Below are 288,358 nucleotides of genomic sequence, written 5' to 3'. Positions count from 1 at the left end.
CTATTGCAGCCTGAAGCAATTACAACCATTTCCCTATGTTAGCCCATGGGAAGAGCAGACCTCATAGGTAGTGTAAACACCCATGGGTATTCATGTGTACTTGCCTGGCCTTTCACCTACCACTCACTTCACCCCTTAAGACATACCCGCGGGATGCTCTAGTGATAGTATAAGATCCTCTCAGAATGGCTAGATTTAGGAAGCCCAGCCTGAGTAGAAGCGCAATTGCACACACACAGACCTGAATGGTAGGCTGGACACATGTTTAGAAACAACATATGTGCACACACACACACCGGCCAGCAATGCCGGACTGGACACGTGTTTAGAAACATCAGGTAAGCACCACTTCATGGGTAGACAGAGTGCGTATCTTCACACTGCATTTGAAGTGGGAAAGTGTCAAGGCACTAAGGCCACTACAAGAGAATCAGGAAAACCCAGGAGGAAAGAGCAAAACGTTTAGGGAAATGCTACCTGGAGAGTATCAGGTCTAACAATAATATTAGCCAAGATTGGAGGCATTTGTATATGTGTTGTGTCTTTGTAAAGAGTGACCATGATTCTTCAATTCAGTGTAATGAAATGCACACTGATATAGCACGAACAGTAATACAATAAACATTATGGAAAAGGAATGACAACAAGGGGATGTACATAAATCAGTGATTAATAGGGAAGAATTTACATTTAGCACCAATATAAGTGTTGAATTTATGACAACCAAAACATAATGATAAGTCTCTTATCTGAGGAAGGTAATCTGCATCGGTAATCGGCATTGTGCATCAAGTTGGTCACAAACTCGTTAAAGTAATGCATTTGTCAAGAGCTCAGAACTCAAAGCGTTCAGACCATTGCCTCTTTGAAGCCTGATGACTGATGCAGCATTATGAAAATATTTCTCTGCACTAGCTGTTCAAGAACTCCAGAATTTGAAGGGAAATTCTAGGCAAAAATGGTACAATGCAAAAGCTTATACAAGAATGGTGCAAGGTGGTTATGCACTAGAAATAAAACTGAATTTTGTGTGCTTATGTACTCCCCTACTAAGGACTGTGTTCAGGATTTTCTATGTAATTTAGGGCCTGATTAGGAGTCCAGTGGTCTTACCGCCATACCACCGTGGCGGCAATATTCTGCCCACCATATTAAAACATCACAGCTGGGCCGGCGGCAGTATTTCAGAAGACGTGAATTTTTTTTCTTATAATTGTTGATGCAGGAGTGTATATTTTGACTGTGCGAGTGTTTATTTTTACACATGACACATGTGTAAAAATACTTACTACTAGTACTTTCCCATTGCTGGAGTCTGGACCATATGTGCCCAGTCCAGTGACAGGCCTGCCATGTATCACGCATCAGGCATGATGCTAACGCATTTCAGTGTGGTGTTCCCGCATCACCGCACTGAAATGCGTTGTCATGCATTTTTGCCACTGACCGCATGGCTGCCCACTTAACCCCAGGTGCTATCGTGTGCTGGTGCTGACAGCCGTGTATGCGCCCTGAGCCACAGCAGATTTCACTCACTGGCGGCAGCAGCACCTCAACAGTTAAAGATCTGCTCTGTCTCTCACAGAGTCACAGACTCAGTGCTTGCTACAATGTTCCTAACAATCTGCTCTGCTGCCTGAAATTCCGGCCTCACGTCCTCCTGGAACAGGAAGTGAGGTCGGCGACCATCAGAAGCGGCGGGGCCGAGGACCCGACTGGAGGAGTTGCAGCTGTGTCGTCCGGTCCCCGTGGGCTGCGTCCTTCAGTCAGTCTTACTTCTTAGACTGTCTGAGTCGAGTGCGCTGCTGCCTGTGCAGGAGGGGCAATAATTTATAATATAACCATTCCCAGGCGTGTTGTTGGACCGGCGGGATGCGGGCACATCATGATCAACCTCACCTGCTGACAGACAGTCACTCAGGGTCAGCCAGCACAGCTGTGATGCAGACCAGTGAGTCCTGCATCGCCCCCACCAGCGGGCAACGTGTCAGTGGCACTTTTGAAATAATACGAGCCTGCGGCTGGGCTGGCTGTGTGTGTTTGCTTCAGTCAGCCTTGCCTGACTCGATCCCAGCCCACAATGTGGGGCTTGGGTCTCCTCATCTGCTGCGCCCTGCTCCAAGCAGCTTCGGCAGTACCAACCGAACCGAAAGTGAACCGGTCTGTACGGTACTGGGAGGGAGGCTAATATGGGGGAGACCTTTCCTGACGGGATGGTGCTTTGATCAGTAGTAGGACTGCCTTTCAGATTAGAGTGTGAAATGAGCAGGGATGACAGAGAGTGGCACAAGACCCGCTGTATGCATATGGATGGAAACACGTGGGGAGGGGCGCTGGCTGACGGATGGTGCATTAATCAGTAGTAATGCGGCCTTTTAGATTAAAAAGTGTGTGTGGAGAGCAGTTCAGTGAAATGGAGAGGGAGACGGAGGTGTACCAAACTGCAAAGCCCAACAGTAAAGTCGCCTAACCGCCTTCAAATAGACACCAAGGGGGGCAGGGATTTAACCCACTGTAAGCATTGACTCTGGGGCATGAGAAAGGTGAGAGGTGGTGCCAAGATTGAAAGACACACTGATAGAGCTATATCAGTATATCTGGAAACTAGCAATGAATAGGGGGTCTTAGAAATGATCACTTTTCCTAATGCTGTAAAATCAGATTGTGTTCCTATGAAGATTTTGTCTCCATATTGTCTCATGTGTAGGTTTTACATCTACTTAGTGTTCTTACACTGTGTTACTTCCTTCTTTGTTTCCTGGTCCCATTCTAAAATTCTCATGCTCCCTGTTGCTTTTTAAGGCCATTATATTTCCTCATTGGGCTCCCTGACACAATTTTGCTTCTACATTGGCCTCCATAGCTGTTTAACTTTCATGTTGTGTTCCCAGACACCTTGCACTCTAATTCTATATTGTATTGCCTGACACCATTTTACCTATGTGGCACTTGCACTAATCAATGCCATTTTGCTTGTGCTCCCTGGTGCCAGTCTTCCTCCACCATGTTCCCTGACGCCATTGTCTTGGATGTTATGAGACATCTTGCTCAACCCTTGTGTCCCTGTTCACTGTGCTTCATAATGGTGCTTCCCCTTTTGCCTTCTCGTTCCATTTTCTGACACTGAGCCTGGAGGCCCTGATTCATAAAGGGCCTCCCACTCGTGGTGGTGGCCCCGCAGTCGTGGGAGAGTTTCTGCTGTCAGGGCAGAATCTCCACAATGACAACTCCCCCCAGAACAGCGGGGCCACCACTCCGAGTTCGGAGACCCTTTGTGAATGAGGCCTCATGTGTTCTACCTCTATCTACATCGTAGCCCCTGACACAATTAGTGTAATTACTGATATTTATGTTTCCCTCGTCTAAATTGCTTGATTTTGAGTGAGAGAAAAAGTCACTCATAGTCGTTGAAATGTCACTCATAATTTCACTGAAATTATAAAAAATTTCACACTTAGCAATCTGAAACCTTGGCAGCTATGCAGTCAATGGGTAAATAGTACAAAAGGGATTCCAGTCAATGGATAAGTAGTACAAAAGGGACTTACCTGGATTTCGGTGCCAACAGCGTAGTTTTCTTTGAGGCAAGATGCTACTATAAAGAGGGAATCTGGAGAAAAGGGATCCACGTGGTAGACTGAAGGGAAGAAAAGGAAATGGGTGAGTATGCACCCCAATTCCTTTGATTCTGCAGACTCAAAGCAGGCAGTCTTAACGTCAGATTCAGCTTCACGGAAAGCCAACTCATAATTCTGATGGCGGTGCACTTGTTTGTACTGCCCACTGACAGCTGCTTTCCCCCTACCAGCATCAAGGCAGTCTGGGAAAGGCTGGTGGTGGTGGCCGTGCTCCTGCAATCTTTCGGTCTCCAAACTGCCAACGTCATAATCAGGCCCTAGCTACAGCCAAAAGGTGGAACACAAAAGCTGCCTGTCTTACCTTGGCTTCCGAAAGCTCCAGCCCAGAATGTATGCATTGTTCTTTCCTTGCATTTTTGTTTCATTCGCACCAATAACAGGGATCAAATAGATTATGGCCCAGATCTCTGTACTGAGTTGAATGTATGACATTGTTCTGCATTCTGTCCATCAATAGTTCTCTTTTTGTTTATCAAATAGTGTGTGGACTACATGAGTGCTGCTCTGTGTTTGTGCACTAAATTGCACAAGGGATGTGTTCAGTGTTCTGTAGCATGTAGTACAGCAAAGAACTTGCCAGTGTGAATTAGAGCTAATTCTTTTGCATGTTTAATACTTTAAAAAAAAGTGTTTTGTACGCCATAATATGTCTATTTCGCCTTCTGTACAGTAGAATTCTGTACTTAGAAAAAAAATGTTTTTAATTAAACACCCCATTTAATATATTCCAAAAATAAGTCAAAATACATCCGTTGAGAAATTTAACACACAATCAGAAATTAGCAGTACTCATGTAAATCTGTCCTCTGGAGCAGCTGTACTTAACCTTTTGACTTCTTTCGGCACCCATTAGTCCCTGCTGAAAGCCAGGGGACCCCACCTATGCTATTTCTACGATTTGGACCTCCATACATTACCTGAACATACTAATCAAACAAATACACACATTACAACGCATTTTTATTTAATTCAAAACGAAAAAACAAACCGAAATTAGAATTAGAATTTTATGGGAAGGCTGAAGCTTTTAGGTATTTGGTTTTATTTGCAAAAGAAAAAAAGTTATGCTAAACTCCAGCATATCGCTTTGTCTTTTTTGCTCTTAATGAATGCTCTCTTTTTGTCCGCAGATACTGATGCTTTATTTCAGGTCATCAGTTCTCCATCCTATATTCTGTCTGATGTGCTTAGGCTACTACCATAGAGCATGCAGAGCTGCGGCGATTTTTACCGCAAATAAACCTTGGTATTACCAAGGTTTATCGCAAATGCGATAAAAATCGCCGCAATGCATGAATATCGCTGAAAAGTCAGCGGTATTTATGCATTACCGAGCTAATGCTCTTAGCCATGTTATCCACCTCCCATTGGATAACATGGCTAAGAACTGCTCAGGGCAGGTGTTAGCTTTTGGAGATATTCGCGCTTAGCGCGAATATCTCCAAAAGTTGGTATTAGGAGATAGCGATGTTAGCGACTGTTTTCAGTCGCTAACATCTTGGCATGCCCACTTTGCATGTCATTAGTGATAAATATCACTGACATGCGAAGTGGGGCCCAAGATGGTCGCTATCTCCTTCTAGCTGTCGCTAACTGGTGTTAGCAACAGCTAGGTAATAGGGAGATCATTTTATCTCCGCTTTCTTGGCTTTTAAAGCCAAAAAAGCGGAGATAAACCCCCTTGATAATATGCCCCAACATTTTACATTTTGCTTTTTTATGTATACCTACTTTATTACCCTGCAGCTATTAAGTTTTCTAAACAGTCACAGACCTGCGGACCCATAGGGACCCACGGACCCCAGGTTAAGAACCGCTGCTCTGGAGAACTTACAATTACATTTGGTACTCACATAGCATTCAACCTTTCCATTTATTCTATGTGACAATCATCAATTTATTGAACCTCATAATGGCCTTTTGTGTGGAAAAATGGGAAGTGTAGAGCTGAAGGTGTTTTTATGCAGAGATTATTTTTCTCACAACAAGTGTGTTGCCGTTAGGAAGGCAGCACTCTCATATTAAAATGCCATTTTGAAAGTGCGAGATGTTCTATTTCCTCTGCCGCTCTGACATTTTCATTAAAAAGCGCCTTTTAAGGTGGTGTGCATGGCAGCCCGCTGCACTAGTTTTTATTTTATGAACATCTGTGACACTTTCTAGTGTCAGTGTCTTAGAGTAAGTGTTGTGATGATGCAGGCATGATTTATGCATGAGGAGCTCTCCTGCAGAAATTTGTTTGGCATTCATTAAAGCAAGAATTTTGCAGGCTTATTTATGTGTCTGTGTACATCTTTTTTTTTTTTTTTTGCAGTTTTACGTTGCATGAACTCGACCCGAAGGTATTGGAGCACTTTACATGAGCACCAGTTGCGTTACACCTAATACATCCATTTTTTGGTAGGCACAGGGGGCCTCATTTATGAGGCTGTGCGTCACTTTTACGCCGCCGGAGTGTCACTTTTCGTGACGCACCAGTGACGTAAAAAAATGCGCCTTGTTGCACCATATTTTCAAAGTGACGCATCTAGGTAGACGCGTCACTTTGTAAACCCCTGCGCCACATTATACCTGCGCCAGGTATAATGTATGCAAGGGGGGCGTATTGACACAAGGAAGGGTCGTAGAAGTGACGCAGTGAAATCTATGAGATTTCACTGCGTCACTTGTAGGACGCCATTCGGTCAAAATCTTGCGCCTGCCTCACAGCAGGCGTAAGACTGACGAAGGCCCATTAACATGGGGCTTGCCCTATGTGAAAGGACACATTGCTGGCGTTGCGTCACTTTTGTGACACACTCCAATAATGCGTCACTTTTGCACATACAGATACGTCAGAAATACTGACGTATCTGTAACTCCTTGCGACATGATGCGTCATACATTAAATATGATGCATCGGGAATGTCGCAAGGAGTGCGCACTAAGAAGTGACGCATTGCTGCTTTCACGCAGCAATGCGTCATTTCTCATAAATGAGGCCCGGGGAGATTAAGCAATTTGCCCAGGATCACAGGATGTCGAGCCAATGCCGAGACTCGAACCTGGTCCCACAGTTCCAAAATTGGCAGTTCTGACTGTTACCCCACATCCTACTCAGGGTGTACACCTTAGGGAATGGGGGACACCCAGTGTTGTGTTTAATACCCCTCACACACCAACAGGCCCCTTGGTGTCATGCTTCATCATCGGGGTCTTCGCATCCCGCTAGAGGGATGCGGCGTGCTACGACCAGCGGCTGCGTGGGAGCACTAGAGTGGTTGACTATGTGTGGTGTGTGTCATGTGCTTGTGCTGGGGTATGTGAGAGAATGTGAGTGAAGGGTGTGGTGAGGATTAAAAAGACACCTGGCCAGTAGGTTGTAAGAAAAATTTATTCGAAAACTCTGGCTGGTGCTATTAAAATAAGTGCAAGGCGAGGTTAGTAGTCTTGATTATGGACTTTACCTCTGGTGTGCGTCAACATGTTTCGGAACTCAGTGTTCCTTCTTCAGGACGGGTGCACAACTTCCCAACCCTACTCACGTGTGTTTTTTAATAAAAAAATGTTGTTTACTAAATTTTTAGAAAAAAGTGAAAATTATTTACAGTGAAAGACTAGGCTATAGTGTGCCTACAGCGGTTTGTCGGGATCATGCAGTTGCATGTCTCATTTGGACTGTCATATTCTGCCTTACGAGCATGTCCAGAAAGCCAGGGTAGGTAGGTGGACTCCTAATAAAGTCCGCCAAAGTAGGCCTCTTTCCTCCCTGCTATACTCCGCTCAGCGGAGTATAGCAGGGAGGAAAGAGGCCTACTTTGGCGGACTTTATTAGGAGTCCACCTACCTACCCTGGCTTTCTGGACATGCTCGTAAGGCAGAATATGACAGTCCAAATGAGACATGCAACTGCATGATCCCGACAAACCGCTGTAGGCACACTATAGCCTAGTTTTTCACTGTAAATAATTTTCACTTTTTTCTAAAAATTTAGTAAACAACATTTTTTTATTAAAAAACACACGTGAGTAGGGTTGGGAAGTTGTGCACCCGTCCTGAAGAAGGAACACTGAGTTCCGAAACATGTTGACGCACACCAGAGGTAAAGTCCATAATCAAGACTACTAACCTCGCCTTGCACTTATTTTAATAGCACCAGCCAGAGTTTTCGAATAAATTTTTCTTACAACCTACTGGCCAGGTGTCTTTTTAATCCTCACCACACCCTTCACTCACATTCTCTCACATACCCCAGCACAAGCACATGACACACACCACACATAGTCAACCACTCTAGTGCTCCCACGCAGCCGCTGGTCGTAGCACGCCGCATCCCTCTAGCGGGATGCGAAGACCCCGATGATGAAGCATGACACCAAGGGGCCTGTTGGTGTGTGAGGGGTATTAAACACAACACTGGGTGTCCCCCATTCCCTAAGGTGTACACCCTGAGTAGGATTCTTCTTGTTTAAATATCAGTGCCCGTGGAGTGAGAATCCTATCTCCATACTCTACCTCCCTCTGTTGATACTTGTTGTTACCCCACATCCTCTCCCTTTCTAGTGAAACACGTTTGCAGAATTGCGTTGAGATCTGCATTGGATTCTTTTCTCATTTACATAATTTAGCACTGACAGTGTTAATAGCAGTAAGACTCATGGACGTCATTTAGGGGTCTCCAGGTGTTGTTATTGCAACCCCATGACTTGCTCCTTGCGACCCCTGGCAATGCCCTTGCTACCCCTAGCCTCCGGGGCAGAAAAGAGGTCACTGGTGCACTAAACTGTTACAAAATTGTTTCATTTTGACCAGATCATCAGCCAGCCCGAGCTGTCACCTAGCAACCAACCTTTAAGGCCTCTCTTACTGGAGATGGTTACAGCTAGAAGAGCTACTTTAAGTTTATTTTCTCTACTTCTGCAATCATTTTAACATCTCCTGCAAGAAACTCAAGAGAAAAGACCTGTAGAAGGGAAAGTGTCTATTCGTATTTACCTCTGCCTTTAACTTCAGTCAAAGTAATTGCGGAAGTAGACAGATCAGAGTTATTGCAACAATTTTCTGGTTCATAACAGCTCCCATTGGGATGTGCATTGAAAATATTAATAAAAGTAAAGTTAAATGCACCGATTTTATCAAAGAAATCGCGGTTAAGCTTGATTCTTAAGCTCTCAGCTTGTTTGGTGCTTTAAAGAAACACGAATTCGCAATACTATAATTGAATCGCACAGTACTTGATGTGACTTACATTCTCATTTATACTCTCATCAATTGTGGGTATACATGGGGAAACTTTGAGAAAAAATCTCACTCTCAAAATATGCAGAGAATGTGTGTTTTTGTTACCCTGCAGTTTCTCCATGTATTTCTCCTTGCCTCTTATTCAGTGAAGCTGGACTGTCTATCATGTGGGCCAGAGACTGGGTTTAAAAACTGCCTGTTTTTAGCTGGTGGCATAAAAAGAAAGAAATACTTTAGTGCAACAGATGCCTTGGCACCAGGACTCATCAGTGTGAAAGCATACTACAGCCTGCTCCCATAGTGGAGCACAGAGGTACGGCTATCCTCTGTTCCTTGGTGCAGTGGCATCAGGGCACAGGTGGTGTGAAGAACTTACAGCAACCTGCTTCCAACACACAGCACAGAGGTGCCACTGTCAGTAGTGCAGCAGGTGCAGTGGAACCATGGTACAGGTGTTGTAAAGAGCCAACGGCAGCCTCAAGCACAAAGCACAGGGGTACCACTTTCACAAGTGCAACAGCATGGGTGCACAATAGTGTGTCCCAAACATCATGTATAAAAATATAACCCATTGGATTTAATAATAGAAAAAATATGCCTAGTCATATTTTTGGTAAACAATATTTAGGTCACATAATTTGATGATATTGTTGTTATAGACATTCTGACTTACAACTCCTCTAGGTATGTGAAACATTACTCCATCCATACCATTGCACAGTAAGAAAGTGGCTTATTAATTGGAGTGAATGTAAATCTACCACAAGGAATAAGACCACCAACTTGTCATGGTTAAACATTGTTTCAATAAATTAAACCTGTGTTCAACACATTGGTAGCTATCGCACAAAGCATCCAGGCTTAACTTAGGGAAATGAGAAGAGTATTTAGCAGTTACAAAACAGTTAAAAAGTCAAACCACAACACAATGAACATTCTACAACCGCTTTTGAAAAATAGAAACAAATATGATCAAATTAGATTAAAATTTTAAAAGTCCAGCATGGAGAACCGCAGAAATGCATGTTTAAAGATTTATGGCAAAAAGGGTGAGAAAAAGTGCCACTTAGTAGTCACTGTTCGCAATTGGCTGTGACCTAGGTGCGATTTCAGGCCAACCACGATTGAACGCGAGTCAGATACACCAAATAAGTTTGTTTCAGTCAAAGACGTTACTGTCTAACTCTGAAATGGAAGCTAAAATACTCCAACAGGGTAAGATTTCAGGCTCTATCTACCACAGTCCTCTTGAAGGCAGATAGCCTTTGGACAAGTTCCCGCTGAGGCCATCGGTTTTAGTGGGAAAGGCTTTTAAGTGGGAAAAATACAATTCCATGGCCACTGAAGCCCTTGCATTGAACTGATACTTTTGCGCGGTCATTTGTTCAAGAGTTGTACCTTCAGACTTAGTCTTTTTTTCAGATCTCTGAACCGACACGCTTTCAAATGTAGCTGACAAGGTCCCTTCAAAATCTTTGTCGCATGGTCTCACAGTCCTCTGGAGGTCTTGAAAGTCCAAACATTTTCAAGGTCCCCCCATTTCTTAGTTTCTGGAGTAGATCCACCTAGTTACTTCTGAGGCTTCAGGTACATAACTAAGGGCCACTGATTCAATCCAGGAGAGGCAACTGGCAGGGTTCAATCCAGGTCCAGTTGCTACTGGTCAGCGGGGCACGTCAGTAAAAAGGGCTCTTACAGCTTGTTGTGTCCCTGTGAATGTAGAGAAAGTCAACTAACTGACCCCTGGAGTCCACTTGTAAGTCCTGGGTTACAAGTGGGTGCAGGTTCAGCCCTTCAGATCTACGCAGAGATCTCAAACAGCAGGTTCAGTCCTCTCCTGTTCTTCTACAGGTTCAGAGAGTGTTCTCATGAGCTGTGAGTAAGTTGTCATTTCTGTAGGATTTATTAGCCAGTGTGTGGGGTTGACTCCTGATTAATTCCTAGCCCATTAGGACAAATCCCTCAAAGGCAAATTGTTCCACTTTTGCAGTGATTCCTGATTGTCTAACGGCACACTATCCCACAATGCACAATTCTGAGGCAAATGCAACATGGCAGAATGTTTATGTCCCTGAAGGGAACTCGTGCGCCAGCCAACAGACAGTCAGTGTAGGTAATTGCCAACATTTACTTCTTGCATTAAATTCTAGGCACCCTTACTTGTGGTTTACAAGGACAACTTATGATTTACTTTTTAATATTTAAAAGTAGGGTTAATTCCTGCAAAAAAAGGTTAATTGTGACAGGTATGTCTTAAATTTAAAAGCTTCAGGAATCAGGCTACACAGATAGGCCTGACGTAATGTTTTATTGATCACTCTAAGGGGATGGCACAACATGTGACATTTAACCTTCTATGCCATTTCTGTATTTTCCTGCACTATATACAATGGCCTTACTGTAAAGTTAAATGCTTCAATTGGGGACTAGCCAATTTACCAAGTTTTAGGTGACGAAACACCTATGTTGGGGCCAGGAGACCAGTGTCCCAGTCTGCCGAGTTAAAACAACAGCAATAGCAGTCAGAATAAGTGGGGAACCCACACAAAAAGAGGCACAATCTCACAATAACAATGACGTACTTCTTTCCTTTCATATACAATCATTTCCACAACTGCTCAAACACTCTACTTGATATTATTAACAGCTTGCTCTGCACCTGTCTATTTCCATAATCCATTAAAAATATCCAAATCCTTTCCCTACTGCAATAAACCTCACCTGGATCCTAATAAACTCATAAACTACATCCACTAACAAATGGAATTTCTTAAACACGGTTTCACAATTCCAATACAAAACTGACAACTACAACATCTGCCAACATGCAAATCACAGTGCTGACCCCAAAGTCACATAAAGTTCCCCAATTCAGGTTTTGTTGATTCCCTGGAGGTCATAGACAAAGTGATCATTGTTTCCTATCCCTCTCAGTTCTGGCAACAGCCTCACAATGGTTGATCCCTAAATCCTACTGAACATACTTTCTACTCATGGGGCACCATTTCAATAGTATTCATCTCCTTCTTAGCCAACAGTACATTCATAATAACTCATCAAAATCACCACTGCTCCCCACCAAGTACAGTTTCCTAAGGTTTCATCCTGCCCATTTGACCTTTAAAATGGGAATGCAGAGGGTACTGCTGATCAAAAGGGGCATTACTCTTCATCAACATGTTGATGACATGCAGATATATGTCAGATTCTGCCATATGATGCTGAAGATGGTACCTGGTCATTGCCCAATCTTGAATGTCAGTGGCATACCTCAAAATATTCTGATCAAAGCTGTTCTCGTAACTCACAATAGTTGTACCCTCCAGCCATGTGTTACAAACAAAATACCTCAAGTCCAATGAGCATTTAATACACAATAGCAGGCAAGCACAGTCAGATATCAGAGCCAATTGTCTTTTTAACTGATTAGAGCTCTTGCTACAAAATAGACCTACAAATACACAAAAATTAAGCAAGTATATGTATTTCTTCCATTAATGCAAGTCACTAAAGTTTAACTATGTGAAGGAAATGTATTAGTCTCAGCGACTACATCAGGATCTTCTCCTCAATAAAGGGCTGGGGAGAAGATATTCTTCATACATACAATACTAGGATCAGTGTTCTCCTAAACCCCACTTTCACTTGCCAAGTGTGAAAGTGAGGTTGCTCCTCTATCAAGTAAATGAAGTAAATGTATAACTGTGAGCCTTCTGACTTCCGAGCCTACGTGAGCAACGCAAATTAGCAAACATATTCAATGCCACAGGAAGCTTCAAACTGTTATAAAACACCATCCATGTTAGATTATAACATATTAGTACATTCATGGTTATGTAATTGGTGATTAACACTTTGCAACACAGAGGTGTATGAAGATGATACAGGAAAGATTTAAGTTTTCATGTAAACACCTGCTAAGAAAGTGAAGACACAGCAAATGCAGCATCTGGCATCATCAAATGGTGTTAACTGGGTTGGTTTCCTTTCTGTTAATAAACAAGGTAGGCTTTCAATAAAATTGCTAAATATCTCTTGTAGCACAAGCGAAGGAGTCTGAAAAAGTGCTGGGCCGGGGGAATAATTCCACCTCTGCCATTCCCTTTCCATCGCCCTGATAAATTCCAATCTGAAATCAAACATTGAATAAATTACATGGAATTTAAAAGGTTGCTTCTTCATCTTCATCAGTGCTACCACATCAATATATATTTTTCATTTAAAGAGTGCATAAAGTAGGAAGCACCAATGAGTTAAAAAAATCTATAAAAGTTTATTTCGTTCAATAAAACAATAGCAACAACATATAATAGGCACACTTACAAACATTCAAAAGTACGATTATTTATGAGCAATAGCTTAAACATTAAAAGAACTATCTATAAACATCAGTACATTACTATATCTAAACAAGTTAATTCATTATTTTAATAGCAACAACCCAAAACTCTCAATGGCATAACTACCCAAAGGTCATGAGTTGGAATTGGAAATGTTCAAAATTATATGGGATAACTTTGTGGAACGATAAACCACTTCAATTCACTCTCCCTCTCTCTGTAAGTTAGCAGTTACTGATCTCAACTAAAATAGATCAACCAAAATAACCCAACTTTCAATATTTTGGGAAGGATCAAAACTGTAATATACCATCGTCCTGCAATGAGTTTCGTTATTTCAGGTGATTTTTATATGCATATGGTCTCTGATAACTCTATAGCAATACCAAGATTAAAGATAACCAAAATGCTTTGTGCCCAAATTCATAAATTGAATCTTATGGTGATGCAAGATCCTCAGCACAAAGATACTGTGGTACTCGGATATAAAAACTTGAATCGAAATTCTATAATCGACTATATCATAATTTCCAAAGATTTAGCAATTATAATGGATGGGTACCGCTTAGCCCCCTGTGTGGAAAGTGACCATAATCCTCAAGTTATAACGTTGACACCAGCCGTACCATATCATTAAAAAGTCATGAAATCTCCAGCAAATGACAACTACCTATAATCTTAAAAGACTGGCATGACAATCATCCAAGCAACATAAGAATATGGCTTTCGCTGAACTACAAATTAACTCGGAAGCTAGCGAATAAGGTCAGGTAAACCCGTGGTAGAAATATGGCCTAGTCTATGTGCTTCAATATTAGAAAACTTTCCAACCAAAACTTTATCTAGGGGCAACCAGATTAGGCCAATTCATAACAGATGGTACTCACACAGGTTATATTTGCAGAAGAAAGCTCTCAACACAGCAACGAGGACATATATCCCAAAAGTTCTAAAATACTCTTACGGAAAGGGCTAAGAAGAACATACAAACAGGAAATCAGGAAGGCTCAAAGGTCTCACAATGAGGAAATATGAGCAAATCTGCACCATTCATGCATAACCTAAAAACTTCCAGGAAAATAATCAATGACCTGGAACATGACAGTACGAGGGCTAATAGTGCAAATATTTCAGAATCAGGATGGGATATCTTAATTTCTAAGCTGTATGGGGCCTCACCTGAATCTAATATGTGTTATTTTGTACAAGGGTCTATTACAGCTAATTCTACAGTCATTATTTGCGACAGCAAGAAGAAAGAAATCCCTTGTGATGAAAATTTACCAACAGTCGACGAAATGTTGAAATCAACAATGGGTGGGATTAGACCAAATGGAGTCCCCGGCCCGAATAGCATTCCTAACACCATTTTTAAAGATAGTATTGACCAATGGGCAATATTTTAACTCCATCATTCAAAGACATTATAACTACAAAACTGGTTCTGGAATCCAGGCAAGGAAATATTATTCATCTGATCTACAAGAGTAGCACTACAGATAACCCAGATAATTACAGATGTGCAGACAAAGGTTTTTCCTGCATACCTACTTAAGGATCTGGAAGAGTGGGCTACAACATCAAATATAATCCCAATTAATCAAATCGGATTTCAAAGAGGTCAAACAACAAACGCAAACTTACTGTCCTTCACATTGATAGCAGAAAGGGCAAACTACAAAGGTCATAAATTATTTATGTGTTTTATAGACTTGAAAGCTGCCTTGACTCTGTCACCCATAATCTCCTTGGGTCAAAGCTGACAGTTTAGGGTGTTCCGCAGAATCTCCTAAACATGATTATACTGCTATGCCTAAATACCTGGGTTTGAGTAAAGTTGGATGACAGTAGGCGTACAACTCATCGACTTGAAACTTTTAGTGGTTTAAACAAGACTGTGTATTAGCATGTACTTTTTTAAAATGTATTGCTGACTTATCTTTTCAATTAAAAAAAGTTAATTCCCACTCGCCTTAAATTTGGCTTGACAAATCAATTCCTAGTGAGAAAATTAGCACTTTTAAAATGTTTATATCTCTTGTACTCTTCTGAACCGTGCACCTTAGCAAAAAAGTGCTGCCAAGAAATAATGATCCATGATTATGCCACTGTCTTGAGAAACTACTACACAGAAAACCTTCAGACTTTCAATCTGCAGCATTTTGGCCACTTGGATATAATTAAAACTTCCCTTAAGGAGATCCTAAACCGTGCAACTAATATACTATCATTTTTGACCACAAGGAAGCTCTTACGGGGAAAAAGTTTGCCTGGTCTGTTATTAATTCGTTTAACAAGTTAGAGCCTCTGCCATTTCTATAGACAAACCTTAAACCATTCTTTAGGGAACATTTGCTTAGATTAAGATTTGGTAGATATCCAACAAAAGATGGAACCCCATCATAGATACAAAAATGTTTAACTAACAGCTGGCGTCTATGTGATGCTTCTGATGAAACTTTATTAGACATGGTGTGCATCTTCCCACGTTCATTAAAAGAGGGTGAGAACCTGCTGACAGGCAGTTATATGCTGTCTCTCAAGTCAATCAGCCTACTTAACCACGAAATGTATTACGTTTATTATTCTAATTGATCACATGCTGAACCAGGGTGCAGAACCCTCATAGCAATAGCACATGAAGGCTCCTTATCTAATATGCTATAATTATTTACAATATAAAGCATGCATGCACAGTACTGCTTAGGACTCACCAATACACCAGACTACTAGGCATAAGCGTATACAAGATATAGCATGTATGAAATTTTCTGCTTAGGACTCACCACTACACCAGACTACCAGGCATAATCGTACACAAGATATAGCATGCATGCACTTTACTGCTTAGGATTCACCTCTACACCAGACTATGGCAGTGTGTATTATATTATTGTACGATCTGAAGCATTTGGGTTTATTAGATATATGGAATCGTTTTAACGATGGGATCATGACTTTTAATATATAATTTGAGATAAAACCCCTATTCTGCTTGATATTAATGTATATACACAGTATCGATGTTCCTAGTATGGAATGTTACTCTAAAAACGTCATAACATCTGCAGTAATATTGGTTTGACTTATCTGGAATTCCCATGGTTACAGAAATAGTATTTCCCCAGTAAATTATTTGCATGAACTAATGTGTGTTTGAATTCAATTTTCTACTTGAAATGATTTTAACCAATCAGACAATAAAGGTTTTACTACTGATCTAAACTGGCTCATTCACTCTTGACTTTCAAACTTAAATATTTTCTTATGGTGAAGCTTGTATAATAGTAATGCTTTGCTGATAGTTTTCAAAGAGATGCATTGTTTGCATTTAATAGCACAGTTTGTATTATGTGTGCATGTTTTAAGAAATATTTCAAATGTAAAAAGGAAAAGAATAGAGTTGTAACATAGCAAATTTGATGTATGACAAGAATGAAAGCAATTCATGACAAAATCAGTTTGTAAGCAGCAAATGTGTAGCATGTTGATTTTGCAGACTTGTGTTTGTCCCCAAATATTTGAGCCTTATGCATCCAGGCTGATATAATATTCTCTTCCAAAAAGATGCCAGGCTTGCAGGTAGGATTCGGTGTTGAGAGCCCAAAATGCTACTGACATTAGCAGAAGCCAAATAAAGAATAATAAGTTCAAGTGCAGATTAAATAACACACCAGGGGCTCCATTAGGATTGGTCTGTTTAACTCAGACACTCTGTTCATCACCTCCCCCCTTTTCTAAATCGTTTTTGGCCACTATAGGTGTGGCAGGGTATACTCAGACATGAGTCCCTTTCTCACTGCTCCATCAGGATTCAAGCAAGCCGGGCCGAAGAAGGCTGAAATGCCAGAAACCGGTCCCCGGTAGCTTGTCTCCTTTCTGGTGAAGAATTGGCTTGGTAGTTTAGTCTGCCCTGTTCCCATGATGCACTGGGCCAGGGACAGACTGATTTGCATATAGCCAGGTTCTGAGCTGGGATGGGGCAGTGAGATAAATAACGGTGATGGATCAAGCCCTGATCTTTGGACTGGGTAAGAGTGGTCTGTTTAACTCAGACACTCTGTTCATCACCTCCCCCCTTTTCTAAATCGTTTTTGGCCACTATAGGTGTGGCAGGGTATACTCAGACATGAGTCCCTTTCTCACTGCTCCATCAGGATTCAAGCAAGCCGGGCCGAAGAAGGCTGAAATGCCAGAAACCGGTCCCCGGTAGCTTGTCTCCTTTCTGGTGAAGAATTGGCTTGGTAGTTTAGTCTGCCCTGTTCCCATGATGCACTGGGCCAGGGACAGACTGATTTGCATATAGCCAGGTTCTGAGCTGGGATGGGGCAGTGAGATAAATAACGGTGATGGATCAAGCCCTGATCTTTGGACTGGGTAAGAGTGGTCTGTTTAACTCAGACACTCTGTTCATCACCTCCCCCCTTTTCTAAATCGTTTTTGGCCACTATAGGTGTGGCAGGGTATACTCAGACATGAGTCCCTTTCTCACTGCTCCATCAGGATTCAAGCAAGCCGGGCCGAAGAAGGCTGAAATGCCAGAAACCGGTCCCCGGTAGCTTGTCTCCTTTCTGGTGAAGAATTGGCTTGGTAGTTTAGTCTGCCCTGTTCCCATGATGCACTGGGCCAGGGACAGACTGATTTGCATATAGCCAGGTTCTGAGCTGGGATGGGGCAGTGAGATAAATAACGGTGATGGATCAAGCCCTGATCTTTGGACTGGGTAAGAGTGGTCTGTTTAACTCAGACACTCTGTTCATCACCTCCCCCCTTTTCTAAATCCATTAGGATGGCGGGCAGATCGCCCCCGCCGGCCCGGCGGTAGCCACCACTGGCCCGGCGGGGGCGATCCGCCCACCAGCCTTACTACAAAGGCCCCCGCCATATTACCATGGCTGGGGTGTCCACGGCGGACGGAAAGACTGTCCGCCGCTTCTCCGCCCAAGTCGACCGGGCGGAAAAGGGATCAATATGTTGGCTGTGTTTGTTAGACACCGCCAGCCATATTTAGATGTGAGCGGAAACATGCCTTTCCGTGGCGGTATTGCCGCCACGGAAAGGTATGTGTGGATTTCTTGTGGGGACCCGTTGCGGGCCCCCAGGTACTCTGGGGGTGGGGGGGTGCATATGGGGGGTACCTATGGTACCCCCCTGCTTTTCAATGTACAAACTGACAGACACTGCATGGTGCCTGTAACGTTGTGTGTGTTTCCAGCACCGCCCGCCGCAATGTTAAAAATGCGGGATGCGCCTGCCAGTGTGGCAGGCGCATCCTAATGGGATGTGCGGGACCGCCACACCCTTAGCGGGAAGTCCCATTTCCCAATGGTATGTCCGCCCGCCATACTAATATGCTCCCTGATATTAGAAATGAATCCTTGGTAAACATTAAGGAGAAGGATCTTCAAAAATTAGCAAATATATCCCAGCTTAGGAATATAAAAGATGTTTTTTTTAAATTAAAAAGTGAGAGGCATATGACTCAGGAAAGGGCATTGTTTCCCTGATATAAGCTGACAGCCTTAGCCCTATGACTATGGATTATTGACAGTAGAAACTGTGCAGGATTATGGTAAATTATAAGTGAAGATATTCGTTTCTCTAGCCCACTGAACACATTTGCTGCTTTGGCTTCTTTCCAACCCTCAAGTTCAGATTTATTCAGTATGCTTCAGCCAAATACATTTGATGGATGATACCTTTCTAAAAGAATCCATACATTGGCTTCAAGTGAGACATTAGAAGAAGTACAACATGTGGAAGGGGTTAACCATGTAACATCAACTAGTGTGTAATTTAATGTTTTTCCATAAAGAGAATGAATCCTTTCTCCTTAAGAAAATACAAATAAATGTATTTAAAAAAGGAAACAAGAGAGAAAAGAAAATGCATAATATTGACAGACCGTGCTGGCTAGGTGAAACTGACGCACCAAGAAAAGCTTGTCCTATATAAGCATGGGCGAATTTTGCGAATCTCGCGTTCGCGAATTTTGCGGATTTGCGAACTCGCAATCCGCAAAATCCGCGAATTCTCGCGAATTTGCGGATTTTTTTTTTGTGTGTTCGCGCGGGTTTCTGCCAGTTCGCGAGGGTTTTGTACAATTTCGCAACACGCGAACTTACCTGTCGGGTCGCAAGTTTCGCGAACTTGTTGTTTCTACGTGTCCAGCCTGTTTGGGACACTCTTCTTCATCACTGCCACTCTCTGTCACCACTGCCACTCTCTGACTACTCATGCCACCCTCTGGCCCACCCATGCCACCCTCTGTTTCATCACAGCACCCTCTGGTTGTCCAGTCAGTGTACATTATTGTGGCAAAGCAAGCACACCTTCCCTGCCTCAAGTGACCTGAATTAATTTGGGGCTGATTAATGTGTCACAGAATATTTTTTTAGCTGGCACCTGCTTCCTTAGTGCTTCCTGATTAGTGATCTTTTGCACTTGCTAAGTGCTTTCATTGTTGCAAAATTAGTTACAACACCTGCCCTGCCCCAACTGACAATAATGAATTAGGGGCTGATTAATGGATTTGAACTTCCAGCCTGGCTCCTGCTTGTCTCCCTTAGCTGTAATTCAGGACCTTTGTGGCATATGTGTAACTATTCTGAGGTTCAGAGCAGGGTCACATAATAGTTGCAACTGGCAACTGAACTCTGGAGGGGCCCCTCAGGAAGCACAACAGGAAATGGCTACTAATGATGAGCCTGAACTTTTGAACCTGGTAAGTAGTTTCAGTTTTGCTAAGATCGTATTTCTGCAATTTTGCGCTTATTCGCGGGGCGCGAAGTTGTACTGGGAAGCCGCGAACTCACGCGAACAGTGCGAGCAAGCCATAAAATCCGCTGCTCGCGGATTTGCGGATTTTGCGGGAGATTCGCGAATCTCGCGGATTGCGAATTTACCGAAAATCCGCAAAATCCGCGAGCGAAACGGATTTTCCGCCCATGCTTAGTCCTATATAATTTTATTCCATATTGGGGAGTACGATAAAGCAGTCAGAGAACATTTTTAAAGCTTGAAGATTAACAGCAAATACAGCCATGTCACAGAACACACATGGACCGATCATTCCATCGTCCATTTCAGCATCTCCAGCCCCTGCACCGTCATCCCCAAGACGGCCAACGCCCCCCACCGGAGGTGGAACATAATCTCAGAGACCAGCTGGGCAAATGCCCTCAACATTCCCAACCATGATACCGCCATCAACATCGAACAAGGAGTGAAAATCTTCAATGCCTGGATCACCAATTGTGCACAGAGCATCAACCCCATCAAGGGCAACATCCAGAGAAAATCCTCCAAAAAGGCCAGCTTGTACACCCAAGAACTCAGAACAGTGAAACGAGACAGCAAACAGTTGGAGAGGTGATGGCACACCAGCAAGGACACTTCTGACATGGCAGCCTTCAAGATGTCCTACAAACACTACCTACGGACTTCCTCGACAGATACACCACCACCGTAACCGATACAAACCACACACTGACCACCTGGGACATCCTCTCCCCCCAGGACTCCACCTCCACCATGAAATCCATCCACTCAAGATCTCCCACAGAACCATGCCGTCAACACATTTTCAGGCTCGGAACACAAAGGAGAGGCCAAGAATTCACTACCCTACTCAACACCTCTATCACCAAAGCAGCATTTCCCAATGCCTGGAAACACGCTGAAGTCAGACCACTACCAAATAACCCTCTGCCAACCCCAGCAAATTCAAAAATTGCTGGCCAATCTCCCTGCTCCTATTCCCAGTTAAAGTACTGGAAAAGATCATCAACAATCAATTCATGACACACCTGGAGCAGAACTAGCTCCTCAATGAGTCCCAATCAGCTTTTGCAGCAATCACAGCACCAAAATTGATAAACGCAGCCACCGACGACAATTGAATCCTTCTCGACCAAGGAGAAATATCAGATTTGATCCTCCTTGACCCCTCTACAGCCTTCAACACTGTATTCCACCACACACTGATCAAAAGACTCCAACACATCTGCATCCAAGAGGATGCGCTCATATGGATTACCTCCTTCCTCACCAGAAGAACCTGGAAGATTCACCTCCCACCTTTTACCTCTGAACCCAAGGAGATCACTTGGGGTGTCCCCCAGGGCTCATCCCTCAGCCCCATATTCTGCAACGCATATATGACCCTGCCGTCTAACATTGCCAGATCCCGTGGTATCAACATAATTTCCTATGAAGAATTCACCCAACGTATCCTCTCACTCACCGACTACCCTACCACCACTAGAACCAACTTCCACAGGTGCATAACAAATGTTGCCAACAGATGAAGAGCAACTGCCTGCAGCTGACCCAGACAAGCCGGAAGTACTGAGCTTTGGCAACACCATCAACACGTGAAATGACTCCATGTGGCCATCAAACCTAGAACCCGCACCCACTTCCTCCAACCATGCCAGTAACCTCAGAGTCATCATTGACATCAAGCTCACCATGAAATCACAGATTAACACCATCTCCTCTGAATGCTTCCTCAGTCTGTGCATGCTACGTAAGATCTTCAAGTGGCTTCTCCTACACATGACACGCACCGTAACACAAGCCCTCATCACCAGCCAACTGGACCATGGCAACACTCTGTACATAGGAATTGCCGCACACCTTCCACAGAGATTTCAGACCATACAGACCGCTTCGGCCTTGCCAGACAAACCTGCATCACACCCCACCTCAGGTAACTCCACTGGCTACCCATACAGAAGAGATGCCAATTCAAGCTGCTGACTAACAAACACACAAGGCTCTACACAACCAAGTACTGCCTACATTAACCACCACCTTAACCTCCCCCAACCATGTTGATGACTACACTCTGCCTCCATTTCACATGCCAATACTCCCTGCATCTACTGAAGCAGAATTGGAGGACATTCCTTTTCCCCCATCCAAACAGAGACCTGGAACAGCCTCCCTATACACCTCCGGACCATCTCCTCACTTCAGGGATTCCAAATGGCCCTGAAGACCTGGCTGTTCGAATAAGCCTCTGGGAACTGCAGGTACCTGTATACCCTTTTGGGTGATTAGCCACACTTTTATAAATCCTGATTGATTGATTGATCGATTCCTTTCTTAGCTAGATGCAAGGTTGCGGAGTATCTGGGAAATTAGTCTCCCAGTATTCTATCTTTAGGCTGTTTTTAAACAAAGGGAATGCTTAGCAATGTGACTTTATTTTTTCCATACCCATTAAACCATATACTCATTGTAGTAAGTGTGATTACTGTACTTAGGCATTAAACTGGTAGTAATGGGGATTAAATATTTTCTGGAACAGTATTAATGTGTAGTAAAATGGCATTATAGTGAACTGTGGCACATTAAGCTGCATAGTATTCCTTCCTTGTATAATGTATTCATCGCTGCCACGTAATTTGGTCTTCTATCGATGCATAGGTCTAGTGGCCTTGCTCACAATGAAGCATTTGCAGCAGAAATATTACATAGGAATATGAGAGTACATTAGAGCATTGGCTGCAGAATGGTTACACTGAGAAGCAGTGAAGGTAGTTGGAGGAATGAGAAAATATACTGACAGACCATTACATAAATTGCATACCACACATATTAACATTAGTTATCCCCACAGCATAAGGTATCAGAAGAATAAATCATTGGTAAAAATCGCACAATTTTTGCTCAAGTAACAAAGCTAAGATAGAACTCAGGAAACCATGGCTCAAGACCTCCATTTTTAACCAGGTCATCTCCCCATGAATCAATTTAAGGAAAGTTATATTTTTCTACTTTGCCGTCTGAGCTGTTAACAAAATAAACCTTGTCTTGCCTGAAACCAAGCACTTTTACAATCTTTGGGTGATACATGAAGTCATAACGTACACATTTATTGAAATATCTGGGGACAAATAATGGTCAGATGCCCTGGAATTTCTCCATGCAGTTGTCTTTCTCGTTTTCTGACTTGTTCTTTACAAGGCTCAAGCATTAATTTGGAGAAATTCCAAGTTATATGTATGAAATTTAGGGGTGAGTCAGTGCAGCTCAATACAATACACCCCAGTTTTTAATATGACACACTTACACTCATGTTTAGGGTCCAGCACCCATTTTGTGTCAACAGATTTTGATCCGGAGCAAGAGAGAGAAAAAATATATAAATTGCGGAAGAGAAAAACAGATAAACAATGATAAAAGTAGAACACAAGGATGAAAGGGACCATGCAAGAGTGAAATAAAGGGGCTGAGAGTGTCTGGTGGTGGATGAAAGAGACATGAGGTAAATCAAGACTATACAGCCTTGGAATTCAGCGACACCGACATTTGATAACGCCGGCCATGGGCCTTTGAGCAAAACTTTGGGCCCTGACACCTATTCTTTTACAAATTAATCACTGTTCTACCCCTGGGATCCTGGCTGTGGAACACTGAGATTTTCTACTGTAAACAATAGTCTCCCTAAGCTGAGAGGGCCAGGTTAGTAGGAGCTGTGTCACGCTTGAGATGAATTACTTTAGAAAGCGGTTAGATAGGCATCAGGGCCAGTTTCACAACAGCATTCTTTGTGCTATGTTTGATTTAATAGCAGCAGTTAATGATTTTGCTTTTTATCATCCCTGCACCCTCCTTTCTCATCACACAGACACATTTCCCCTAGTTTTCTTTTCACCAAGGATCTGGAAGGCATCGTGATATTTGTTATTCTGAAGTCAATTTCACGCGCGACTGGACTATCTCTTCAGTTTCTGTTTTTACTCAGTGTGCTGGGGGTGTACAGTGGAATCATTTGTGTTTATTCAACTTGACGGCAGCGGGGCTTTCAGATAATTATTTGGGGAATTTGAGATATAATGTAGCAGTAAATGATGCGTCCTCAGGATGAAGCATATCACGGATTTATATTCTTCCCGTTGTATATTATGGCTTTTAGCATTCAGGCTCTAAATAGAAATAGCTGTCTCTATAGCTTCAGCACCTGATCAGCCTGTGCTGACAGACTAAAGCAGTAACTGCAGGAGCTTTCAGAATTAATATATTGATTGCAAGCTTCCTTGCTCATGCATTGAACACATACAGTGCGAAAACACATTTCCTCTGGTGTCTGTCTCTATCGCCTACATTCTGGGCCCATGACAGTATTTTTCTCCAGCAATCACACTCGTTTATTTTATTCTTTAAAAAGAAAATGTCACTGATTACGTAGCATATTTGAAAGTCTCGACCCTCCAAATAAAAGGCCCAGGAGGAGCTATCCGCTTAGTCGGTTTCAATTCCATGTATTGGTTCTGACACCCCAGGCAGGAATGCTCCACTGCCTATGATGTACTGCAATAGGCTTTGAGGATGAATCGAGCCGGTCAAGAACTGACCTCCTCAGTGCCAGAGGTCAGTACTTGCATTTGCAGTTGGAGTGTTTTACACCCTACATATGGGAGGTGGGAGAAATATATTATTTTCAGCTTGAAAAATTTGCTGTCCCAAAGAGAATATTTTTAGGTGAATAAAAATATATTTGAGCTTTAACACAAAGCCAGTTTTATTTTAGACTTTGCTCTTTTTAAATGATAATTAAATTGACAATATTCTGCTTTGCTAGGAATAAAGTTACTCTCTCATTTGGCCTGGGAGTTTAGACTGTGTCATGCAGAAAATACTTTGGTTGGAGTACTTTTGCCTTTTCACCTTTACCTGTAATTTGGGACTAAAATTTCTGTCAAACAACTGCATCGTATACATAGGTTTTCCAGCAAATCCGTGAATACAACTAATGATTGGAGGATTGTTCACCATATTACTTGCATGCTCCTCATGGTTTGTCTACAGAGGACTGGTTGGTGAGAGATTTTAACCTCACCAGAAGGCAGTGTCAAATTGTTTTTTTTTCAGTGATAAATATATTAAGCCACATGTTAACTAACTTAAGGCCTGAGTTAGACTTTGGCGGAGAGGGTGCTGTGTTTCAGAGGCTACATAGTACTGCAACATAGTACTCTCTCCGCCAAACTGAAGTTCCGCCCGCCTCAATTAGAGTCCGGAGGAGCTGAAGCATGTAATTGGTGCTGGCCACTCCTTCTCTGCCGCTGACATGCAGTCCCACAACGTGACAGAGTAGGGGTCGTCAGAGGTTTGGCTAGATGACCGCCCACCAGTTTTAGGGTGGGTAGTCAAATGGCCGGGTTTCACTATCTGTCACCCACTGTCCATTACAGCAAGGTAAAACCTAGAGGTAAGGGACAATGACAACTTTTAAATGACCCCTACAACATAGGAGAAATCTACCATGTAGATGTGGGAGGGGGTTGGAGGAGCATTGCTTTTTTCATTTCCAAAAAGAAAACCTCACTTTGGGATTTTTTTTTTAAATAAAATAATATTGAAGGTTTGCCGTATGGCTCCATCACGTTAGTGGAGCCATTCATCACATTTTCAGTGTGTTGACAGCAACTACTGTTACAGGTTTCCTGCCACTTCATTAGATATCTACTGGACTGGCTGGCATCTCTTAATTTGGTAGGAAAAGCACCCTCAGAAGAGCGTGGCAAAGTACTCCACTATGGTGGTGGCACACACTGTGTTTGCTAAGCTATAAATAAGGCCCATACTCTCCTTAATACTTTATTAAATAATGGTGAGCTAAATACTTTGGCAGGTCGGTAAGTGGTTGATATGGGAATATTGGGTAAATGCGTGCAGTTCCTGAACATGGATATGGTGATGGCTGAATGAGATTCTGAGCCGAATCTTGTGTCATGTAAGTTGAATGTGAGATCTTGCTTTTGTTAAGGACCAGGCACAAGGTAGAGACTGCTGGATCATCTTTAGGGAAAAGTGGACTACAGGTAAAAGGCAACAACATATTTTGTCAGACTTTATTCAACTGGAATGACAGTCTCACCACTTTTGGTGACAAAAATGTCTTGGGCCTGCAAGTTCTTTTCTTCTATTCGGTGGTAGGTTATGTGGTCCCAGTCAACTACCACATGCCAGGCCTGCACAGAGAGTTCCGCTCCAGACAAAAATCTATCTGCTCCGGTCTCCAGTGGCGGAAAAGCTAATAGATTCCTTGGAATGAGGTGTCTGGTTGTTCTGTATCATGTGCGCCAATTTATCCTCTTGACCAATTTACATTGCTATGACTTACACATCATCTGCCAGGATTAATAATCTCACTGCCTGCATGAGTTTAATTGTGAATTGCATGCAAGGTTCGGTAGACATAATTGAGCATTCACGGCAAACAGGGGCATTATTGGTAATAACCTGTGCCAAATAGACGATATGGTGCATGAGAAAGCCCTCAACCTGCATGGAGCAGGTCTATTAAGGTTTCCTCTGGAAACACTTCCTCGCCTGGATGAGTAAAGCAGGAAGGAATTATGATGGGAATGTGCACAAAATAGTATTATTTTCTATAGAACTAATATTATTGTGAAATGCTGTTTAAAAAGCCATCGCAGATTTGAGGAACTCCAAACATGTGACCTTCTAAATCAGAAACCCCTACAGAATTATGTAACCAGAGGAGGAGAATACATTTTTGTAAAACATATTAAATGTGAACTTTCAGTCCAGAGAGTCATTTAACTCTCAAATGCAAGAAACCTCTTCCGAGAATCATGTAGCAACTAAGATTTGAAAAACTTCTAAAGACAGTGGCGTAACAAAACTTTAGGGGTCCCCCTGCAAAGCACATGGAGGGCCCCACCCGGGGCGCAGCCCACCATGCCCCCCCTGGCGGCACGGCCCACCATGTACCACTTTGCCCTACCATTCAGAAATCTACCATATTTTACCTTGAAACCTCCAACATTTAAATTAAATGCCTTTTTATTGTCTTTTTGTAAGTTCTAGTGAGAAAGTGGGAAACACTCAACATACACTCTATGCCATTTGCAACAATCCTGTCAAAAGCAGATTATTTAAACGAGGCAGCAATCAGAACAATGCCAAGGAGTGATCCTATTGTCTCATGAACTGCCTATGGCTGAAGAACAAAGAACAACTATGACGGGTCTGACATAGAATTGACAATACCTTGAAACTTCAAAAGAGAAACCCAAACCTGCAATTGCATAAAAACTTGACTGACAATATACATGAGAAGTACCCAAGCTAGAATCATGGTTTGGAGTTGTTGTTCACCAGCGGTGGCACGAACACAGTTTGTATAAGGTCAGGTTAGACTACAGAGAGGAAGGGTTAGAGAAGGAACAGAATAAGTAAACCATGCTTTCGGCTAGAGTTCAAAGATAAGAAATCAGTTAGAGCAGTGCTTAATATGTTAAAAAAATAAGTGCCAGGGCCCTCACCAGGAGGCCACTGCAGCTTGCACCACCCATTGCCCCTGCCAGCACTGCCATTGACAATAGTAACTCAACTACTAACCATCACACTCCTACAAGTGTGACAATTCGGCAATAAGAATGGCTTGGGTGGCAGTTATTAGCCATTGTATCTATCATAGGAGCCGGTGCTGACACTTAACTGCCGGTGCCGAGCACCGGAAACCACCAGCTCAAATTAAACTATGGGGTTGGATTAGGGGCTGGGTGATGTTTCCATGTATTTTTTGTTTTTTATATAAAATATATAAAAACAATTCCAAAAGAAGCTGGGCCAGCCAATTTATAGTGCAGGCAGCAAAAACTGACTTTCTAATTCAAATGTTTCTCTGAAATATACTGATGTAAAAAGCCATGCCTAGCAGGATGTGCAAAGGTTGGCTGGTCACCTCTCTGATGCTTATTGCTATGTTTGGGTGTTATACTGGTACTAATAAGGTGCAACCTATGGCAAGACAGTGTTAACTAGTGTAACAACTGACGAAATAGCGTAGCAGTACTATCAGAATATGTGCCGGATTACGCCGCATAATTTGCCTTTTATTGCCACATGAATGATTTAGTCAAACCTGCTGCATAATTTTACCCTTTCCCGCCACACAATTCCAGTTGCCCGGATTAAAGGTCATAGTAACAAAATAGCAAAGGGGGTTTAAGGGAAAGATGAGGGGCTGTGATCCCTGTGGGGGGTCCCATACCTGCAGTAGTAGAGGGCCAGGGTTGAGATCGAGATGCAGTAACATGGTCACCACCCCCTAGGCCGAAGCACCTGCACATAGCTTGGAGGGAGGGGCGTGGGTATGCCATGACCATGCTTTAGGTGCAGTTACCTTGACACATTGGAATCCTTTCCCAGTCATTGCTCGCGCGCGTTGGGTCACTAACCCTCGGAGGGAAAGGAAAGGCCCATCCTTCTCCGAATTCAATGACTGCTAAATCATGGAATACGGCGGCGGCTATTCATAACAAGGTGCTGGCACTAGGCTCCGTTCCCAGACCTACCTCCTACCAACCGAGGGAACACAGGAGGGAGGGGCTGGAGGTCTAAAGGGAGGAATGGGCGTGAGGGACCCGGAGCCCGGAGGGACATGAAGGAGAGGGGAAAGAAGGGAGGGTGGCGAGGGAACACGGGAGTAACATAGATCAAGGAAAGTGGAAGAAAGAACGGGGGAAAGTGGAGTGGAGGAAAGAAGGCGGAAGAGGGGCGAGAGGTCTGGGCAGGAATGTAGAGGAGCCGACAGGAGAGGAGTGAGCAGGGGAAAAAGGTTGTGTTGTTGTAAGGGGCAAAGTGTATGACGTAGCTATAAACGCATTCTTAGAACTTACTGCCACAGAAAAGAAACAGAAGGCTGCGTAGGGGCCATGGTGGATGCGATGCAACTAACGCCATGGCAATCATATGAGCTCACAAATTAAAATAAGCTCACATTGCTATGTAAAACCGTTGTTAACTGCCACAATTCATAAAGCTCCGTGTGGGCCATGGCTACAGCTAGTGACTGTGCATTGCAACTAATTATTTAAAGCGGACTCACGTTGCTCTGCCTGGACTGGACCTGGTCTGAGGAGGCTCAGGCTGCATCCTCTTGCAGCTCAGAGTAGACTCTAGGGCGGAGGCGAGCCGCGGAGGCAGAGTGCCGAGCGCAAGTGATGGGCAGAAGGCGGGCTGAACTTGAAGGCGGGCAGGGGCTGGGGGGGGCGCTGAGGGGGCAGCTGCGCGTAAGGCTGAAGGCTAGCCAGGTAGGTCGCGGGGCTGGGCAATTTACATTATGGAAAATAAAGGAGGCCCCGCCAGTGACGGACTTACTATTAGTTTGGAAAGTCGTGGGCGGGCCTCGCTTCCTTTGGCTTCGTTCTCTTCTGCGCGCCCCCTGGTGCTGCACCTCTCTAATGCGCATTTGCGTCATTGCGCTGCCGGCGATTGCGCATGTGTTGTACCCTGGGCATTGGTCACCACTCACAAGCCAGCCCTGCCCCCGTCCCCCATGCGCATACGTGAGGGAAAGTGAAAGTCAGGACTTGGGAGTAAACAAGTGTGTGCACGCATCCACCCTGTCCCACCACCATTTCGAGTCGTGTAGGACTGATCATAAATAACTGGTTGTCTGCAGCTGCTCAGAGTCAACATAAGTGAAAGTGCCAGATCAGTGGCAGTGGTGCCTCACTCACTCAGACACACACTGACACGGGTGACGGGCCCCGGCCGGGGCCCCCCCACCATTTGAGACTCTGCACTTGTGACTTAACTCTCGGTACGGGGCCCCCGCTGCCTGTGCCCTTGGTGCCAGCCCGTGCGGTGTGAAGCGAAGAAGACCCAACAAGCTTGCCATGCTGAGTCTATTTATTATCGCTGCTGTTAATCTTGGGCATGGCACATGTGTTGTTTCGCAGCCATAAGCAGCCCCACTTTTCAACCACAGCAGTCACAGTGTGCTATATTCAGAGCGTCAGCTGTAATATAACCTCAAGGCCTTCACAGAATGCCTCAGCGGTGCGCGTGCCGTGGATTCACTAGACCGCCCTCCCCCTCCCCCGTACTGTTCTTCTGGCCCGCACCATTTCCGAAGACTCGGGCCACGGCCGGGGCCCGCACCACCATTTCGAAGACTCCAGGGGCCCCGGCCGGGGCCCCGCTCCATTTGAAAGACTCGCAGGGGACCCGGCCGGGGCCCCACACCATTTGAAAGACTTACAGGGCCCCTGGCCGGGGCCCCCGCACTTAGACCTTAGTGCCGCGTTCGACACGGTCAACCATGTCACACTATTACAACGTCTGGCGGACATGGGTGTGTCGGACGCGGCCCTGGAATGGCTGACATCCTTCCTGGCCGACCGTTTCTTCCAGGTCTTTGAGGGCGAGGTGGAATCCCCTAAACATCCACTCAGATGTGGGGTCCCTCAGGGCTCCTCCCTGAGCCCCACCATGTTTAATGCCTACATGGAACCTCTAGACAGGATAGTCCATCCCTTCGGTGTGCGTATTGTCACCTACGCAGACGATACCCAACTGGTGGTCTCTTTAGACCACTCGGAGGGATCGTCCAACACCTTAGGCCCCTGTCTGAAGGCTGTTGCCAGATGGATGCAATCTTCCTGTTTAAAACTCAACGGGGCGAAGACAGATGTCATCTTACTGGGTAATCCTTCTCCCTCTGTCTTTACATCCATCTGGCCACCATGTTTAGGCTCGCCCCCTGCTCCCAAGTCCCAAATAAAAAGCTTGGGGATCTGGTTTGACACAGCCTTGAACTTCTCGGTCCAAGCCACCAAGACTGCTGCTACCTGTTTCGGGTTGATGAGGATGCTGCGGAAGGTGCTCCCCCTGCTCCCATTCCAGGCAAGGAGGATCCTGGTCCAGGCCCTTATACTATCTCGCCTGGACTATGGGAATGCCCTCTTTATGGGAGCTCCTACCTTTGTCATTCAGAAGCTCCAAGTCACCCAAAACAGTGCGGCCCGGCTACTTTATAATCTTCCCCGATGGCAGTCAGCAAGGAATGCCCTAAGGGAGCTTCACTGGCTCCCTATAGCGGCAAGAATACAATTCAAGGCCATGTGTATATTACACAAGGCCTTCCATCGTACTGGCCCTGCAATTCTTCAGTCCTTGGTCACTCCCTATGTTCCATCTCGTTCCCTCCGTTCCTGTACTCTCCAGCTGGCCACCTCCATCAGAGTTAGGAAAGCCCGCTGGGGAGGCCGCTCTTTTTCACACACTGCGGCCAAGCTCTGGAACACCCTCCCTCTATCCCTTCTGGGAACTGTCAATCATCTCTCCTTCAGGAAAGCCCTGAAAACTCACCTGTATGCTAAACCCTGCTAATCTGCCCTGAGCCCACGCTAAATAAGTTTTCAGTCATAAGCGCTACGAGGCTTCCGGTAGATAGCGCTATACAAGTGCAGTTTTCATTTCATTTCATTCATTCATTCAACTGTTTGAAAGACTCGCAGGGGCCCCGGCCGGGGCCCGTGCTGTGCACTAATTTGACAGACACGGGTCAGAGGCTCAGAGCCTTATGTATGGGGCCCGGCCGGGGTCCCCCCGGAGTGCGTGGCCCCCCCCCCGCAACACGGGGGCTGCGGGGGCTTGTGTTACGCCCCTGTCTAAAGAGCGTATATCACTTGAGATTTGAGGAGCTCTTGATTGATTGGAGACATCTCAAATTGTGGTCATTTGAAAGGCACATGTACCACCTCATATTCAATAGCCGCTTTACAGTCAACAAAACAAGTCAATTTTGAGGACACCTGTTAGACCACCTGTGATTTTCTGTATATTTTTCAAAATCTTCCTATGTTCTTTACAGTAGAACCTTCCATTTATAAGTACAAATAAATTAATGATACTGGAAATACCCTTGCACTTGAGAACCATGTAGTATCTAATAGCACCAAGTGTTTGGAATACCAATATTATCAGACACTTTAAAGCTGCATACATATCAATTATTATTGAATAGCTCATGTGGTATACATAAAACCCATACAGCAAAATATGTTGATTTATTTATCCAGTAACAAAACACAGTACATTTGCAATGTACCTTATTGTGCTCTACATCTGAAAGGTATACTAATTTTGGTTGGGTGGAGCCAGAAAGAGAGTAAAAGAAGTCTAAAATTCAATTCTAAATTTAAATTCATTTGGCAGTGCTTCTATTACTTAATTTCTTGTTAAACCGAAAAATACAAGACTAATTGACAAAGAATCGCCTTATTGTGGCCCTATTGACTACTCTTGATGATTCATCTGCCAAATGTGTGTTACTCTAATCTTACGTGATTCACACATTCTATATTACATGCAAATTTCAGAATTTTCACCATTTAGCATGACACAACATTTTATGTGATTTTTGCCTGTAGGAAACTGGTTCAAATTGAAAATATCTTTTTGAGACATTTTCCCTGGAACAAGATAATGTTTCTTTGAACCAGACTCCTCTGATATCTCACGTGATTGTTTGTATGCAAGGTATGTAAATTCTCGCAGAGAAAAGTTACTAGAGATACTAGCGAAATATATTTTACAGAACCGCAATTTCATGAAAATATTGTGTATTTCGAAAGGTAAATAAAATCACAAATACTACACAACCCAACACCCAATTAAAACGTTATCCAAAGTCACTGCAGTCTCCAAACTGAAACATTTAGCAATTCCAAAGTTACAGTTCTCCACACTGAGGATTAGGTTTTCACCTCCCTATTGTTTAGTAACACATACAGAGGAACTCAGATAAAACAGTGAGCTGGTCCATTTTGTTTGATTGAAGGTTAGGTGGCTTTTCAAAAAGCAAATGACTACCTCCAGCTGGTTATTTATTTGGCCTTGTTGTGCGTTTCGTGTGCTACCATAAATGTGGGAGGTCCTAGGCTTCCATCAAGAACTGACTGATGTCCAATTCGCCCAGCTCGGTATTCTTATGTCCAATTTAAGGTGTCGGAGAATTAAGGGGCATATTACCAACAACTAGCGATAATTTTTGTCTCTAACTTGTTTAGAGACAAAAATTATCGCCGCACATCGGCGATTTTTATCGCAGATAAACCTTGCTATTAACAAGTTTTATCGCAAATGCGATAAAAAAAGGCCGAAATGCATGAATATCGCTGTAATGTCAGCGATATTCATGCATTATCGAGCAAATGCTCTTAGCCATGTTATCCACCTCCCATTGGATAACATGGCTAAGAACTGCTCGGGGCAGGTGTTAGACTTTGGAGATATTCCCGCTTAGCGCGAATATCTCCAAAGGTTGGTAATAGGAGATAGCGATGTTAGCGACTGTTTTCAGTCTCTAACATCTTGGCACGCCCACTTTGCATCTCATTAGTGATAAATATCACTGACATGCAAAGTGGGGCCCAAGATGGTCGCTATCTCCTACTAGCTGTCGCTAACTGGTGTTAGCGACAGCTTGGTAATAGGGAGATAATTTTATCTCCGCTTTCTTGGCTTTTAAAGCCAAAAAAGCGGAGATAAACCCCCTTGATAATATGCCCCTAAGTCTTCTCAGTGGTGGAGCCTCAGCTGCTTCAACCAGAGGGAATGTCAGGCAGTGATGCCAACTGAAATTGAATCACATTGTGCATTCATTTTAGAAGAATAGCTGCCCACACTAGTTTTGGTGGAGCCCCGCCTAAGTAGAGCTGGCAGCCTTGAGTACACAGCACTGAAATGTGCACCTGGTATGATGTGTGAAAACTACCTACTGTGTTAAAGTAGGGTAATCCTGCTAGAATAGAGCTTTTCTCTGAGGGAGACTCCAGTCATTAGGGAGGAGCTCCCTCATAGTAAATGTTGTATCTGTGTGGCAGGGAAGCCGTTCAGCAAATGTGGTGATCCGCCTCACTCAAAAATGGTGACATCTTAGCAGTGTGACCATTACAGCTAAATGATTCACTATATAAGATTTAAAACAAATAAGAATGTGAATCACAACATTCAACTCAAATACTGGCCACCGTGATACTCTCAGTGCATTTTGTGTGTGATAGAGAATGCATGGCCAAAGTTAATATTAATTACTCACTGCCACAGAAACTCACACTTTATGAGATACGGCAAATTCACTGCATCTCTATGTAGAGAATATTAGAATATTGCTTGTGACACCAATCGGTTTCAGGGTGGTTGGGACGCACTGAAGTCAGAATCCACCGTTCCAAGTAGGATGAGTATGATACACTTGCCCGAGAATCTGTGCTCACCCTTTGGTAGCTTGGCACCGAGCAGTCAGGCTTATCCTTAGGGCTCGAGTGTAACATTTTGGAACAACACACTGCGTACGCCACAAAAAGACTCAACACTATATATATAAAACACTTGTCTTTGTATTACACACACACATCAAAATCAAAACGAGATAGACATTGTATATACACTTAACAGTTATACGCAATTGTCAGACTTCCTAATTGAAATCAAAACTAAACACACATTGTATATCCACTTTAGAATTATATGCAATTTCAAACATTCCCATTAGCAGAAAGGTCAGACAGTCACATGTCTGTGACTACACCTCGTGTCCCAGCCCCTCAGTCATTCAACTACACCAGCCAACGATACACGTTGCCCCTGCTGGCAAACCGTAGACTAGACATTCAGAGCCTCCTAACCCAGAAAGAAACAGTTATTTATTTTCGTCCATCTGGATTAGTCCTCCAAGCACCCGCCAGCTCCTAGACGAGTGTGGGATCGCTATCTCACAGTAGGCAAAAGTTTGGGACCCATGAAGCTGATATGCTTCTAAGTCTGGAGAAATGTTTTCCCCTCAAGTCATGCTTTGACCTGCCATAGGTCCCGATAGTCAGTCATCATCCCGATATGGTGGCCGAAGACAGTCTCAGCTCCTGGCTCAGGTTCCCCTAACACCACTTGGACACCACACTCTCTGGAGCACAAGTTAGCATAGGTCCCCTTAGTTGCAAGCACGGGTCGCTAGGGCTCTCCAAGCTTCGCTGCATTATTCAAACTCTTCACATGCAGGCACCTTAGGTGGCTGTTGATCTTTACACTGATCTGCCCAGTGTAGTGATGTTGTACGTCAAGGCGGTCCTTGCCCCTACCAACAATCACTTTCACCGTGTCTCGCACACCCAGTGTAGTCCTTTTGATCTTGTGGGGATGGTGATATTATTTGTGTCTCTGGGATCTCATGGACAGAAGGACAGCTCACCGGGCCTTGGAGAGTATTTAGTGACTCAAGCCACAACAGTTGGCCCTTGGCTGCAGGCCAGCAACATCCAGGCCAAAACTACCAAGTGATAGTCCCCTTCCTGGAGCATGACAAGCTCCAGGCCACCACAAGTTCCCAGATAGTCCAGTTGCAGTCCCTCCTGCCCTAATGCTTCCTCGTATCGATGTCTCAGTGCCAAACCAGTGTTGTATGGATCCAAATCCGAAAGCTTCTCTAGTTTTGGAGGCCCACATTGGCCTTTGAAGATATGATCAGTTCAGAAATCCACTTTAGAAATGCACAGGTCCTCTCAAAATGTTGTTCTGTCTGTCATTCTACCCTGAGAGGTTTGATGACTATCTTTAGTGAGGCCAAGACCCTGCCCCTTGGAATGCAGGTGTAAATTCCACTCCCACATAACCATCCCAGAAAGGCCCCATAGAATCTGAGGTCCGCAGTTACCAGTGAACCCCTAGTTTATGGCCCACTTTTAGAAATGTACAGATGTGGCTGTCCCACTAGAATCCAATTGTGAATTAGGAGACAGGCCGCCAGGGTCACAGAGCTCTGAGTATCAAAAGGCCCATTTTCCCAAAGTGACATTTCCATCACCGGAATGTCATATCCTCCTCCATTACCGGAGACGATTCACCATTACGAACTCATCGATACCAAACACTATACTGCTACTGTTCTGCCCATAGTAAATACGGTTTGATGGCCTTTTTCTACACCCCCTCATGCTAATCCAATGCGAGAAGCAAGTCCCATCTGCACACACTACCCGGTGCCATTCACGATCTTTACAGGTAATACTTACATGCACATGCCAACCTCTTCCCAACACCGCGCCCTGTCACCAGGGAGAACTCCCATATAGCAAGAGACATGCAGAACCTTGGCACATAGATTTTTAAATGCCAAGCTGAGTAACAGTAACCCGTGCACACTGGCAAACCTGTTGCTCAATCAATGAGCTACCTCCGTGGATGGCACAACCAGTGCTACAGGCCCACAGAGGAGTATTTGAGATACATGCCCCGGGTATGGGCCTTATACTTTGATAAGGGACTTACACATAAATGAAATTAGCCAATCATATATACACAGATCCACAGTATGTATATGACGAGCACAGAGCTTTTTATAAAAATAACAATAGGGGAGAGAGAGAGAAGATGTGGATTCATACTCCCTATTCAGACAATCAAAAACAAATGGAATCCATTGGTGGGTGGGAGTGGCACCTACAATGGTGGGGAACACTAAGTCTTTTTAAAATACCCCTCACACACCAACAGGACCCTAGGTGTCATGCTTCATCATTGAGGTCTTGGCACCCCTCTACGGGATGCGGCGTGCTACTACTTACGTCTATGTAGGAGCACTTATACACAAACTATGTGTGGTGTGTGTAGGCTTGTGGTGATCAGTGAGTGGTGGGGTTTGAAGTGTTATGAGTGATGGTTAAAAAGTACCTGGCTTGTGGGGTAGCTCAAAAAAGTTTTAATGGACCCCGAGCTTGTACTGCAAAAAAGGTGTGTTGTGAGGTTCTAATGTATTGCAATGTACATTTACCTCACAAGTAGCGAACCTGCCCTCACCACCCCTTTTTTAAGGTCACTGAACTAGGAGCGATACTATTACTGTTGCAAATATTGATTGAAATGTACTATTTCTTTCCATGTTATTTCTTGCAGTTTCGCTACTCGCGAAATACCTCCTGACATGAGTGAATTAGGTACAATATAGCCTTATTAATCACTTTTCTGTAGAATACAGATTGTTTATAGTATAAGTGAGTAAGGTGGGGATTTGTGCAACCCCGTCCTGAAGGAGTTTTTACTCCGAAACATGTTGACGCACACAAGAGGTAAATGTACGTAGACGTAGGTAGTAGCACGTCGCATCCCGTAGAGGGGTGCGAAAACTCCAATGATGACACCAAGGGTCCTGTTGGTGTGTGAGGGGTATTTTAAAAACACTTAGTGTTCCCCACCATTGTAGGGGCCACTCCCACCCACCAGTAGAGCACAGAGCTTTGACACTGCATGGCAGTGCCAAACATGCTCAAGTCCTAAGGCTAAAAAATCTGAAGGAATCAGATCAAGAAAACCTAGCTGACAAATGAGACATTTCCAGAATGGGATATGTCTCAAGGAAGACAAATTGGGCAAGGGGAAAAAAACTTTTTTTCTTTAGTCCCCTCACTCACCGGAGTTTCCTCACGGTGACATGCTTCATCATAGGGGCTTCCCAACCCGCTGCGGGTTGAGGCGTGCTACGACTAACGGTATTGCATAGGAGCACTTACAATTGTAGACTTTGTGTCGTGTCATGTGAAAAGGGGAAGTGAGTGGAGTGGTGAGGGTTAAAAATATCCTACTAGTGAGCTAAACAAACTTTATTCATGCGCCTAGCGGATATATTAAAAGTGGGGTGGTTTACTAGGTGAGCTGGTTCTATTATGAAAAACAGTACCCTAGTAAAAAAGTCAACTAGTTTCGAGCTGTACCCCTCAGCTCTTCTTCAGGACTTCACAGGGTCCCGCTCTGTGAGTGCCACTCCAAAAAAGTTAAAAGTATGCCTACTTTAATATAAAATTATACATACAATTTTTTCTGCAATTCAATGGCATATGTTTTATAAGGCTAGACTGGGCCTCATAGTCAATCGCGGGAAAAATATGGAGTCCACGTAGACACTTGTTACGAGACTCTTTCTAGACGGAAAACCTACTCGGCTTCCCTCGAGACCGGCGTACATTAGGTTGTGGAGGGTGAACCTAGCTGTTTTTTCCGCTACCTCCCCCCTCTTTTTGAATTTTTTCAAGTCCTAAGGCTAGCATCCAGAACCGCAGAAAACTGGGAAGGAGAAAAGCAAAAAGTCAAGGGAAAGCACCCTAGAAAGGGCCATTTTCAACAAGCATTTTCCCCCAAAATTAAAAATATTTGGTGGAACACCTGAGGCATTTGGGATTTTTAACATCCAACATGAATATTCTACTTGAAATTTTATATATTCCCCCTGGCTCCATGGACACACAAACATTCGGCTTTCAGGACTTTACAGGACTATTTTGTTTGAAAGAAATCCATTTTGCTCCCATCACATGTTCTGATGGAGCTTCTCTTTGTCATCCTACTGTTGCTTTTCTATATACTGAATATAAGTGTTAGTTGAGCAGCCATAAGCATTCATGTTTGATATGATATTCTCTCTTTGCCATCAGCCTCACAGCGCTTCTCTGAAATTTCTCCTCTTCTTGATGTAGTTTCAAAAAGCTGCCCCATGCAAGAGATATAATATGCTACATAATTAAAAGAATAGAATTCTATATATGCCACTGACACTAAATTTATGTAGAGAATTGTGAAGAGACAAAGTTGAAAACATATCAGTCTGTCGTTAAAACCTCCGTCATCCCACTCTACCAATTCTATCAGTGGGAGTGTTCACGTCCCCTGAACTTGGGGGATGGCTTAAGGGAGAGGTTTCTTTGACTCCGTCACTGTGTATTTGTTTGTCGGATGGAGTGCATCACGTGACAGTGTCTCTGCATGTGTGTATTTGTGTGAATGTTTGTGTGTCTGTCTATCTGTAACATTGTGTGTCTTTAACACCTTAACAGCGGCGGTGCGGCGGCTTTGAAGAGTGGGCAGGGCCCCGTCGGCCAACGGATGTGCGCAGCACAACGGAGGTAGTGCTCACAATGGCCGTTGGCCGAAGAGCGCAATGAAGGGGTTAAGACAGTATGTTTGTTATGGCCATGCACCTTCACCTGAAATCAGTGCTTGCACTGAATGTTTTTTAAAAAGTGCAGGGTCCCAAAGTTTTTCTTAAGTGTCTTCTGACAGCGCGGTAGAGTTGCTCTTCACCACCATGCACTTCTCGTCTCTAGATTTCACTCTTGTAAGTCCCTTTTCACCCTGCTTTAATCCATTTTTCATTGTTTTCCTATCTCTAGGTTCCTACTTTTGTATTGTTTTCTACCTTTCTCTACAATGTATGGGTCAAAGTCTGCTATGAAAAATATGAGCCAGCCCCCAAAAATAATTGTGCCAACGACCTTCAACCACCGGTACACAATAAATAACTGGATCAAATGTTACCTGAAAGAACAGGCTGGTTCCTTTTGACGTTTTAAATGCTTTATTCCTTTTTCATGTAGATTCCTGAATATCATTGTTAACCATTACCTCAAAAGCATTTTCCTTTTACTTAGCTAATGGCTTGGTATCCAAAATGTGTACACTAATCCTATTAGTTTCCTATTGGAAGGACAGGGGAGCTCTTTATTAGGTACAAGTTGTTCCCCTTTGATATCCTTTTACAGTATTATGTGGTACAACCTCAGATTTACTGTGGCTTTTCATCATCGTAGATCTTATACTTTTTAGCCTCGCAATCATTTTCTGCACCTAGTTTGAGTCTTAAATCCCAGCGCACCAGAGCTGCGTTCCAATCCTTGGCAGTAGTTCAATCAAATTTCACTTCTTCTCAGTAAAAGACATCTTAACAGTCGACAGCTGTTCCTCGTGGAGGAAAGCCATCCTTCCCAGTAATGAACTCTACTCTGTTCACTTGACTGTATTTATGTGTGAAAGCAAATTAAACAGTTTGCCATTCATTTTTACTAGTAACAACTTTATTCATTAAAATATGGGCGGCTTTTTACAAGAGCGGTTATTAACTGGGGTTTACATCACATCACATGGGGTTTTTTAGCTATGATTTTGCCTACTTACTCATTAAATTTAACATGTACTATTTGTTTTTTAGAAACTGTGATTTTAACCATGAATTGTTTTATGAATTTTTTTTGTGCTTTTATGGATTGAAATATATCCGAAATAAAGTCTTATTGAATTGAATTGAATACTAGTAACAACTTTATTCATTAAAATATGGGCGGCTTTTTACAAGAGCGGTTATTAACTGGGGTTTACATCACATCACATGGGGTTTGCTGTTGGGGTAATTCTCATCCAGTCAAGTAACTAACATTATTTTTCGTATCCTTTGAATTGCCCTTTGCAACAATGACTATTTGTGGAGGGCTGATGCTTCATTATTCGCTACAACAAAGGGCAGACTGACACCCAACCTGGACCTATCACAGTTTGTATTTCTGTATGTGTATTAATGGAGGCATAAGAGTTGTTGCTTGCTTATCCTGTTTTTGAAGACAAGGTACCTAAGACCTATTTGTCATAAGTGAATTTCCCATAATGATAACCATTTGGTCTCAAGAAACTTCAAGGATTGAAGCTCTGCTCATCTCGTTGTGAAACCAGCAATTTAGTCACAAGATACAAATTATTTTCTTCAAAGGCTATGTGAAGAGGTTCTGTAAATACTCCACATAAGCAGTGATCTCTGAATTTGAGTAGTGCTACAAGTGGCGGCTTGTCAACACGGGCGTTAGAGCAATGCCCTGCTGTATGTGAGCTGCCACATACTGGCCCAACCTCTGCCCACATTTGAAGTGCATTTGTTTAGTGCTTGGCCTGATATACTGGCGGTCATTTCGGACATAAGGTAGCCATAGTGTGTGGTACTGTCTGGAATTCAAGACAACTATTATGTCCCAGTAGTTTCAAACATCACCGACCACCACTAGTGGAGGAGAAAGGTACTCCATTTTCATCTGAGGCTCGCCAATAATACCCAGGGAGTGCATTAAATCTTGGATAATATTGTCATTTTAAATTGGGCACTTGCATTTAAGAGAGAAGTGAGCCATATGTTTTTAAGGTATCTTTTTGAATGGCTTTAATGAAGGGGATAGTACACGAGGCGTAACTGTACTGCACTATTTTTGGTGGTTAATCTTTGCCATCTTTTTCTTCTGTAGCAACACATTCATCCCGTTAAGGTGCATTGAACCTGATACTGTCAATTTTTTAACTGACAATGTCTTTTTTTAGGTTCAACATGAATTCGCAATTGGAGTTACTACATCGAATTACCCACATCGCTGCGGTGGTTATTTTTCCGCTGTGCTGAAAAATGTAAACACCAATGTTACATGACGAGCTCAGCTCGTCATCAGCACACGACCACCGTGGCTGATGACGAGCTGAGCTCGTCATCAGCATCGAAGGGGTTAAGGAATTATTATAAACTGTTTTGTTACATTTTTAGATGAGTCTCTTGTACATCGCAAAAACCACCCACAGGTTTTTAGATGCAAAACAGTGGGGGGCACAATTGTTGATTTAGAGCACTGCTTGGTTGGAAATCAAGTTTGTCTTCAAACAGCAGTAGAATACTACATGAAAGCCAAAGACCTGAGAAGTAATGGGAGAGCCCTCCACATGGTGGGATCCCATACAAAAAAATGGTGGATTCCTGTGTTTCTTTGAAGCAGAAAATGGATAGAAGCAGTGCTGACACATATCTAACCCTGCATAGGAAAACACAGGGCAGAAGTTGGTTTGTGCCCAAAAAAAATTTTGAGAGCAACGTCAGCCTATTTCTGTATCTTCCCACTCTGTGTTGTTGATGGAACAAAGAGGATACTCTTTTATATGCCATGTTACTGGACTAGGACCTGTGGAGTTTATAGTAGTTCCACCAGATCCGGGTGAAGAAATTGATTTGGTAATGCAAATCTGAAACCTGCTGCATTCTTAATTCCAAAATCAATTAATGTGAGATTCCTCCACATTGTGGTCAGATGACTTTTGCAGCACAGAAACAACTCTTGCCACCTTGAAGGCATGAAGGGAACAGAGCCTAAGCACTTGCCCCTTACTTTATTCATGCAATGCACCAGATCTAGCATCATGGGTGCATTCAATGTGGAGGTAGAGTCTTCAGGGATTATGAGTTTGCCACTTTTCATCAGGCCATCCGCCCTGACACTCACCTCATGTTGAACTCTCCAGAGGGCTGATATGGTAACTTAAATGAACGCACACCATGTTTAGACACCTTCCGGGAATATTTTCCATATGTTTGTCTAAATGGCTGGAATTGCCATCTATAAGAATTCATTTTTCTTAACAACTGTTGTAATATCCACTATGCAGGTGCCCTTAAGGCAGACCTCTTGTAATATCTAGTAGACCCTCCTTTGTTGGGTGTGCAATGGGTTCGTCTGCCTCCAGACTTTGGGTAAGATACCTTCATAGGTAGTCTGCTTGACTGCTCATATAAGCAATTTAGAATCAGCATTTCTGTAGATGAAATGCCCATATGTCAAGCCTCAGTGGAGGATCAGGTGATATGCCCTGAAATATGGCCATCAAGTGTTTGTGATCAGTTGCTGACTTGAAGTAATTTCCATGCACATACAAAATGGGAGGGCACAGAGGCCCATCAGATTGACAGGGGTTCTTGTTCGATTTGAGAGTATTAGCCAATGTTGGCTTCTTTTTTTATCACATTGTCGTCAGTTAGTAGGAATCTTCTCTTAATGCTGGGAGATAGCCTCTCACTTTGTGCACGATAGCCAGGCAATTATATATTTTTTTCTGCGACTTCATTTTGAATATTTCATGTGCGAGTAATGATTGGAACTGGAGATCCCGGGCAGCTGTAGTTAACATCCAATTAAGCTAATGTTTATGTCACTATTACAGATATGTGATAACTCTTTGTAGCATTGCAAAGAACATTACATTCCTTAGTTGGTTAGTCAACAAATGATGCTCCAGAAAGAAAAAATAAACCAAACCACTAAGATGTTTTTAATTTTTATAAACTGGGTAGCAGATACATACTAAATTCCCAACAGTTTCTGTTTTTTCTACTTTTTAATCGATAATGCCTTTTATTCGATTTAGATCCAGACATGTGAAATTAATTGTGAATCAGTATTTGGCAGTACGAGTGTATTTACTCATATGAAAGACATTTTTGTATGTTATTATATCTTGCATTTGGTACTTGTACTCCTGCATTCGTAAAGGAAAAATAAAACTACAAGTACCATAATGCAAAGAAATTAATGGACGGGATAAATTACCCACATAAAAACTAGTAAAATGAGATTTGGGGAATATCACATTGTGGCACCATCCACTGTCCTTACCTGTTACATGTACTTTGGCCAGGGGCGGATCTAGGTTCATCGCGGCCCTGGGTAGGGATTGTAGGTAGGGGGCCCCGGAAGAGGGGGTCCGAGCGGGGCGGAGCACGGAGGCCAGTGAAGAGGGGGGAGTCAGGGTGTTTGAAAGTGTAACAGAGCCAGAGGCCCCCAAATCCCTGCCAGGGGCCGCCACCCAAATATGTATCCATCATCAGAGGATTATTATATTAAGGATATATATTGGAGTGGTGGCCCCTGGGGTTTGGTGGCCCTGTGCAGGTGCACAGCTTGCACATGCCTAAGGACGCCCCTGCTTTGGCTGGCAAACACTTCAAAGAGTGTAGCATGGCTCATAACATGCATGGGAGCTCATCAAATCATTTTCTTTTTCTTTGTCAGGCTAGCAAATGCAAGTGGAGCCCCTACATTTTGCCTCTGTGTTTGTAGCCGGACTTTCCCTAACTTTCGAAGGCTTGTATTTGTTGTAACAATTTTGACCTTTTGTAAATAGTAAGACTGTCATCTTTCCCCTTATTCTCTGTTCCCTTCCCATCCTGTATTAAGTAATGGACCATTCTTTGACAGTTGGAGGTGCCTTGGTATTCTATCAACACTCCAACTGCCACTCTGACTGAAGATGTGATTTTGTGTATAAACCTGCTTGGAAACCATTCTTGTCTTCGGGCTAGCAAGAAGCACTGCTCCCACTTTTGTTACAGGGGGCCGATATTGCAGCATTGCTGTGGAACCGGCTTCCAGTGACAAAACCGACCCACACTGGCAGAAAACCTGTCCCCACCCCTCCGTCCCACAGGGTAAATTCCCGGTGCCCGCTAAGGCCAGTCTGGCCCGGACTCCCACTGCTCTTAAACACCAATGAAGGTCTGCATAAATACAAGTATTATCACTGATAGTCATGAACCATACTGAAAAGACTCCACCCATTGTGTTTCAAACACTTCTGCCACCAATAAAATGCTACAAGTGTTTTGTAGCTTCTTACTCTAGTCTAACCTGAAGTGGTGGTATGTGTGTCACAGTAACAGCGCTCAGTACCGAAAAAGTATGAGTGGAGATTGAACCTGAGCCAACTTGAGGCAATTATTCTACATGAAATAAATGAAATACAAGTATTTGTAAAGTGCACAGCTACTTCCAGAGTGGTGTCCCTGCAATGGGGGCCCTCGGGAAGATTAAGCAAGTTATTGCCTAAAGTTACATGGTGCTGGGCTAACCTGCCACCGGCACTGGGGATCGAACCTGGGGATCGAACCGGGAACCTTGTCGTCTGTAGTCAGGCACCCAAGCATGCTGCGCCACACCTCTTCCATCATAGACATGAACCCTAAAAAAGGACCTGAAAAGGATATCTTTGCACTATCTGTGCTCTGTGAACAATGGCCAGAGAGTGACCCTTCCTGCACCTCCTGCTGCATATAGCAGTGCAGGCAAAAAAGTATTCAGCCCCTACTTTTAGCCCACATATGCCCGGATTCTGAGTCAGGTGGAAAGAAATTACTGCATGGAATTTTGTTCTGCCTGATTGAGAGAGGGTAGATTTTTTCACACCCATTTATGTATATGTTTCTAAGCCATACCCGATTTTTATGACCCTTAATTTCGGATAGAAATATTGCATAAGGATTTGACTGCAACAGCAGCCATGCTGCATTACTTTTTTTTTTTTTTTTTTTTTTCTGGTGGCAGTAACAGCTACCTACCAAAAAACGACCCCTTCTCTACCCTACTCCCTTCAACCCTCTCCCTCTTCTCCACCCCATCCCAACCGTGGGTTTCCACATACATTTACCACCTATTTAGTTTTACAACTAAAAAATTGGTCCTTTGTAGCGATTCCCCATTCCTTGGGGTTTTACCCATAATTGCACAGTAGTGGTGCAGATTAACTACACAAAAAGTTCCACAGTTGATTTTACTGGTAACCCAGTACTGTGTAACTTGTAATCCGACCCTTTGCCTAGAAATCAAAGGTACCAAGGGATGCATGGTTTGGAATCGTGAATGACAGACTCAAAACATCTTTTAACAGGATTTCAGTAATATTCCCACTGCTGTATTCTTTTCTTTTTGTCTGTTATGCATTTGGCTGTCTCCGCTCTTCACTTATTTGTGAGAATCCCACTGCTAGAATAAGTTTTATCTCTTAAGTCTTTTAGCTACTTGAATTGTTTGGTACCCGATTGTTTAGCAACAATTAGGGATTAGCTATGACTGCTCTACAGAGGCTCTTGTCATTTAGGGAGACAGCATTATCAGCCATGCTTTGCAGGCTCTTAGCATTTCTCTGTATACACCCAGCCATTCCTTCCAAATACCAATCGGCTGTCAAGTTTTCAGATTGTTTATGTGTGATAGTTACCAGGCTTCAGTGTATTTATGAGTGAAACTCCACAGCCAAGGATATAACAATTCGAGTGACAATGTGTGTGATATCATTTTTTCATTTTTTTTAAATGGTTTGCATATTCACAGTGCTCTCTCAGTCGCCGGCTGGGACCACGTAGCACTCTTAATACACAAGTCCCTACTATTCACCACAACTTCAACTAGAATTTTGTTCTGTTTCTTTCTAGTTATACCCATAGATATTAGAAATGATTGCATTAACCAATTGAGGTTTCATCATATAAAAGAGTGCATTTCCCACTAATTATTTTAACTTGCAATATATATCAATTTAAGATGTGTGCATTATTTTACATACAGGTCCCATACTTATGCGCAATTGTGCCATTGAAGTGGGGGTGACTTCAAAGAAAGGTCTTTGAAGTGCACAGAGGTCCCTTCATCCTGCCGTAGCGCCCGGCTCACTACAGTGTGTGAACAGGGACCTGCTTATTCAGGTGTAAGGGTGAGGCTGTGCCCAGCTCCTCTGTTGTTATTGACTGTTCAGAGTAATTCATGTATGATTTTATTAATTCTTAATGTAAAGCTTGGCCAAAAATAAGAGAGTGTCAGTCCCAATATGTACTCGAATTAATACCTCCAGTGAGAAAGGATTAGTATCAACCGGTGATATATCCTCTCTAGCCCAGCGCAAAAAAATGAGTGAATTATTCTGAGCAGTGAATAACAACAGAGGGAAATAGAAGACTGACATACAAATATTGATTTAAAATATAAAGGGGCCAAAATTGCTGTCCGTACTTGTTGAGAAGAAGACCACGGAGACGCTCCAAATGTGTCACCTGAAGCCACAATAAAAGTTATCTGGAAATTAACCCAAGCATGTTGGGAACTGTTTTGAACGGAAGAGTGAACGGATGAGACTAGAAGCAGCACCACACATTTGTGACAGAAATTCCCTGTTATGACGAATTATATAATAAAGAAAGGATTGAATACTGATGGCAAATGAAAAAGAGGATTTGACAACCCTGATGAAGTCCCATGTAGGACAAAACGTGTTGGCTGAGCTGTATGGATTACTTCTGTTAAATTGCTTTATTTTAATAAAAGTGGATGCCAAGATATATACAAAACTCCTGAATGTCTACTGTGAATGGGATCATGACTATTGGAGGAAGTGCAGTACTTTCACCTTGATCAGGACTATTGGATGAAGTGTTGGAGAAGAATATAATCCCTCGGATTATTGAAAGGATATTGATTTATTGAAATTGAATGCTCCTTTTGCTGTATTGTTTTTGTTTGGACCTTATGTTTTAGTGGCTTAAGGGCAGTGGGTCACAAAAAGTAGAGTGTTGGAAAGAGCTAAAATTGGGACCAATAACACACCAGTGCACCTTTTCTAGCCCACACTACCAGTGTGCTTTTTTGTCGTATTCTCTTTGTAGGGCACTAAACCCTATAGGACCAATAAAACTGCAAATCTGGTGCCCCTGACAGACATCCTTGATGTCCCGTGATATCGGGGAAACCCTAGGTTGGTCTCCCCGGCCTGCACTCTAAAGGAGGTAGCCCCCCTCCTCCACTCCATCTACACAGGCTGTGACTGGTAGCTGCTTTTATAGCCTTTGTGATGCAGTAGATAATCCCCCATGTAGCTCAAGCAGTTCAGAGACATAGAAACAGAACTTAGAAGCCCTCTGTATCCCTCTCCAGAGACTAATCAATCAATTAATCAAATGGCTTGTGAAGCACAACTACTCACCGTAAGACTCTCCAAGCGCTGGGGGGAGGGTGGATTGCTGCAGAGGAGGAGTACCTCAATAATCGACTGCTACATGTGCCGATTAGCTAAATGGTGACTTCACATGGAAAGCACACTCCCTCCTTGCCCCTTTTGTTGTCTTTAACTCCCACCTTTATTTGAATTGGTGAGTGGTATCGTAGTTATGCTTTTGATCATCTCTGATGACAATAGATGAGTTGAAGTGTTATGGGCGCTCTGTTATATTAGTTTTTACTCTCTCTCCCATCTCTACCAGGGCATTGATTATCTCAAACTAGGCATGCAACAGGCACTTTAAGAAATCAAAGCTTGAGATGACTACTTAAAACTGTCCTTGTGTATTTATTAGACTCTTACAAGGAATCAAAATAGCAGAGCACAAACATGGATTCAAAAGAGTTATATCATGCTACACACTTTATGAAGTTTCCAAAACGTATTCAACTCACTGAAGAGCAACAAAGGTAGGGTTCTGAATAATATTTAGAATGTCAAGTCGATTCTGCCATCTGGCATATCTAAAGACTTAATACCATGGGGTTGAGATTGCCACCTGAAACCAGTTCAATACATAGTTATGAATACGAAAGAATGGTTGGTGTGCTTGGTACCACATTGATTCTATAGTGTTGGAGCACAAAGGAGTGACCAGTGACAATCTGATGGGTTAGTCTAGCCTAAACAGTATATTAACCCGTTCTCCTCACCATGTTGGAGAGCACTGCACATGGTTCAAGGAAATACTTAACATGGTACTCTGGGTGAATGAAGTCTGGATGCCCTGTAGTTAGGTTTTTCTTTTCCACATTGGTTTAATGTGAAGTGCTGGACGGTGCAGAACTGGTGTATCTGTACTGGGTATATGTGTTCCTGGGAAGGGTACAATACAGTGACAGTGCAGTGCTGAGCAGTGCTTGCAGAGTGAATACATGTGTTAGCTTTATATGTGCGTATGAGTGGTACAGTACGTGAATGATGTAGTACTGTGCAGTGCATGCAGGATAAATGCATCTGCTGGGTGTTTGTGTACCTGTGGATGGTACAATGCATGTAGGGTGTAGTGGATGCATGTTAAATACATATGCTGAATGTATGTGTGCCTGTGAGTGGTATCACACATGGAGGATACGGTACTGTGCAGTGCTTATATCATGTATACATGCACTGGGTGCATGTGTGCCTGAGAATGGTACAACACATGGAAGGACCTGGGTTACATTTTGGAAGATCCAGGCCTGTATCGTGAAACATGGAGAGAAGGTAGTGAGATCCCCGTAGACAGATTTGTGCATTGCTTCATTCCTATAAGCTGAGTAGAACAGACACTGCAAATGAGATGATCAGGCTCACGCTGTACACATCAACGGGTGCTCTTTGATACAGTGAGAGATCCCAAGGAAGGGTCCTGTGCACATCTCATGAAGGAGAAGGGGCTGAGTAGAGAAACATAAACAGCAGGGCTTGGGCCACTGGGCTAACCTTTTATGCACATATCACTATGGCTGACATCCAGGTGTGAACTCTAGTCACTACCATGACCTGTGTTGTGGAACCATCAGCTTCAGGGATACTTCTGCTGTGACAGACTGCTTTTCAAGAGAAAGGTGCAGCATAGGAGTGGACACTTCAAAAGAACACCAGCATAAAACGTAAAAGACTCAGACCCTAAATCACATCTGGTGTCTGGATTTGGACTATGAGAAGGGGAGACTGAGACCCCCAAAATTTTCACCTGCCAAGCAGCCAGGCGGGTTTTGTGAGGAGGGGAAGCTATGCAAGACATCTGCCTTTGACCAGGAATGGGGGCCTTGGCCTGCTAGTATCCCTGCTGGGTGAGGCAACAGTACCCAGGGAATCCAAGACCACCTGCCCTGGAACCTGGAGCACCAGTGCCTACCTGCTTGCCAAAACCAGAGTGCACTATGAGGAAGAGGAGAGCGTTAGAGGGAGCAAGGTGCAGTGGGCTTCCTGTGTGAGGTGTGAGGAAACAGCTGCTGCACCGATCGGATCTTTGCCCGTGTACAGGACAAAATCTGTGACCCACGTAAGACAAGAGAGGGCTGCTGTTAATTGAACCATGTGTCGTGCTGCTTCAATTGGCTTGAGCCCGTCCGTTGAGCTGAATCACAGACTAGATATGACAGGAGGAGCCACAGTGGTAAAGACTGGCATGTGGAAAAGGCAGTAACCTTGTGTGGAACAGACAGTGACCCTATGTGCCAGGTAGGGCCATCGTAAAGAACTACACTATGCCGATCGGGAAGGAGTGAGATCCCCTATGCCAGAGGGAGTCACCAGGAGTATTAAGCACTGCAACCTGATATGCCATTGCCCACAGGAGAAGTGAGCACTCTGTGGGAGCACCTGCACACCATCACCTAGGTGAGGAGCCCATGACAGGACTGTTGCAACCAATCCCCCACGGGTGAGGAACCGGGCACTAACCCCACAGGCGGAGCCGCAGAGAGCCTCCGGTCAATTTGGGACTGCGGTAACAAGTGAGAGTCACTGCACTCACTGAGTGTAGCCTTCCAGGCTATATGCGGGAGACTCACCTGCACTCAGCTGCAGCCACCATGCCTACTGAGAGATGCACTCTCCATGCCTGTTGGTACTAGAAGCGCTGCAGCACCAGAACACTGTTAACTTAACTTAAATTCAAAGTGCACTCTGGAGACTGCTAGTGGGGCATACCCTGGATGTTACCAATAGTGAATGTTGAATAACCGCTCTGGCTAATGTGAGAATGAAGTGGAACAGGGAATCGCCGTAGAAACACTAGATCCACAATCTCAAAGAAGACTGTGTAATTCTTTGTGGATGTCTTATATTACCTTTATTTTGTTTAGAGTTAGAAATAAAATAATACCCTTTTTTCATAAAAGTAAGTTTTTGCTGAACAATGATTTATTGTGGCTGCCGTGGCCAGGGCCGGACTGGGAACAGAGACCGGCCCTGGTAAACTGCTCGGCTGGCCCCTCTGAGGGGTAGAGGGGGAGAGCGGCTGAGCTGTTTGTTAGGGCCGGTTTCAGGCGATTTTTTACAGGGGCCGATATTGCCGGTCCCCAGTAACAAAAACGGCCCCTCAGGGGCACAACACCGCTCCCCACCATGGCGGCCCACCAGGGAAATGCCTGGTGCCCGCTATGGCCAGTCCGGCCCTGGGCGTGGCCATTTTAAGACGTGAGCCCATGTTTATTATCTTGAATCCACATTTTCCCCAAAAGGGAGCCTTGGACGGCTAAGATCAGACTACCGTGAGAGTTAAGTGCAGAAGGGGAACTTGACCCTGTTACTGAGAATTCATAGTAATTTGAGCCCCAGGACATCAGGAGTAAAATGACTCAATCCCCTCAGTTGGGCCCTGTAATCCCTGCTTGCCCTATGGCCCTTTGTAAGGAAATCCAAAATAAGGCATCAGGGTAGCTGCTGTAGTTGGTTACACAGTGTACAATGATTTTGCAACAAAATGACCTCTACCCTAGCACACAGCAGCCCAATATTGATATATATTAAATGTACTGGGGCTAAGATAAAAAGTCGACGTGCAATTGTTAAACTTTTTAAGTAATACTTTATGTTAAAGAGGAAATGGACTACATGATCATTGTATGATGAATTATTGAAGGAGAAAAATAAATGAAGGTGTTTCTTCACTCAACTTTGTTAAGCATGTTTTACAGGCATAGGGGGCTTGTCTCAAAAACATTTTCATAGGAGTAGTTGTGTTTTATTCGGGTCTTGGATGTGAGTTACACATGAATGTCCAGGTGTGGGGCACAAAGCATTTTCTGTGAGTATGCAAAATCTTTTCACAAAAACCCTGCAAGAGAGTCCATTTTTGAAAAATATATATTTCCAGACATCCTTGATGTTTCTATTTTTTTATTGTGATTGTGCTTTTCTTTTTTAAATAATTTGCTCAACTCAATTCTGCTATAGCAAGACCATACACTGCTCCTGTAAATGATTTCTCTGCTCTGGACAATAATTTTTTCATTTTTTTTGATATGACCGAAAATGTCCATTTAAATAGTTATTCTTTTGTTGTATTTTATTTTTATGCCAGTTACATTTTTTAGGTTCACATGTCCTAATTTACAGTTCCCGGTAAATATTTTTACTGGCCCTTAGGAGCAGGCCAATTGGGCAAAATGGTTGTTAGTTGAATGCTCACTGTTGGCTTCTGTCGTGACCTGCAGGTCACGAGTTTGACTGGCAACAAAACCAACATTCCACCATTTTTATTTTATAAACACATTTTTTATTGGTTCACAAAAGGAATGCACCAACCATTCAGCACTGTATCTCAATAATTTAGGATTACATACACAAGTCCGCGTCACCCAATGTACAAACAGTAATAAGACAAAAACGGGATGGAACATTCCACCATTTTAAGGTTAGTACAATTACTTATTAATTGGGTAATAGCAGCATCTGTAATTTTCAGCATTTATGGAAAATGTAGCAATACATAAAAGTTTTTGTTATTAAAATACAGATTCTTCCTGTACGCCAAACGTCTTTGCAGAGCTTTTTGTTAGCTGCAGATTATACTTGGAATGTACACATTACTTAGGCGAAAAACAATAAGTTTGTGGAAGGAATGCTTGAATTAACCTCGGCCATTGCTCGGGCTGCATTTCAAACAATTGTTGTTCGCCCACTGTGCTTTTCTTGACAGAGACCAACCTTGTGCAAATTAATCTTGATCCTGATCCAATATGAGCAGCCCAGCCTGATCTGCCAGGTCAGGTCCTCTCCAGATGGGAACACATGCAACCCCGGACAAGTATCGATCAGGGTAGGTGTCATCAGTGAGGCATAGTTTGTGTTCCAAGACCTTATAAAGGAATCAGCCTTCGGTCTTGTATATCTTTATCTGAGGTTGTCAAACTGCACACCCTGGGGATCCTTGGTTGCATTCCCAGGGGGGGTGCAAATTCATTTGCAAGTACTTGTAAATGAAGACGGCCTGGAAGCGCAATTTTTCGTATTTCCAGGCTGTCTTTGTTTATATTCAGAAGTAAAAGTACATGAAAAGTATGGCAACTGCGATGCTGAGTTCCCTGGGGTAAGGTCAGTGAGTGGGCAAGTAAGGTCAAAGATGCAGCTGAAAAAAACGAAATATACAGTATTTGATTTTTCAGCTATAGCAAATGAAAGTCTAAAAAACAAGCCCAAAACTTACATGAAAAATAAATGCAAGTTAAACTAATCTGTGTGAAATGCAGTCTTTTATTTTAGGTAATGAAACCTCAGCTGGCTAATTTAATCAGTGCAGATGTCTGCGGGTGACTAAAAAGTCATAGAACTGAATTCTGGGTGGCGTAGTACTACAAAGTTACAGCTTGTGGCAAAACACTCTTGCATATGTAAATCACAATTTATAGCAATATATTTCAATAATATTTATTCAGACTGTGCCTAGAAACCGAGTCACTGACAGTGCAGGAATACACTGGCCCAAATTCTGATGTTTGTGTCAGGAGAACTCTTCAAGCAGGGGCAATGTGTCAGATCTGCTCAGGATTGCGTTGCGTTGCAGAGGAGATGTGTCTGGTCTGCTGGATTCACAAATGAGCTGGTAGAGCACATTCAGGCCCACTTCCAAGGGTTCAGGACTTGGGTGGCAGCACTTGGCAGGGCAGGACTCACAGCTGGCAGAGTACAGGTGCAGTGTTCAAGGATGTTGGAGACTTCTGTCCCTGAGGTTCCAGTCAGGAAGCAAGCAAACTAGCCCTTGAAGTCACTTTGGAGTCCTGGTTTAAAAAGATGCAGGTCCAGTCCTTACCCAGGCAAGAGGGCAGCAGGCATCACGTCAGCCCAGCAGGGCACCAGTTCCTTCAGAGCAGCAGTTTAGCAGAGTGCCTGTCCCTTCAGCAGCACAGCAGTTCTTCTTCCTGGCAGAGAATCCACAGGGCCAGAGGTGTGCTGAAGAGGTGGTGACTGAGGAACAATATTTACACATGGTGCCCTTCCTCTTTAAGGTGGGAGAAGCTCCTGGATGTTTCAATTTGATCCAGCGTTTTCTGGGCCCACTTGATTACCATTGGTCCTCCGACAGATCTTTCTGAGAGGTGATGGGAGTTAACATTTATATCAATCAAATTCAATTAACTGTGCAACCCATTTGGCTACACTATGAGGACCAGAAATTTGTAGCTATGTTCAAAATCAAGTTAAGATACATGACTCTTAAACCATGGTATAGAAATACAGAATAGCAACAGGCAGTCCAAGCCTGTCTGAGAAATGTAGGTGAACTAATGTAAGGTTAACAAGCAATTCAGTGACAGCAATACAAACGATTTGCAGTAATATTTGATACCTAGAAAAGAGTTTCATGTTTTGTAGTCTATGCATTGATTAATCAAAATCCTTTAAGAGAGAGATCCAGCTAAAGGGATGGTTCTTAAAAACCTAAGAGTCTCCAATCAGTAATTTCCATAAAGGAAATTCAAACAAAGTGAGGAATAGGGAGGGTGTCAGCATCTCAGAAGCACGGTCAAGAGTCTTCTATGGGTCAGTGGGTAAGTGTTATCCTAAGCCACACTAAGGAAAGAATTGTAGTAAGCATTAATGTCAAAACCTCTGTTGTGAGAGGCGAGAGGGCTCCTTTGTAAGCAGGCAGAGCACTCTGCCCCCTCCAGACTGTCTGTGTGAGAGTAGGAGAGAGGTGGTGCTAATCATTGTCGGTATGAGTGGTGGCCATGGGAGAGGAGGCTAGTCTGAAACACGGCTCACAAAGCCCTGCACATTTCAGCTTGAGGCCACATTTGCAATTAATTTAAATTAAAACACAAATGAACATACATTTCTAGTGCATTGTATTCATGTTACATGTAACTTTCTGTAAATCTTTAAAATAATCAGGTGTCAGTATGACTGGAAACTACATATAAAGCAAGTAGATCAATCATTAATGCATATATTACATAAACTTGTTATTGTTTTAAGTGAAATTACACTCTACATATATGAGGATGGTTTCTATCCAGCTGTCTAAAGAGTAAGTGTTGTTTAATGTATTAACGCACATAGTATGAACATCAAATTTCATCTATATTGAAAGTACATTATCTACAAAATGAGGATGGTTCAATTAATTAAGGCTTCAATTAATATCTCAATCAGTTATGTTAAAACACATATGAGTAAATTCTGTACTTCTACAGTGAACCCACTCTTTAAAAATGATGTCAAGTGAAACATTTACAATAATTCGTTAAGCCACACAAGAAATATGTGGTAAGTAAAAAAAATATATATATATGTGCTAAGTATACTTTCATGTCATGTATCTGTTAATTATCTGTGATGAATTTGTGACATACAAAGGGTGGGCAATCTTGCGCAGCACTTCCTTCGATGTACTCAGGCATCCTAGCCTCCCTGTCTTGCCTCCAGACTAACTACAGAGGGTATGCATCCCTTTGTGTTGGGGAAGGATACAGCTTATTCAAGTGTAAGTAGGGCTGTGCTCAGCTCCACTCTCCCATCATGCCAGTGATGGTCAATCCATGCACACCAAAGGACTTTATTTTTGTATGTGGCTGTCTAGGAGGAATACACGAAGCTCAACTGTCAGCTACACACAGTCATGTGGCACAGGGACAGACTACAGGCACTAAAGAGCTAAGCCAGGAAAATGTCAAATTTCTAAACGTTGGCTTTTTCTCAAAATTGTCATTTGAAATCCGACTTTACCATAAGAGAGGACTTTTCATTACAATTCTAAGACACCAAACGTGAACTGTTCCCATTTGGAAATGATAGATTATTAAATGCAATAAGGTAACCCCAATGTTATCCTATGGGAGAGGTAGGCCCTGCAGTAGTGAAATATGAATTTCAGAGTTTTTCACAAACAGGACATTTAAGTCTTAAAAGCGCCTGTCCTACTTTTTAAAGACATTGCACCCTGCCTATGGGCTATCCAGGGCCTGGAAAAAAGCGTATTTTGCCACGTAGAAATGGCAGTTTGAAACTGCACACACAGGCTGCGATGGCAGGCCTGCAACAAGTTTTAAAATTGCTACATGCGTGGGGGGCACAATCCATGCTGCAGGCCCATGAGTAGCACTTAATATACAGGTCCTGAGAACATGTAGTGCCACTTTACTAGGGACTTATAAGTAAATAAAAAATGCCAGGGGATAGGCCAACGTTACCATGTTTTAAGGAGTGAGCACATGCACTTTAGCACTGGTTAGTAGTGGTAAAATGCTCAAAGTCCTATGGCCGCAAAAAAAGAGATCAGAAACAAAATGTCAGAGGCAGGCATACGGTTTGGGGGAAGATCACCCTATGGCAGACAGGTCTAACATGTGCCCCCCAGCTAAAAGTGAGAAGAACTACTCCACCTCTTATGAGTTCTCATCATTAAGACAGAAGAACCTGGATAGACCCTCAGCATTGGTGTGGTTTGACCCAGGACAGAGTTCCACCATAAAGGCCATTCCCTTTATGTAGATGAACCACCTCAACAGTATGGGATTTTCACTTCTTATTATCATGAGCATCTGAGGGTTCTGTGGTTTTCTGAATCCATACATGAGTCCCAAACAGGTATGGTCTCAGCTTCTTCAATGCCTACACCACAGCAAAGGTCTCACTTTAAATCACACTCTACCTCTGTTCCATGGAAGTAACCTGTAGCTGATAAAGCTACCTGTTGGTCAAGGCCCTCCTTGTTTAACTGTGCAAAACAGCCCCAATGCCATGATCTGAAGCATCTGTCTCCACTATGAACTCATCAGAGAACTGAGGAGCCTTGAGTGCAGGTGCCGTTCAAATGGCCTCCTTGAGAGTGTCAAAGGCTTTCTGGCAGGCCTCTGTCCAGATCGCTATTTTTGCTGCTTCTTTGAAGTCAGCTCACTTAACGGAGCAACAATGGTGCTGTGTCCCTTAACAAACCTCCTATAGTAACCTGTGAGGTCCAGGAAAGCCCTCACCTCAGTTCGTGTTTCAGAGGGCTGCCTGGATAGGCTCAGTCTTGGCCTAGAAGGGCTGCACCTTGTCGCCACCCATGATATGGCCCAGATATACCATGAAACCCTGCCCCATCTGGCACTTACTGGCCTTGATCATTAGGAACGCTTGCTGCACAGCCTGAGGCACCTGAAGTAGGTGTCCTGCCAGCTGGAGCTGAAGACAGCTATGTCGTCTAGGTAGGCAACACAGGCAGCCTCCTTCTTAGCTGGGACGCTGTTGACCAACCTCTGAAATGTGGCTGGGTCATTCTTTAGGCCATAGGGCATCACCTTAAACTGGAAGTGACCCTCTGGGGTCAAGAATGCAGACCTCTGTTGTGCCCCCTCAATTAGAGCATCCTGCCAGTACCCTGATGTAAGATCAAAGGTACTAAGGAAATTGGCAGTGCCCAGGCTGTTGATGAGCACATAAGCTTGAGTGATGGGGTGTGCATCAGTCTTCGTGATGGAATTGAGTCCCCTGTAGTTCACACAGAACCTATGTTCTGGAGTGGTTCCCGGTGAGGCAACATTGGGTACCAGCGCCACAGGAATGGACCAGGTACTGTTAGAGTGCTCAGTCAATCCTAACACCAGAATCTTGAAGACCTCCTCCTTTATCCTGGCCTTCACCTTGTCTGACAGCCTGTACATTTTATTTTTAACAGGCATACTACCTCCAGTATCTGTCATGTGTAAGCCCAGGGTGGGAGAGATGAGGGTAGGAAACTGCTCCAGCATCAGGCAACATTTGCACTGCTGTTCTGGGGTCAGAGGAGAGGAGATTATGTCACCCTCTATTGACTTATCATGCTCCTGGGCAGACAATAGGTCAAGGAGGGGCTCACTCTGCTCTTCCATCCCATCATCTGTCTCCAGGTGCATGTTGACCTCAGACCTCTCATAGTAGGGGGGTGAGCAGGTTTACTTGGAGCACCCTTAAGGGGTTTCTAGGAGTCTTGAAATCCACCAGTTAGGTGGACTCCTTCTTCCTCTCCTGTACCTCCTGTGGGCCTACCTAACAATCCTGTAGAGCTATGGGTTCAACAAACTCCACAACCCACACCTCTGCCTGGTTGAAACTTTACCAGACCAGAGTTGCTTCTAGTCATACCAGATTTTCATAACTTCTTCACTGCCCTCTAGATTGATTTTTCCAGAAGTGATGCATCTGGTTGTGGAGGGCCAACATGTAGACAACCACATCCTGAGTGAGTTTCCTGTGAGCTCAGCAACTGGTAGTCCTACCCTGCCAAGTGGTGCCACCCTAGTGCTGGAGCCTTGGAAGATTGTTGGACTAACTACAGGGGGTATGCAGCACTTTGTCTGAAGGTAGGTAACAGCCTATTCAGCTGTAAGTCGAGCTGTGCCCAAACTCCCCCACATCCTGGCAGCGGAATGGCAGTTTTAAAATTCCATGCACAGGCTGCAACTGCAAGCCTGGGGCAGGTTTGCAGGGCTAATTAAGTGTGTGGCACAAATATTTACAGGCCCTCTGTATATGTAGTACCGCTTTACTAGGGACCTATGAGTAAATTAAATATGCCAATTGGATATAAAGAAATGTTACCGTGTTGTAAGGATTGAGTACACAAACTTTAGCACTGGTTGGCACTCGGAGATTAAAATTGCACTTAGTTATAAAAAATGGATGCCGTACAGGAAGATTGGAGCAGAAAGAGAAAAGTATAGAGATAAGAAACTAGAAGGAAGAAAGAGAAGTATTGAAAAAGAGTAGTAAAGGAGGATCTTAGCCTACCATTTCAAGTAGAATGTTTTAAACCAGATAGAGGGGATGGCCCTGAAATTTAATTTGCCTTCATCCATGCCTGGAGTTCAAATTTACATTGGCTCCTCCAGAGCCCCAGAAGGGGTGCACCAAATAGACGATGTCCTTGGGAATGAAGACTAGCCTGTTTCATATCGTCATTTTTTACGCATAAGCCAGGCACTGCAATGTGGTTCACAAATAATGCATAAGTGCAGTATACCTTTCAAGTGAGTTGGATATGTGTATGTGTGTACATGTACATCATTTCATGATGGACTCTTACAATTGTTAATGAGGAAAGATATGAGAAGTAAATATAATTCACTAATAGCACATATCCATTCAGTATGCTTATTTATTGATAGCACCTATTACTCAAACCAAGCGTGCAAGAAAAATGGATGCTAGGTTTCAATGTATATGAATTCCACACATTTATGTAGATTAGGAATGCAATTTATGCATTACTCAAGTGGGCATCAATTATCCATATACTTGAAAAACATAGACCTACACAGATAATGTGTACCTTATGCATATGTTGTTCTGAAATTTACGACAGTCAGCAACAGAATCATAGCATGCTCATGCTCACTCATATGGGAACCGATGTGATTTAGTGGCTGATTGTCTGCGCTTAGAGCCTGAACGTCTGAATTTGACAAATAACATGCACTTATTGGAAAATCATGTGTTTGATTGACAGCTGCATATTTCTTTCATGCAGCTGGGGGATTTTTAAAATTCTTCTTTTGAAACATTTGAGGACAAATCAGGTGTTTAGGAGAGAAGATGAGGGAAAGAAATAATGGAACTCTTGAACATATTTTCTATAGAAGTCATGCTGCCTCTGCCTGGAGTTTTTTGCCTGTCGTCTTTCTAGGGATTTGATTTTAGATATGTAGTCAAATATAGCTGGGCTTTATATTAGCAGCCTTTCTGTAAGACTCTTGTACTTGACAATGGTGATAATTTGAAGCCTCTCTTCACATATAATGTAATATCAGATAACACATACAGAGCACAGCTGGAATGCTCATATTGTTTTACATACAGCTCAATCAATGCAGAAACATTGATCGTGCCTCCCTCTGCCCACAGTGGTCTGCTGTGAAGCCAAAAGCAACTTCTTATGCCATCCCATAAAAGGCACGAGGTACTACATTTTGAATGTAAGCTTTTTCGATAGGTCATGTTCACCATGGGCGATTTCTCAAATCCTCTTAAAAACAGGGATTGGAAAAGTTAATCAATGTAGTGTTGGCTGCTCGCTTGTTGTGTTTGTCAATGCTTGTTTTGTTTTGCTATGGATTTCATAACCTTTGTTGTGGGAGCTGCCGGGCCTTTACAAATATTTAAAAAATACATTGTGAACAAGTTCAAAAATATTTTTGGGGTCTCAAAAAGCACACATTGCCATGTGTATGGGCGGTCTCCTTGTGAAAAGGCATAATGCCTTTTCTCAACCTGAAGTTAGCCAATGGCTGAAGTGAGCTGAACATTTGCCACATACTGTATGCTGTAGTGGCCAGAAGAATAACATGAATGTCACAAAGCAGAACCAATTGATGAAAAAGACTTAAAAAAAGCCCCTACAAGTAACTATCAGCCAGATTCATCAAAGACCCGTTTTGCGAGTCGTTAATAGCGATTCATAAGGAATTGCTATTACAGACTCGCAAAACGGGATTCATGTAGGAATCGCAAAATAAAATGCGATTCCTACACATTCCTTATTTGCGATTAGCAAATTGCTAATCGCAAATAAGGAATAACTCCCCATTCATTCCTATGGGCCTAAAGGCCCATAGGAATGAATGGGGAGTATTCCTTATTTGCGATTAGCAATTAGCTAATCGCAAATAAGATAGCGATTTCAAGGGTGCCAGGGTTGTCCAAAGGACACCCTGTAGCACCCCTGAAATGCAAATTTACACAGGTGTTGCGCACACACATGTCCAAAGGACATGTGTGTGTGTAACATGCAAAAGAGAAAAAAGCACTAAAGTGCTTTTTTCTATTTTTTCGCAATTTACCACGAAGTCAGACTTCGTGGTAAATAGCGACCAAATATTGCGAATTCGCAATTTCAAATTGGTTGATGAATTTCATTTAAGGAATCTCTATTAGAGATTCCTTAAATCCAATTCCTCTCAAATATGCGATTTCGCAAATAGCGATTTTTGCATTTGGGATGATGAATCCCAAATGCAAAAATCGCACTCGCAAAGGGCCAGATTCTCAGAATCTGGCCCTTTGCAAGCGCAATTTTGTTTTATGAATCGGGCTGTTAATATATATATATTATATATATATATATATATTCACTAAAAAAAACATAGGTTTCAGGGGTGTTATAGTTAGCTGGACATTTCACTCGTACAAAACCATAGAAATTCCTCCATTATAGTTAGTTCTGCTAACTATAACTCGTGCCCCCGCAATGCACTGCTGATGACGTCACATATTACATCACTCATGACATCTCAAATGACATCAATGATGACATCATCCAGTGACTCTGTGTTTCTGTAAAGTTTAAATATGTTTAATATATAGAGGTAAAGGCGTATTGAAGAAGGAGTGGGTGTATAAGTGTCTGAATAGATGATTTAGTAGGTGCATGACTGACTCTATAAGTGAGTGATTAAACGTATCCTACTGAATACATGGGTTAGTGACTAAACTGTGTGAATGTCTGTATCCGTCTGTCTGTTGGTGTGTAACCGGCTACATGGGTTTGCGAATAGCTACATGAATGTCTATATGTGTTATTGATTGGTTATCTGAGTATCTGTATGGGTGCCTGAGCGTTTATGTGGGTGGGGTGTGTCTGACTCTGTGCATAGATGTGTGAGTGGGTGATTCACTGGGTGCATGGTTTTAAGAGTACATCTGTGATGGTCTGTATGGGTGGGTGAGTGTGTGTATGGGTGTGTTAGTGAGTGAATGTATATCTCAGAGGTACATGTGTGAGTAACTACATATGTGAAAGGCAGTATATATGTGTGATGGAGTATATAAATGGCTATAAGTGAGAGTGTGTGATTCTGAGAGTGGATGTATGGATGACTGTGTGCTTGTATCAGTGATTGTAAAAGAGCGTAAGAATGTGCTAGTATTTGAATGAGTGATTGAGCTAATTCTTCAATACGCCTTTACCTCTATATATTAAACATATTTAAACTTTACAGAAACACACAGTCACTGTTTGATGTCATCAGTGATGTCACCAGTTATGTCATTTGAGATGTCATCAGTGATGTCACTGACCATGTCATGAGTAATGTAATATGTGACGTTATCAGCAGTGCATTGCGGGGGCACGAGTTCTAGTTAGCAGAACTAACTATAACGGAGGAATTTCTATGGTTTTGTACGAGTGAAATGTCCAGTTAACTATAACACCCCTGAAACCTATGGTTTTTTCAGTGAACTTCTAAGGTTTTTTAAATGCTAATTTCTAACTATAACATGCCTGAAACATATGGTTTTTTTCCTGTGAATTTCAAAGGTTTTTTAAATGCTAATTTCTAACTATAACGTGCCTGAAACCTGTGTTTTTTTCTGTGAATTTCAAAGGTTTTTCAAATGCTAGTTTCTAACTATGCCTACAGAGGTAGGACATGTGAAGAAAGAAGAAAAAACGCACAGAAAAAAGCTAAAGAAATGCCGAAAGAAGCAACAGAAGTCCACAAAGACGAAGAAAAGTGCAGGAAGAAGCAAGACATGTGCAGAAAGAACCAACAGAGGAGCAGAAAGAGGCCTTGTTCCAAAATCCTCCTGAGCCAACAACTTTTTCAGACGGGTACTGGTGGTAACTGACTCTGACTAACCAGGCCTAGAGCCAGTGCTATGCTAAAAGACACTTAGAATACAGTGAAAACATCTACATACACTAGGGAACACTATGCGTTGGGGCACCCCTGTGATTAGCATGACCTCCTCTTTAAGGCCCTAGTACATATTAGGGCAGGGGGATTAAAACAACTTCTTAAAATATGCTACGGGATGCATTTGCATAGTGGTGCAGGGAGGTAGTGGGCTGAGGTGACATGTGTGAAAACACGCCCTGTGGCCATTTTGAGTTGGGAGATATAGTCCCCTTGAATCCTGATGGTCCCTAGGGTCCAACTAGCCAACCAGGTACCGCCACTAAGCGCCACAGAGCTGCGTTGCAGATAGGTGTCAAAAGGGGTGTGGCCTGGCCCACCTCTCTGCAACGCAGCCCTGTGGCGCTTACTGGAGGTACCGGGTGGGGTTGTTGGCCCCCAGGGCCTTCAGAAATGAAGAGGAATTAATTCCCCAACTTAAAATGCACCACAGGGCGTGTTTGCACACATATCACCTGAGGCCCCGCCCTCTCCCTTCACCACTGTGCAAACGTGCCCGTGGTGCTTTTTAAGTTGGGAGATTAAGTCCCCTTGAATCCTGAGAGTCCCTGGGGTCCAACTAGCCCATGAGGTACCTTAATTATGAGGTACCTCCTTATTTTCTCGGCCGGATTCGTGCACCCAGTGCAAATTCGGCCAATGGTTTTTTTTTTAATGTTTTTTGGAACCCCCTAAGCAGGCCTAGGGGTCAGGCTGTTTCTACCCTGCCGCCCTTTTCTCTTTTTGCACGTTTTTTTTACTGCTTTCTTGGTCGTCGGTTCCTGGTTTGAAGTGCTTGAAGTGTGGGTTGAAGTGTTCCTGGTTTGAACTTCCTGGTTTGAAGTGTTGACAGCCAATTAGAATGCAGCTCGTGATCGGCAGGATGTGCGGATCCTCCATGGCTCTACATAGGCTCTACATATCGAAACTTTTATTTTTTTATTTTTTCAGCAACTACTGAATGGATTTATACCATTTAAGAAAAAGAGTGCTTTCTGAACCAAGCACTACCTTTCTGCCAAATTTGGTGTAATTCGTTTTAACAGTTCCAGCTGTAGCCATGTTAAAGTTTCTTATGGGAAATGTATATTTTCACCTCTTTTTCTTGAATTTCTCAGGAACTACTGAATGGATTTACACCATTTAACAAAAAGACTTCTTTCTAAAAACAAAGGCTACCTTTTTGCACAATTTGATGAAATTCCGTTCAGCAGTTCGGGCTATAGTCGTGTCTAAAGTTTCCTATGAGAATTAACATGGAGAAAACATGTTTAGAGACCTCCCTTTTTTCTTGGTCCCCGCTTGCTGAATCACCTCGAAACTTTCAAGATCGGAGATGACCGGAGCGCCCCACTTGTTTTGAAAATTTCGCTTAGATTCATCATTCGGCACTAAAGTTATGGGGAAAAGAAAAAAAGCTTTTTGATTAGAAACAAGGTCCTAACTATAACTATCTACTGGAGACCGCCAGCAGGTAATATACACATATATATCTGTATATATAAGATTATATATATATATACACACACACACACATATATATATATATATATATATATATATATATATATATATATATATATATATATATATATATATATATATATATATATATATATATAAATATATATATATATATATATATATATATATATATATATATATAAATATATATATATATATGTGTTTTTCGCTGAAAAAACCAAAGGTTTCAGGGATGTTATAGTTAGCCTCATGTTTCACCCATACAAGACCAGAGCATTTCAAGAGTTATATTCCTAGATATGTCACGTGATGTCAAGACTCATTTAAAAGGCGTGCACAAATGCACTTTGTGGTTATCTTCCTGTCCGTGAACAAGGCTAATCGCTGAAACATGTAGGAGAATGGAAGTTTCCTGTGCCGCTTATCCCTGAATAAAGCTGTGTTCCTCGGAGAAGGGCCTCTGTTATTTGTTTCATTGGAGAGATGGTGAGACGGGCTTCTCTGAGCCCGCCTGTCAGAGGCCGCCCTGAAGGGTTGGAGGCTCCTTAATCGGAGGGTGTTTTGTGGACATAAATATATATATATATATATATATGTTTTTTTCACTGAAAAAACCAAAGGTTTCAGGGATGTTATAGTTAGCCTCATGTTTCACCCATACAAGACCAGAGCATTTCAGCAGTTATATTATCTGAGCTAACTATAACTTGCGCCCCACAATGCGCGGCTTATGACCTCACATATTACATCCACATACAATGCAAGATCAAACATGCTCAAAACCATCATGAGGAGATATTTGGGCCTTATTCAGGCAGATCCTGTAACTGGCAAAATTGTAGGTGATTCCCTCGTTGTAACCTATACAAGACCAAGATCGCTTAAGGATAAATTGGTCCAGAGTTTCCATTAATCGAAACTAGCTACCACTTGGTTACAGGTCAAAGAAGGATTTCACAAGTGCTAATCCGGCAAAGCTTCTAAATTCACCTCCAGCTGTAAAACATTCAAACCACACGATGGCAAAAATAGATCTATTGCTCAATTCATCACATGTACCACATGTACCACGGAATTTGTAATTAACTTTTTAGAATGTCCATGCGGTCTTTGATATTTAGGAAGCAACAAATTGCAACTAAGAGAATGCATCCCAGAACATCAAAGGGCTATAACCAATAGGGACTTTAGCTATCCCGTGTCGAGACATTTTTACAACTCCCACAACAGTAACAATAAATTACTCAGTTTCTATGGGATCGACAGAGTAATGAAACATATACGAGGAGGTGACAGGGAGAAACAGCTACGCATTCTCGAATCCAGGTACATTATTGATCCCAATACCAGGATGCCATTTGGGCTGAATAGGGAGGAGGAACTGTGCACACAAATAGGAATTTAATGGTCCATTCTCCTATGGTATCTCCGCATGCATGATTACATATTCGAACAATTGTCCTTTTTAAATTTGATGTTTCTTCATATTTAGATACTTTTCCTTCTTGCTTTTTTTTCGATAAGGGTTCATTATCTTTATTTTTAATTTTGGGTGCACGTAGAAATCAGGATTTGTGGCGATCCATATATATACCAGCTGGGCATTGGCCCATGATTGAGTTATGATTTACAAGAAAATCTATTATGTGATTATATTTATGAATAAGCTGCATGTGTAGACTGTTTTGCAGCTTACGTTTAGATATATGAATGGTTGGATGCAACTCACAATAGGATGAATGGCACTTTATGTGATCTTCGCCCCAGACTTTTGCAATTTGCACTTACAGAAAACTTGGAAAATGTCATTATTTGCATTTCTTTCTTTCCCCAACCGGCGAACCAGGACAACATATGGCATACATTACGTATATTGAATTCATAATATCGTTATGGCGTTCAGTTGCATATTATTGTTGTGCAATTTTTTTTTCTCTTGTTGGACATTTAGCAAGATCAATTGATTATGCGTATAAGCATTGTATGATTTCAAATGTTTATGTTGTTTTAAAATGACACAGCTTCGCATTACAAATCTGTCTTATGGTTAAACATTATCCGATTGTTCATTAGGTAACGTGACCATAATCACTCCAATGGCAGGATTGCTGACAGGCATGCACATTTGTCCTCTTGTACCTATGAATTTATACAATATATATATAATCAAAAGGTCTTGGCCTAACTCCAGACCTAATTTATACATGGTATAAAATATGGAAAAATATTTGGTTTTAGGAAGTTTGTTTTCTATTACAATTTTTGAATTTATTCACTAACTCAGTTCAGGGCATACTTACTTTGCATATTTTCTTAACTACTTACATATTTACAGCTTTGCTGTGGCAAGATCCACATAAGGATTCCAGTTTGTGTGAACATGAAGAAGCGATGCAACTTAAGACTTGAACCAAAACAATACAGGATAAATAAAATAACAACCCATCTTTCTCAGAAGCAGGTCTGCACTGTGGAACTCCCTTCCACTCAAGTTGAGATACTCAGAGATCTATATGCTATTCCAAAGAACGCTGAAACCCCATTTGTTCAAACTCAACTGCACTGAGCGTTGCTTCCCATCAGCTCATGCTGTTTCTAATTTTTTCTATCTTTTATCCTTTCCCACACCTTTCTCTTCTCTCGCCTAATTTCTGAATCATGTTTCTCTCTGCTTTCATTGACTACTAATTTTTTTCTTTCACTCGATTACCTCCACCTTAGCTTACTTTCACAGATTTCCCAGCCCACTTCTACTTCCTTTTCCAGTAACTCTCATTCATTTTACTGGCAGTTCTGTATCTCTTCTCTCATCTATATTCTTTCATCTCTCCCCAGTAGAATATTGACATCAAACTAATGTTGATGCACTTATGAAATGAGTTTCGTTTCTTGTGCCTGCATCCCCCTCTTTTATTGTATGTTCAGCACAGTAATAGTTCCTGGCTCTAAAAAAATGCAAACATAAATAAACAAATGTGGGAAAGTCCCTAGCTGATAGACATCAAATTGCAGATGTGATAATTTTGGTATTTTAGTGGCACAATCGTGAAAGGTGTTCACAGTATTTTCTACCTTTTGCTTGGACTATTGACCAATGATTTATTTAATTATTAGCACTCTGCCCCTGCACCATGATATAATGGTTTTTCTGGTATATTTAGAAGTTTTCACGCCTAGCACCAGCCACAACTAAGCCTTGGGCCTCTAATTGAGGGTGACACCTCCTCAGCTCTTCTGCCTTGCCGATAATTGCTGGTGAGACAAGATGGCAAATGTTTTCTGCCGCTATCAAACTGTCCAAGTATTTGTTCGGCAGTGTCCGGATGGCAGTGTTCACCACCAAAGATTGACTTTTTGAAAGGTTAGCCTCAGCACGCAATACCCTCCAATACATATTATTTGTATATCTAGAAATAGCACACAACACATCTAAATATTGTATTGGAATTGCTAGGCAAGAAGCCCAAAAAACGTCCTGCGCAAAAACCGATGGGGAAAAGAACATTGTGAAATTTCTGTTACTGCCCTATTACGGTGGACAGCTGAGCTTGAGCTAAAACACATAGATACTCATAAAAAATTATGGAGCGTGTAATAGCTTGCAAATTAATGCCTTCACACCTTCTTTCAGACATTAGATTGCTTTGATTCCAATAAATCAATTTATGAAATCTCTTCTAATCTGGATCTTCATCCCGCATTTTAGGAGCGTCTTAGTAGCATCACAACTTTTATTATTCTGGGTATCCACATAGTACCCTACATATTTAGCACAATGCTCACTGCTACCTTACATTTCATGCGTCATGTTATAGTTAGTAAATGAACACTTTACTTTGACATCTCTATAATCTTTGCTTCATAGGATTTGTGCCAAATTAGTTCTTCACTTGGGCACGGATATTTCTCAAGTTAACCTTTGTTGCCACCATAGGTGTCTAATTGAACATCAAGTCCCTGTTGATGGTTTAAACCTGGCTCAACCTTCAACCTCCATTTTCCAGTGTCCTCTGCCTTCCCAGGATACCCTTTGCTGAAAAACAAACCTGATGTTAGCAGCAGTTTAAACTCTAATTTCTGGTCATCATTCCCTCTGAAAACTTGTTGTTACTGCCTCTGAGACATTTTCATCATCATGCGCCAGCTAAACTTTCAAAGAGGACACATCCTCATGTAGCAACAGCTTTCTACGCATGTGTTAATCCTATCATTAACTTCCAGAAGAATCCATTCACCATTTCTCATCTAATCTGTATTTGACATCAGGATCCTAAAACCAATCTTGTTATCCCCCCCACTGAGCAGCCCACTACGTGTATGTCCCTGCTATTACTTCCATTCCTCCTGGCTAGCAGACACCTACTGACCTTGTGAGCACTGCTCAAGTAAAAGTGAAAATATTTTTTTCAAACAGAGTAGCACATACCAGAAGGTAAAAATGCACCAAGCTCTCTCAAAAGGAGTTGTGGGGATGCCTTTCCTTGTAATAACAGCGACTCTGTTGGCTCTCCAGTGCCTAATTTGTATAGGAATGAGTGCAGGTCAGTGGCGTAGCTAGATGTTGTGCCCCCCTTGGCGGTCACAGTGTTTGCCACCCAGCGGCCACCTGTAAGAGCGGGGTCTGGCGATTCCTGCGATGGCCACTGCGCACGGCTGTAGGCAATAGTGGGGGAGCACTGCCCCCACACCTCGTTCTGCCCGGGGCAGACCAGCCACCCCATCCCCCTTGCTACACCATTGGTACAGGTGCTGGACAAATTTGCTAGGAGGCCTGTAGCCTGTGCAATTAAGGGCCTCATTACGATATCCGTCGGAAAGCTTTCTGACCGACTCCTTGTCAGAATCGGTTCCAACCGACTCGGGTTCATAGATTACGACTGATTGATTACGATGTTTCTGAACACTGTTCAAGTGGACTTCCGTTTCCTTAAATGGGAGCCTGAGTTCTGGCCGACAGCACAGGCTCCCATTGCAAATTGGGTGGTTGTGTAAAACCTTGCACCCTGTTGCAGGCACCCCATGGTGCCTGCCACACAGTGCATGGTGGTAAAGAGAGGTCACGTGGGTACCTCAATGGGCCCCAACTGGAGGCCTCCGGGTGAAGGGGCCCTGCTATGGGCCCCCAAAGTTAGTTTCTGACAGCCGTTCCGTGTCAAACAGACTGATTCAGAAAGGCTGAATGAATCCGACATTGTAATACGTCGGTCGAAAACGCGGTCCATAGGGATGTACGATTTGGCTCCGACCGACTCAGAGTCTCTGAATGCCAGTCGGAACCGAACAGTTAACTTCTATCTTAATCGGTCGGGCAGAAATATATCCAAGTCAGTCGGAAACAAGGGTTCCGAAACGGGAAAATCTGAATGCTGTTTGGAGCCTTTCCGACCGACATCGTAATGAGGCCCTAAATGTTGCCCTACCAAATACCAAAAGTGCACAGTCTTATATCCTCTTTATGCCTTTCAATTAATTACCATTCACTCTGTGCCCCTTAGTCTTACTCTTGCAGGTTCCTGCTTTCTCCCTCTGTGATGTTTTTTCCATCCTTTTCATCCTCCATCTTTCCGCTTTGTGTGTTTTCCCCTTTCTTGTCTTATTCAATGCCTGATGAGGTAAAAAAAAAGTGCCAGCCCTCACAAATTTGGTCAGGTCACCCCAAAGACAGCCACTGGCTCAAATTAACTTGGTTCTCCCAAACCAACCATATCTCTGATTGCTAAGAAAACAGCCATTAAACAGAAGATGCTGAACATCAACGAGCATTTGCATCCATTTTTTGTGGTTCTCAGGCATTTTGGCATTAAAGAAGGTACTGCAGATATTTGTGCAGCCCCTTCTGTATACAGATTATTTGGGCTTACGTTCTGTGCCCATGGGATCCCACCTAGATATTACCTAATGCATGGCAGGAATGATCTTATGCAAATGAGGTAATGCTATTGAATCAGTGCCATGTCGTATTACAGATGTAGGCACTAATGCAAAAAAAGCTATTGACAAGCATAATGACTGTGATCCCCATATAAAGTATCACTCTCTTGTTGCATCCCTGAGGATGCCTCTTAGATGGGAGGTACATATAGTTCCCTTGTCCCCCACCCACAAGGGGTTCTCTCACCTGTCAGGGAATACCTGACCCATATGCACAAAGTACTCCTGGTTCTTCTACAATAAAAGGCAGACCTGGTCTGTCTTTCAATGCAGCTTTTTCCCTAGTGTAGGCACAAATGCTTTCCTTGCACTGGAGACAGAAACTTTGTGTAAGTAACATGGCACACATTTTCCTTGCCTTACAGGGAGCACCTTCAATTGGGTGCACTTGCCACAGACAAAGACAATGCGTCACTTCAAATATTATGAACCCAGGACTTCCTTCTTAATTTGGCTTTGGCTGCAAACATCCAGGCCATGATGCCAACAGCTGCCCATGATTTTCAGTTGTCTTTATTTATGAAGGAGACAATAACATCTGCTGAAAAATAACACTGCTATATCTCTCAATCCAATCAATGGCCTTAGTACTTCAACATACCAAGGACCTCCGTTGGTGGTGACCTCATTGTCATCTCATTCAATATTATAATCCAAAAATCAGAGGTCTTCCAGAAAATGGGGCATTTCTGCATTTCAGCTGCTACATCTGGCCCCTGTTTGCTGCAGAGAGTCAACAATAGTCTCCTCATTGCAATTGAAACAGTAAAACGTATTTTAAATGATGTGTTGGTCTACACTAATATTCTCAGACATGTCAAATGACAAGTTTGTTGGCTGAGTATTTCTCAAGATCTATACTAAGGAAGCATCACTTGAATAAAAAAAGCAATAACAAGTATTCAGCAAAAGCACTGGGAAATTGAAAATACATTAATCAGCTAAATTCCTTTGCAATTAACATACAAGTGGGACAAACAGTCAAGAAAAAGTGAGATTCATATTGTTCTGAAAAAACAGATAATTAAAGATATATGCTTCACAAGAGCATACAATGTTGACTCTGATTAATTGCTTGGCTCAATTCAACCCAAACAACGCCATAATTTTGCTCGCACCACAATACTCCATTTTGAGTGGTTAGCATAAAGGAACATGAACAAAGCCAGACAAACTCCGAATGAAGCCAAGTCAGGAAGTATTGAAACCAGATATTGCTGTGTGGCAGTGGGTATAGTTACAAAGACCCTTTATTGTCATCTGGCAACTAAGGAACCATTGTCTTTGTTAACCTTTGTTGTTTGTTAAAGTTTGCGGATTTCTAAAGGTATTCTTCAAATGTGGAGGCTGACAACTGAAGAACCGGGCCTTAGGGCCTGACGGCGCAGAGCACGCCTGAAATCTCCGAGTTCACCTGCCTTGTTCTACAGAGGCACGGAAACTCTGTTGGGCGTAGAAAAACAAGTTTTATTAACTGCAGCTAAGCACAGTTTTCCCAGAAGTACACCAAGTAGGTTCTCAGGAGACTGCCACTTTACTCCGTGACTCACAGTCTTTTATATCAAAAATACATCTGTACAAACATAAACCCAATGCACAAACTTTTAGCCAATCAGAAGAGTTCGAAAACAAGGTGTCGCGTAACCAGAATGCTCTCTGCTTAGATGTTGTGTATTATCCAGCCCCCACAGTTAATCAATACTGGTACCAATAGTTCAGTGTTGCAATAGCAGGACATGTCTGTATGCTTCAAAAGAAAGGTTGTGAAATGGGAAAACACAGGGAGAGAATAGCGAAGGCCAAAAAGATAAGATAGGCAAGAGAAGAATACTAAAGGCTAACAGATAGTTGATACAGGAATTAGGTAGTCCAGACAAGGATTATTTAGGCCGGCTAGTGTCTGAGATTGGTTTCAAAACAAGGACGGAGGGTTTTTCGACACGTTGCAGTCCAAAAGGGCAGAGATACTTCGTTCATTGAGCAGCCTGTGTAAAGGCAACACAAAATGGCTGCGAATGTAAGATGGAGTCGAAATTAAAGAACCTCACAACATAGGCTTTGTTTTTATGTCTTGTTATACTTTTACAGAAAAAGGTGCATAACTGGTTTCTACTGGAGACTGCTCTGAGAGTGATGCTGGTGGCAATGATCCCCACAATGTTTCCTCAGGCCTTATCATACTTGTTAATATTCAGTGAGAATTAAAATGTTTCTTTCTTTAAACTGCACAACTAGCATCTTGTTTGAGCTAGGAGAGTTCTTCTCCTGGATGTGTTCCATGATACTGAGTGGCTCCAAGCCAACAGCTGTCAGAGAAATTAGCATTCACAAAGGTTTCTTGTGCAGCATTTAAGGTTTACTACCACAAAAACGTAAGTGAATGGTCAGTCTTCATAGCCCAGGAATCTAATAAGAAAGACAGACTTCTAACTAGTGACGTGACTGGAAACTTCTGCCCAGAAGGCAACAACACTTATCCCTAAGTTACACATGCCCTTAGCAGGCTCAGCCGTCTTTCTGGTTTATGGGAAGGTGGAGTGTATTCATAGGAGGCCCAAGTCTGGCCTTCCTTCCTTTATTCTTGTAGAGCTCTTGCAAAAGTGCTCCAAACAATATTGAATCTTCGAATCCGCAGAATGACGGTGCTGCTCTCATGCAGATATGAGCTTCATTTCTTTTAGGAAAGTCATTTTCTATATATTTGAAGCCTTTTTCTGCTTCGTCTAGTTATGCTGAGCATTGAAATTATTGCAGACTTGCTGTGACCTATATTCAATTGTCAGCCTTTGATGATGCTCCCTACTTATCCGCAGTATTTGTGCTAGCTAAGATTGTCCTGATTTCAATGATCTAATGTGCTCAGCCTTTCCTCCTACTCAGACTTCTGATGGCCAGTAATTCGCCAGAAAACTGTAGTGTTTTTTCACTTTTCATTCTGCCAATGATTTAACAAGAAAATTACTTTATGGCAAAACTTTACCGTAAAACAATATACTTAGCCATCAACGCAAAACGTCCATTATAGACAGGTGTCTTATTTCTTGTTTTTGTTTTTCACAAGGTAATCATTGTAAGATTAGGAATTGCAAAAGGCTCACTCTATATTAAATACATTGATAAAACATAGTCAAGAAAAATTATTTCAATATTTTTTACTTTGTGCAGTGCCTACTACAAAATAGCATTTATTGGTTTAGCACATTTTAGAATGTTATATGTCACATTTGTTATGTTGGTGGCAGATACAAGACAATTTACTGTAGGCTTGTTGCCAAGAGCTATATTTAGAATGATAATTGTCATGACTTCATCTCGAAGAGTTGTTGTTAAATTAACCCTAAAACCCTACTTTGTTTCCAGCAAAGCAAATGTTGACAGGCTTTAAGATGTCTGGGTTTAAAATACACTCCTGTTGTAAATGTAGACGGTCTAAGGTCAGAGTGCAAATCATTTCATACTTTAGAGAATTACACTAATCCATGCACGCACAGAACCTAGTAAATCAAATTGAGTTTTCCTAACAGGTCAGTGACTGTATTATCTGATGGTCCCGAATTATCATTTTGCTAATTAATTTGACCCAGCGCCTCTAACGTTCATAATGTATTTTAGAATTAACGCATGGAATATTAAACTCATTAGGCGTAGTAAAGAGTCGATTTTAGTATAACGGTGTTCAGTTTGAGTAAACATGCGGAATATGAGATTTATCAGATAAAACAAACTTAACTGTAGAATAACGGGATAACATTTTTACACTTTATAGTGGTAAAATGTTGTGTCGGCACCAACAAATTGTATGAGGCTTGCTGGGTGATTCTCATCTGGATCCAGTCCAGAATCTTCAAAATTAAATTGTTCAATTATTACTATAAGATCCTATTTCCAAAGACAGAGAGTGTTTCAAAATAACAAAAATACATTTATGGGATAAATGCTCTGTTTTTTTGCATATATTTTTAATTTGAGTCTTGAAATGAATGTGGGTCATTCTGGGACATCCAACAATAATTGCAGATGCCCTTTCTGTCAAATGCCTAGCCACTATATATTAGACCAGGCATTCAGCGTCTTTTGCAGCATGACTATTTAACAGTCCAACAGCCTAGGACAGGGTTCTCCAAAGTCAGTCCTGGAGGGCCGGATCCATGCCAGATTTTCAGCATATCCTCATTTAGATAAATGTACTTATTTAAAAATCTAGCATTGATCTGGCCCTCCACGCCAGACGTTGGGGAACCCTGGTCTAGAACAGCAAACATGTGAAGGGCATCGTAACAGTGGGGATTTATGGGCAAGGCACCAATTGCAAAGCAGATTATGTGTTTTAAAGGCAATACATGGTGCGGGACCTGAAGCATGGATGGTGGGGTGGCTACCACCCATTCAGCAAGAAGCATGCTAGCTTTACGATTGATAGGTGGTTGGAATGTGGAGGAGTACAAACACAGTTAAAGTTGGTTTATGAAAGTATTACTCCGTTTTGAAATGCAAATTAACTCGAAGTGTACAATCAAATGCAAAGATTTAAACAAACAGTTTTGCAGTACAGAACCTTTTCCAACAAAATAATTCCAAACTAATCCTTTTAACCGAATCGCTGCTGCTGTGATTTTTGCGCTACACTGCTTTTTTCGAAAAACCGCGTTAGATGACGAGCTCAGCTCGTCATCCGCACACGTCCCCCGTGGCTGATGACGAGCTGAGCTCGTCATCAGCATCGAAGGGGTTAAACTAATTGTTTGGGAGTAGGTCTCCATCATTCTACTTTATTTCAAGCTAATACAAAGGTTTTGAAGGGTTCATCGGACCCTTTTACAGGGCAAGTTTAGCCACTTTTGAGAAAGTGGGGAAGAATCAAGTGATCGTTCCGTTTTCTCCTAGCAATTGACATAGACATTAAGGGATTCCATTCAATTCAGACTTAATTTGGGGTGGAGTGGTTTCTCTAGAGGGACTTGAGAGAAAGTGAATTGTAACCTTGAGTGTAACATTAAATCTGTATATATTCCACCAACATAATATCTGTTCTTTTAGGGTTAGGTAAAGACAAGGACATCTATGATTTTCATGGAATGTCATGCATACTTGTCATGATTATTTTGATTCTGTGACATATGGAAAGCTACACACAGGGCAATGGTTGTTGTTTGTGGATTTTCACATGGAATCTTGTTTATTTTGTGAATCAGGCCCATAGAAATGGAGATTGTGAAAAGTAATGATGCAAAATAGTTTACTTGGATTTAGCACATTAACTAATTCACATTTAGGTAGTATTCCATTAAAACATTTCTCCATGGAGAGGGGAACCTTATTAATACCCTATTATGACCTTATTAAGGAAGTTGGCATTTGTCCCTGTGCCTCTATACAGTCACAGGATGGCTCAAGACTTGTAATATCTTTATAATGTACTTCAGGGATATGTTATCCAATATATACAGATTGAAATTATAAATGATATGTCTACTGAAGATCATTTTACAGATGAGAGTGTTGGCACTGAAATAGGGTCTGATTTAGCATGGGTCTGACGGTACTCCAACCATCAGGGTGGCGTAGGACATTACCTCTGTCACTCTTATGGACTGACGGACGTAAAATTCGGGATTCGGTGGACAGAAAACATATGGTCTGCCCATCTCCAAATAAGGTGGTCAGGTACTGGGTTTGGCCCTAGCTTTTGCGAAGGAGTACCCTGTCAGCCAAAATTCTATATCAGGCCCATAATTCTTATACCATACAGGGCCACATCATGTTAGATCTGCTGAATTTCGAACTGAGGCAATTTATCCTCATTTGTGAGTGGTCAGATCACATGTAGTGAGCTAAAGAATATGGCTAGTTTGTGGGTTGCACTATCATGTAAAATGTTGAATTGAATTGCAGAATAGATTAGCATGTATTCATGAGTACATATCACCTCATGTATCAATGGAATAATTGTAATACCTACATCCAAATGGTAGGCCTGCTAGTTCTATGAGATGAATTAGTATGTCACAAACTGTAAAGTTACGCTCAGCACCTTGCTTTTACAGATAAATTACATCATTTTCTACTTAACAGCAGCCACATTCTATTCCGTAGTGACTTAGGCCCACATTACAAGTGACCATGGCTTAGGTGCAATAAATAAAGGAATTGCAGAGTATTTTTATTTATTTGGTGAGATATAGAGCACCTATTAAGCGTTTTCCCTAAAATAGGGAATAACATGGATATATTTGTATTTACAAGATGACAACTGGCATGTCCCAGTACATACTGAGCATTTTCCCAGATAAATATCAGCCAGTGTGACCAGTCGATATTTATTATAGGGCATGGATTTTATTGCACTTAGTTTGAACCGGGTGTCATCAATCCACCAAATCATAATTCCAATATGTGAGGTAACAGGTGATTCCACAGACACCAGAATTTAACTGACCACTTGTAGTGCGGGTTTTGCATTACATAGACCTTTGTGAGGGAAACATGTCTTTGAATCTGGACTTTTCACTTAAGTTGTAGTCATCACTGATCAGCTAATGATAAATAGCGGGGTATTATTTTAGCTTTTTCTTCATTTTATCTGTGTTTTTGTTAAACTGCTGCAGGGATTCAACTGGTAAGCAGAACTGTGGCTTGGGATGATAGGACATCAGAATGTAAGGACTGTATCTCTCTACCAGATCAGTATCTGGCAGCCCAAATCTGGGCTAGTTAACAGTGCCTCACCTGAAATCCTAACCTTACAAGAGTAGCCGGTGATTTTGGCAAACCTAGAACATGAACCTCTAGGTCCGCAGGGAACGATGGAATCAGATCATCACTTTTCATATGTCACTCATGTATGCCCTTAGTAAACAACAAAAATACATTAGGAAAGATTACAATACATGTATTGAAACTGTTGTAGTCTATTAGAAGCAGATGTAATGTGATTAGTATGCAAATACAACTAAGCAAAATAATCAATATTACTAGCAGACTGTGTACAATAAACAACCCAACCACGGCAAATAATCTATTTGTCTGGACATATTCCTACTGTGTAAGCAAAGGGATATATCAGTGATCTCTGGGGTTAGCAACGGACCCCATACTTGGTGTGCGTTTGTTCCAGGACAGGTCACTCTGCCAGAATTCTCCTCTCTGCCCCCAAATTTACAAAACACAGTATATATGATAATACTGCTGCGTTGGAAAGCTGCAGTTGGGCCACCATGTCAAGTATAAAACATTAGGAGCTGTTGCTGACTGAGCAGAAAACAGTACAACGTGGTGTTATGTATTCTAGATGACATTGTACAGAATGTTCAAACTGAATCCCAAGAAGAGTCACCAAAAAAGAAAACAACATGCACAGCATATTTCTAAAATAATGTCACAAAAAAACAATATTGTTATGTGTGGCTGAACAAGCAGAAGCAGCCAAAAATATCTAATGACCTTTCTCACTGCTTCCGCTGTTGGGAAAGCTATTGGAAGGTCATATTAACAAACAACTTATGGACTACTGAGAAGCTAATCAGCTTCTAGATTCATCTCAGTTTGGTATCAATCATTTCACAGCACCGAAACAGCCTTAGTGGCTGTTGATCAAATAGGATGTTCCCCTGATGCTAACATTCCTCCTCTACTTGTGCTGTTGGACCTATCTGCAGCACTCAACACTGTGTTGCACTCAAGGATGCTGCAAAGGCTGAGGGGGATCAAAATCCATGGAACTGCTCTACAATGGTTCGACGACTTTCTTACAAATAGAATGCAAACCATCATTTTAGGTGCTTATAAATCCCAAACACTGTTTCTGGATAAATCTATGTGGCATGCCTTGCAAAGCTTGCTAAATCTTTTGGATTTGAAACACTATCAAATGCCAATGGCACTCATGATCTGACACAAGTGAAAGAGCATTTTGCAGCAGGACTTAGAGCTATTGCTGCATGGATGACTGAAAATTGTCGTCAGTTGAACGCGGGAAAAACGGAGTGAGATCATGTTGTTTGGGAAGGCACAACAGCTATGGACAGTGATTGGTAGCTTCTAGAACTAGGTACTGCTCCTAGCCCTAAGCCAGTTGTCAAGAATCTGGGAATTTACTTGGACCAATCCCTCAAAATGAAAGAACAGGTCCGAATTACAGAAGGGATTTGCTTTCACACTATGCGGCTGTTGAGAAGAGTTTTCCTGCTCCTTCCACTTACTGTTAGAAAAACTCTGGTTCGGGACCTTATCACATTTTGCCTGGATCTTGGGAATGCCCTACTGGCTTCTGCGAAGGAGACACTATTATTAAGATTGCAGGTTGTGCAGAACACTGCAGAGTGTCTCATTTGCAATCTTCCGGCGGGGACACCATCATCTTCTCTTCTACGCACCCTTCATTGGATTGCCTATTTGGAAAATGATCATCTTTAAGATCTATTGCTTGACTCATCATGCTCTGATAGGGAAAGGGCCCTATTTTCTAAAATCAAAACTCACTCTTTATTGTCCAACACGTTCTCTGCGCTCCAGGGACAAACCTCTGCACACTGTCCCACAGATTAGTATTTCTCACTCAGGGGGCAGGTCTTTTTCTTAGGTAGCCCCTTGCTACTGGAATGCGCTTCCACTCCACATACATCTGTGCTCTGATCATACTGAATTTAGGAGAATGCTAATGACTGCACTGTTTTAATTCCGCTCCCTGTTGTCGGTAGTCTGTAACATTAGCAATAACACCAAGATTATAATATAATAATAATAATGCACTGAACTAAGGAAGAATCAAAGTTGGCGCAGAAGTGACATCACTACAAAATCAATAGAAGCAATTATAGATACTAAAATTACATTTTGGAGCTAACATTGAGCATGTCATTGGAATCAAAGCAGATAATCACTGTCTACTTATACTTCATATTCGGCTAAAGTATTAGTGATAGAGCTTTTCTTAAAAAAAAAGAATAGCACAAGTAAACAAAGGAATAAGTAATCACCCTTTCATATTATGCAAGGGTCAGAGCCTCAGGTGGATGGTTGCAGTATCATCCACGCTCTCAGAATCTTTGCATTTAATAGTGCCTTCAATAGCCAAATTGTATGCACTATTTCAAGGGACTGCTAGTGGATTTAAAAATATAAGAATTGCTAGATTTTAAGAATTAAGAACCGATAGAGTTTTTTTAAAGAACCAGCAATAACACGCTTAGGAAACTAGAATCCTCCATGAGATCAAACTGTGCCTTGATCACTTTATCATTGTCAAGCTGAAGATAGTGCAGCCATGTTCCCATCTACAGTTACTCTTCTTCTAGACAAAAATATTTTCTACAGGCACTCAAAGGGAGCCTTTGGGTGATACATTTGCTCTAAACTTTATGAATCAATCAGAATGTAGAAGCAGAAAACAGAAGGCGCAGCAGAAAGAAGAAAGATGAGTGATTGTGTTGGCCAACAAAGACAAAAAGAACTTCATCCACATAACGTGTTGCAACTATGATTTTCAGTATTTTCCTAAAATTCATTCTGTATGTGCATTTGAAAAAGAAATCTTCTCTATTCTTAAGTCAGATTATGCACAGTGTATCAGCTCTGAAATGTTGAAGATGTATGTTCTTGCAAACAGAGATGCAAGGAATCATATATGTGGCTCTGAGGGGTTGCATGCCACTGTAGCAAGGTTAATATTGTTGACGGGCAATAATATTGCATCCACTATATCGACCTACTTGTACAGTCAAGGACCGCTGTATATGCCCATCACATTCCCTTCATGGCACTCCCCAAGTGGTCATAAAGCACTAACACTTACTGAAAAGGGTAGGTTGCATCTTCAAAGCAGAAGTAGTGTCCATTAAGCAGACTTCTTCTTGGCACATTTGCTAGGAAACACAGCACCACAGATGCATAGGCCTTCAGTGGGACTCTTGCTGAGGCAGAGCAAGAAAAACTATGGCATAGGCAACAGGTGCATCATGCATCCTGTGTAAGGCAGGAGGTGAAAGTAATACAAATGGAAAGCAACCTTTCCTAGTACCTGCGGAATCTAACTATCTGTTACCAAACAATAAGTGACATACTTCTATAAGGAGAGAGGTGATGATTGTCACAGTTTGCTTTTATGAATGTATTCTTGAATTTCTGAGAGCATGTGTGAAATTTTGAGAGTGACTATAAGCATGATATGAGTGTGTGAGATTGTGTGTGTGCTTGTTGGTGCGGGCATGTTTAACCCATGCTATGAGGACTGGGTCAGTCCTCATAATGTTGGTAAACCATGACCGAATTAGAAAAACGCTGTGTTTGTGAGGACCTGTCCCTGTAGTGCTTTTAGGTACTTTCGAGCAAGTGCAAAAATGCAATTATATTTGCTTCAGTCCTCTTCTTAACCTGCCCCAGTAGCAAAGCATACATTAAGTTATAATAGTAAATATATGTGGGTGCATGTGTATTAATTGATAGTGGGCGCCCTGGGAAATTCAGGCCAAAATAGGCTCTGCCCTTCCAAACTACTGCAATGTGTGGTCTTGCTCAGGAGTATCAGTGCCCATCTCCTCCAATTTGACTCTTCTTCCCTGGACTTTGAAAATATTTTCTTCTTCTACCATCCCAAGGACCGTTGACATGTTTTATACACCAGACTCAATGCTCTTATTTGTTTTTTAATTATTTATAAGTCTTACATTTACTTTGATGTATTTTGACTTTTTATGAGTGTGCACCTGTTGACCTAAAGGTAAATTGGATATGATCCAAACTCTATAACACATTCTTCGCATACACTGATTTCAGGCCTAGGCACACATAAGATGAGATAAAAGGTAGAAGGTAGCTGCAATATAAATTATTTGAAAGCATATGTTTTGTGGTAGGATGTGGCCGTGATTTGTTTGTGAAATCTACACTTATATGGTGGTTGTTTCCACACTCATGAGGGTGTCATCCATGTCCCCCACGACGTAACACTGAGGTTGAGATTCATTTTATGCACATGATGCAGTTGGGTGGTGGCCCCTGTCGGTGGTTCTTAACCCCTAGTTTCCTGGGGTGCCTGCCTATTCCCCTATTAGACAGTGCCTGTATAAGCTGCTTGAACATGGCATGGTACCTTAAAATATCCTCCCTCGATGCCCAGTGATGTTCCCAGTGTAACGTCAGGATATCTTGTGGACTTTTATTTACGTTCTCCAAGACAGCGTCTTGTAGGTGTATGGCGATGTGGTGAACATTGGTCACCCCCTTTTCTCAAATATCTTCATGCACAGAAAACTGTTCATGAAAAAGCTTCTTCTGCCAGAGGACAGTACTTGACCATGAGAAACCGCCGGAAGTGTGGCAGCACACTGCTCATCCTGCATCTAGAAGAATGGCATCTGGGAGATTGTATGGGGGAGATTAGGCAGTGAGCTAGAAGTCTGATTTGTCTGAGTTCTCATGTATCATGAGTAGATAGAGAATTCAGAGTTGCACCAGAAGTGTGGATTAGGGAAGCAAATGAGAAACTGTTTTGTCCTCCACTCAAGAATGGAAATGCACCATTGTCAGGCTCTTCAGCTCCAGGTGCTGCCAGAAAAGAAAAATAAAAGCTGTTATTTTGGCATTAGTGATTGAGGCACAGATGGCACTTCAACAAAAATAAATGTAGCATAATATTGGTATATGAGAGTATCTGTCCAGTAATGTGTGCCTATAGCCGAGGTATGATAGCATCTTACCTGTGAGTGCCTTGAATGCTTGCTGTGCTGACCGACTCCCTGACTTCAGCTGTTCACGAACCATCATTTATGAAAATCATTGAAATTCTGACAATGTGACTGAGGACAACTTTGATAGGTGTGACAACATATGTCAATGCCAATACCTATAAAAGTGTGATACAGCATATTATTTTCACAGGATCTCGAACAACATCCTCATTTCCATCAGGATCAACCCAATGCTGCTCCAAGTTATGAAAGAGCTGAAGTCACACCTCCCTAAAGAACTCTACATAACAGTGCATTAACAAACCCCAAACAACCTACCTCTCCTATTGCTTAATGTCTTTATGCTTGTCTTTGACCATGTATCAGTCCGCTGCCTTTTGATTACAACGTACATACATTCATAAATACATGGATACATTGTTAAGTGGACCTACATCTGTTAGAAATAAAAAGTGGAACATTAGTAAAAAATTTATCTGATTGATGCATGGAAGAGGGCCAGGCTGCAATTTACAGGTTGTCAAGGGCCATTGTATCCTGAAGATGTTGACAGAGACACATAAAGAATATATAAATATTGCAACACAAATAGTATGGGTGCATAGGAACATGTGAATAAACATCCATAGAGTTGAATCCTGGTGACCACTACTGGCAGGTTATCAATTTAGGTCAGGCATTCACATGACGTGGGAGAGTTCTAGGTGCTTTGACAAAGGATACATCACTCTACATTTTGCTGCAAGGTGGACATGGGTGGATTGGATGGATGGCTGAAGACAATATACTTACCAAAGCATTCCTACAACTGAGCTTTGTATTTTCTAACATAGGACACAGATATTATACCTATAAGTATGTTTACCTTTGTTATAAATTGGGTTACTAGTTGACTTGGTTGTGGGACCTGGTCAAGCAGCAACCACAATCCTAGTCAGGGCAAGGCACAAACCCCAAATTAACCTATGCTCACCCTCCGGTAGCTTGGCACAAAGAAGTCAGGCTTAACTTGAGGGCAATGTGTGAAATGTCCATGCAACACTTCAAACAGTAAAACCGTGAAAACACCACACAAAAAGATCCCACATCAGGTTTAGAAAAATAGAGTAGATTTTAATAAATAATACAAGACTAAAACAAGAAACAGTCAATAAGTAGAACTTGAGATATTGAATTTCGAAGATTTTAGGTGAATATAGCACCTAGAAGCAAAAAGCGCTATTTGGGATATCTTGTCATGCTGGACCAGGACAAAGTCAAAAGTACAAGCTGACCGTGATAAAGGGCGGGCTGGCAACAGGGACCCAGTTGGACCAACTGAAAAAAAGTATGTTAATTCGAGGCTTCATTGTGTTGCATGTATGCGGGCGAGAGTGTGTTGTGAAGTGCTGAAAATGTGATGTTTCAGAGATGCGGCAAAGCTGTGGTGAGAGATCCTGATGCATCAAGGAACTTGTTGACGGGGCTTGCAAAGTGAAGACTGGTGTTGAGGATCCGCGGGGGGCAGTCGAGGCGATGTGTCGACTCTGATGAGCAGGAAAGCTGCAATACAGACTTTCACCAGCAATGTTGAAGCTACTGTTGTGGCGAGATGAGTGTCAGGCAGTGATGGTTGTAAAGGTAATGCGTTAGGTCGATCCATGCAGCAGCGGTGATGTGTCAGTGCAGATCAATGCAGCAGAGACAATGCACCGGTTCTGATCCGAGCATCAGCGGCGATGTGTTGGTTTGATGGAGGATTGGTTGGTGTATGAGTTCCATTATTTATAGCCAGTTGGGCTTTGAAGTAGGGGAGAAACACAGTGGCAGTCCTTTTAGCAGCATGGCAGTTATTCTTCCTGTTAGAATATCGACATGTCCATAAGTGTACTGAGGTGGTGGTGCCTGAGGTCTAGTACTTATACCCAGTGTTGCCTTTGAAGTGGGGGAGACTTCAAAGACAAACCTCTGAAAAGCATAGATGCCCTGCCCTTCCTGCCCTGGCTCCAGACTCACTACAGGGGAGTATGCAGTCCTTTGTGTAGGGGCAGGATGCAACCTATTTAGGTGTAAGTGAGGTTGGGTTCAGCTCTTCCCTGCATCCTGCCAGGATGGCCCATCAAGTCACACCTAAACTACCATTGTGCATGACTGTCAAGGGGGAATACACAAAGGCCAGCTGTCACACACACCAGACATGTGATCAGAAATAGGCAGCATGCACTGAACGGCTAAAGCAAGAAAATGCTAACTTTCTAAAAGTGGAATTTGCAGAACTTCAATTTGACATCTGACTTCACCAAAAGTTAGGATTCTAAATTGCGATGCCAGAGACGCCAAATTTGAAGTGGTCCTCTCTTCCCATCTTATAAAATGTAATAAGGCAACTCCAATGTTATCCTATGGGAGAGGCAGACCTTGCAGTAGTGAAAAACAAATGTAACAGCTTTTCACTACGAGTACACTTAAAAATACATGTCCTGCTTTTTAAATGCATTGCACCCTGCCATCTGGGCTGATCAGGGCCTATCCTTGGGATGACTTATACGGATTAAAAAGGAAGGTTTGGGCCTGCCAAGAGGTTTAACTTGCCAGATCGACATGGCAGCTTAAAACTACACACACAGGCAGAGCTGAGACATGTTTAAAGGACTACTTAAGTGATTGGCACAATCAGTGCTGCATGCACACTAGTAGCATCTAATTTACAGGCCCTGGGCATAGGTAGTGCATGTTACTAGGACTTTACAAGTAAATTAAATATGCTAATTGTGGATAAGTCAATGTTACAGCCTTTTTGGGGGAAGAGCACAGAACGTTAGCACTGGTTAGCAGTGGTAAAGTGGGCAGAATCCTAAAACCAGCAAAAATGAAGTCAACAAAAACAGGTGGTCTGAAGAAAAAATGTTAGGGAAAACCACACTAAGGATGCCAGGTCTAGCAACCCTTTAAACCTGTTGATGCGACATGCTGAACATACGGTCCTAACTATGTTATAAAATTAAATTTTCTCTATTCTTACACTTATGTAGAGAGAGATAAGCAGAGACAATTCTCTATTACCATGGAAATAGACTTCCCAGGCTCTGCCATCTATCTCATGTGTAAGGCCAGTTAACATATCAGTTTGTCAGCACAGTAGGTACAGAAGCAGGTGGTGGCAGGTGGCATAGGGACTGACAACACAAGACTTGCAAAGTATATAATGGCATGCTATAAATGAGCATATCTCAGGTTCTAGTAGTAAACGTATGGTCATACCTTGAGTAGAACATGTCTCCACCCCTTCATATTTTTGGATGGAGAATTGAACTCCATGACTGGTTGAAAATGTTCTACCTGGTCTTGGTGAATTGCAGTCAGGTGGAGATAAGTGCCCAGGCATAGATAGAAATCGACTTGTATGGAGACCATTGTATACTGATTTTCCCACATCAGTCGATCCCAGTGTCACTCACATGGCCATGTGATTTTGTGGCATTACATATTGGGACTGGCCAACTAACACAAATATAAGCACTACAACATACATTACATTGCCCTCAAGAGAATGTCTGCAGCTATTTATTATCCCATTTTCAGTTTATTGTAACTCCTAATACCATAGGTATTAGAAATGCATCAGTTACCAGCAGTTTGAATGTTTCTATGATGGGAGGCTTTCAGGCAGAGGAGTAATTTGAGGGCTTTTAGGGAATATTGGGTCCATGTTGACAACATCTGATTATGAGAAAATGGCTTTCAAAGAATATATGAACATTGTTATTGAGAGACTTGAACTTGAGGCGGATAGCATTTGGCCTGTTCATGTGTGAAGAGCAGACTAGTGTGTAATTGAGTCTGAGAGTGGACACTTCAGGCCAACCTTAAGGGTGAATGGAGTACAAGGTGGCATTCATATTAAACAGACAATTACCTCACAGTATTGTTATGAAAAATAAACACTGTATGGAAAGGGTCAGCAATATTCAGTTGTAACAAAGAAAGTAAATATTACATATGTGATGATTGTTATGCACTGTCATTTATCAAAGTGTCATTTCTGGAAAGAATTCAAATTAGAATTTCATGAAGTATACCCAGTGCAGCAGAACTGTACAGGAAATGGTGTGAACTGTTCGCAAAATAGCTGGTTTTGTGTCTGTGAACAGAGGGAGATGCATGCCCCTTTCTGCAATGGAACGTCTATGTTTGTCATTTTTGTGCATCCTGGCTTTTGTCCCAAAAGAATATCGTTTTGAGGCCATCCTTTAGATTTCCAATAGCCAGGATGGGATGGGGGTGGGGTCCATTGTCAGGGAGCTGAAGGATCCTATAGACGTCCTATTTTAAACTGACAAAGGAATGTGAAAAAGAGGCAAGCCCAGTTGGGACAGACCCATTTCCCTCAAAGTATAATGAGAAAGGTGTCCAGAATGGACGGATGGGTGCACAGGCTCTGCCTAAGTATGCTAAACAGGCAATGGGAAAACTAAAGCACTCAAACTTTCTTCCTTCCTCAGGCAGACATTTCAACACACAGACAAGGCTCTGAGCCTTAAACGGTAAGAAGGAACTTACACATTCATAGTGGTGCTGAGGAAATTGGAAGCTATTATAATATACTACGGGTATTTACTATGTTGTTCCGTCATAACTAATAGTTAATATGTCAGTCTAGTGGAAAACAATATTTGAAGACATGGTGAAAATTATAATGTTTAGTTTGCTTAAATATAGTTTTAATATATGAAACCCCGCAATTCCTGTAAAAAGAAATTCTAATGTTCTTATTACAGTCTAGTTGTGACATCACTAATCACCTTTAATAGAAAAATTACGTCACTACTCGACGAAGTTGTGATGTTAGAATGCAGCTGCCAGAATCACCAAACAATGAGCTGCTGTTTAAAGAATGAAAGTTTGCACTTGAATTTCAGCTCTCCTTCTGAAAACAATTCCCAGAAATTCTTGCTCACACAGTTAGTGTTCATTAAAATACATTAGAATGCTAGCTTCAGGTCTTCACAAAGGTTGAAAATGACTTACCTTCATTTGCTTAAATGGGTTAGAACAAATTGCAAACTATATACGGCATTTACATTTTTTTCACAATAGAATATTTACATTATTAGATAAAATGCACTCTGGTGCATGTTATGAGGATATTGCACGTTATAGAGAAGTTTTGTGATTATATGGAGGAATGAGGTTGAAGTTCGAATTTCTTTAAAAGTCATGGAACTCCCCAAGGTTCCTGCTCTTCACCCGTCTTCTGGCTTTGCTCGAAGGTATTCTGACTTCACTACTCTAATGTAATAGTTGATTACAGTTAAGCAGCTACTTCATTTTCCTATTAGTTGTGACTAGTAGTTTCACAACTTTACTTTAATAGGAAAATTAGAGATAGTTTTTCTTGCATAAATTTCAGGCTCCCGTCTATTGTAAAACAATTATGGGTAGGACGATGGTATGTTTGGCTACGTAAAAGGGCTATTGAAAGTGACTTTAGACTTTCCGGAAACTCATAAAGGAGCTATACCTTTGGCTCCGTTCTTCTACATGGTCACGGAAATAATTGATGTGCAATATCCTTACAACATACAGTATGGCATACTTTATTCTAGATATATAGTTCTCATTTTCTTGACTGTAATAACCAATGTTTTCGATTTTTCAGTGACATTATGGTTTGAAAGGAGCTGAATTGTTAATTGTACTGAACCATGACTGAAGTCGCTCAGTTTTGAGAAGCTTCTGCAGATGTGCCAAGGTACCTTAATTTATTGGAGCTCAACTCTTGCTGGATAAAAGCAGTCTTGAAATGCTATTCAAGCCTAGACAAATAATGCCTTGACGGCTCGGACTGCTCCTCCGTGACTGCGTCTCTCCTCCCCAGCCTTGAATGCTGAGTCCTTAAGTTTCCAAACATGATTGTGCTAGCAGAATGCCCTCCCTGTGCAGTAGTGGCTGCTATCGAACGGGGGTGGAGGGGCATGGAAGAAGAATGAATTAAAAAGGAAAAAACGACTTACCTGAAAAGCTGTCCCCATCCTCCCGAACCGTCCTCTTCCTCCTTCCTGTCTGGCCCAGCAGGAGGAAGCACCCAGGCACACAGGCTCCCCTGAGCCAATCACAATGCTGCAATGCAGCATTGTGATTGGTCTGAGAGCCGTGGTTCAACGCTCAGACGGGGATAGGGAGCCTGCACATGTTCCTCACCAGGCTGTAATGCAGCATGCAAGCATGCAAAGTGCGCATGAACTGTTTGGTCGGCCCAAGAGAGCTGGCCAAACAGTTCATGCACACTTAGGGGCTGCCCACCACGCCGCCCCCTGCTCTGGCCAGACCGCCAAGCCACTGAGATAGGAAGAATAAAATGATAATAATGACACGTATCATAATTTTATTCAGTGGGGCGTCGCTCCTGCTCCTTAGCAGAGAAGCCGCCACCGTCCCTGTGTCGCTTCTACCTGGGAAACCAACTTTATGCAGAGCTGAAGCAGCAGCATTGGCAATAATAACATGCAGCTACTTGCAGTCTCATAGAAATTTCAGAATGAACGTAAAAGAAAACATATCTCCTTGTGTGGATGAGACAGACTATAAGCTCCTCTTCCAGGTACAACCAAGGACAACTGTTCAATCGAGACTGAAAAACAAAATGGAAAGTCTCAGCTGGCCGCCTGTTTGTCCTGCCACACACAAAAAAACACAAAAGAAAAACATCATACACGAATTGTTCCACAGATTGTCTTTCCTACGAAGTGCTTTTAGAAAACACTGAATAAAGAGCAAAGCAAATGTATTTTTGTGAAAAAAATAACATGTGCACATCGAAACGATTTTGAACAATTCACAGGATTAGAATTCCTAATATCGATTTAATTTATGTAGACGTTTAATTTAAAGCTTAAGTTTACTGTTGGGTTGAACACATTCGAATGCTCGTGGAAAATATAAACAAAAAAATACTTTTATCCAAGAAGATGGTTAAAGCCCCGCTGTGACACTGAGGCGTTTGTTCAGAAGACTAGTTCCATCCAAATTGACACCATCTGTCCTTTTGAATCAGAAGCTATGGCTGTATAATGTGTTTATTATGCACCTGTCCTTGAGCTGATTGCGGTATAAAAATCACGATAAATCAATAAAACCATGAAGATCTACTACTTCTAGTAGGCTTTTAAGACTACAGATACACGTAGCACATGTGAGGGGAGAGACATTAACAAAACCACCAATGCTCATTACACATTGCAATATGTGTGTTAAAGCAGCATTTTAATTTGTCAGCAGTATATTGTGCAGGGCTAGATTTCACCGTTAGGTGTGTTTAAACGTGTATCCTTCACACTCAATGCTGAGTGAAGATGGGAATTGCTTCACGCCATGGAACAGGTAAAAAATTCCCTTCGTTCACTGAGACCAAATTCACTCCCTGCAGCCACTCCAAATGTGCTATTTCCATTCCCAGCTGCAGGATGTCCCTCCAACAAACGTTGAGGCATCTTGAAGGTGCAAAGGGAGATCAGAAGGTATGGGGGAGGATGTCGCAATGCGAGATGGGGGCTGAGAGAGCGTCACTCTGGGTAGGGGACTTTCCTTGGGGTACTAACTCAAAAGGATCTTCCCTAGGAGGGAAGATGAGTGAATCTAAGTGAAGGAGGTGCAGAGCTAAGCGAGGATCAACCGTTTGGTGTGAGTTGGGATGATGGACAGCTGCCAATTGGCCTCGGTTTATCCGCTGCCCCTCGTGATCAGCCATGGGACTGGTTACATGAAACTCTTTATCATTTTGAACTTTGATCAATTCACACATCACAAAGCGTGTAGAGTTCATTTTTTTCCCTGCAAACTCAAGCCAGTCAACCTCTCAATTTTTCACAGTCCTGATTTCACAGTATTGAAATATTAAAGGTATAGTATTGCCAGTGTTACATCAATTTAAAACGTTTTGTCCATCAAAGTAAAGATGTTACTGTCGGATCATTAAAATACCACTAACGCAGACCAATTCTCCTGATACAGCCAGCACTGCCAGCCAGTGTAAATGATCGACTCTTGCCTGAATAAGGCATCCTTGGGGACATTTTGTAAGCTGAGATGGAACAGTGTTGTGTGTGGTTGTTGTCATGACATAGTTCTATTCACCGTGCATGACCAATGGCAGTTCCTTAGTTTCTGTGCTTGTTTCTCCCCTCAACAGTTTTGAATGACGAGTCCTGTGCTTTCATTTTTAACATGGATGTGGTATTAAAAAACCCTTACTATGTCACTTCTAGAATGGACATTCAATTACATTAAGTGAGCTGATGCAGCTTCATAGACAATTATGCCATGCCAGAGACTTTGACCATGTTATGCCCATCTTTCATGAATGGATGAATGAAGAGGTGGGTATGTGCACGTGAAAACTAGCTTCGTTTTCACATGCACATACCCACCTCTTGATTCGTTTACTTAACACACCGATTGTTGGACTCGGACCGGCTTTCTTAAATCTATCACTGTTCAAACGATCTTTTATTCACTCTGATCACTGTTTTTTGTCCATCTAGTCACTAGATACAGCATGTTGATGACAAAATAATCACCTCAGCACCATCATGATTATCACGATTTACAGTTACTAACTATTTCTATCTTAGACATATGGCCATTTCCTCGACAACAGACCGTTTATAATTTTTTGTGTTACATAAATTATTCCCTGACGAAGGGCAATATGCCGCCCGAAATGCATTGGGATTGATGAAAAGGGATTGATGAAAATATACATGTATACACTGTTGGATATGACAGAACCAACTCGAACGATGTAAAGAATGAACATTGAACATTTGAGAACTATGAATTAAATAGTGAAACCATTCTATGTTTGGAATTCACTCCATTATACCTATTCATTGGTATCTTACACGCTGTGCGTAAGGGGACAATTCCTAACAGGAATTGCTCTTTAGATGTTTTGATAGTATGTCTCTAATTGATATATTCATGCATTTATTTGACTTGCTTAGGAGAAAGCAGAGGGAATTCTCATATTACTCCTCTCACTTTACATCATGATCACACGGTTAGTTTTTCACGTAATGCAGTCTTCAAATGGTATGTAGTGCTCTCCTTGAAAGAGATCAGGACACAGTGCTTAATTTGAGCCGGTGGTTTCCATTCTTAAAGCGCTGGCGGTCTCGATCAGTCTGAATTGTCATGCATCAGTGGATAGTTAGAGGCTGTGTAAGTACAGCGGCAATGTGTGGTGCAAACTGCATTGGCCTCCTAACAAAGACTCCAGCACTTATTTGATTTACTCATTAAGTACTGTCAGGGTATAAACATTCCGGTAAGCGGAGCAGCGCAACTCAGAGGGGAGCCATCCAAGGCCTCCTGAGTCTGTTAGTCGATAACATTTTCTTCTTGTAAATACTATATACTGTGATAAGATTAGGTACTCAGGGACATAGCTGTCAATGGTGCAGCAGGTGCAGTGGCACTGGGGTACTAAGGCCAGAGGAGCTCACTGAACCCTGATTATTGTTGTATTTTAGCAGTTAACAGGCAGTTGGAGTGCCGAGTTTCCCTGCAGGCACTGGGGTCCATACCACTCTTGTCACTATGAGCACTTTGCAATTTACAGCTGACAAATTCAGCTACCACCAGTAGCTTTTACCACCAACGCAAAACAGTTCTTGTACTATGACTAAGATCAGTACCAATTTCCAATGCCACCAACATGTAGCTTCTTATGTGATATGCTCAGAGCCTTCAGTTTTAGGTGTGGCAATGTCTTGGCAATACCGGGAATAAAAGACATTACTGCTTTCATGCTGACTGTAGCGAGAAGGACCAGGTCCGGCGTTAGTACTGGTGGCGCCCTGTGGGACAATGTTTGTTGGTGCACCCCAATGAACACCTTGCCACGGATTACTTCACTACCACCATTTGACAGTACCCCCAAAGTCTCCATAACTACTGTATCTTAGATTGATTTATTATTATAGCGCCACTCATACCATGATTTATTATTATAGAGACAATCATAGGTGTGTATATCAGTGTACAGGAAATCTTACATAAGACAGAGGCCTACAAGGTGTAGGAGTCACATGTCATCTATACTGGTAGGCAGTATATTTTAAGAGTCCTTGGTCTGAAAACGCATAAATTCAGAATTTAAAATGTAACACAATTATTAGGGGTTTTCTTTAACAGTAAGAATTGATTTCTACCCAAATGAACACTTTTCGCAATATTGTAATATATTCCTAGCAGTTTGCATGCAACTCTTGGACGACACTTAATAGCTCACTCCTGTATATTCACATTTTAACTTTTAAACTACAAGTAACAGAAGGAACTCTCTGGCAAAGTGATAACCCATTTACATATTTATAGTGCATGCACTTTGATCGATATGGGGCACGTTCTTTGCAGCAGGCATATTAACCTCTTGTGTGCTGATGACTCAGCTCGTCATGCAGCACGGTGGCCGTGAGCTGATGACGAGCTTAGCTCGTCATGGCCTCCACGGAACGCCCACAGAGGGATAATTAACCGGCTCTGCTGGGCGTTCCATTGAGCGGACGTGGCCATGACGAGCTGAGTTCGTCATCAGCACTGCGGCGCCGCGCACAGCCCCCCTGCGTCACGGGGGAATTAGCCCCGCGGTGATGGGGTTAATCCTCTGAAAAAGGAGGAGTAAACACGTCCTCTACCAGACATAGCTCCATTCTGTCTACAGGAAGAGCATTAATCACCGGAGTTATCAGGACATTTTCTTTGAGGCTTTGATGCTTGAAAATTTCTAGGACAAGGAATGTGGCATCTGGTGCTTTTAAAACAATAAACCTGGCGCCCCTACCCTAAGTCAGCACCCGGTGCGGTGGCACCGATCCCACCGTCCTAGAGCCGGCCCTGAGTAGGACAAACTCTCAGCTCTTCTTTCAGGGGCAGGCGAAGACATATGTTCAAATGCAGGTCCAGATCACCCATAGTGGGCACCCAGTGTTTTCCCGGTGGGCCAGAAGGGTGTAGGCCGGCTTTCAAATCGTGGGGGCTGGTTATGTCACTGGGGGGCCAGTTTTGCAGCACTGCTGCAATATCAGCTCGCTGTAACAAAAGCGACAACAGTACTAAAGCGGAAGCAGTGCTGCTTCTCGCTAGAAGTACCCAACCCTCCCGTCCCCCTCCACTGGGGCCAGAACAGCTGAATTGCCAGGTCCGGCCCTGTTGAAGTGGTACAGAGTAAAGTTTATAAAAAACTGAAGAGGACTAATGTTTGTTCTGCCACATAAATAGCACAAAAAAGAACAATAACAGACACTATGAACTTGGAGAATAGGCAGCTTTAGTAAAATGTTCTACAAATTTGTCTACTTGAGAAGGCTAAAGCAATGAAAAGAACAATTGTATTTGTGTCCATAATAAAACGAAATACAGGTAGACATTTAAGTTAAAGTTCAAGCTTTGTATTGAGGGAGAGCACATTTCCTCATAGGAAATCAGACATGTATAAAAACATTCCTTTCACTAAATAAGATAGCAAAAGTCACCCTGTTGCACAGACCTTTTGTTCAGAAGGGCATTTTGACCATGTGTGGGCAGCGGGCCCCATCTGTCTTTTTGAATCAGACGCCATGACTTTTCAATGCTTGTTAATTGTACAAGTCATTGAACAAGCACGTTAAATCAATGAAAGCATGAAGACCTACTGTCTCAAGTAGGCTCTTTATTTTAAAGGCTATAAATATATGCTGTACATGTGCATGGGGAGAAAGAAACAAAACAACCAGGACATTACTTTTTGTAACATCGTGGCTATAAAAGTTACCAGCAATATTTTAAAATGGTAGCTAGAGATTCTGCAGTTTTTAATGCCAGCACTGTTGTGTACAAGAGGAGTGCAAGACCATTAAATTCATGTATAGATATCGCGCAAATAAATATTATGTTATAATACCCAAAAATATATATGAATTCCCTAAGTATATTTATATAAGAGCACCAGAGCAGTCCTAGAATAAGGAGGCTGAACTGGTGTAGTCTGAACAAAAGGAATGTTTCCATACAGTACATCTCCCTTTGATGCCCTAGTCAGATTGCATAGTGCCACATTCCAAAACATATACTTTCCTAAAGAGCTTATCTTCATAGTGTTGTGTGCTGTCAAGTAATATTTGCATTTCTAATCAATATTCCTTTGGAAACTGCGTAGTCGTGTGTAAAAGTGCAAAACAAATGTATAAAGTGCTTGTGTTCAGATTCAAAGCTACCGCACTGTCAGTAGTCTTTGAAATGAACCAAGATGCTTGTCAATGAATGTTGTCCCCCTTCATCTCTCAGTTATCTCATAAAAAAGTTGGCCGCTGAGCTTATCCATGTTGGTAGATAGGCTAATTCAGTAACACCTATCCCTCCTAATGATTGTCGCCATCCGAATATTCCAGTGTCTGGCCCTGGGGGGTTGGTATCCTTCTTTTTCTAGCCATCACTGTCCCGCTTCTCAAGCACTAAGGAATACTATATAGTCCTTTCTAGACTAAAACTCTTTGGACGATACCAATAGGCCATTAAGGGCATCCTTAGCTGTCATTATTAGTTTCAACAATCCCAATTTATTCAGAATAGATGCTCGTTCATCAAGCTGGACAAACAGCCAATCACGTAATTGCAAATATTAAAAATAGACTCATTTGAAGAGTAGATCAAACTCTAATTAAATTTATCAAAACATTTAACATTATCTCTGCTTACCATCTCTTCAATGGTTGCCACTCCCCACTCTTGCTAGAATCTTGGGCTATCCCACAGCAGGGTCAATTCATGGAGTTCAAGGATCTTAAATATATGTAGTGTGTCCATGATATTCTTAGCAAATTCACAAGCATCTTAAACCACACTTTCTAAAAATATTTTTTATTCCCAAACTGTGTAGAAACTCCAAACATTCTTGACCAACCATTTAAACCATAATAGTGTTGTCCATATTGCCTGAAGGTGCTGGATTCATTATTTGGTGTATATACTCCCCACCCGACAAAGTCCACCGTCTGCAAAGCAGAGTGTGGAACATCTTTTTCCTGCTGGCTCGATTTCTTTTTCCTGTTCATATCAACTATGCTATAGATAAATTCAATGAATTGTAGATGCTCTTAGACAAAAAAAGCATGGAACTGACAGAAAAAGAAATATGCATTAAGATGATATAATCATCTTGACAAGATTAACTCTTCCAATGAATGTAAATGACAGCTTATTCCTTGATCTAAATTGGTTCTTTATCTGTACTCGTAATGGGTATAATTTAACTTGAACTAAGTGGGGGATAATAGGCATGCACGCCCCATACCAGTGAGGGGCATTTTCACGTGTTTCAAAGCAATTCACGCAACAGAAAGCTGCTTCCGATGCTGTGTAGTTTAGGTGCAATAGATACACAGATGATGAACGAATGCAGAGCAAATCAAACATTCACCCCAGTCAAGAGATCTGGGTTAAATCCATTGTTCTTTTGTATTTTAGGTGGGCTACATGGGGAGCCAGCTCACTTACTACCAACTATCTGGAGGCGTTCTCCGTAATAGGGAAAAAGCTGTAGGAAGTTGCCCTCTGCATTTCTTTTATACTTACTAAAGATAATAACCACCACAGTGACTGCTTGGGTTTTATTGGCATACCCAATCCGTTTTATTAAGTAACATTTGTACCGCCATGGCGTAAATACTTGTTTGAGGAGTGCCCAATTACAGTTTTCTCCCCTGGATTTGGAATATCTCTGCACACAAATATTCGATGTACATATACACTGGCGAAGATTTCTACAATCTCTTTCTCTCCAAAAACCTCTGGTGAATTCCCTCAACCAGTATTTTATGGGTAATCTAACATGTAAAAAAAAAACATTCTGTAATTTTACAGCATAGGGCACCAAGCTCCCCAGTTGATCAGTACCACTAACCATGTTATGCTTATATCACAAGTGTTTGACTATAGGAGCGTGCCTACCGCCAGATGCACATGATTGTAGAACAACCCATAGTTATGGTATGAAGTGTGATTGTATCCTCATGTTTCTTGGAATTAAAAAATGTACATTCTCAATTGTGCTTTGTTGTTTTGCAGTGGTTTACCATTTTTCACTTTATAGCATCATTGTAGATCACACTAAATGAAAACAAGCTTTAATCAGGTTCTAGTCTGATATAGGCTGGCGGTTGATTGATGTCAGTCAGTGGCTGCCAATAGAGGGCCCCCTCCCTCCCACCGGCACACGCTACCACAAAAATTGGGTTAAAAAAAAAAGAGAGATTTACCGTCCTAAACAAAAATATGTCCTTGACACATCCAATATTGTCCCTTGATTTCTCCAGTAGTAGTCTACTAGAAGGTAAACCTTAGGCCTCATATCTACACAAGGTATGAATAAGTAGATATGCAGGGATTCTAACAGCCCTGACAAAGGCCACAGACCTGAATGGAATTCAAATATTGCCCGAAACATTTTGGTTTATATAGTGTGCAATTGAGTCATTGATTCTCATAGAGAGCCCACAAATTGTTTTATCAGTGTCTAGGGTACCCAACAAATAAAGGGAATCCCTTTGGGTATACCCTGCATTTGTTGTACCACTTTTCTTCTGGATCCCTGCTTTAAATCTAGTAACGATTTATATAAGAACTCCCAACTTTGGTTGAGTACGCCCTGGTGGCACCATCCTACCAGGGTGTGGGTATGCGCTAATGATGAAGCATGCCAATATCAAGTGGGCGAAGTGTCTACGCTAAAATATTTGGATTTCCCCTAGGAGTTCACTCTAACAGTCCAGCCTAGTTGCCCATAAGTGTAAAAAGTTGTGCTAGAGAGGATACAACTAGGTCGGTCTTCTACCCTCTCACTATCTCTCTGTGGAAAAAAATATACAATTTAACTCGAACAATTTACCAAAAACATGCTTACTTCTGTACCCAAATATCAAGAAGAGCCAGCAATATTCGATTTTCTTAACTGAATAGGCATGATATTGGGCTCAATCTTAAACAACAAGGGCTGAGTTTTACAATGATTGACTCTGTAGCATTGATTTATAAGGTTTAAAATTCTGGGAACATTTAGTTCTCCCCGGGCAAGATAAAGTGTTACACCATTGGCGTACAGTTTGATTTTTCTTCCTGATGGAAGGCAGCAATTAGCCTAGGAACACGATAGATCACGAATGTAAATGGCTCACCGAAGAAAGCGAATAAAAAAGAGGATAAACCCTCACCCTTTCATCTGTAAGGTAAGAGATTGCTTGTTTTTTTATAATGATTTGCCAACATTTTCAGAAATATCTACTTTTCTCTGTTTAAGAGAGTGATGGGTCAAAAGGAGCCGCACTTCATGGGATTTCAAATTTGATTTAAAAGTGTGTTATACAATTCACTACAGAACCCACATAGTCTTCGTGTTTGGTCATCGGGTAGAATCCTGATTGCCCCATTTACTTCATTTTTTGTCAGCTGTGATTTGCTGTAATAGACATTTTCCATGCTGATCTTAAGCATTAGGAACTCCTGAAAAAAGAGCGGCATTTGCTCAGCGGCGTAGCTAGGAGGCTGCTCACTGCTACGCTCTCGTCGTGGTCGTGTGACTTGTGTTAGAGTTTAATTAATTCTGGCCTGGGGGGCGCCGGCGGGCACTGGGCAGTGCTTTATTCAGGCAGAGAGTGGCATTGGCAGCTAGAGACAGACTAGACTAATTCAAGAGGTGAGTGAGAGTCTAGAGATAATTTTCGTTCATCGGCAAGGCAGCTCATTGTTTTTCCCATGAAAATGAATGATGAATGAAAGTCCTCGCCCTTCCGGCCGAGGCTGGCCGCCATGCACTCACTGGCACTATCAGCTCATTGACTAACTTGGACAGGGCTGCAGCCTTTGGTGCTTACCGACGCTTGTTGAAGGTACACATGTCTCTGCGCTTGTTTGTTTTCTTTTAAAGTCATTGAAGGCTGTTTTAATCCTTTAAGTCTTAATACATTTTTAACAATCTTCTTTTGCACTGAACGGCCACTTCCAGAACCAATGTGGGCATCGGGGTAAAACATCAGTTGCTAAATCTACAATGTGTAGTAACACAACACAGTGGAGATTGGCCAGACAGGTGGGGGTTTACTGAACTACTAACTACCACCACAAAACCGGTTATTGTGTGGAAAGCATAATACAGAAACCAGAGATAAAAATCTCTATATAAAATCGAGAAGTGAACATCTGGAACTGAGCAGGTGGGTGCAGTCTAGTAAATCAATCTATTATAAAAAAAAACATAATGCGAGGTAGGGTGTAAACAGCCTTTTGTAGAGTGAGTAGAATGTGGATTTGGCAGAAGCATCAAAGTAAATAATGTACTAACCCAGTTTTGCCCGTAGCATATGAGGACTTCTGTGTTGGTGGCTGGGGTTAACACCTCATGCGACTCTGCTGTTGCCCCCTGTTTTAACAGGAGTGTGTGTATGTTACAATCCCACTGGTGTTACTGGTTGGCCGCCATGTTGGGGAACAGAACTGTCAGCACAGGGGTCTTGTAAAGCAGTGGCACAGTCTTAACTATGTAGATGTCTAGATGCACTAACAACAAATCTACGAGGCTACCGTGCACCTTGTCCCCTGATCTCGACCTCTGTGTGCAGCCACCTTCAGGGTTCTGGTCACCTTATCAAGACCATGTCTCAAGACCTCTCCTTTTCACCCCATGTGCCTCTCCATGCAGCCGCCTCTGGTTGCATTTCAAGCTTGGATGCATTGCTTGAGCGACCTTGGGGTGCACGTTTATGTTGGTGTGATCCATCTGTGGGCCTATTTGAGTGCTGGTATTTCATGTAGATGGAAAAGGTAAGGTAGGCACATCACGTTTGTGCAGGTCCCCACTGCTTTAATGGGGGGACTATGATGTATGGTCATTTAATGTCAGCTGTAGATGATGGATCCCTGAACAGTGTCATGTATGTGCATGTTTGCATTGTGCTGAGGGGTGATTGTTCACACAGCTCTCTGATGGATGTCACATGTAGTTTTTCTGAGTCCCCAGATAGATCATGCAGTCTGTGTGTTCTCTTTTGTACTGCGAGTCACCGGTGTATTCAACTGTGTAGCCTTTGACCATGTCATGTATGTGCATGTAACTTGCATGATCGAGGTAAGTATTAGCAGCAATACTATGTGTCTCTCAGACATCTTTCAAGTTCCCACCGTCCTTTCCCCCCCCACCACTCCCCCCAAGGGGCGGCAACCTGAGGGATAGCCCGGGCGCCACAAGTTCTAGCTACGCCCCTGCATTTGTTCTTTGCTCGGGTCGAGCGTTCCTGCATATATGTCTCTGAAATAATGAAACAAGAAGCTACTTTATCCAGTCTCTGAAGCTTCCAGCCACTTTTAGGATTACTGTTTTAGCATTCTTATGTTTGGTTTGCCAATCCAGGAGCCATCTCACTTTGAGTCTATCTTCATATAATTTCTGTCTTTACAAAGTGGAGGGAAGCATTGGTCGTTGATCAAACAATTTATAGATTTTGGCTCAAACTTATCAATGGCAGTGGGAATGGTTTACTGCTAATACAAAGGGTCACTAATTATGCACTTGTTATCATTTTTATCTTTGTTAAATGCACAATTCACCAAGATTTCAAAGTTTAAAACTTATTCTGAAAATTTCCAAATCAGCCATTTCCATAACCTAGCATATTATAATTCGCATATTTCTTTCCACATAAAATGCTGGCATAAAATGTATTTTTTTTCTTTCCAGTGGTATTTCAAAAAATGTAATTTCCCTTAACAATGTAAAGGTCTGTCAACGGGTAATATCTTTGAGTCATTAAAATACCACTAGCACAGATCAATTTACAAAATATGTGGATGGTAAAGGCAGATGAAATGGAGTATGCATGTATGAGTAGAAGAGACGGGTGAAATGAGGAAAGGTAAAGGAGAATGGTGGAGTATGGGCCTGTTCAAAAGAAAGAGACAGATAGGAAACATAGTGATTAAAAGAGACAGTCTGACAATCTTGGAGTGCCTGTGCTTCCTTCTTTTAAAAATGGGAATGATATCAATTCTCAATCAAATCAGTTTCGTATTTAGTGTTCTAATGACAATGAAGAGAGAGGCCCTCTCTTTGAAACGATATGTTGTGACCACCAATGGAACATTTTAACATTGAAGAACTGTGAGTGACCACAAGTTCTTCGAGTTACTGTACACAAGATCATAATGGCTTGACTATCATGACATTAAATGTAAATTGATACTTGTATAGCGCACTACTCACCCGCAAGGGTCTCAAGGCGCTTGTACGAATACCGCTGTGAAACCCCTCCTGGCTTTCCCTGTGAGGCGTCCACTCCTGGGCACCCCCAAGGTGGAGATAAGGCATCCTTAGCGTTGTGGGGGCCATTGTGGAGATTAAGCAAGCTATTGCCCAGAGTTGCAGAGTGGGACTCCATGATTGGATTAGGCACCGAGGCGAGAATTATCAGGTCCGTGGAATTTTGAGCCCAAGACCCGCCAAGGCGGGGAATTGAACCCTGGTCCCGGGCCGGACTTCTGCATCAGGGTCTGCCGCTCTAACCATTGAGCCACACTTCTCACAACATACTGTGTGCCAACAAAAGGAACTCTATGATTAGCAGTCGCTGTGCACACCCGGGGTTGTATTATGGATACAACTCCCTGTTCCACTCTGTGTCACAGCACACACTTAACTCTGGGTGCCTGGCACAGACTGGAACAGTGATCTGTATCACAGCAAATATGTTGTTTTCCAGTGCAGTCAGGACCTGTGCCTGCCTCGGAACAGTATATTAGTGAAAGACTAACCTGCTGGTTGAAGCCACATGTTCACCTTTATCTGTCAGTGCAGGCAGCAACTGACCTGTCTTTTAAAGTGGGGTTCCCGTTGCTAGTTGTGATTTGCTGTGTCTATACCCAAAATGTTGTAAATGTCTCTCCATAATTAATTTGCGTTCTGTACTTAGTCATGCCTTAGCAAAAACGTACAGCTGCCTTGCTTTTTTGTTACTTGGTCATATGGGGTGTGCGTTTTTGTGTGGCCAAGCTGCATGTGTTTATTTTCTGGATTTTGGCATTAACGTGTTAACATTTATTTTGCTATTACTTTAAGGCAACACTGTGTTTTTGTGATAGTGCCTGTGCATGGTATTTTTGTGTTTGGGGTTTGTAGTCAATTGTCATTTAATTCATGGTAAAGGCCTCTATGTCTAAACAGTGATGACTCTTATATGGTGCAAGGTGCATGTTACTAATTTAAACATTCTTAGGTTTTTGTTTATGAGGATAATGCCAGACAAAATAACCGGGGGTTGTGTGAAATTGGGATTATTGTCTATACTTTAAATGGACCTTTTCTTTAATGTCCTTGCTAAATTGGTGTATGCCTGCTTTTGTGATTATGTTGTTATGTGGTGAAACTCAACTTTGTAACCTCTCCATGGTCTCAGAATTTGTGTCATTGTTTTTAATGATCAGTACATCATCTTTGTTTATTGTTTTTTGTAAATGTCTTCGTTTTCCTCTTCAATTTCAGTGCTCTTGGGTTTGAGCCTCAGGATTATCACTCAATAAAAAAAAGCGAGCACACTACCATACTGGTTGTCTGCTTGAGATGTCCTTTACACATCTGTGTGAAACAACCTTTCAGGTTTTCTTAAAAGACTCCCTTAGACACTATCATAGTTGGTGGCATGCTTCATCATTGGGGTCCCACCCGAGACACCTAGTGAATGAAGGGTGTGTTGCACTGCCTGGTTGCAGTGGAGCTGTTTTTATGGTGATTCTCAAGTGAAGTGAAGAAAAATGCAATTTAAAATTGCCTCCAGCTTACCAGCCAGGAAGGTATATTTAATAGTAGTAACCATAGGCAAAGATTAAAAGTAGTGGTAGGTGTGCTCCAAAAAAGCAATGAATTCTCACATCCTCAGACTCAGTCGACATGTCTCAGCCATAATGTCGAAATGCCATTTGGGTCAGTATGACTTTCATCACAACCAGTATCACATGCACTAAGGCATGCGACATTCAATTCACAGCTCGTACCTCAAAGTTGTCTGTGCTTTCTCCCTAGGAGTCTCTGTAATCAATATAAAATGAGAAAGACATTATTGTTATATGGTAGTAGATTATTCAAGGGAGCATGGGCATAGCACTTCCAGTGCACTTATGCCACGCATTAAGTTTGAGCTGTGATGGTACCTCTGTTCCCCCAAAAGAATTTACTGTAGACTGTTAACTGTGTTCTGCATTACAAATCATGTAGACAATTACAGGATGCTGGCATAATCCTGCATAGTGTTGCTGTACATGTTGTGTTGGCACAGCGCAATGTGAAAATGCATGCACTGCAATTGATTGTTGTTTTTCCCAGCATGATTATGTGGTAAATTTAAATTACCTATACTTAATTTATGCGGTAAAGTTCAATAAGAATAACTCAGTCAAAAATAAGAGACAGAATCCGTGACATTTGAGGTTTTAAAAGGGGTTTTATTCCTTAAAAAGGAATTGGTTCGAACCAGGCAATCGTATTCCATCACCACGAAGGTTCAGGAAGGGATAGACAATACTTTATTGACAGGTTATCATATATATAGTCAATGCATTACAGTAAAGGCAGATGCAGAAGGCGTAACAGCTGAGAGAAACGAGATAAGGACATATGTACGTAACAGAAGGCGTGCATGAAGGCGTACACGGAGGTGTGTGCTAGACAACGTCACATGAAACGTATTACACGTGGGTGGATCCATAGAAGAATCCTGCAGTGTCAGCAAAAATATGTGGCAGAGATGCGCGCGCAGCAGCATGACGTGTGATTGACGTGGAACTGGAGGGTGAAGGGGACTTGACATTTAGCCCTACATGAGGAGACAGAAGTCTGGGGTGTCAGAACAACCTAATCCCAAATCATATCTAATATCTTGTGTTTGAGGAACTGTATTATCTAGAAGGAAAGGTCTCTCGGGCAGAGGCTATTCTATACTGACTGCTAGTGCGTGCATATGCGACTACGTGTCTACATGAGATGCGAGGGGCCATGGGCCTACCATGGTAACGGTAGCTATGAATTACTTGCATGGAGACAGTGAGGCCGGGCCCTTTGCTCTGCAGCTGGGAAGGATGTTTTCGTAAACTACTAGACAGGAATGTATTTTCGAGGAGCGGAGCAGATAACTTGAAGGTTGAATACAGTCTTGGCAGGCAAGGCAGGCCGAGCCTGGCACCGCTCGCCGCGCAGGGAGTAAGTCAAGGGTCAGGAAGCAGCAGACTGCAGCTTTCAGAGACAGAAGGCAGAAAGAGGCTCGATGGCAGAAATCAGGGCCTAACTCACCAGAGCTAGAAAACGTGAAAGTGCACCATATAAAGACGTTGGCAAGGCACACTTAGGAACGGAATATCTGACCCATTCATGGTGGATCTGAAAGAGGACATGTTAACGTTGGACGCAAATGTATTTGCGTCTTCATAGCTGGAAGTGGAGGGAACATACATGTACTTAAAGCACGTACATGGAGCCGGTGGGGTCTACGATAGGGGACACAACTGACCATAAAAATTCATATTACCTCATTCCCTCCTTGTCCCCTACGGACCCTTCATGATATATCAATCCTCATTAATCTATCAATCTGTTCATGTAACATCATTTGCTCTTCTTTCTTCTTACGGCGTTTTGAATGAGGACTTGAATGAGGAATACATGATGTGGCGCACAAGCCGCAAATCGCTGGCCCACATTGCAGACATAAGCAGCAACTGAATACTATGAGAAGGCCAATACCTAGGAAGGATAGGATTTTCCATCCCCAGGCTGACAACGTGGTCCAGAACCAACCGGACCAAGTCCAGGTGCCTGGATTCTGGTGTATCAGACTTGCAATCTTGTGAAGACGAGTTATGGCTCTATATACTGATGGCGCGTTTTCTGGAATGAAAACACAGCAGCTCGACCCGATGACTCTACAGGCTCCGCCCCTATCGGCCAGGATGACGTCAAGGACGAGACGATTTTGAAGAACAACAATCCGCATAGCAGACTGCTCCTCTGTTAAGTTACCTAGGGCGGAAGTAGTTTCATTCACTACTGCTTCGAGGGTTCTTGTTAATTTTCGTATCAGTTTACTATTAAAGACAGCACCTAAGTAGGGAAAGAAACCTTTATTGAAGTCTGTATATTGCTCCCATGCTGTTTCAGTGTAGTCGACAATCGGGAGATCTCTCTGTGGTCTATTGTGTACTAGATGGGTGTTCCTATGATAATCAGGAGGGGCTAGGAAAACAGGTGGCAGAAGGAATGCAATGTAACAGGTGCCATCCCAATCTAGAGGTAAGCGTATATATGCGGTATGACCACAAACGAAGTAGGAATGACGTGAAGCTTTAAATGTAGACTTGCCCTTATCACTGAATTCGATCACAGTAGTACATTTACTATGACCCAAGTGTACTGAACCATTCTTTCTGACACATAATTCACCTTTGACTGGTAATACGGACATAGCAGGCAAGACTGGTTTGGATTCAGATTCAACATTCAGAATCATGAGGTTAAGTGTAAAGTTACCTAATCCATATCTTCATTTTCTAAATCAGTTCCTGTTCTTTTTGGTAGACCCTCCTTGTCAGGGAAACATACTTTATGCAGAACTGTGTTCAGATTTCCCCATACCCAGTTACCCTGGTAAACTACGGAATTGGAATCTAGAGAGTTTATTAAACTAAACCATGCTCCACAGGAACCATTGTGTGTGAACGGGTACGGGAAGAGGGGCAGAACTCCCTTGTATTTCTGATAGGGAGGGAGTCGGCCACATATCCAACAATTGGTAGCATTGCTGGTCTGATGGGAATGATGTAACATACTAATGAATGTGTTGTTGCGCAGCGCAAGTCGGTAAGACAATTCATGCGGGGGCAGTTCACTGAAAGAGTGCTCGGCAGTGACATTGAAGGGAGAATGTGCACGCTTAAAAATAGGGTAGTACATATGCAACAGTATACTCGCAGCAATAATCAAAAGACTTAGAAAAAACATAATCAATAGTGTCACGATGCAGTGGCTGCGAAGAGATTTACAATATTCACGTTTCTTGAGCTGTTTCTGTCTATCTCTCTCTCTATTGGGGTCTAGGGGATACATGTCAGAAACTCGTCTAACCGATTCACCTAGGGGAGGACTTAAACAATTAAACTGTCTGACTTGCTAGACCTCAATTTCAGTCTGTATTTCTGGGAAGAAGTTTTCTCGACCAGGGGGAGTTTTGAGTCAGTCTGTGGAGGAGGGCCGGGCTGAGAGTTCAAATCTGGAGGCAGTCCATGAAACTTTTTGATATGACTCGAGTGGAGCCAGCCCTTGCGGCCCTCCACCTTCACGGCTGTCCTTGTTGTTAAAAGTACTAGTCTTGGTGCTTGCCAACGGGGCTCCAGCGGACTTCTTCGGTCGAAATGTTAACGTTGGACGCAAATGTATTTGCGTCTTCATAGCTGGAAGTGGAGGGAACATACATGTACTTAAAGCACGTACATGGAGCCGGTGGGGTCTCGATAGGGGACACAACTGACCATAAAAATTCATAATATACTAATCTTATTATATTAAACTTGCATTGCGTGAGGTAATCAGGCTCATAGTGAAGAGCTTAAAGTGGTAAGACACACAAAGTGATGTGAAGAGAGTGACCCGAATATTGTTCCTTATTACATTTCTTAAGGATCAAACTAACATACAGTATTTCCTCACAACATGGAGGCTTTGAGTGGGTGAACCCTGTAGTCACACACTCTAGAGATCATATGTAATGTTATAACAACAAGACCCTTCCACGCAGGATTATTTTAGGAAAAAGGTTATGGTGTTCAGCCCCCCCAGCCCACGCTTAGTTTGTCGTGGGTGATTGCCTATTTTTGTTACCCATTTCTGACCTCTGGAGCTGTGGCATAAAGGGCACCAAAGGTAAAATACTGATACTGGCATACTAGAGGTGATTCATGGTATATAGGGTACCTGTGGAAAAATACTGGTATACTTGGTGAAATTCTGGACATGTGAACACCAGTGGCAGCAGAATGCTGGTAATAGTACAGTGGAGGTAATTCTTGACATAAAGGTGGACAACCAGGCACATGAGAGGCTAGCAACTAGGGTTATAAGACATGCCTTCCTGGAAAATAATCAGGCCCAAGGGTCATACAATGTCACTTACAGTGAAGTCATTAACCCCTCCCCTGCGGGGCTAATTCCCCCGCTGTGCTGGGGGCGGGGGGGGGGGGCACGAGCAGCGCCCCGGTGCTCATGACGAGCTCAGCTCGTCATGCAGCATGGTGACACTGTGCTCATGACGAGCCCCATACCCGTTTTAATGGAACGCTCAGCACAGCGGGTCAATTATCCCCGCGTGTGAGCGCCCGTGGCTCATGACGAGCTGAGCTCGTCATGAGCATGCAACGGGTTAAGATCAGAGGGTATGTGATGTCTCTTCTGCTACTCCTGGAATTTTGGTGAATCCATTCCCTTTGTGTCACAGTGCAACACATTAAAAACCCTATGTTGTTATGAATGGGTTTAAATCAAAATTCTTAAATTCAGAACATGTTTTGAACCCAAAATCTTCAGTCTCTCCTTCTATTGCCACTTCCTCGGTTCTCTTTTAATTTGTACATCTTTTGTCAGCAGGGCTTACTGTCTGTTTATTAGCATTCTCTGCTAGCCCAATCTAGTCCATTGGTCCTACTGCCAATCCAATATCCACACGCCCTTCAGATACAGTGGGGAAATTGCGCTTACATCAAAGAAGCAGGGGTGTGCAAAATCTGCATAATTTTTTTAAATGTAATTACATGACATTTCAGGAAAATGACACATAATGACGGAAAATGGAAATTTGTCAATTAGTTATATATTGTATCTTGAAAGGTGGCCTTGCACCAATTTGTTACAGAATGCATTATGTGCTAAAATGTTGTGCAAAATATAAAATTGCCGCAAACAACAGTCACTCAAGTCCTGGTTACTCATGTTGTTCCTGCGCTCGTGATATATAATGTTGCCACAAACAGTGGTGTAAATATGCAAAGTGGCATAATAGAGTCATTTTGGGAATTTCATATAATAAGTGTAAGACAAAATTACGTGGTTTATGCCAACTGAATTTAAATTTCATGCAAGCCTAAGAGAAGGCACTGGTTGTGTTCAATATGCAGAAACCGGAGCACGCTGAATGTGGAGGACTCGGCCATCTATATCATGAGTGAGTTGTGCCCACCCTCAATGAAGTTCATAGACAATATTAAAAATACAGGGGATCAATCATGAAATTGAATAACCAGTATATGTTTCCTGCTTAAATGGAGTTTAAAACGTGTATTTTATTCATCTGGTATTTTTTTATACTTTCTGTAAGCTTTTTAAGTGCAACTACTCTGGGAATCTTACTGTACAGGTTATTATTATGTTTACAATAAAGTTGTTGTCTTCTTCTCAACCAATTACATCCACAGTATGACTGTGCAACCATTGAAAGACATCTTATAGGAGGGTCGATAATAGTTGTGCAAGCAAAAGAGGAAACTCTGCTTGCATTTCATTTTAAACACGTAAACAATCAGCAAATGCATTAGACCAAAAAGGATCAAATGAATGCTGTGCACAAGCGCAGAGAACAGTTCATCTTGTTTTATGTCAGTATAATTGTGTTTTTAAGAAGGGATTTCGCTAGCCATTTGTTTTGGAGCCTAATTACAAAAATGTTGGAAAAAAATAAAGTTCAATAATGACAGATTCATTTACGATCTCGTGCAAAATATTGATTTAAAAGTCTACAGAAGTAATAACTTTACCAATAGTCAGTCAATAATAAAGTTTATTTAGGTGACAACCAATAAAACCATATTAAAGTGCATTAAAGCAAATATTGAATAAAATCCTCGGGCAAACATTCGTTTAAAATACAGTTTGAAGAAGATAAATGAAATGGTGCCTGATTATCCAGGCAGCCAAGAGGTACCGAGATACTGCAAACAAAACACCCAGGGGCATATGTACAAGCCCTTATCGCCACGCCTTAGAGCTGCCTTGTACATAAGGCACCCTTTAACGCTATGTTTAGCGTGAAAGGGGAGTGCAGTAGTGGGTGTTGTGGTGGGCGTTCCACCACAACATCCACTGTATTTCACAGTGCCCAAAATGTACATGGGTGGTGTACATAGGAGGCAGCGCCAAATTGAAGACCAGGAATATCCTGGTCTTAAGCAGCACACATGGAAAAAGCAAAATGCCATGGTTTGCACCAAAATGCTTCTGGTGCAAGGGTGCCTTCATTGGCGTTAAGTTGTTAAACTTAGCACCATCACAGGGGGAAACGCAAGGCTGCACCACATTCGTGAAAATCTGATGCAGCCTTGTGTTTCCGAAGTGGCGGAGCGTGTCGTTAAGCCCAGGAGGCTAACAACACGGTCCGCCACTTCACTGTACATATCCCCCCAATTTCCTCATCAAGCGCCAGAGTCGTTTAACTCTATTTAAATGGCATACATTGGGTTTGAAAAATTAATTATATCTCATCTTCTACCCAAGTGTGGTGTTACAAAATTGCCTAGACTGGCCAGTTTAGGTTGCCCAGTTATGGCTAAAGCATTTCCATTGTAGAATGTGCCTCGAAGGAAAGGGCTTTGACGCCTCGTCAAGGGTAGTAAGCACTATATATAAATACAATTTCAATTGCAATTTCAGAGGTAGCGTACCAAACCTAGTTTTAACTTATATAATCTTTGCCAATAGTGGTTTTACTGAAGCAAGCAACTCTCCAGTAGAGGTACACCTTTTTGAGCTAAAACACTGTAGTCAAGCTCCCTTGTGGGAGTTCTTGAATAGCTTTACTTGACGCAATAATTTGCACACAGCTTTGACTTCAGATGCTAAGATAATATTAACAGGCTTAGGGGAAGACTGCAAGTGAGGTATACCTATCCATCCCAATAGTTCTCAGTCATGTTTGAACCAGTCCAGAATCCCATCACCCTTTAAAACTATGACATCACACAAGGCTTCCTTAAAATAGTTTAATTTGGGCAGCCCAAACCCTGACCCTGTAACAAAGAAGCCTCTTCTAGACTGACTATAGATGTAATATCCATGAACAAAGATCTAGAAACAATAGGATTGTGGGAAGAGTAGGTGGCATTCTGACACTGAATCTTTTATAGCGTTGGAGCTGGAGGTATCACTTGATCACATGTTCCTTTGCAACTCATGCAGCCATATCAGCACTTTGCGCTAGTAGATTCTTCGACATTGGGATATATTTTTTCAATTTCATGTCTAACGCACCGGTCTGGTGCGTCCCGCAAACGAAGGAAGCGATGATTCTGACATCAGCAGCAGGCGCTGCGACGATCTCGGCCTTCATAGCGGCGGGAATTTCCTCGCACTGTCGGGGATGCGCTCCGCAAGCGAGCGATGCAACAAAACTTGCAGAAAGTCTTTAAAAGATTGGTTTCCAGCTTCCCAGCACAGGTACAACTTCCAGAGGCACTGATGCCCACACATGTGAAATTGTGCAGTTCAAGCTTTGAGTTATCCAACACATATCTATTACTGAAAATGTTGTGTGGTCTAAAAGTCATCAGCTTAGCTTTAGCAGTGCAATAGGCAAGGCCATTTGATCTGCAGAACTCATCAAATATGTCTCATAGATTCTGTGGACCACTTGGCTTCTCTGAAACCAATAGTTACAGTCTTGAAGCCTCTGAGCCATGGTGCAACATAGGTGAAAGCACTCACAAACTCTAAAACTTGATTAATAAACATGAAACAAGAAATAAAGACAATGGGGCAAATTAACATGCTTGGTGGATAGCTTTATTTACATGGAAGTGCTTTTAATTTTCTTAAGGGCTCCCTTGCATTCTGGGGTGAAGTTCCCTTTGTTTAATCTTGTCAAAATGCTCAAGAGACCAGATGAAATAACCAAGTCATTTAGCGATCTCCAAAGCAAAATTATGGAGAAATTCCATAAATATCACATACAGAGACTCCTTCCTATATAGAATATTTTGGTTCCAGAACTTATGGAACCTGAACACTGGGGGGCAGATTTACAAGAAACTGACGCATCTCCGCTTTAAAGCAGAGATGGGTCAGTTTCTCTGAACCTGCATGCAAAACCTTTGTGCCACCATGAATGCGTCGTATTTACAATATGGCGCACCATAGGGCAAGGATTGACAGATTAATCAGAAATTCTGACGCATCTGTTGGCGTAAAAGTTACACATTGATGAAGTTGTATCTCAAGCACAACACAACTCCAGCAATGTATGGGGTGGTTTATACTTATTGTGCATCGTCACTCCTTAGACGTAAGGTTTTGACGCAGTGGGGTCCTAGAAGTGGCGCAGCGAAATCTTGTAGATTTCATTGCGGCACTTCTACGAGGCTTTCCTGCACGGGAACGCCCACCCTGCATACATTATACATGATGCAGGTATAATGTGGCGAAAGGCTTTACAACGTGACGCATCTCCCTAGATGCGTCGCGTTGTAAATGGACCGCAACATGGCGCATTGTTTTGTTTGGAAGTAATATCTTTTCATTTTTCAGGATGCTTTGATCACTAATATGCAGTGATAAATTAGTAGCTGAATTGAAAAAGATGTTTTATTTTCATCATAAATTACAATATGTCAAAGCTAAATTATAGCTATACCTTATAGGATTTGTGAACAGTGCCCTCTTGGGTTCAAACAGGTTCTGTTTGATACATGTTGCATATTTCATTGCTTGGCAGGGGCTAACCAGGCTATACCAAGGGCAGAACCACTGCATACATTTGTATAAATTTGAACGACTGATTGTTAAGTTGCTAAAATATTGTTGTATAAATTTGGTGTGCAGGTTACAAACTCCTATTGTGTACATTGTTTACGCCGCCACTGTGTCACAAAAAGTGACTCAACAGCCCGCAAAAGTGACGCAAGGCGCTTTTAGCTCTGCCCCTTGGTCTATAGAGCTGATTTTCTTTTTGAACCACACTCGACTGAGGGGTAGAATATTATCATTCTGCAGCCAGGTTGCCAGTCTGGCGAATAGTACACATGTAAAGATGTTTGGACGTTGTGACCAAGGTTTATCAATTGGTATTCTGCAGGATGGTTCGTAGAGCACCTTTTATGCACTTATTCTATTTCAGCATCCATCCTGGATGGTATTGGGCTCCATCAAAGATGCCAATATCTACAAGCAAAATATGTTTGCTCCATAAAATGCAAACTGATTTATGTTGGTCAGATGGGATTTTCCCAATTTTCACGTCTAACCCACAGACAATTTTAGCTGTCTGTTGTAAAAGACCTATCGCGTCAATGCCAATGTCATTTGCTTCTCGTTCAATAGTTTTCAGAGAACAAGGAAAACTCAAGTGTACTTAAGGACCAGGGGTCGAAGTATTTCCATAGGAATAAAGGTCCCTCAAGTACAAAGTGACAAACAATTTTAATACATTGAGATACAATGAGGTCTATGTCTGATATCCAACTGGAATATTTTTTTGCATTTATTAATACTAAGTAAAAAATATTTTAGTGGGGAAACAAACACGAGAATAGTCATAAAAACTTCCACACTCAGACATTTTCCATGTGACATAAATGAACACACAATGGTGAGGTCACAAACTGTAATCACCCATGCTCATATGTAAAAATGAATCAACGCACTGTGGCCGACAAAGTTTCGAGCCCTTAAATAGATATAGGGATCATCATCAGGACATAAGGGATTATGCCTGATACAAAATGAGGGTTACTCAATATGTAATCCATGCCTGAAGAAAGGCCCCACGACGTGGTCCTTCACAGCTGCAACTTAGCGTGGGATTTCAGAACGGAGCACAATGAAGACCTAATTAGAAGGGTTCCAATCAGCAAAGACAAGTACTGAGTTAGTCTTGAATAAAAGGCAAGGAGGATCAATTAGGGCACAGTTGCTGTGCTGCATTCGGCTGCATCAATACTCAGTTAAACCACGCCTCGGGTAAGGGCGGGCAATCAGGGGGTAGAACATAACCCGGAGAGTTGAAGGTCAGGCCAGAATAAACAAGGTGCAATATGTGTGTGATAGATGGCCCATGGCTGTAAGGAAACTATGGCACAGTTTAGTTTGATGACTTGTGCTGTCCTTCAACAACTCACATCAAGTAAATACTTTTTTCGTTGAGCACTTCATAGGAGTCAATGCATTGTCCTGCTCCCTCTCGAAGTGCTGCTCTCAACTCAAATCCCCGCCTCCATGTACTCTTCATATTGCTCCCACATTTCAGCTCATCTGTAAAAACACAGCACCAGGTATACTTTTGCTAGGTTTGACTAAAGAGCAGACTTCCCCAGGTTGGTTTAATTTGATATCCTACCTTCCACGTGTTTCTGGATAGTCCAGGCTTGGCATAAAAAGGCAACATTTATGGCCCAGGGGGATGGCAGGCTGCTTCATTGACTCTGCCTCTGTTGATGCATAAAAGTAACTGGAAAGATGACTCTTTTGCCAGAGGCCTAAAAATCTGCTCCTTGGGCTTCTGCAAATCGCATAATGGCTGGGGCATTTGTTCCAGTTCCTAGTCATGGGAAATGTAAATAGCAAGTGTTCTCCTTTAAATTCTAACATTTCTTCAGGCAGCTGCTAATTTATTTTAAGTGCCTACAACTGTTCCTCCATATAATCTTTAAGCTGTATCACATGCATTTAGATTTTGAAATTATGTTCAAAGATGCCTGTGTGAAATTTGAAAACGAAACCAGGTAGGTTTATAAAGATGAAAAAATATTGAAATCAATTCTCAGTTTCAAGATAATTTAGGGAATGTTTATTTTTCCCCCAGCAATTTGGCTTTTTCTCTTTCTCTTTTTAAACATTCTTTTTATTGGGATTTTCAAAATAAGGAAGAACATTAGGAGGTTACAACATATTATGTTATGGTCATAAGTTAGACAAGGAAGCAGATGTCTTACTTTACATACAATCAGTAATTGGGTCTCCCTGGAACAGAAGTCAGAACAGGGAAAAGAGGAAAAGAAAGAAATTTAAACAATAGCATGGACCAATGATTAAACAAGGGACTGGGAGGTATCAGAAGCCTCAAAGTAACTTTAAAGAATAGTGACAAGTGCAAGAGGGAAAAGCTTAAGAAGTCCGCCTGAGAAGGGAGTGGCATAGCATGATTCAATGATGGAATGTAGGGTCGGGCATTAAGAAAGGGACATTTAGATGGGGAGCTACCCCCGTAAGAGTCCATCGATTGTGTAGGAGTAATTTTGACTTTTTCTCTTACTTTTGTAAGAATGCCTTATGTTGCACCTGGTCCTTTCTGCAGGGTTATCCCCAAACTTTTTGCCTTCTGCTGGGTTTTCCCCAAACCTTTTGTCTTCCTCCGCCTATATCTCTGACCTTTCTGTTGGCTTTAGGACTCTGGGCACTTTAGCACTGCTAACCAGTGCTAAAGTGCATGTGCTTTCTCCCAAACTTGGTATGATTGGTTTACACCTGTTTGGCATACTTGATTTACTTGTAAGTCCCTTCTAGAGTGGTATACCATAAGGGCCTATAAACTAAATGTTACTAGTGGGCCTTCCGCACTGCTTTTGCCAACCACAGCAGTAGCCTTTCAAACCCTTCTCAAGCCTGCCACTGCAGGCCCGGTATGCACATTTTACTACCACTTTGACTTGGCATTTTAAACTACTTGCCAAACCTTAACTTCCCTTTTATAACACATAGGTCACCCCTAAAGTAGGCCCTAGGTAGCCCTATGGGCAAGGTGCTGTGTAAGTAAAGGGACATGTACCTTTATGTTTGCATGTACCTTTAAGTTTTGCATGTCTTGGTAGTGACAAACAGGCTGTTTTGTTTTTCACTACTGTGAGGCCTACTCCTCTCATAGGCTAGCATTGAGAATTCCCTTATATACTTTTAAGTAGTATTTTCTGATCAGAAAAGAGTGGTGTTGCCATGTTTGGTGTGTTTAGAATCGTAGTGATAAATCTCACTTACTGGTGAAGTTGGGTTTCACATTACTATTTTAGAAATGCTACTTTTAGAAGTGGCCATTTGTCCGTGCTTATAACTCTTTGTGCTTTTCAGCCTGTCTCCAATAAACGTCTGGGCTGTATGACAGCTACACTTTGTGCATTCTCTCTAGACAGCTACAACACAGGAAGGACTGGGTGTGACAAGGGATACATCTGCATTCATTGGCATACTGATAGTCTTCCTTGACAGGGAGAGTGAGAGGTGGTTCACACTTAACATTTGAATAGGTTGTGGTTTGCCCTTACACAAAGGACTGATTTATCCCCTACTGATCACCTGGAGCTTGAGCTGGGCTGAAAGGAATTGTTGTGCACTTCTAAGGGTTCTTTTAAAGTCATCCCCTACATCAAAGACATTTTTGAGTATAAGTACTGCATCTCTGACCCGATGTTTTAGATACTATGTGGGACTTGTAACTAGACACTGCTGGTTCTACATCTGAACATTGCCAAGCGGACTGCTGTGCTGTCAGGAGAAACTGCCATTCTTGCTACTTCCTGTACTGTGTTGGCATGCTGCCTGTTGATTGCTGGGCTGCAGGAGGGATTACTACTTTTCAGGCTTCCCTGGATGTGCTGGCCTGCTACTTGCTACCTGCTTTGGTGTCTTACTAGTGATTTCCAAGGTCTTGTTGGCTTGCCTCCCTGTTTGTAATCTCAGGGCCATCAAAGATTGCACCTAACACTTGCTGCGGAACTGTGCCAACCTCGGACCTCACCCTGTTTGATTAATTTCAAAGAGGACTCAAACTCAGTGCCGAGCACCTGCAGCTGTGTGTTTATTCCCCAATACTCGCACCGGCGATATGTGGTGACCAGGAATCTCTGTGCCTTCTGGGCAATTTCCGCCCAGCTCGCTGAAGCTGCCTTGCCTGAACACTAACTGCTGCGGCTCAGTGCAAACTCTGGGCACGCCCTATTTCAAACATGTACTGGATCAACAGCACTGGGCAGGATGCCAGGAATCACTGTGTCTGTGGGCCGAGGGAAGACGCCGTGTCTGCCCTCCTCCTGACCCTTGTGATTTTGGCCACTGTGTTCATCGCAGCTTCCCGTAACCAGGTAGGGCAGGCTGCTTTTGATAACTCTACTGAAGAATGAGATCCTTTTTTGTTGTTAGCAAAGGGAACTGGAGTTTAGGTCACTGATCGTGATCAAAGTTCATTCTCCAAGGGCCCAGAACTTTGCCCAGTCTTCGGCGGGACTGTAAACTCCTGATTAGAAGTGCACCGGATCTCCCCATGCTGTAGTAATCAATTGCTGGGGATGCGACCAGGTCTTGGCAGGAACATAAACTCCAAGATAGAAGCCCACAGGCACTTCCAACATGCGCTAATTTGTATACCTGTTTTTAAATATATCTTCAAAGGTAAAAACTGGATTCCTACTTTTTGTCTTGTTTTGATCAGTATAACAAGTGCTATCTGTGCATAGTCATATCTGGAAGGATATTTACTGTGTTCTAATTGTTGTGGTACAAATGTGCTTATATAATATAGAAGCCATTTTTCATATAATTCTGTTTGGAGTTTCCTTTTGTGGTGTATTCATTGTGTTGATGCGTGAGTGTATTGCACAAATGCTTACACATCGCCTCTGTAGATAAGCCTGCCTGCTCTGCGCCAAGCTACCAGAGGGTGAACACAAGTTATCTTGTGGTGTATCTGACTTACCCTGACTAGAGTGGTGGGTTCTGCCTGCCTGAGGTACATACTTTAGCCAACCAGAAACCCCATTTCTAACACTGGCAAACCAGTTGCTTAGAATTCACATTACACAGGCAAGTCCCACCTGCTTTGCTTGCTTGTCTGGTAATTACTAGTAGAACCTTGTTTATAATAAATGTTCTATATGGGAACAAATATCGGTTAGGAACCTACTATAAGACCCATTCCCTTCCCCTGCCCACTATCAGCATAATACAAGAATGAGTACTGCACCAGCCAGTGATTTCATTTGTAAAAATGTTTTGATTTGCGGTTTGGGCTATACTGCCAAAAGCTACAATTTACCAGAACGTTTTCATACCTTTTTATTTTAACTGTCTCGAGTAAATCAAGCACCTAGCATGCTTCCACTTTCACTTTTCTTTGGCAGCTCAGTTTGGTAATAAGTCCTGGTTGCTTTACGTCATCTGGGACCTTATTTTTTATAACTGCCATGCAGGCCCGGTCTGGTCATAGCGGGCACCGGGCAATCCCCCGGTGCGCCATTAGGGTGGGGGCCGGTTTTGGACCTTTGGGGGCCGTTTTTGTTGCAGGGCCATTTTTGCAGCATAAACCGGCCCTGGCAAAGAGCTTGGCGGCACCTCCAACCCCCCCTGAGTGGGGAGAGGGGCCGGCCGAACACTTTGCCAGGGCCGGTTGTGGTTCCCAGTCCGGCGCTGCTGCCAGGACTGAGATCTTAGCTAGTTTGCAATCTCTATTGAACCAAGTGTGTGATTTTGCTTTGTTAGACCTCCTATAAGAGGAAGCATTGATAAAGCGCAGAACAGTGAGCTCACACACTACAATATGTAATACGGACCTAAAAATGCAGTGTGAGTGAACGCCAGGAAAGTTGTTAAAAAGTTAGTTATAAAGTGCAAATTGATGTCAGTGGTAAATTTCCTGAGGTACTCCAACATGTTTCATTTACTCATATCTATTTACATCCAGGTGCAAAATTCTGCATGTGTAAATCTTATCCAAATGCAACATTTTATATATTTCTCTATGAAGGAACCCTGACACTATACCCAGATTAAGCATGTGCTTATTTTCTTTTCATTCTCATGGTGGATACGTATTGAAGTTTGTGACAAAAGCAATTCCCCTGTTCCTGCAGGTTGAAATCGTGCCTTCAAAAGCTATATGAATACTCACTAGGTATGAGTTTGTGAGCCTTCATCTACTTTTGCCGAATCCCCCTCCCAGATATACCCATAATCCCAGTGTTAAACCTATACTTATAAATGTGGCTTTCCTACCACACTGGTTGAATTTTCACATTCATAATCAGCTTTCTGCATACTCTATTCCAACAATCTTCAATCTGTGACTCAGGACTGGGGACCTCTATCTGTTAATGTTTCTTGATCACCTAGCGTATGCACATTTATGTAGACAATCCAGCAGAACTCAGGTCAAGCCTGTGTGTATAGGGCTTGTATATAGGGTTTTATGCGGGATTGTGATATAAAATAAACGTATGGTTTCAGCAATGCATTGAAGCTGCCATGTATTTGACTTTTATTTAATTGTTTCACTATTGATTTGTGTTTGCTTAGATTTCTTTTTTATCATATGTGCAATCTTTTACACATATGTTATCCAAAGGTTGTAATTAATCCTATTTCGCAAGGCCCTCAAAACCTGGATTTTTAATGCGCCTGACACGTTAGTCCTAAAACTAATCTAACCTAACTCTCCTTAGTTCTTTCTGTCAGCACTTTCCCTTCTTCTTTTTCCATTGGTCACTCTCACCACTAGCGCCAAGATGCTCCTTGGAGTGTAAGCCGCGCTTTACAAAAACTATATCTATCTATCTATCTAAGTAGGATTGCTCCTAAACAACGCATGACAAAAACAGAATTTGGCGAACTGTATCATTCTTTTTTTGTGTTGAAATTGTTTATTGCAGTTGGAATCAGAGCTGATGAGCGACGTGGGGAGATCAAGAACATTAAAGAGCATTATTTAAAGACGAAAACATGCTCTTTTCAACCTGAACGGAAGGTTTAGTGAGTTACACATGCGCTACTGACATCAGTTTCAATTGCCAAGGCTATTTTCATGGTCAAATATTGTTTCATTTGTGCCTGTGTTTGATGAAACATTGAATGAAACTGAAATGGCAAAAGCTTCAGGCTAATTTAAAGACTGGTTTTAGGTGCTTCTAATCAGACTTAAAAAAGTTCACATGGAGGTCAATCCTGAGCTTCTACATCAGATAGATGCCTGCACACGGTGCCCATAAATATATTAGGATGCACCACCTCAGATTATTTTACTTCTCTAAAATAAGAATAAACAAGATATTGCCATGCGGTGATCTGTCAGGGTGTCACCATGCAGAGGCATTGGAAGAGATGGGCAAAGTGGGCCTTGGCCCAGGGCCCCAGCCTTTCAGACCCCCGCCCCCATAGAGTCAGCTCTGCCCTTGCCCTGATGACCTTGAATATTTATTAACAGATTGTTTCTAATGCCGTTTCTATTTAATGTACTTTTTAACGTGGGTGATGTAGTGGAGTCTATGACAGAAATTCGGCAGAGAAATGTTTGTTTTTCAACATCATGCAGCATCCATAAAAACAGTTTCTTTTAGATCAAAACAGAACCTCACATATGATAAACGGCAGGGGATCAGAAAGATTATTTGCAATAATATTAGTGAGATGCTGCTGAATTACAATATTGAAAAAATGTCACAATCCTTGAATATTAAAGGTAAATACATTTAGAATTTGGACCAGTGTGACTGTGCCATGTCAGTGACCTGGCCCAAGAGGGCATAAAAGAGCTGAAATAGAATCATTAATTCAAAGCTGTTACCTACAGGAGCCCCCAAATTCTCTTTGACCCTGGGCCCCCAGCCTCAAGAGGTCCTCGCCACCATGGCCTTCACAAGTGAGACATTATTTTGGTTCCTGGTGCTGATATACTTTTAGGCTTTCGTTTTGCTTGGTTCCCACAGCAGGAGGATGTGAAATTAATTGGAATCTGTAATGGTGTATTTCCAGGATGCGCCACACAGCGCTTACAGCAGCGATACTGTAGATCGCGACAGTGATCAATGGGTAATCTTCGGTTTCCAGCAGCTCTGCTGCGCGCCCCTAATTAGTTTGCGTATCTCCAACAACTGGGGCTGTGTACCGGAATGCAAATGTAATTTTTTGGGCTTGAGGAATTTGAGGGCGCCAGATTTCAGAGATGAGATTCTTGAGTATCTTTGCTATCGCAGAGAACCGTATTGATGCTTCTTTAAAAATATTACTCGACCTGTGGTTCCTTTGTGGATAAAATTAGCTCAGCCTGTCAAACAATTAGCTATAAAAAAACACATAATATTGACTTGAATTTTATAGAGTTTACTGGCTGGATTGGAACTTTTGTAAATGCTGTATTTAAAAGGTCTGCCTTTGAATAATTTTTTGGTACTTTGGATAGATTTAGCAAGGTTTTGTGTTGCCCTTGCACCTCGCAAGGGGGCGCTAGGGGGATGCAAAACCGAATTGAGGTTTATCAAGCCAGCCACTCCAGGCCACCTTACGTGGCCCTGCACGGCTTGATAAATCTAGAGTAACTCAAGGCAGCACAAATCCCTGTCTTGCATCACTCTGTCTGAGGGAGGCACTCCAGGGGAGGAGTGTGGATGTTCCCACGCATCCACCCACGGATTTTGACGCATTCCCTGATTTACCATTAGTGGTAGACCTGGGAATTCAAAATGCTGTGCATGGCGTAACGAGGAGAAATATCTTCATTTCTCCTAGTTGTTTCCTCTTTCTACATGCAGCACACACAGAAAGAGGATAATGTTTCTCAGGATTGTTTTTGTGCAGGAAGGCATCCCTTCCTGCACAAAAACAATCCTGCCTACAACGCAAGCAACCTTGCACCATGATCCAAGTGTGCCTGTGTTAGGGCTAGGCAGCCAAAAGTGCACCAGTGCTAAGAAAAGACAGGAAAGTGCTGTATAATGTTAATTATGGTGCTTTCCTGCATTCCTGCCCTTTCACTTGCACGCAGCACAGCAAGGAAACTTGCTGCACTGAGGAACAAATGAAAAATAGGGGCCTTAGTGTATTGTCCTTTGAAAAATTAATGGCTGGATATGCCTTTTCAGTATTCAAAATCATGAGGGAATATTTACTACGAGGTACATGGATTCTTGTGTGATGCAAAGCGACACAAAGCATTGCGTCTATTTGCTTACCGTTGTAAAAGCCTAACAATGTAATGAAAAATTGTGCAGCAACATGTAAGGTCCTGCACAAACCTTGTATATATCCCCCTTGATCTGCAACTTACTCATCCAGGTCAGCATTGAATGATAAAGTCAGTCAGCCATCTTGCCAGCGCGAGGGTGGCTGTTTTAATATAGCAGTACTTACCACAGCAACATAAGAGATTAACAATATTCGTGTTAGAACTGGTATTTTTCATTTAGAATCATCATGTAGCAAGTAGAAAATGCCCATGACAAGGTCAGTTTTTTGCAAATATTTCATTTCTAAGTCAGTGTTGCTCCCGCGAGGAGTAACATATTTATCCGCACAGATGTTCACCTGTCTGGGAGATGGCACAGATCCATATGTTCTTTCGCTACCAAAGACTTTAATTAACCTTTATGTATGAACTGTTTGCAAAATCAGGTCCTACTCGTTACAATCTGTTTTCATAACACCCTGCCAGAGTAATGGAGATGTTGTTTTATACATTTTGCTTCCATAATAATTTTCATGAACAGTATCTCATATAAACATATATGGAGGTGAGACTAATATAATATAAATACATGAAGAGTTGATATAAAATGAGTAGCTGCGCACTGTAGTTTAGTAATGCCATTGGTGGGATTCTTATGACATTTATTTTTTATGTTTGTATAGTGCATGCTGCATAACCTAATTGCTTCTAGGTGCTTGAGAGAGCCTTTCTACTTGGTTGGGGGTGGCAGTTTCAATGGTTGATCCACCCTTTGGGAGAAGAGCTGTGCGGTGGTGTCATTTATATCCAATAAGAGCAGGGCCAGACTGGCCGTAGCGAGAACTGGGCACTGGTGAGCCGGAGCGGCGAGGGCCAGTTTTGGACCTGTGGGGACCGGTTTTGCAGCAGTGCTGCAATATCCGCCCGCCTGTAACAAAAGCGGGGATGGCTGGCTGAGAGCAGATTGCCAGGGCTGGTTGGTGCTCCCAGTCCGCTTGTGAATAAGAGCAATGGTCACATGTATTTCAGAGATGAGCAGTGGTTGCGATTCATCATCAGTTACATTCAAGTTGTGTTGTCCAAACGAAGCAGCAGATTCTTGATTTACTGGATACGGCTTAACAGATTACAGTTGTTACAGACTTGGTTATGGGGGCACTTTGCTCTTTGCTGTAAGGAGTAGCATTTGATAGCCTGTGTAGTGTGGGGAACTATATATACACTGAAAAAACACAAAGGTTAAAGCGAGCTTACAGTTGGGTGAAAATGTCAGTTAAAAATATAATTTCAGACTAAAAAAACTGAAATTCACCATTTTAAGTTGACTGAAGTAGCTATAGCTTTTGTATTTTCCATGTACAGTGATGTTATTAGTTGTGTAATGCAGATGTCATCAGTGATAAGTGATATCTTAGAACATGTCATGAGTCATGTAATATGTGAGGTCATAAGCAGTGCATGACACGTGTGCAAGTGTTTATATTCCCAGTAAAAAAACTAAGGTTAAAGTGACATTATAGTTAGGTCTGGTAATTTTGTTTCAATTTACAATAAAAAGACCCCTAGAAATTCACTGAAAGCAATGTCATAGTTAGAAGAAACTGTCAGTTAAAAAATGCAATATTAAATAAAGAAAATACTGATGTTCACCAGTTATAATTTACTGAGCTAACTATAACTTGCACCCCAATACGCACTTCTTATGTACTCACATATTACATCACTCACCAATACCTGGCTTGGGGAGGGGGCCATACACAGGCCTCCCATCCTCAATATATAGTTTTTTTTCTCTAAAAATAATGTCATCTGCCCTGGGGGATTGGGTCTACCGGGATAGTAGCGGTTGTATGGCATTACAACGCGGGCTTTTATCAGGCGTGCCATTACAACGCTGTTTTTACAACGCAAGTCGTAACAACGACTTGCACTGTAAGCGCTGGATAGTGGAATAGTTTAAATTTCTTTTCCAACTCCAGCCCACGTTACAGTAGGGAAGGTGTTGGAATAGAAAATTAAACTATTTCCTATCTAACAGCGTTGTAATAGCAGCGTTGTAATGGTAATACCCGTGTTGTAAAGGCTGTTCCCCATAGTAGCTGGCTTGGGGGGGCTCACAAATGCTCCCTCCACTCCCCATATTTTTTTTTTTTTAAGTAGAATGAGCTGACCCTCTGGTCCCTGGACCACCCGGGGGGCGGGGGGGGTATTTTAATGACAGAAGGTGGTTCTGCCCTTTTAAAGAAAAATGTTTAAAGAATTCAGCTGTAATGTGGTACTACAACAGGACTGTGAAGCTGAAAAAAAATATGTTGTCCAAAAGACGGGGTCCCTATGAGACCCCCCCACAAGGCCTAGGAGGTCAGGTTATTCCTACCTTACCCCCATATGTTATTCCATTTTTCTTTTCAGGACACATGTCCGCCCAATGCCTTTGTTGATGTTGTCGGCAGCCAATCAGATCTTATCGTTTGATCTGCTGGTCCCACAGTTTTTCGTTGGCATTATATATCTATACATTTTGAAACTTTCTTTTTCAAAAACTACTGAACAGATTTACAAAAAAATCACAAAAAGCAGTTTTAGGATAAAGATCAAGTTTTCTGACAAATTTTGTGAAATTCTCTTCAGCTCAAATTTCTGTATTGATGATACAAAAGTTCCTATCGGAAATAGCATGAGAAAAATTGATTTTGGGACCCCTTTTTCCTGGCCCCCTTTTGATTGATCAATCGAAAACTTTCTAAGAAGGAGGTGAGGTAGAAGAACTTTATATATGCTTTTTGAACCAACATTCATATTTAGGTGACTTTATTGCAAAAAATTCAGTGCTATATAATCATACACCACAAGGAACTGTCAAGTGCAAACAATATTTCATACCTACTTGTGAAATATGGATTTTATCAGCAAAATGACAGCCTCCACACCATTCAGGAGAACTTTAACATTGTCAGGGCCAATAGGACTACAGTGAACCAAATTATGCATCAAGATTATCTAAATTATACTGCAAAATGTACATAAAGCTGCACATTCTTTGGCAGCATTATTTTCATCCATATGAGCAAGACACAACATTTTTCAGAAAGTTTTACAAACTATGCAGCAAATAATGTGAGAAGTTGGTAAATCCATAATTATGTGGTAAACATTGCTGCCACCGAATCACCTAAATCCACGAACCACAACATTTCAAAATGGTAAGGTAAAAAACCCTCAAAATTCTAACTCCAAAAAGTGCTCTTTTTTAGCTGCACTTTTAAGAAATCAGTGGGGCATATTATCAAGGGATTTATCTCTGCTTTTTTGGCTTTAAAAGTCAAGAAAGCGGAGATAAAATTATCTCCCTATCAGCAACAGGGTACTAACACGCAAATTTGCATGTTAGCACCCTTTTTCTCTACGCTTCCCCTTGCATCTCTAATGAGATGCAAAGGGGGCGTTCCAGAGAAAAATAATAGGAGAAATGTTGTTAAGCGACTTTTCTCCTATTATCAAGGATATCGCTAACCCTGTTAGTCATAAAAAAAGCAGCGCTAACCGCGGTTAGCGCTGCTTTTTTTACACCTGGTATTTTCCTGACTTAGCCATGATAACCTTTGGAAGGTGGATATCATGGCTAAGTTTGTGAGCCCCTATCATCAAGCTAACACCAAACTTCGATGGATTATCATTGGTTTTCCAGAGATAATCTCTCATTTGGCAGTTAGCGTGAGGATTTTTATCACTTCTGAGATAAAGGTTGCTAATAGCAAGTTATGTCAGCAATAATTTCCGGCGATGCTTAGCGATAAAAAAATCGTTGCAAAGCCTAGTTAGCGATAAATATCGCTACTCATTGGTAATATGCCCCAGTATTCTCAAGTTAACTATAGCAAAATAAACATATAATATAAATAATACATAAAGGGTAATTGTTTATTATCATCCAATATTGACATGTCAATCTTGTGGTGAGATTTATAAACCACTCAGCCTTTAGCCTCATGTTTTATGATATCTCTACATGATGGTTAACCATGTAATGCCGGTTTTCTTCAATACATGATACATTTAACATTGTCGTTATACCAGTTTGTGCGGTCCAGTTAGATGTACAAATAACGAAAACATGTTTTGATGAAATATTGAGCACAAAATATCGAAATTCAAAAATATCTGAAAAAAGTATCATGATGGATAAATATTGTGGGATCGGATATCGCTGTTGAGAAGATCGATTTTCTGGTAAGTAATAAAGAGCCTGATTATGATGGTGGTTGTCCGACCTCCATCCTGTCGGGAAAGGGGCCTCCCAACTAGCTGTCGGCTAACCCGCCATCGGGATTAGGATATGACCACCTTCAAGGCGGTCGTAGTCTGTATATTTTGTATTGTGGCATGTGCTGGGGGATGCACATGTGGCAACCACCATGCGGTACATCATAGGGATAGGTAATGCACGCCCTCTTAGAAAAACAATTCCTCCTTGTTCATAAATAATCGTTCAAAATTGTGTGCTCACTGATAGAGTGCCTTGCCCTGTTGGCACTGGGATACTAAATACCATAATTATTGAAGCTACTTCCTGCCCTAATGCCAATGGCACAGCCCAATGTTATTTCTTAAATGCAATCCATCGTTTTACTCCATTTTACTCCTGTTACTCCTGTGTATTACCAACTCTTTCGGTTAAATCCGATGTGCTCCACACACAGGATAATGCAATTTTCAACGGTTTCTCATATTCAAGATGTGCCCATCCGGACCTCGCTTCAAGAATGCATACAGAAGCATTGTTCATCCGAAGCAGTATTTATTAAAAACCCAATGCATTTTGGGCTGCTGGGGCCCTTTGTCAGGGGTAACTACAAATGACAGTAAAACATGCATTATAATTCCATAGAAAATGGCGTTCAAAAACATTCATGTGTGATTGGCTACATATGGGGGCATATTACCAAGGGCCTTTTCGCCGATTTAGCGGGACTTTTTCCCGATAAAGCAGTGAAAATTTCATCGCCCAATTACCAAGCTGTCGCTAACGACAGCTTGTAGGCGATAGCGAGCATTTTGGGGCCCGCTTTACATGTCAGCTATAATTATCGCTAATGACATGCAAAGTGGGCGTGCCAAAATATTAGCGACTGAAAACAGTCGCTAACATCGCTATCGCCTATTACCTACAAAGGCGAAGCGATGGAAATATTCGTGCTAAGCTTAAATATCTCCAAAAGCTAACGCCTGTTAATACCAGTTCTTAGCCATGTTATCCAATGGGAGGTGGATAACATGGCTAAGAGCTGTTTCACGCTAATGCGTGAATATCGCTGTATTGTCAGCGATATTCACGCATTTCTCCTGATTTTTATCGCTTTTGAGAGAAACCTTGCTAATAGCAAGTTATCTCAGCGATAAAAATCGGTGAAGCGTGGTGATAATAATTTTGCCTCTATCCCTACTTAGCGATAAATATCGCTGTTTGTTGGTAATATGCCCCTTCAGTCCCTTGTGACTATCACATTTCAGCATGCCTAATAAATAACACAGTTTATGGTATAATAACCCATTTAAACAATCCCAAGAACCTTAAACAAAGTTTAATCCCATTTCCTTACATCTGTTATACCTTCACGTTATTCATCCAGTAACTCCCACTTAATTGCTACATTGACCTGAACACTCACCCACTACTCCTCCCAGATTACAACTTCCTAGTATCATATTGCATATCATTAACCTTCCTATTGGAACACAGACATACTCTCAGATGTTTTTCTAATTTGTACCCCCATACCAACATCAATCCCCAATCATCTTCCTATTATATCGCTCCTTTCATTTTCATTCAGCACACACCCTGGTTTTGATCATCTAAACTGAGTGCGCCGCGCAGCACTCTTTCCGTCCTAACACACACGGTGCCTGCCACCTGGTGCAGTGAAATGTAGGGGGGTACCATAGGTACCCCCCAATTGCACACCACCTCCCTCTGACACAATGGGGGCCCGCAACGGGCCCCTAGACCTATTCCCTGCCAGCCTTTCCATGGCGGCATCACCGCCATGGAAAGGCCCTTCATTTCCCACAACCAAATATTGCGGACGGTGCCTGCTAGGCACTGCCACCATATTAGTGGCCCTGCTCCGCCCACCAGGCAATCGTTACCATTGCCACTGGTAGTAAAGCGGCGAACGGCACTTGGGTCTGCTACGATACCCACCGCCATCCTAATATGTCGGTGGATAAATCTCATTGAGATGGTGGAACGATCGGAAGTGGCGATCATTCCGTAATTGTAATGAGCCCCTATATTTTCTGATTTTTGATAATATAATATTTAATATAAACATTGTACCATTTTTTGGCCATTTTTCTACATTGATTTTACAAAACTTCCAAGCAAAAAACATGCATTACATATTTGGGATTTTTTGTACTTTTTTTCTCCATTCTTTTCTATGGGGGGTCAGTCTTTTTTTCGTTTTTATTAAGCGGCCATTTTTTTCTCTCTGTCTATCTGTTTCATTGTTTTGGTGTTTTGTAAAGCAGAACCTCATGGTTGGGAGCTGTGTTTCTTTGGTTAAGGTTAGTTTCATTTAATTTACTTTTAAGGTAGTTTTAGGGTAGGGGCAAGGACGTAGTAGTGTAGTTAGATTTGTTTGAGCGTTAAATGTTTGTTTTTTGTGTAGTTAGGTGTTGGTTTGGTAGTTTAGTGATTGATGTGTTTGACGTAGTGTTGAAGAGTAGTAGAGTGTTTTGTACTATTAGTTATGTGTAATTATGTTATTTTGGTTTTAATGTTGAAATTAATGTTTGTGGGTTTAGATGTGTTATTGTGGGGTGGTATTGTGTTTTTTTTTGTACAGGTTTTCCGTTTCATGAACGGATCATGCTGAATATGTGTTTCTTTTTTGTTTTAAAAGGAAAATGTATTTTGTTTCTTTGAAACAAATTACTTTTTTACATTTCCTTGTATTTTTTTGGGTTTGTTGGAAAGTTTTTGTAAGCTAATTTTCAGGTGGCTTGAGGGTTTCGTTGTTGAGAGGATTGTGTTGTTGGAGCCTTCTTTCTACAGTTTTTGCATATTTTTTGGTGCTTTCATTTTAGATTGATTAGTCTTTTGATTATTATGGGTGGGAAACGTTTTTGGTAATATTTGGTTTGCTTGTTTCTTTTTTTATTTTAATAATTATATTATGTCATATATTCATATGTACATTTTAAATTTTTGAATGACATAATTATAATTATTAATTTGAAAAAGGGTAGAATGATCTTGTTTAAATGTTTTGTATATCTAAAATGCTTATGATGTTTAGCATTGTTTGTTGTTTAAAGTATAGATTTAGCAATCATGTCTAAGTATGCCAGCCCTTTGTTGTTTGGAAATAGTCGAGTTTTGTTTTGTAGGTATTCATACATAGTTTTTGTTTGCTTACTGAATTTAGGGCCTATTTTAGTTAGGGATTGTTCTAGTCTTAGCTCTTGATAGCTCTGTTCTTTTCTGATGGGTTCTATTAGTTTTTGTAAGGTTGGTTATCCTCTTCCTATTGTGGCTTGGAAGGCATTTTGCCATCCTTCCTCCGTATTATTAGCATTATTAATTTTAGCTTTTTGAGCTAGAGTGCTATCGTAGACGTTCCACCAGGGGATTTGGAACTTTGGTTGCCTTCGGTGCCCTGACCTATGTAGCCTTCCCACCCAGGTGTCTTCAAAGTAGTCTAGGAAGGGAGTTAGTTTTGTTTCATTGGCTTGGTAGAAAGGGCTTTCAAGAAGTAAATTATAGTAGTTGGCTACTTCTGTTGTTTGTACATAGGGCTAGGCTATTAACTTTTTGATCTGGTAATCAAAATTGCTGTTTGTGGCATAATCTATACTTAGAGTAGATTATTGGAGGTGATTCCAGATACTTTGGTTGAAGTGACAATAGCAACCTTATTTTGCAGTTTGTGGCTAAATTTTTTTAATTGAATAACGTCAATGTTTATTCTTTTTGAGGAGTAGTTGTCCGTGTGTTGTTTTAATATTTTAAGTATTTATAGTTTGGTGGTATTTTGCTTGTTGGGGGGTGTTATTGTATTCATATTTGCTGTGGATGGTATAGACTTGGTAAAAAGGCCTGGGGTAAACTTTGGATGTACTATCCATCATCCATGTTTTGCAGTTTAAAAAAAAAACTTTTGTATGTTATTGTTGGTGGCAAAGATTATAATTCATTTTTCATGACTGTTATTGTCATGAAGAATTAATTTCTCATCTTTGTGGGTGATAGTGTATTCCTGTAAGATTTATATTTCTGCAAATGTTTGGGGGGTAGGTGGTGTTTGAGCAGCAGCTCTTTTAGTTATGGTTATTAATCTTTTTGGAGTGGAGATGGATGGTAATTGTCCTGTAACATGTTCAAGATCCCTTATTAATACATTATTTAATATTTTGGAACTGGACTGTTAGGAGCTGGTGCTTGCTTCTCTGGTGGTTTCTAAAGCACTTCTGACCTCAATTTCTGTGACATTGAGGGGGATGGTTGCTTCTACCTGACAATAATAACATTTGTTTTGACTGTTGTGGCTCTCCCATTAGCAAGAATTGGAGAAGTATTTCATATATTTCCAATGGGTTTTGTTTCCTGTTATTTTTTCTTGTGTGTAGCACAGAAGTAGTTTTCCCTTTTGTGATGTGATGAATTTTGCTCCTTCTGCCATTTGTTTGTCTATCTGTGAATATTTTTATATATATTTATTTATTTATTTATTTTTTGGGAAACCTTTATTATATCTTTTAGCAAAAATTACAGAAGTAGCCCTACAACCACAGGGGCCGGTCACCACATGTAAGCGATATGTATCAGAAGTTCCAATAACACAGCTCTTCAGCCGGCAACCCTGAGGTCTGGCAGTGGTAAAGGATATACAATGCATTGAAAATAGTACAGATCGAAGGATATTCATAAGGTTTAATTTTACATTTAACCCCCCGAGACAAGATAAAGAAGAAGATACAGTATATCCGGAGCCACACATTCGAAGGTATAAGAAAGGCGGGTAGGCGTAAGAAGGTAGTCGCGGACCAAGTTAAAGAAACAGTAAAGACGCAAGCGCTAGTAAGCTCAATGAGGGTGAAGAACAAAACAACCGATCTCTCATCGTAGCCGCCCACCCCAGACTCCGCCCACTTGTATACTTCAGGATGAAACCGAAAGTACTGCTACCGGACACTGCGAGAAGACAAAAGGGGCCATAGAACAAAACAAAGGCAAAATAACAAACCCCCCCCACCCTGCACCCCTGCAACGGCTACGGCCTAACCCACTAGCAGCGTGCCTGTCGCCCAGAAACATCCCTGAAAGAAAGGAGAAGCGGAGGAGGAGAGATGAAAACACACTCCCGGACTCCCTTACCCCCCACCAGATGCGACCACCCCGAAACACGGTCAAAGTAGAATGCAGCAAAATATACAATCAATCCGGGGAAGTATGATACACACCACCCGACTCCCGTACATTACAGGTCACAATCCCAGCAGCAAATTAAATTATTTTGCGAACCCTAAAAAAACACAAGTTAACCCTGGCCGGTACGATTCTTCACTAGAGCACTTATAACCCAGATCACAACAACAGTGAGAGAAGCAGAGCTTTCATAAAAGTTCAAGTCAGTACGAGCGAATCGAAGAAAGGATAAAAGTTCACGATATCCACAGAACAAGCGAGGAAAAGCATGGTAGGATAATGAAACTCTCCGATAGTCACTGGTGACCTTGTTGAGGCACTCAAGGTTGTCCATAGCGATGTTTAGCGGGATATGGCTCAAGCAGGGGAAGCTAACAATGTTCACGGGCGCGCGATCTGTCCTGTAGGGATCAGCAGCGCACACGGAATCCGGCTTCCGCACAGGGTCCTCAAAGTTGAGCATACAATGTTCCATGGGTAGTACAGCTGGCTGAGATGATGCCAAAAAGTCGCCGTCCGGTCTCCGGCAGAGATTGTCCACTGTTGCCGACAGTGCCTGGTAGTTGGCGATGATATGTGAGTGGAGCGCTCCAATGGCCGCCATTATGGCATACAGCGGTGGTGTGCCTTCTGTCCCCTCCATCTCCTCTCGCGAAGCGACAGAGCAGGATATGAACCCCGGAGGTCGACTACTCCGGGGTAGCAGGCACAACCGAAGCAGACAACAACAATGGGCGCCCTCACCACATGATTTCTACACCTTCGCCGCTGGTCAGGGCTCCCGTCCGTCACCCCCGGGAGGCTTACGGTGTCTCTGGGCGTCGGATACAGGGCCGCAGCAACCGAAGAGTCACGGTGCAGCGTCTGCGGTGTAAACAGGATACTAAATCGCCATTAAAAACAAGCAAAGTGTGTCTCAGTTCGGGAGACCGGACGAAGCCCAAAGTCCACAGCCGATGTTGTTCAACTCCAGCCCGGATGGGTGGGAAATCGAGGCCCCGGCTTCCACGCTGAGTTAGGCCGAGAATGAAACACGGCGTATCTTCGTCACCCGATGAGTTAAAAAGTTGGGGATTGCACCTTCAGAGTCAGTCACGCCTCGTGTACACGGGAGTCCGGTGTGAAAACAGGATAACTTGCAGGATATACGAGCTGCTGGCGGAAGTTGGCCGGAGCCGCCGGGAGCTTATGCGGCCATCTTATTTGCTAGCGTAACTCCTCCTCCTTATATATATTTATTAATTATAAAGTATCAAACAGTAAACATGATTTTATCATTGTTATATTTGAAGATGAACTTACATTTGTCTTCCTTTAATTTTCTTGTTGGATATTTTTTCTATCTTTGTGGTTTAGTCACTGGTTTCTTTTTTTCTGTTGGTTTAAAAAGAAAATTTTATTTTTATTAAAGTGTTACATTTAATTTGATTATTTCATTTATTTCATTTTTTATTTAGTTTTAAAAAGAATACTTACTATGTTTAGTTGATGAGGTTTATTTTGTTGATGTTGTAGTTTTATTGAAGTCTTATTTGCTAGCGTAACTCCTCCTCCTTATATATATTTATTAATTATAAAGTATCAAACAGTAAACATGATTTTATCATTGTTATATTTGAAGATGAACTTACATTTGTCTTCCTTTAATTTTCTTGTTGGATATTTTTTCTATCTTTGTGGTTTAGTCACTGGTTTCTTTTTTTCTGTTGGTTTAAAAAGAAAATGTTATTTTTATTAAAGTGTTACATTTAATTTGATTATTTCATTTATTTCATTTTTTATTTAGTTTTAAAAAGAATACTTACTATGTTTAGTTGATGAGGTTTATTTTGTTGATGTTGTAGTTTTATTGAAGTCTGTAAAAGCTGTTAAGCGAAAAATATTTGTTTGTTATATTTTGTGCTGCTTTTTAAATTCATTGTTTTTTAGTAGTGTTTACTCTGTTTGTTGGTTAAGTTTTATACTCACTTTGTTATATTTTTTCATGTTGATTTTCTGGTTGTTTTGTAAGACATTTCTTTGTTTTGAATTTTCTAGGTGGCGTTAGTCATGTTTAATCTGTGACATATAAAGGAAGATATGTTATAGATTTAGTTAATTTGTCTTTTTAAGCTAATTTTCTTTATTTAGTTGCAAGGTTTTGTTTTACCTTTAATAAGATTTTTTTTAGTAGTTGATTGAGTAGTTCTTTTTTGTTCTGATTTCTGTATCACAAGGTTTTGTGCTTCTTGAGTATTTGTTTGTTTCACGATACATTTTGTGGTAATTAATTGATTGCTTTTATAGTGTTTATGTAATTAGTTTGATGTTTCTTTTAGTTTGTGTTGCTGTAGTTTAACTTTAATGGTCAAGATAGCTATTTTGAATTGTTTGGCAGGTACCATTTAATTTGTTTATTATTACATAGGCTTATTTAATGTTTGTTTTTATTTTGGTATTAAAATGTATGCATAAATAAATGTTATATATTTTTTATACATGATATATATTAATGTTTTGTTTATTTTGATAGTTATTATATTTCTTTAAGTTGTGCTATTTATTTATTTATTTGTTTGTTTAGATTTTTAGTGTATTTGTTTTTATTAATTGTGTAATTTTTTAAGTGTTTGTTTATAATGTATGGAATATGTTATATCATTATATTATTGAAAATAGTTTGGTTTTATTTTTAAATGTTATTTTTTGGTATAGTTTATATCTATTTTAGCGATGTTTGTGTTGTCGACATTTATATTGATGTTTTTGTTGTGTTATATTTTCTTTTAATGTTATAGATATTTTTGTGTTCTTTATTTTGGTGTCGATATTTTTGTTATGAAAATTTGTTTAACAATTTTTTTATCGATGTTTGTGTTATTTTTGTTTTTTATATTTGGTGTCAATATTTTTGTATACGATGTTGTTGACTCGATATTTTTTTAGTTAGATGTTGTAGGAGTCGATGTTGTATTAGTGATGCATAAAGAACCAGACAAGGGTGAAGCTTTACAGGCCACATGCTGCTAAAGAAGTGACACGAATAGTATTAAAAGCTACTGAAATATCTAACAGAATTAGGCTCAATAAGCAGGGGCAAGATGGCGACCACACAGGTGGACGCGAAGCTCACCTCTCCTGCCGGCCCCTCAAGGATACTTTTGGAGGAGCAAGGAGCGTCAATAGCAATATCCCGAATGCTGTCAAACCCGGTAGAGTGGGTGAACTGTGCCAAGCACTCACGCTACCAAAATCTTCAAACTTCTGCGGTCTCTTCCCGGATGGTGAGGACGGTGGAGACGGCGGCCGATGCTGGAAATAGTCTCAGTGTTCGTTTACAGAGCCATCAGGTGCCGGTGCACTTGGTGGGCGGGATCCTTCGCAGCTGCTGGCTTCTTGCGGAAATCAGGCAGCTCTGCCATTCGGCTCCGTTGAAAAAGCAACGTCAGATCGGCTATGCCGCCCAAGGGGGCCCGCGGGAAACCGCGTGGCCAGGAGGTAACAAACAGCGAGGCTGACCATGAGGGGGCGGATAAAATGGCAAAAAGTACTGCAGTGGCGGAGAAAAAAACGAACAACATAACGAAAGGTAAAACCACAGCAGGCAATAGTAGAACTATACCTGCCGCAGAGGAAAAACGGGAGGGGAAAAAAACGCTGCTGGCTTTGGAGGCTAAGCAAACTAGCGCTTATAATACAGAAGCTCCAGCGGTAGCGACAGTAGTGGTTGTGACTGTTATGGAAGAAAGTGAGCTGGGGCAAGATACTATTGTTTCTACTGAAGGAACTGAAACTGTATCTGTTTTCTCTCCGGGCTTAGAAAATCGTGCTTGCATGAGTAATGACACTGTAGGCAGTAACATGATGGAAGCTATACAAGACATTCATTTTCAGAATCTGCAAACTTTGATGGGTGGGCAGGCACAGTCACAGGCACAAGTACAAGCACAATCACAAGTACAAGCACAGGCACAGATAATGGATGGTGAATCAGGGGATTTTTATTCCCTCTCTGAAAACTCTGCTTCATCTTGTGAGGACTTAGCACTGCAGGACTCCAAACAGATAGATGAATTTGGCAGATGAAAGTGCTCATAGTGGTGTTGAGGATCTGGATTTGGAAGACTCATGTGATTTTAATGATGAGAGCCCTGTAACAGTGCTGAAAAGAGGAAATTCAGCGGATCAACTGCATCCCTATAAAAAAGGGGTAAAAGATTTAGCTGAACAAGACATTACTCTAAGCAAGATTTATCAAACCATCCTATCCCATATGGATGAAACACGACAGGAGAGTCAAAGAATGCAGAACTCTTGTAGAAAATTACAAAATTCAATTTGCAGAATGGTAAAATCCAAAGCAGATTTTACGGCAAGGTTCACTGAAGCAGAAGCAAGGAATTCTAATATAGAAGATGAACTTGTTCGACAGAAGGCTGAAAATTGCGGACTTTGAAAATCGTGCTCGCCGTAATAATTTGAGACTTATGCAGATTCCGGAAGGGAAAGAGGGAAAGGACTCACGTAAATTTATTGTAGAGCTGTTTAAATCTGCTTTTCCTGAACTCTGAAGGTGGGACTGGGATAGGGAAATTGAAAGGGCACACAGATTTCCATTTAATATTCGTCTTCGACCAGGCTAAGCGGTGGCTAAGCCTAGGCCTTTTGTGATTTCCTTTAACAGTTTCTTGGCTAGGGAGGATGTTTTTTTGAATGCACGACCTAACAAGAAAAGAGCAGGGGTGGGTTTGAGTTTTTTGCTACGCCTGACTTTTGTAAATATACAATGGAAAGTCGCTGGCAACTTCGTCAGTTGATTGCTCAATTTCAGAGTAAGGGAGCTCAGGCATATTTAATGAACCCAGCCAAACAAAAAATTATTCATAAAGAGCATACTCATTTTTTTTCAAGTGAAGTATCTGCGAAAGAGTTTCTAAATTCTATGTAGGTTATAAGTTATACTGGAACAGCTAGAGGGCAAAGTTTTCTGCTGTAAATGCATTGATGGCTTGGTTTACTGTTTTCACATGAGTTTTTTTTAGGGGTTATTTCTTTTTTATGTGATTTTGGCTTCTTCTCAGTGTTGCCTATTTTTTTTTTCTTCATGATTGTATTAGTATCCCTGTGAGGGAAGGCAGGGGGTCACGGGAAGCTTTACATCTACAGGACCATAAGTCCTAAAGCCTCGGTAAGGGGTGTGAAAGGGTGAGGGGGGCTCAGGTAGAGCAAGGGGTGGAGGGGGTGGGTGGGTTAAAGCACGGTGGTGGGGTAAAAAATGGGTAAAAACCATGGGCGGAGCTACAGAGAAGAGTATTGAAATTGACAAATTCTACAAAGTTTCTTTAAGTTCTCAAAAGGGCTATGGTAAAAGGTCTGTTTTTACAAAAGTGTGTTAAATACGATTTATCATGGTGTTACGGGGAATTAAAATGTTCTCTCTAAATGTATCAGGTCTCAATAATGTTAATAAAAGGAAGAGGGTAGCAGGGGAACTTCGATATATTCAACCAGATGTTTTGTGTCTTCAGGAGACACATTTGACATGGAGTAACAGACATTTAGTGGCTGACTTGGGGTACCTTTTAGTCTCTGCTTCACAACAGACCTCGATGACCCGGGGAGTCATGATATTAATTAAATCACAATTTTGTATTGTTGGTCGAAGCTTAACGGACAAATGGGGTCGTTGGGCTATAACGGAATTAAATATAGGTGGCTCTTTAATTACGTTGTGCTCAATTTATGGATCCAATTTCAATGAGGCAGAGACTTTGGAGGGTCTGAATCTAGAATTGGCATCATGGGTGACACCCCTCATAATATGTGGCAATATCAATATTAATTTAACTACCCAAGAGATATTGGGAGGACCTGTAAATTATACTGGACGCAAACCCTGGGTGTTAAGAGCTCTCTATAATCTTTTAGCAGATCATGGGTTAGCTGATGTATGGAGCAACTTATATCCTTTGAGCCTAGGCTACACTTTTTACTCTTTTCCTCACAAAAAAATGGCCCGATTAGATCATTTTTTACCCCTTTATCTTTATTAAGTGGAACTAATATGCAATTATTTCCTAGGATATCGTCCGATCATGCACCAATCTTAATCGAAATATCTGATTTAAAAAATGATTGTATAAGGAGAGGCTTCACCTTTGATCAAAAATTATGTCTAGATGATCAATTTAAAAGCTATATGTCAAACTGGATAACAGATTTTTTACATTTTAATTTACATTCTACCCGTATTGATAATGTATGGGAGTCATTTAAGGTTTGCTTCAGAGGAGAAGTCTTGAGCTATGGAACCTTTCATAAAAAAAAACACAGAAATGCGAGATTTGTTTACTGCTTTAAGAACTGCAGAGGAGAACTTAATGAAAGAAATTCAAAAAACAGTAAATCAAGGGAATATCTTGGACTTCGAGGTTATAGTGACTAGGTGTTGAGCTAAAATTTCTGGGGTATGGAATACATAGATGGCAAGGAAATAATTGATATATAAGAGACAATGTTATGAGTTTGGGGAAGCAACAGGGAGATGTCTTGCGTTAAGATTACGAATGCAGGAAACCTCAAGACGGATAGTAGGTTTAGTAGACTCTAATGGGAAATTATGTCAGGAAACAGAGAAAATGATGGTGATTTTTCATCAATTTTATTCAGAGTTATATAATACACAAAATAGGGCTGTGGCAGCAGACGTAATATTACAGGAGGGTAGCTTCAATCAAATAGACTCTAGTGATAAGGAGTGGTTAGATAGTCCCTTCACTATGGAAGAGTTGGAAAACGCTGTAAAAAGTTTAGCAACTGGGAAGGCCGCTGGTCCAGATCTTATTCCTGGAGAAGTGTATAAACTTTTCTTTGGTCAATTAAAACATGTCATGCTAGAAACTTTCAGAGCAGCGCAGCTTGGTGGAGCACCCAAATCATGGGAGGAAGCCATTATCGTCGTATTCAATAAGAAGCGTAAACCTCCTGAACTCCCAGGTTCATATTGTCCAATTTCTTTACTTAATTGTGACAGCAAAATTTACTCTAAAATCCTGGCTCATCATATATCAAAAGTTATCACACCATTAGTATCGATAAATCAACATGGATTCATCCCTAACAGAGGAACAATTACACACATAAATAAAGTCATTACTCTCTTTGATATAGCCCAAGCGGAAAAACAGCAATTGGGATTAATTTTGTTAGACGCTGAAAAAGCGTTCGATCGAGTGGAATGGCAGTTTTTGTGGGATGTTATGCACCGGGTAGGGTTTGGGCAAAGTTTTATGAATGCAATTAAGGTGTTATATACTTCACCAAACACCAGAATTGCTGTTATGGGGATGAAATCAGATGTGATCAAAATAACCAGAGGAACGAGGCAGGGATGCCCCTGTTCCCCTTTGCTTTTCGCTTTATACATAAACCCCTTTATAGAACAATTATCTAAGAGTCTGCTAATAAAACCATTTATTGTACAAAACACTATACATCCAGTTTTTGCATACGCAGACGATATAGCCGTGATTACGGCTGATCCGGTGGTGGCCCTTGTAGAGATTGAGCAGCTGGCATCTGAGTTTGGGCAGGTGTCGAGCTATAAACTAAATGTTTCAAAAACCCAAGCCCTTTGCATGGATAACATTTTAATCTCTGACCCCAGAGTGGTTTCTGAAGTCACATACTTGGGCATCAAAATCAAAACATCAATGAAAGAAATAGTAGATGTCAATTGGTTGGCTACAGTACAACATATAAAACAATCCCTGGATAGATGGGGTTGTCTTCAATTAACAATAATAGGAAGAGGAAATATTATAAAGATGAATATTCTTCCAAAAGTATTATACTTATTTAGAGCTATTCCTCTTGAGATACCATTAGCGTATTTACAACAATTGCAATCTTTATGTTCAAAATGTGTATGGGCCCCGGGGAAACAACGGCGGGCGATTCGATTGATGACATTACCTGTTGAAAGAGGGGGGCGTGCCATTCCAGATTTTACTTTTTATGTTTATGTTTGTTTTCTGCAAAGAATGCGATTATTATTGACAGGGGAACAGATAGATGATATCGCGGAAGCTCCATCAATTTTTCAGCTACTCTTAGGGACTCATGGGTGTTTATTTGGAGAACTAGAAGGGAATTACTACAAAAGAACTCGATTTAAAGTTTTAGAAGCAGCATTTAAAGTGTGGAGGAGGGTATGCAAAATGATGGCCTTTGGGAAAGTAACACATTATACACCCCTGACTGCCCACAAAATACTCCCTTCTATATTTTGGGACAGGGTGGCCAGAGACTGGTCACTTAAGGGTATTGGGCAAATTGGGGACTTTTATGAAACAGGAGGTTTAATCTCCTGTTATGAAAATTTAATGAGGAAATATGATTTAACTAGTGTTCAGTTTGTTAAATGTCTCCAAGTTTGTGACTTTAAAGTCCATGCTGTGCAGGAACTGTGGTGCCTGCACACTGGGGGGCACAACATAGCACCCCAGGGCACAGAGGCCCAACCTTTTGTTTTCTCTCTGCCACGATTTTAATGGAGGAGTAACTGCCACAAAAACTGTGGCGCAGACGAAACTTGTAATATGCATGGTGGGACCACAGTTCTGCCAAGCACATTGGGGCCTCCTGACTGGAGCAGAAACTCACAAAGCTTCAAAAGCCTAATCATTACGTTCTATCAGATTTCCCTGGTCCATAGTGCTTACTTTAAACATCTCACAGCCTTCCTGACAATGGACGCAGACCCCACTAACCAGTAACTCTTCCTGGAATAAATGAGAACTTTAATGTGCACAGAGAATGTTTGCTTCCCTTGCTCCAGTGTGTGTGTGTTCCCATCCCAGCCCTCAGGAATATCAGCAATTTACATCTCCTGTCTGGGGCTTGCAGTTCTCACCTTCACTGGCCTCTCCAGGTCTTTCAAAATGGAACCCACAGGCCTCTGTGTTATGTAACATCCCCAGGCACATAGAAATTCCAGCAGACACACATAAGTATCACATGGTGACTGGCGCTTGACACAATCCATACAGGTCAACGGTTAGTAAGGTACACATCTCTAAACTTTACAAGAGTGGGTTGGTAAGCACCACTCCAGTGACAAGTAACTAAACATCTGTTCACACTACTGGTTCCGATGAAACACAAAACAGGTATGCTGCCACCCCCATGCTAACATCACTTAACTCCAAGCAGGGCAGTAGCCCTCTACAACTCTGAGCATAGTGATTGGTGCACCTCTCTCAGTCTAACAAGACTGCATTAATATGAGACGGGCCTTGGTCCTCGTGCACGCGTATGATCCACGTTCACCCATGAGCAATAATCAGTAATAAGGATCCATATATCTATGTAGCTGGGGAACAAGGACAGTGGTGCACGGCCTTCACCATGCTGGGGACCTTTCTGTCCCAACAGATAGCATAGAATGTTAAAAGACATTTAGAAACATAGCCCAGCTTTAAAAAGCCCAGCCCAGCTTTAAAAAGTGACAAACCTCCTTCTATTTGTGTCCAACTAAATGTGGATTAGATTACTAACTTTCTTCAGATTCACAAACATCTCTGAATGTTGTCCTGCAATTCATCGACAAAATTGAATCCAGAATGTTATCATGGCATTTATTTAGTCATTTCAACTGGTATTAGAATATCCATTTTCAAGCGTAGTAAAATGTGCATTTGCACTAGAATGTTCTTTTTTCTTCCAGAGGGAATGAACCCTTTGCCCTACACCATCTGAAAATAATTGAGGTATTTCGGAAACTTTTCCCAAACCCATTGCTCATGTCAACACTGGTGTAGCTAGCAATAGTGCAGCAGGTGCAGTGGCACTGGAGCTAAGGAGTCTTAGGGGCCCACTGCACCCAATTATAGCTGCTTTTTACTTCCAAACCAAGTGATAGTAGGCCCACTCTCATTGTTTGCATTAGGGTCAATGGGACCATTACTAAAATCACTGCTTGTCAGGTAGGATTGCAAACTATAGGCCTTGCTGTCTACTTCAAACATGATTTATATTAGAGTTCTAGGAAAAATACCTAATTCAGCGTGTACAGATATTGGATTGAATCACATATATCACACCTTGCTAATTTAAAGCAATAATATACTGCTAGGGAATTACAAATACAGTCATTCCAAATCACCACATTGAAAAAACACGCCCAATTGCTACAAGGAAAACTCTACTATGCATAACTAATTGCGGTTAAACCTGCAGAAATAGCATTCTGTAAATTATTCCAAATCTATATACCTGAATGTAGGTAACCTGTAATTCTCTATTGGGGTGGTTTTTCCCTGGATATTCCACCTCCTCGAAACAGGTAAAATTTATGGGCAGCACCCAAAAAATGAATAAAGTGAAAATATGTTTGGAAACATATTCCTGGTGCTATTTCCTATATTTAAGGGACTAAATTGTAATTCCTGGAAGTAAAGACAGTGAATCATTACTTCCAGGCCTGGTAATATCATTGTGGGTTTACTACATTACTCATATTGCAGCCTTGTATGTGTGTAAAAAACTATTTTCATGAAAGTTCCAAACTGCCCAGCTGTAGTAGAGTGATTGCTATATAAGTGGTGTCAATGCAAAAAAGCTGTAAATGAGGCCCTGTCTCTGTTAGGAGAGCAAATGGAATAGTGTTTTCAAATTACCTAGCTATTTTCTGCCTGCTTTAATGTTTCTTTTCATATTTTTTTTTATCTCACCCTGACTCAAAATTGAGGCAATAGTTACATAAATAACCCACACCAAATCCTCAAGGTGAAGATTATCTACTGTATACATTTTCCAGGAGTTTCCCAAACATATCACCAGCATCCAATAAAAAAGCTTCCTTAGTTAACTGAAAAATGTGACAAAACATGCAATTTAATAAAATAGATTAATTGAAACATTTAATAACTTGTAATATTTACTATAGGATTACTGCATTAGATTATAGGGGTTTGAAATCCTTTTGCTGCAGACAATTAAACAGGGCATAGAGCAGATCTCTGACACATAGGCCAACACTTCACCTACTAGCAAAAAATGCATATTATAAACACATAGGTGGAGGGGTGTTGTTACCAGTCAGTTTACACGTTCGTAATGCAACTGCTCTATAGCCTACCACTTTATATGCAGGCAGTGTAGTGAATAATTTATCAACATCATTTCAAGGGAAATCAATATATTCGAGGCCCATGCGAGCAGTGAGACAGTGCATTTGGCCAAAGTGCTTCAGTGGAATAACTGTGATTAGAACGTCGGAATGTTGATAGCTCCATTGAAGACAACAGAGCCGCAGCACCCAGAAATGCTGGTATGGGCCGGCAGCTTTCAACATTTCAATGCCCTAATCCACAGCCTCAATCTCTCTCTTTCCCCTGCCTCTCAAGGATATTGTGATGAGCATCAATCCGCTGAAATAAATGCAGGTAAGTAAAAAATCAGAATAAATGTATTCATAGAAAGGAGCCCATGTTCGTAGCCGCACCCCACCAAGGTCACCTCAACCGTATGCAGAGCAGAAGTAGAAAACTCCGATGGTGGTCAGCACGGGCATGGAACCGTGATTAACATCAATTAATTTCTTCGGAATGGTAGAGGTGAAATGCGTATCATTGTCAGTGATCAGAACTGAGGGCATACCTTCTGACTGAAAAACCTTCATCAAAAACTCAATCACACACAAATTGTGGGCAAACTGGCAAACTCAAAGCATACTCATTTAGAGTAGTAATCCACCAGACTAAAAGGAACTGTTTGTCACCTGGTAGCACCCCAAAAGGCCCTGCAAAATCTAAAGTAACCTTTTCCCAAGGACCCTTGAGTATTTGACTGACATGCACAGGGGACTCAAATGGTTTACAGTGTTTATCAGAATAAAGGCAAACACTGCATTCATCCATTAGCTTCACCACCTTAGAATTCATGTAAGGCCACCAATAGGATTGCTTCAGATTATTGCATGTGGCACTGACACCCAAGTGACCTTTATGAGCAAGGCAAAGCAGGATATCACGAAGGGTAACAGGAGGAATATACAAGTCATTACACACGACCAGACCATCAATGACAGATAATTCTTCAGAGAGCTTGAGAAAGGGCTTGAGATCACAATCCAAATTCATTTCAAGGGGATAACCATTTGTGATTAAAAACCAACCACCCTTCTTAACACCTCCAACCATTTAGCCTTATAAACTGCCTCTTTGTTGTTCAACATGTCATTGACACGAAAGACTCCACATATTCCTCATTCTCCAGCCTCAAATCAGAAAGCAACAGTGCCCTGGATAAATAGTCTGCCTACCATTTTTAACACCAGGGATGCACTTCATGGTGAAAGAAAATTCTTCAACAAGTGTCAACGGCCTAACCAGTCTAGACAATGCCTTACCAGTGCCACTCCCATCCAACAAATAAATGAGAGGTTTATGGTCAATACATAGCTCAAAGGTAAAGCCCCACAAAAATGTTCTGAACTTCTCCACCACCCAACTGCAAACAAGAGCTTCAGACTCAATAGTGGAATAGTTGATTTCCGGTTGTCTAAGGCAATAAGAGGCAAATGCCAGTGTCTGTTCTTTGCTATCAACCCACTGCGTAAGCACTGCCTCTAACGCCACCTGACTGGCATCCACTGTAAGGAAGCATTTTCCAGTAGAGTCAAAAGGTGCAAGTGTTGTATCAGATATGATCTTTTTCTTAATAGAGGAGAACACTTCGTCACACACAGTGTTCCACATAAACGTAGCACCTTCTCAAGAATTGCATCATATTCTTGAGCAGAGTTGGCAAAATGTAATGCATCATCCTGAAAAGCCTGAACCCGGCCACCCTGCCCAGAATAACATCCATAAATCTCAAACACACTGGCAGCTGAGCCCAGACCAAAAGGAAGATGTAGAAATGTATATGCTCTGAATGGTGTTACAAATGTGGTTAGCTCTTGGGATTCTTCTGTGTGAGGAATTTGGTGGTACGCTGAATGAAGATCCATAAGTGTGAAACATCTTGCTTTCTCAACTCTTGCCAACATTTCTTGAATCTTAGTAAGTGGATGGCAATTCGCTGCTATGTTTTTATTTAGTGTGTGAAGTTTCACACACAACCTGAGCTCTTTGGACTTTTTCCATGCAATAGCAATTGGATTGACCCGTTCTGATGGCTCTGTGGGGATAATAACCTTCTCAGAAACTAACTTTTGCAACAACTTTTTAAGGTCATCCTTCTCACTCAGTGGAACAGGACATAGCTAGTGAACAGTGGGAATGGCCCCACACATGAGTTTGATTATGCGTTCAAAATATCTAATGGAATCTATCTCATCCTTGAACTCCTCAGGTAATTCTGAGACAAATTCAGTGTCATTCAGTTCAATACCATTGATGAAACCTCCCTCCCCACCAGCAGTGGGATGAGTGACCACTAGAGAGTGAAAGGCAGTGGTCAGGGAATTGTACACCAAAGGCACCTTAGATTGTAGGTTGGCAACAGAATAATGAATAGCCACTATTGTTGTCTCTGCCCCAGGAATGAGCATAAGACCTAACTTGTCTAAATCCAACCAACCCACCAAATTCCTGTCCTTGACAACAACATAGATCATAGTTGAGGTGCTTTTGCCCAGACATGTTACTGAATCTGTAAAATGGCCTAAAATATCAATATCCTGCCCCCCAAAGGCTTTGGCAGAGATATCAGGTTGTTTTTAAAGGAAATTTTGACCCCAATGACTAAAGAAACACACATCTGATATAATGGTGATTGGGGCACCTGAATCGGCCATCATATTGATGTTGTGACTTCCAATGCAGACCTTGCACCATGGTCCCTTAACCTTAGTAGTCAATGTAGATAAAGCCGATGTAGGTTCAGGGGAAACCCCTTGAATGTTAATGGCAAAATTTGAAAACCCAGAAGCACAGTCATCCAAGGGAACATCCACAGGAACATCCACATTGCTAATCCTAATGGACGATCTACCCCCTTGTTTGCACACATTCTGTAAATGTCACTTTTTTACATTTAATACAATGTTTACTGAATTCTGAGCAGCCTGTGCTATAGCCCATGTGAGACCTGGAACCTCATCTGAAACAGAAACCTTGAATTCTCTTTTGGGTACCGTTCTAAAACTTAGTTTTGTGAGAGCTCGCATTTATCGCAGATCCTGCTGAACAAGAATATACATTAACTTGAGAGAGGGATGTACCGTCATGAGCTTGCTACAAACCATGGAACGTTCTATAGCCTTGATTATATCAATAGTTTCAGCTAGAGGAGGATCCCTGAAACTGAGTAGATCTTCCTGAATTTTCTTTGAAAAGCAAGCAAAAACAAACTGGTCTCTCAAGTATGTGTCCAGAGATGTACCAACGTTGCATGTGGATCGAAGTAAGCATATTACAGAAATGAATTCTTCCACAGGTTCATAAACTAGCTGTCTTCTCTGAAAGAGATTAAATGTCTCCAAAAGGACACTTGATGTTTCAGCAAACTTATTCTGTAAACAAGTAATTGCCTCTGCTACTCATTCCATCCTTCACCATCACTCCCAGTTGCTGACACCAATGAAAGCTTCTCAAAGATCTGCTGCCCTTCACACCCAAGATGACTAAACAGCAGAGCTACTTTCCTGGTAGGTGCAAACTTTAAAGCATTGATAGCAACAACGAAATTCTCAAATATGCAAACCCGCTGTTCCAGGGAACAGGATGTTTTTTCTGGATTTTGTAAGAATGAGAAAATTGTACAAGATATTGACCGAAAGCCATAATGTGCAAATATAACAGGTTAGACTCCCAAATAAACAAAAGCAAAAGGTCAGTACCACAAAGAAAGTCCAGATCCTTAATAAATGACTTTCATTACAATAAAAGAGCACTACAAGAAAAGGAAAGAGACAAGAGAAGGAGAAGGAATGAAGAGTAAAGAAAGAAAAAACAAACAATCACACATACACCACTTGAGGAGAATGAGAAAATACCAATGAAAACATTTTTAAAATCACATGTGAAGTCAACGGCCAATAGGATATGACATAATAAGCTAATGGAAATGCTGGAAAGCGAGGGAATCACTGAACCGGCTCAATGAGAAGATAAAGCGAGTCACCGCTGAGTCAGCGTGTATAAATTTGACTCTCTGAATCCTGAGCCAACGTGAAGAGAGCAGTAGACATAGTGTTACAGTGGTCCTTGCGGGGCAGCCGCCGGGAAAGCACAGCAGAAATGAAAAAGGCACAGCCCAGAGCAAACCCGTAAAGGCTCAACCTCTTTCCAAGATCCACACAGCAACTCTGATGCACCACTAAGAAATACACAACTTCCCTCAAAATGCGAAGCACACAGCAGTGCAGCCTTAAAGCTGCCAAAGACTAGCACACAATGTGCACAGGGGCATGGAAGGCGATGTGTGATGGTGCTGCGCTGAAGGTGGATAGTTGAAAAACATCAACTGGTTTAGGTAGACTCCCAAACAGAAGGGGGAACAATCCAGTGCCTGCAGTGCAAGAATATCTGAAAAGAGGGGTTGTGCTGAAAGCAGAAACTGAAGAAATTCAGAAAGAGGCATCCTTGTCTTCAAAATGTGATGAGCACAAATCTCCTTAAATCCACGCAGGTAAGTACAAAAGGAGAATATGTTTATTCACACAAAGGAGCCTATGTTTGCAGTCTCACAACACCAAGGTCACCTCAACCATCTGGAGAGCAGAGGGAGGAAAACCCAGATGGTGGTCAGCACGATCATGGAACCAAATATAAAAGAATACGTACTTGAAGGAATACAAGGCATGTATATAATGAAAATGGAGAGCAGTGAGAATAACACTAGGCACAAACTTGTGTGCAAGCAAAGAAGTGTCTAACATGCTGTCGCTCTGCAAGCGTGTGTGCAAAGAGCATTTTACAGTGCGTATGCAAAAGGATCATTTTCCACAGATATTTGGATTAGGCAAGGAAAAGGAAGAGACAGAGGCTATGGACCGAGGGTACAGAGGAGCCGTTCTCCCTCCCTCCCCCCATAGCTAACAGTGTCACTAGAGCCAGTACTGTAACCACTGTGTCATGGGCCCTAGTGCAAGGACGGAAATGCCTTCTCCACCCCCGGCTTCTCTTTCAATTAAAAAAGAAAGCAACAATCAAGGTTCAGTGGACCTCTCAGGCCTCTGGGCCCTGGTGCCACTTCACCTGCTGCACCAGTGGAATCTACGCCCCTGTTTGGAAACTCAAAAGGAAGAAGGGGGTATGCTGATCAGTTCCTTCATCTCTCGGGCTTGGCTGAACTAGGAAATAGAGTAAGTGAAGCCCATTAAGAAACAAGGATTGACTTTGGCCTCCTCTGACAGCTGTTGCTGTGTATCTTCAGCAGTTATCAGCCAATGGCATTGCACGCAGGTAGAATTGTGGAAAATTCACAGTAAGATCTAAAAAACAAAGGCTTCGGAGTTGCGGGGGATTTAGGCCCTTCTGTCTCCCTCATGGGGCAGAATGTTCTAGTAGCTTTATAGCCTGCTATTACCAGCCATTAAAGAAATTAAGATTAACAGTACTGATTTTTAGTGTTGCTTTTACATCCTAAGGCAAAAAAAACTAACAGCGGATTCATTGACCCGGCATTCATTTTAGCGACAAGACAAATAGAAATGGCCTGCAAGAGTCAAAAGGCCAAACTCATTATCAAATTGCACTGTGAAGTTCTGAAATGCACATAGAGACAAGATGGGTGTTGAGGAAGTCCGAGTTTGCTCAGGCATGTGATATCATGTTCACTGAGTTTGGGAGAGATGAGAATGTGAGCTCACAACTAGACTAGAGGCGAACAGAGAAGTAGTTAAGCCCCTGGCTGCTGGCATGAGCTTTGAAATGCTTGAATAAGTTGTACAGCTATAGGCAGTTAGACTTGCAGAAATTATTTCAGCTATCTCGAACACTCCTTCTCAAAACCAACAGGGCCTGTCATATACTGGTGTTATACTGCTGCAACTGGAATCATGGGAACACACAGTTGGTACTGGAACAAACTGTTTAGAGTTTAATTTCCTTTTACATTTTTGTCCACAACTTTTTATGTGTATGAATTATTGATGTTCCTTTGCATGTCAGGCACTACGAGGAACATTGACCAACTAGTAAAAGGCACAATTACATATAACATAAACCTCCCCCTGTCATGAGTGATGTCACTGACCATGTCATGAGTGATGTGATATGTGACGTCATCAGCAGTGCATTGCAGGCGCGCAAGTTATAGTGAGTCCAACTAACTATAACGTGGGAATTTCAATGGTTTTATGTCAGTAAAATTTCCAGATAACTATAACTGGTGTGAAACCTATGGTTTTTTCAGTGAATTTAATAGGTTTTTTAAATGCTAATTCCTAACTATAACTGGTGTGAAACCTATGTTTTTTTCAGTGAATTTCATAGGTTTTTTAAATGCTAATTCCTTTCTATATCGAGTTTCTAACCTATGATTTTTTTTTTAAATTTGCTGTTTTGTGTAAGTAATAATTATTATTATTATTATTTTTTTTTATCATTTTTTCCTGGGGCGCTCTGGGTGCGCGCTCCGGTAAGCTCTCCGGAAAGCGCACCCAGAGCGCTACTTTCGTTCGTGAAAAAAAATATGAATGAAAAGTAAATAATAACGCAAGACATTTAGTCCCATACATATAAAAGCAGTTTTTTTAAAAAAAGGAAATGAAAATGATTTTGCATTTCCGTGAAACTATCAAAACGTCACTTCGGCGCGCCGCGTAAGCGCCCCCGGAAGCGCCTACATTCGCGCCGCGTATGCGCCCCGGAAGCGCCTACGTTCGCGCCGCGTATGCGCCTACGTTCACACCGCGTGTGCGCCCCCGGAAGCGCCTACGTTCACGCCGCATATGCGCACCCGGAAGTGCTCCGGTGCGCGCAGCGTCAGCGCGTCAAGTCATGTGACCTTAAAATAACACTTTTCATTGGTTGCTAACAGTTTTTTTTACAAAGAATGAAATCCCCACCGATTTCCTTCACTTCTTCTTTCACTTTTGTGACTGAAAGACCTGTTTTTTGCTCTTGGATCTTTCTTGGTTTACCATGGCTGCCAGAGAATCCAGCAGTGAAGATGAGCCTGAATTCATCGATGAAGAGCCACCTCAGCCAAAGGTGAAGGAGCATTTCATTTGGAAATTTTTTTCAATACCACCTAACCAGAAAAAGGTGAATGCTCCAAAAGTGGAGTGCAGGATCTGCAAACAAATCCTGTCACGGGGTGACCCCAAAAAGAAATATTCTTTTGGGAACTTTACAATGATACGGCATGTGGAGAGGAGGCACCCCCAGAATGTTGCCCGGGAAAGTGTCAGGGCTCTGGCACAAGAGGTTCCCAGTGATGGGGCCTCTACATCCACCGGAGGAGCAACTACTTCTGGGAGGGGGCGATCGCAGGAGCTCGTTCCAAATATTCAACCTGCTTTCAACAATGCTGTCCTGAAATGCAGATACTGCGATCAACTCCTTACCTATGGGGAGCAAAGTGTCCTGCTCATGGTTCGAGCATTGGAGAACCATCACTGCCGTTCCCAGCCCTAATTTTTGTTAGTTTTTTTGCTCCTGTTGAGCAGTTTCCATTCCCTGTTTTTGTTTCTGTTCTTAAAAAAAAGAAGAAAAAAAAAGTTCTTTTCAGAACTACCTCCAATTCTCATCAAAGAGCTATATTCTTAAAAAAATGAAAAAGAGTAAGTGAAATGGAGTGCATTGATAATGGAAAGGAAAATGAGTAAGAAAGAACAGAAAGGTATGAGAGGAGAAAGGAAGTGAAGTAGGGGGACTGAAAGAAGGTGAGTGTTGGGAAGGAAAGTAAATGTAAATGTCCATGTATTTATATAGCGCATATCACCCACGTCGCAGGCATCTAAGCGCTTGCTTAGGGAACCCGTCCTGGCATTCCCCTGTGAGATAACCCCGGCAGGGTATCCACAAGGTGAAAGCCAGGCATCCCGCCGCGAGGGGCCGTTGTGGAGATTAAGCAAGCTATTGCCCAGAGTCGCAGAGTATGAACCCGTGAGTCGAGTAGGCACCGGAGCGAGAATTATCGAGTCCGTGGAATTATTGAGCCCAAGCCCCGTCGAGGCGGGGAATTGAACCCTGGTCCAGGGCCGATCTCAGCTTCCGGGTCTGCCGCCTCTAACCCCTGAGCCACACTTCTCCAAGGAGAAGAAGAGTGAATATGGGGAATGTGGATATTCAAAGAAAATGTTGAAAAGGAACGGGGGTGTGGAAGGGTAAGAAAAGATGCATTGCTGGAGTTGAAGACTGAAGGCCTCATTTATGAAGCCATGCGTCACTTTAACGACACCAGAGCGTGACTTTTTGTGACGCATCAGTACAGTAAAAAATGCACCTTATTCAGTCATATTTACAAAGTAGCACATCTAGGTAGATGCGTCACTTTATAAGCCCCTGCACCACATTATTCCTACGTCAGGGGTAATGTATGCAAAAGGGACGTATTGACGCAAGAAAGGGTCGTAAAGGTGACGCAGTGAAATCTATGAGATATCACTGCGTCACTTTTATGACGCTGTTGCGACCAAATATTACGCCTGTTTCACATCAGACGTGCAGGCCCTTTCACATGGGGCCTGGCCCCATGTGAAAGGATGCATTGCTGGAGTTGCATCATTTTTGAGACACACTCCAGCAATACATCACTTTTGCGCTTACAGATACGTCTGAAATACTGACGTATCTGTAAGAACTTCCAACAAAATACGTCATTAATTTATTATGACGCATGAGTAGAAGACTAAAGGCCTCATTTATGAGGCCATGCGTCACTTTAACGCCATCGATGCGTCACTTTTTGTGACGCACCAGTGCTGTAAATAATGCACCTTATTCAGTCATATTTACAAAGTGACGCATCTAGGTAGATGTGTCACTTTGTTAGCCCCTGCTCCACATTATACGTACGTCAGGTGTAATGTATGCAAAAGGGACGTATTGACGCAAGAAAGGGTCGTAGAGGTGACGCAGTGAAATCTATGAGATATCACTGCGTCACTTTTATGACGCTGTTGCTTCCAAATATTACGCCTGTTTCACAGCAGGCGTGCAGGCCCTTTCACATGGGGCTTGGCCCCATGTGAAAGGATGCATTGCTGGAGTTGCTTCATTTTTGTGACACACTCCAGCAATGCATCACTTTTGTGCTTACAGATACGTCTGAAATACTGACGTATCTGTGAGAACTTCCAACATAATACGTCATAAATTTAATATGACGCATGAGTAGAAGACTGAAGGACTCATTTATGAGGCCATGGGTCACTTTAACGCCCCCGGAGCGTCACTTTTTGTGACGCACCAGTGCTGTAAAAAATGCACCTTATTCAGTCATATTTACAAAGTGACACATCTAGGTAGTTGCCTCACTTTGTAAGCCCCTGCGCCACATTATTCCTACGTCAGGTGTAATGTATGCAAAAGGGACGTATTGACACAAGAAAGGGTCGTAGAGGTGACACAGTGAATAAACTGGGGGCCTCATTTATGAAAAGTGACGCATCGATGCGTGAAAACAGCGATGCGTCACTTTTCAGTGCGCACTCCTTACGACATTCCTGATGCGTCATATTTAATGTATGATGAATCATGTCGCAAGGAGTTACAGATACGTCAGTATTTCTGCTGTATCTGTAAACGCAAAAGTGACGCATTGCTGGAGTGTGTCACAAAAGTGACGCAACTCCAGTAATGCGTCCTTTCACATGAGGAAAGCCCCATGTGAAAGGGCTTGTGTCAGTCTTACGCCTGCTGTGAGGCAGGCGCAAGATTTTGACGCAACAGCGTCCTAAAAGTGACGAAGTGAAATCTCATAGATTTCACTGCGTCACTATTATGAGGCTTTTTGCGGGGTAACCCCCCCTCTGCATACATTATACCTGACGCAGGTATAATGTGGCGCATGGGGTTAAAAAGTGACGCTTCTACCGTCTCGACGCTGTTGATAGCGGTCGCTCCCCAAGCTCCCTGCTCGGCCTGGTATCGTTGTGCTGCGCTCCTCACCCAGACCTGCTATTTATCTAATCTGCTGCAACGCGATTAGCTCTGCTTACTTTAAAACGGAATCTCTGGCCGTTTTGCCGACTTTAGCATTATAATTTGATTTTACGCTGCTGCAACGCTATTTATGTGATTTTGCCTCATTTGATCAGGAAATAGTTCATTGTTAGCGCTTTTTGCACACATTGCCCCATTATTGAATTTATCTCTGTGTCTGTGTTTACTTCCCTTTCCGCTGCCATTTTGTTGTTGTTGTGCCTGGAAGCCCGTCCTCTAGAGCCCGCCCCGCCTCCCAGCTGAGCCCACCTCCCACTGACTGCTTAACCCGCTCCCGTACTCGGAAGCGCTGTGACCATCTCGACGCTGTTGATAGCGGTCGCTCCCCAAGCTCCCTGCTCGGCCTGGTATCGTTGTGCTGCGCTCCTCACCCAGACCTGCTATTTATCTAATCTACTGCAACGCGATTAGCTCTGCTTACTTTAAAACGGAATCTCTGGCCGTTTTGCCGACTTTAGCATTATAATTTGATTTTACGCTGCTGCAACGCTATTTATGTGATTTTGCCTCATTTGATCAGGAAATAGTTCATTGTTAGCGCTTTTTGCACGCATTGCCCCATTATTGAATTTATCTCTGTGTCTGTGTTTACTTCCCTTTCCGCTGCCATTTTGTTGTTGTTGTGCCTGGAAGCCCGTCCTCTAGAGCCCGCCCCGCCTCCCAGCTGAGCCCAGCTCGCCCCTCCCCCCTCACTCTCCACATATGACAGATGCCTTTGCGCGCAGCGTCCACGCGCAGCGGACGCGCCCCATGCGCGCCGAAGGCGCGCAAAAGGCGAGCCAAAGGTAAGCCTGTCTACGCCCGTCCGCGCCTGGACCGCGCCCAGCGCCAGACCCCCTGGCCCCCACAAAGCGCACTCTCCTAGCATAACGTATAACGCCGCCGCCCTCCTAGCCCTTAACCCAGGACGTACACCTCGATGCTGCGTAGCTACCCCAGGACTCACCCATGGACCCTTCGCCTGCCACTCCTGCAAATTTACCAGCATCAAGACCCATACCACATCCACTAACACCAAACACAGCTCCGACTCTAACCACCTGAAGTGCATCCTGCTGAACACCCGCTCGGTCCACAGACACGCCACCAAACTCTGGGATCTACTCGACACTTCTTCACCGGACGTCGCCTTCCTAACTGAAACATGGATGAACGCATCATCAACACCCGATATCGCCATAGCCATCCCGGACAACTACAAGATTATCCGAAAAGACCGCACCAACCAAACAGGTGGCGGCATCGCCATCGTCCATAAGAACACCTTCAAAATCACGACCAGCTCCGACGATAACCTTACAACCGCCGAACACCTCCACTTCCAGGTCCACACCAATCCTAGAACCACACTCAGAGGCACCCTCATCTACAGGCCTCCAGGAACGCGTAAACAATTCAGCGAAGACATTACTGACTTCATCAGTCCACATGCCCTCGCCTCCGAGAACTACATTCTATTAGGTGACCTCAACTTCCACCTGGACAAGAAAGACGACAGCAACACCACCACCCTTCTTGACAACCTGGCCAATCTCGGCCTCAAACAACTTGTTGACACCCCCACCCATGTAGCCGGACATACGCTCGACCCAATCTTCACCTCCAGCAAACACATCTCCTTCGATCGCATCACAGCTCTCCACTGGACGGACCACAGTTGTGTTCATTTCAGCTACAAAACCACCTCGACCCACAACCCCCCACAACCTATCCCCCGAAGAAAATGGAACAAAATCACCACCGACCAACTCCTCACATCGCTCAACCAAAACCCACCCGCCCTCTCGTCGGACCCAAACCAAGCTGCCATCAAATTCAAACAATGGATCACTCACAGCGCTGACGAATTAGCACCGTTGAAAAACCATCACACCAAACAAGACAACAAAAAGGCCCCCTGGTTCAACGATGACCTTAAGAAATCCAAAAAGCTATGCCGCACTCTCGAGAAAACATGGAGAAAAAACCCAACCACCGACAACATGACCACCTTCAAGACAGCCACCCGCAAACACCACCAGCTAATCCGAGCCACCAAGAAATCAGCACTCAAGAATCGACTCGACAACAATGCCCATAACAGCAAGGAACTATTCAACATCGTCAAAGAATTCACCAACCCCACCGCAGCCTCAAACGACATCACTCCCTCCCAAGACCTCAGCGATTCATTATCCTCCTTCTTCTACAACAAAATTGCCGACATACACAACAGCTTCGAAAACAGTTCCAACAAACAATCCTCTCCACCCCTCTCAGAACCTAAACCGCCCTCTAACAACCTCAGCGCCTGGAACCCAATCACCACTGAAGACACCATCCGCCTCATGAATTCCATCCACTCTGGCTCACCAACCGACCCATGTCCCCACCACATCTTCAACAAAGCAGACTCCATCATGGCACCCCATCTCCGTGATGTCATCAACTGCTCCTTCATCTCTGCCACCTTCCCAGAAAGCTGGAAACATGCCGAAGTCAGCGCCCTCCTGAAGAAACCCACAGCAGACCCCTCTGAACTTAAAAACTACCGCCCCATATCCCTCCTCCCATTCCCGGCCAAAGTCATTGAGAAAGCTGTCAATAGCCAACTCGCCGCCTTCCTCGAATCCAATAACTCCCTCGATCCCTCACAGTCCGGCTTTTCGAGCCAAACACAGCACTGAAACCGCCCTCATCGCAGCAACAGACGACATCCGAACACTACTGGACAACGGAGAAACAGTGGCCCTCATTCTACTCGACCTCTCCGCCGCCTTCGACACTGTTTGTCACAGCACACTCATACAACGCCTCAGCAACATCGGCATACAAGGAAAAGCCTTGGACTGGATCATCTCGTTCCTAGCTGGGAGAACTCAGAGAGTCCGACTTCCCCCCTTCAAATCAGAGGCCACCGAAGTCATCTGCGGTGTACCACAAGGATCATCACTCAGTCCCACCCTCTTCAACGTTTACATGAGTCCACTCGCTTCCATCGCACGTCAACACAACCTAAACATCATCTCCTACGCTGACGACACCCAACTGATCCTTTCCCTCACCAAAGACCCCAACACCGCCAAAACCAATCTTCACGAAGGCATGAAAGAAGTAGCCGTATGGATAAAAGACAGCCGCCTTAAACTTAACTCAGACAAAACGGAAGTGCTCATCCTAGGATCAACCCCCTCTGCCTGGGACGACTCATGGTGGCCTTCGGATCTGGGCCCAGCACCCATACCCACGGACCATGCACGTAACCTTGGCTTCATATTAGACTCTTCACGCTCGATGACCAATCAAGTCAACGCCGTCTCATCCTCCTGCTTCAACGTACTTCGTATACTCAAAAAAATCTTCCGCTGGATCCCCGCTGAGACAAGAAAGACTGTCACCCACGCACTGGTTATGAGTCGACTAGACTACGGAAACACCCTCTACGCCGGAATTCCAGCCAAATTACAGAAAAAACTCCAACGCATCCAAAATGCATCAGCGAGACTCATTTTAGACATCCCTCGCCAAGATCACATCACCGGCCACCTGAAAAACCTCCACTGATTTCCCGTCAATAAGAGAATAACGTTCCGTCTCCTCACCCACACACACAAGGCCCTCTACAAACCAGGACCCAAATGCCTCAACACTCGACTATCCTTCTACACACCCACCCGCCAACTAAGATCATCCAATCATGGCCTCGCCGCAGTTCCGCGTATCCAAAGATCCACCATGGGAAGTAGATCCTTCTCCTACTTGGCGGCCAAGACCTGGAACTCACTCCCCACTCACCTCCGCCTTACACAGAACCACATCTCCTTCAGAAAAGAACTTAAAACCTGGTTATTCGATAAATAATGTGCCCCCTCCCCAAGCGCCTTGAGACCCTCTGGGTGAGTAGTGCGCTATATAAATTCCTGAACTTGAACTTGAACTAGATGCGTCACTTTTTAAATATGGCGCAACGAGGCGCATTTTTTACACCGGTGGTGCGTCACAAAAAGTGACACACCGGCGGCGCAAAACTGTCGCAAGGCTTTCATAAATAAGGCCCTCGATTTTCCCCATGCTTTGCTCTCCGGTCCGCTCCCCGGTGCGCGTACCGGGCACTCCCCCCGCGCAAATTGATTTTTTTTTTAAATGCCCCGCGGGACCCTATTATAGCCCCCACATCAAACCTAGGGGGTCAGGGGGGGGGCTACCCTGCCCCCTTATAGTCATTTCCCCCTTTTTTTAATGCCACCTCTTGTGTCTCGATCCTACTGGGACACAAGATGGCGGCCGCTCCGGACTGTTTTGAATATTTACAGACACCCGTGAGCCAATCAGCTTTCCATGCGCAAGTCGCGTAGCATGCCCGGTGCGCTCCCCGGTGCGTGTACCGGGGCGCGCCTATAGATATATATATTTTTTTAACCTAAATTATTCAAAATCCACTTGCGCACATATCTTGAGACATAGCAAAGGCACATCGGGCTACCAGTCCCTACAATTTTGCCAAGTTTGGTGTAAATCCATTCAGCCGTTCGGGCTAAAAGTGAGTTTGACCGCCCTATGGAAATTAACATGGGGAAAACGTGTTTTGGGACCCCCCTTTCATCTCGGCCCCCGCTTGACGCATCCCCCCCAAACTTTCAGGGAAGGACCGGAGCTCGACGAGCCATTTTGAGGAAATTTTCAGGCAGATTCGTCAACCGGCGCCAAAGTTATTCCAAATAGAATTTTGAGATTTTGCATTGAAAAAAATCCTAACTATAACTACCTACTGTCGACCGCCAGTAGGTAATATATATATATGTATCCTGCAGCAAACCTTCTGGGTTCAGAAAGTAGTCGGGACACTCCGGGATGCTTCAAAATAACTTTATTTGCAACAGATGGTTACAAACCGACGCGTTTCGCCGTAATATATATATATATATATATATATATATATATATATATATATATATATATATATATCCATGAAGTTCGTCACACGTCGCAGAATCACACTGCCAAGTTGCCAAATGACGAACAGTCGACCCAAAGATTGCTGGTGCAAAACGTGGTTTATTTAGTTAATGCCAGCGCTGCCGCCATGACGCGTTTCGCCTCCAAGGAGGCTTGATCACATGACAAACTGCTCGCCATAGCGCGGACAATTTAAAGTGACAGTGCAACATGGTATACAATCGACATAGTAAACATACTGTGCAAACAACGCCGTAATCTCTTTATTTCTAGACAAATGCTAAAAATAGAATTATTAACTGTTTATCGGTATAAATAGTATTAAAATTGATAAATCAACTCTGAAACTATATATACATGATACATCTGATTACATTTTGTGAGAAAGTAAACAATTGATATTCCTGAATAAACATGGCGACCAAATTCGTCTATGTAAGGAAATCAGTAGATTGTATAAAAGTATCATCTGTAACATTTGTCGGGATCAATTAATGTTGAATGTATCCCTTTTGCATATAAACAGTTTTACATATTAATTTTTAGAGAAACAGCGTTGGATTTTATAAACTGGTGAACAAACTCCAGTATTGTAAAACTCATGTCATCTAGTTTGAATAATTCAAAAAATCGAAATAGAGCCCAAGTGGGCCTGCCACCATAACAATGCCTGCTAAAGCATATAAAGTGCAAAACAGTGATTGTGCAAAATATTTGTATAAAGTGCAATAGTATTTAGTAAAACAACAGATTCCTATTATTTTATAAAAGGATTAAAAAAAGTTTTCAGAAAATCCAAAAGAGTCACCACATTTCTTAATATTTTTCAGTAAGAAAAGAATGGAATAACTAAAACCAGGGTAGAGTATGATAATATCCGGACAGGTCTTACGGGCATAAAATCTGATTCTAAATGCAGGTATAAAGATCTTACCTGTCATTTAATCCATTCAGATTTTTTGTATTGAGCTCCAGTATATATCTAGTTTCAAGGAGACGGAGTTTGGCCTCACGGTCTCCTCCTCTTCTTGATGCCTCCACTGCATCGATTATAAAATACTGGAGCTGATCAGGTATGCCTTGGTGTTTAACTTGGAAATGCCTGGCAACCGGATAATTTTGGTCATGTCCCGAAATTGCACGTATGTGTTGGAGTATCCGTTTGTGGGCGGGCAGTTTAGTGCTGCCCACATATTGCAGCCCACACGGACACTCCAACACATAAATAGCGAACTCGGTTTTGTAGGTGAGCCACTTGGTAATGGCAATAGGATCTTCACGGAAAGGGCTTTTGAAATGTGTCCTATTGCTGCTGAAACGGCAGGCTTTGCATTGGGGACAAGTTTTAAAACACTTTTTGAGTGCCATCCAAGTGCTCGAAGCCTTAGGTTCAATGGTGTTACTGACCAATGCTTTGGACGTGGAGAGGGATTTGCGGAAAGTGAGCATAGGTTTATTGCTCACTTTGTGCCCGATGACAGGGTCGCTTTGTACTAAATTCCAATTTTTATATTGAATTTTTCTAAGATCTCCATGTTGACGATTGTAAGTCAAAATGACTCGTGGGGAAATTGTTTGGGCCCCAACCACTTGTTGGTCATCTCCCAAGTTAGTTCTCTCTTTTGGAACTAAGGCTTCTTGTCTGCTGACTGAATTTGATCGCTGAATGGCTTTTACCAGACTGGAGTTGGAATAGCCTCTGGCTAGGAAGCGTAATCTGCATGCCTCCTGTGCAGCCGCACATTCGGGTTCTGTACTGCAGATTCTTTTGATCTGGAGCATTTCCCCAAAAGGAATGCTCTGGATCAGGTGCGCTGGATGCTGGCTATTTGCGTGTAAAATAGTATTGCCAGCACTGGGCTTCCTATATAGTCTGGTACCCAATTTGCTGACTTTTACGAATACCTCTACATCTAGAAAACATAAAGAGATGGAACTCATGTTTGAAGTGAAATTTAAATTGATGTTATTTATATTAATCACTTTGACAAAGGCTTTGGCACTCTCAACACTACCTTTCCAAACAAGAAATACATCGTCAATGTAACGTAGGTACAGTGAAATATTGTTGGAAATGAAATTGTGGTGTTGGCCGGCTAGGACCTGTTCCTCCCATAGCCCCACGTGTAAACACGCGTAGCTAGGTGAGAAACAGGCCCCCATCGCCACACCTCTGACCTGTTGATAGATGACACCATTGAAGATGAAGACATTTTGTTCAAAAGAACAAAAAAGGGCCTTGACTCTCCTCAGCAAGGCAGAGTCCATGAACTTAAACAACCAAAACAAGTGCCAATGCTGGGATCCAATGTACTAAACAACTTTATCAACCACTCCAAAAATCAATTTGAAGTCCTGAAGTGGATTTAATCCAACAAAATTGGGTTTATTCGCAAATTTCCATAAAGGACAGAATACAAAACATTATTTTCAATATGTGTGACAACAACATAAATCAAGGGAAGAACTGACGTAGACACATAAATGACAGTGCAATAAAATTCAGTACAAGAAACTCATACATACTCGTGAACTGACTCAGAACCTGATCACGCTCACACTCATACAAATACACACAACCATAGACTCACATCCATAAGTGTCCAAAGACTAAACATCACGTAACCTGCGTTTCCAAACAGTGAAAAAAAAAATAACTTTTACGGCGTGGGTTTTTTTTTAAGGCAGAACTAGATATGATTTGCAATATAACCCTACCTCCCCAACTGTAATTCTACTTGAATGTTACAACATTTAAACATGCAATTGCATTGTGAACACAGGCAACAAAGAGGTCGACGCGTTTCAAACCGGACCCTTTGTCCGGTTCTCATCAGGACCAAATGGACACCTGAAAGCAGATAAAAAAAGGGGAAAATCCTTGTAATTATGGATCAATTCTAAAAAGCTACTCAAAAGGTGAGCGTCAAACAACGCCTAAACATCCTCCTACCTGGCAACACAGTTGAGTCTGATTTTTGGAGTTTTGGAGTTGTTGATAAAGTTGTTTCGTACATTGGATCCCAGCATTGGCACTTGAAATTTTGTTCAAGGCACATTTTGGTCATGTCCAATAGCATTTTGTTATGTGCCATCGAGTTCAGAGGACACTTATTCAGATAGTGTTCCAAAGCCTTGAGTCCATCGCAATGTTTTATGGAGGTATACAAAGATGAGACATCCAAAGTCATTAAAATCATGTCTGCCTCCCAAACAAAACGCTCAATTTTGCTGAGGAAATCAAATGAGTCTTTGACATAGGAATTGGAATTGAGAGTCTTGACGTGATCTTGAAGAAAGAAGTCTATGTACTTAGAGACATGTTCCAAAGAGCTATCAATAGCCGAAATTATGGGCCGGCCTGGGGGTGTGTCAGTGTTTTTATGAATTTTGGGTATTAAATAAAATGAGGGAATAACTGGATGTTCTTTTTTCAAATAGTGGAACTCATCATGTGAAAGGAGTCCCGCACTTCTCCACGCCTGCAACTTGTGGTATTGATCCACCCGCATGGTTTTTACAACTTGGATGTTACTCCTCCGGTAACAGGTGGTGTCATTCAGTTGTGCTTCCGCCTCCTTATATATAACCTACTGGTGGCGGCGGAAAATAGGTCCTAACTATAACTACCAGGGAGCTGCGTTGCAGACGGGTGTTCAGAGGCCAAGCCCCTTTTTACACCTCTCTCCAATGCAGCTCTGTGGTGCTTACTGGAGGTACCTAGTGGCCTAGTTTTACACTAGGGACCCTTAGGATTCAAGGGGACTTAATCTCTCAACTTAGAACAGCCACAGGGCGGGTTTACACAGTAGTGAAGGGAGGGGACGGGGCCTGAGGTGGCGTGTGCAAAGACGCCCTGTGGCACATTTTAAGTTGGGAAAATAATTCCCCTTCAATCCTGAGGGACACTGGGGGCCAGCTAGCCCACCAGGTGCTTCCAGTAAGTGCCACTGCGCTGCAATGCAGAGAGGTGGTCTAGGCCATGTCCCTTTTTACATCTCTCTGCTACCCAGCTCTGTGGCACTTACTGGAACCACCTGGTGGGCTAGTTGGCCCCCAGGGACCCTCAGGGTTCATGGGGACTTTAGCCCCCAACTTAAAATGCCCACAGGGCGTGTTTTCACAAATGTCACTTCAAGCTCTCCCCCTCCCTTCATCAGTGTACAAATTCACCCCGTGGCGCATTTTAAGACATAGTTTTAATCCCCCTGCCCTATTATGTACTAGGGGCTTACAGAGGAGGACATGGTAATCACAGGGGTACCCCGACGCATAGTGTTCCCTAGTGTATGTAGGTGCTTTAACTGTATTCTAAGAGTCTTTTAGCATAGCACTGGCTCTCGGACTGGTTAGTTAGAGTCAGTTACCACCAGTACCCATCTGAAAAAGTTGAGGGTACAGGATGATTTTGCACCAAGGCCTCTTTCTGCCCCTCTGTTTGTTCTTTCTGCACGTCTTCCTTCTTCCTGCACTTTTCTTCGTCTTTGAGGACTTCTGTTGCTTCTTACTGCATTTCTGTTGCTTATTTCTATGTGTTTTTTCTTCCTTCGTCACATGTCGTACCACTGTAGGCATTGGTAGAAACTAGCATTTAAAAAACTTTAAAAATTCACTGAAAAAGGTTTCAGGCATGTTATAGTTACAAATTAGCATTTAAAAAACCTTTGAAATTCACTGAAAAAAACCATAGGTTTCAGGGGCGTTATAGTTAGTTGGACATTTCACTCGTACAAAACCATTGAAATTCCCTGTTATAGTTAGTTCAGCTAACTATAACTTGCGCGCCCGCAATGCACTGCTAATGATGTCACATATTACATCCCTCATGACATGGTCAGTGACATCACTCATGACATCACTGATGACATCGCAAATGACATCACCGATGACATCACTGATGACATCATCTTTGTGATAGTGGTAGACCTCCTCTCACCCTAATATAACCTTTGATACACACACTCACAAATAGAAACTAAATATTTCAAAACAATGAACATACCACTACCACTTACAACACACCTAGTCAGTAATTCCAAGATTTACACACACATCCACTCCTTCACCAACAGTCCTATACAGTCACTCATACATGTACTCACTCATCATATGTACTTATAGACCTACACATCCTGTTACACAGTGACACTCATCCATAGAGTTACTCACACACATAGTCACACATGCAAACAAAGTATCAAACATCCATTTAATTGCATATACATTTATACACACACCACCACACTTACTGCTACATAAACTTACACATACTTACTCTCTTAAGCAATCACTTATAGAAACACATACTAATTTATACAGGAACTCTTCCAATCTCTCACTCTCACAGAAATTCGCTTATATACACCAATACTCACATATTCTAGTTCAAAACCTATGTAGTTACTCATAAATACACTATTGAGACAGTCATTTACTAACTAACACACCCATACACACACTCATCCACCCATTCAGTCCTGCACACATGCTGTCTTCAACACATACAAACAGTGAGTAACTCATTCATGCATCTATGTACTACATAATACCCCCCACGGAACCATACAGACACTCATACTGATTCTCAAAAAACCAACTAATAACCTATATAGACACTCATGTAAATACTCACCAACCCATGCAGCCACTTATACGCAAAGTGAGAGACTGATACAGATATTTACGTATTTGAACATTATTCACTAACCCATGTATTCCCTAAGATACACTTAATCAGTCAGTTATACAATCAATTTTTCGGACAAAAATCATCCATTTAGGCACTTATATACCCATTTTCTTCCATTGACCTCGCGATATACATATAGAAAACATATTTAATTAAAAAAAACACACACATTCACTAGATGATGTCATCAGTGATATAATTTGAGATGTCATCAGTGATGTCATGAGTGATGTCACTGACCATGTCATGAGTGATGTAATATGTGACGTCATCAGCAGTGCATTGCGGGCGTGCGAGTTATAGTTAGCTGAAGTAACTATAACGGGGGAATTTCAATGGTTTTGTACAAGTGAAATGTCCAATTAACTATAACGCCCCTGAAACCTATGTTTTTTTCAGCGAATATATATGTGTGTGTGTTTATACAAAAAGGAAGAAGAGAACTGTGGGTAGTTCCCAAGTTTAGGTGGAGAGCTGCTCCCATATAGGGCACCCTACAACACCAGCAACACTTTAAATGTCTCTTTTTCTAGCAAAGATTTTAAGCATTGGATTAGCACAGTGCCATCTACACTGACCTAGAAATTGAGCTCTGCATGAATATCCCTAGCTAATCCTATGATTCAAGACTTTGCTGTACAAATGGAAAAATACTTTGTCCCTTTAAAGCTCGGCATGGCTTGCACTGTACTAATCCTAATGTTAAAAACATTTCTAGAAAAAGAGACATGCCTTCTGACATGCATAGTGTGCAGCTGGTTTGACAGGCCCTGGCCACACTCAGGTAGACTTACTGACCTTGTCAAAGAGTCACAACAGCAAAATATAAAAGGGGTGAAAATGCCAATACATAGAAAGCAGCCCTATCCTCTTTTACCAAAAAGCTCAATATTTTTACTCTAATGTATATTTCAGAAATTCACACAAGGCAATATTTAATATCAGTGAATAATGTAAAAATGTTTAAAAGACTTTTAATATTAAAAGCTGTCTCTGAATCTTTTTTTCAACACAGATTTTAATATTGCATTTTATGGACTGAAAAATGTTCAAAGAAGAGAGAATTTTTTTAACAGCATGTCTTTGAGTGTTTCTTTTAACAGTTTTCAGTCAATAAAATGCAATCATAAAAACAATCACAAGAGGGCCTGTTACTCCAGCTGAAAAACATAGATCTAAAGCTTGGTGAGACTTAAAAAATATGATAAGTTCTCTCTGGGTCATGGTTTTAATGACCAAGGAGACTTGCTGCTTTTTTTAATGATGTTGGGGGCAGCTGCACTCCCTGTAGCCCCAAAAACATTAAACACATGTTAGGCAGTGCCTCTACCCATTCTAGGGGGTATCACCAGGTTCAAACAAGTCAGTTAAAACCCCTTTCAGGGCATTATGGGGGTGCTCCTTGTCTGGAGCAGTGTATAACAAATGAGAGGCTCTTTCCACTCATTTATTATTCTTTTTCCTGTTTTTATATATTCTTTGTGTGACCTGTTGCCCACCTTGGACACCCACATCTTAATATTTTTTATTGGGGGCTGAGGAGAGAGTCTTAGAGCACAGTGGTCGAGCTGGCTTCCTCTAAGGGCCCCATGGGCTGCGTAGAAGACAGCAATGCTTGTCTTTTTTGAAATAGTGGGGTGCCCCAATGTGCAAAGCAGTTCAGATGTATTCGAAAAATGAAAGTAAAAAAAATAAAGATATCAGAACAGTTGGTCACGCATGTCGCCAGCAGGAGTCCTGCAGGACCACTGATTAAAAAAACAGAACATTATGTTTACCCGTAAGGTTGGGTGGCTGCTTGCAGGGTGTTGGCTGCCCAGGGGTTTGTGGCATTTCCTGGCCTGAGGCCAGGTCCTGCAGCCAACTTCACTCCACACTCAACCTTCAGCCATGGATGGCATGGATAGGGGGGATTGGCTGCCCTCAAGGGATTGGGCAAAGGGTTTGACTGCAGGCCTAGCCCTGCAGCCAACCCTACACTGCACACCCCCTTTGGTGACATGCAGCAGTGGGATCGGCTGAATTCAGTAGGGTTGGTCGCAGACATTGTGCAGACCAAGTCCTGTGATTTCATCCTTCAGCTGCACAAGGCACCAGGCTGTATGTGGCGGTGAGGCTGGCCACAGAAGTATGGTTATATATGTCACTGATGACATCTGAAAACGATGACAGTGCAAATTATACTTAATGTAGTTATATATAAAAGGTGAATTGCAGTATGTTTTTTTTATATCCGTTTTTATTATTAGAAGGCCTGCTTTGTTGTTCTGTTTATATTATTGTGCTATTATTAGTCGTTTATTTTAGCTATGTGAAGAAATGGTACTATATTTCCTACCAAAAGCAGCCCATGCTTTAAAGGTTTCTGTGACAAGTAACCATTTAAGACACCAGTCAGCCCAACACTGCTGCCACTGCCAGTGCTCAGTTTCTGTGATATGGCCAATTGTGATATAGGAACTTATCTGTTCCTTAACCAGGCATATTGCATACAAATGACGAAAGAGGGTAGCCATCAACATACATATTAAATCAGTATTTATAAATCCAATATGTCTTAGCAGCAAAATGCCAAGGTTTTTATATTTGCTTGATTGCCTTGGCATTCAATAATGTTAGATTAGCCCTCAGTGAGTCACGAAACATGTCTCACAAAACATGTATCATGGATAGTCAACTATATTGGAATGGGTTTCTACTAAAAAAAGCAAAAATCAGATTGGCTGGCAATGTGTACACATGAACCATGGCACACCTTTAGGCATTTTGTCATTTTTCATTTGCCATTCAAACATGGCCCATGGCAATTTTAGAACATTAAATTAAAAGTAAACAAAAAAGGTGTGAGGACACACAAAATAAATAGCAAGCAATCTGTCAGCCCTTTGCAGCTGCTGCGCTATCATAGAAAAAAAGAAAAGCAAAATTAAAGTAGGCAGTGGAACACAGATGTAAGGGGGCTCAGGAGCAGGAAGGAGCCAAGGATGATTAGGAGAGGGTAGAAAATAGAGAGCACATGGAGACACTGTAAAATTAAAGCAGTTATGAGAAAGCACGGGGGGTCAGGGGTAAAAAACTTAAAGTAAGAACTGGATAGGCATGCAGGAGGAACAAGGAAACACATGCCTTCCATGGAATGCTAAAAGGAAAAGAAAATTAGTCTTCTGAATTTTGGTGAAAATATGCAACTCATCCAATCAGAACACTGTGAGATCAAAATACTCTTGGGCAAGCAGCAAAACACAAGGAAGGAGAGGATAGCTATTGACTTGAATCAAGAGTAGAGACCTAAAATACACAACAAGACATCCTATGATGAGACATGGGCTGACCAGAACTAACTTTAAGTATATGAAATGTATTGTAAACAAGAGGTTTCTGACCGAATAATAATAATGTCTTTAGCCAAAAGCTAATAATCCACTAGAGAGTGACCTTTTCAGATTCATCAATGAGCAAATGGGCCGATTCAGATGTAAACCCATCTCTTATTGCACAAGGAGTGAACCAAGCTCTCCTGCATCACTCTTGTTCAGGAATGAAGAGAAGAAGAGGACTTTGGTTCCATTAGGAATCACAGCAGCACAGACAGATCAGACGATACCATTATTGGCAAGAGAAACATTGATAGAAGAGCTTAAGTTTCACTTTGTTTAAAAAAGAAATCACTTCATTCTCTTTTACCCCAAAGACACTGAACAAGGCCCTAGTGGGAATGTAAAGTGAAAAACACAATCTAGATCTACAGCTAATATTGAAACATTTATCTTCTATTTACCTTACTACAAATGATTAACTAGAATGAATTGGACAATGTTTATAAAGTGAGTGGTATGAAATATTATTTGTTATAAAGAAGGCCCACAGGAATTTAGCCAAGGAGCCAAAACAACCTTGATGATATCTCGTTATAGTATTTCATAATCAATGAGTCATATGAAGGGGGGTTTCTGTACACAATTCATTAGTAGGTAATGAGCTATGTGCTCAAGAACATTTTGTTATATGAATGTACGTATGTTTAAAGTTTTTCTATTTGTTTATGTGTTTCATTTACTGATGGTATTGTTGGATTTTTTACATTGGTTTTCATTATACTGCTAATAGAAGAAAATGCTTTAAACGTTTATAGATTTGTTGATTTTAGTCACTTTAGTTGTGATTGAATTAAATACGACATGAATTATACTATGTGTTGGGGTTGTTTATTGGAGAGGCTTAGTGGATAAACAATATAATATAGCAACAAAAATACACATTATAGAAACATTTTTGACTATTATTTTTCTTCACATGGGTGTGTCAAAAAAGAATAAATATGATACGCCAAATAGACAGCCAAACTAGTTACAGACACCATGTCTTACATATAAGGTGTTATGAATCGGCCTTGGACTGGGCAGCCAGGTAGTACTCTGTCTCAATTATAACAGCTGGTGTCTTTCGCCGCTGTTCTCCTGTGGCCGAGCATTGCAGAGTCCCTAACTGGGAGCCAAATACCCCTTTTTAGCACATCACTCTAAGGTTATGAAGTCAGATCAGTCTAAGGCTTGCTCAGGAGAGGTACTGTGGGATAGAGACTCAGCAATGCAAACAACAGCACTTGATGAATCACTATCCAGTTAGTGCTTTTCCTTAAAAAAAAGGAAAATAACTTATATATATATATATATACACACACACATATATATATATATATATATATATATATATATATATATATATATATATATATATATATATATATATATATATATATATATATATATATATATAAATGTGACCCATCTACTCAAAATAGAATGAGTAACATCAATTTGCTACAGAAAGGTGCTGGGCTCAGCCCTTTCAAGAAAAAATCCAAATATATCCCCATGATGCCGAGGGATGCATTAGACACGTTCCACGACTGTGTGGTCGAAGACATCAAAAAATTGAATAAGCAAGTACAGTCTGAGAAATTCAAACAAAGAAAACATGTTGAGCGAAAGAAGAGAGACTAGGCCAATCTAATGAAGAAATTGGGAAAGAATAATGAAATCATCATAAAAAAATCGGACAAAGGGGGCAATCTAGTCATCTGGCCCCGGGAAGATTACATCAAGGAGGCTAAACGCCAGCTTGGCAATACTGATTGTTATGAGCCATCTAACATCAAACAATGCAAGCAGGCTACAGATTCATTAAAGAAACTGTTAATCCAATTGCGTAGTGATGGTCTTATCTCCAATGATGAGTTCAAGTTTATGCACAATGAAACCCCTATTACACCTGTATTTTATTTAATACCGAAAGTGCATAAGTGTGTTCTTCCCACTCCAGGCAGGCCAATCATTTCTGCTATAGGCAGCGCAGCGGAACAGGTTGGCCAATATATAGATTTCTTTCTGCAAAATCATGTAACAACATTGCCTAGTTACGTCAAAGATACTGGTGACTTCCTGGGAAAAATTAGGAATATTCAATGGTCAGAAGGGATGTATCTAATCTCTTTAGACATTGAATCTTTGTACACTAGTATTGACCACCAGGCAGGATTATCAGCTGTTAAATTCTTTTTGGACCAAAGACCGTGCGAATTCTACCAGCACAACAAGGCCATAGTAAGCATGATGCAGTGGTGCCTCCACAACAACTTCTTTCTCTTTGGAAAGGAGTTGTTTAAACAACTAAGGGGTGTGGCCATGGGAGCTTGCTTCTCCCCCAGCTATGCGTGCTTGCACGTTGGCTGGTGGGAGGAGCAGGTGCTCAAAAAAGACTATTCTGCCATATATGAGGGAAACATCATACACTATTACAGATTCATCGATGACATTTTCATCGTGTGGAAGGGCAGCAAAGACAAGGCGGTGGAATTCATCAATAACATCAATAAGAACAAATTGAATCTCCACTTTACCCACCACATAGATAGTTCCAATTTGGAATTTCTTGATGTTAAGCTGTACATAGCCAATGGCAGAATAGAGAGTACATTGTTCAGAAAGCCCACGGCTGGTAATGTCACACTCCATGCCACAAGTGCCCATCCCAGGCACTTGATAGCCAGTATCCCCTACGGGGAACTGCTACGCTTGAAACGGATATGCAGCACGGAAGCAGAATTCAATATCTGTGCAGCAGAATCCATGCGTCGCATGAAGGCTAGAGGCTATTCGGATAAAATTGTAACATCTGCCTTAGCTAAGACCACCACTAGATCTAGAGCTAGCTTGTTACCTGATCCCGACGATAAAGAACCTGCCTCACAAGATCAAGCTGTCCCATCTAGAACATCTGGGGCAGTTGAAAAGGTCCAGTGTCCAAGACTGATCACAGCCTTTAGTGAGAACGAGCGCAAAATTAGATCTATCATTAACAAGAACTGGAGAATAGTTCTCACTGATCCGGTTCTGAAAACCAGCTTACCTTCCAGCCCTACCATAACATTCAGTAGAGGAAGAAACATGGGAGCTGAATTAGATCTTACCAGTCCCGAGATCAGAACTAGCTCCAATTGGCTAAAACCCAGAGATGGTTTTTTCAAATGCTCCTCGTGCCGGGCGTGCAAGTTTGGGATTAGCACCACAGAATACAACACCCCATTCAGTCCCACACCACATAAGATAGTAGGTAACTATAACTGCAAAACCGAATTTGCAGTATATGTTCTTACTTGTACCTGTGGGCTAAATTACATCGGGAGCACGAAGTTACAGGTACATGAGAGAATACTCCAACATCTCCGTGCCATCCTACATAGTGATCCTAATTATCCGGTGGCACGCCACTTCAAACAAGTTCATAATAACAACTTAACTTGTTTGAAATATTATGTGGTATCAGCAGTCCCCAAACCACGGAGAGGGGGTAACCGAGAGGCCTCGCTGAGAAGATTAGAGACCAAATTTATCCTAAACTTCGATAGCAAGTGCCCTAACGGTCTGAACAACACCGAAGACATGTACACGTGCTTGTAATCCAGTATTCTGTATGTAGCCCCTATATGAAATAAGATACATACTGTAAATCATTTGAATTTGAATTTGCATTTATTTCTTGTGTAAATCGTGTTAAAATCATCCGATTTATTGAATGTGTTCAGATAGTCATATTCATAACCAAACTAGAGACACAAATCGTCCTTGGATATATGAATTATGATGACCAGTTATATATATTTTTTTCACCTCACTTTTTGTCACCATGATAGAGATTCTGTATCACGTCTCGTATTAGTCGAGGTTATGGTGAATGATGCAAATGTATCTTCTCACTAGGTTTAACACATTTAACACGTAACTTATGATTTACACTGGGTGTTTATGTTTTACAGAGAAATCTAATTATGCAGCTTCTTCATGCACTTAGCCTTGTATATATTCCTCCCCCTGTTTTTCACGGAAGTCACAACTCAGAGTATAACAACATGCATTTAAGCAGTTGAAATTGTATTATTGCAGTTTTGTAAGAGTGTTTGGATTTAACCAGGAATGTTGGCTTAACGCTATAAATGCAATATGTATTCTTGAAATTGTTCTAACCATAATTTCATTTTGAACCGCTATAACGCCTTAATATTGCAAATGAATTCCCCAATATATATATTTTGGAATTACAGCGTCAAGGCTTTATAAAAATGAATTACGCCTTGATGGGACAGCTTAATTATATTGATGAATTACACATCATTAAGTCTTTTTGCTATGTCCATTGTTTTGTTCTCTGAACATGTGACCTCGGTGGGAAGGGCATTTTATTTAAAAATGGCTTCAATCACACACAGCCTTTATGTGAACAAGGGCGCCTGAGCCCGAAACGCGTCATCTGTCAACTGCTGTTTGGCTACAATAAACATCTTGCCTGAATCCAGAAGTGGTTTGTGTCTCTCTCTTCGCCGCCGGGGGCTCTCTGGTGGAAGTGGAAGGAGTAACCTGTTTGAAATATATATATATATATATATATATATATATATATATATATATATATATATATATATATATATATATATATATATATATATATATTGCGCTCGTCAAATCCCGGCAGATCCCCAGGAATGAAAACAGCACTCGGGAGGTTCCTTCTCACAGAGTTAGTTTATTAGACTACAAGCTAAACCACAGACGCGTTTCGCCTTCATCAGTGTGTGTGTCCACACGCACAACCAGGTACTTTTATCTCGGTCAGCATTTGGAACAGTGCAAGGGTTACACCTCTTAATGAGCATAAACAGAGGACTACATCCCTCCCAACAAATGCGGGCTCCATCTTGTAATGGTCAATATCCGCCATATACATTATTCACAACAAATGTAATGATACATTATGTAACCTATAGATAGGTAAGCGCGCTATAGTGGGAGGTAACAAACATCACTATGCTGAGGTTGCATTGTATGATATATATATATATATACTAAATCATACTATGCCAACATTCACAAATATATACAGAATACATTCAACATTATGTCACTGAGTCTGTATTGTGAGCATTGTGATTGTCAGCCAATCCCTCCTTCTCCACCTACAGGTTGGTTTACCCCGAATGATAATGAAGACCAGGATTGAGAGGCAAAAGGAGGCATGGGAATAGAGTAAGAGAGAGAGAGAGAGAGAGAGAGAGAGAGAGAGAGAGAGAGAGAGAGAGAGACAGACTCCTGTAAGTTGGTAGTTGGAAGATTCCTACTGAATTCCTAGGCACAGCAACTTGATTCAGACTTCTCAAGGTTAGGTCTCCACCTACAGGTGAAAGAACACTAGGAGGTTTTACAAACTGAGTTGGTAATCCTACCCTCATTTTTCATTTGTTTGTAATATGCCTGGTTAAGGAACAGATAGTTCACAATTGGCCATATCACAGAAACTGAGCACCGACAGCAGCACTAGTGTTGGGCTGACTGGCGTCTTACGTGGTTATTTGACACAGAAACTTTCAAGCATTTGAGACTTTTGGCTGGAAATATATTACCATTTGTTCACATATCTAAAGTAGACAACTAAAGTTGCGAACACAGTGTCCAACAGCCAAGCAAATAACCATACCACCTTGACTATTCCCTTAATGGCTGCGCGCACACTCATGGGTACTGCAAATACACTTAAGGCACTTCCTCTGGGCCAAAAGATATCACGTATGATGCCTAATAACCCACGTCTGAACAATTTCACACAACATACTCTCCTAGCTGCCAAGATCACAAGCTTTCCAACTCCCGTCCTCCCCGCCTCATGCCCCATCCCATCTTCACCCCAATCTCCACCTGGCTAGTTCTCCCAGACCAGCAACTTCCTAACACAACAGTCTTGAGCACTCCCCAAGTGCAGGCTTTTGGACCCAAAATTCAACCTATTGGTCTCACACCCCACTATATTTGGACCAAATACAAGCAATTCTTACAAAATCACCTAAAGTACCAAGGCTCAATCACAGAACCATAAACAGGCCAAACCTCAAGCAAGTGCCCATCATCCATATAACCGTCAAGGACACCAAACCACACTTGAAATGCATGTTACTCAAACACAGATCAGCAGTGAAACACGCAGCAGACATAGCTGATCTCATCCTGGCACAAGCTGGACATACTACTCCTTACAGAAACCGGCTAAATGACTCCTCCACACCTACCTTTGACTTACTAGTTCCACCTAACCACGGCATTAGAAGATTAGCTAGAGTCAGCAGACCAGGCAATGGTATTGCTTGCATACAATGTAACTACCTTTCATTGAAATAGTCACACAACATTGCCCTACCCTCATGTGAATACTTACGCATTGATAGTATGAATAATAACAATCAAGTGTGCAAACTGCAGAAAATCTACCATACACCTGGAGATAACATTACATCTGTAGAAAAAATAATGGATAACATCTCTACCAATGCAGGACAACACTGCACCCAGATCTTCCTTGGGCATTTCAACCTCCACTAGAATGACCCTAATGACCCAGATGTTAACAGCCATAAATTCTTCCTAGCTGACCTTAACTTGACTCAATTCTGTGACAGACCTACCCACAATTTGGGCAAGACTTTGGACCTCATTATTGCCAAGAGTAATAGCATCCAACTGGAATCCATTATCCCTTGTGATTGAACTTTCCTCATCACAGAATCCTTGAGGACGAAAAAGGCCCAAGTACAGAAACCCAAACACTGAAAAGCAGCTTCCAAAGTACCAACCTGAATAATCTGACCTCCTTCAGCAACAACGTCTTGCTAGCTTCTCCAGATATGGTAGATGTCCATGACCTCACAGTCCACGACAACAGTTCAATGCTGAACATTCTAGGCAGGATAATACCATCAAAATTAAAAAGAATGTCCATTAAAGTATCCAAATCATGGTTCAATTACAGTCTAAATGCAGATAAGCTTAAATTCAGACTAACTGAATGATCATGGAGATGTGGAGGAAAGCCTCGAACATCTTAAACACTTGAGATCATTGAGGATCACTTACAGCAAATGGATCAGAATCTCAAATTTGAATTTCTTTAGAAACCAATTAAATAATGCAAGAAATCATCCAAGAAAATTGTACAAACTTATCAAGCAACAATCCAATGGACAACCCAACCCTCTCCCTACAGGCTCTGATCCAAAGGTAAAATGTCCCTACTCCCTCTCTGGACCAAGATAGTCAATGCCTCACTGCAACAAGTATCACTCCCTGATTACCTTAAAGCTGGGAAGGTTACCCCTATTTTGAAAAAATTCCACAGCAGATTACACAGATCCCAGCAATTTCCAGCCAACCTCTAACAGGGCAACACTTGCAAAGCTCTTCGAGAAATGTGCCTATATACAAATGTGCAACCACATTGAACAAATCACTCTTTTAGATCAATGCCCATCCGGCTTCTATCAGGACCACAGTACTGAATCGGTGCTCACTCATATTGTTGATAATGCCCTAAAAATGTTGGATCAAAACACATTTTCCCATCTCATCCTCCTCAACCTCTCATCAGCCTTTGACATGGTCAAACACCACATCCTACTTGAACATAAGATGGGATTATCAGGGCCCATTCTTAACTGGTTCACTTCTTTTCTCCACAACATAACCCAAAGACTTAAAGTCAACGTGTCCCTATCCTACCCCAAACAGGTCACACTAGGGGTCTTATAGTGGTCTTTGCTATTACCCACTCTCTTTACCTATTCATGGAACCTTTAACTGAACTGCTGAATCCATCCAACATCCACTATCACATGTATACACATGTATACTGAGGATACACAACTGTACCTAAAAATCTCTTCACCCGAAGATATAAGGTGTCTCAACACAACCTTAAAAAAAACTGGCTGACCTGTAACCACCTCAATCTGAATGCTCTAAAATCTGAATTCCTCTTTATTGCCCCACCCAAACACCCATCAGACACTGCAGTTTGAATGAAACAATTTATAGCTTTTAACTGCTCAACACACATCATAAACTCAATGAGATATTTGGGAATAACACTCGACAAGAACCTGAGCATGCAGGAGCCCATGAGCTCTATTACTAAAGGAGCTAACATCCAAATGAACATTATAAGAAACATTAAACCCTTCCTTTCCCCTGATGACTATAAGTCAGCTGTTTAAGCCCTAGTGATTCTCAGGTTGCACTGTGTGAGTGCAACCTTCTGCGGTCTTCCCAGATATGAACTTGTGCCACTAAGGGCCTCTCAACTCTGCTGCTAAACTAATCACAGGATCCAAAAGAAACACTCACATAATACCTGATATGAAAATCTTTAAACTGGCTCCCATATGAGGCAAGGATTCATATAAAAATCATCTGCATGTCCCACAAAACTTTACACTTCAACATCCTGCCTTACGCAAATTTTTAGCTATCGGATGGCTAAGGAGCTTCTAGAGGTAATAGCACCCTACTGCTGAAACCACCGACCTTCTAGAAAAAGAAAACATATGATTGCACATTCTCAGGTATTGCATCAAGAATCTGGAATGCCCTAACCAATGAAATCAGACTAAACCCCTCAAATGCTCAATTCAAGAAAGAAGTTAAAGTAATACTGATAAATAATTTTCTGCCATAGGATCTCCAATTCTGAACACTGTGTATCCCCCTTAGTCTTGCATGCATGCTTATCCCTCACATGCTTTGGTGGTGGTCACTTCTGAGGTTTCTATGATAATGTGTTCTTCCCATGATAATAATGTTGTTCTGTATATTCTCTATCTCATTTAACACTCCATAGTACTATGATACCGGCAAAGGTCATGTTCACGCTATATAAAACTTTATATATAAATAAGGGGAATAAGAAATATAAATACCACATGTTGGGACTTACCGGGTGCAAACAGGTGATACCCAATAAAGGGCCTCCGGTGTACCATAAAACCCACACAGTAGCTGGCAATGAAAACAAGTTCAGCACCAGGAAGGATGGAGACTGAATGTGAAATACAAACTCGACAAATGGTCTAAGGAAGGACAACATCTCAGAATAGGAGAGGGTACATGGGAGCCAAGGGAAACGAACAAGGGAAAAGCGAAAAAAATGAAACACAAGCCAGGCAAGGTGTGAACTAATGTGAATACAAGGAGTCACAACATCCACAGTTGCCAGAAAAATGAATTCAATGTACGTCAAGTCTAAATACCCTTATCTGCCACTATTGACCTGGAATTATGTCTGCATGTGGCTCAGGCTGCAACTTTGACTCTGGGAAATGTAATTTTACAAGTTAAATGGCATAATTTCCAGTGTCTTTGTGCCATCTCTTCCATGTTGGCCTTCTTTTGTGCCTCACTTTGTCTTGTGATATGACACTGTGTGTACAATGATTACTTGTTAATACTGTCACTGTCAAAAACAATGTTCAGTGCTTTATAGTGTATGAGTCTTTCTTCTACTTTTACATTTACTGTAAAGCAACCACATGACCTAGAAATAAAGGTCCTGGCACACCACAACCATAAATGAAAGTTCCCAACTGCATGAGTCTTTGAAATCAATGGAAACCTGTTTGAGGGTCATGTTTTCTCCGACCCAGGAGACTTGTGGTACATGTCCCCAGTATTTCTAAAGGGGATCCTGTGGCGGTCTGTCACCCTCCTGGCAAGTCCCCGGAGCCAATAACCACTTTTCTGGTGGTGGTCTTGTCTTTCTGGGGCATCAATGAACCAAATATACAAAATTGAAGGCTTTTGTGTGGGCTTATGAAGTGATTCCTTACCCAGCTGATTCAGGTGTGCCTTGACACTTTTCAGGCGGCCATAGTCTGTATTTTTCCTTCAGTTAACAATTGACTTTCAATGTGTTTTCTCCCTCCTTTTTAGAGCCCTTGCCCCTCTTGTGGGGCACCTGGGTATTGGGAGCAGATGTGCAGAATGAGAGCACAAGCCTGTGCAGCCTAACCAGCTCCCTCATTGACTAGCAAATCTTTGTGTACTGCTGTGGGAGCAGACTCTCTTCAGTTCCACAAGCGACTCCAGGCAGGAGCCGTTAGAGATGTGCGCTCCCTGCTACCTGTGGATATGAGCAAGAGGAGCGGGGATGGTGCACAACAGTGCTCTTGAGCTGTGGCACTCTGTAAGAGGTGTAGAAATGTGGAACGTAGTGGTTCTCCACAGTACCCCTGGAGCACCACCCGTCCCTGAATACAAGTAAAGGGTTGAAGGGTGGAGATCTCCAGATGCTCAAATGTGTCCTTGATCTCTGGGGTCCTGGCCCTTCATGAGGGATACTTTTTAAAGATGAGTGGCAGGCACCACAAGCTCATCAAGTCAGCAGGATCTCCTGGGAGCAAACATGCTGCCACTGGCTTCCCGAGGAGACTAGGAGGAAACTCCTGGATACAGTTGGTTTCTTCCAGGCCAGCGACCACATAGACCCACTGGGCAGGCTCAGAACAAAGTGTCCAAACAAATTTCATTTTCTCCAGCCTCAGTGGGCCGACTTTGATGGGGTTGGTTTGTTCTTCAGCTGGTGGTATGCTCTAGCCAGTGTTCAATGTAGGCCTTTTTACCTCTTCATTTTTTTTGTCCTTTCCCAAGAGTGCACTTTTAACAGCACTCCCTATGATGGGGACGTGCTCAGGGCTTGTCCTTCTGCTCCCCCAGCCTGCTCATCCCAGCCTGCTGTGCTCCCACCAGCCTGCTACACTCCCCCAAGCCTGCTGGCAAGACTTCTAAGCAGCAATCAGGCCCTCTCCTCTTTCTGGGCCCTTGGTACTTCTCAAGGATTCCCTCAGCAGCACCTCATGGCCATTAAAGTAGGTTATCCTCCCTTCTTGCACTCTTCAAGCTCGACAGTCTCCTGGCTGCATGTGTATCTATTCAAAGTCAATGGATCCAGATTATACCTCCCCCCAAACTCTAGTCCACAGATTTCAGTGGAATTCCCCCTCTTAGGTACCAAGCAATTCCACCCTTCTACTGTCCCTCAGACGAAGTGTGGAGGGAGTGCCACTGCCCTTGCAGACACACCACAGGCTCCAAGTCAGTACAATTCCATTGTGGCCCACAACTCCAGATATAGGTCATACACAAGAGGTCCTTGTGTACTTGTCTGCTCCAGATGTTAGTGCTCCTCAAAATCACCTCCCTTTGCAGGAGTTTTTAAGGCAGGATGGAAAGTTCCAAAGAATGGGCACCCCCACCCAATCCTTGCCTACACAGAATTGGTACTGTTAAGAATGATGGCTTCAGTGGTCAATGGCCACAGTTTCTCAAAACTTAAAAGTATGTGTCCCACTTTTTAAATACACTGCTCATGCCCTCTGGGATGTTTAGGGTCCACCTTAGGGGTGATGTATTTGTATTAAAAAGGAAGGCTTAGGCCTGTCAAAATGTTTATTTTGCTAGATCGAAAAGGCAGTTTAAAACTGCATACACAGGCTGCATTGGCAGTCATAATGCATGTTTAAAGTTCTACTTAAGTGGGTGGCAAAATTAGTGCTGCAGGCCCACTAGTAGAATTTAATTTACAGGCCTCCGGTTAAGGTAATACGACATTATTAAGGACTTACAAGTAAATTAAATGTGACAATTTGGTGTAAGCCAAGTTCAACATGTTCAAATGAGAGAGCATAAACACTTTAGCACTCGTTAGTAATGGTTAAGTGCGTAGATTCCTAAAAGTTAACAAAAATTAGTTCAGAAAACAGGAGGGTGAAGGCAAAACAATTGGGTATGACCATGTAGAAAGTTCAACACTAAGGGTAAAATGTTAAGTTAAAATATCCTTTTCACAATACTTTAATATTAGTATAATTTCGTTCAATAGTATTATGCTTCTAAATCAAACTTTATATGTGAATGATTTCTGAATTTATATGTTAAAAACACTACCCTAAAACAGTCGAGATCCAAATATCGTTATACTTAATTAACTGATTCCATGTTAAGTCATTAAGAGAAGGACATATTGAAAGTTCCTATCAATAAAAGCAGGAACCATTGATGGGACATGTCATTTACTCTATTAACTTGTTAACTTTATTTATATGGTATATATAAATAAGCTTCAATATCACATACATATTCAAAAATAGAGCTAATGAACTGGTTGTGGAAGAGAGGTGGGTCGTAAATTAGTTTTAAGGTAGATCCTGAAAAAGTGAGTCTTAAGGTCTTCAAGAAAGATAACAGTTTTCCAACAAGATCATTCACGTATGATAGCGCAAGTGAACGCGTAAGTGAAAGTATCCAAAAATAAGACATGAAGCCATGCCTCATCTTATCACAATCTATAAATGTATTATGAATTAAAGTAACCACAACCAAATACAGGAGCAAAGAGATGCACATCTATGTTTTAGTTTGTTGTGCTAACAATACCTGCAAATTAAATTTAGGGTATTTGAGTAAATAGTTTTCATAGTAGCCTTATCATCAAAATGTTCACAATATTTATATTATTGGATGTTATGCAATTCAATCAGTCAATGCTGATTTTGTACAGAAAACACATTTTATCAAACGTGGAAGGAATTCCTAAATTTACTCCCTAAATGTCCTTGCTGGAAGTTGTGTTTTAGGTGTTGTAATCATTCACAGGAATAAAAGTGGATATGAAAAATTGTGCGATCACACAGATATGTTTGGGACGGCTTTTACCCTAATATTATGCTGACATTCGTTTTGGTTGACATGAACATACTGTAGTGGAGACCCAGTGTATCACTGACAAGATCCTAAAAGGCATCCTCTGTCTCAAAGGAAGCCAAGGAGTAAATGACATACCGAAAATTATATTTGATCTTATTCACGATTTCTCTTGATCAATTTAGCAGTAACAATTTTAGTTACCACTCTCCACTGGTGACGACTGGCCCTCTCACCGCTGTCTCCTGATGGCATGATACAGCAGTACACTCTCCCTCGCCCTGTGGACTCGAGTCGGCCGTCCTGGACTGCTTGGAAATGACTTGCCGGTGTGGCCAATTTTTTAGCTCCTGTGCCCCCTGACAGAGCAGGCAGCCTGGACAGGTTTGAGCACCATTACGCCTTACACATCGTGCTTTTGGACTTGCTGCATTTCCTAGGTAACACATAAGTTAGAAATCTCTGCTTAGCCTAGTGTACCACCCAGATGATATTTTGCAGCTTCTTTCTGTCTCTGCATCCAGATATATAATACAACAAGTAACATTACATCTATTCTACAGCAGTAAAATCTTATGATGGTACCACCATTGGAGTCTTGTGCTTTTCTATACACGAAAAAATACTTGCCTGTGTAACCAATTCATGTCATGGCATGTGTATCCAAATTGCAAATCTGCCTTAAGACCCTTGGGACCACATTATCAAGGACGGCAATAACATTATCGCCGCTTCAGCAGCAGGAAACTGCCTCTAAATCGAAGGGACTTGATAATATGCCCTTGTGATGTCCCATAGAAGCCCAGGTTTGATGTCCTTCACACCAGAACCTGGGCTTCTATGGGAATTCTCAAAGGCGTATTATCAAGCCCCTTATCGCTATTCTTATAATATGGCCCCTGAGGTGGCGCTGTGTGAGCTGAAATGCACTGTTTTTTCACTTCTGTAAGTAAAAGTTTGGGGTGATATTTGGCATTGGAACTCACATGCGTGGTCTGCTTCCTGGTGTACATAGCCATGTCTGTAGCGCACAGAGATCCTACACTGCTGCACATAGAGGAAAACATTTAGATGGAACATTGGTTACCAGTGATGAGCATATGGTTATTGACAGAATGGCTTTGAACAGGAAAGTTTTATAGCTAATCTAGATCAGACTTCTGAAAATGTGGGTCTAATGGCAAAGGGCGCAGGGTCTTGAAACCCGTTGGAAAAAAAACCAATTTTCTAATGAAACTGCCGCAGAGTTACCCTCTGTGCTTGCACCATATTTCTGACTCTTTTGGAATTCTGTAAGAATCACTAGAGTACACCTGTGTATGTGCATAGTTTAATGGCATTCATGAGAACTCAGGGGTGGAAAATTCTGCATCCAGAAAAGCACGAGGTGAACATTTTAACATACAGAAATGTGATTTAGCATGAACTTTCACTTGCAAAACTCTTTTTTTCTCGTTTCACCACATAGAAAAAGTGTTACGCCGTGGAAAAAATACCTTTCCTTCCATCAACAACAATCTTGGGAGAGTTCCTTCCCACTCCCTTTCAACATTGAAAACATATTGACCTCTTTCCTTGGCAGTGGCGAGTCTCCGAGCAGCTAAAATGTGGAGGAAGACCTGTAAACTCTTGGAGAACAAACACCAACTTGCAAGGTTGCGGATGTTCACTCACTTTTGTGGTTGAACCCACCCAGGAGAGTCCAGAAGCACCCCTCTCCACTCCCCCCCCCCAATTTAGTGGCTTTGTTCATGTCAGAATTTACCATTTATGAGGGTACATTATCACGATTCCTAATTCAGTAAACCAGAAGTGAAGTTTGATCTTCTCAAATGATGATTTTGCACACATATGTTGTACTTTGGTGCACATAGATGTCTTGCATTGGGCCTTAAATATCAAATTCTAAGTAGAGGGATGATTATTGCACTCCTCAGATTTATTCTAACAGATTTCTCCAACAAAACCTGCTAACATTTATTGATAAAAATGTCTGGAAAAAAAGGCAAAACATACAGAATCTGGGGGCATATTATCAAGGACAGCGTTAAAAATTATCGCCGGTTTAGCGGCAAAAAACTGCAGCTAAAGCGGCGATTTAGGGCTTGATAATTCCAACAGAAGTCCATGTTCTGGTGTGAACTTGGGCTTTTATTGGAATTCTCCAGGGCATATTATCAAGCCCAATATCACTGCTTTAGTAGCAGTTTTCTGCCTCGATAGTTTTAACGCCGTCCTTGATAATATGCCCCCTGGTGCGGTAAATACTGATTCCGCATATTATTCCTCATTTCCAAGTACAAAACTCAAAACAGGAGGTATTTACCATTCCTTCAGGTTTCCCATGTTTACTAGGTGCGTTAAAGTCCCACCCCATTTCACACAACTTGAAATTGGGTCCTAGGTAGGCATGTGCAAAATAACAAATGCCAATGGGGTTAGTGTGTAATCTTGCCTCTCCGGAACGAGGAAGGCACAAACTCTTTAGACTTTGGCAGTCAGAGCGCGTCGACTGCCATCATCTGCAGGAGGTAGTAAAGTAGAACAGTGTCAAGACACATCCTTACGTTGTGAGTGGCCTGCTGCAACTGTCTGTAATGGTTTAAAAACCTTTTATGTTCAATATATAAGTATATCATGCCCTTGTGCTCTCTCTCTCTCTCTCTCTCTCTCTCTAGCTCTCACTGCCAATTTGATTCTATTCTTGCATTTCTCTTTAACCTTGTGATGACTTATTTTCCCTTTCGTGTTTTATTCACTTCCCCTTCTATTCTGCTCTCTCTCTCTCCCTCTCCCCTCACTCCATTTCTTCCCTTCCCACTCTCAATTGGTCCTGAGAAAGGTCCTTTGGTGGTTTACACGTTACACAGACTCTTAGTGGCATTTTGATACTACTCTCTAAGATGTCTAGGTGTGTTCTACGAATTTCCCTCCATTTCAAGGTATAAAAGAATGTAAACAATTGAAGAGAGCTGCTATGATTCAATATGAAATGTTAAGTGGCCAATAACATGTAGAAATATACGTTTGTACTGCATGGATTTTGCAAACCAATAGTCCAAGTGCTAGGGAAGGAATGAAATAACAGAATTATAAAAGAATATGATGTACAAACGTTGGCAATATTCAGTGGGAAAACAGAACAAACATTGGCAGTGAAGCTTATAACAAAAAGGGCCTCTTCAGTCACTGAAGAGTGTCGGCATTCAATAAGTCCTTATACATGCAACTCCGTCTCTCATACTTGAGCTCATACATCAATTCATCCACCCAGTGACTCATTCTTGCGTTCACCCTTTACTTTCCATAATACAACAGACACCTAAACCCAAACAAGCACATGTAAGATGCATTACATGAAAAGATGTAAAGCAGGCGGCTAGGTAAGAGTGTCATGGGAGCTGCAGGATGCTGTAAATAAAACAGCAAAGAACAAGGAAGGAAATGACAAGTGGGACATGAAATTAAATAAAGGGGAAATAATTACTGGTCCACCAGCCTAGGGACAAAGGTACTTATTTACAGGTGGATGTGCACTTTGTCAGGAAAATGGCATCACTCACAGGATAGTAAAGCCAGTGGCAGAAATGGCCTACCCTATGGCCACATTCACTATGCTGTGATAGGTAGAAGCAGAATGATAATGACCACTCGAACAGAAAGAATAGAGCTCACCCAAATACCCTGTATCAATCAATCAAGATTGGTGTAGCGCAGCTACTCACCCGGTAGAGTCTCAAGGCCCTGGGGGGTGAGGGGTGGGTTTTTTGCCCGGCTCCTAACCCCTCGCAGAGAAAATCAGAAGGCTACCAAAGCCCATTAGGGTGCGGTTTGGCCGGACGCTCATGGTGGTTCGTCGAAGAGCCAGGTCTTGAGGCCCTTCAGGAATTTAGAGAGAGTTGGTGTCTGGAGGAGGTGGAGCGGGAGGGTGTTCCATGCTTTTGCCACGAGGCGGATACACAGGCTTGTGTCGAAATGCATAGCGGTTCAAAGGAATAAACCTTATTTTCAGCATTCAAACCTCCGAGTGTGCGTTCTAATTTGCGCAATTGTTTTGGAATTAAAATTCGTCTGGCATTGAGTTCGCCGGCTTAACGCACTACCTGACTACGGGAGCCGATCCCAGAAGGACCCTCTCTGTTTTGGTAATATATATAGATATACATATCTATCTATCTATCTATCTATCTATCTATCTATCTATCTATCTATCTATCTATCTATCTATCTATCTATCTATCTAGATATCTATCTATATATATATATGTAGCATGTATTTAGAGTTTGTTATTTTTTGTATTAGAAGGGCCTGGGAGTAATGTACACCTTTTAGACCCTCCTAAGAGAGTCTAGCAAGAATGATCACAGTGAAAATCCAACCCCCTTCTTACCTACTAGAGCAACATGTTAGATTCCCTGTTACAAAATACCTGTCTATGGGCTTAAATACGGTTGAATAAAAAGCCACCTTTGATGCCTATTCGCTTTACATTTCCCAATAAGTAAGTGTGGCCTACTTCCTTTGTGATAACTTGTCATAATAAACGGATCAGACTTATGGCCTCTAACATAATCTTTATCATTGAAACAATCAAGCCTTCAACATTCATCATTGACTTTTCACCATAACCAATTAATTTAGGTCTCATGCATTGGTCGTAAACTGACACAAACAGTTATAAAATTACAAACATATACAAAAATAGACATCCCGTCTTAAAAGGGCCTGACGAGATTTATCACTTTTCACATTTTTTAATCCAAGTGTTTATCAGAGGGAACTCGATCACGAAAACTGAATATGGAGGTTTAATTTAACTCACGGCGTTTGTGATGGAACTCATCATGGCTCCTGATAAATAATAAATGAGGACTACTGCTTTCATTGCTGGTGTTCCAATAGATTGGAACATATTTTGGGTGAAGCTTGTATTAAGAGTTATTTAAAGTGACAAGCTCTGATAAATACAGTGCGGATTACATTGGAAATCTGCCTTGAGGAAGCCCGCAAAGGGCGAAACGCGCGTCGGCTGTGAAGCATTTTGTGTGAAAAGAAATAAAAATCTAATTTGTCTACACAACACAACTCCGTTGGATTAAGAAGACTTGTCTGTACAAGGATACAAACTCAAGAAAAGTTCTAAATGCACAAGGATAAAAGAGACTTGTAGTGATGTGCGCTGGTGTTTTTGTCTTCTGTTTATCAGAGGATGTAACAAACACCAAAGCCCTCGCCTAAAACAGCAATCTAAGGGATTTCATGCAACAAACTATCCATGTATAGTCTTTAGCCCAGTGTAATGACAATCCTCTGTAAGGGACAATTTGCTTTAATAAACACATTTCATAATGGTCAGGGCTACTGCCTTTGTCATAACATTTCATAATAAACTGATGAGACATATGGCGTCTGACATAAATGTTTCTGCTAGACCTGGAATCCTTTGTGTGGTTTGCTGGGATTAGGACTCTGTGCACCTTACCACTGCTAACCAGTGCTAAAGTGCCTGTGCTCTCTTCACTAAACATGGTAGAATTGGGTTCTACCCAACTGGCATAATTTACTTATAAGTCTGTAGTAATGTGGTGCCATGTGTACCCAGGGCTGTATTAAATTATACTAGTGGGCCTGCAGCACTGATAGTGCCACCCACTTGAGTAGCCCTTTAAACATGTTTCAGGCCTGCCATTACAGCCTGCATGTGCATTTTTAAACTGCCATTTCAACATAGCCAAATAAACCATTTGCCAGGTCCAAACCCCCCTTTCAATACATATCAGTTACCCCTAAGGTAGGCTCTTAACAGCCCAGAGGGCAGAATGTAGTGTAATAAAAAAGTTGGATATGTGCTTTTAAGTTTTACATGTCCTGGTAGTAAAATACTCTTACATTCTTCTTTCATTACTGCAAGGCCTACCTTTCCCGTAGGATAACATTGGAATTACCTTATTACTTTTAATAAGCTGTGTCTTTGAAATGGAAATAGGTAGCCAGTTTATGTTTGGTGTCTTTGGAACTGTAATGAAAATTCCTCTATTATGGTAACGTTTGAGTTCAAATTACAAGTTTGAAAATGCCACATTTTCCTGCCTTAGCTGTTAAGTGCCTGCATCCTGTCTCTGGGTCACATGACTGGGTGTAGCTGACAGTTGGGCTTTGTGCAATCGTCTAGACAGCCACGCACAGTATAGATCTTAGGTGTATCTGGATAGGCTATCACTAGAATGATGAGAGGGTGGAGCTAGGTATAACTCTGCCTTCACTTGAATAAGTTGTGTCCTACCTCCACACAAAGGGCTGCATACCCCCCATAGTTTGTTTGTAGCCAGGACAGGAGGGGAAGAAAACCTGTGCACTTCAAATGGAAACCTAGAGAAGCTTGTAAGACATTGTTCTGCAATCTGTCCATCAACTGTGTTTTTTGCAATTTGCCCTCCTGCTTGAGGCAGAGGGATTTGACCTGCACCTGAACCCAGTACTCCAGAGTGACTCCAAGGGCTAGTCTGCTGGCCTCCTGTTCAGATCCATAGGGACATAACAGGCCCCCAACTACCTGATTCAGCACCCAGATCAAGCTGGTGGAAGCCCCTGATCCCCAAGTGGTTCCCCTCAGGTGCTGAACCCTTGGTGTGGCCTCAGTGGCACTGTTTCGAAGTTTTGGCTCTTTGTGACCGCAAACAAGCAAGTTGACACCAATACTTTGCCGCCAACCCAACCTTCCCTACTACAGAATAGACGGCTTGCATGTTGCATGGAGCGCCTCCACAAAGCTTCGGTCCAACTGTTCACAACAACAACAGGATCTTTGCCATGGGTGTTGATTTCCGAAAATGCCAGGAGTAGCAGAGTGACATCACATACCTTTTGACCTTAATGACAACACAGGAAGTGACACCATGTGACCGTTGACCAAAGGTTTTTTCCAAGAGCAAGTATCACATGACCCGTACATCACACCCACACTCTCTTGTGCCCCCTTGCCCTCATTCTTTATCATTCTCGCTCACATGTATTCACTCTTAATCTCACTCCTACTCACTCATAATTACTGACACTCTGGAGGTCCAGGTTTACTAACACTTTGCACCATGTTTGTCTCACTTTTGTGTTAGGGTGGGATTTACTATCCAAAGCAAATCCCTATTTGCATTGATAGTATCCAAAAGAACACAAAATTGCGCTATACACTACTTTGTGTTATTTTGTGTCAAGTGGGCATTCCATGGGTAGTGCATGAATGCTCTCATACAACCACCTATGGCTTGAGATGCAAATCCCTATCTACAAACCTTGGTAGAGTGGAATTAGAAACCTATGCTTCATAGAATACACACACTCTAACCCTATCCTGCAAGGGTCTGTGCACAGAGAGGGAAACCATGTTCCATGTGATAGTACATATGGTGCATTTTTTCTCTTTCACATTTAGGAAAGACCACACATCATGTTTGGTGCAGCATTGCCTTGCATCAAAGAATACATCTGGGCCTTAGTCTCACACAATCTCACTTTATCTCACTCAAACTTGCTTACACATACAGACCCATGCTCACACATACACAAGCTTTCTCCCAATATAAACAGTCTCACCTGCAGGCATGCACACAACATACATGTGTATTTGCCACAACTGCACCTAAAGGTCCAGTTTCAGCTAAGTGTGTTCCTTTTCATTTACTCTAATAGTGAATAATAAACTATTATAGTAATAGTGTGAAGGAAAACAGGCTGAACATATGAACTGTGAAGCCCCCGATATTCTTGGAATTAATTTTGCCTCCTCTAGGGCCAGGGTCATAAAGGCAGTGCCATGGGTCACAAGGCACCAGCTAGGGGTCAAAGCTGCGACCCCTAAATGAAGTCCATGATCTTTGCGGTACAGCAATGCCCATCCGTATCACTTTCCTGTTTCTCTCAGCCCTCCCCCACCAGGAAAGGGATTCTACGATGGACTGAGAAGCTGACTTTTTAGCTGGGCTAACCTGGCCCTATATCTGACCCCTGCACCATTACAGTTGGCCTGAACTTGTAAATTTCTCATGGTCTCCCACGATCCGATCCGATAGCAGCAAGTGGCGCTATAGTCTTTTTGGTGCCATTATCACATCAATCTTTAAAAATGCACATCCCTGGTTCTACTGATTCAAATTTTGTTGTTTTGGTCTTGTTTTATTTATTAAATGTTTCTCCATGTTTTTAAATTCGTATAGGATTTTTCTTTTGTTGTGTTTCCACGTTATTACTGTTTGAAGTGCTGCAGAAATACTTCATACATTACGTCTTAGTTAAGCCTGGATGCTCTATGCCAAGCTACCAGAGGATGGATCACAGGTTAATTTGGAGTGTGCTTGTGTCCCCCTGTTGCAATTGGGTTCCGCTCAGTCAGTAAGCCTGTATTTTCTGCTTTTTAGGTAACACAGTTTTGGAATTTTTGTGTGGGTGAGTCTCACTACATGTGTCCCACCCATGGTAAAAACATGATAAATGAACTGTTTGTGTTTACCGCCAGGGTCCACATTTTAAGATGAGGCACCTGCAACACAGCAAGGGTAAGGAGTACTTGGCTGGTCACAAATAAATACGGGTGCACACGGTTGAGGGCTGACCTTGTGAGACTGCTGCTGTGCAGTGCCCGGTAACTGTTCACAGGTAGCCTGACACTGAGGGGACTCTACAGGATTAGATATTGACCTGGGGTAGATCTAATGATGTTAGTGTACACTAATAGGGAAAGTCAGTGTGATTACACACATGGGGTGAGAACTGCCTTAAAGTCCAGATTCATTGCCTTTCGGCCTACAGAGACCCGGGTTGTATCAAAATGGGGTGTAACCTGTGTGAGAAAATCAAATCTGTAAGTTCTACAAAAATATCTGCACAATTTATTGGTCGCCCAGAATGATCACATGTCTCTGGATCAGCTCAGGAATAGAGCCCAGGCCTTTTGTCACCCTGCTGTGCCAGGTTAATTACATTTGTCTCCAGTAGGCGGAACAAATGTCTCCCCAAACAAAGGGAATAATTAACAATGCTTCACTCAGCTCCTGAGGAGGAAAGGGGTGGGACGAAAGGATCTGTATCAATCACCTGCTGAAACCAACTGAACAAAGAAGGGAGGGCAGATCTCTGGAGCCAGCACCGGAGTGGCCCACTTTTTGAAATTTTGAAAATTTGGTGAGAAAGGCCTTGGCAGCGATGGCAGTAAAGGATGGAGCTGAGGTCCCCAGAAGAGCCGCAACTAGGGACTACTGGATGACGCCATTTTGAACTGTCCAAGCAAACCATCCAGGAGGTTTCAGAGAGGGGTGGAGAGGTGGTGCTGCACCCTAGGATTGGCTAGGACTGGCTTTTGGAATCTTCCTCAACCATTTAAAATTTGTTACACAAGGAGGAGACTCTTTCTAGCTTTGGGATTTCTATGCGCTTTGCTGCTGGACCACGAGGCTGCTATGGACAACTGGAAGGAGGAACTACTTGATCCCCACTAAGGACTCTGCCCAGTTGACCCCAGGATCAGTGGGTCTCCCTAAGGGCCAGTGAGGCTGCTCCTTACACCTCCTGAGGACCAGTTGGGTAAATCCCTGGACTTTTGCACTCAGATAGGGACAAGGAGGAAGGCCCGCACAGGGAACCAGGAGAAACAGCTCTTTGTGGACCACACCACTTTGGGAGTAAGGAGGCCTGTGACTGCCCCTGGTGGCTAGGGCTCACTATCAGGGGTACAATGAGCTTAAGTTGCTCGAAATCAGCCCAATGAGGCCCCAGTTATGGCGTTTTTTTAAGATTAGCGACCATTGGCCTTTCTCTCACCATGAACAGTGAGAGGCTCCTTTGCCATTCCTTGCATTACCCCTAGGTAGACATGGGCTTGTGCATCAGTGCAGGATTTATTTTGTAATTTTTCTAGGAATAGGGTTGGGTGGGGCACCATACTCTCCACTGGTCCAGGGACCCCATTCCCAAGCCATTTATGCTGAAAGGGGTGGTTGGAACTCATCCCCAGCCCCCGAAACACAGGAGTGTGGGGAGTGCTGTTTCACCCCCGCACTGACTGCGGCCTTGCACCTGTTCCCCGAACTCATGTCTGGGGGCAGGCGCTGTATAAGGCTGCATGAAGGGAGAGAGAAGCTGCTAGTTACGAGGCCACACACGAAGGTGTTGGCCGCGTTGAAGCCAGCGAGCCAACAAGGGGTGGGCTTCATCGGCTGCACCCAACCAAGGGGGTGCACAAGGGTGCTCAGGTGGGACCAAGCGCCTTCCCCAAGAGAAAAAGGAAAGAAAAAAGAAAGTACATACTGTGTGGCACAAGTCTGTGCTGCCTCATTAAAAGCCGCTAATAACATATATATCCTCCCAGAGGAGCACCCCTTAATGACCAGTCGGGCTTTTGTATTGGCACAAATGATTATATTTTTTTTAGACTTTTATATGGGGCGAATTAGACCCAAAAAATCTGGTATCAGAGCGCTTTCTATGAGCACCAGTTTAGCTACAGATGGACACATTAATTTTTGTTAGGCACGGGAGATTAAGTGATTTGCCCAGAATCACAGGATGCTGAGCGTCATTTCCGAAACTCAAACCCGGTTCTTCAGCTTCAAAGTCGACCGCTCTAGCCGTAAGGCTACATTCTGCTTGTGGTGGCCCCTAAAACATGTAGGGGCACCACAAACTAAGTCAGGGAGGCATGTGGCTGCAGGAGGGCAGCACCTCCCCCTTAAAAAGTGTTTTTCAAGGAACTGAACATATGTCTGCGGGGTCATCAAATCAAAGGACCCCTATTGAACTTGACTTAATGTTTTCAAATCACTCCCAATGCTGCAGCTTTTGCTTTACAGCTGGAAGTGGAACACCCTATATAGACTTACTCTATGGTTGCAATTACTGTGGCTAAAGATGGTTTAAAAAAGATAATTGTGGTACAACACCCTCTAGGGGCTAAGTCTGTGGTTATGTGATTAAAAATGTGATGCCCTCTGGGAGGGTGTTATTATATTTTCATGTTTGGAAAATTTATAAAACACCAAGTCCCATGTTTAATCATTTTAAATGATTTACTGATAAAATAATGTTGACAATGCATATTGATCAAAAATAATATGTTTAATTAACAGTAATAAGTGCATTTACATGTGATTATTATTATTGTTTATTGCATTTACATACAAAAAGATGTATTTAACATGTGGTTTGTCGATCTGGAACTTTTGACCAAGCCAGTAGGTTTACCTTATATGCTTGAAGTACCTCTTTAGGGGAGGTGTCAACGGTGATTATGCAGTGTCATCTTTGGTATTTTTCATCTGCCTATGTATATATTTGTAAATTACTGCATTGTATTTGTTGTTGTGTGTATCATAAATGCATTTTGACTTTTTCAAAAGAAAAAGCACTGACTGGGCCAGTGAACGGTGATTACTGCCCACATCACCTCCCCTAAGTAGGCCTTGGACTGCTTTCCTTCACTACCCGGTCACTCAGGTGCTACAATGGGGTGCTTGGTTCCTAGTAAGGATAATTGTGTACCTATTACTTGTACAGGCCACACAACTAATAACCTAGTTTTTCACACTTACTCTGACAAGGAGGGTGGTTGCAGCTTGAGTGCGGGTTCACCACCCTCAAACAGTAACCCAATATCTCACAGTCCTTAATGAACAAATCAGATCAGTAGCTTGGGTTATTGGTTTGTCACTATAACCATTTCAGGCCTACCAAATTCTGAATAAGCATTTGCACTGGGAACACCTAAAGCATACAGTCCAAAAATCATAAATGACGATATTCAAACCATCTTAAGAGGGTTAACAGGGAATGTCAAAGTGGAAATCTTCTACTCACATGGTTTGCCAGAGGGCAAATAAGAGACATAAGAGTCCTAGTTATTCAATTTGTGGCTAGTAGAATTTTTTTTGAACTATTGAAGAGGAGCAACTATCAGACTTGTCCAGTCTTCCTTCAAATTCAGCATTCTATGTTAGTCAGACAGTCTAGGCAAAATGAGAAGGAATGTTTCATGTAAATGTTAGCCTTTAGGACAGACACAAATAGGAATTGAATTGAATTGGTCATAACACCAGGGAGAAGGCTGCTTCTGCCTTCTTACAGCAAAAGGCTAAGGGACTAAAATGTGGTGAGTAGATCAATAGATTGTTTACCTATTAAAGTATGCAAACACGTTGTGCCTCAATAATCCAAATATCCATTGACGTCTCCAAGCCACCAGGAACCTTAGCAAGGGTGTTGAGCATTTGCTGGGGGGAAAAATCCAACAAACAATATCACCACATCCACAGACTTGAATGTGCTCGCTCAGAGGACAGTGCACTCTCAAAAAAATATATTTGGATCATCGCATGCATGACAACGCGTTTTGGCCTTGCACCCTAGTTCACAATCTGAATAAACTTGTTTAAGACGACACTGTACCCTGAGTGAGCGTGTTTACTTCTGTGGGTGTAGTGCCTCAATGATGTAGGGATTAGTGATGTTGGAGGAGATTTAATAGGAGCCCCATAGAATTGTCCGACAATTTAAAGGCTTTTATAAGAAACTCTACAATGACCACTTCTTGTAATCAGGATGAAATAAATCAATATATTGTTTTACACCACCCTGTCTTGATGCTGGTGATGTGGAAGTACTCAATACAGGGTTTTTGCTTGAAGTTCTTAATGGTAATTCGGCTCTTACCTTCTGGGGAAGCGGCTGGAGAGTATTGTCTTACCCTATGCTTTTATAATACATTTTCAAATCTTCGTGCCCGTTTGATGGTTATGATAGCTGATGAGGAAACCATGGACATTTGCACCTTCTTCTTGGGACCAAGTTGATATTTCTGTCTTTCTAAAGAAGAATAAACCCAAGGAAGACAGTTGATCGTTTTGGCCTTTATCCTTGTTTAATGCGGATGCAAAAATGTATTTCAAAGCACTAGCCATTTGCTTATTTCCAATTATTGCCCAATTAGTCAGCCAGGGGCAGCACAAGTGTTTTTTCCAGAACATGACACTACAGTACACATCAACAATGTTATAGCAATGTTTGATGCAGTGAATGTTTGAAATATAAGGCTGGTATGATCCTATGGGATGCTGGGAAGGCATTTGATTGTGTCTCATAACTTGTGCGAAGAACCAATCAGGCGTTATAGCCTTAGTTACTGGCTTGTTACCATAACCAACGCAGGCCTAATATGTTCTGCATAACATTTCACACAAAGACCTTATTAGTGAACAGTTATAAAATTACAAGTGTGGACATAATTACAGTGGCCAAAACAATATTCCACTATCCCTAAAATGGAATAACAAGGATGCTCAAAGTGCAAATCTTTGACCCTGAGGGCTTTCCATAGGGGGTAGCCCTTGCCTATTGTCATAATCTGTAGAGTCCTGTAGCAGAATACTCGTCTACAAGCGTTAGCACAATGTATTAGCAATCCACCTTTCTTTAACCCCTTCCATGCTCATGACGGAACGGTTCCGTCATGAGCATAAGGTGGCCTGTGCTTATGACGGAACCGTTCCGTCATGGTTCCATAGGCCCAATGGAACGTTCAGCACCGGGGGAAAATCCGTGCAGCACAGAAGGGGTTAAAGGCATATTAGGTTTAACCTATGAATTTCATTATAAATTAGTCAAGTTTATTACCTTAGTTGTAACCCTTCATAATAATTGTATTAGGACAATGTTTGTGTTCATGGCTTGCCACCATAACCCATTTAGTCTTGCTATATTGTACATACGTTTTGTCACAAGGCATAAAGTACCATGCAAGTACTCTTGTTCAGCCATAGAACCCAAATTCTGCTCAATCAAAATCTGTATGAACTGGGAAATTGGGCTGGAGAGCAGTGGTCAGTAATATGGAAAATGTACTGAAATCAGGTGCCATAAGATTGTACCTTCTTCACAATGTCGGATTCGGTGGAATCCGTTGAGATTAAACAGCGAGATATGGCAATGGATGTACCCTGGGCAAATGTATCATCGGATCAATCCAACATAGTTGAAAGGAAGGACTGAGAGTGGGTTCCAGATGCTACAAAGGTAGGACTATGGATCAAGATATGATGTGTCTGGCAGTCTTTTGTTTCTGGTGTGTACGTTGGATCACTGAAATAATATTGAGAGGCAGAATATCGACCATCAAGAATATCGTTGACAAAATATAGAATGACAAAATATCGAGTTTCTATCTACAAACAGGTAAGTACAAAAATATCGAGTTAAAAATATAATTTACAAAAATATAGTTATGAAAAATATCGACTTTACTAAAAAACAATGTTAAATTAAATTATTAAAAATTAATTACTAAAATATACTTAAAAATACTTAAATTAACTTATAATAATTAAATAATTAATGAAAGTAAAAAAAAATCTAATTCATATTTCTTAAAACATATATATATAGTAACAAAATATATTTAAATAATAGCCAATATTATTAACGTACAATAACAAAAGTGTAAAAATTACTATTCACACTCCAAAGAGTGCAAGCATAGGGTAAGCGTTGGGTAGCGTAGGGGTTAAAATTACTATACCCACGCCAGTGGGTGCAACAGTAGGGAAAGCGTTGGATAGCGTAGGGGTAAAAATTACTATTCCCACTCCAAAGAGTGCAACAGTAGGGAAAGCGTTGAATAGCGTAGGGGTTTAAATTACTATTCCCACTCCAGTGAGTGCAACAGTAGGGAAAGGGTTGGATAGCATAGGGGTAAAAATTACTATTCCCACTCCAGTGGGTGCAACAATAGGGAAAGCGTTGGGTAGCGTAGGGGTTAAAATTACTATTCCCACTCCAGTGGGTGCAACAGTAGGGAAAGCGTTGGATAGCGTAGGGGTTAAAATTACTATTCCCACTCCAGTGGGTGCAACAGTAGGGAAAGTGTTGGATAGCGTAAGGGTTAAAATTACTATTCCCACTCCAGTGGGTGCAACAGTAGGGAAAGCGTTGGATAGCGTAGGGGTAAAAATTACTATTCCCACTCCAAAGAGTGCAACATTAGGGAAAGCGTTGGATAGCGTAGGGGTTAAAATTACTGTTTCCACTCCAGTGGGTGCAACAGTAGGGAAAGTGTTGGATAGCGTAGGGGTTAAAATTACTATTCCCACTCCAAAGAGTGCAACAGTAGGGAAAGCGTTGGATAGCGTAGGGGTAAAAATTACTATTCCCACTCCAGTGGATGCAACAGTAAGAAAAGCGTTGGATAGCGTAGGGGTTAAAATTACTATTCCCACTCCAGAGAATACAACATTAGGGAAAGTAAATATTTCATATATTCTTCAAAAATCTTAAAATGAATATCTATTAAAAATAAATAAAAATTGTATCTAATATAATAATTAATATTTAAAAATTACTAATTACAATAATTATTTCAATTAATCACCTATTAATACAAATTAATTAAACATTGACAATTAATTATTTAATAATTAAAAATTAATTTACAATTATTTCCAAAAAATAAATGTTAATTAATTTAATTATTTAATTAATTATTAATAAATTACTTCCCACCCTATTTCCCTATAAACCCACAACCCGCTACAGAAATTAAATTAGTAAAATTTACATAATTACCAATTAATCAATTAATACAAATTATTTAACAATTACAATTAACACATATTTATTAATTAACAATTAATTACTAATTACTATCAATAAATACATTTACATATTTAATTAATTATAATTAAATTACTTCCCACCCTATTCCCCTATAAACCCACAACCCACTACAGAATTAAATTAGTAACATTTACATAATTACCAATTAATCAATTAGTAATAATTATTTTCCAATTACAATTAAATTAATTAACACATATAAATTAATTAACAATTAATTACAAATTACTATCAATAATTATATTAACATATTTAATTAATTATAATTAAATTACTTCCCACCCTATTCCCCTATAAACCCACAACCCGCTACAGAATTAAATTACGCAATAATTATAAAAACAAAATTCATTAAATAAACTTATTTATAACATAAATACACACTTTTCACACATATTATAACATAAAAATACACTATCGAAAATTATATATTATTAAAAAATCGATATTTTTAACTATCTATATTATATACTTCGATATTTTAACTATCTATATTTTTAACAGTCGATATTACTTCACTTACCTTAAAAACGATATTTTTGTTATCTATATTCTGTCCTGTCGATATTTTGTCCAGTCTATATTAAAAAACTGGATATTATGTCCAATCGATATTTTGGACTCGATTTTATGTCTGTGCACCGTGTACGTTGTAGGCCGCATTCATAGCATTCAACTTTCTAGCTTTATTAATATTCAGATATCGTCTCATTCCCTGCATAATCAGGTTAGAAGACAAGACAGGCGTGGACGTCTTGCTTCCCTGCAACCATTAATTCTTCAAAGCGATTTCATGTATTGTGCAAAACGTCCACTTGCTGGGCTGCTCAGACTGTGTATGTAATCCCGAAATTTCTAGCATGTTGCGAATACTATTAATTCCTCAGTGTAGTATATCCTTTCCCTGCCATTACTATTTAAACTTGTATTGACGATAATGCCTGTCCAAATCAAATGCTTCTCTCCTCGGTGTCTGTAATTTGCATTGAGCACTTAATACCATGTTGCCTGGAGAGAGGAGTGATTTGATTAATTATACTCACAAGGTATTCGTAAAAGGAACTAAATAGCATAGATTTGCCTTAAATGGTGAAACTTCGGATTGACATGGCTTTCATCTGTTGAGAAAAGCAATAATTTCGTTGGAAAAAAGTGTAATTGCTAGATATACAGATCCGTCCTGAGAGAATGGGAATAATGTATTGCAGTTGATTACAGCGCTTAATGTAAGCAGGTGCTTGAAGGTGGGACCCACTGGCACTTATTTTGGGATCTGCACTTATTTTTCCTCAATAATCTTTGATCTAGAGCAAGAGAGAGAAAAAGACAAAAGGGGAAGAAAAGGGAACAGAAAGACTGAAAATCAGTGACAAAGGGAGACATCTGTGATGACAATGAATTCACTGTGCTTTCCTGAATTCAGGTGCGGCGGAATACTCTGCATGGCAGTTTGATTAGGGTACAGTGTGGTTTAACAACCTAGGTTGATGTGTTTTGATTCAGTAGCATGCCATCGGTTTGTACTTAAGCGCTTGTATGGGCATGTTAGATTCTGCAGCATGCCTTCCTTTGTGCCCACCATGAGTGGATGTCACACTTTTCAGCATGCCGCTTTGTTGGTTTATCTGATGTTGATTCAATCTGGATAATAAACCTCATGTGTCTTTTCCCTTTTTCTCTCCTCATTTAGATACTGATATATACTTTCATTGTGTCATTCAAATCCAGACTGATCTGGTTAGGTAAGACAGCTTTTGTCTTCAGTAAATTTCGACCAATCGCTTTTTCTAGCAGGCTATGACTGTCTATGTACTCTACTCTATAGTTTGCTTAATGTAATTTGTCCTGATGGAGACAACAAGGGATTCTTCATAAGGAAGTTGTAACATCGACATTTAATGGATCTACCCATGTCTTTAATTGTAGAATTTCCAAATGGATACTGTCCCAGATAAGTCCAGCTGAGGTTTTGCCTCCTCAAGTTTTGTGCCAAGAGTCCCATTCGGGTTGGAGCGGGTCACGGGGAGCAAGAAGAACATCACAGGCGGGTGTTGGTGTGGCACTAAAAGTAGGCTGGGCATCATGTACGGGCTGGCTTGTGCTATGCACTGTCAGTCCCCTGCACGCAGTCGATGCTGCAGTTCGAAGAGACGGACTGGCAGCTGGTTTCTTTGATTTCTGGTGTGAGCATTGTGGTCTCAGTGGAAACTGGCCCGTTTGCGGTCAGGAAGAGCCCAAAAAGCATGATTTGAGGGTGCTGAGGCAAAACAAGGGTCCAAGACCTGAGTGGCACCACTTGGGATTCAGGACCTCACTGCAGCTGGATCCAGGAGCTGGTTGAGGGGCATTTTATGTCCCTGAGCCTCAGATGAAGAGGCCGGCAGACTAGCCCTTGTAGTCAATCTGGGTTCCTGGGTTCAAGATGAAGTTGCAGGTTCAGTTTTTCTTTCTCAGGCAAGAGGGCAGCAGGCAGAAGGTCAGCACAGTAGGGCTGAATTTCCTTTTGAGCAGCAATCCAGTAAAGTAGCAATTCTTGTAGCAGCACAGCTGTCCTTCTTCCTAGCAGAGCATCTCCACAGGTCCAGAAGTGTACTGAAGAGTTGGTGGGTGACACCACTCTTCTTCTCACCACTTTACACACAGTTGTGCCTTTAAAGTGGTGAGAAGCTTCTTTAGGTATGCCTTTAAAGTGCACAGATACCCTGCCTTTCTGGCCCTGGCTACAGGCTAACTACTGGGGGTATGCAGCCCTTGGTGTGGAGGCAGGGAACAGCCTATTCAAGTCTGTGTGGGTATCATGGAGGAATACATGAAGCTCAACTGTCAACTACGCTTAGTCATTTGACCAGAGACAGGCTACAGTCACTAAATAGCTAAGGCAGGAAAATATCAATTTACAATTTAAAATCTGACTTCACCATAGGTTAGGATTTTAATTTAGGATTCCATTAGCACCAAACATGTACTGGTTACCTTTTCCCATTTGGAAATTACACTTCTAGAATGTAATAAGGCAACACCAATATTGTCCTATGGAAGGGATAGGCCTTGCAGTAGTGAAAAACGAGTGTAAGACTTTTTCACTACCAGGGCATGTAAAACGTACAAAAGCATGTCTTGATTTTTAAATACATTGCACCCTGCCCGTTGGGGCTGTCCAGAGTCTACCATAGGACTTACACATATCAAAAAGGAAGGTTGATACTATTTTATCTGAGATACTAGCACGATTATTAATTGTAGCACCTTAATGGGCTTATGAACAGATCCCCGGGGTCGCACCAGTTTTTTCTAAAAACAGAGTTTCGAAATAGAGACAATTATATTTTGAATTAAACAAAGAATCCTTTTAGGAAACAGGTGTGCAGGTTACCGCTCTTTTTTTGTCTAAAAGCTTTACTTTGCCAGGTTGGCATGGCAGTTTAGGGCATCACCAGTCATCAGCCAGGCTAGCTTAAATCCAGTGGCGCAGTGAGCATGGGACCCACATCTGGGTATACCCTTCCCACTTAGGGCAACAAAAGCAAAAGTAACAAATGATGGATAGAATGCTGAACAATGCAAACATTCTCTCCCAGTCACAAAGATCTGTGTTTAATCCATCATCCTTTTGTGCACCACGCCCCCCCCAGTTTGGACCCACTAGTAGCATTTCTTTTACAGGCCCTGGGTATATGGTATATCACTCTACAAGGGACTTAAATGTAAATAAAATATGCCAATTGGGTGTAAGCCAATCAAACCATGTTCAGGGGAGAGAGAAACAGGCACTTTAGCACTGGTTAGGAGTGGTAAAGTGCACAGAGGTCTAAGGCAACAACAAATGATTTAGCAAAAAGTAAAGAGAAAAAGGCAAAGCGTTTGGGGGTGACCCTGCAGAGATGACAAGGTCCAACAAATATTTTCTGCTGAAGCTCTAATCAGCTAAGCAGGTGGGCTGAGCAAAAGTGATCCGCATCCAAATTCAAATTAAGCCAATATCTTTGTTATGACTGTTAAAAACAAATGGTCAATTTAATATGACATATAGACCTGGAATGTTGTCATGCCGTCATTTTTTTAAACGCCAATTTCTTCATCTACTGCCATTGTTTTCTGCTGCCAACCAAATTAAATCCGAAGTTGAATCCAAAAAAGGCGCTAAACTGTGGTACTCTCATGCTGCACTTAATTTTCTATGACATGTACAACCGTATTTGATCTCCTGTGGCTAGGGCATCCCATCAGCCACTTTATATTCGACTGTGTTATTAGAATGCAGTTACAATTTCCCTTCACTGCATTTGAAAACATTGATTTAACTCCTTCACTACGGCGGCTATTCCGCTGCAGTGCTAAGGGGGCGGGAGGGCCGTGCGGCGGTCCCGTGCTGGTGACAGAACCGCTCTGTCAATAGCCGCGGTTGCGCTGTGCTCATGACGGAGCGGTTCCGTCACGGCCCCGCCCGCTCAATAGAACGCTCAGCAAAGGCGCGGAATCCGCACCGCGCTGGCGTGCCGAGCGGGCCATGACAGAACCGCTCCGTCATCAGCACAGCGCGACCGCGGCTGATGACGTAGTGGTTCCGTCACCAGCAGGGGAGGGGTTAAGAGAATGTCTTGTCCCTCATTTAACCAGGTTTTTTTAATAGGAAGTTATACTCATTACAGAATTTAGCCAGGATTTAGACAAATATGTCTATATATTCACTTTATGCAAATTCAGTGCTAGTCCTATTATTAAGTTTGTCTAATTCCAGAACTAAATACCCCAACATTAACATGTTGGAGATGGTCACAAACATTGCATGTGTATACTACACACTATGTGATGAAGTGCAGACGCCAGAGGTACACAGCATGCCTCCGTTCCCAAAGATGACCATCAAAATTTTCAAAAGTGGGCTAGCCAATATTTTTCCTCCTAGGAAATGGAGAGAATAAATATAATTTTCACTGGTGCTAGGCTTGGTAGAGCTACACAGTGGAGCTATCATGTCCGCAGGGATCAGAGGTAGCCCCAGTGAGGTTGTACAATGGCCGACGGTTATGACCCTTGCTCAATGGGCCACAGGACACAAGTTTACATGGCTGATGAGTTTTGTTAGGCCAGTAGAGGCCTGGGATTTCTTGTGTTACCACCTGGAGGTGACCTGGCTTGGCAGTTCGCTCTGGATAGCTCTTATTGGAGTGGGACCAAGACTGATTTGAATATGGCTGGGCTCTGTCTGGAGTGCCATATTGGATAAAGAATCGATGGAGTGGAGCGAGACGCATTAGTTCTCAGTGGCAGTGATTAGTTGAAGAACGCAACCCATCTCGGTTTTGATTTTTCAGCTATCAGGAATCTACACAGGGTTCTATTAACCTATGTGCAGTGAATCCAGGTCTCTCTGACTCCTACATCCAGGGGTCAGAGGAGTAGCTGCGAACTCCCACACAAGACGTCACCTCTCTCGAAGGTGGAATGGCAGCCCTCGGCGAAGGGCAGCCTCGTTTTTCATTTTTCAATTGCATAATGCGATGTCAGGGCAGCACGTGCACAATAATGAAGATTCAAGACAAGCATTTTAATTTGCAGCCTACTGAGGGGCGTTAGGAGCCAAAGGTCATTTTTTGTACTGTAAAAAGGCTGAAATTGTGGAAGTCTGCACCGTGAATCCTCACATCGCCTCATTATGCACGCGCATTCCCATTGATCGCGGCAGGGTAGTCGTGCAGGCCATGTTGCCACCAAGAGCGCGCGCCAGGAACAGTCACGCAGGCCCTGCTCCCGCGTGCGCAGCAGGTTGAAAAAATGCACAGCTGCTCAGCTGGGCCTCTCAGATTTACAGCACGGGGCACAAGTAAACCTGGCTGTCGGTTTTCCCAAGGTTTATGAAATTCACAAAATTTACGGCTCAATCGCGCCTCCCTGTTGATATCGATAGCCAGGCGGCAACGACGCGGGGGAGCAAAACTAATTACATTTGTCAAAAAAGTAAAGCTTAAAAAAGCAAGACCGAATCTGAGCGGTTGGGGACAAACCAGCGAGAGAATACGCTTGCTTAGCCATTCTCTGAAGCGTTGTTATCATGGTTGGAGCATATCCTGTTTTAATGGTTACTCTCGCCATATAAACTAAAATGCACTGCCTGTGATCCTTATGAGAGGAAGAAATCAACTTGGACTAGGAAGTTGTGCTTGAAAACCACTGAGCGTATTTCACATCTGCCTACTTCTAAATAAATCACAAAATACCTCAGAAAGAATATGACAGTTGTGGTTATGTTGTGTGATGATACAAACGTATGCATGAAAACGGCATAATGAAAAGCCAAGAAAATACAAAATATCTACTGAATCGCAGAGAAGCGAATGAGTTGGTATTTAGCGCCAAGAAGTGACAGGAGCCATATAAATCACATCTAGGCACTCACCTTCATCTGTTCCTTTAGGAATCCTGATTTTGATTCCTGACCAAGTTTTACTGTTAACACCAATCAACGCCTAATTTAAAACAAACATATGTGCAACAGCACACGTTTTTCATAGGATCAGGCTGTCAGCTTTGTTTAATTCTAGGTCAGCCGAGTAACAGGCTTCCTTGCAGATCTCACCTCGTGCGCCTTTCTTCCACCACTCGATACTTTCTGTCTCTTTATAATGTTTCTATGTCACCAATACTCAGCACACATTTACATATTTCAGATGCTGAACAGAACCTGCTCCTGTGTAAAAGTAGACATGACCATAGTAAACGGTGACATTCGAACACATGTTTTCTTCATCTTTGGCCCTTTGATCGTCCCCTGTGGGAGCACAGGAAAATAATGTCGAGGGACCCCAAGCCACGTGTCAAATATTACACAATGGAATTCGTGCTGCACCGTGCACAGGCTGCCTTTATAAAGACTCGGGAGCAGTGAGAGAACTTGTGTGCATACATTTCCTCTCATTGGATAATGTCAGAAGGTGTAGGAATCCCTTGGGATAAAGGTGTGAGAAGAAGCAACCAGCGCCTGCCTGTCTGTGTGACACTGCTACATTGCATATCCATTCATACATATCTGTAGTTTTGAAAACAGGTTGGAACTTGTGTGTGCCTCCAATTGAAGTCTGTGTAGATATGCATATTGAAGATTGGCATGCAACTAAAATACAGATACTCACTCACCAAGCATCCACCTGTCTGTATAGTCACTGGCATGTTTGGACCCAAGGAAATTTGCATACGTATAGGAGAGTCGCTCGTTGCATTGCCTGACTTGCACATTGATGGGGAGACCTAATTGTAAACTGGTGCATATTCATCCACGTGGCTGTAGTACGAAATGGATGCAGGCCAGCCGCGGTCCATGCAGGTAACAGCGGTGGGGCCGGGTTGGGGAGGGAATTACGAGTAACGATACAGGGGGGAAATTAACTAAATAATTTCCTCTGTTTCGTCCCTCGAAATCCTCCTCATGCGACCCCACCACTGTTACCAGCATGGACCGCGGCTGGTGCAGGCGCATAAACCAACCACATGTGAACAATGTGCAGAGTGTATGGTGATGTATCACTGTGGGAAGAGTTTAAAACAGCAATGGACCCATCAAGGTAGGTTTGACTGTGAGATGTCAGTGGTGATTCACCCAATCTTCTGAAAGGATCCATTTGGCAGGAAATGAAGTGAAGTAGGTACATTGACATGGGCAGACTATCAAGGGACCAAGCATTTGATGATGTGAGCTCCACCTCCTATTCACTGACCAGGTCGTGTTGTGGTGGGAAATGATACCTCCAATGCCTCATCATCTCCCTTGCCAAAAGAGTGTGATTCATCGTCTCTATCTCCTGTCTCTGCTCACCCTCCTATTCCCAATGATCAGACCCAGGGTCACATGCTATGTGCCCGGTAGATTTTCAAAGGACTTTGGTGTGATTAAGGGACTGTTATGCCCCATATCACTGCTGGATTGGTTAGTGACGATGAAGGCTTGAGGTGTGCTTTGGATACGCCCTTCATGGATCACAACACTACAACAATGCCCTTATTTATTTTGTCACGTGCTCAGATGCGCCTTAAGAGTGTTCTCTCTGAAATTATTAGTGCATTCCTATCCTTCACAAAACTCCAGACCTGCTCGGTTTGAGCTCAAATAAATTACAACTATATGGTGTTTTTACTCATTGACTCTGTGCCCAAGAGTGGATTTTTCATTAAAACCATTAGCGTCACCATTGACGTGTTATGACAAATGATTCAACTTTGTGGCAGGCCCATGAATAATTCTAATTGCGCTGGCATAATCAGAGTAGTTCCATTAATTCCGTGTTTCGCTTTGATGCGAAATTACAGATAATAACGCAAATACGCATGCACGCGTAATTAAGTGAAATCTGGGGGAAAAGAGTCCTATGGAGAGAGCATATTAAGCGACTGTGATTCGCCGCTTGTGCTTGATTGTGCTCACTATATGTGTTCTACTGCATTTAGCACTATTTCTTAACAGCAATGCATCCTCGCGTGCTCTACCTCAACAAATCTTTGCACAAATTGCCCTTTTGTGTCAATTTTGGATGCAAGGGGGTCATTTTACAATAGGAAAATAGAGCTAAATGCCAAGGCTGAATTGGGTGAAGATCCTGCTCCAAGAGCACATTTAGTGACCACAAGCGGCTGCTGGTGCTTGCTATTCGTGTTTTGCTGCATTTAACACTATTTCTGTTTGCAAAATGCATTTGCATGCCCATTTTGGATGTGAAGGGGCATTTTTGCATCAAAAATTGTGCTAAACACAGAATTACTCTTCTCGTATAATTATGCAGAATCATGCGGAATTTGTAGGTAATTCCGCATGATTCTGCATAATTATGCAGAAGTAGTAAATCAGTGAAGGCGCACCATTACATGTTCAAGACAAAATTGTATACATGCATGAGTAAGCATGCACAGCTGCATTCACAGTCCCAACAACTGCAGTTTGTGAATTTTGAAAATGTCCTCTGGTTGTGCGTGCTGTTTATGCCGGGGCATACTTTACTGCACAGTTTTAGTAGGCTTGATGAATTGAACACTCAGCATTTAGTATTCTCAGAAAGCGCTACCATTTCCACTTCTTATTATTTTTGGAACATTTCCACTCTCAGCTTTATCTTGTGTTGCATTTTTATTCAGATATCCCCCATGATTGAATTTAGAGATAGTGGGTCTGATTCACCAAATTTAAGTTACACTTTAGTGCAAGTTCACTTTTTTTGTATTTAAAAACTACGAGGTAATAGTAAGTTTCAGGAGCAGCTGACATCATTAAAATATGGGGGGCGCGATACCCCAAAAACTCGCCATATATATGTTGCATTTGCTGGCACATAGGGTCTGGTTGCAGTCTCTCTCTTCTCCTGCCGCTCTCATCGGCAGTTACTAGGGGAGGATAGGGAAGGACTTCCTCCCTTCTGCACAGTGAAACCAACCAAACCTGGAGCTGCAGCACTGCTCCAGGATTGGTTGGAGCAGGCTAACCCAGCACTCATTTTGAGGCTGGGGGCCTGCTGCTGCAATCCCTCAGCTGTTTCTCAGCCCTAGGATTGCTAGCTCTGAAGTGTGCATGTCAGATTGGCCGGTTCTAAACATCCAGCCAATCTGGCATGCACACTGGCAGGGGCTAAAGTAATAGTGCAATTGAACTAATCAGCCCCACCCGCTGCATTCACGCCTTAGCAGCGCAAGCCTTCGGCATATAATAAAATGGTATTTATAACCATTTTATGAATGTGTGTGCCTGCTGTGCTCGCAGCAGGTGGGGCTACACTCCTCTGCCATAACGGAGGAGCCGCCGCTGGTAAGTTTACAACTGTGGAGATTTCTTAGTCACGGCAAAGAACTCCACACATAAAATCATAAGCAGACCTATCTTTTTATGTGCTGATTTCTCCCCCCCGACTGCAGAGTCTCTGGAGCCATAAACATGCTAATAAATGATAGTTTGTGAATGTTAAAAACATTAAAATAAGCATACACAAAGTGAGAGTTCACTTTTGTGAACCAGTCCCTGTGAGTTAATTGATAACCATGAAACTGCATGTTTCCGAGTCGATTGCTTTAGCTATCTCACCAGCTTCATATTTTCCCAAAAATAATAATATTGAAAATGCATACATATGTGCATGCCCCCAGGGGATTTTGGTCAGCTCTGGTCATCTGTTTGTCTGTTAAAATGTTGTTCACATTTTGCTTCCACCCACCACTGTGCACAGGATGGGGCAATGAGGCAGCTTACTTTATCCACTGACTGTCTTGTACTATGAGTGATGGCATACTGCCTGATGACAAGCGGCCAGCAACCAGAAAAAGAGTGTACTTCAGTGCCAGGGCTACCTTCCTGGGCTGCAAGGCCACTTCTTTTGCTTTATATTTTTTATGTTTTTGCTGAGCCTTTTAAATATTGCATATGTGTGCAAAAAAGTTAATTAAAAAAAGGCACACTTGCCAATGACAGACCTATTGGCCTTTCCAATGTTTGCTAATTTGTAGGCCCTTCAGCTTTATGATTCCTTATTATTTTTAAATTGACACGTCTCACATCTTGTTGTTTTATTTTCTTTACAAGGCGCTCAGTGTTTTACCAAGTACTTTATTTATGCACATGGTCACAGTTAGTGGGCAGCAGCATTCATTTTTTCGAGACCAAGGCTTATATTTCATCGCCATACTTTGACTAGGAGCGTGCAGAATTTGGGAAATTTTATTTTTACTGACGTGAAATTCCAGAAAAATGACATGAAATGACACAAAATTATGTAAAATGTAAAAATGGAATTTAAAGCTGTATTTTTGCGTAAAATGGGTAGCAGCGAGGACGAACTACATACTAAAGACGTAGCCCAAAATGCACAAGTGCCGAGAACAACAGCTGCTCGTGTTCCATTTGTTCACATTGTTCCCTTGCTCCCTCGGCAATAATGCTGGAAATTACGTGAGATCAGTGCTTTAAATGGGCTGGTGCTCATCGGTACTGAGTACCAGCACTTTCTATTTTTAGCTTCCTGAGTACCGGCACTTTTTCATTGTCAAGGAGCATACAGGTACTCATGACTGGTAGGTTCAGTAGTAATTGTGCTGCTGAGGCTGTCTGAACGCCACTCTCACAGCAAAAGCACCCCTGTAGGCCCGTGCCTAGCCACTGCTGAATTATTCTGCTCATTTACATTATGTTAGTGTGGCAGGTGCTCGCAGACCAATCAGACCCTGCACTGTACATCACAGGTGTAAAGTTGGACAGCCACTGAAATTCCAGGCAGCTGTCTGAGAGTCTGAAAAAAGAAAGACTTGGGTGGTACGAATTACAAACAACCTTTTTAATTCTGCTGTGAGCCTTTTGTACGAGGGAATGCCTGCTTTTATGTGTGAGAGAAGAAGCGACAGACAGAGCAGTGAGACATTCTCTGAAGGTATTTTAAATAAAATGTGAGGAATGCGTTGTGCGTGCATGTCTGCCTATGTGTGAGCCCGCGCTCATGGGCAGGAGAATGTATTACTGTTGTGCCTAATACAAACAAATAAGAACTGAAGCTGCAAATATGAAAAAAACGCAGAAACTAAAGCATAACATATTGTTTGGCCTTCATTTCATTTTTTGTAAGGAGTTAACCACTTTATGTTAATACATTTATCATGTGTTTTGGTACATGCTGAAACTGCTGTAACTCATTATTTTTGCCAATCCGAAATCATGAAGGCGGCTGACCATTAACTCAATAGTGCTAATAGTGTGATTGCTGGAAGAGCGTAGCTGCACTGGTACCTATTGGAACAGTTTGGTCCACCCCAGCAGGGTGCTTTCAAATTCAACAGCCAGAGAACCAGGGGCCTTATTTATGAAAAGTGACGCATCGCTGCGTGAAAACAGCGAGGCGTCACTTTTCACTGCGCACTCCTTGCGACACCAATGATGCGTCATATTTAATGTATGACGCATCATGTCGCAAGGAGTTACAGATACGTCAGTATTTCTGACGTATCTGTAAGCGCAAAAGTGACGCATTGCTGGAGTGTGTCACAAAAGTGACGCAACTCCAGCAATGCGTCCTTTCACATGGGGAAAGCCCCATGTGAAAGGGCTTGCGTCAGTCTTACGCCTGCTGTGAGGCAGGCGCAAGATTTTGACGCAACAGCGTCCTAAAAGTGATGCAGTGAAATCTCATAGATTTCACTGCGTCACTATTACGAGGCTTTTTGCGGGGGAACGCCCCCTCTGCATACATTATACCTGACGCTGGTATAATGTGGCGCAGGGGTTTAAAAAGTGACGCATCTACCTAGATGCGTCACTTTTTAAATATGGTGCAACAAGGCGCATGTTTTAAGCCGCCGATGCGTCACAAAAAGTGACGCATCAGCAGCGCAAAACTGACGCAAGGCCTCATAAATGAGGCCCCAGGAATGCATTAGTCAATTTTAATAAACTAACTCATTATAATGGCAGTTATGTTGTAAATTCATAACAATCACTGTTTACAATCAGTGCATCTGGTTAACTGACACGCTTTTCAGTCGTGAGGATAGAAATGCGTCTAATCTGGTGCAAAAAGAACCTATTTTATCACACTGTCTATGCTTGGTCTAAAATATTCCACCTTCATATATATTGTCTATAGAAAGTCACTGGATAGGAAATGTGCACAAACAGTAATTATAATAACTCTCGATTTGGAATGAACTGTGAAAGAACAAACGTTCTCTTCAAATAGAGCAGAGCTGTGTTCATAATCAAAGGGTGCTTTTTCAGCTTTTAATGAGATATAGAGACAATTCCTTGTACATAATGTTGGTGTATTAAAAGCACCAATCTCAGTACACCCTGCTCACCCAGTCTATCTAAGAACACAGAGTTTGGCCAAGGTCACACAGCTCAGGTCTTGTATTACAAATCACAGCCCCAGTATGAAACAGCACTTGTTCAATATACATCACTGGCCCAAACTTCATAAGGTATCTCACCAACTCCCAATATCCCAAAGCCTAGGGGTCACACACGCTGGCCTACAACATTGTGTGGGCTCAACATCACCCACAGTGATTGATGTACAGTTCTTAATCAGTCAAATTGATTCTGAGGTTTCCTTGGCATGGTCTGGTGTGGCCCGCCCCCATACACACAGCAAACTGCATGTTATGATATGTTATGTTAAATCTGTTTATATAGCGCATGGCTACCCCAGCAAAGGGGCGTCCCAGCGCTTGTGGACATACCAGAGGACAAAACAGCGCATGAATATGCCTAGACCATAAAGTATAAGAGATAATGATGATGGAGCCCTTCCAATGAGGACCACTTGAGAACTGTGGTGCAGATGCGGGTGGCGCCCAGAACTGTACAGATATTGCCTAGTGTACAGGTATTACCTAATGAAAACTTAAAATGTGGCGAAGCAGTGATGTCAGTTTGTGTGTTGTAGCTGTTCTGCAGGAACTGCCCCTGCAATCCCCTTCATTGGCAGTAACAATAGGAGTAAGGACCATGACACCTCACAATACATAGTCCGTTGTATACATAGCAATATATTGGGAATACTTGGGAATAGTTTTAGAGGTGAACTACATTTCAATAATTTTATTTTAAAGTTAGCTTTCAGCAAAATGAAGGGAAAGTTATGAGAAAGTTAAAACAATTTTAAGCTATAAATCTCTCATTTACTTCATGAGTTTTGCCATTCGGAACTGAGCGCTGCTCTCTGTGAATGAATGAATGAATGAATGAATGAGTGAATATTAGATGTATAGAGCGCAAACTTAGCCCCAAGGCGTCAAGGTGCTCCTCACCCTTGTCTTTTCCTAGGCTGTGCCTCAATGGGGAACAAAACACTGGGAAAAGATCTAAAATGACTGAGCCAAGATCAGACAGGACTGAGCCAACATCCCATAGGACTGGAACATGGTATCATCCAGTATTGGCCTTTAGCACAACAATGGCTCAAGATCAGGCCAGGATGGCTTAAGATAATTGTTGAGCCAAGAACACACATTACTGGCCAAAGATCACACACTGTGAGTCAAGGTCACACAGTACTGAACCAATATCAGATACTTATTGGCCAAAATCGACTAGTTGAAGGCCAAGACCAGGCAATGTTGGATCAACATCACACAGCTTAGGCAAGATCAAATACTGGTGATCAAAAGAACAATCAAAATCATGCAAGACTGAGTCAATGTCTCAAAGCACTGAATCAATCCCACATAGTGTGGCTCAGTCTTGCCTGTCGCTGACCTAGTCTTACTCAACACAGGTGCAAGATCTTACACCTCTGGCTTAACAATGTACAACACTGGCACATATTCAAACACTGCTGTCCCATGATCAAGCAGCGCGGGCCCAAGATCAAACAGAACTTGGCCATAGTTACGACACTCCTAATATCACACTGAGCAGATCGCCCTGCACAGTTCTAAACCTCGTAAATTTGCACTGAAGCCTGTGGTATAAAAAGCATAACATGCCCCTAGAAGGGTCATAGCAGGAGACAGATAATTCACTGTCTAGATGTTCCTTGGTCACATGTGCAGAGGGAATTTGCACATGCAGGACATTTGAGACTCTTAGTACGGGTAATACAAGGGGAAAATGAATACTTGACAGATGGCAGTGGTGTCTTTTTATAATGATGCCCGCCCCAGCTTTGCCCTTTGCCCCACCTCCTAGCTCAATTTGATGAGTACCTGCACTTATTTTTTTCCAGTTTAAAGCTCCGTGTGAGACTACAGCAGCATAATAAACATTTCTCCCAGGTATAGATTTTATCCAAATTATGTAAGAGAAAGGCAGAGGGGAAGAAGAGAAAGAAAGGGAAACTGCAACAAAACTGGCTCTCAGCAACACCAGTGAAGAACTTCTAAAAAAATAAATGTTGAGCCCTACATTTTTTTCATTCAAATTAAGCACTGACTTTGCTACCCTTCTGAACACTGGTGACTAAAGCTGTTGCTTATGGAGTGAGGGACTTCCACTGTACCCTCGAGCAATATTCCCCCAAACGCTAAAAGTATGTATGTATGTATGTATGTGTCTTGTAAAGCGCACTGCTGCCCTGAGGCGTCGTGGCGCTGTAGACCGCTGGGGAACCCGTCCTGGCTATCCCTTTGAGATGGTCCCTACTGGGTATCTCCAAGGTGAAACCAGGCATCCCCGGCGAATGTGGGGGGCCGTTGTAGAGATGAGGCAAGCTAATGCCCAGAGTTGCCGAGTGTGATCCCTGGTTAGAGTAGGCACCGAGGCAAGAATTATCGAGTCCGCTGACCCTGGTCCACGACCCTGCCGCGTCGGGAATTGAACCCTGGTCCCAGGCCGTTCTCAAAGTAAACATCTAAACTATTCAACTGGTAAATCCTTCACTTACAAGGTGAAAGCACCAGCACCACCTTCTCGCAGGAGCTATTCCATTATCAAGCCACAAAACCTAGAGAAAAAGAAACATTTAAAAAAAGCAAAAGTGATAGCCAACTATGAGCGCCTGAAATCATATTTGAATGTAATGTCAGCCAAAGTCAGTAAATTTAGACTTCCATAGAGCAGTCCTTCATTTAAATAAAAAAAATATGATTTTATTATTATTTTAACTGACGAAATTGTTTGCTGAATCCCTGCAATTACTATATAGGCTGAGAGGATGCTTTCACGAGGCGACATTTGGTGGCCGCACTAATGTGCCACCTAGTTGTGACTCAAAATGAAAGCAAAAGGCCTAATAAACGGTTCTGATTATAGGGAGCACTTCAGAGGCAAAATGTGATTTTAAATGGAGGACTTAAAATCCGCGCTTTGCTCCTGTTCAGATTGGACTCATCAGTCTATTGATTACCCTTTCAGTATATGTACTCGAGGGCTGTCAGAACATTGTGAAACATTTCTGCCAGTATCAGTTTGACATCTTCACTGCATGCTGAAATACAATTAATGCTGCTTAGTTGCGATGAGCCTGATTTATCCTCAGCTCAGTGGGAATTGTGATGTTGTTACCTCGAAAGGCCCGAGACCACAAGAAGTTGCAGCTTGTTAAGCTGACTTTGGCCACCTTTTGACACATTTGCTGCAGTTAATTAGACCTGCCATACTCGCCCTAAAAGGTGCTAAGAATAAAAGCATTAATTACAAAAGGATCTACATTGATTTGTCTGGGTTGTGTGGGTATTAATTTCTTTGAGAACATGTTGTGGTTTCGTCTCTGCTGTTTTGAATTAGGAGAAAAGATATTGTTCAGTGTGGAACTGAGGACTTTGCACCACGGGGAATACCTGTCTTGTCTGCCAACCCCTACTCTCATTAGGGCACGATGCTATGAAATCCAGGGAGAGATAGTGTCACCTTGGAAGCTGATTTTAATTGGAGAACTGCTGCCACTGTGGCATGTGAAATACAGCCACTGCCATGCCATCTCGGTTATAAATGAGGCCCGAGCTTCTCTCACAGAAATACTTCCTGGAGGTCCTCATCCGGTGGTCACAATCGTGGATTTCCAACTGTGAAAGACTGGATAATCAGCTATTCTTTTTCTTTGAAACGCTTCAAAAGGTGTGGTTGTCATGCCGGACTGGCCGTAGCGGCACTGGGCATTTCCCCGGTGGGCCAGAAGGGTGGGGGCCGGTTTTGAACGGGTGGGGGCTGTTTTTGTTACTGGGAGCCGGTTTTGGAGCAGCGCTACAAAATCGAGCTCTTGTAACAAAAGCACAACAGCAGTGTTCCCCTCAAAACCTCCCACCAACACCCTCCCCCAGGGCTGGGGATGGTCAGATGTAATTGCCAGGGCTGGTTTGCAATCCCAGTCCAGCCCTGGTGGTTGTCAATGGTGCAGCAAGTGAAGTGGCACCAGGGCCAGAGTGTGTAAGGGAGCAGCTGCATCCTCAATATGGCTTATTTTCAATAATTTCAACCTGCGGAGGAAGGAAACAATTTTCCTTGCTTCCTTGACGACCAATGGACCTCTTGCAACCGCACTGAATCTTTCACTAGTATATGATCAATCGCAGTATACTTTGAGTTATAGTCAGAAACCTTTTAGAACATTAGACCAACATCTTGATTCACAGAATAAGGTTTAGTATAGTTTTACTTTTTCAAAGAGCATTTTTGAGTAATGGGCAGTTGCTACATTTCCAAGAGTAATGTTTTTTTTTTTTTTTTTTGTATGTTCTTATATAGCGCTCGAATCACCTGGAGGCATCTCGGTGCTTGCCTTGGGAACCCGTCCTGGCTTTTCCCTGTGAGATAGCCCCTACAGGGCATCCCCAATGTGAAAGCCAGGCATCCCGCCGCAGGGGGGCCGTTGTGGAGATTAAGCAAGCTTAATGCCCAGAGTTGCAGAGTGTGAACCCATGATTAGGTCAGGCACCAAAGCGAGAATTATCGAGTCTGTGGACATTTGAGCTCAAGACCCTGCCGCGTCGGGAATTGAACCCTGGTCCCGGGTCTGACCTCTGCTTCAGGGTCTGCCTGCTCTAACCAGTGAGCCACACTTCTCCACTAATGTTCAGCGGTGGCCGGTACAAGTAAGCATGGAAGGGTGGTAGGACATGGGCAGGGTGGGGTGGGGGGAGGAGGGAAGTCGACAGATGACAGAATAGGTATAATTAAATAAATAAATATTACCTATTCTATCTTCTGTCGACTCCTCCCCACCATGCCCCACCAACCCACTGTGCTTACCTGTGCCGGCCACCTCTGGTAATGTTGAGGGAGCAATATGGACTGTCAGGGAAGGTTGTAACAGGTGAGACCCACCAGCACTGATTTGTGGGCACTGGGACCTATATTTTGTCATCATTTACTGACCCAGGAATGAAGAGAGGAAGTTAGAAAAGAGGGAAAGAAAAAGGAAGAAAAAGACCAGTAAAACCGTGATAGTGGGAGAAAGCAGGGATGAAAAATAAGCTACGAGAGTGAAAGAAGGGGGCAGGGGTATAAGACGGTGGGTGAACAGGTATAAGGTAGAATCAATACTTTGTATTCAACCATGAACTTCGGCAGTGCTTTCAAAAAGTCTCTGATAGAAACTTTGAGCGCCAGTATATATTCTTTTACAAATTCAGCCCTGAGCAACCACCCACCTTTGCGGGTATTTAAAAAACAACTGTGGGAGGTTTACCAACTTGCAAAGTAAACAAATTTAGTCCTGTGAAAGGCCAGGGTGTTTTCCTGGGTGTGAAATTGGAGGGAGCACAAATGACAGTAACCCAGCCATATTTAATGTGAATTTAGTGGAATGTATTTATCCACAGTTTAAATAACAAAAGGTCAATAAAAGGTTAAATATACAGAGGAACACTTGTGAACACTTGTGCATCATTTACACATGCAGCATGGCAGAAGAGAAGCAGAATAGGTAGCAGTCCTTCTTTCAGAGCAGCACAGCAGTCTTTCTGAGTATTCCACAGATCCAGAGGTGTAGTGAAGAGTTGGGTCTGAGAGTCCAATTTTTATACCTAATGCCAGCTGTGAAGTAGGAGAAGGTTCTGCAGTATTTCCACTCCCAGAGGTACTTGGAAATGACTGCCTATATGCCCCAGCCCCAGCTTAGCTAGGGACACAAAAGGCTAGTGTCAAACCCTTTTTGAGTGCGCCTAGGCACAGGCTTTGCGATGTGCAAGTGTGTCAGGTAACAGCTCCTCCTATTCATCAAGCCAGAGATTGCGCTTCCAGCCAACACCTATTTGCCCTTTGTCTCACTGTCTGGGAGCAATTCACAAAGACTAACTGCCAGCAACATCTAGTCCTGTGACCTAGGATACAGGCTGCAGGCACCAAATGTTTGGGACAAGAAAATGTCACCTTCTAAAAGTGGCATTTTCAGAATTGATGACTTCAAATCAGAATTTACCATTAAAGAGGGTTTTAAATTACAATTATTTAGACACCAAATCCGACATTCCTACTTGCTCCCAAGCTAGTAGTATTGAATTTAATAATCCAAAGTATTCCTATGGGGGAGGTAGGCCTTGCAGTAGTGAAAATGTATTTAAGAGTTTTTCACTACCAGGACAGGTAAAACTTTAAAAGTACATGTCCTACTTTAAACATACTCTGCCCACTGGGCTACCCTTGCCTACCCCATGGGTGACTAGTATGTATTAAAAAGAAAGGTTTAGATCTAGCAAAAAGTTTTTTGGGGGAGCAAGAAGTGACAGTCTGAAATTGCCCACACAGTTTGCAATGGCAAGCCTGAGACATGTTTAAAAGGCTGTGTAGGAGGGTGGCACAATTAGTGCTGCAGGCCCACTAGTCGCATTTAATTCACAAGCCGAGGGTACATGTAGTACCACTTTACTAGGGACTTACAAGTAAATTAAATGTGTCAGTTCGATGTAAGGCAAGTTTACCAGGTTAAAAAGAGAGCGCACAAGCACTTATCACTGGTTAGTAATGGTAAAGTGTGCAGAGTCCTAAGGCGAGCAAAATCAAAGTCATCAAAAAGACGAGGATAAATGGCAAAAAGTTGGGGTAAAACCACACCAAGGATATCAGGTCCAACATGTGTCCCTTACAGCTGAAAGCCGAAAGAAATACCCACCCTCATGGGAATTTTCGTTGCTAAGGCTGAAGAACCTGGAGAGATCATCAGCATTGGCGTGGTCAGGTCCAGGGCGATGCTCCATCGTAATGTCTATTCCTTGTAGGGAGCTGGACCACTTCAACGTGCCAGTAACCTGTGATTTTTTCAGTGAATATATATAGATAGATATAGCTATATATATAAATACATATATACTACATATATATTATGTTTTTTGCATATGTGTGTGTGTGCGTGTGTGGGTGGGTCTGTGTGTGTGTGTGTGTGTATATATATACATATGATCTAGGCCTCTAGGGGCTGAAACACGTCATGGCGGAATGCACTAACAAATAAAATATTGCACAAAGGAAAATCGGTGTCCGTTCCATTTCTGGCTCTGTGAATATGGAGTGGTGAAGATTCGGTGGTTTGGATATATATATGAAATCCTTATCGCTTAATGCCAACGGCATCACAATTCCACTGCTCCGGAAAAACGAACAAGTTGGACCCAAAATCTCGTGCAAAATTAAGTGTTCTTTATTTTCATCAAATAACACCCAAGCTGTCCTGCATGACGCGTTTCGCCTCTAGCCAGAGGCTTGATCACATGATACGCTAGTAGAGCTCAAAAGAGGGTATTTGAGGCTTTTCTGAACCAATGAAAGGCGGAGTTCTATACATAAAAAAACCGCCCAAATTAACTCATTGTGGTCTTAGTTTCTATATATATATATATATATATATATATATATATATATATATATATATATATATATATATATATATATATATATATACTTTACCTACTGGTGTTCACCATTAGGTAGTTATTGTTAGGACCTATTTTTTGTTTTGCTCATAACTTTGGCGCCCTTTGACAGATCTTCACAAACTTTTCAAAATTGATTTCCAGTCTCTTCAGCTGCTGTCTGGGAACTTTCAGGTTCACTCATCGAGAAGGGGCTGGGCAAAAAGGGGGGGTCCCAAAACACATTTTCCCCATGCAATTTCCCATTTGGATTTTAGACACGACTAAAGCTCACACCATTGAACGGAGTTACACCATATTTGGCAGAAAGCTAGATCATGGTCCAGAAAGAGTTCTTTTTGTAATTGGCTGTAAATCTCTTTAGTACTTTTGGAGTTATTGAAGTTAAAATATTTATGTATATCTTAAGATGTGGATCTACGGATCTACACGCCAACAGCAATTACATGATTGGCTGGCTGCAACCTGAGAGGAAATTTTTGGCCGCCATTTTGTGTATCAGGACTCGTTACCCAGGGGGAAAAAAATGTTTAAAAGTTTAAAATTTAAACAAAAGTTTAAAATGCTTTTTCAAGCATGCGAGGATCCCTGGGTCCACTGCCAGTAGACCCACTGTGTGCCCCATGATGGATCGAGATCCCCATTTACCAAAAAAACACATACACTCACTCAAAGACCCATACACCTACTGACATACTTACGCACACACTCACACACCCACTCAGCCACTTACGTGCCCACTCATACACCCAAACAACCCCTCACAAACTCACAAAACCACTCACAGACCCACACAGCCACTCATACACCCACTCACTCACACATCCACTCATACACCAGCACAACCATTCACATACCCACTACCACAGCCACTCATAGACCCAAAAAACCACTCATATAAACACACAAAACTACGCACACAGCTACTCACACACCCACACAGCGATTACCACACCCGCTTCCACACCCACACACCTACTTACAAACCCATATAGAAACTCACACACCCACACAGTCACACACCCAGCCACACCAACACAACAGGCAGTGATACACTTATAGAAATAACAATAACATATGCCTGTATTACATTTGTTACAGTTTTAGTATTTAATATGTGCAATGTATTTGTAAACTTTGGAAAATGTATATTAGTTAATTTAACTTATGAGTAAAATTCGAGTGCAATTTATATTTAAAAAATTTGAAATTCACTAAAAATACAGAGGTTTCAGGGATGTTATAGTAAGGAAATACCATTAAAAGATTTAGAAATTCATTGAAAAAAACAAAGATTACAGGGACATTATAGTTAGTGTTTACAGAATTTTAAAAACATACATATTCACTGGGAAACCTAAAGGTTACAGGGAGATCATAGTTAGGTTCAGATTTTAAACACACAAAACCATAGAAATTCAGCAATTATCACTGAGCTAACAATGACTAACGCCCCCCACCCCCACGCAATGCACTGCTTATGACCTGGTTCACTGATAGAATATCGATTCCCAAAATATCCCCATAGACAAATATCAATGCAATAATTTTGATGTCAAAAATATCGACATCCTTTATTTAAAATTGTAAATACAAAAATATTGAAACAAAAATATTGATGAAAAAAATATAAATGTACAAATATCGATTTTTATATTTAACAAAAACTAATGTTAAATGTATTAAATAAGAAGATTAACTTAAAATATTATTTAGATTTAATATACATTTTAACAAATATAATAAATACATTTAATTTAAAAAAAATTGAAACATACATACATAAAATATAATATATCTATTAATCTATTTCCTTTAAAACAATTATTAAACTATTCATTTTAATTGATTTTATAATTTTATAAATATATAGAAATGTACAAATAAATATATATATTTACATACACTTATAAAATAAAATCTAGTAATAAACATTATATTATAAATTTTAAAATTAAAATAATTAATAGTCTTTACATTTTAATTTTGCACTCCAATGAGTGCAACATTAGGGAAAGTGTTGGATTCAGGAGGGGTAAAAATTACTATTCCCACTCCAATGGGTGAAACTGTAGGGAAAGTGTTGGATAGTGGAACGGTAAAACTTACTATTCCCACTCCAGTGAGTGCAACAATAGGGAAAGTGTTGGATAGTGGAGGGGTAAAAGTTAATATTCCCATTCCAGTATGTACAATAATAGGGAAAATGTTGGATAGTTGAGGGGTAAAAACTACTATTCCACTCTAGTTAGTGCAACAGTAGGTAAAGTGTTAGATAGCGGAGAGGTAAAACATAATATTCCCACTCCTATGGGTGCAACAGTAGGGAAAGTGTTGGATAGCGGAGGGCTAAAAATTACTATTCCCACTCCAGTGAATGCAACAGTAGGGAAAGTGTTGGATTGCGGAAAACGTAATATTTCCACTCCAGTGAGTGCAACAGTAGGGAAAATGTTGGATAGCTGAGGGGAAAAAATGACTATTCCCTCTCCCGTGTGTGCAACAGTAGGAAAAGTGCTGTATTGCGGAAAGGTAAAACTTAATATTCCCACTCCAGTAAGTACAATAATAGAGAAAATGTTGGATAGTTGAGGGGTAAAAACTACTATTCCACTTCAGTGAGTGCAACAATAGGGAAAGTGTTGGATAGTGGAGGGGTAAAAGTTAATATTCCCACTCCAGTAAGTACAATAATAGAGAAAATGTTGGATAGTTGAGGGGTAAAAACTACTATTCCACTCTAGTTAGTGCAACAGTAGGTAAAGTGTTAGATAGCGGAGAGGTAAAACTTAATATTCCCACTCCTATGGATGCAACAGTAGGGAAAGTGTTGGATAGCGGAGGGCTAAAAATTACTATTCCCACTCCAGTGAATGCAACAGTAGGGAAAGTGTTGGATGCGGAAAACGTAATATTTCCACTCCAGTGAGTGCAACAGTAGGGAAAATGTTGGATAGCGGAGGGGAAAAAATTACTATTCCCTCTCCCGTGTGTGCAACAGTAGGAAAAGTGTTGTATTGCGGAAAGGTAAAACTTAATATTCCCACTCCATTAAGTACAATATTAGAGAAAATGTTGGATAGTTGAGGGGTAAAAAGTACTATTCCACTCTAGTAAGTGCAACAGTAGGGAAAGTGTTAGATAGCGGAGAGGTAAAACGTAATATTCCACTCCTATGGGTGCAACATTAGGGAAAGTGTTGGATAGTGGAGGGCTAAAAATTACTATTCCCACTCCAGTGAGTGCAGCAGTAGGGAAAGTGTTGGATTGCGTGGGGTAAAACTTAATATTCCCACTCCAGTGAGTGCAACAGTAGAGTAAATGTTGGATAGCAGAGGGGAAAAAATTACTATTCCCACTCCTGTGTGTGCAAAAGTAGGGAAAGTGTTGGATTGCGGAAAGGTAAAAATTACTATTCCCACTCCAGTGGGTGCAACAGTAGTAGGGAAAGTATTGGATAGTGGATGGGTAAAAATGACTATTCCCACTTCAGTGAGTTCAACAGTAGGCAAAGTGTTGGATAGCCGAGGGGTAAAAATTACTCTTCTCACTCCAGTTAGTGCAACAGTCGGGATAGTGTTGGATAGTGGAGGGGTAAAAATTACTATTCCCACTGGAGTCAGTTCAAAATTTAAAAAAACAAATTAACAACAACAACACAAACGATTCCAATAAACAAAAACATAAAACATATATAAAGGTTTTAAATATTACAAAAGATAGAAACAGATTAGAATGTTAAAACGTTCTAATAAATACCTAGAAATATTATTTTAAAACATTCAAAAATAATTTAAAAACAGAAAACAATTTTTATTAGACAATGTTTAAAAACAAAAACATTATTTATTACATAAATTTAATATTTTTTATTTTCTACCCTAAAACACCACACAATTCACAACGCACATTTAAATTAAAACACAAATATACCTCCTTAATTAACATAATTAATTATCAATTAAACACATAATATAAATTTAATTTTTTTTTTCAGACAAATAAAAATGTATTTACTACACAAACGCTACCCCTTTAAAACAAAACACACACAAACTAACAATAAACACTTACTATACATATTTATCAATTGATAAATATTAATAATCAACTAATTATTAGTTAATTAAACATACCTTACTTTCCACCCTCTACCCCAATAAACACCACAACCCACACTTAAAAATCATTACACAATTTCCATAACTAATTTTACATTAATACATTATCAATTAACAAGAACTTATTAATTCATTCAGAAGAATTTACTTCTCACCCTTTACCACTATAAACCCCACAACTTACATCAAAAATGAATTACACAATTGCCATATTTTCATTTTAATTAATTAATTAGCAGTAATTAACAAACAATTATTAATCGATCATGAATAAATTACTCTCCACCCTATTCTCCTATAAACCCCACCACCCACTCTTAATAACATGACATAATTAACATAAAAATTGACAAATTAATTAATTAATAATAAACAATCAATTAATAAATAATAATTAATATAATAACTCCAATTGACACTATAAAATATAAATTAAATACATTGTATTAAATAAAAAATATTAATACATTTATTATAATTAAATTACTTCCCACCCTATTCCCCTATACACCCACAACACCCTGCTAGAAAAATGACACAATTAAAATAATTGCCAATTCATTAATTATTATTTAACAGCCAATTCATTTATAATTGTTAATAAATTAATTCCCACAATTAACACTATAAAATCTAAATTAAATAAATACTAATAAATACAAAATTATAATTGATTTATTAGAATTAAATTACTTCCCACCCTATTCCCTTATAAACCCACAACCCGCTCCCAAAGAAATTACACAAGTAACATAATTGCCAATTAATTAATTGATAATAAACAACACCAAATTAATTATTAATTCATAATAAATGATTTCCCACAATTAACACTATAACCTCTAATTTAAATAAATACTTATACATAAAAAATATTCATTAATTTATTATAATTACATTTTTTCCCGCCCTATTCCCCTATAAACCCACAATCCACTACAGAACTTAAAAACACAAAATTTAATTAAGATAAAATTAATAAAAACTAAGAATGTAACACATATATTAAAAAACAAAACAAATTTTCATACGAAAAAAGATCACATAATGCATACTAAAATACATATCACTAATTAAAACATTGAACAACTATATTTTTGCAAACGATATTAACAACGTCAATATTTCCAAAAACAATATTTTTTACCTGTAAGTCGATATTCTTGACCACAATATACTTCCGGTTGATATTTCTGTATCACAATATTTAAAACTTGATATTTGTGTATGTCGACATTTTATACTCGATATTCTGTCTATGCACCTTATGACCTCACATATTAAATATCTCATGACATGGTCAGTGGCATCACATTGATTACGTCACAAATAACATGGAAAAATGCTTATGTTGCAGAATCTTTGCTTAATAAAAAAGTGTTGACTGAAAAGGTATAAAAATAAAAGATGAATTGCATCATATACTATTAGATAAATAACAGCTATCTATGGGGCCGATTATGGTGTGGGGCGGATAAAGTCTGCCGGCCATCGCAGCTACAAAAGGGACCACCCGCCATAGTTGCGGTGGTCCCACCATGCCAATTAGGATGCGCATTCTGTATATTTTACATTGCGGCGGGCGGTGCTACAAGCAGCACCCACCGCAATGTAAAATATACATGTTGTGATTTTACATGCACAGTGTGACAGGCACAGTGCGGTGCCTGCCACATTGTACATGTAAACACAGGGGGTATCATAGGTACCCTTCATGTGGTCCAACCCCCCAACACCCTGGGGGCCCACAATGGGCCCCAACAGCAGGAACCTCCAGCCTTTCCATGGTGGCAATGCAGCCATGGAAAGGCTGCTCTGAGCCTGCATCGAAATATGGATGCCAGTGTCTTCCAGACATCGCCACCATATGATTCCCGTTTTCCGCAGGTCGACGAGGTGACCGGTGGAAAAGCGGCGGACGGTCTTTCCATCTGCCGCGGACCCCCCAGCCATCATAATATGGCGGGGGGGTCCTTGCAGTGACAATGGCGGGCCCGGCGGGGGCGATCCACCCACCATCATAATTGGCCCCTTAGAATCTGATCTCATTAATACTAATGGAAAGCCCCTTGTAAGCTGGCCCCCTTTTATTGTAATGACTGAGAGCTCGCATTACCAGAATAACAGTAAAAAGTGATTTTTTACCACCTCCTATGGATGTGTTTGACATGCATTCGTACAGTGCCACAGTACTCACTAGCTGGATGATTCTAAAGGTCTACATGTAACCAAGTCATCAATTTCAAATATCTGTGGGAAAAATCAAGATACCTGAAAAATGCTGTGGGCTGCTCACAAAATATGATGGTCAAAGGCGAGAGCAGATGGCTGATGGGGTGGTCACTCAAACAAATCAATGACTAAAGATTTTTGATGAAAGGCCACTGTTTGTGTTATGCTGCACATTGTATGTTGTGCTGACATGAGAACTGGCAGATGAGCAAAGGTACCTGAACCCAGATGTAAAAATTGATTTTTCAATTTTGATTTGGAAAATCATGACATCAAATTTAATCTCTCCTTTTAACTGAAGAGCAGGTGAAGTGTGCAACAACACAATAATGTTGGAGAATAACTAAAGACACATTTTAAACCTTAAATGTGACAAGTTTATAGAAATTGAACAGATCCAGCACATTCCCTTTACATCCAATCCTAGCACCAAAAAGATCTATCAAATTGTTAGTAAAATATTCAGGTATTATTATTTGGTACTTATAAGAAGAGCTGCAGTTATTGACTATTGTCAAAGTAACCATATATTTCCGCATTCTAATTTTGCAAAAGTTAAAGTAAAGTATTTTTACACTTCTCTGTTGCTCCCTTTGGATTTCACCCTTGTGCAAACTGTTTTAAAACTGGCTTTAAGTCACAGTTCATCAAGTAGCTCCTTTGAGGTGCAGATGAGATGTTTGTCCCTGAATTAGCCATGACATAACACCAACCTGAAACTGATGAAACCCACCTGAATAGATGCTGAATGTAATTGGAGGTACTTTGTCCCTTCTCCGAGCAGAAGCACTTATATTCCAGTCATTAAAAGCTGTTATTGGGGCATTGTCCTATTGTTGTCTTGCGGAAATTGCAAACTCCTCCAACAGACTCAAGGAAATGTTCAATATTGTTCAGGATCTATCTACCCTTAAGGTTTGCTTCATCGAGTTTCCTGATTCTGAAAACATAGGTAAAGATATGTAATTGTTTTGCTTCTCTAAAATTTAAATCATCCATGCAACGTCTGTTGCTTTAGTCCTCAAGATTACTGACCACTCTAGCAATACCTGCCTATCACCATCCCTCTTTTGATTCATTCTACTTGATGTCAGCGCTAACCTTTTCTTCTTAATTCCGTCAAGTTCAGCTCTCCACTGGATCCATGGTCTGAGAGAATCATCAAACTTACTGATGAGACTTCAGCACCTATTATTTCGGAAACCTTCAATAGATCATTGAAGCTGGATATTGTTCCCCCAGCCAGGAAACAGGCAACGGTTAATCCACTCAAAACCAACTCTAAATCCTATGGTTCTTTCCAGCTACAGGCTTGTTTCTCTTCTCTCCTGTCATCAAAACCACTGTCAACTAACAACGTTCTGCTGTCCATGAAGTGAATTCCATACCGGATATCAGCTTCCACTTCCTATCTGCACAAAGAGTGATATATTGGCTTGAATGATTATCAGGCATATCTTAGAGTTGTTCCTTGTATGATTAATAGGCACATCCTAGATTCAGTCAAAGAGTGTTACGTGTTCTCGTCTTCACTGCATCCTCCCATACAGTGTCCCATTTCCATCTTACTCTGATGTCTTGCTAATTGTAAAGATGGAGGACCAGGTCTGGCTGGTAGACCTCTTTTTTTAACTATCAAGAAATAAGCTGGTTTCCCAACCATTTTATTCTGAATTGTGTGAGTTATCTTTGCAGTGTACCAAGGACCTCCTTAAGCTCTCCTTCATTCAATGCATATTTTACTCCAATGGTTTCTATCAGTAATCTCTCAATACTCACTTCTACTGTTATACGGATGATACTCAACTAATTGTTAATTTGATGGATCATGTGCTGTCACTCAAGACTGCTTTCAGGGTTGCACTAGGTTGTACTGTGGTAATCAATGAACGGGTAAAAGTGAATTTACAACTAAATGGAACGTTTTTTGTTTTTGGGGACCTCTTTTCTATTCTGAGTGTTAGTGTCTCTTTTACATTGGAGGCCATGCCTCACCTGTAGCTCAAGTTGGCAGTTTGGCATAATTTTCAATGTCAATATGTCATTTCTGACTTAAGTCACAAAGTTGTTTTTCCTGGTACCTTGATACCAAAAAATGATGACCCAAGCCATTGCATCCTCTTGGATAGATGATGGTAATGGCATCTAAGCAATAACATCAGGTATACCTCAATAATGGTGTTTGTTTGCTTTTTTTGGCTTTTTGGGGAAGATCATATCTTCAGCAATCCGTCCCACTAGTAGTGATTGCCCATCTAGAAAATAATTTGATTTAAATCTCTTTGTATTTATCATACAGCCAATTGTGATGGAGGGTCTCGTTTCCCCTCATTTTAAGAGATATCATGCAACCCTGGTTCTCTGATCAGCTTTAACTGGTCAATTAAGAGCACCCCTGAAGGGATGTGCTAGGCAAGGGGGGGATGAAGACATCTGACCAAAGAGCACCAATTGATTTGAGCATACTAAAGGGGTTGGTAGGGGAACTTACTGTCATCTGTAGCTCACAGTAGGAGTAGCTACTATTGTCCACCACTTTTCCCTATCATTTTTGGGGGCATTCATGACTTCTGAAATAGTGGCAAGATCAAAGAATGACCCAGTGTATAGGGCATTAAGGTTGGGGGACCCCAAGATGAGTCAAAATGTGGCCGAAATGACAGTGAGGCATTCGAAAACAGATCAACTGGGGAAAGGCGCAGTAGTCTGTTTGACCAGATTGGGGGACATCTAGTGTTGCCCGATAGAGCTGCTTGGAGCGTATATGATGTGCTGTCCCAAACAACCAGGGTACTTGACGCTTCACCAGGATGGTCAGCCTCTCACCCAATTTCAATACAGAAGCATCCTGAGGCGGGTGCGTTCAGAGGTGGAATACCATGGACAGGGAAGGTCAACTAATTTCCTAATAATTGGGGCTGCTTTTAAGGAAGCTTTGCCATCAGGGGTGATAAAGCAGATTGGAAGGTGGCAGTCAGACAGATGCAAGTTGCATGTCCGTCCTGGAGGCTGGGAAGGGTCATCATTGCAACCTCTGCAGTTTCAGAGTACACCATGACTGGTGGGATCATGTGGGTAGCAGTAAATCCTCCAAAATATTGTATATCAAAATGTTGACTTTACCCTAATAAATGGGGCAGCGGTATGCATTATAATAGGGAAGTGTTATGCTGGAGAATCCTTGACTTAGGTGCCAAAACATTATTTATGTCTTGCTAATTGTTCTGGAATATAATGAATTGAGTGTAATCACAGATGTTAAAAAAGTGTGTGGTAATGTGTAGCTTCTTGTTTTATTTGTTTTATTTAGGATTTAAAACTGTGTGGGTGATAGGTCATTCTTTTTTAGGCCAGAGCAGAACAGTGGGCCAGAGAGAGGAGTTGGACCCAGAGTTTCAGTAACTTTGAATCGTCCTGGATGGGAAGCCCAAGAATTAGATGGGCCAGGCTGGAACCTACATTTTGCCAGCTTTTGGGGAAGAAAGGGGTTAAGCCTGGAATCCTGTTAATCCATCTGGGGTAAATTATCTCACCTCCTGGGAGAGGGGCCCACTTGTCCAGGCCATGCGACAGGGTCTTACCAATATGGCTACCCTAATGGGAGAAGACACGATCGTTTGGTCAGAAATCATCCCACACAGGGTGTGGCGGGGAGTTAGATCAGTCCCAAAAGAAATGAACTAAGCAGCATGGATTCGGTTTCATCAGGCATAGTTTGCCCAGTAGGCATCTGAGCGGTAATTATGTGCCAGATGGGCTACACTTGTCTGATGTGGGTACGGACATCTTCCTGCTAAGCATTGGAGATGCCCTGGAATGGGTTCGCTGTACTTAAAGGAAATATGAGGGGAGCACAGGTGGGGGCCTCGGATATCGCAAAGTGCCATTCCTGAGGCTTGGCGGAGTTACAGGGTAATGATTCTTGGAGCCAAAAGCAATTGTCTCAGGTCACTGAGATTTATTACGGCAGGGCCTGGGATGATGTGATGGTGACCCTTAACCCCTTCGACGCTCATGACGGAGCGGTTCCGTCATGAGCGCCGGTTGGGCTGTGCTTATGACGGAACCGTTCCGTCACGACCACACCCGTTTTTTAGAACCTTCAGCACAGTGCGAAAATTTGCGCCGCGATGAAGGTATTAAACCCTCAAGGGGCAGTTAAAACCCTGAACCACTGTGGACACTGGCCAATGTCTTACTCTGACTTGTCAGGAGGATGACGTAAAGTAAAGAGTAGGTGGAAACCCAGTGTAATGAACGATCTGTAAAGAATCTAAGTGTGTTGGTGCTGAACACGCGAACAGGACGTCTCTAGCTTTCTCGGCATGGGAGTTTGCTATTCAAGGAAGTCACCATCAACCCCAGAATGCCCGTGAACTAACCCAACCTGTGTATTCAATAAACGTGTGACATGGGGAGAGGTTGTGGCCTTACCGCCAGAGCTGCTGACTTTATAGCGCTGGGGAACCAGGTTTGAGTCTCTGGTTGGCTCAGCTTCCTGTGATTCTGGGCAAATCATGTAATCTCCCCGTGCCTACCAAGAAATTGCTGTGTCCTTGTGTAACGTAGCTGGTGCTCAATTAAAGCACTCTTTGAGTCAAGTTTGCGTTATATAAATCCCCTACAAAAAATAAATAAATAAATAAACATTCTATCCGCAAAGAGTGTCACTGTCATTTATTTTGTTGCATGCAATTTATCGTGGTATTTTCAAGGGTCCTCACATTCTCAAAGGGCTAAGGGTGGCAATGGTATGCACTGTGAGCATGTATGCAGATTCCCCAAAGAGAAATAGATCAAGGCACGTGGAGTTAAAATGTGCCTGTTTTCGTTTTACATGTGCTGAACCATTATCACTCCTGTCCCGGATCAGGCTCTTTTCTTTGTAAAAATGCAAATGAGTGCAGTTGTGGGATGACAGCCACCCATCTGCACAACAAAGAAGAACAGCAATTAATTACCGAGTAGCTCTGTTTATCTACATGCTGCACTGCTAGCACGCACTTGTTTGCGCGCCCTGTCCCTTGAAGTGAGCACATCACGCATCTGGGACACTTGGCGCGAGAGCTTTGAAAGTAATTCCGAGGTTACAGCAGTAAAAAGGCCTCTGGCCAGCTTATTAGATTTCAGCTAAGTGCATGGTAAAAAAATAATTAAAAAGATGAAGACCTCTTGCTTAAGTCATGAATCATTATTTTCGAGAACTCTAGCGTCTCGTGTTGCTACGAGTCACCATTTCAGTGTTTTGCGAGGACCTTTGGGGCATATTATCAAGAACAGCGTTAAAAATTATCGCCGGTTCTGCGGCAGAAAACTGCTGCTAACGCGGCGATAATGGGCTTGATAATATGCCCTCGAGAATTCCAATATAAGTCCATGTTCTGGTGTGATCATGGGCTTCTATTTGAATTCTCCAGGGCATATTTATTATCAAGCACATTAGCGCCGCGTTAGCAGCAGTTTTCTGCTGCTAAACAGGCGATAATTTTAACGCCGTCCTTGATATAGGCACCTAACTTCCTAAAAAGAGAGCAAAACTCGGATGTTCTTTTAAAAGGCTTAGGGCCAGATGTAGGTCGGTCGGTAACGTCTGAAAATCGGTATTTTCGGCCGTTACCGACCGGTATACATGATTTGGCATGTAGGGGCACAATTTTACAGAATCTGTAACTTTACCGATTCGGTAAAGTTACTGATTCTGTAAAATACCGAATCGGTATTTTTACCTATTCGGTAAATCTCTGATGTAGGTGGGACTCTTCTGAGTCCCAAAGGCCCTACAAAATCGGTATTTTACCACACAATCCTTTTGTGTGGTAAAATACCGATTTCAGGTGTGCATGCACATGTGTGCATGCACACCTAGCCATGTGACAGACAGACATGCCCTTAGGGCATGTCTGTGTGCCACATGGCGCACATGCCTATTTGTGGGGTGCCAGAGGGTGTCAAAGTGACACCCCCTGCACCCTTGCAAAATTCGGTATTTACCCGAATCGGTAAATACCGAATGTGACAGATTCGGTATTTACACATCTGGAAATACCTACATGTCCACCACATTGATTTACCGATTTTCAATTACCGAATCGGTACAAATCGGTAATTGGAAATCGGTAAATCAATTTTACCTACATCGGGCCCATAGACTTGTGCTTGAAGGGATACATGTGAGGGGTTCATTGTTTTTTTGTTCACCCAGAGACCGTCGAGTCTGGGCTGGGAGAAAGGCAAGGTGAGAAAATACGGGCCCTGAAATAAACGCTGCTCGCGCGCAGTGTAGGTTCGCGAACCAGAGGCTGCCTGCCCCGTTTTCTGCACGGCCAAGCAGAAATCACGGGCTTTAAAACCCTTGACTGCCTACGGCATTGTTAACAGCTGCTTGGTGCGCAGCAAGAGTATAAACTGGCATCCAAGTGCATTGTGGTTTCTGGAGCTGCAGCTAAACTGTCCCAGGGGGGATGACAAGGAAAGAATGTCCCTGACTGCCGCGAGGGCATTCGTCTCCACGAGCCTCGACGGATCAGTGTGTCTGCTGCCGGCTGCTCCGCGTGGCCCCTGCCAGGAGTCGAACAGCAGCACAAAGGAGGCGCCGGGGAGCAAGACAGTCACAGTTCTCGAGTTTGAACACGTCGCCACAGCGCATTATGCAGCCGCTCATCTGCACTAACTTACATGGGAACATCCTCTTTCTGAATTTAATTGAATGGAAAATGTAATTTGATGAATGAACGCATGGGAAGTGTTCTGTATGTCTTAATGAACAACATGTCATTGTACTTGAGGTGTTGTAAGTTCTGCTCTGAGACTGGCGCTGTACCCAGTGTTTTTTTATCCTGATTGTTGTCTATGTTACTTTTAAAATGCAGTAACATTTTTGTTTTTAAAGTGAGTTTGTATGAGGATTTTTCTTCAACCACCGTCAAGGCACCGAGGGTTAGAAAGACGCATAAACAGGAATCCTTTCAAAGATTACGTAATTAATGATGTAGGCTAACACATTTTAACTAAAATCCTGTGCTTCAGACAGTGTGTACTTTGACCAGTGTTTGGGTGCCTCTTTGTGAGTTTTCTGATACTATCTCCAGAAATATCAGACAAAAACGAACATGAGCCTAGAACAAGCCAGATCAATTGGATTTGCCAATGCTTGTGAACAATATCAAATTCATGAATACCAGCAATTATTTTGTTGTGAATATTTAAAATTGAAAATGTTTCTGTTCTGAAAATACCTGACTATCAATTGACGTTTGCTAAGGACTCTGTAAGTACTAGCGGTTTTTTGGAGATTCTAAATTACCCCGTTCTCCGCTTCACCCCACTTTCCTCTGCAGTCTCTCACTGTTAGTCAATTATGCCCCTTTTCTCTCAATATTTTTTTGTAATCCTCCATTTCCTTATCTCACACATCATCTCTTTCCTCTTAATCAGTCTTTTTACTCTCTCTCGCACACACGCACAACCAAAGACAAACACACAGACAGAACTTTGAAAACCACTTGGATGACCTATTGTGCATCACCTTTCCTCCTTTTGTCCACCTCCTCCCCTCCCTGCTCACAGACCTCCTCAGGGTAGTGCCTCACCTCATATTCTCCCATCCACACAGTCAACCTTTTCCCAGATCATTGGTCACTAGTCTTCATGAATCCTGAGAACTCTCCTTTAACCTATGGTCCTTTGTTAATTGTCTTGCCCTCAGCACTGAAGACCAATTGTCATGGAAGCAGGTAGCAAAGCACTTCCCTGTCCCCCCACCAAGTGCTCAGCCTTTGGCACCTATAGAAAGGGCGGAGGTCACAGAGACAGAGCTGAGTCGGTGCGCCCGTGATTCTGAATCCATAGAGACCTGGGTGTGCAGGTGTTAAGATTGCAGTGGGGTGGGTCTAGTTCATCAAGGGGCGTGGTCAATAGTGGGGAAATGCTTCCTTTGACTCAGCAGCATCATCATGCTAGACTCAGCAGAGCATACCTGGAGAAAGGGAAACATCCTCATTAACCCCTTCCATGCTCATGACGGAACGGTTCCGTCATGAGCGTAAGGTGGCCTGTGCTTATGACGGAACCGTTCCGTCATGGTTCCATAGGCCCAATGGAACGTTCAGCACCGGGGCTAAATTCGTGCAGCACAGAAGGGGTTAAACTATAGGGAAAGCTCTATGCTGCACACCTTGCCTCTGCTCTAGCCTCTTCTATGATTCCCAGTAAGAACCACACCAATGTGTGTCTCTCCATTCTTGTACTAATTCCTTCCAAACTCTATCCCTTCATAGGCAGCCACCTTCAAAGCCAAAGACAAACAATGTGCTGATATTCCTACTGTAGAGTTCATTGTGAAACCTACGTACCTGATTCAGAAAGGTAACATACATTTTTAAGTAAGTTTACACTTCTGAGTAAGTTTATTACTTTTCGGTATACACAACCTCCAAATTTAAGTTACTTCTAAAAAAAACATAGTAGTAAGAAAAGCACTACACATGGCCAACCATTTGGTAATGATGGAGGAAGTAATAACAAAATAAAAATAAAACCCCATTGGAAACAATGATAAATTAATGTATCTAAAATATTTAAAAATATATTTATATTTAAATTAGTATCTATCTATCTATCTATCTATCTATCTATCTATCTATCTATCTATCTATCTATCTATCTATCTATCTATCTATCTATCCGTGCATCTATCCACCTATACATATATAAACATACTTATTATTTAATTATAAAATATTTTAGTCACCTATTTTAAATACATTTTATTAAAAATAATGACATTCATTCTAATCAATTCTATACTTACTTTTAATAAGTATTAATGTGCGTTATGTTTTTTTGGAGTGGGAATCTATTTCTTAATTTAAACTTAAGAAAAATAATTTAAAATTAATTTAATATATTTCCATTAATTAAAATCTGTCTTCACTTTATTAATAGAGCTCTAGATTTGCTTTAATTATGTACTTCATTATAAGTACATATATAAAATGAATGTACATCAATATTGAGCATAACATATATTTAATATTTATTTTTGAGTTAAATACATGTTTTTTATTTCAGGTTTCCCTATACTTTACAATAGGGAGTCTATTTGGTGATATCCAGCGGGACTTTTGCCAGGTGGAAACGTATGTGTGTGCAAATCTGATGCAAACATGCATTGGAAGTGAAAAGGAAATGTAGACTATTGTCCTTGACACATAATTTATTTGAATGCATTTATGGTGTTAGAAACCACCTCCAAGAGACAAGTGTGCTACTGTGTACCTATATTTACAGGTAAACCCACTAAGGGATGCACACACTCCTGCATACTTATATTAAATGAGAACACTTGAAAGTTGTAATCCACGGCGGAATATCTTTATTGGCAAATAAACTTTGCACATGCAAAATTGCACCAACTATGCATCCGTAAGTCAGGAAAAGAATCTTCATGCACAAATCGTCCTATTGTGCACCTAGGTGTAATGTGGGTATCAGAGCGAATCAGGCTCATTATGTTGAAATACCATAATAAGAAACTAGAGATCTATTTTTGGGTCACTGTGGACCATTTGGCGATAGGGCATTTTAATGCATCGGTTGAACACAATTTTCTGTAGCTCCCATACAACCCAATTTATTGAATTGGCACCCTGGAGCGGTTCACACGGAGTCTTTATCAAACAGCTGTTAATGTAATTGGACATAAATCATTTACTTCTCATGCAGTGTTGGCTCAACACTTCACCGGTGAGCCTGCCTGACATAATTATACTGGGCATTGGCGACCCGAGCAGCATTTTCTTTAACTAGCAAAAGAAACACATTAAAAAGCTCCCATTTTCAAGTATTATATTTAGATGCCTTGTCAGTTCTGCTTCTATTTTGCGTACACTTATTTTTACACATGCATATTCTCATGTGTAAAAATGAAGCACTATTACAGCTCCCTTTGCCAACCATATGCCACGAGCAAATGGTATATAGCAAATAGCATTATCATGCAATGTTGATATATCTATTTTTTTCAAATGAACAGCCTGTAAACCCAATTGACTTGGCAGACTTGTGTGCTTTGCTGATCCAAAGCTCCTGTTTGTGATTTGTTTCATGTTAAGGGCTGGCATATTCGGCATATTTAGAACCCATGGGTCCGCCCTGCCAAGCGTCTATTTAATTGAGAAATCTGTGGATGCCTAGGAATATCTACTGGAGTTTAAAATTAATATTCTCTAGGTATATACCACTAGTAGATCGATATTAAAACTAGATCAAAATAGACTTTGCTAACAGGTATGCTAAAAATTGGACTTGATCGTGCAAATACTGCCAGGCTGTTTTTTTTTGCCGGGCATGGGTAAAAAGATATAAGTGACCAGAGATATCACGACCAATGGTTTCCAGATCAAAATACAAATACATATGTCTCAAAGATGGATTAACCCAGGGCCGGACTGGAACCGCAAACCAGCCCTGGCAATTACGTTGGACCGGCCTTCGGTGTCGTGGGGGGGTGGATGGATGCTGGTGGGAAACACACTGCTGCTGCATTTTTGTTACAGGGGGCTGATTAAACCAGCCCCCCGTAACAAAAACAGCCCCCACCCGTCCAAAACAGGCCTCCACCCTCCGGCCCACTGGGAAAACGCCCGGTGCCCGCTAAGGCCAATCCAGCCCTGGATTAACCACAACACTTCCAGCACATAGAGCCACATAGTGGCTTAGTTATTTTTAGTTATGTTAGCTGCCTCACCATTAATGAACAATATAGCTATTCTTCAACATCGAAAATTACAATTTGGAGCAGGAGCCCAAGGCCCTGATAAAATAGTGCTGGGCCTGAGAGAAAATGTCCCCTTTGTCCCCCTCTCCTGAAGGCCCTGAACACTGCACAGGCACATTCATTTCAATATGTTATTTGTCCCATTTATTGTGTCCATGTAATGACATTTGAATTGAGCTGCTATATTGGCTTTGAGGTTTAACGAAATATAGTTCTTCGGGGCAGAATATTATTGATATTTTCATTGCAGCGCATCTGTTATTCCTTCCTCAATTTGTTTCTCATTTCAGCAGGACATTATCTTAGGCAGAAAGCAAACAAAAGGTCCAACTCATTTGGCATTCAACAATGTGTTTGTTTCTGCCTGCTCGAATACAGTTGAAATGTGATCAGCGGGCAGGAATGCAAGTGATTCGGCTGCACTGGCTTTTTTGGGGAAAAATATTACATTTTGCACAAGGTGCAAATCAACAATTTACCGATATGCTGTTATGAGCTATGAGAGTATACATAATATGTCAAACCCTAGACAAACATAACATCCATAGGACATTCCCTATTCAAAAAACATTAGTCGTAAATGAGAATATTTTCATCACTCACCACAACCCCACGTATACAGTAGGGCTGCACCTAAAGGCATTTAGACATTTATCAAATGCAAGTAGTGTATGTTTGCTTTAAAGAACTTATTCAGAGGAAGAAAGAAAGGGAAATCCTGTCAAAAAGGCAGATGTCCTCTATACCATCTTGCCTGTTCCCCTGATTTTTTGTTACCTGCTTCTTCCAATGCATTGATGAAATCATCAAAAGTTTCAATGCAGGCAGTCCACCTGGTGCCAATATTCTGCTTCTTGTTGGTATCGAATGGAAGCCGTGGATTCAGGAAATCGGCTGCATCATAACATATGGAACTTCCTTCTGTTGAAAGCAGAACCCACTCTGGCGATGTTGGCTGCCCACTATGATTGGCACCTTCGTTAATCACTAGACATGTGCTGACATTTGTGTGATCACGTCTGACTTGATGTTGTGTGGCCAGTGGAGCTTTCCAGCTTCTTGATGACCTTTGAGTTGTTTGAAGCCAACCCCGCGCCTTTTGCGATGGTAGTTTTGAGGCTCTGTAAGCAAAACCCCTGTGCTTTCACTTGGGTCGCTTCTCCCGCTGCTGAGGTCGAATGACTATATTTACTCAGGTTCTGGTAAATCTAATTATACTCTCTGTATTTGACCTTTTTTCCCTTTTAGCACTTCTTCGTACCTTGTTGTTGCTGCCTATAGCATTATCGTTCCGCATGGCTTATGGCTCTGTGTTGCGTTGTAACACAGTACCACTTTCACAGCATCACCAGCAGGTTCCTGGCCAATAATATACACATTTCTCTGTAAGGCCTTCATCTTATTTGAAAGCTTTGCACTTGCTGGAGGAGCACTAAGACTCCACATAGCCCAACCGTTGATCTTTACTTAGACTGAGGCGCATGTGGCATGCATGAGCAGTGTGCTGGATTACACCAAACTCTCTGTGCGAGCACGATCGGTTCTTCAGGTCACGTATTCCCTATATAGTTGCCAGTTGTAGCGTCCTCCTCAGTCTCTGAGCATGTAAATGATCATGCTTTGTATTGCACGTCTTCATTCATTAGCTGTAACTGTTAACTGAACATTCTACATCATGAATTCTATCACCCACACCCAAGAACTTACAGTACTGTTCTATGGAGTCGGTCAGGAACCAAAAGGATCCCATCATCTCTAACTCACAAGACACTACAAAGACCAACTGACATTTCAATGAAACAGCATTGTGTTTTTTTTATTTCAACCTCAATGGGAGAGCCTCATACATGCAACATCTTTTTTGTTCTCCCATCAAATCTCAACAATTGTCACAGTTCGTATATTTTCAGGAGTTCAGGAAGTAGAGGGAATTCTTACTATCCCATTCTCTTTATTTTTCCCTTCCCTTTTTTTCCCTCTTTTCTTTTGGCTTTCACATCTTCTTCATCCCTCCCCTGCTCCCTTTTCTGTGTTATTTCTTTGGGCTTAGAGGGATTAACACTGTTACATCCAAGGAGGCTGCCCAAGGGAGATGATATGCAAATTGTGAGCCGGTGTCAGAAAAGATATGGCTTGTGTCAGGAAACCCATCTCCTTATATTGTTTCTATTTCTCTGTTTGCTAAAAAATAACACTGGAAACCATGGTGCATTTCTGCTCTTCAGCATAGGGCAGGTTCAAGATAATACTGCTGATCAGCTCTCCCGGTTAGGGGTCTGAAATGCAGATGTGGACGGAGATCATCAATGGACACACCTTGAATCAGGATCTATAGTTCCGCACTTTTTTCTACATTTTTCAAAAAGGAGCATCTGAAGTCCGGGGACTTATCAGTCCCCTTTCAGAGTAACAGTAATGGAAATGGTGAGTGGAGATAAAGGAGTGGCCTGCCTTGCCAGAGGAAACCTGGATACCTATCCATTTCATTTTTTAAAATTGAAAACCTGATCCCTTTGGAGCAGGTGACATTTAAGTTCTGTCAGGGCTAAACTGGGGCCAGCACTCCTTATCGGCTCCTCTGTAAGAACTAAAATTCAGGTAATGATTTGGGGGGTCAAAGAATGTATGCATTTATGCATGTGCTAGTATGCCTTACTCTTCGCCCCTTTTGTTTTTGTTGTATGGACATAACATTATCCTTGAAGTCCAAGGGCATTTCGGGTCCCAAGAAGGGGAAGAGACAACAAGAAAAGTCTGCTAATCTGCTCCTTCAGGAAACCAGAAATGTGCATGCTGCATGAAAGTCACATGGAACTATGGGGCATATTAGCAAGAACCTCTTTAAAATAATCGCTGTTTTAGCAACAGCAAACTGATGCTAAAACGGTGATAATGGGCTTGCTAATATGCGTTCTAGAATTCCAATAGAAGCCCAGGTTAGATGTACAGGACATCTAACCTGGGTTTCTATTGGAATTCTATAACGCATATTAGCAAGCCCATTATCGCCGTTTTAGCGGCAGTTTCCTGCTGCTAAAACGGCGATAATTTTCACAAGGTTCTTACTAATATGCCCCTATGTCCTTTGGCCGGAGACCTAATTGCTTTTTTTGTTTTTCGTTATCAATACATCCCTGGCACTCAAAGGGAACCTAGGGCACTTGTTAGTAGCTCTCTGCTGTGCGGAGGGCTTTCCACTTCCCTTGGGGCGGATTAGAGAGAAGGGTATTGGTAAGGTTGGTGTGTGAGACTGAGGTGGAGGTGGATTGCTGATTGTTAGTATGAGCATCCAACATCTGTACAATTCCGTTGCACCTAGTGGCATGTGCCAAGCATTCACAACTCTAATCCAGCCCCCACAGTGAGCAGATTGGCTGAATGTGAAATAGAAACTGGAATGATTCAAGCTGCTGGGAGAACACCTCGCATATGTATATCTTTTCTCTCAATGTACATGCCTAATGTCATGTGGACCATGCAGCTCCCCCAGAGAGCAGGTTGTGGTGGGGGAACATCTCCTTTTTACTTTGTCCTCCTGCACAATTCTAGATGTCCTGTAGACCTTGGACGATCTGGTAGATCACACTGTGTCTCTGAAAAATAAATTGTTAGCACGTAAAAGGTTTGCAGCTCTCCTGGTATGCAGACCGGGAGTACTATGCCTGGTCTTTTCCACTTGGGAGATGTAAGGCTAGTGATGTGATGGTCAAGAGGAGAATAAGACCCTTGTGATAGTGTGGCTCCCAACATTTGAATTGCCTGCTGTCTGATTAGAGGGAACCCTGCGTAGGGGCCAATGTAACTGCATGGGCAAGAATACTTTTGGAAAGGTAACGATCACAAAATGAGAATTTCCACTTTCCATTCCAACAATACACTTTGCTTGCCAAGGGTTCCATGTAAATGGGGCTTTGGTCGCTACTTCCTGCACTCTTTAATACGTCAATGTTGTCAAGTGGACATTCAACTTAAGTAAGGCCAGAACAAATGGAAAGAGGATGAAAAGCTAGTGAGTGAAGGTGAGATAGGTGAGGAATGCACCTTGCCAGGGTGAGCTACCGCCACTACATAATTTAATTAATTTTACGTCACAATTCACTTGTTGAAAGGTATCTCTTTGCTCTCTGGCTTGGCCTAGATCAAGAGTAAACCTCCTTAGTTCAGCTCACGAAACAAGAAGATTGGATATGGGAGTGGAAGAGCATGATGCCTGCTAGTGGGCTAGGGTTCACACCAATACATTCTTTGGGTCACCAATGTAAATTCTTGGTGTCTGGTGGGGTGTGCAAATCTTGGAGGAAGGGAGAAAATTATTAGGATAAACCCCCTGATAACTGTCCCATAGAAGATGAAGGGTGGCTGGCCAAGTGGACTGGTTGGGCAGTATGTCCCTTGCGTGTGTCCCTTAAGAAAGAATCCTCTCTGGGGGTCTTAGTTTAAGAGGGTAGTCTCCATCCTTCCCAACAGTACCTGACCTGTGCTTGGGGATTCACAGTTTCCAACAGTGCCTGCCCCTTGCTTGGAGATCCACCTTCCCGACTGCACCTGCTCTGTGATTGGGGTTCTTTTAGGAACAGGGATTTGGCTGCTAATGCAGCTGCTCCGCAAAACTTTACCTCGTGTATTGTAACATTATTCCTCCCTAGAAGGGATAGATTTTAAGTAAATGCCACTTTGTTATGTCCCTATTTGGATGGAGAATAGTTTGTGCATAATTGTGTGAAAGATCTCATGCCAAGGTGTCTGTAAGAAATTGGGATGTTGGTTGACTGGGTTGTGAGCCCCGATCAAGCACAAACCATAACCCTTGTCATAGTAAGGCTCAAGCAAACCCTAAATTAACTTGTGCTCAACTCACTGGTGGTTTGGCACAGAGCAATCATGCTTAACTAAGAGGCAATGTGTAAAGTATCTGTGAAATACTTCAAACAATAATAAAGTGATAGCACCACACAAAATGGATCCAACCATAAGTTAGAAAAATAGAACTTTCTATAATGAATAAACCAAGACCAAAATGACAAACATCCAATCAGTAGAACCGGAGATACATTTTTTTAAAGATGTGAGTAACAATAGCAACATAAAGCACAAAGCGCCAACTGTGGATATCTGGTCGCGCTGGACCGGGACCAAATCACAAGTTCAGGCTGGCCACATTAGAGCATGGGCCAGCTACAGGGACCCAGTTAGGCCCCTTGAACAGAGTACCTTAAGTCCTGGTTTGCAAAGTGTTGCGAGGATCCACATTGAAGATGTGTTACACAGTCAAAGCGATCAATAGGTTCTCAGATGTGGCAAGGCTGCAATGCAAGAGCCTACATCATGCTTGAGAATCTGTCGTCAGAGCTTTTGATGTGAATTCTGGTGTCAAGAATGCAGCACGCAGTCGGTGTGGTGGGTAGGTTCTGACGAGCTGCGAAGCTGCTATGTGGACTTTGGCGTCAAGGCTGCCGTCGATAAGGGATGTGATGGCCTGCACCAAGGATGCATTGCATAGTGGTGGTTCCGATGGACTGCAGCAGCAATGTAGATCCTTGCGATGGGTCCAATCCACCGGGCAACAGAGATGCTTCAGTTCTTCTTGGGTTTGCACCCCACAGAAGAGGAGATTTGTTGGTTCCACTGGATCCACAGAGGCTGGCAGAGCACATTAAACCCACTTCCAAGGGTCAGGACTGGGGTGGCACGAATTTGTCAGGTAGACTCACAAATGGCAGCATCCAGGTGCAGGTGCCAGGTTGTTGGAAGCCTGTTGTGTCCCTGAGGCATCAAATCAGGAGGCCAGTCAACTAGCCCTTAGAGTTAATCTGGGATATGGGTTCAAGAGACGCAGATCCAGTCCTTCTCACACAGCCTATACAAGTGTAAGCGGGGCTGGATTCAGCTCTTCCCTTGCATCCTGCCAGTGATAGCTCATCCATTTAAACCTAAGCTCCCCATTGTGTGTGGCTGTCTAGAAGGAATACACAAAGCTCAACCATCAACTACACCGAGTTGTGTCCCCAGAAACAGGCTGCAGGCATCAAATGTCTGAGGCAAGAAAATGTCAACTTTCTAAAAGTAAAATCATCAAGGTGATGAATGGAATGCATGCATTAATTCAGCTTCTAGCAATCGCTCGGGCTGCATGTAAATCCATCCTTTTTACCCACCATGCCACCTCAGTGTGCACCCATTTATATGCAAATCAGTCTTGAACCTGCACCTTATGGGGTCCAGTCCGAACTGCCAGGTCAGGTCCTCCCTGAACCCGAACACAAGAAACAGAGGACCAGTTTCACCCTAGTTAGTGCTGTTCATCTAGCTTGGTTTCAATGGCACATTGAGTCCGGGGCCCACGTCTGGGCATAATTGGTGCACGTAGGGCATCAAATTAAAATACGACAAGGTGATAGATGGAATATTTGAATTAATCTCAATCAATGGTAATCGCTTGGGCTGCATCCCGATCCATTATTTTTCCCCTACTATGTCAACTCAGTTTGGACCCAGCCATATGCAAATCAGTCATGACCCTGTTCCCCATGGGAACAGTCAAGCACAAACTGCCAGGCCAGTTCCTCCCTGAATTGGAATGTGTGTCCTGTGCACACTGTGTAACTGGAACCAAGCTATACCCAGCTGATAAGCCCATAACTAGGGTGAAACCGCTCCTGGGTTGCTTGTGTTCTGGTTCTGGGAGGACCTGATGTGGCAGTTCATGCTGGACAGTTCCGATTGGAGCAGGGTCTAACCTGATTTGCATATAGTTTGGTCCAAACTCAGGTGATTCAGTATGTAAAATAAGGATTGCTTGGGAAACATCCCCAAGTAATCACCAGTGGCTGAGGTTAATTCAAGCATTCCAAATGAGCCATCTTGCAGCACTATGCTGCATCATTCGGACAGTGCAGAGATACATCGTATTTACAGCAATGCGATGCATCCCTGTACATTCCCTTGCATCGGCACTAAAAGAGTAGCCTAGTATCCACACAGGCACCCTTGCACCATGATGCAAGGGTGCCTGCATTGCAAGGATTATTGTTTATATGCAGGAAGGGACTCTTTCCTGCACATAAACAATCATTATTGGCAATTTGCTCCTTCTATGTGTGCCCCATGGTGAAGTCACATAGAAAACAAAAAACAAGCAGAAATAAAAGTATTTATCATTATTGGGCCGATCTAACACCTGCTATTCAGTGGTGTTAGCTTTTGGCGCTGCCTAAGATTTAAACATCCTTGTAAATCTGGAGCAGCATCAAAAAGTGATGGGTGTTGTGGTGGAACTTCCAGAACAACACCCATTGCACACCCCTTTCATGCAGATACCGACGTGACAGGGTACGATATTCACAAAGCGTTGTTAAGGCATGCAAACTGGCTTAATGCCGCTTTGTAAATTGGAGCAGGGCATTGCGCCATTGGAGCTTCCTAAAAAGTGATGCTCCGGTGGTGCCATGCTCTTGTAAATATACCCTCATGTTGTTTAGTTCATTGTCTGCCCTACTGATGAATAAATACATCATGAAAGGCTGACAATAAGATTACCTTATGATGTATATATTTGTTATGGGACATCCCAGAGCCCTCACCCCCAGCGGCTATTTCCTGAAAGGGTTTGTCCCCCCTTAGGGGAGTAAACTCTTCCATGGCCCGGGGGTGAAGGAGTTTGGTGGTGCTTGATCCTTTCTGAACACTAGGAAACTCCTTAATGAGACAGTCCCATTCTCACTTTGGGCTGTCACATAAATGTACGTATGACATCACTAGTGATGTCACACGCGTATTGAATATTTCTGGGAGGAATTTCCTAGCCTCTCCTAAGTCAATTCAATGATTAAGCTGGTGCACAGATGTCCACAGGAGGAGTTCAGGACAGCTATTACTGCCCTCTTTCTTCTCTAGCTGTGGAATTCAGCGTGAGCTTAATTTTTCTATTCATGAGAGTGAGGAAGGTCAGAGAGAGAGTAGGAGGTGAAGTGCAGTGCTTGCCTTTGCCCCTAAAGCTACTCCTACAACTACAACAACAGAGAAGAGATTGACAAGGATTCTACCTCGTCCCTCCCTTTTCAATCCCCATGATTCAGTGTTAGACAGCTTCTTCTGCTCCCATTGCCAATCTGTCCAAGAGAAGCATTGGAAGAGGAAAGCGCGACACATCTCTGTCGCATCAAGGAGCCAGGAGCCATTTGGCTTACCCTTAGCTAATAAAATATCCAAACTCTGTCTGACTTATTCCTAGGGCTCAGACACACATGCCTGCACCCCAGCGAGGAGCCGGATGCTGTTTGATGGTTTATTTTCCTCAAAAACAAATTCACATGCCTCGATGTAGTTTAAGGCTGCACACATCTGTGCCCCAGTAAGGAATCCCGATGCTGTTTGAATTTTTTCTTATCCTCTGAAAAAATCCAGATAGCGCCAGGCTCCCCGTTGGGCCTCACACATATACAGACATCTGCTCAAACCATGCCTTACTCTTTTTTAGGGTGCAAACAAACGTAATCACATATGTTTGTATTGCAGAAAGGAGCAAAGCAAACCGTGGCAATCTTGGTACTAAGGTGCAAATAGATAACAGTGCTTAATTTGGCTGGTGGTTTCTTCGTTTTCAACACAGGCAATTATGACAGTCTGCCACATGTGGCGCTGTTTGACTAATTTAGAGATGAGCAGACCAACAGTTGTTTATTAATTCAACATACATTAAAATGACTAATATCTGCCTCGCAAGCCATTCTTACAGCTTTGGGGGCCTGCAATAGTCCGAATTTTCACACTTGTAGAAGTGTGATGGTTAGTAATTGGGTTAATACAGTCATTGGCAGCACCTGAGGGGCAGTGGATGGTACAGGCGGTAATGGCCTCCTGACGAGGGCCCTGGCATTTTTAGCTTCATAAAAAATCCAAACAGTACTGGCATCCTCATAGGGGCATAGGCATGTAGATAAGTCTATATTCAGCAAAAATCCTGGATGCTGTTTGGATTTTTTTATCCTCTAAAAAAGGTGGTGCAGACACACAAATATCTGTGACCCAGTGAGGATTCCTGACAACACCTGACTTCACCATGGGGTACAGAACTCAAGTTTGGATCTTTTTCCTATTCAGCATCTAAGAAACCTACCAACCCAAGACATTTTGAATTCCGAGCACCAGGAAGAGTGTCTGGTGATGTGGCTTGCATGGATACCACAGTCTATCATGCTCTGCATTGGAAAACACTGAATAAGAAAACAGAATTTACTCACATTTCTGTGACAAAACGTTCTGGGATATGTGAGGAACAGCAAAAATGTAATCTTGTGTTATTTCCACACTTTTACCAATAAAAACAGTACCTCACATGGGTCGGTGCGCCTATCATAACTGATAGGAATAGTCCAAGAGGTGCCCCTGTGAAGTCAATATTGTGTCAGAGTGGTCTTCACATGGTCACACTTTTGGCCTTTTCTTGTCCAGAGATCCACCCACGCACATGAGTACTGTTCATATAACAGGAAAAGTAGGGACCATCCTCTAGGACCTTTTTTCTTTGAGTGAAGTTATAGACTTGCCATCCACACAAAAAATAAAGAATTGTTCTTTTTTACCAATACATTTTCACAGGATTCTGGAGAATAAAATGTGTTGGGATTCATGCAATCTGGGTCACAGTGTATTCCTATGTGTCTTTATTTTTCAGAAATGTGTTGGACTGGTAGTTTCCTCTAAGTGCTGGCTGACCTGTGCTCAAATGCCTCAGACATTCCCCTAGAATCTCACAAAACAAAAATATTTCCAGTGTGTTGATCTCACCTCAAAACAATTGAATACACCCCGTTTTTGACAATTCCACACTAAAAAGACCTAGGAGAGCACACATTTTGGTTAAATCGCAGGAATAATATGCTCTTGTGTGAAGAAGATTGGAGGAAATGACTATATTTTAGGAAAACATGCTACAACTTTGACAATTATCATGTCCAGTGTGATCTAGCAGCCATAGTGAGGAACGTCTGCTGGCCAGCGATAGTGGCGGTCGCTACTGTGAACTTATAGTTAGGACTAGTCACCATAGGAAATTTATTTTTTGCTTTGCTAATGAGTTAGGTGTCCTTAACTGAATCTTCAAAAAACTTTCCAAATGAAAAGTTCATCCACCGCAGCTCCTTTTTCTGGAAAGTTTCTGGGTGATCTGTCCGGCGGGGCCTGGAAAAAGAGAGACCCAAAATGCAATTTCTCCATGCCATTTCCACAGGAATTGTGAACAGCGGTACCAGTAAAACAGCTTAGCAGAATTGCACCACATTTGGCAGGAAGCTAGATCGTTACCCTGGCAGTGTAATTTTCCTGATCTGCTAAAAAAACTTTCAGTAATTTTGGGGAAAATAAGGTTCAAAATGTATAAATATCTGGAAGCTTGGGTATGCAGGAGTTCCACAGATGTCCTGCTGGCAAGCAGCTTCAGATACCATAGCGATCTGGTTGGCCGAGGGTTTTTTTTCCTATCAGCAACCTCAAGCCTATATAAGGGAGAGGTTCCCACGAGACCTGTAAGAGCTCATGTTCTGATTGGTTGGCCATAAACATGAAGACAATGTTGCAGCCACCATTACAGGGCACAAGAACTCATTATTGATGACAAGCATGACACATTTTTATACCAGATATGCACAGAATAATCAACACATTTGTACAATGAAATGAAGCATAGTAATTAACAAATAGGAACTGTTTCAGTTATGCATCCTGTGACAAATTGGCTCGTTGTATAAAGTATCAGAAATTTGGTGCTAGGCACATGTATTCATGAAATTGGTACCACAGAAGTAGAAGGTGAAGGCTCACAAATCACATTTTTACAATCAGAAATCTACTCCTCTATGTGCAATATGCTTCCCGCTACAGTTAGGTACATTTATAAATGTTATGAGTTTTAAAATAATTCACAGGAGTAGAAAAAGGAATTTATGAAAATCACAAATTTCCGTAGGTATGACTCACACAAAATCTGCGTACTTCAATCTGTCAAAAAAATCATGTATTTCCGTTTCGGGATAAGGTGTGCAAAGTCGAACCAGCTAGCAATTATACTTCTTGGGGGAGTTTGAGAAGGATCCCTTGATTGTTTTCACACCCAGTTGATACACTTTGGCAAGCCATTTTTAGCACTAGTCAATTATACAAATTGCATATAAAAATATTGGGGTTGTTTGTGAATATCTATAAATGTGTGCTTAGTGGTTTATATTAGCTTTGAGCAACACATTTTGAAGAAATTAAAAAAAAAGCACAGTCCACTTATTTTAGTTTACCCAATGAGTGGTGCAAAAAAATAAAACAAGCTTAAATCTGCTTTAAAGGTGCGTAAAGGGTTGGATTCCTACCACAAAACACACTAAAACTGCTTGTGTTACGGCCTCCAACAATTCCAGGATGTGCTGACTGCTCATGGTTTTTCATAATTGACTGCGTTGAACCAAGCGTGTAATGCTCATTGGGCTGAGAGGGCTTCAGCCCCACCAGTCCTGTTCTTAGAGGCCCATAGGAATCAATGGGAATTGCATGCGCAATTTGCGAGTACCAAATAGGTACTCTCAAATTGCACATGCAATTTCAAGGGTGCAAGGGTGTTAAAAGGACACCCTGATGCACCTCTGAAATTGCAATTTTAAAACATGTTGCACACACACATGCCCCAAGGGCATGTAAGTGTGCAACACAAACTCACATTTGTGCATTTTTCAAAGTTCTTGCAAATTACCAATCTCATTTTTTTTTGTTGCATTGCATTTAAGGAATCGCAATTTGCTTTTTTGTTGCATTGCATTTAGGGAATCACAATTTGTGATTGCTTAAATGCAATCGCAATTTAAGTAATTGCAAATTTAGTGATTACTTAAATAGCGATTTTTGCCTTTGGAGTGATGCATCCCAAATGCAAAACCTGCGGTCGGAAAGGGGCAGATTCTGTGAATCTGCCCCTTTGTGACCGCAATTTCCAATGATGCATGTGCCCCTAAGTGATTTGCCCAAGATCATAGTATGTTGACCAAGTTCTAAAGTCAGCTCCTCAGGCCATTAGGCCACAACTCATGAGTTAGTATTGGTGTCAGTGGGGATTGGTGATCTTTGAAAGTGGTGAGCAATAATACTGCCCAGGAGTTCACCGATTAAAAAAAATGCCTCACTCATCCAATCGTCTCATATTTAGACTAAGATTAAAAACTATTTTGTTCAGGGTTTGCATCACTGCATTGATGCAAATCTGCACAAAATGCTTTTTTTGTTTACTTTCCAGCGCAAAAACTGTTTTGCACTGAAAATAGGTTTGAAAGCCAGCACAAAGCATTGCTTTGTGTCACGCTGCATCAAGGGGTTGGTCCATGGGCGGCACACGTGCAATCCTATGCAACCACCCATGGGTTTTGACGCAAAAAGCTATCTATTAACACAAGAGCACACATTCAAAGTAGTAAAAGTTTTAAAGTTAGTCAAAGAATAGTATTTTATACTGAAAAGGGCACCCTTACAGTACGAATCTTATGCTATACTCACACAGACACCTTTGCACTATGGTGCAAAGGTATGTGTGTGGCACACAGCCGCCTAATTATGCACCAGCGTTAGGGAGAAAGCAGGATGGTGCCATATCTTTGTAGAAATGGCACTTTCCTGCTCTCCCCCTCTCACATAACACAGCAACTTTGAGTGCTGTGCAGCGTTGTGTGAAAGTTTTGATAATCTGGGCCTCATTCATGCTAACTCATATTCTCTGACTTGTTCATGCTCACTCATACTCACTCCCACTCACTGTTACTCACACACACACACAAACATACTCTTACTCACTTGTTCTCATTCTCACTTCCTAGCATTCTTACACACACTCATTAATTCTGGGCCGTGGTGCGACTGCACCTGATGCATCACTAATAGTTACACCCATGATTCACTTCTACTCCCACTCACTGCCTCCACTCAATTACTCATTTTAACACACTCATACCCCTTCACTCACTCCCTCGTACTCACTTTCCCTTATTTATACACACTCACAAATTCCAATTCTCTCTTTCACTTTCATTGACACTCTCATTGACACTCTTAAACACACACACACTTTCACTTAATCCCATTCAATCTCATTCACTTACAAACACATACACACGTGCATAGAGAAGTAACATTTTTCTTTTACTTACCTTTCTTACTTAGCTGGAATATGATAGGCTCAAAGGCAGCAGAAAACCAGGAATTGGGTTTTGGCCACTGGAACCAGCAAGGCATGAGTCCCAACGAGGAGCCAGTTAGAGCAGCAAGGGCAAGATTAAAAAGGGTAAGACCCACCTCATTGTGTCTCCCAGCTGCTTGATAGGACTGGAAGCAGAGTCCTATTAAAAGCTGAGATAGTACAAGGGAATTCTACCCCTGCAGCACTGCCTGGATTTTTATTGGCTTCAGGAATGCACTGATGTCCATCCTGACAGCCCTATTTTAGCAGATCTACTTAGATATGTGCAGTATTTATGCTAAATAAATTGGATCACACCAGTGTGAGGAGGCCGTTGTTGGACTACACCCCTCAGACATCCCACAATCCACCTCCCAGAAGGTTCTTGTGAGCCTCTTGCCCTTTGCGTTTGGTGGACAGACACATAATAAGACTGAAGAGGGAGGTCTGAATGACACTGTAGATAGACAGCACCTGGCACTTCTCCCACCTAAGCATTCTGCCACAGCAGCATGGTCTTCTCCAGTCTGTTCTGCTCTCATGTGTTCTACCTCTTGATCATCCTTACTATCTCTGCAAGCGGCAGGTGGGCATTGGGAACCCTTGAGTCAAAGGTAGAACAGGGCCTGCTTCAAATCCAAAACAAATGCAAAACTATCCAAACCAGTAAGTGTGGACGCATTGGTTAACACATCTACTTTAGAGACATGGTTCACCCGACACCCATCTTTGCACGTTCCGCCTGTTTTAAAGTTCAAACATGGTGCACAGAGACAAAAATTCAAATGTTCTGTTTTTTCTTCAACTTTTCTTTTCTTTTCAGGCCCGCACTTTCCTTCCCATGTGCTACAGTGCAGTTTAATTTGTATTGCATTACCATAGGTAGTCACCTGGACCCCAGCGTTGTTCCTCCTGCCCACTGTCCCCGTAGTCACTCTCTCCCTTTTCATTTTTCTCAACCTACCCCTTTCCACCCCATACATTTCAACTTTGTCTAGTTTCATACTTAATATTGTCTTCATGTCTCAGCCTGATCTTCCCTACTTTTTCAAAATTTTCTCACTACAAATACAGACCAAAAGGACATACCAAAATGACATAAGAGCAATGAATATTAGGAAGACGCTCACAACAAAGAGCACTTTGGGAAGGAAGAGGGTGGACCATTGAGTGGGATTAGAAGACAAGGTAAACAGAGCAGCAGTGTAACTTTGGAGCAAAGCACCACATGTCCGAACTCTTGCAGCATATAGTTAATTTATAAAATCACCATTCAAAAGGGTGATGTCTGCTCAGTATCAAGAAGCTCATTTCAGGGCATATTTTATTAAGGACAGGAAGTTGGTTGTTCTTCTGAAGATATTCTGAACACTAAGAAGACATAAATGAGTTCTTGCACAGAGGTTCTTTTGCAGACAGACAGAACCTACTTTTGAAGTAGGTTCTTTTGCAGACAGACAGTGAAGCTATGCAACAAACAGACCTTCCTGCAGAGCTGAACTTACTCTTCTATAGATGGAGCTGAGCTCCAGCACAGATGCAGCCAAGTCCCTGTATACATAGTGCTGATCCCATGGAGCGATAGAACAGAGATTGTGCACCCATAGGTAATTTCTTTCATTGATCTGGAGCTAAGTTCCTAACAGATAGTGCTGCAGCCCTCGACAGACAGATGGGAGCTCTTTCAAGTATGCAGATGAGCTCCATTGCAGGCAGTTGTGAGTTCCTGTGAACATATAGATCAAGGGGAGTCTGTTCACAGGGAGAACAGAGCTCTTTCAGCATTCATTCCTTTAACACAAACTCTGAAGTTCTGTGGGGACTGAGAAACCAGGACCATCAAATATAATATTCTGTGGGAGTATCACAAGTCTTTCATCCAGGTTAATCATCCTGAGAGGGAGTGAAGAGGAGAAGGTGGGAGGGAATAAGACAGTTAGAAAGAAGGGATTGAGAGAATTGATTGGAGAGAGAGAGAAAGAGAGAGGGAGAAGGTAGATTGTAGTGAAAGAGAATTAGCATGTGTGAGAATATGGACAGAACAGTGAGAAAGAGAGGTGAAAAAAATGAGAGACAGTGTGACTAAGGTGGAAAAGAGCAGAAACTTAGGGCCTGATTACGATGTCCGTCTGAGTTGCCTCTGACTGACCTCACTGTGGATGAGGGACTGACTGACCGAAGGTTGGCGGTCCCGACTCTGCAATTACGATGCGACTACACATTCGGAAACTGGCTGCAGCACAAGCTCTCATAGAAAAATTGGAGTTTTCGCTGATCCCTGCACCACTTGGCAGGCACCTCATGGTAATTGCAGTTTCGGACAGCCGACCCGAGGTTGGTGGTTTCGAAACTGCAGAGATGTCAGCCTGATTTGATTTTTAATTTATAAAGTGCAGCGTAAGCCCAAAGGCGTCTTGACACTACTTGCAAGAAGAAAGGAGAGATAGAAACAGGGATTAGAGCACGAGAGTAAAAAACAAGGTTTTGAAAATCTTTCTTAACCCTTTCCATGCTCATGACCAGCTCAGCTCGTCACGCAGCACAGTGCTCGTGTGCTCATGACGAGCTGAGCTCGTCATGACCACACCCGTTTTCATTGCTGTCCAGAACAGCAGGGGAAACTCTCTATCAGCGATGCGGTTAAGGCCAAGAAGTTGGTGGAATTCCTCAGAAAGGGGGGCATTGTGTTCCAAAGGCGTGATGTGGAGAGAGAGAAACTTCTCCCTCCCCAATTAAGTATAAGGAAGGGGTCAAACTGACAAGGTCATGGAATTCATAGACTGCAATATTCTGCTCGGAATATATCATGTCAGTTTTTTCTAGAGGAGTTTTGGACCACCTTGGGAGTGCACAGCTTTATGAGCTATGCACAGGGCTTTGAAAGCTATTCTTTTTTTAACTGGTAACCAGTGAAGCTTATTTCTGGCTTTAGTCACTAATTCCGATTTTTTGATATTTGTCAAAACCCTGAGAGATGCATTTTGTATTCTCTGAAGTCGATAGGACTATCATTTTTTGTAGCTCCACTGGTAGAAAGAGGATAATTTTTCGCAGAATTTTCAGTGTATAAGAAGATTAAAATGATCCCTAACAGACAACTTTTAGTTTCAAATATTATTCCGAGATTCTTAGATTTAGCCACTGAGCTAGGAACCGAACCCATATCCTCAGGCCACCAGTATTGGTTCCAAAAAGAAATATCCGATCCAAAGAGGAGAACTTCGGTCTTTGCTTCATTCAATTTAAGGCAATGGCTTCTCATCCATTAAACTACAATTCTAATTAGGGCCAAAGTGCGGAGGAGTAAAATGTACTATTCCGACCCCAGTCAGTACAACAGTAGGGATAGTTTTGAATTGCGGAGGGGTAATAACATCAACTATTTCCACTCCAATAAGTGCAATAGTAGGGAAAGTTTTGGATTGCAGAGGTGTAAAATTTACTATTCTCACTCCAGTCAGTACAACAGTAGGGAAAGTGTTGGATAGTGGAGGGGTAAAATGTACTTTCCCAATCCATTCACTACAACAGTAGGGAAAGTCTTGGATAGCGGAGGGATAACATTTACTATTCACACTCCAATAAGTGCAACAGTAGGGAAAGTGTTGAATTGTGAAGGGGTAAAATTGACTATTCCCACTCGTGTCAGTACAACAGTAGGGAAAGTGTTTGATTTTGGGGGGTAAGATGTACTATTCCCACTCCAGTCAACGCAACAGTAAAAACAAACAAAATATCTTGAACAAAATAAAAATTATCTTGAAAACAATGTAATTAAAGAAAAATATGAATATGTTGGAAAAAATACAAATATATTTAATTTTAAAAAATGTAAAAATTGTAAACATATTGCAATGTAAAATAAATATCACAAATACCTTCAAATATTCTTATAAATGAAATAAAAAATATTTTTTATACAAATAATTATTTTCATTTAGAAATTATTTATTAAAAAATATATTTATTAACTAAATGTAATTTAGTTACCTACTACTAGTAGGTAAAGGGTTTTATTGTGGAGGGATAAGATGTACTATTCCCACTCCAGTCAGTGCAATAGTAAAAACAAACAAAATATCTTGAACAAAATAAAAATTATCTTGAAAACAATGTAAATAAAGAAAAATATAAATATGTTGGAAAAATACAAATATGTTTAATTTTGAAAACATTTAAAAATTTTAAACATATTACAATGTTAAATAAATATCACAAATACCTTCAAATATTCTTATAAATAAAATAAAAATAAATTTCACACAAATAAGTATTTTCATTTAGAAATTATTTATTAAAAAATATATTTATTAATATATTTATTAACTAAATGTAATTAAGTTAGTTCGGGGAGTACTACATTCAATCGATCATGGACTCGCCTGTTAAAGGAGATTAAGCAACCTATGTTCCTGGCCCGAACATTTGAGTTAAAGAACAGCGTAGGTGAGAGCTATGATGCTCTCTGTCAGCAAATCTTAATAACCTTGAACGAGGTAGCACCCTTACGGAAACTGAAGGACAGATCCAGAGGGACCAATGGCTGGTTCACCGAGGAACTCGGTCAGGCGAAGCTACGCTGTAAACAAGCAGAACGCACATGGAGGAAAGGGTATTCAGAGCAAGACAGGGCCACCTACAAAGGTACCTTACTAGAATATAAGCTCCAGTTAAGAAATGCCAAAGCCAAATTCCTGGAAGAGACATTGGCAAAGGCATCGAACAAATCACAGACCCTGTTCAAATTGGTAAAGAGCTTAGCCAATCCTACATGTGCCATACCATCTCCACCGGTGTCACAGGAGCTGTGTGACTCTTTAGCCACAGCTTTTGATGACAAAATTAGGAACATTCTGAAGGGCCTTGAGGGTTCTACGCAACCTATGCCATCTGGTTCCTGTCCCTCTGTGCTCTCAGGTCACCTGTCCTCTGAGTCAAATATGAACAAGGAGCCTGCCTGTCAGTTGCCGAGCTTTTCAATACCCTCGCTGGAGGAGTTTTGTGCCCTGGCTAACTGTGTATCATCTGGCTCTCCTCTTGATCCCATGCCGCACAAGATCTGGAAGGCCTTCCAGGACGAGCTGTTTCCCCCGCTCCACTCTATCTGTTGCCAATCGTTAGCTACTGCATCTGTACCAGACTGCTGGAAATTGGCTATTGTAACACCTTTGCTAAAAAAGGCTACTCTGGACCCCCTCTGCCCAGCCAATTATAGGCCTATCTCGCTGTTGCCATTCGCGATAAAGATCTTAGAGAAGTGGGTTACGAGAGCCTTGGCCAATTTCCTGGAATCCAACTCCAGTCTGGATGTAGCTCAGTTTGGCTTCAGACCGGGCCACGGTACTGAGACTGCTCTGGTCACCGTGTTGAATGATCTGCGAACGCGTGTCGACAGGGATAAGTCAGCATTTTTAGTACTGCTTGACATGTCGGCCGCGTTCGACACGGTGAACCATGAGGTCCTTCTGGACCGTCTCGGTAATGCGGGAATAACGGGCTCAGCACTAGCCTGGTTATCATCATATCTGGATAACAGACAACAGGCAGTAACATTGCCACCATTCCGCTCTGCCACACGCCAGGTGAACCAGGGTGTCCCCCAGGGTTCGGCGATAAGTCCAATTCTTTTTAATCTGTACCTCCGCCCCCTGATACAACTGATAAGATCTTTCGGCATTCAAGTCATCAACTACGCCGATGATACCCAATTGATTTTTTCTTTTGAGGGTTCAGAGGCAGTGTCGAGGGACACCTTCCATCAGTGTATGTCGGCCACAGCAAAGTGGTTGCAAGCCAATTCACTCCAATTCAATGGCTCAAAGACGGAGATATTGCACTGCTCCTCTGACCGACTCCCTCGCCCATTGCCGGAAGATTTTTGGCCTAGTTCCATTCCAGGCTCGGTGGAGGTAGCAGACTCGGCTCGTAACCTGGGAGTTATGTTCGAGTCGAACCTACAACTGGATGTCTCGGTGAACAGGACTGTTGGGACATGTATGGGCCTGCTCCGTGCTCTACGGAAGATATTGCCGCTTCTCCCGCGGGATGCCAGAGTAGAAGTAGTGCGTAGCACCATCCTCAGTAGATTAGACTACTGTAACGCACTACTTCTAGGAGCCCCAAAGGCTCTGATCCATAAATTACAGAGGATTCAAAATATGGCGGCCAAACTAGCCCTATCCCTACCTCGCTCGGCGTCTTCTGCGGGAGCTCTGGCAATCTTACACTGGCTGCCGGTCCAGCAGAGGATCTCCTATAAGGCTATGTGCCTGGTTTTTGGAGCACTGCATGGTCAAGGACCAATACCATTGCAAAATCTTTTTTCGTGGTATCAGGCTGCCAGACCTCTGAGATCCGCCTCAGCGTTCCTAGTGAAAGTCCCTAGAATAAACAGAGTGAGAATGGGCGGCCGCGCCTTCAGTTTCACGGCCGCCAAAATGTGGAACACTCTACCTCTAAAACTGAGGAGCAGTCAAAATTTGATTTTATTTAAAAAGGACCTTAAAACCTTTCCCTTTCCTAGAGCAGAATAATTTGTAGAATTGATGGTGGAACTGATCTCAGCGCCAGGATACCCGCTGGGTGACAGCTGCGCTTAACAAGCATTAAAATACATACATACATACATACATACATACATACATAAGTTACCTACCACCATATATCCCCACGAAACTCGCAACCTGCACCTAAAATGGAACGTTAAAAAGCAAAATATTTAAACTATTAATATATTTATCATAAAAAAATATTAATTAATATTAATTGTAATTAATGTACTTTGCACAATATACCCCAACACACAGCACACTTATAAAATCTAACAGAAAATGATTTGCACAATTAACATTAATAATTATACATTTAAAAATTAATATTCATTAAAACATTAAGGGGCTGAATATTATGTCGGTCAGAAAGCCTCCGACCGCAGGTAAAGCCTCCAACCGCAGGTAGATGGCTTTCTGACTGACATCCTTGGTTTAAACTCCTACCAAATAATTACAAAAAAAGGGGGTCGGAGTATAAAATTGCTGGTCATTCTGACTGGCTTCCAACTGGCTCAAGGAGCCCATTGGCCAGTCGGAGGCACCTCATAATGCCGATAGCGTTTACGTTGTCGGGATTATGATGTTGGTTTCAGATAGGCTTTTCATTTTGGGCTTTCCAACATAGAAAACCTGTTGGAAAGTGACTCAGGTGGTTCCTAGCAGGCCCCCTATCCCCCAGCAGCCTCCGCCTTGGGGCATAGGGGCTCCTATGGTGCACCCCTGTAAACCCCTGTATGTGTGGAAACCATGCGGTGCTGGGATTCACAAAAACACCCATCTCTCTAAAATTGCCTTTAGCCAGTCTTGAAAGAGTATAACAACAAAGATTAGTTCTGTTTGGCCGAAAAAAATTCCAGAAGATGCCTTTTGCTTAGCTGTTTCAGTAATTCTGATTGGCTGCCATCAGCCAATCAGAATGGATTTCTGTAGGTAGACTCCTCTCATTTTCCTCATTCGAGAATTGCTGTGCTCTGTTTCTACCCATGCTTTGCGGTCTATCAAGGGTCTAATAGTGAGGGTGCCCAGTAATCTGATAGCAGTTCACGATTAGCTGCAAGATTCCTGACACATTTTTTATTCATCTTGGAGCATGCTTCTTACCATCTTTAACACTAAAATTACTAGTATGGAAAGTCTTTAATTTTTCATATTGATATATTTTCCATGGCAACAATTTCCATCTGCATTAATAAATGTTGACAGATCCTGACTCCTGCAGCCTAGATTTCGCTTTGTTTCTGAAGGTTGTTTTTTTTCACAGCTAAAATGAAGCTACAGAGCTAATGTGAATGATACCACAATAGGTAATGACATCTTTCATATCTAAATTACAGCAGTTCAGGCAAAGGTTATAAAGTGCTCACCATTTTTAAAGGTTTGGCCTTCAAGAATGCTTACGCTTTTTCACCACACTATTGCTTTTTCAAAAAAAATCCCTCATAATGCACAAGCTTAAAGGGGCTTTCGTTCAATGGATTTCCTCTACTAGGGGCATATTTACAAGCCCCTATTGCCACCTGATCATCACTTGTTCTGATGCTTCAGTGGCATAGCTGATTCAGAAAAGGGGGTGGTGATGAACAGAGTGTCTGAATTAAGCAGACCACTCTTACCCAGTCCAAAGATCAGGGCTTGATCCATCACTGTTTTTTAGCTCACTGCACCATCCCAGCTCAGAACCTGGCTATATGCAAATTAGTCTGACCCTGGCCCAGTGCATCATGGGAACAGGGCAGACCAAACTACCAATCCGAATCTTATACTGGAAAGGAAACAAGCTACCGGGGACCGGCTTCTGGCATTTCAGCCGTCTTCGGCCCGGCTTGCTTGAATCCTGATGGTGCAATGAGCAAGGGACTCACATCTGAGTATACCCTTCCACGCTTATGGTGGACAAAAATGATTCAGAAAAGGGGGTGGTGATGAACAGAGTGTCTGAATTAAGCAGACCACTCTTACCCAGTCCAAAGATCAGGGCTTGATCCATCACCGTTTTTTAGCTCACTGCACCATCCCAGCTCAGAACCTGGCTATATGCAAATTAGTCTGACCCTGGCACAGTGCATCATGGGAACAGGGCAGACCAAACTACCAAGCCAATTCTTATACTGGGAAGGAAACAAGCTACCGGGGACCGGTTTCTGGCATTTCAGCCGTCTTCGGCCCGGCTTGCTTGAATCCTGATGGTGCAATGAGCAAGGGACTCACATCTGAGTATACCCTTCCACGCTTATGGTGGACAAAAATGATTCAGAAAAGGGGGTGGTGATGAACAGAGTGTCTGAATTAAGCAGACCACTCTTACCCAGTCCAAAGATCAGGGCTTGATCCATCACCGTTTTTTAGCTCACTGCACCATCCCAGCTCAGAACCTGGCTATATGCAAATTAGTCTGACCCTGGCCCAGTGCATCATGGGAACAGGGCAGACCAAACTACCAAGCCAATTCTTATACTGGGAAGGAAACAAGCTACCGGGGACCGGTTTCTGGCATTTCAGCCGTCTTCGGCCCGGCTTGCTTGAATCCTGATGGTGCAATGAGCAAGGGACTCACATCTGAGTATACCCTTCCACGCTTGTCTGCTTAATTCAGACACTCTGTTCATCACCACCCCCTTTTCTGTATCGGTCTGCTTAATTCAGACACTCTGTTCATCACCACCCCCTTTTCTGTATCGTCAGTGGCATAGCAGCATTTCCCATATTTACAAGGTGGCGCTAAGCCAGTTGACATGGCTTAACGGCACCATGTATATATGCCCCTTTCCGCCGTAGTTCCCTGCGGCAAAAGGGTGTGCAATGGGTGTTGCAGTGCGCGTTCCACCACAACACCCATTGCTTTTTGATGCTGCCGCAGATTTTGAAGTCTGGGGAGGCCAAAAACTAAGGCAATATGAGGAGAAATTATTAATTTCTCTTTGTTTTTTGTTCTTTCTATGTGTAGAAACAGCAAATCACCATTATTGATTGTTTATGTGCAGGAAGGTGTCCCTTACTGCATATAAACAATAGCCCCTGCAGCACAGGCCCGTTCAACATGACAACAGGGTACCTGCGCTGGCGCTAGACAGCTTTTTTTGCACCAGCGCTTGGGGAAACACAAGGGTGCGCCATATTTTTGTAAATACGGTGCATCCCAGCATTTTGAAAATGCCAGAGCGCGGCGTTGCTTAATTTGGCATAACACCATGCTCAGCATTTTCTTGTACATCTGCCCCTTAGGGTTTTAAATTGTCATTCACATTTTCCTCCCACCAAAGTAAAAGTTGCACCAGATTTTCAAGGCAAGACATTTTTCTTTGCTAACGCTTGTTGTGCCTTGTAATGAAACAACTCAAACACATTTTTTTTGTGACCAGTGAACATCACGCGCTCATCGGCAAACCAGCTGACACAGCTGTCATAGGCATGAAGCGCAATTAAGCATTTATTTTTTTTAATGAATGCGTGTATGCGTGCTGGTCTGTCTCTATGTCACAAGTCAAATTTAACACACTGAAAATGAACTCCCCACCTTCTCACATCACTTTAGCCTTCGTCGAGCGCTGCTATTTAATCATGTACTACCCGTGGTCATTTTATTCTGTCACCACAGGGGAAAATGACTACTGTTGCGAATAATTAATATAGTATTAATTGATTATTTGCTGCGACTTTTGCTGCTCCACCTGACAAACAAGACAGCGGCGACGTAACCGCCCGACACGTTCCCTCGTCAGAACTCGGGGTCATTTCATCAGTGACAGCCGTGGAACGGTACAGGCTAAAGGCGCGTTTATTGATGGCCCTTGCATGGAGTCTGTGACAGAGGTGCCCCTAATTTCACAAACATAAGGCACGTTAATCTCGCGAGTTGACAGAATTTTAAATAGGCTGATTGGATGAGTAATTGGGTTGTTTTTCTTAAACTCGCTTTGGAATATGAATGAGAGATATCTTGTGATGTATTTCCTGTCTTCGGTAATCGTTTGAGGGTTTGATCGATTAAATGAAATAGCTGTTTACAAAGTTCAAGTCTCCCGAGCTCCATTCCCGCGCATTCCAGACATGCAGGCTATTTCCTGAGATTCTGCACAGGTTTGGAGGCCTGTGGATACCAGGTCACCAGTCAAACACAGGCCCCTTAATAGCTGAGGATTTGTCACGTGGAGTTCATTAACCTCACCTCTCCTGGTACACTCCTTGAAGCGCTTTGAAGCTGTCGCAGAACTGAGTGAGCGCTGTATAAAAACCACAAGGAAATAAATACAAATATATATCAATCATTACAACAATGTAGCCCAACTAGGAACCAAGGACCCAGTCAAGCACACAGAGCAGCTAGACAGTCTTCAATCACAGTAAAAAGCATTTGCAATGTAATAGGTCTCGCATTTGCGAGAGTTTAAGCTATTGGCATTGCAAATGACAATGCCTTTTATTTATCTGTATTGATAATTAACACATAAATAAAAGGCATTGTCATTTTAAAATGCAAATTACTCAAACTCTTGTAAATGTGAGACCTATTTCACTTTAAAGAAAGCGGCCGCCATTGTCCCAGGCTGCTTTGAAAGTGCAAGCGCGTATGGCACGCTGAATGTTGCAGGAAAGCATGTCGTGCCTGCAGTAGGAGAAACTCATTAAAGAAAATAGTGCTTACCAACTAAATAAGACATACAGTGTAACCACAGAAGTAAAAGGGCCAGTCCTCATGGGAGGTTACAAATGAAGGCAGACGTACTATAGAGGGTCTAACAAGCCTATTAACGAATCAGAAGCCTTCATTTACAAAAGAGAATGACACAAGCCAATGAAAAATGTGGGCGGAGAGTGGGCGGAGCTCCAAGTTCGTGCTCCAGTGCAGCATGCCTCGAAGAGCAGCGCATACACTGCCCAAGGGAAGCAGATCAAGAACAGCAGAATATGGGAAACTCAGAACAGTTGCCACAACATATTTGTGCTAAGGAAAATGTGTGCACAAAGTGTAATATTTGGAATATGCATGTCAGAGACAATACTAAGTTAAAGATATAGAAAACATGTGAGAGAATTTGGAAAGTTAATGAATCGTAATAGTTGTCATTTGTGTTGAGTTATCAGGACAGATGGAAGCCATGGATGAAATCCTAGTGCATTATGGCTTACAGGAGCTCTTCGAGGGCCCCCATGTTGCCCTGGACTTTTGAATATCTGTGCGATGTTGATGTTTTGGCAGCCCAATATATCATTTTGCAGGCTGGGGCAAAAAAAGTTTTGCGTTATGCCACTAATGATACACCGAGAGGGAGTGTGAGCAACTCGCCGGACATTCCAGTGACAACAAGAGAGTGAATAGACAGGAGAATGCAATGTATCTCAGTGCTTTAAGGACCAGCAAAGCTTGTCCTGTGTCTTGTCCCACGTCACCTTCATTCTTCAAGTTTACAAGTCAAACAGGAGAAAAAGCACACAACTTTCCTCTTGAGGCAAGTTGTATTTCTCAATAGTTTTAGATATTGATCAGCGGCAGCTTTAGATGGCTGTTCAGCCGACCGGTTTTCCAGTATACATGCAGTGGGCTTTGGGTCAGCCGCTTGCTCATGCTAGGTTTTGTGCCTTCCTCCAGGCCCTGCACCCGATTTGATGTCTTTCCTACCAATTTATGTGTCTGCTCACCCAGGATTGTACCTGTCTCACCTGACTGGTTAACTTCTATCCTTCCACTGCTGACCTTGTTTCCATTCAGGGAACTACTTTTTTCTTTCTTTGTAAGCATTCCATGGGTCTGCATGTGTATTCTTGTTCCCTCCCCCTGTGGTTCTTCCCCCTTCAACTCTCCCCCAGTTCCACTTTGACTTGAATTTTTTAATGTACATCAATAAAAATAAAAAAAGCACAATAACTGGAAAACGCTGCTGCTCTGCTGGCTACTTTTCATGTATGACGTGCTAGATTGGTGAATTGAAAATGTCCACCAGGATATCGATGCTTGCACACTCATCACAACACATTTGCATGCATTGTCAGAGTGCTGACCAGCATGGAGTGGGTTTTCCTTACTAGAAAAGACATTCTGAAATTGCCATTGCATACATGCATTTGCGTCTTTATTCATGAGCATGCATGCAATTACAAAAAGCTTTGGCAAAGCCAATAGCTCAGCACTTTCGAGCCAAGGCCTATTGATTTAGCTAGTGCAAGTTTATTGCTTTGTGCCACTAGAAATGAGTAATTATTTGTTTAAAATAGACGTTTTAGAGAACTCCTGAAGTTTTAAGAATGTCAGGTTTTTTCATGTCAGACTAATTATGTAGCACATATTCAGTTCTGGGGTTAGTATGGGCTTGCAGCACTACCGTCTGTGTTCATTTTAACCTTGGGTTTAAGGATTCTACCACCAGCATAAGTCTTGACCTACGAAATTGTCATCAGTGATGGATGCGTGATTTTTCTTTTTACTGTTTGCACTGAGCATCTCGCAGTATGTGATAAGTCCTTTTGGGTTGCTTTGAAGGTTTTTGCCAGAGGTCTTACTAAATTCATTGATTGTCATGGGATATTTTGCATATGCACTACCCAGGATTTAGTGAGGGGGGTAGCTGGAGGTGTGGTCTTGTGGCTAAACTGCTGACTTTGGAACTTGGGCAATTTGGTTTGAATTTTGGCCCTTGAACTTGACGGGAACTCGTGGGGTTCTGACAATCACCCAATCTACCCCTTTTCGGTAAAAAATAAATATGTTAATTGTGCATGTTAGGGGCATGACATGGGTGTTGCTGTGGGTGTTCCCACGCAACATCCATGTTCAGTGATGCATTTCCAGATTTACGAGCAATCGTAAACCTGGAGATGCGTCAGAATGCTACGCCACCCAAAGGGGTGGGGTAGTGAGGCACAAAAAGGAGATATGTTTTCATGTCTCCTTGTTTTTTCCTCTTTCAATGCGTGCTGTATTCTTCAGCATGCATTGGAAGAGGAAATCATCCAAGTGATTGTTTTTGTGCAAAAAGGTGCCCCTTCCTGCACAAAAACAAACTCCCCACGACGTAAGCACCCTTGCACCATGGTGCAAGGGTGCCTGCACCGGCGCATGGCAGCAGTTTGTGCGCCAGCGCAGGGAAAGGCACAGAAATGCGACATGTTGCTGTAAATATGTTGCATCCCTGTGCCTTGAAACTAAGACAGCATGGCGCAGCAAAGTAACGTTGAAATAAGCCCATTAGTGTGTAGTATGACCGGTGTCTAACCTGATTTCTCAACGCATGGGCATACATTGTCCGAATGAAGGTGCGCCCCAATAAAACAATCTCTTGTGTGGTAAAATGTTATGTTATGTTATGTTAGGACTCTTTTATAGCGCACGGCTACCCCGAGGGGTGTCCCGGCACTTTGGAAAAATGTATGGAAAAGTATGAAACCGCAAAAAAATGTGACACATTTAGGTACATATCACTTTGATAACTACTTGAATGATAGATGACAAACCTAACTGAACAACACATGAGACATTAAATCATGCAATTCTCCCAGCTGGCCATGGAGGTCTGGATAGATGGTCGGTCGGACCTGGGTCTGCAGTGGGTTTTGTTGGACGTCTGATGGAGAGCTAGCTAGAACTTTCAAGTATGTCCTTGTTGTGGGCTTCCCACCAATGCAGAGGTCTTTTGGCCCACGCAGGTCAACTGCTGTGCAACTGAGGGTAATATCCTTCCTGATGGCGAGATGCACATTCTTTTCCATCTGGCTATCTTACCCCACCCCATAGAGTGGAAGATAATGCTCGTGGACCACTCACCCCTTTAGTTAAAATTACTCCTGGATGAAGCTGGGGGTTATCTCTTCTGTTCTCAGTGATTTTGGGGTATCAGCAGGACACAGGTGGATTGTACTCCGGAATGATCATTTCTGCACTACCGCAACTTAACTTTCTGTTTGTCATCGAACTCTGACTGCGCTACATGGATCTATGAAGTGTAAACCTAAAAACTTGCAAAAATTGGGAGGGCAGAAGAGACAACATGCCTAGAGTCAGCCAGTCAGGCAGTCCCCCGAATCGTGGCAGGTGCTAGCTCTAACTTGGGAATTGTTTTCTATCAGAAGAGTAATTCGAATGCATGTATATGTATATGTGTGCATGTGCAGTAAAAACTCTAAATCTATTAACGCAGCCAATGAGGAATGATGTTAACTGATTCGTTTTCCAACCGTTAATAAAGAAATATATATATATATATATATATATATATATATATATATATATATATATATATATATATATATATATATATATATATATATATATATATATATATATATATGTATACACTTGTAGAATATGTTTTGCAATTATGTCTACAATGTATTCATATATGGTTCATATATGGGACAAAATACCTGGGTCTTTGAATTACATCTTGCCAGGCGACCTGATTGCTCTGTCCCAGATTCTGAGTCTCTGAGTCGGGTGTTAAATTTGAGCCATGCAAGATTTTCCATGAACACCTCAAACACAATATATTTCTATTATTTATTTTCGCGGATCAAGCCTGTGTTATATTTCCGGTGGCAGGAAGGTCAACCTGCAGTAAAATATGATACATGTGGAATTCTTTTAGGAAAACACTAAATTGATAGGGTAATCCCTAATTTTCCAGCTCAAAACTCCAAATATGTAGTATTTACTGCACCCAGTAAATATACATCTGCCTATTGTATTGATATATACTGGATGAGGTAAATGTTTTTTTTTTCCCAGAGCTTTATATTGCGCAAACTAGACCTAAGGGATCGGGTATCAGAGCGCTTTACATGAGCACCAGTTTCTTTACAGAAGGACACAAATACTTCACCTTTTACCACTCCACTTGGAATCCGGGCCTATGTGTCTTTCCAGCACCTTCTGGGTAAGATGCATTATTACACCGATGGCCGGACTGGCCAATCGGGGGAGCAGGCATACCCTTGGGAGCCTGGAGTGCCTGGAGGCCAGTTTCAGTAGAGACCTGTTTTCAGTTTCATTCCCCGGAAGTGGCGGTGTGATTTACGGTGACGACCCCCCCCCCCCCCCCCCCTCCCAATCGTTCTTGCAGTGGTCATGCTTGCAGGCTGCATTTGCTCTCTATGCACAGTATGTGGGCTGATCTGATCAAATTTGCCAGGCCTGCTGGCAGCTGCGGCCCGTGGAGGGAGCTATGGTGGGCAGGAAGGCAGGGCGGGGGGAGGGTGGGGGTGCTAAAAACCGGAATATGGATAATTGGAGGTAAGTAAACAATTTAATAAATAAAACTAATTTTGTACCGCGCCCTGCTTCGCAAAATGCGTGGCAGTGCGCGCTACGAAATTCGTTTTTATTAATTACATTGTTTACTTACCTCCAATTATCCATATTCCCGTTTTTAGCACCCCCCACCCTGCCCCTCCCCGCCCTGCCTTCCTGCCTCACCGTATCTCCCTCCACAGGCCGTGGCTGGCTGCTGGTGCTTCCCAGTCCGACCATGACTACACTGTGCTCTGTGATTGCCTATTGGTGGACATAGCTGGCCTCCTGTTTCTCACTTACGATACATTACATCAACCGTGAAAAGGTATAAAATGCTAAGAGTGTGTCATCATCTGAGGTGTAAAGCTTGGGACAAACACTTCTATCTTTCCCGCCTCCTGAGCCCTTGGGGTGGTCGGATTGTCCCAGTACTCTTTCATCTGAAGGGGGGAATTATAGCAGCTTGAAGATAATGCCTTGCTGAATTGTAAGACTGCTCTTGCTGCTACTCTATCTATTGCAATATTTATCTTTGTTTTACAAGATAATCCTATTTGGACGAGTTTAATCACAGAGGGAGTAATCCGCCCTCAACGGATAGCGAGCCTCGGCGTGAGATAAGATGTTTTCAATGCACAAATGAGCAATCTCTAAAGTCAAGTATACGCCATATTGCAAATTCCAAAAATGCACAGTCCCTTTGAATTCCTGAGTAACAAGTCCACATTCCTGCTACTCTCAAGCTCTCACGGGCACATTTTAACTTCTGGCAACTATCAAGTCACTTTAAGATGTATCTACGTGGGCTTTTCTTTCAGTGTATCACCAAGCCATCTGTTCCCGTTTCACAGTTGCAGGCTCCGTATTTTGCTGCACAGTAGGGAAAGAACAAGTTCTCAAGGTGACAGTCACACTTTTGGGCGGGTGTCATCCAGGCGTATTATTTATAGTTATTTCCGTCTCTAGTGCCTTTCTTCTGCAATTGCGTCTGTCTTCCTGTCTTACATGTTAATAAATGAGGCGCTGACTGTCTTCCGGGCGCGATAGCATCTGGGTTGCGCGATAAATGATGAACAATGGTAATACCGATGCTCACTATTTTATGGAACCAATCTTTTTATTGAAAGAGAGTCAGAATCAGGTAACGCAGCTTTCCGCCTACAACCACTGGCCGGCAGTGTTTGCTTCACTTGTGCTTACACAGCTGTACGCCTACAACCCGGAGGCCGGCAGCGTGATCTGTATTATTTCTTGCTTAATCTGCACTGATTCCTCTGAATAGAAAAGACAAACCCTTAAGAAACAACCCTCCCACCACCCCTACCCCCCCATACGCACCAGTCATCTCCCTCTCCCCCAGGATCCAAGTGGTAGAGAGGGGACCTGCTTGCCTTTTCATAGCCGCGGCCATGCAGTTAGTTAGGTAGTGCCTTGTGGCAACTGGCAAAGAATTTGTAATATTTTGGGACATGTAATCTCCCTCAGTTCCTTAGATAGCAAGTGTAGAAAAGGGGCCCACAACTTGGTGTAAGTCTCTCCCTTGTGGTCAGCAACCAAGGACAGTCGTTCCATCGCCAATACCAGCCATAGTTTCTGCAGCCAAGCACTACATTCAGGAGCAGTCGGCGTCCCCCAATGTGCTAGGATCACTTGTCGAGCTACTAATAGGGACAACGCGATCTTTCTGCCCCTCAATGAATGGAGGGGAAAGGTCAGAGGGTTTGGCAGTCGCAGAATAGTGTACGCTGGAAATGTAGGAAGGGATGTGTTAAAAGCCTTGTCTATATGTGTATTGGCATTTATATAGCGCACTACTTACCCGTAGGGTCCCAAGGCGCTTCGACCGCTGCGAAACCCTTCCTGGCTTCCCTGAGAGATGGTCCCTTAATGAGTATCTCCAGGGTGAGACCAGGCATCCCCGGCGGTCTGGTGGGGCCGTTAGTGAAGATGAGGCAAGCTAATGCCCAGAGTTGCCGAGTGTGATCGCTGATCAGAGTGGGCTCCAGGCGAGAGAATTATCGAGTCCGCTGACCCTGGTCCAGAAACCTGCAGCGCCGGGAATCGAACCCTGGTCCCGGGCCGTCCTCTGCTCTCGGGTCTGCCGCCTCTAACCAGTGAGCCACACTACTTCTATATTGTCAAGCACCTCAGCCCAGTAGCACTGCAATTTGGGACAAAGCCATAATAGGTGTATTAACGTCCCAGCCATCCCGCATTCACGCCAAGATAGTTCAGATTTGCTTTTATCCCAGCTGTGTATAGTACCAATTCAATATCACCTTCTACTCAGATTCCATACCTGCAGTGTTATGTGCTGTGTGGTGTACCCGAAAGTGTATGTAATCCCACTTTTTGTCATAAAGTGCCCTTTCCAATACTGCCTCCCACCTTGATTGCCCTTTCGTTCACCTCCCCATGTTGCATGGAGAAAGCATTGAGTATAATTCAGAAATGAGTCAGCAATCCCCTGTTTTGCATACTAGCCATTTCTCAAAAGTCAAAAGCGGACGCAATGCCCCTTCCAGCAGGAGGGCAGCATCATCCAGTGTTTCAGTTGTTGGTAGGGGACCACGTCAGATGGGCAAAGGTCATAATCCCGGCTCAGCTGGTCGAATGGGATCAAACCTTTTGTGTCGAACAGGGAGCCAATCCTTTTGCAGCCCGCCTCACTCCATCTTTGGAATATTGCTGAGTCGCGCCCTGGGGGAAATTCTGGGTTGTCAACAATCGGGGTCATTGGTGATGGAAAGGTGGTCCATCCCCTCTTGACTGCTACTTCATCCCAGACGTGCATAGTTGAAGGTGTCACTGAGGAGGAATATAGACCACATGCCCTGTGCTTGCAAGGGAGCATATCTCCCGCCAGATGTTTACTCCTGCAACTGATTGGTCCATGAAGTTCCAATGTTTCTCAGAGAGGGGTCGGTTCCATTCGACAATGTACCTGAGACATGATGCCTGAAAATATTGAGTAATCATAGAAAGCCCCGTTCCTTCCCTACTCTTAGGCAGCGTCAGTTGGGTCAGCACTAAAGGTATTTTCTTACCTCCACCTACAAATTTATTAATTAGCATCTGCAATTGACTCAGTGCTTTTGGTGGTGGTGCCATGGGAATCGCTTGGAAAGTATAGAGAATGCGAGGCAGGATGGTCATTTTAAGAGCGGCAATTCTCGAGTCCAGCTGTCTAGAGCTTTTGTGGTTTCTCTTCATATGCGCTTATGGCCAAGTTCCTTTGCCACCAGTAGGTTTATGGCAAATATGGGCCTCAGCTATATTTGAGCCTCTGTGTCCAAGCCCTTTTACGCAATTGCAGCAATCACTGTGAGCCCATAGAGGTCCGAGGCCGGGAGGGTGCTAAGACCTGAAGGCGGGAGAGAGCCGGGTCATCCCTTCCCCACTGGCCTTGTGAACGCTGCGGCCAAAAGTGTGGCTAGGGCCAGTACCCCTCTATAGCCCAGGGCGCCCAGAATCCAGCACCTCTACAATCACGAAGTGCAGTGCTGCAGTTGCTCACTCGCTTCACTAGCCACCAGACTAGAAGCTGCCTCTGTGCCCTGCCCCGCACAGCCTTGGGGGGTGGTAGCTACAGGTTGGTGGAAGGGGTCTCACAGGCTGTGTTGTTGCAGTCACTTACTTCATTGTCCACAGCGGTCACAACGGTGACAATAACTCACCCGTCCACTCCAGTGCATCCAGAGGGTGTTCATGTGACTGCCAGCCCTAAGATGGCGGCCACTCGCCTCCGATTTCCAGCCTTCTTGCCTTCGTGCTGAGGAGACGCCCATTGCCCAGCGCCCAAGCGTTCTTCACCCAGGACCCCGGAGCGTACAGAGCACCACGCAATCTGGCCCAATACCCCAGCAGGGGCGGTCGATGTCAAGCAGCGCCTGGACCAGGATCACAGATGCTGACAACAAAATGGCGGGCGTTGTTCCAACTCCTCTCCATGTCTCCTCACAGAGTGGGGCTACATCGGCATGCACCCCACCGCTCCACAAGGTTATTCACTGAGGCCACCGTGACCATGCAGCAACTCCCGCTCACCTTTGTCTTGCCTCCACCGCGGCCAGCTTAGCTCACTCGTGGGCCGTAGGTGCCCGCGGCCCACGCCCCTCCACAGCCGTCCGGCCTCACCCCATCACTGCCTCCTCCACACCAGTCCTGGGGGCACCTATCCCCTGCAACCTCAGACCACCGTGGTCTCCCTGTCTTTGCACAGTGCAGTCCGGGTCTCCCCAAAAGGGTGAGGGTCGAGATGGGCAAAAATACAAGGCTAATAGCACGCAAAGCTGGGGAGACACGGTCTTACGTACTATCCAGCCCCCATAATAGCCATGCCCCTCTGCTCACTATTTTAAAACATTTTACTTAACAACACACAGAGGTTCCTACAATTTAGAATAATTTACCAGTATTATTACACCCTGGCCAGATGACTGGCATAGGGCAGAATATATCAAAGATGTAGTTATAATACAGTAGGGCATATGCACTTGGCGTAGTGGTAACTGGGAATTAAATTTATGGGGCGAAATATTTTCTCCAAACTAGAGACAATGAGATGGTATAGTCTTGAACCCTCTATTTTGGTTGCATTGCTGGGGTACTTAAAAGAAGTCCAACCTTGTATTAGAAAGTACACTGCATTGTCCCTCCTGTTGGAAAAGCATCAAGCAGTGATGACGTGGGAAAGGGAACTGCTCCCAAAATTTCAAGAAAGGCTACAGGTCCTAATCTATTGTAATAATGCTGCTGACACATTTAGTGCACTCATGCTGGTCAGGCCAGTACCGATGGATACCTGTCCGCCACTATGTCACTATTTAGCACTCAATTCCCAAGAAACACCTGAATTTGTAGATTCAGGCATAGATTAATAGGAAACCTTGAGGATAAGCGCTATAACATTGCCAAAAAATAGTATGTCCTGTAAAGCCATACTGTTTATCAAGAAATGCTCAAGATCATTATGCATGGTATAGTTATGTCAGTTATTGTGATGACTTGGTAAATATTAGATCAGTCATATAATATCTAAGCATACAGTATCAAAACACAAAAAAACTGAAAATAAATATTGTTAACAAAAATATCACCTTCCTACACTTAACTAATAAAACCACAAATATCGAGGACACAAATATCATTGTTAAACATATATATTTTTACGTATATCAATAACACAAATAACGTAGACAAAAATATATTCAACAAAGGTAAAAAATATTGATTCACACAATATCGCCAACCTAGTTAAACTATCATTAATAAATATTTAAATAAAAACTTTTTAAGTGAAACAATTATTAAAAATAAACATAAAATATTTTATACATATGTTAAAATAAAAAGAACATATTGCATCACCAAAAAAATCCCAATTTCCCCCCAAAAATATGTAATTACATTCATAACAATATAACCAAAAACAAATTGCCATTAACTATAAACATTTGTAAATCAACTCAAATATATATTTATATATAATTATATTCAAAACTATCAAACTATATAGCAACATGTATACATTAAACCTAAATTAATTTTTAACATAGAAGGACATCCCTGATAAAAAAATTCAAACGAAAATTAAACTAACCAATAATATCAAACTATAAACAACCTTAAGCAAACAAATCAAACAAATACATCAATTACATAAAAGGCACACTAATTTTACCAACTAAATACTTCTAAAACGAAAAACACTGCAAGACGAGGAAACTCTGCTGATGCTCTACTCCTACCCTTAAAGAACAAATATAGATATCTCAACAACTACCTAACTAAATCAGTAAAATTTATATTGAGACTAAATTAGCTCAGAAATAAACGTTAAAGTAAAAAATAGCAAATAATTAACAGAAAACTATAACACATCTATCTCTTTACATGTAATTCCTAAAAGAAAAGATGACTTTGAAAAGAAAAATCTGCCTATCACAAGCCAGCACCCAGATATAACAAAGTATGTACACACAATAATAAAAAAATAGACACACCGAATTGTGAGTAAAATGAAACCTAACAACCTCAACCTATACAAACTATAAACAAGTAACCATTAAAATTAATCAAATGATTTTTCCACCAACAGAAATCACCTGCTCCACATTACAACACCCGCAACAGAAAAGCTAAACCAGTGTAAAACATTTATAAAGAAAATACGTGTAAGTATAACAATAGTAGTAGTTGAATCATTTCAAATGTACATAACAAAACTATCAACTTAATAAAATATATTCATTTAGTTTATTTACCTACTTTCAAATACAATGACACAACCAGAAAAATGTATGACGTCACAGAAGGGAAAACAATTACTTAGGGTCTCATTATGTTGAGGATGGTGTTGGACACTAAAGGGGTGGCATTTACTATTCAAACTCCAATCAAAAACTATTTCGGAAAAGTTTTGGACAGTAAAGGGGTGACATTTGCTATTCCTGCTCAAATCTATATCAAATTGAGGAGGGTGTTTGACACTAAGGCTCCGATTACGAGTTTGGTGGTCTACGGACCACCAGACTCATGGGGCTGCAGCATTGCTGGTCACCCCACTGCCTAATTATGAGTTGGCAGTGGCAATGCAACTGCCAGGGAACTGCTATTCCCTGGCGGTGTTGTGGCAGTGTATGGCATCAATATGCTTGGTGGAATCACCAAGCATATTAGGAGTGTCCTCTCCGCCAGAGTTTTCATGGGTTTTCCGCCTCAATGAAAACCATGGCAGAGAGGACACAAATGGGGCCCTAGAGGGCCCCCTGTGCCTCTGTGCCTTGAGGATGCATACAGGCGTACAACCTGTGTCCCCCCTATTTGCATGCACACCAGTTCCTGCATGGCAGAGACTTTACAGTCCATCCTGTGCAGGAACTGTTTTTGGCGTTCCCGTTGTGATGCCCATTTTTAGAGGCACAGCTGTGGGATGCCAAAAAAAGCCTGCCAGGCAGGAGAAAACTTCTAATCCAGCGGGTGGTCTGACGATGTATTTAGCAGTGCGGCAGCGGGGCGGACTCGGCACAGCACCGCCAAAGTTGTGATCAGGCATAAAGGGGTGATGTTTACTATTCCCACTCCAATCATACCAATTTGAGGAAGGTGTTGGACACTAAAGGGGTTACATTTACTATTTGCATTCCAATCTATACCAATCTGAGGAAGGTGGTGTATACTAAAGGGGTGACGTACTATTCCCTCTCCAATCTATGCAAATTTAGGGAACGTGTTGGACATTAATAGGTTAAATTTACTATTCAAACTCCAATCTGAAACAATTTGGGAAAGTGTTCGACACTAAAGGGATGACATTTACTATCCCACTCAAATCTATACCAATTTGAGTAAGGTGTTGGACACTAAAGGGGTGGCAGTTACTATTCCTACTCTAATCTATACAAACTTGAAGAAGAAAAACAATTACTTAGGGCCTCATTATGATGCATTATGATGTTGTTGGACTGCCACTGAAAATCTGTCTACTATCAGTTCCACCGACAGACTGACCGCGACATTACAATGCTAGCAGTCAGACCCTTGTCTGTCAGGGAAGTCGGCAGTCCATATACTATTTACATTCCAATTTATACCAATTTGAGGAAGGTGTAGGGCACTAAAGGGGTGACACTTACTATTCCAGCTCCTGCCTATACAAATTTGAGGAAGGTGTTGTACACCAAAGGGATAATATTTACTGTTTCCACTCCAATCTATACTTATCTGAGGAAGGTGTTGGACACTAAATTTGTGACATTTATTGTTCCAATTGCAATCTATATCAATTTGGGGAAAGTGTTGGACACTAAAAGATTAACATTTACTATTCAAAATCCAATAAAAACTATTTGGGGAATGTTTTGGACCCTAAAGGGGTGATATTTACTATTCCCACTTAAATCTATACCGGACTGCCTTTCTGAATCGGTCTGTCTGACACAAAAAGGCCGTTGGAAAATATCTTTAGGGCCCGGTAGCAGGCCTCCCTTCTCTGGGGGGTCTCTGGTAGGGGACCGTGGGGGGTACCCATGGTACCCCTCTTTATAGCCATGCACAGTGTGGCAGGCACAATGGGGTGCCCACCACAGGGTGCAAGGTTTTCCACAACCACCACATTTTTCAATGGGGGCCTGTGTTGTCGGTCGGAACACAGGCTCCCTTTGAAGTCAAAGGGAGACTTTCCGAACAGTGTTCGGAAACATCATAATAGGTAGGTCGGACTCTCCGAACCTGAGTCGGTCAGAATTGATTCTGACAAGGAGTCGGTCTGAATGCTTTCTGACCAACATCGTAATAAAGCACAAAGTTTTAAATATATGAAATAAACTATAATTCACTTATAAGAAACACTAACCAAACCTACAAACCTATATATTCAAATTCAAACATTATATTAAAACGAATGGTTTAACACTATTAATAAATATGATATTTTAAAAAAGTATTTACTACCTTTGCTACACTTAGAAGCATAAAATAAAAAGTAAAATCATAATCTAAATTTAAGAATCATAAAAATAAAGAAAATAATATCAAATTTTAAAATATAAATAACAATATTTATAAAAATATGGCTATAATGTTAATGTAATTTTAATAATTTAATTTTAGAAAATAAAAAATGTCAACATTATATTAACAATTTATTGTACTCGGCAAATTTCTCATATTCTCTAAAAAAATAACTTTTATATTACTATTTATAATCAATTATTAATGTATAATATTATGATAATTAATATATAAACAGCATAACATGTAATTTTAAATATCCACTTAAAAATAAATACCCACCTTTGTCCCCTAAAGACCCAGTATACCGCTGCTAAAATAATTGTGAATCCATTATTTCTATACATTAATACAACTAAAAACACAAATTGCAACAATTTCATAATTACTAAATATAAACAAATTAAAAAAGTTAAATAAACATCAACAATAAAACACACTACACTCAATTACATACAAAGTAACAATTACAAATGATATAGCATACAATGATATATTCTAAATCAATATTTTTTACAATATTAAAAGCAACACCTAAAACAATATATTTACCGTCGATGTTTCTGTGAACAATATTTAAGACATTCCGATATTCTTGACGTTATAATTTTGCATCACCTATTTTTTTCTGATATTTTGTCCAAACACTGTAAAGACGGCATGCCCTATCAGTATTAGCAGAAGTGAATGTATCCCATATTACAATTTGAAAATGTGGAATAAGATCATAAATAGATTAAAGAAAATAAACATAAATACACAATGAGTCTTATTCACAAATATTTTTCAATAATTTGGTGTATATTACACCAGGCTTCTATTCAATGTATTCGCGAGTTGCCATGAGTAAGAAGTGTCTTAATCCTGGAAGCTACTCACAGAAAATGGTTTGTTGACCAGGCCTGGATATTCAGATATAGCTCACAACTAAGGCTAAAGTAAAACAAAATTACTCAAATAAAAAGCTTTTGAAATAAGTTAACTTGCAGAAACTTCTTGATAGGTGAAGAATTCCAAGCTCACCCTGTCTATTTGTATACCTACTTGTTCCACTTCTTTATGTCCTAAGTGGCCATTTGCTTCTATCTAATATGCGCACCTTTGATCAACTGTTAGACCCTCTCGTTATGCATTTCGGGGCATATTATCAAGGGGGTCTATCTCCGCTTTTTTGGCTTTAAAAGCCAAGAAGGCGGAGATAAAATGATCTCCCTAATACCTAGCTGTCGCTAACACCAGTTAGCGACAGCTAGTAGGAGATAGCGACCATCTTGGGCCCCACTTTGCATGTCAGTGATATTTATCACTAATGACATGCAAAGGGGGCGTGCCAAGATGTTAGCGACTGGAAACAGTCGCTAACATCGCTATCTCCTATTACCAACTTTTGGAGATATTCGCGCTAAGCGCGAATATCTCCAAAAGCTAACACCTGCCCTGAGCAGTTATTAGCCATGTTATCCAATGGGAGGTGGATAACATGGCTAAGAGCATTAGCTCAGTAATGCATGAATATCGCTGACTTTTCAGCGATATTCATGCATTGCGGCGATTTTTATCGCATTTGCGATAAACCTTGGTAATACCAAGGTTTATCTGTGATACCAATCGCCGCAGCGCAGCGATCATTTTTTCCCGCTAACCAAGCAAGAGCGATAATTATCGCTATTGCTTGGTAATATGCCCCTTCATTTCTATCCCCACTGCTTCTAGGTGTGAATCTCTTGGCATATGTCCTCCCCTTTTACATATTGGTAAAAGTGCACTTTTCTTCTCCATTTCTGTTGGTGGTTCTATTATTATGAGGAAGTACATAACAGTGTTCTGCTTTCTAAATAATAATAGCTATAGTTATACAGCTTATTTTCCCATTTGAAGGTGTCTAGTGTATATAATCGGTCTTAATTATTACTCAAGTCAGTGTTACTTATTTAATCAACCTTCAAGTGATGAGTGGTTGTTGGCCTTCAAACCTGTGACTTTCATGTTAAGCACAGAGCCCCATTATAGATGCATAAGTCAAATGACATCTTATTTTATGTATTTATTTTACATAGTTCACTAAGAAGCAAGAGAATTCCAGCTTCAAATTACATCAAACTGGATGCAAGAAAATGTTTGGTTTGGTTGGTTGTAAAATATGCCCGTGATGAGGCAAGAAACTAAGAAAGGAGTAGGATGGTGATGGATGGATACAGGAAGGTGAGAAAGTGAGTACAAAGGACGGTTGAAGTGGAAACCAAGAATGGGAAGGAGACGTAGGGAAGTCAGGGTAAGGCACGTTAACACATTAGTAAAGAAGTAGGTGAATCAATGTTAAGAAGTAGGTGAATCAATGAGATTGGACATAAAGGAAAAAAAGGAAAACAGGGAGAAATGCCAAATTGAAGGTGACTCAGAGAGAAGAAATTCAGTTGAGAAACTATCAAATTTTAGTGAATGAGCATCATTGGTTTAAGTGACTTTCAAAGGAAACATTTGTAGTCTTTTTCCAAAAGTGAAGAGAGTTTCAGACTGTGTTCTGTATCAATGTGGTATCTCCTGAAAAGGCTTGTGTGGTTGCTCTTCAAGTCGTGAATTTCCTGGTTTCTGTAGGCTTTCTTAATTGAGTTTGTAGTTAAAATTTTAGAAAGTGGCTCTCAGATAATAAGGCCTTTTGAGATTTGATGATTTTTTTGTAATACGAAGCAAGGTGCATGTTATTCTGGCCTGAAGGAGGAACCAACTTAGTTGGTCTCTTATGATCGGGGTTATATGCTCATACTTTTTGGTGCTGGGGAAGACCCTGGTAGTGGAATGTACAACAGAGGAGCTTATAGCCCATAGTTAAGCAGGCACACCAGCTAAAACTGACTTTTCATAGTCCACTTTGGATATGACCAGAGATTACACCACCTGTCAAACATAATTGGGGTGGAGGAATGGTTTAAGTTAATGTCGGGTATTTAACCCAACCCTACTGTAAATGGCAGGATGATTTATAAATAGCCAGTGTTCCTCAGTTTGATTGAGGATGATTGGTTGACAACCTTTGGAACCAATCGTGCATTGAGTCTGTCCAGTGGGTATCACAGATCATTATTTGACCTGTGCTTTTAAGTACTTATGTTGGACATTTGTCCCATATTTTCCTGAGCTGTTTTTATTATGCTTCTGACAGTATCTGAATGGCCACTTTAACTGTATGATTATTGCTGGGTAGCTGATAGAAGAGTGCCATTTTCGCCAGTTGTCTCAAAGTAGCCAGAGGGATACACTACTGTGTCAAGCATGAGATACTTCACAGTTTTTGCAGTGAGTTAGGGTTACTTCTTAACAATCTACCACTTCCCACCCCAATGTTTTTTACCTGACTTGTATAGGAGGTCAGGGACAGAGTGTTCATCTACACTGGTGCACAGAGCTTAAAGTGGCAATTTCTCTCAAGACAGTTGCTGTTAATGTCAGATTGAAAAGTCCCCCAGGTATTGTTCAGAACTGAAAGAGTTAGAGGGGGATCCAAATCGTACATTCATCTTCCATGTTGTCCAGTTCAGGCCCATTGTAACCAGGCGAATTATAATACTCACAGTGTCTCCAAATCCATGAAAACTTTAAACATTCTATAATACATGCTATGACTGTATAATCACTTCAGAGAGGTCTCAGCTAATCAAACTGTTGCTAGCAATGCAGCTAACATTCCTCAAATTGACAGGATACTGGGAGGGTGAACATGCCACATCTCTTTTTGCAGATGACATCAGGTGGTCATGCCATTACCTTCTTCATTTATTACACTATTGCTTCTTTTAAGCCATGGGCAGCCTTCCATCCATGAATGTAAACAAGCAGAGTGAACTAAAGAGTCTCTCTGCTCAACTGAAGTTTGTTGTTCCAACCATAACACCAAATAACCTGGATACAATGGCCTGTTCTGGAAGAGAGGAAAGATCAGAGGAGTGAATGCTACAGGTATACACAGATTCATTAGTGGCAAGGAAAATGCACATAGATCTGCATAGTTGACTTTTCAGTGTGCTCTTTGTTACTATATGCAATAGTTATCTACTCTCCTTAAAGTAAGCTTGGTGCCCATAGAATGAGAGAATGATAAGCCCTTTCACTGCGGAGTTATTTGCGAACCTCTGTGGGGAATGTTTTTCAAAACATCTGTATTACATTGTTTAAGCACATTCGCCTATTAAGTCTTTTTGTAACCAGGACAAACGATATGATTACTTTAGTACATTCAGTACTATGGACTGGGACAAATCGGTGTACATATCTAGTGGAAGCTTTCAGATATGATAAAAAAAAGTGGAGACATTTTACTTTTTAATCACATGTGATCAATATTTTGTTGTATTTCGCAATGGGCAAACATAAATCACAAAATTCTAACTGAATAATGTTGCCATGCTGCTTCATAGATTAAAACAAGGCTTTCGACCACGTTAACCATCAACACCTATGGTCTAAGCTTGATGCCTGGCAAATTCAGGAGGCACTACTAGGCGGTATCCAGGTTGCACTACTCAGACACATTGGCCAGAGTGACACTGGGTAATAATACAGCAGTCTCTTAAAAGATAAATACTGCACAAGGCGTTAAGCAAGGCTGTGTATTAGTCCCGGCTCTATTTAACCTGCTGATGTGTGCATTGGTAGCAGCATTGAACTCAGTAACCTGCCATGTGCCAAAATTGACAAATCAACACATCATACAAATTGTATGAGTTGGTCAAAATTTCTGATACAGGTACAATTGCAATTAAGGGGTATAGCCTGCTACTTGCTTTTGAAGCAATCTAAATGCAAAATGTTTTTGTTACTTGATTGTTGAATCTTAAAGACATTATGCTGAGTTCATTCCATCTTATGCTTTATACACATTGATCGCCTTGCACATTGATTGTTTTTTACTTGCACACATTTTATAATCAAATAAACTTTTATGTTTGTATACTTCATATTTTTTATTTTTGCGCATTAATTGACTTAAAGGTCTCAATAAAGTATTTAAACATTTTTTAAACATGCTGCCAGGATTGCCTGGAGTCTGGCAATGAAGCATTTTGTGTGGGGTTTTGTACAGAATGTAGTCTGTAGAATTTACTATATATTAATAGCACTGATTACTAAATGGTGGCAGAATCACTGTTGATCGAGCGCTGTCCGTTTGATGACAAACATCAAACTCTAGTTGGTTAATTCAGTATGGCCTAATAAATCTGTTGATGTAAGACAAACCTCCTCTTTCCTGACTGATTGGCAGATAAAACAAGCTGAATATGATGCTTATCGTTTTTTTTTGCATTTTGTTCCAAAATATGTTGATTTTCTTCGATCTCCCTCGTGCAGGATCATGTCTCTGCCAGGGTTCAATGCCTAGATGTGTTATTCTGGGTGTCTTTGATGTGATGGTTTCGGACTTGTCTAGGTTTTCTGTTGATGCTAGAGGAGGGACTGAAGAATCCCTTTCAAGTCCAACCTATAGTTGTGTGATGTTATTAATGGCATTATATACATATTAAGAGGAGACCCAGAAGTGAGCAATGGGCTTCTCCATTCTGGAGTCTGGCACTGTCCAGAAGGGATTGGGTACCAGAAAACCTGATCTACCCAAACAGAGTAAAACAATAGAATGCTGTTCCCCACAGGGCAGGCAAAAAAATAATTTAAAAAATGGTACCAGACATGATGGAGGCATATATCTTAGGACTTATATATAAATCCAAAGGGCACCCTGGGAACACCTTTTCAAGCTGTGTTTATATGCGATAAGGACACCAATGAAGTTAAGGAGTAAAGTGAGACCAAGGTTCCAGAAAGCAGAAGAAACAAATTACTTAATGGGCCAAATATTCTCTAAATGCTGATTCACTGTAGAAACAGGTGCCCCTTCAGGGAGAGAAGATTGCCACAAGACTGAGGACCCAGTACTCTATTTCACCTTTAAGTAACTTGCCTTAATACCTATATATGCTTACATTCATGTAATAAGGGTGCTTCTGCTGACTATTATCAAGATACAAAGCTCTCATGGACCACATTCTGGATGGCACCTACTGCTAATCTGCATTTCTTCCACAATGTGTGTTGGACTGGGCCCCTCTGCAGGGTCATCCCAGATTTTTGCTTTCCTTTGCTGAACCCGTTTTGTTGTCTTTTAGGACTCTGATTAGTTTACTCTTGCTAACCAGTGGTAAAGTGGCTGTGCTCTCTTTCTTAAGTATGGTAAAATTGGCCTGCGCCTGATTGGTACATGTAATTTACTTATAAGTCCCTAGAAAATGGTACTATACAAACCCAGGGCCAGTATATTTAATGCTATAAGTTGGCTATATGCACTCATTTTGTTACTCATTAAAGTACCACTGTAACACATGCCTCAGCCCTGCCACTGCAGCCTGTAGCGTAGTTCTACACTGCCATTTCAACATGGCAAAATAAACCCTTTGCCGGACCTAAATCTTCCTCTTTAATACTTATAAGCCACCCTTAGGGTATGCCCCTAAAGGCTCATAGTGGAGGGTGCATGGTATTCATCAAAGTAGGACATGTATGCTTAAGTTTTACATGTGCTGGTGGCGAAAATCTCTGAGTCCTTTTTCACTGTAGCAAAGCTATCTCTGCCAAAGACTAACTAAGCTTCCTTATTACGCTTAAAAGTGAAAACTTCAGTTTCGGAACAGATAGAGGATAGAGAAATGAATGTTACACTCATTTGTATTGTTATCTAAATACTTTTTAATAGTAGTCACATTTTAAATTCCTATTCTGAAAATGCAAGTTTGTGAAAGTTGACCTTTTTTTCCCTAAATCAAATGTTTCTTTTTGCCAGTGCCCAGGGTCACATCAGTGTGAATGCCTCTCAAGTAGTATATTTTGTACACCTTCCAGAAATGGGTAAAAAAGGGCTTTGTATGTGGGGCGCGGCTTGTACTCAGCCTTTCCTAAGCTTCAAATGGTAGCATGAGGGTTGTGCCACCTCCTTCCTGACTTCTGAAGGTTGCCTGCCCTGCCACTGACAAATACAGCTTACAACTATGCTTGCCTGCCTTAGTCCCCCTAGACAGATTGGAGCCAAACCAAGGAGAGGGGAAAGGTTAGACAAAGGGGGCACCCTCCAACCACAGGCTGGCACTGGGAAAAAGAGTGGCCAGACAGGGTAGCGGCTGTAGCGGGCACCGGGCATTTCCCCGGTGGGCCGCCAGGGTGGGGGCCGGTTTTGGGCCTCTTGGGGGCATTTTTGCTACTGGGAGCCGGCAATATCAGTCTCCTGTAACAAAATCAGCGGAAACCAACCCTAGCAAATAGCTAGGTGCACTCGCCCCCCCCTCCCACCGAGGGAAGACGACCAGTTTGCTAGAGCCGGTTTCGGTTCCCTGTCTGTCCCTGGCTCCAGCTCAAAATGGTTGTCGGTCAAGGGACAAACTGAAAGCTCAACCACAGTTGTGGAAGTCATGTGACATTGAAAGTCCAATGAGGGAAACAAGATGCATGGTTATGCTCCCAGTGCTTGAAATGCAAACATAGAAGTGCAGGTACTCACTGACCGAGACAGATTCTTAGCTACCAAGAAGTGCCCGTCCTCTCCATTTCAAATTTAAAAAGTGATTGTATTCCTTACCATACAGTTCCTTTCCATTTAAAGCACGATGCTTCAAAACTGCCTTGCCCCATCAGTGCTATATCAAAATATTTTGATTTTACTATGAATCTCACAAAATATCATATCCAAGATATTGACTACCAACATATCAGGGTAAACAGATGAGGAGACACGAAAAGTACATGTGAACTTCAATATATTCATACCTAGCAGAGATGCTGGTAGTCAATATCATCAATACGCAGTGCTTAACTTGTAAAAGAAATAGTATTGGGCGCAAACTTTTGTTCAGAAGCCTACGGAGGGTGCTATTAAAAATTGGGGTGATGAATATCAATGCTACCTAATTGTGCTTTCATCCCTGCTTTCTCCATTTGTGACTGTTATTTCTTTATTGCTTCTCCTCCTCCTTTCCCCCTTTTGTATTTTCTTCTATTGCTCTGGACCAGAGCCTGTTGAGGAAAATAAGTCCTGGTCTACAAAAATGAGGGCAGGTGGGCCCCACCTGTATCCTGCAGCTGCAATTAAGCACTGCCAATAACATATTTAAGGAGCGCCATATTAAAACCGCAATATTTTCACATACGTGCGTCCCAACAATAATGTCTGAAGGACTGAGCAATGGATAGAAGAATACATATAGACAGGCAAACTAAAAGGCAAAAAAAATGATGAACACGTGCAACAAGTAAAAGCAGGATTCACATGCCAATTTTCGAGGGAAAATAATGTCTGAACAAAACATGACTGGAATAAAAGACAATCAGTAACATCTGATTGCATCGCATTGCACCTCTTTCAGAAAGCAATCTCTCATTTTAATTTAGTTTGGCATCATAATAAATCGCTATATTGCTTAAAAGTGTGTTACAAATTGTAATGAAATATATACATTCCTCCATATCTTTCAAAGCAAACCCTAATGTGTCTTCTCGTAGAAAACGCTTCTGTCAGACCTTTGATGCGGTATTTTAATAAATACCCTAATAATGTCGTTCTTCAAATCTACCCTTTGCTTTCAGTAAGCAGGACAATGTCAAGGTCACAAACATGTAAAATAGGAGCAAAAAGTTACTGAAATCAAAATGGACAATCGCCGAACTTCTTTTTAAGATCAGCGAAGTCAGGAGCTTTCATGCTGCTCGCACAATCTGACACCATGTTCTTCAAAGAGTGACGCATGGCTTGATCTGTTTGTAAAACAGTTATCTGTGCCCTGACAGTGCTACGTGCTTGAAGCCATCAACAGAAGTAACTTGTTAGGCATAAATCTGTGCAGTATAATTAGTGCTGTGAGTATCTGAATCCATGGAATGCATGCTGATGAGTGGAGGGCAAAACATTAATTTTGCTCCATTTACCAATTCACATTTCTATCCCTAAGAAAGCCTTTAATATGTATTTCCCATTATTCTGTAGGATTCTTTTGGTTATTTCTCGTCTAACAGTGCCTATGAGTAGACTTGCGTGCTTGTCTTTTCTGTACTTTCCGCAATAAAAATATTTTTCAAAAAATATATATTTATTTCCCACCGTCTAGTAGGCAGGGCCAGCCCTTCAGCTTTTGCTGTGTAGGGATAATATTCAAAGAATAGCCCATTATGCCGGACCCTTCCCGGAGCATGTGGTGAACATGCACATGCGACATGCACAAATGGTACACACACGCACCCATTTTCACAACAATAAAAAGCAGTCATAACTGAGTAATGGTTCTGGCTCAAATGCATAAAGCCACTGAAATTTGCTAGTTATAAAAGAGGAAGAATGGAGGAGAAATATATATATTTCTCCTTGCTACTACTTTTTGGAGCATTCCCAGGTGTACCAGTTCTGGTAAATCTGGAAACACGTTCTTATAAATCGGGAATGCGTTAAAAGCCACCGGAGTAGCATGGGAACATCCATGCAATGCCCAATGAAAGCCTTCCCAGGGCAGAGTAGCACAACACAGCGATTTGCGCTGCTTTGCTTTACTCGAGATTTACGAAGCCACTCAGGGCCACGCAAAGTGGCTTTGCTAAACGGTAAGCAAACCTCCTCATAAATAGCCCCCCCAGTCTCCACTAAATTTTGTGCAGATCCAACAAACTATGCCAATGTTATCAGTAAACTTTGACACTGTTTTGAGGGTCCCTCCACAGGCACCATAAAAGAGTGGTTGCCTGGTGGTGTTCCTACAAAACATCAATAGGCATTAGTGGTTTACACTTTGAAACCTTTGAGAATCTCCCTATGAGGGAATACAGTCATTATTTCAAGCCCTAAATATGTTAGCGAATGGTAAAGTCACATACAAATGTACAACATGCTTGCAAAGGTATCTTTGAAACGTTACAACTAAATTCAACAAAATCTAACTTTGCAGTGCATTTGTTGACTTATGGCTTTCACCCTGTAGGGGTTTTGTAGGGATCCTGAGTAGTGGAGAAGTCATTAGATGAATTGTACCCCTGTGAATGAAAAGAAAGCTTCTCAGAAGGTGGCATGCAAGGGGGTACCAACCATTGGTGCGCCAGGTGCAACAGCTTTCGAGTTCAGGAGTGAGAAGGTCCTGATGCATTCCAATATTAGATGTCCTTTACTGTCCAAAAATGGGACTGGACCCATTTTCTTTGCTTGAATTATGTACCACTGCACGTTTGTTTTGGTTTCCAGGCAAAACATTTTATCCAAATATAATCTACAGAAAAAAAGAAGAGTTTGCTGTTTAATATAACTCCTGCTTCAAACTGTGCCAAAAATACCTACATAAGAAACACATTACGTCCCATGAAAACAGAAGAACAGAAACATTCTGGATTTTTACCTGGATCTGGTTGGAAATGCTGATGTAGAGTGCGTTGCCATAGTCTAGTCTGCTGGATATTAGGGCATGGGGGACAGTGCGTCTCATGTACAAAAAAAAATTCTGAGCATTCTGAGAACAGGGACACAGGATGAGGTCACTGTGTTCACCTGTTTATTCATTGTGAGGTTGTCATCTAGGATGATACTGAGGTTTCTGTAGTAATCTGTGGGTGCTGGTCCCACTTTGGTTGGCCAACAGGTAAGGTCCCATGGTGAGGGCTTATTTCTGAAGCTCAGGATATTCGTTTTGTCTGTGCTGAGTTTTAGGCAGTTCTCCCTCATTCATGTTGGTAATGCTAGAGGTGAACTTAGTCCTAGTGCTGTTGTTAGCGTTGGTGATGGGAAGGATGAACTGTGTGTTGTCAGCGTATGAGACAATGTTGATGTTGTGGGCTCTTATGATGTAGGCAAGGGGTGCCATGTACACGTTGAAAAGGGTTGGGCTGTGATAGTATCCTTGAGGACGCCACAAATAATTTTCTTGGGTTTGGAGATGTATGGAGGGAGTCTGACTCATGTTCTGTCGGAGAGGAAGGAGTTGATCCATCTTAGAGCAGGCTCTTGAATTCTTGAGTCCATAACCTTAGAGATGAGGGTGCTATGAGATATGGTGTTGAAAGCCGGTGAAAGGTTGAGGAGGATTTGTGTGGTGGTTTCCCCTCTGTCATGATGGTCCTTATGTAGCCTGTTGCTGTCATGCTGTGGTTACTGTAGAACCCTGACTGAGTGATGTCCATGAGGTGGTGCTTTAAAAACATATTCTTTCATTCTATCCATATGTCTGTGGAGGATGCTGTGTTTTATATGTGTGTTCTCATGCAGTGCTTGCCTCATTTGTGCTTCTTTGTGCATGCCAGATACAACCCCAATACTCATAGATGTTTCAATGTTTGTTTATACTGTTTTCAAGCTTCAGCAGTAGAGAAAATGGAAATGTAGAAATACAGTTCTTTAACCCTCAATACAACTCAAACACTGGCCTTTGGATGATTTCAAGCTTTATATATTAAATAAGTCTCTCACTCTTAAAACAAAGTATTTAAGTAGTTTGTTCTGGAGACCTTATCTTTCCATTGGTTCATGTTTAGTTTTAGTGGTTAATGAAGTGTTAAAACAAGATGGTTTGTAAATGATGCAATTACCAGAAATTAGCTGACCCAGGATTTGTTCCTCATTGTTGTTGTTAATATTAATGGTGAATATAGCTTGAGAATTAAATAAATGCTTTACACTTTTTACTGCTTCTAAAGCTGTATTTGTCTTTGCAACTATGATGAGAAAAGTTGCTCTTTATAGAAGAATGAAACACCGAGATTGACCTGACTCTCATAGGTATGCCAACATTCAGGTACCCGGTACCAGGTGCGTTTGCAACAGAAAGAAATTAAGAAATTAGACTAGTTCCCTTGAGACATATACAGGATAAGCTAAAACTTAGCTTTAAAGCAACCAACGATAAAATCATGAACTAATACAATTCTAAACATAAGGTACACATCAATTTATTAAAGTAACAGAAATAAAAACAGTTTACATTTATACATCATACAATTACGAAGAAACAATTAAAATTTCAACTAATAATACAATCTATTGTGACCTGCACAATGCAACAGACAGACAAAAATTTGTTGTAAAACATAAAAAATTGTAAAATACAAGTGGTACATTCAAAACTACAATTTCATCACTCCCTAGTTTTATGGCCACAAATTTGTATATCAACAGGGGAGGAGAGGACTTGAATTGTACAGGAGTTTGGCGTTGACGCGTTTCGGTGGTTCTGAAGCGAATATGTTCCACCTTTATCAAGACTAAGGTTCGATGTCTGTCTTGTTTCAGGGTCTGTACAATTCCCCTACAATAGATATACATACAAGTAATCTTCCATGTTCGCAAAAAACGATCACAGTTATCATACTTGGTTGATACTCCACAATTGGATGATCCTTGGTTAGCTACTCATTCCTAGTACAGGGAAAGTCTTACAACTAGCATAGTACATTCATTAGCTTCTATTTACTGTCATACTATATCTCTGTAATCTCCCACATAGTTTGCTATTGCAAGAATAACCAAGTCTAAATTGCTAGGGATTAAACGGATAAGAACACAGTCACTATTCTTGATAACTGCTTGGATACAGTGTTACCTGGTCCCTGTGAGATTCTTTGGGACTAACTAGGAAAACAATGGGTCCATTTAAGTTCTATATCCCTAATTGGGTATGATGTTGCAAAGATCCTTATCAGGTGCTGTTGGAATGTTACTGATATTTTCATGATTGTGCGAACCCCCTGTTCCTATTTAATGTGGGATTGGAGTGCATATGGGAGACTTTGAGGCAGTTACACCCGCATATTAAAGAGGAAAGGCTCCTGGTACAACTTGCACTATTGGATAACCCTGATGCCATTGTGATACGGTTAATACAATTTCCATCTTACCGGTGTATTTCTGTGCGATGCAATAAGCTGATGGGTCTGTTCTCTACCACGTTTTTAAGAAGTAAAATAGGATAAATTCCTGTAAATACAGATGGTTATTATTAAAGGTATCTGCAGGGATAAGAATGGTATGTACTTTGTGTGGCACAAGTATAGTGTATTGAATGGGTCTATACTCCTAGGTTGTATAATACACTGTTTTATTACCATAAAGGGGGTTTAAAATCCTCACACTGGTCTAGAAAGGATGAGGGTGTCTCTTTACAGAGATAGATAGAAAACCAAAAAATGATACCTGTATAATCTCTTCAGAATGTTGAATGATGTCACTTTATAGATTACGACGTTGTACAGATTAAAATGGTTCCTTAAGGAGATCAATCAAGTTCCATCTACTTGGAAAAACACACAGAGCCGCTCGGTCAGGGAATTGTTTTGGTGACACTACTGGATTGTGTTTGTAAGCCCTAAATACACGTACCTCTAAAATCGAGTGGAGAATCTTCTCCAATATGGAAAGAAGAACGTTTACGTTAGCGATGTTTTGCTGGAAAATGATGGGCGCTTGACACGTCTTTCGCTGTCAGGTAAAGCTGATTTTTAAGGTGGAGCGCTCTAGCAGTTTCCTCGAGCGGGAATACAGTCTCCCCTGGTAAAATTTAAAATAAGACTGTTAAGTCTTTTAAGTCTTATAGCGGGGAAAAGAAGGATTTGCCTATGTGCTAATACTAGAGAGTCTGGGCTGAAAAAGTCTTACCTCCAAAAGCGAATCAATCACGCTGCTTCTGGGGGTTCTGGTTCGAATGATCTGAGGCCCGCGAACAACCTTGCTTAAATGTAGGATGTTCTGATGTGATTGGTCTGAACCAAAGTGTTTGTTGACCAATCACGCGTACTTCTTTCGAGGTTAAGTATTTGCATAATATGCTTGCAGTGCGCTCAATCCTATTGGTTGTTTGTTTTTCGGATGGAAACTCCCCTCTGAGGTTTAGTGCGGTTTCCACTAAGGCCCTCATGTAATGTTTGCAATGGGTGCCCTCTTTATAACATCTATTCTTGAAAACAAGGCTCTTTGTTGAATAACGGCCCTCGCTATTATTACTGGTTAAACAGCGTATTATCAGTTATATTCTCAATAAACTCATAGTTATGTGTGCCGCCCTTGCTGTTATTGCGGGATGTACGATGTGCTATCCTTTGTATCCTTGAGGACAAACCCGCTGATTGTACTGCATTCCTTAAAGGGAAACCTGCTTCATTATCCTACATATGGGGTGGTTTCATAAGATGAAATAATTGCGGCATACAAGATATGCTTAAGCTCTTTGTCAGTTCTATTGAGCGTTATGGTATACTACTCCCAGGTTTGGATACAAATATTTAACTACTTTCACGTTTGTGGATGCTACCCGTCTGTGTAGATCTTTAGGTGTCCTGGCTTCAAATGTGACGTCTATGAATTGTCATAATTACGTCCAACAGTAAGTTGAAGTTATATGTTCCCTCTCTATGTACTACATATCTTACTCTCATATTTGGGAATCTCACTAGGAACAACCTATCCAATCAAATCAAAAAAATGCAAAATGACGCATTTCTTAAAAGGTATGGTTTGTAAAGTGACCTTGATAGTAGGATTACTATGGTGCAGTCTATTTAAAATTTATCAGACTATAATATTGTAGTATTAGGGAACTAGTCTAATTTCTGGGTCCAACACCCCACTTCCCTTGACTAACTCAAGGGGTTCCTCTCTTTTCTTACAACAGAAAGAAATTAAACCTGGATGATTTTCAGAATGAAACTTCAGCCTGTTACTGAGTAGTTTGAAAGCTAGTCCTTAATGGTAAAGGGGATGTATGTCAGATTATCGAACACAAAAATATAGTTCCTAAAAAATATCATAGCAGGAATACTGTATAACAAAATATTGTGAGGGCACGTATATGTGGGTAATTATGTATAGATAAGTAAAGATTTACTATTCTGAGCTCCACATCTACATACTCTGTAGATACATTTCACATCTGCTTCCATGTCACCTCAAAACATTTTGAAAAAGGACCACAAAAAAACCTTAGTGTCTTTATTACCTTTTGTCTACCTCCACTTCTCCTGATGAATGGCAATGTAGCCAAATTTGATGTTCAACAGGTATTTACTTATTATTTTATTTGAGGTTGATGCAAAGTGCTACTAAGCATGCTATGGTGACCTGTGAGTGCTTTGGAAGAGTATATATAAGAGAAAGAGGCAAAACCCATAAAAGTTCACATACAAAAAGCCAATGATGAAGAATTGGTTGATCATCCGGCAGAAGACACATTGTCCAGAAATACCCACCAGTACTGGAGGAGTTTTTTTTTATCAAATATTCCCCCAAAATCATGACAAAGCCTTGAAGATAACCTAGCTTTGGAAAGGCTGGTCTTAAGAATCTGACTGAGCCCATAGCTGCATGCTTTGCAACATTGGAGGAAAGTGCTTTTGCCTGTTTCCTGGGTGTTACTGATTGACAATATGATATTCTACTGAGCTTTAATTTGAGAGAGAAAGTTTACGGGCAACCTAATTGTGAACCACTGCACAGTTATAGTACAGTTACATTGATAGTACAGGTAGGGTGGTTGAGTTGGGGGATTTCTTGTGAATTAGGTAGTTGTAGGGAAAAATCAAGATAAAAGTGTGGAATGCAATTAATTCTAACTATGGGTCGGCAGAGCTCACTGGAGTTCTACTCCCCGTCGTTATCCTAAAACTCTGCACAATTCTGTGGCGTTCCGCAGAGCAGTGGAATTCTAGGTCGAAGCTAATAATAGTAAAAGATTAGTGTCCTCTTCCAGCCTCAAGGTATCCCACTTTCCTCTGCAGCAAGGCCCAATACCACATAACCTGTGAACATTACTAGAAGAGGTCCTTGCTCCTGTGGCAAAGTGGGAGCCTCACCCCACCAGGGGCAAAAGGCAGCAACCTCCCTCCTTGAATACCACGTGGCTGGCCGGCCGCCGCCATGCATTCTGGATGTTGGTTTAGCATAGCAGCCTAATCACACAGTTCGGCACTCCACTTACTTGCTTCGGGGCTCTTCCTAGATACAGAGTGGATTCCCGAGCCACACATGAACTGTGATTGTGATGGTGTAACAGCTTTTCATGTGTTGGACCATCCCACTCTCAAAACTGCTGCTCTGTGTTCCAGTTTCTGTGATTGCTTAAATACCATTTTAGGTACACAATATTGCCACCTCCCCCAACTAAACGGAGCACAATAACTATCCCCACCCACAGCCAGGATATAGTTGGCTCACTGAGAGCTTATGTGGCATCCGCAATGGACTTGTTGTCCAGCTTCTTGTAAAGTAAAAAAACTAAAGACTGCGCACTGTTGTGTCAATCCTACATTATCCAGAACCATACGCTTCCCCCCACCCTGCCTGTTCTGAATCCTCCTGATTCCAATTTCCTACCCTGCCCCTCCCGTCCAGAGGAATAATGTCATTGTTAGAAAGCAGCACAGGCAAACATCACAGGGGAGTAGGAGAGCAGCAACACATGGCAATAGCTGCATCCAAAGAAGGTCCAGGACATAATCAAACCTTTAAGCAGCATCACAATGGGGTGGGTCCCAGTAAACTCTGCCACTCCGCAGTTTACAGAGTTTATTTGCCGAAATCTGTGCTCCAAGCGGAGTGCGGCATGGGAAAAACTCCTCAAACTCCGCCAGTGGTGTTTGTAATAAAGCCAGCACATTTACAATAATGAACAAGGAACATCACCGCCATAATTCATGTTTTGAGAATTTTCCTCTGGTGTTCACTTACTACCTAGTAATTGAGAGGTTTTAAAATTGTGCTCTTAGAAATTAGTGGGTTCTGTTAATATTCGCAAGTGTGTATTGATTTCCAATTGATCTTGCCATACAAGTATAATCCAGTTATCTCCAAGATGACGTTATTGCTTTGCTTTTAGTATTTTAGTAGATGTTATTTTTGGGGGGGCATCACTACCTGCAAATTGATTGATTAGTTGTGGCTTGACCACGTAGCTATCTGTAAGATATATTGTTACCAATTATTCATAAATTCTAATATACAAACGTAGGTTTTTGTTCTTTAATCTTTACTCTCTATTACGATTTGGAATACGGTTGACTACAGTACCAATTTTACTCATATATTTATTTATTTATGGGTTTATACCGCGCTAGAATCGACTCCCGAAGGAGTATCTCTGCGCCCAAAACACCATAAGCACAATTTAAGGGAGCAATCATTTTAGAGATTAACTAGTTCTGAAACAGGGAGGTTTTCAGCTTTTTTCTGAAGATCAGATGTTCTGGACATTGCCTGAGAATCAGGGGGAGCTTGTTCCATAATGTAGGGCCGACCACTGACAGGGCTTTGCCGCTCTGTCTTCCCTTTTTTACGATAGGCACTCGAAGGAGAAGCTGGTTGCTGGATCTAAGGGAGCGGGCAGGATTATATGGTACAAATGTATCTGTCAGCTATGAAGCCCCTAGTCCATTTAGACTCTTATGGATTACACAACAGATCTTACATTTTACCCTTTGGCGAACTGATAGCCAATGTAGTTTGTCCAAGAGGGGTTTTGACAGAGATCTGGGGGGGCATTCAGGAACAGCCTAGCAGCAGTGTTTTGTACTACTTGGAGTTTGGCTAATACTCCATCGTTGGCTGATGCCAGCAGCCCGTTACAATAGTCAAGACGACTAAGTACGAAGGCCTGCACCATGGTTTTTCGGGTGAAATCAGGGAGTAGGGGGAATACTTTACGGAGAAGACTTATAACATGAAAGCAAGAACCCACAATGATGTTTCCATGCTGCTTTAGGGATAGCTCCTGGTTCAAACGTACCCCCAGGTTCTTCACAACCTGTTTAGGGTCAGGAACCGGGCCTAGGTCTTGCGGCCACCAATCAGGGGTCCATAGGATTTTGGCTTCCCCAAAGAGCATGACCTCAGTCTTACCTACAGAGCACTATTATTATTATATAGCACTTACATTACAGTTCAATAGGGACTGTTTTAAATCCAAAAAACATATTTAATCATCGCACTTTTGATTATCTCTCTCATTCCTACATTGTGTACAAGAATACAATAACTTTTGTATTTTTTAAAAGCAGTAGCTTTTAAGATTGTCACTTATTAGTTTTTTCATGGTTTGTGATGGTCTGACTGAAAAACGAATTCCCTATCTCACAAGCCCAAGCAATCTTACTGCATTGTCCTCCTGGTTTGAGCCCAACCCATACTGCTTCTTACTGATCTTCTGCTACTGGATGCATTGTACTCTTTCAACCTTGCCGAGCAGCTACCCTGAAGATGCCTTATTGGTCTTCCCTACTGAGTCATTACCACCACATTTACATCACCACTGTTACCACTACTACCAGCACAATTACCACCACTATTACAAGCAGAACTATCATTATCACCATCATCAACAATAGACTGCTTACCACACCACCACAACTACCATTGACACCACCATTAACACTAATACTTTTACCATATACTCCTTGCTAACGATATAATCACAGCTAGCATTTCCACCATAATTAACTGTATCACCACCATCACCATTCCCACCAACACTTTTACTACCATAACCCCATTACAATCCCTATAACTGCCACCAGTATTACCACCACCACCATTCGCGCTTCAGTCATAATTACCACCTTCACCATCACCACTTTCACCACCATCAATACTACCATTACAAGCACCACAACTAATAATACCTATACCTTTACTGCTACCACCACCATTACAACCACCATTATTATCAATTACCACCACTACCTGCACCATTACCACTCCTATCTCATTACCACAAAAACCATTAGTTCTGGCTTTAACAAGCTAAAACATGCAAATATATGTACAAATGCATTTTGTTTACATGTGTTAACTCATTAAAGTCATTTGTAAAGCTTCTTTTTGCTAGTGACCTGACCTTCTACCATTTTTCCATTAAAATTCTAGAACTCTGTCTAAAGTATCATTGATAGCGTCAAATTTTGACCTTTAATTTTGTGCTTGTTCAGTAACTCTTAGGCCCTGATTATGATTATGGTGCCTCCTCGTTGGCCCAACCACCTGATTACGATAGTCGGATTGCCATAAGACAGCTGCAACTACCAGGATCTTTGATTCTCCCGAGGCGACGGTCGGAAAAATGGTAGGCTATGGAGACCGTGTTGATGCCAGCACCGCCGTGGCAATTATTACCTGCCTTTCTGAGGACCCCGCCATGAAAAGGTCAGAGGTAAGGCAGGGTATGGGACCCAAACAGGGCCCTAGTGCGATGTTTCCCATCGAGCATTGTGCATGGGGGCACATATTGTGCCCACCTCTGTTTTCACTGTAGTGCGTGCACTGTGAGTCATGCATTACATGGTGGAAGGTACACAGTGCACCCAATGTGCAAGTGGCACCGCACTGTGCTTCAGGTACTCTTGATGAGCCGAAGCATTATACCGCCATTCCACAGCTGCTGACACACTGCCAGACCAGCGGTCGTCTCTTAATATGTAGGTCAGGATGCTGCCAGCTTGGTCTTCTTTCTTCCAACTGCCGATGCTGCAGCCTGGCTGTCTGACCGACGAGGTCGTGTTTGGGCCCTTAGTCTGTACACATCACAATAATGTTTGCTTTATTATATTGAATGGGGGGTTATGTGGGAACATCTTTTTTAACTAAGTATTATTTTGAAATTCACTGTCCAAGTATTTCATCTCTATTACAGTATGTGCAGTCCTACATACCTTGTTTGATTTAATTCCAGATGTGTGAATCGGTCAACTGGAATGTTGGTAATATATTTTAGACAGTGTACAATTTTTTATTATTATTTAGGGTTAAGTTTTATGCGTAAAAATAGTGACATATGATATTTCTTTGTGTAAATCTGCACATCTCTCATCCTCCCATCCACCCAAACATACACTCTTAGAGAGAAATCATTGATTAGCTGAATTTTCAACGCCCATACATAGCACGGCTGGGTGGGCTTGGACCTATTCCTGTAAATCCTGTCTGCTTCTCTAACAGCCATTTTTTAAGTGGGATTGCTTGATATATACAAACACAGGAGGCCTATCCCCTCAGACATCCACAACAGCTTCGACAACTGACCCGGAGACCAACCCACCCAACCCTCTGCAGGACCTTCACCCCCTTGAACATCCTTAATGACTGGAACCCAATCTCCACTGAGGACACCATCCGCCTGATGAACTCCATCCACTCAGGATCCCCCACAGACCCATGCCCTCACCACATCTTCAACAAAGCAGACTCCATCATAGCACCACACCTCCGAGACGTCATCAACTGCTCCTTCAACTCTGCCACCTTCCCGGAAAGCTGGAAACATGCCGAACTCAGCGCCCTTCTGAAAAAACCCACAGCTGATCCCACCGAACTCAAAAACTACCGCCCCATCTCGCTCCTTCCATTCCCGGCCAAAGTCATCGAGAAAGCTGTCAACAACCAGCTCGCCGCATTCCTCGAAACCAACAAATCCCTCGACTCCTCACAGTCCGGCTTCCGAGCCAAACACAGCACTGAGACCGCCCTCATCGCAGCCACAGACGACATTCGAACTCTACTGGACAATGGAGACACAGTCGCCCTCATCCTCCTCGACCTCTCCGCAGCCTTCGACACAGTCTGTCATAGCACCCTATTACAGCGCCTCAGAAACATCGGAATCCGAGGAAAAGCACTGGATTGGATCACCTCGTTCCTCACCGGAAGAACCCAAAGAGATCGCCTCCCACCATTCAAGTCTGAAGCCACTGAAGTCATCTGTGGCGTGCCACAAGGATCTTCCCTCAGCCCCACCCTCTTCAACGTATACATGAGCCCCCTCGTGGTCATCGCACGCCAACACAACCTCAACATCATCTCATACGCTGATGACACTCAACTGATCCTATCACTCACCAAAGACCCGAACACGGCCAAAACCAACCTACATGAAGGAATGAAAGAAGTAGCCGAGGGGATGAAGCACAGCCGACTAAAACTGAACTCAGACAAAACAGAAGTCCTTATCCTAGGTACCTCCCCCTCCGCCTGGGATGACTCTTGGTGGCCAGAGGCCCTTGGAAAAGCACCCATCCCGACGGACCACGCACGGAACCTGGGCGTCATCCTGGATTCTTCACTCTCCATGTACAGACAAGTCAACGCCGTTTCATCATCCTGCTTCAATATTCTTCGCATGCTCAAAAAACATTTTGCTGGATCCCCACCGAAACTAGAAAAACTGTCACCCACGCTCTGGTCACGAGCCGCCTGGACTACGGAAACACCCTATACGCCAGTACCACCGCAAAACTCCAGAAAAAACTCCAACGCATTTAGAACGCTTCAGCCAGACTCATACTAGACATCCCGCGTAAAGACCACATCTCTGGTCACCTGAAAAACCTCCACTGGCTCCCCGTCAATAAAAGGATTACTTTCCGCCTCCTAACCCACGCTCACAAAGCACTCTACGAACTTGGACCCGATTGCCTTAACACACGACTCTCCTTCTAC

The sequence above is a fragment of the Lissotriton vulgaris genome, chromosome 8, assembly GCF_964263255.1.
Source record: "Lissotriton vulgaris chromosome 8, aLisVul1.2, whole genome shotgun sequence".
NCBI lineage: Eukaryota > Metazoa > Chordata > Amphibia > Caudata > Salamandridae > Lissotriton > Lissotriton vulgaris.
This window is presented reverse-complemented; position numbering follows the sequence as displayed.